Source organism: Schistocerca americana, chromosome 9 (genome assembly GCF_021461395.2).
Source record: "Schistocerca americana isolate TAMUIC-IGC-003095 chromosome 9, iqSchAmer2.1, whole genome shotgun sequence".
Taxonomy (NCBI): Eukaryota; Metazoa; Arthropoda; class Insecta; order Orthoptera; family Acrididae; genus Schistocerca; species Schistocerca americana.
The window spans coordinates 76,242,061-76,530,418 of record NC_060127.1 but is presented as its reverse complement, the minus strand read 5'-3'; the positions used below and the strand labels follow the sequence as shown (position 1 = coordinate 76,530,418).

At 43.8% G+C, this 288,358-nt stretch overlaps 1 protein-coding gene and 1 non-coding gene across 2 annotated transcripts; one reads left to right on the top strand and one right to left on the bottom strand.

Annotated features, from left to right (window-relative positions):
- Positions 1 to 110,120: 110,120 nt before the first annotated feature.
- LOC124551102 (cytochrome P450 4C1-like) lies at positions 110,121 to 276,776 on the top strand. Its single transcript, XM_047126033.1, has 7 exons — positions 110,121 to 110,197; positions 152,497 to 152,746; positions 171,658 to 171,859; positions 179,100 to 179,327; positions 210,169 to 210,399; positions 236,072 to 236,272; positions 273,905 to 276,776. The coding sequence occupies exons 2-7, from the start codon at positions 152,532 to 152,534 to the stop codon at positions 274,331 to 274,333; spliced, it is 1,506 nt and encodes a 501-aa protein (XP_046981989.1). The 5' UTR covers positions 110,121 to 110,197; positions 152,497 to 152,531; the 3' UTR covers positions 274,334 to 276,776.
- On the bottom strand, positions 204,115 to 204,188 carry Trnat-ugu. The gene has a single exon. It is a non-coding gene; the product is annotated as a tRNA-Thr (tRNA).
- Positions 276,777 to 288,358: the final 11,582 nt, after the last annotated feature.

Sequence of the window (288,358 nt, the reverse complement as noted above, 5' to 3'; positions counted from 1 at the left end):
TACTTCATGGCGCTATAGCCCGTGTAGGGTCCTGGCCTCCCGGACAATCTCTGCCTTCTCTTCTATGCTGACTGCCGTGACTCTCCGTCTTCTAACTCCCATTCCTCTCAAGTCTCCCTCCACTTTGTCTAGCCATCTGGTCCTCGGTCTGCCCCTTATGCGGCGTCCACCTGGTTTTCTTTTGGAAACTTTCTTCACTGTACTGTTCTCTACCAATCTTACCTCATGTCCCAACCAACGTCGTGTATTACTCTTTATTCCTGTCACGATAGCTGGTTTGTTGTGCAACTCTCTGATCTCCTTATTATTTCTGACTCGCCAAAACCCTCTATCATTCACTGGCCTGAAGATTTTCCTAAGTATCTTCCTTTCCCATCTCTACAACGACTCCTCATCGTTTTGTATCCTTGTCCAAGTCTCCGAACCATGCATTACCACAGGTCTCACTGCTGTACAATACACTGTCAACTTCAGATTCCTGCTAAGACTTCTTGCTTTAAATACTTTAATCAGTACTAAGTAACTCATGTTACCAGCTGTAATCTTTGCAGGTATTTCTTCTCCCATACCATTATTCTCAGTCACTGGTGCCCCAGGGTATGTAATGTTCTCACAGCGTTCATATTCTTTCCCATTCAAAGTCATACTTCTTTCTCCTTCACTATACCTTTTCCTAGATGTTAACATATACTTGGTCTTCGGCTGATTAATTGTCGGCCCCATCTACGCTGCATATCTTTCTAATTTTTCAAGCATTTCTTCCAGTTCCTGTTTCGTCGTGGCTAACAAATCAATAACCTCTCCATATACAAGATCCTGCGTCACTCTATAAAACAGTGTTCCCCCAGGGTTGCCGCTTTGGGTGTTTCGCATTTCCCTCTCGAGATTACTGTAAGAATTGTTGAAACGAATCTGTTACAAGTATTCACAAGGTAGGTGCCATAGATGCCATCAGTGAGAAAATATTGGGTATGAACTTTCTTTCTCTCTCTCTTTTTTTTTTTTGAGGTCTGTCCTCTGGTTTTATACTGATCAACAGTGTTGTGTGTCATAGGAAGCCTAGATTTATTAGAAGAGGAGGTCGAGTAAGTACTACACCACAAATAAAATATTAGCTAAATTCAGTAGAACACTTCAATCGCGAATATGTAACTTAAATGCAATCCATCTCCACTTGAATATAACAATACACACTGAAGAGCCAAAGAAACTGGTACACCTGCCTAATATCGTGTAGGACCCCAGCGAGCATGCTGAAGTGCAGCAAGACAATATGACATGGACTTGAGTAATATCTGAAGTCGTGCTAGAGGCAACTCTCTGTCCAACGCTACGGACACGTGTATGACTAACAGTGCCGTGATTGAAATGTGCATATTGTGACGAATTCCTAAATGAATCACTACTTTATATTGAACAGTGTCAAGATACAGGACAAAATTAATTCCTTCTGTGTGAATGCGAGTGATATGGACACTAACAAATCTTCTCCACAGGATGGTAAGAGTGTTTATCTTGTCACTGACACATGTATTTTGACATTTCATGTACCCGTCTTGAGCTGAATGACGAGACACAAGAGAATCCAGAGCTGCTGCAGGGGTAGTTCCGGCCGGCAGCAGATCGCAATCACGACGCAGCCGACGGCAGTTGAAGCGACGCCGACGCCGCCAGGGGCGGACCGGCGGCAGTCACTACCTGACTGCGATCCGACGGGTCGATGTGGAAGAAATTTTTGGCATACACAAGAAATATATTAAAACTGTTAAAAAAACCATCATAAAACTTCAATGTATTTCGCACATACGACAGACACATAAATTCGTATTCCAGTTTGTACAATCTGAACTATGTAAAACCTGACTGTAAATAGTAGGTGAATGTATTGCCTTGAAGCCCCTTGGACGGTTTTGATCCCGTTTTTCCGATTCCAGTTAACCCGAATGGGGAAGGGAGGAATAAGATAATCCGGGAAGTATCCGAAGCAATTTCCGAGGCAATACAGTCATGGAGTTTTTTTTTTTATTGCTCAATTCAAATACAATTTTCTGTAACAATTTACATTGAAGGTAAATATTTGGACATTAAAAACAATGGATCTTCGTGGATTATGTGGACTGATAAAAAAAAATGGAAATGTCGTGTGGCTAGGGCCTCCCGTCGGGTAGACCGTTCGCCTGGTGCAGGTCTTTCGATTTGGCGCCACTTCGGCGACCTGCGCGTCGATGGGGATGAAATGGTGATGATTAGGACAACACAACACCCAGTTCCCGAGCGAAGAAAATCTCCGACCCAGCCGGGAATCGAACCCGGGCCCTTAGGACTGACATTCTGTCACGCTGACCACTCAGCTACCGCGGCGGACGACTGATAAAAAAAAGGGTGATGAGAAATAAACATGGTGAATAAACTATTTTTTTTATCAGCTCAAGGGGCAATATAACATCCACGATATATATATTACGAGTGGAATATGAACGTGTGAATAGTATTCATTCAATTATGTAATTATTTCTTAAAAAGATGATAATTATGTAAACAGAGACAATATTTGTCTCACATTCTTTGTTAATCTATGTCATTCTTTTCTTTTCTTTTCTTTTCTTTTCTTTTGTACCCTTTTTGTCGTCTTCTTCTGATGTTCATCGCAAGACGCGAATCGATTGGAGGTTTGTTAAATGAAAAACATTTAATGTAAAGTTATTGTACTTTTATGTTCATTTGAACGTGTGGATAGTATTCATTCAATTATGTAATTATTTCTTAAAAAGATGATAATTATGTAAAACAGAGACAATATTTGTCTCACATTCTTTGTTAATCTATGTCATTCTTTTCTTTTCTTTTCTTTTGTTTTGTACCCTTTTTGTCGTCTTCTTCTGATGTTCATCGCAAGACGCGAATCGATTGGAGGTCTGTTAAATGAAAAACATTTAATGTAAAGTTATTGTACTTTTATGTTCATTTGCTGATAAAAACAAATAGAGCCAAATACGTTAAAACTATTTATGATTAATTATTGAAAATTCACTTCCTGTTTTAATTATAATTTTGTATTAATTGTTTTATCATAACTGCAAGAAGCGCAGCCATTGTTAGTTGCGATTATATAGCAACTTCGTCTGTGCTTCTAGTTCAAAATAGCGTGGGTTTGTGTTAAACTAATTTGAAAGACTATTTAATCATTTTTCTTATTGGTAGCATCAATTTAAATAATTTAAATGATTTATTGGGAAAAGGAAAATCTTAATTAAAAAAGAAATCCTCTATCTTTTGTTGGCCGCCATCTTAACTTTTATCACAGCGGCAAATTTAAATTATTTGAAACTGCAGACTTTCAATATTCCGATGTGTAAGAAATAAATGTGCACCGGTGGTATGAATTAATCGAATCAGACTGCATTTTCTAAGAACAGTGCTGATGGTATTTATTGTTGAACAAGGTTTCATTGCTGATGTATGTGGCCAAAATTAAACTAAGCACGAATCACGGAGAAAAATATTGTAGTAAATATTTCTGGTAGCATACGTCAGTGTTGTGCGCGGGTGGTATTCTGTGGTTCCTTTTCATGATCAATTTGCTAAGAATAATTAAATCCATCGAAAAAAATTATAAAAGCTCTGATGTACGATCTGTAATTTTAGTGATATGAACACAACTTACAGTCAACACTATTACATTACGTCAGGTGGAATTCTTGTGCAATTTGAACAAAATAATTATCCGGGAGAAGTTGTAGTACGAATAATGCATTATACATGTGTATAATATTGTCAGTGTCAGTTACAAAATCAAATCAATGCAACTGCTAAAAAATAACAGAGTGAATTCAAACCGCAGAATACCATAGAGTATCGTATCATTCATATTCATTGCACTTGTCGATGTTGATGATACACAAAAACCGCCACAACACCTTTGTAAAAATAAAGTTTTAACAAAATATCAGTTTGGTTTCCAGAAAGGTTTTTCAACGGAAAATGCTATATATGCTTTCACTAATGAAATATTAAATTCGCTGAGTAACCGGAAGTCACCCGTTGGGATTTTTTGTGATCTCTCAAAGGCTTTTGATTGTGTAAATCATGGAATACTTCTAGATAAGCTCAAGTACTATGGTATGAATGGGACAGCGCTCAAATGGTTTAAATCATACCTAACTGGAAGAGTGCAGAAAGTTGAAATAAGCAGTTCCAATGATATGCAAAAAACTGGTGATTTCTTAAAGTGGGGAACAATCAAGAATGAGGTGTCGCAAGATTTGGTCTTCGGTCCTCTGCTGTTCTTAATATATATTAATGACTTGCCATTCTATATTCACGGAGATGCAAAGATGGTACTTTTTGCCGATGATACAAGTATAGCCATCACACCAAACAGACATGAATTAACTGATGAAATTGTAAACGATGTTTTTCAGAAAATCATTAAGGGGTTCTCTGCAAATGGGCTGTCATTAAACTTTTACAAAACACATTATCTACAGTTCCACACAGTAAATGGAATGACACCATTAATAAATATAGACTTCGATCAGAAAAAGTGGTAGCTAAGGTAGAATATTCAAAATTTCTAGGTCTATGCATTGATGAGGTGTTGAACTGGAAAAAAAGCCTGAAGATCTGCTGAAACGTTTGAATTCATTTTCTTGTGCTATTAGGGTCATTGCAAATTTAGGTGATATACATCTCAGTAAATTAGCTTACCACGCCTATTTTCATTCTCTCTTTTCTTATGGCATCATATTCTGGGGTAATTCATCATTGAGTAAAAGAGTGTTCATTGCACAAAAGCGTGTAATCAGAATAATTGCTGGAGCTCATCCAAGATCATACTGCATACACTTATTTAAATTCCTCCACCCCCACAAAAAACTAAAAATATTAAGTGCCATGTAATATTTTGTGTAATGTAATATCTTGTATAGACACATTTTATTAACCTGACACGTTTCACATCATTACAAAGTGCCGTATTCATAATCTATGGAACAAGTACTAATCTAATCTGATGGGACCGCTAGATTAGTAGGGGGGGGGGGGGGTGGCTGGAGTGGAGTGGGGGAGGGGGGCACACCTCGGCCTGCTCATCCCCCAGACCTCAATGTCCCAGACTTTTGGTTATGGGAATTGGTATACGCTACGCCAACTAAATGCGGTCACTAAAGGGTCCCGTCTTCAATGCGTGCCAGCAGGTACAACAGCCAGGTATTCTTCAAAGGGCGCGTCTTTACTTACAATGAAGGGCAGAGGGGCGCATTGTTATAAATGGACTCCTAGTTAAACATCCCCTGTAAACCCGTATTTATCGCAGAAAATATGTGTTGTGGCTGTGCCCTCTTGTAATGTTTTGTGGCTCCTGGCTGGATGAGATTTCCAGGGGCAGATGTTGACTCTGCCCACAATCTATTGGTCGTGAACTGTAGATTAAAACTGAAGAAACTGCAAAAAGATGGGAATTTAAGGAGATGGGACCTGGATAAACTGACTAAACCAAAGGTTGTACAGAGTTTCAGGGAGAGCATAAGGGAACAATTGACAGGAATGGGGGATAGAAATACAGTAGGAGAAGAATAGGTAGCTTTGAGGGATGAAATAGTGAAGGCAGCAGAGGATCAAGTAGGTAAAAAATCGAAGCCTAGGAGAAATCCTTGGGTAACAAAAGAAATATTGAATTTAATTGATGAAAGGAGAAAATATAATAATACTGCAAATGAAACACGCAAAAAGGAATACAAACGTCTCAAAAATAAGATCGACAGGAAGTGCAAAATGGCTAAGCAGAGATGGCTAGAAGACAAATGTAAAGATGTAGAGGCATATCTCACTAGGGGTAAGAGAGATACTGCCTACAGGAAAATTAAAGAGACCTTCAGAGAAAAGAGAACCACTTGTATGAATATCAAGAGCTCAGATGGAAACCCAGTTCTAAGCAAAGAAGGGAAAGCAGAAAGGTGGAAGGAGTATATAGAGGGCCTATACAAGGGCTGTGTACTTGAGGACAATATAATGGAAATGGAAGAGGATGTAGATGAAGATGAAATGGGAGATATGATACTGCATGAAGAGTTTGACAGAGCACTGAAAGATCTGAGTCGAAAGAAGGCTCCGGGAGTAGACAACATTCCATTAGAACTACTGACATCCTTGGGAGAGCCAGTCCTGACAAAACTCTACCCGCTGGTGAGCAAGATGTAAGAGACAGGCGAAATACCCTCAGACTTCAAGAAGAATATAATAATTCCAATCCCAAAGAAAGCCGTTGTTGACAGATGTGAAAATTACCGAACTATCAGTTTAACAAGTCACAGCTGCAAAATACTAACGCGAATTGTTTACAGGCAAATGGAAAAACTGGTAGAAGCCGACCTCGGGGAAGATCAGTTTGGATTCTGCAGAAATATTGGAACACGTGAGGAAATACTGGGCAACGGCCTTGCCGCAGTGGATACACCGGTTCCCGTGAGATCACCGAAGTTAAGCACTGTCGAGCGTGGCCGGCACTTGGATGGGTGACCATCCAGCCGCCATGCGCTGTTGCCATTTTCCGGGGTGCACTCAGCCTCGTGATGACAACTGACGAGCTACTCGACCGAATAGTAGCGGCTCCGGTCAAAGAAACCCATCATAACGAACGGGAGAGCTGACCACACGCCCCTCCTATCCGTATCCTTAGCTCAGGATGACACGGCCGTCGGATGGTCCCGATGGGCCACTTGTGGCCTGAAGACGGAGAGCTTTTTTCTTGCTTTGAGGCAATACTGACCCTACGACTTATCTTAGAAGAAAGATTAAGGAAAGGCAAACCTACGTTCCTAGCATTTGTAGAATTTTGACAATGTTGACTGGAATACTCTCTTTCAAATTCTAAAGTTGGCAGGGGTAAAATACAGGGAGCGAAAGGATATTTACAATTTGTACAGAAACCAGATGGCAGTCATAAGGAGTCGAGGGGCACGAAAGGCAAGCAGTGGTTGGGAAGGGAGTGAGACAGGGTTGTAGCCTCTCCCCAATGTTATTCAATCTGTACATTGGGCAAGCAGTAAAGGAAACAAAAGAAAAATTCGGTATAGGTATTAAAATCCATGGAGAAGAAATAAAAACTTTGAGGTTCGCCGATGACATTGTAATTCTGTCAGAGACAGCAAAAGACTTGGAAGAGCAGTTGAACGGAATGGACAGTGTGTTGAAAGGAGGATATAAGATGAACATCAACAAAAGCAAAACGAGGATAATGTAATGTAGTCGAATTAAGTCGGGTGATGCTGCAGAAATTAGATTAGGAAATGAGACACTTAAAGTGGTAAAGGAGTTTTGCTATTTGGGGAGCAAAATAACTGATGATGGTCGAAGTAGAGATGATATAAAATGTAGACTGACAATGGCAAGGAAAGCGTTTCTCAAGAAGAGAAATTTGTTAACATCGAGTATAGATTTAAGTGTCAGGAAGTCGTTCCTGAAAGTATTTGTATGGAGTGTAGCCAGTATGGAAGTGAAACATGGACGATAAATAGTTTGGACTAGAAGAGAATAGAAGCTTTCGAAATGTGGTGCTACAGAAGAATGCTCAAGATTAGATGGGTAGATCACATAACTAATGAGGAGGTATTGAATAGATTTGCGGAGAAGAGGAGTTTGTGGCACAACTTGACTAGAAGAAGGGATCGGTTGGTAGGACATGTTCTGAGGCATCAAGGGATCATAAATTTAGCATTGGAGGGCAGCGTGGAGGGTAAAAATCTTAGACGGAGACCAAGAGGTAAATACACTAAGCGGATTCAGAAGGATTTAGGATGCAGTAGGTACTGGGAGATGAAGAAGCTTGCGCAGGATAGAGTAGGATGGAGAGCTGCATCAAACCAGTTTCAGGACTGAAGACCACAACAACAACAACGAGAACTGGAAACGCGTTGTGCTAAGCAGCCAAAAAAAAAAAAAAAAAAAAAAAAAAAAAAAAAAAAAAAAAAAAAAAAAAAAAAAAACTAGTAACTGGAGCAGTCTTCATTATTTGAGTCACCTACGGAAAATGGTTTTAATCAGTCTAACTGGTTAGGCGAGACGAAGTGGTGTAGGTCACTGCAATTAAAATTCACAAAACGACACCTCGTTCTGACCGTAACATTCCAGAGGAGCTCGACGCTGTCTGTCCTCGGGAGAACCTCAGCAGAAGTCCCATAGTGCTCAGAGCCATTTTTCTACGGGAGCGTTCATGGCGTATCTTCGTTACATCTACATCTACATCCATACTCCGCGAGCCACCTGACGGTGTGTGGCGGAGGGTACCTTGAGTACCTCTATTGGTTCTCCCTTCTATTCCAGTCTCGTATTGTTCGTGGAAAGAAGGATTGTCGCTATGCCTCTGTGTGGACTCTAATCTCTCTGATTTTATCCTCATGGTCTCTTCGCGAGATATACGTAGGAGTGAGCAATATACTGCTTGACTCCTCAGTGAAGATATGTTTTCGAAACTTCAACAAAAGCCCGTACCGAGCTACTGAGCGTCTCTCCTGCAGAGTTTTCCACTGGAATTTATCTATCATCTCCGTAACGCTTTCGCGATTACTTAATGATCCTGTAACGAAGCGCGCTACTCTCCGTTGGATCTTCTCTCTCTCTTCTATCAACCTTATCTGATATGGATCCCATTCGGTGAGCAGTATTCAAGTAATTGCCGAACAAGTGTACTGTAACCTACTTCCTTTGTTTTCAGACTGCATTTCCTTAGGATTCTTCCAATGAATCTCAGTCTGTCATCTGCTTTACCGACAACTAATTTTTATACAGTCATTCCATTTTCAATCACTCCTAATTCCTACTCCCAGATATTTTATGGAATTAACCGCTTCCAGTTGCTGACCTGCTATGTTGTAGCTAAATGATAAGGGATCTTTCTTTCTACGTATTCACAGCACATTACACTTATCTACATTGAGCTTCAATTGCCATTCCATGCACCATGCGTCAATTCGCTGCAGATCCTCCTGCATTTCAGCACAATTTTCAATTCTTACAACCTCTCGATATACTTCAGTATCATCCGCAAAAAGCCTCAGTGAACTTCCGATGTTATCCACAAAGTCATTTACATATATTGTGAATAGCAACGGTCTTACGACACTCCCCTGCGGCACACCTGAAATCACTCTTACTTCGGAAGACTTCTCTCCATTGAGAACGACACACTGCGTTCTGTTATCTAGGAACTCTTCAATCCAATCACACAATTGGTTTGATAGTCCATATGCTCTTACTTTGTTCATTAAACGACTGTGGGGAACTACACTCCTGGAAATTGAAATAAGAACACCGTGAATTCATTGTCCCAGGAAGGGGAAACTTTATTGACACATTCCTGGGGTCAGATACATCACATGATTACACTGACAGAACCACAGGCACATAGACACAGGCAACAGAGCATGCACAATGTCGGCACTAGTACAGTGTATATCCACCTTTCGCAGCAATGCAGGCTGCTATTCTCCCATGGAGACGATCGTAGAGATGCTGGATGTAGTCCTGTGGAACGGCTTGCCATGCCATTTCCACCTGGCGCCTCAGTTGGACCAGCGTTCGCGCTGGACGTGCAGACCGCGTGAGACGACACTTCATCCAGTCCCAAACATGCTCAATGGGGGACAGATCCGGAGATCTTGCTGGCCAGGGTAGTTGACTTACACCTTCTAGAGCACGTTGGGTGACACGGGATACATGCGAACGTGCATTGTCCTGTTGGAACAGCAAGTTCCCTTGCCGGTCTAGGAATGGTAGAACGATGGGTTCGATGACGGTTTGGATGTACCGTGCACTATTCAGTGTCCCCTCGACGATCACCAGTGGTGTACTGCCAGTGTAGGAGATCGCTCCCCACACCATGATGCCGGGTGTTGGCCCTGTGTGCCTCGGTCGTATGCAGTCCTGATTGTGGCGCTCACCTGCACGGCGCCAAACACGCATACGACCATCATTGGCACCAAGGCAGAAGCGACTCTCATCGCTGAAGACGACACGTCTCCATTCGTCCCTCCATTCACGCCTGTCGCGACACCACTGGAGGCGGGCTGCACGATGTTGGGGCGTGAGCGGAAGACGGCCTAACGGTGTGCGGGACCGTAGCCCAGCTTCATGGAGACGGTTGCGAATGGTCCTCGCCGATACCCCAGGAGCAACAGTGTCCCTAATTTGCTGGGAAGTGGCGGTGCGGTCCCCTACGGCACTGCGTAGTATCCTACGGTCTTGGCGTGCATCCGTGCGTCGCTGCGGTCCGGCCCCAGGTCGACGGGCACGTGCACCTTCCGCCGACCACTGGCGACAACATCGATGTACTGTGGAGACCTCACGCCCCACGTGTTGAGCAATTCGGCGGTACGTCCACCCGGCCTCCCGCATGCCCACTATACGCCCTCGCTCAAAGTCCGTCAACTGCACATACGGTTCACGTCCACGCTGTCGCGGCATGCTACCAGTGTTAAAGACTGCGATGGAGCTCCGTATGCCACGGCAAACTGGCTGACACTGACGGCAGCGGTGCACAAATGCTGCGCAGCTAGCGCCATTCGACGGCCAACACCGCGGTTCCAGGTGTGTCCGCTGTGCCGTGCGTGTGATCATTGCTTGTACAGCCCTCTCGCAGTGTCCGGAGCAAGTATGGTGGGTCTGACACACCGGTGTCAATGTGTTCTTTTTTCCATTTCCAGGAGTGTATATCAAATGCCTTGCATAAGTCAAGAAACATGGCATCTACCTGGGAACCCGTGTCTATGCCCCTCTGAGTCTCGTGGACTAATAGCGCGAGCTGGGATTCACACGGTCGTGTGTGTGTGTGTGTGTGTGTGTGTGTGTGTGTGTGTGTGTGTGTGTGTGTGTGGAGAGGGGTTGTGGGTGGGGAATTTAATACGGGCGACGTCTCACGGCAGCGTTGGTTACCCGACCTCGATCTGCTACTTGGCAGGACTGGGTTATTGAGTTTTTTACTGGAACTTGTTACAATAATTCTCTCTCTCTCGTTAGGGCTCACACAGTATTACTTGCACTGTATTAACAGTCAGAATCTCATACTTCCTCTCTCCTTACTTAGAATTTCCATAGACTGCCGATTCTATCGTATGTCGGTGGATCGACGTGGAGATCTGCTCGTGTGTATACGAACATGCCTGCTACAACACAGGTCACATTCCAGACGCACCGTATGAGTGCGGTTCTTGCCCGACCGAAAAGTCTAAAACATTGACTGTAGATTCTGGAAAAGAAAACTGAGGATCGTTTAGATGACGATGAGTTTGTCTTGAGGGAAAATAAAGGCACCAGAAAGGCAGTTCAGACGTTGCCGTTGATAATGGAAACAAGACTAAAGGAAAATCAAGACACGTTCGTAGGATCTGTCGAATTGGAGAAAGCGTTCGGCAATGCAAAATGAGGTAAGATGTTTGAAATTCTGCGAAAAATAGGGGTGAGCCGTAGGGATAGACGGGTAATACGCAAAATGCACAAATGGCACTAAACACTATGGGACTTAACATCTGAGGTCATCAGTCCCCTAGAATTAGAACTACTGAAACCTAACAAACCTAAGGACGTCACACACATCCATGCCCGAGGCAGGATTCGAACCTGCGCCCGTAGCAGCGACGCGGTTCCGGGCTGAAGCGCCTAGAACCGCTCGGCCATAGCGGCCAGCGAGAAATGTACAAGAGCCAAGAGTGCACAATAAGAGTGAGAGACGAAGAACGAAGTGCTGGGATTAAAAGGGGTGGTCGGTCCGTGTGGAGAAGAAGCAACGACGAAAATAAAAGAAAGATTCACGAGTGGAATTAAAATTCAAGGTGAAAGTGTATCAATGTTAAGATTGGCTGGTGACATTGCTGAGGTAAAGTAAAGAGGAATTACAGGATGCACTGAAAAGAATTAACAGTCTAGTGAGTACAGAATATGGACTGAGAGTAAATCGATGAAAGACGAAAGTAATGAGAAGTAGCAGCAATGAGAACAGCGACAAACGTAACATCAGGATTGATGGTTACGAAGTAGATGAAGTTCAGGAATTTTGCTGCCTAGAGCCGCGCGGAGTGGCCGCGCGGTTTGAGGCGCTATGTCAAGGACTGCGCGGCCCCTTCCGCCGAAGTCCTCCCTCGAGCATGGGTGCGCGTGTTCTTCTCAACAAAAGTTAGTTTAAATTGTGTGTAAGTCTAGGGACCGATAACCTCAGCAGTTTAGTCCCTTAGGAATTCACACACACTTGAACATTTGCTGCCTAGGCAGCAAAATAACCCAGGACAGACGGAACAAAGAGGACATAGAAAGCAGACTAGTACCGGAAAAAAGGGCATTCCTGGCCAAGACAAGTCTACTGGTATTAATCGTAGGTCTTAAATTGAGTAAGAAATTTCTGGGAATATAGTTCTGGAGCAGATCATTGCATGGTAGTGAACCATGAACTGTGGGGGGATCAGAAAAGAAGAGAATCGGAGCATTGAGATGTGGGGCTACAGGAGAATGGTGAAAATTTGGTGAATTGATAAGGTAAGGGATGAGGAAGTTGGAAGCAGAATCGAAGAAGAAAGGAATATGTGGAATCCTGGTAAGAAGAAAGGACAGGATGGTAAAACATCTGTATCACTTCCATGGTTCTAGAGGGAGCTTTCGAGGGTGAAAACTGTAGAGGAAGACAGAGATTGGATACATCTAGCAAACAATTGAGGACGTCGGTTGCAAGAGTTACAGTGAGAGGATGAGGTTGGCACAGGAGAGGAATTCGTGGCGAGCAGCAACAAACCAGTCAGAAGACTGACGAAAAAAAAAAAAAAAACAAAGAGAGAGAGAGAGAGAGAGAAACAAATGTTCCAGTAACACCTCTAGGACGGGTTGTGCTGCATGCTTAATACAAACCATTATGATGGAGCTAAGACTCTCTAGCGGATTACAACCACACACAGAAACTGTTCCGTAGGATACCCATTCATTGATACAACATGGAGAGATCGTCACAGGGTCATGTCACGCTCACACGTTACAACTACGCAACCACAAAAAGAAAAATGGTTGTTTCCCGTGTGATTTTGTTGGCAGTATAGTAGAGCTCGTTTCTTACCTACATGACGTCATTATTTTATACTCTAAGAGGATAGTACTTTGTTTCTCACTACAGTAGAGGGGGCTCAAATGGCACTACAAGTGCTTTTGACCACTGAATTATTTACGAACGTTGAAGTGACTTTTCACCGATTGGCGTGAGATATCGTTGCATTGTTCAGGTACATTTTTTATCGACAAAATAAAATTAATTTGTGGTTCTTATAACAAATACCCGAGTTCTGAGGTAGAATGAAGAACATATCGATATACTGCTCGAAGTACATACAGCAGACGCAACTGTGGTGTAATCATTTGTAGCCTCATGTTACTACCAGTCGACTGACGTTTTCTCTGCAGGCTGTGCTCTGACGTCATTTTTTAACACTGTCAAATTTACTCACTACATGGCAGAGGCCTCATCTATATCTATACGTACATCTAAAACTACATAACGACTCTGCAATCTACACTTAAGTGCTTGGCAGAGGTTTCTTCGAACCACCTTCAGACTATTTCTCTACCGTCCCTCTCTCTAATTGCGTGTGGAAAAAATGACCACTTAAATCTTTCTCCACGAGCTCTGATTTCACTTGTTTTATTATGATAATAGCTTCTCCCTTGGTAGATTGGTGACACTAAAATATTTTACATTCAGAGGAGAGCGTTGTTGACTGAAATTTCGTGAAAGACCTCTCCATTTCGAGAAATGCTTTTTTTTTTTTTTCAATGATTGCCCTACCAATTCGCTATCACATCGGTGATACCTTCTCCCCTATTTCGCGACAATACGAAACAGCTGCCGTTTTTCTAATTTTTCGATGTCCTCCAGTATTCTGGAAGGATCCCAAACACCACACCAGTACTCTAACAGAGGACAAACAAGCGTAGTGTAAGCAGTTTCTTAGCATACCTGTCGCATCTTCTAAGTGTTCTGCCATTTTTCGATGTCCTCCAGTATTCTGGAAGGATCCCAAACACCACACCAGTACTCTAACAGAGGACAAACAAGCGTAGTGTAAGCAGTTTCTTAGCATACCTGTCGCATCTTCTAAGTGTTCTGCCAATAAAACGCAGTCTTTAGTTGTTCTCCCCACAACATTATTTGTGCGATCGTTACAATTTAAGATATTCGTAACTGTAAGAGCCTTTAAATTTTTGTGATTTATGATGTAATCGAGATTTAACGGATTTCCTTTTGTACACTTGTGGATGACCTCACACTTTTTCGTATTGAGAGACGATTGCCACTTTGCACACCCTTCATATATCACGACCAATTCATTTCGCAGTGTTTTTTGGTCTTGTCATGGCTTCACTAGACGGTAAATGACATAATTTGCTAACAATTTAGCAGGACTGCTCAGATCGTCACCTAAGTCGTTCATGTAGCTTAGGAATAGCAGATGTCCTATAACACTACCTTGGGTAACACCGGATATCCCTTCTGGTTAACTCCACGGTTTTCCGTCGATTAGTACGTACTGTGACCTTTATGAGAGGAAATCACGGATCCACTCGCAGAACGGAAGCAGTACGCCATAGGCATACAAACTGCTTAGAAGTCTCTTGTGAGGAATGGTGTCAGAAGCCTTCCGGAAATCCAGAAATATAGAATCAGTTTGAAACCTCCGGTTGATAGCACTCTCATTACTTTGTGCGAAAAAGTAGCTAGTTGTGCTTCACAAGAACGATATCTTCTGAATGCTTGCTGACTGTGTGTCAGTAGACCGTTAATTTGGAGGTAGATCATAATGTTAGAACGCAGTATATGTTCCTAAATCCTACTGCTAATCGACGTCAGCGATATGGGTCTGTAATTCAGCAGATTACTTCTATTTCGTTTCTGGGGTATTGGTGTGACCTGTCCAACGTCCCAGCCATCTGGTATGGATCTTTCGTCGAGAGAGCAGTTTTACATGATTGGTAAGTGTGGGTCTATTATATCAGCATACTCTGAAAGGACCCATGTTGGCCTTTTTGGTATGCAATTTGGACCACAGGACTTGCCTTCTTTAAGTGCTTTAAGCTGCTTTGCTACATGGAGGGTACCTACTTCTAAGTGGCTCATGTTGGCAGTTGTTCAGGATTAAGTTTCTGGAATATTTACTACTTCTTCTTGGGTGAAGGGATTTCGAAAAAAATGTGTTTAACAACACCGCTTTAGCGGTGCTGCCATCGGTAAATTTCCATTGGTTGATACTCGTAAATACCGCAGGTGCTTTTGAATACCATACTGTTTATGGACGTTATTCTGGTGTGTATGAGAGTCCCACATTCACAGACGTGATGCATTTGTGACGTCGTCAGGAACTCAGACCAGCAAAAGAAAATAAAAATCGATCCACAGGATCGTGTGGATTGTAGTAGTAAGTGATAGAGATGCTTTCTTCTTGACAACTGGAATCGCGTCCGTTTTATTCGAAGGTACTTTGAAACCTATCAACAACACATACATGAAATGGTACTTTCAACAAGGTATTATCTTTTGTACTCTGCTTGGGCTAGGGAAGCTGTGGACTGGTACAAAGCAACCTTTCAGTCTACTCATGTAAGAAAATTGCAGTTGTATTTGTATGGAAGCACGAATATAAACAACTCAACATTTATACCGGAAGTTTATTTCCCGCAAAGAGCACAAAATGGTTCAAATGGCTCTGAGCACTATGGGACTTAACTTCTGAGGTCATCAGTCCCCTAGAACTTAGAACTACTTAAACCTAACTAACCTAAGGTCCTCACACACATCCATGCCCGAAGCAGGATTCGCACCTGCGACCGTAGCGGTCGCGCGGCTCCAGACTGTAGCGCCTAGAACCGCTCGGCCACTCCGGCCGGCTGCAAAGAGCACATATTTTGTTTTTAAATTTATTGGCTTTGGGACTGTGCCCATCCAGCTATCTCAATAAATAACGTCAATTATTGAGCCATGTGCGGCTCGCGATTGTCCGTTGGTAGGTTGGCATCGTGTAATAAGGATAGTGGCGTCTCGTTTTCTTCTTGTGTTTACTGGTACCATTACGTTTGCTAGCGTTGTCTGTCCGCGAGTGGCAGCAGCAGCGTTATCGATTTCTAGTACCGTGGTACTATCTTTGGAAGGACGGGAAGTGTTTTCCGGGTCGGGTGTGTAGGCAGTTCAGTTGGGACGGAGCAGCAGAGAGGTCCGGCAGCGCGGAGACATGTCTGAACCGCTGGCGGCATGCAGGCATTGCCGGATCGAGGGTCTGTTGTTGGGAGGGCCACAACCTCGTTGTCCACCGGACCCAGGACGTCTGAGTTGAGTGAACATCAAGCCAGTAGTGAAACCTCCACTATTTGAGATCACAGTGTTTGTTCATGCACTGCTGCTCACAGGGTCGCTGAGATGAAGAACAACGAGTGGAGTGCTTGGAGTTAGCGAAATTAATTAGCTATCCTCCACTTCTTATTGTTAATCATTGAATTCCTTGTGTTTATTCATGAAGTTCAACCAGCGGTATTTTTCTGCCTAGTTGCCGCTAACGCCCCAGTTACTTGCCCTGGAGGTTAGCCTATTTTCGCGGCAGTGTACCTTTCCTCGTCTTGCTGCTGCTGTCTGGTGAGGCGTGTAGTTCGACAGCCTCCTTGATTGTGGTTCGGATATTTTGTTTCTTTTGGACTACTTTGGTCGTAGTGGTTCCTTCTACTTCTGGATGTTCTAAGCACCGGATTCTGAAGGCGCAGTGCTGTCCGCTGGTTCCGCCTCGCCTGCGTTATTCAATCGTTGTATTGGTTACCAGACGTTAGGTAGATTTTGCAAGAGTGTTGGTCTGCGTTTAAACTGTCACTAGTATGAGTTGCAATCCGGTTAAGTGAATACAACTCTTGGCTGCCTCTCTCGTCGGTTACTATGTCGAGCGACCTTTCCCAGGCTGATCCTTGGAGCACTGTCTGAGGCCCACTTCTCTCTTGGTTTGATCAGATTGTGATGATTGTGTTTTGAAAAGTATTTTACTGTCTCTTGGAGAAGTTTTGTTATTCTTAAGAATTGTTATTCAGGCCTTCAGTCGTTAAATTGTTTTTGAGTTATTACTATTGGGGCATTCATCAGGCAAATAATTTGTACTTCTGGTCAATAAGGCCTTCAGCCATCAATGCAATTTGTCTAAGGAATTTTTAATTAGATATTGTCTCTTAATAGTGAAATTTTGACGATTGACTTTAAAAAATATTTTAGTATCTCTCAGAGAAGTTTAACTGCTCTAAAGAATTTCCTATCTAGGCGTTCAGCCGCCAAATTGTTTTTGAGTTATTACTGTTGGGGCCTTCAGCCGGCAAATAATTTGAATATCTGGTCGACAAGGCCTTCAGCCGTTTAGAAATTTTTACTACACATTGTGTCTTCACAGTAAAATTTGATAATTGTTCCTTATTGTCAACCTCATTTGCAATTGATTCCAAATAAAGTGTACATGCTTTTTTAAAAAAAAAAAACTAACCAATGGTGAATGAGCAAGCTCGCCCAAAACCTTTTCCTGCCTTCCCTAAGTTCCATGTTTCAGTTATGGCGATACGAAAGTAAGGACAATAACACCAAGTCACTGGGTAGAGAAAAATCTCCGACGTGGACGGGAATTGCACCTGGACCCTTTCACTTATCATGCTGCTGCACTAACCACTCTCCTACCGAGGTGGACAAAAAACAGCGTCTATACATATCTTGTTGCAGTGAAATCAGTTTTAGTGCTTAAAACAGCCGTATATACAGTGAGAACATAAATAAAACCCTCAAACTGCTGGGACGCATTTCTGACAGGGGAGGAAAATAAGTCTTACGAACACGTGTCCAGAGATGTAGCGTTGCCATGGTAGATGGCGTTGACGAATGACAGTTCCTCTGACCATGTGCTGTGTGGTTCTTGTGTGTTGCAGGCTGTGTGATTGACGCAACGTACTGTAAGCAGCAGAATAGTCCAGTATTCGCGTCGAGAACAAGCCAGGATGGCTTGGAGACCGAACAGTTGAGAGGCACCACGGCTATACCAAAACAAGTACCCCCACAGACACGAACCACATCACCAACATTTCAAGCCCTATTTGGGCGTCTGAGTGATCACGGGTCCTTTCAGAGAGACGAAGGTGCAGGGAGCCGGCGGACTGTGCCTACACCAGATTTGAAGGACACTGGGACAACCGTAGTACAGGCTCTAGGCAGGTGGCCCACCAAGGCGATGTAAGCCAAAGTATGGTTACGTGTACCCTGCATGACAACCACTATGGTCTCTATCACCTGCAATCTCATGGAGGCAACTTTGAACATCTGTTGTGGCGTGGATGCGATGCAGCACTGCACTGACAATTTGTTGTCGTTGCACGCACACCATGCATTCGCGCACCCATTGTTCATAGGACTTCTTTTCCTCCATTTCGAGCCACGATTCTGCTAATGCTGTTTATTCTCCATACCCTTGCCCAAGGTGGCTTCCGCCAAGTCCCCCTCCCTGCTGATGTCCTCGTTCCTCCCATATTCCCTTCCTACGAGATCTAATCCTCTCCTTTCTCTCCCCCTTCCCCCCTTTCCTCCAGGGCTTCCTCTCTCTTCTTTCTCACCATTCTTTCTTCCTACCCCCTCCCCTCTCCCATTTTTCCCACTTCCTCCCCCCCTCCCCAGGCTTCCACATCCCACCCTGCCCTCTCTCTTTGCCTCTCCCCTCTTTTCTCCCATTGGCTTCTCCCCCTCCTCCTTCCCCCTGCCTGTCCCCTACACCCAGTGGCAGCACCCCCCCCCACCCCCATTCTCATCAAGTGTGGTCAGTGTTTTCTGTGCCTAAGATCGTCACCAGTGTTTAGTGCAACGGTGTTATCTTCGTTTCTGTGCGTCAGCGTTATCTTCGGTGTGCTCCTTCGTTCGAGTGTCATACTGATTACCTACATTTGTGCGAACTGTGGACCTTGTTTCTGAACCCAGTGCCTTCCGACGAACGCCTTCATCAATATTCTTGTGTGTGTCTTCTGTTTTTAACATTCATGTATTTCTGTTTCTATGTCTCCATATTAGCTATATGTTTTTACTGTTGGCTGAAGAGCGGCATCTGTGCGCCGCTGCCGCCCCACCTTGGTATAAAGGGAAAATACAACAAAGGGAAAAAAATCCTGCACTTTGTTAGTTTTATTAATCTTCTATCTGTATTAAGATATTTTATTTGAAGAGTTTGACTGGGTGCGACGGAAGCGGAATACATATTACGTATATGGAAACATATTGGCAGAGGGTAGGCCTATCACTGTTAGGCGTGGTTCACACTGAGGCGATGCGATGTGCAGCACTATACAGAATGTGACACGCAGTACGATGCAGTAAAAAGAAACCGCATCGGCGGGGCGCTTAAGAAAGAAGTTGAAGCTGCTTAACAGATTAACAACGGGACGACAGCGGTACGACACCAGTGCGTATTACTGTCGTACTGCCCGACCAACAGGTAGTGCTTTCATCCGAAATTGTAATAATCTCATTCTGTGAAAATTATGTCAAGCAGTTAATTCATGAGGCCACGCGAACAGTAAACAATTGTGGAAACACACATGACCTCTTAGCAACAAATAATCCTGAGTTAATAATGAGCATCAAAAGCGATGCGGGGGTTACTGAACGCAGGGCTGTCGTAGCGAGATTCAATATTGTAGCCCCCAAATCCTCCAAAAATAAACAAAAAAATACCTATTCATAAAAGTACATAAAAATACACTTGACGCCTTCTTGAGTGACAATCTCCACTCATTCCAAATTACTTATATATATGTAGACCAGATGTGGCTTGAATTCAGAGAGATAGTATCGGTGGCAATTGAGAGATTTATACCAAATAACAAACGATGGAGCTGATCCTCCTTGTTACACAAAACGGGTCAGGACTTCAAATTGATTCCGTATTTCTGGATTTGAGGAAAGCTTTTGACACTGTACCACACAAGCGGCTTGTAGTGAAATTGCGTGCGTAGGAAATATCGTCTCTGTTACGTGACTGGTTTCGTGATTTCCTCAGAGATATGACAGTTCGTAGTAATTGACAGAAAGTCATCGAGTTAAACGGAAGTGATTTTTGGCGTTCCCCAAGATAGCGGTATAAGCCCTTTGCTGTTCCTAATCTATATAAACGATTTGGGAGGCAATCTTAGCAGCAGTCTTCGACTGTTTGCAGATGACGCTGTCGTTTAACGACTAATAAAGTCACCAGAAGATCAAAAAACCTGCAAAACGATTTAGAAAAGATATCTGAATGGTGTGAAAAGTGGCAGTTAACCCTAAATAACGAAAAGTGTGAGGTCATCCACATGAGTGCTAAAAGGAACTCAAACTTCGGTTACACGATAAATCAGTCTAATCTAAAAGCTGTAAATTCAGCTAAATACCTAGGTATTACAATAACGAACAACTTACATTGGAAGGAACACATAGAAAATGTTGTGGGGAAGGCTAACTAAAGACTGCGTTTTATTGGCAGGACACTTAGAAAGTGTAACAGACCTACTAAGGAGATTTCCTACACTACCCTTGTCCGTCCTGTTTTAGAATAATGCTGCGCGGTGTGGGATCCTTACCAGATAGGACTGACGGAGTAAAACCTAAAAGTTAAAAGAAGGGCAGTACGTTTTGTATTATCGCTAAATATGGGAGAGAGTGGCACTGAAATGATACAGGATTAGGGCTGGGCATCATCAAAAGAAAGGCGTGTTTCGTTGCGACAGAATCTACTGACGAAATTCCAATTACCAGCTTTCTTCTCCAAATGTCAAAATATTTCGTTGACGTTGATCTACGTAGAGAGAAACTATCACGATAAAACAAGGGAAATCAGAGTTCGTACGGAAAGATATAGGTGTTCGTTCTTTCCGCGTGCTATACGAGGTTGGAATAGTAGAGAACTGTGAAGGTGGTTCGATGAACCCCCTGCCAGGCACTTAAATTTGGATGCTGCTTCCTCCCCAACACTTGTACAACACACAGGGAGGTATATTTCAAGTCGTCTGCTGTGCCCCAAAGGATGCAAAGCTACATCCGTCGCTGTAGTTAATTTCTTGTACGCGGTTTATATGGTTAGTTAGCGTATAGCTTGTAGCAGTGTAGCTAATCCATCTCTCTGTGCGTAATGTGACAATGCATACTTATAGTTGCTATTCTACTTAATGTATGTGACTTTGGGGTACAGGAACTCCCTCCTGTTGTGCCGGACGAAATAACACTCGTCAGCACAGTGGTGGGTTCTTAGGTTTACTTCTGGAGGAGACCGATTGGGTATTACAACAGCAAAATGTAAGATCAGTTTATTATAACTTAAACAGTATGAAATACTTAACAAACCATAAAATACAAAAAATACTCTCTTCTCTCAAAGTGGAACTGACTAGAAACTTCACTACATAGTTCTATCTAATAGAACTCTCGCAGCTGACAGTAATGAACAATGTTGTCGTCTTTGGCGAGGATTGCAGACTGGCCAGCATGCCCTCACACCCCGCTCTGACGTAAGTACGCACGCTGCAGTGATGGCGTTTCGTCTATACCGACTTCACTCATTCATCGCTGTCTGGCAGCGACTATGCTCACTTCTGATTGCGTCACGAGGTACCAACTTTGTGATCGCACCTTGTTCTCAGGAACACACCTTGAAATCCAGTTTCGCAGAACAGAGCGGTTCAGGTTCTGGAAAGGGGCGAAGGTCAGTTACCGTTAGTTGTACAAGAAAACACATAATTTTATTCCTCAAGCCAATACACAGTTTTCTCTTTAAAACAACAGAGATCAGTTCAGGCTGAGGGCCAAAGTAACTTTTCCAGAATAAGTTTAAATGATTGCTTTTAAAACACCAGGATTTAGAGTAACGGCTGAAGGCCTTACTTAAGTAAAATTGCAATATCTTCTTGGCTAAAGGCCGAAATAATATTTCAGTTCACCTAAGGAAATTCTTTAAAAGCCAAGCATTTACAAATTCCGGCTAAAGGCCATATTAAGGAAAATTCAAGTTAATTCTTTGGCTGAAAGCCCAATTAAAAAAATTTCTTTACATAATAAAAGAGAGACTTAAAAGATAAGCCTTTACACAGTACAACTGAAAGCCGGCCGGGGTGGCCGAGCGGTTCTACGCGACACAGTCTGGAACCGCACGACCGCTACGGTCGCAGGTTCGAATCCTGCCTCGGGCATGGATATGTGTGATGTCCTTGGGTTAGTTAGGTTTAAGTACTTCTACGTTCTAGGGGACTGATGACCTCAGATGCTAAGTCCCATAGTGCTCAGAACCATTTGAAACATTTTAGTACAACAGAAAAACATCTTAAGAAAACTTGAAGTATCTTGTCGGCTGAAGGCCCAAACAATTACTCAAGAATAATTAAAGACAACCTGAAGATAAACATTTACAGAACACGGCTGAAGGCCGTTTCAAGAATTCAAGATAATTAAAGGGAAACCTTACAGACAAGGATTTCCATATGAAAGCAACAGATTCTGAAACAAATGCAGAGCAACAAGAATTTTAAATGAAACACGGCTGAAGGCCTAATCTTAAAGTTGTTATGAAGTTCGGCTGAAGGCCATATACTAAACATAAAACAGACAATATTAATACACAGCTGAAGTCCTGGCACAGTACCTGCAACCAAATAAAATGACAAACAACAAACAGTGGTCTCAGAAGTGTTCCGAGGGTCGGCCTGGGGAGGAAACTCTAACAACAGTTTAGGTGAGACAGACAGCCAAGAGTAACACTAAACAATTAGGTTGCAGCACGACCTACGGACGGCTGACGAACCAACCAATCACGTAATCAGCTCCCTCCAACCTTACCAATCTTCTGAGGTCATTAGTCCCCTAGAACAACTTAAACCTAACTAACCTTAAATGGTTGAAATGACTCTGAGCACTATGGGACTCAGCTGCTGCGGTCATCAGTCCCCTAGAACTTAGAACTACTTAAACCTAACTAACCTAAGGACGTGACACACATCCATGCCCGAGGCAGGATTCGAATAGGCGACCGTAGCGGTCGTGCGGCTCCAGACTGTAGCGCCTAGAACCGCTCGGCCACTGCGGCCGGCTCCGTCGGACAGTTCATGTGTGTGTGGCCAGCAGTCGGCGAGAACTGACTGTCCGCACCTGATTGGCGCTTCGTCCCCGACTCTGCTCCGTCCCCCGACTCCTACTCCGTCCCCGATTCACTTCCAGACACACGACGGCCCGGAAATACTATCGGTCGCTCCAAAGGTAGTACGACTACTTGTAGATACCACATACCGAGCGAGGTGGCGCAGTGGTTAGACACTGGACTCGCATTCTGGAGGACGACGGTTCAATCCCGCGTCCGGCCATCCTGATTTAGGTGATTTCCCTAAATCGCTCCAGGCAAATGCTCCTTTGAAAGGGCACGGCCGACTTCCTTCCCCATCCTTCCCTAATCCGATTAGACTGATGACCTCGCTGTCCGGTCTCCTTCCCCAAACAACCCAACCCAACTTATCGATAAGCGCTGCTGCTGCCACTCACGGGCAGGTAAGGCAGGAAGTTAGTGAAGCCAGTAAATGGAATAAGAAAACGAGGCGGCAGTACGGTAAGAGAAGATGACAAACAATAAACGGGATGAACACGAGCCGCGCACAGCTCACACCTTACCTTCACTTGGAGCGATCTACAGGTGGAGCTTTTGCACACTCTTTGCGTTCCAGGTATGGCTTTATGGCAAAGGACCGCACAAGCAGCCGAGCGAGCTTTTCAGTCGTAATCCTCGCGTAACCAGGGGAATGGACTGCTGGGTGGCCGAAGGAGCGCACAGCCCCTTCAATAGCAGCAGGTAGGAGTGCGAATTCCACCTGTTGGTCAGCTTTCGGTGGAGTCTTCCGCTGACCGTTTCATGCTCCATTCCAAAAACCTGGTATATGGCCACACGTACACTGTCAAACTTTCCTGACTCTGCCCTCTCCATGGGAACAGTGTGCAAAGCTCACATCGAAATTTTAAGAATTTCGTGCAAAGTAGCCCAGCCGTGGGAATGTAGCGACGTTCTGTTCGCTTTTCCGAAAACACGAAGCTCATTGGCGGATACAGCATTAACCTGTTCGTGGTAGCTAACGAACTGACTTTCAGATCTCTTAGTGGAGTTACGCTTGGCTGGAAATATTGTGCCGGATGCCTTCCGAGGTTTGTAGAATGACTATCGAAAATTGCAAAACATTCTACCTTGAAACTCTTTGTCTTTTAGTGACTCATACTTCCGCACTTTTCCGCGTTTCTTGACTTCTTCCTTCTGCTGAGTTTCCAATTGCTAATCATGAGCGTGGTGGTAATTGCGGCACGCAGTGACAACATCCCAGCCCACACCGGCCACATCTAGCAGCTGCTGCAGTAAAACACACTGGCACCCGCCAGCAGCCATGGTAAGTCCGCGATTGCAATGCGCTCGTCAGACTTCGGAAATCGCGACAGAGGAAAGGTTCATTACTGGCTCCTGGTCTCAGTCAACGTGTCATGTGCTCCACGCGCCTCACACACTTGTATGCTGTTCTATGGTTTAATACTTGTCTTAAGAGACACTTTTCCAGTATTCAGATCAGCATTCTTGTTTCGATTCGTTGTTATGTTGACACATCTTATAACGACAGGTCAGATCTTTCCATTATTTCCTTGCCTAATGTGTGTTCTGTTTTTATGCATACTTTTTTATCAGTCTTCTGACTGGTTTGATGTGGCCCTATACGAATTCCTCTCCTGTGCCAACCTCTTCATTTCACAATATCACTTGCAACCTACTTCCGCAATTATTTGCTGGATGCATTTCTATTTCTGTCTTCCTCTACAGTTTTTGCTCTCTATAGCTCCATCCACCCCTATGGACCATGGACCTAGCCGTTGGTGGGGACGCTTGCGTGCCTCAACGATACAGATAGCCGTACCGTAGGTGCAACCACAACAATCTGTTGACAGACCAGACAAACGTGTGGTTCCTGAAGAGGGGCAGTAGCCTTTTCAGTAGTTGCAGGGGCAACAGTCTGGATGATTGAATGATCTAGCCTTGTAGTATTAAGCAAAACGGCCTTGCTGTGCTGGTACTGCGAACGGCTGAGACCAGGGGGAAACTACAGCCGTAATTTTTCCCGAAGGCATGCAGCTTTACTGTATGGTTAAATGATGATGGCGTCCTCTTGGGTAAAATATTCCGGAGGTAAAATAGTCCCCTCCGGGCGGGGACTACTCAGGAGGATATCGTTATCAGGAGAAAGAAACTGGCGTTCTGCGGATCGGAGAGTGGAACGCCGGATCCCTTAATCGGGCAGGTAGGTTAGAAAATTTGCGAACGGAAATGGATAGGTTGAAGTTAGATACACAGGATGACCACAAAGCCTTGCCCTGATTATAACATTTTATTACAGAATAACCGTTTGACATAATAATTTACATTTGATGCCGTTACATAGGTTAGTGTTACTAGTTTTTTTAAGACCACTTACGTTAGTAAACCTCATCGTGTGCTCCGTTGATAGCTCGGATAATGTTGAGGCGGTATTCCAGTTCCCGCCAGGTGTTTCGTAACACGTCTTCTGTAACAGTACCCACGGCAGCTTGTATCCTAGCCTTCAGTTCGTCGACGTCAGCAACTGGCGTGACGAAGACTCTGTCCTTGGTTTAGCCTCAGAAAAAAAAGTCAAGGGACGTAATTTCTGGAGAGGGGGGCGTAATGTCTGGAGAGCGGAGTAGTGTCCGGATCGCTGCATTGGAAGGAACAGTCCAACACCATGACCACCACGCTCTCCAGACATTACGCCCCTTGACAGAGTCTTGTGCTCACCCTGTAGTGGGAATTAGTGAAGTCCGCTGGCAGGAGGAACATGACTTCTGGTCAGGTGAATACAGGGCTATAAATACAAAATCAAATAAGGGTAATGCAGGGGTAGGCTTAATAACGAATAAAAAAAATAGGAACGCGGGTAAGATACTACAAACAGTATAGTGCATTATTGTAGCCAAGATAGACACGAAGCCCACGCCTCCTACAGTAGTACAAGTTTATATGCCAACTAGCTCTGCAGATGACGAAGAAATTGATGAAATGTATGATGAGATAAAAGAAATTATTCAGGTAGTGAAGGGAGACGAAAATTTGATAGTCATGGGTGACTGGAATTCGAGAGTAGGAAAAGGGAGAGAAGGAAACATACTAGGTGAATATGGATTGGGACTAAGAAATGAAAGAGGAAGCCGGCTGGTAGAATTTTGCACAGAGCATAACTTAATCATAGCTAACACTTGGTTCAAGAATCATGAAAGAGGGTTGTATACATAGATAATATAATGGTAAGATAGAGATTTAGGAACTAGGTTTTAAACTGTAAGACATTTTCAGGGGCAGATGTGGACTCTGGCCACAATCTATTGGTTATGAACTGTAGATTAAAACTGAAGAAACTGCAAAAAAGTGGAAATTTAAGGAGATGGGATCTGGATAAACTGACAGAACCAGTGGTTGTAGAGAGTTTCAGGGAGAGTATTAGGGAACGATTGACAAGAATGGGGGAAAGAAATGCAGTACAAGAAGAATGGGTAGCTATGAGGGATAAAATAGTGAAGGCAGCAGAGGATCAAGTAGGCAAAAAGACGAGGAATAGCAGAAATCCTTGGGTAAAACAAGATATATTGAATTTAATTGATTAAAGGAGAAAATATAAAAATGCAGTAAATGAAGCAGGCAAAAATGAATATAAACGTCTCAAAAATGAGACCGACAGGAAGTGCGAAATGGCTAACCAGGGATGGCTAGAGGACAAATGTAAGCAAATGTAACGATGTAGAGGCAGTGAGCAAGGGAGTGAGACAGGGTTGTAGCCTATCCTCGATGTTACTGCCTACAGGAAAATTAAAGAAACTTTTGGAGAAAAGAGAACCACTTGTATGAATATCAAGAGCTCAGATGGAAGCCCAGTTCTAAGCAAAGAAGGGAAAGCAGAAAGGTGGAAGGAGTATTTAGGGGGTCTGTACAAGGGTAAAGTACTTGAGGACAATGTTATGGAAATGGAAGAGGCTGCAGATGAAGATGAAATGGGAGATCTACGTGAAGTGTTTGACAGAGCACTGAAAGACCTGAGTCGAAAGAAGGCCCCCGGAGTAGACAACATTCCATTGGAACTACTGACGGCCTTGGGAGAGCCAATCCTGACAAAACTCTACCATCTGGTGAGCAAGATGTATGAGACAGGCGAAATACCCTCAGACCTCAACAAGAACCTAATAGTTCCAATCCCAAAGAAAGAAAGTGTTGACAGGTTTGAAAGTTACCGAACTATCAGTTTAATAAGCCACGGCTGCAAAATACTAACGAATTCTTTACAGACGAATGGAAAAACTGGTAGAAACCGACCTCAGGGGAAGATCAGTTTGGATTCCGCAGATATGTTGGAACACTTGGGACAATACTGACCCTACCACTTATCTTAGAAGATGGGTTAAGCAAAGTAAACCTACGTTCCTAGCGTTTGTAGACTTAGAGAAAGCTTTTGACAATGTTGAATGGAAAACTCTCTTTCAAATTCTAAAGGTGGCAGGGGTCAAATACGGGGAGCGAAAAGTTATTTAGAATTTGTACAGAAACCAGATAGCAGTTATAAGAGTTGAGGGGCATGAAAGGGAAGCAGTGGTTGGGAAGGGAGTGAGACAGGGTTGTAGCCTATCCTCGATGTTATTCAATCTGTATATTGAGCAATCAGTAAAGGAAACAAAAGAAAAATTCGAAATAGGAATAAAAACCCATGGAGAAGAAATAAACACTTTGAGGTTCGCCGATGGCATTGTAATTCTGTCAGAGACAGCAAAAGTCCCGGAAGAGCAGCTGAACGGAATGGACAGTGTCTTGAAAGGAGGATATAAGATGAACATCAACAAAAGCAAAACGAGGATAGTGCAATGTAGTCGAATTAAATCAGGTGCTGCTGAGGGAATTAGATTAGAAAATGAGACACTTAAAACAGTAGATAAGTTTTGCTATTTGGGGAGCAAAATAACTGATGATGGTCGAAGGAAAGAGGATGTGAAATGTGGGAAACGTTTCTGCAGAAGAGAAATTTGTTAACATCGAGTGTAGAGTTAAGTGTCAGGAAGTCTTTTCTGAAAGTATTTGTATGGAGTGTAGCCTTGTCTGGAAGTGAATCATGGACGATAAATAGCTTAGACAAGAAGAGAATAGAAGCTTTCGATATGTGGTGCAAAAGAAGAATGCTGAAGATTAGATGGGTAGATTACATAACTATTTCGGAGATATTGAATAGAAGAGAAATTTGTAGCACACCTTGACTATAAGAAGGGATCGAATGGCAGGACATGTTCTGAGGCGTCAAGGGATCACCAATTTAGTATTGGAGGGCAGCGTGAAGGGTAACAGTCGTAGAGAGAGACCAAGAGATGAATGCACTAAGCAGATTCAGAAGGATGTAGGTTGCAGTAGGTACTGGGAGATGAAGAGGCTTGCACAGGATGGAGTAGCATGGAGAGTTGCATCAAACCAGTCTCAGGACTGAAGACCACAACAACAACAGCTCCATCTAGTACCGTTGAAGTCATTTCTGGTGTTTTGCAGATGTCCTATCATCCTGTCCTTTCTCCTTCTGAATGTTTTCCACATATTCCTTTCCGACTCTCCGCAGAACATCTTCATTCCTTAACTTGTCAGTTCACCTAATTTTTAACACTCGTCTGTAGCACTTCAACTCAAATGCTTCCATACTCTTATGTTCCGTTTTTCCCACAGTCAATGTTTCACTACCACACAACGCTTTGCTCCAAATGTACAGTCTCAGAAATTGTTTCCTCAAATTAAGGCCTATATTTGATACTAGTTGACATCTATTGGCCTGGGATGCCCTTTTTGCAGTTGTAGTCTTTTTCTTCTGTCCCCTTTGGTCCGTCTGACATTGGTTATTTCGTTGCTTTATAAAAAATGTTAAATGGCTGTAAGCACTATGAGATTTAACATTTGAGGTCATCACACACATCCATGCCCGAGACAAGATTCGAACCTGCGACCGGAGCAGGCCGCGGTTCCGGACTGAAGCGCCTAGAACCGCTAGGCCACAGCGGCCGGCCGCTGATTCAGTAGCAGAATTCCTTAAGTTCATCTGCTTCGTGTACATGAATCCTGATGTTAAGTTTCTCGTTGTTCTCGCATCCGCTTTTTCTCAGTACCTTCGTCTTTCTTCGATTTAGTCTCAGTCCATATTCTTTACTCACCTTCCTTTTATTTCGAACATTGCTACTTCCAAATATAGATCGAACAGTAGGGGCGAAAAACTACATCCATGTCCTACACCATTTTTAATCCGAGCACTTCGTTGTTGGTCCTCCACTCATATTATTCCCTCTTGGCTCTTCTACATATTATATATTATCCGTCTCACCCTATAGCTTACGCCCATTTTTCTCAGAATTTCGAACATCTTGCACCATTCTACATTGCCGAGAGCTTTTTCTAGGTCGACAAATCCTATGAACGTGTCATTATTTTTCTTTAGTCTTGCATCTTTTATCAACCGCAACATCAGACTTGCCTCTTTGGTGTCTTTACCTTTCCTAAAGCCAAACTGATCGTCATCTAACACATCTTCAATTTTCTGTTCTATTCTTCTGTATATTATTTTTGTCAGCAACTTGGATGCATCAACTCTTAAGCTGACTGTGAGATAATTCTCTCATTTGTCAGCTCTTGCAGTCTTCAGAATATTGTGTTGATATTTTTCTGAAAGTCGGAAATCGCCAGACTCATTCATTCTGCACACCAAAGTGAATAATCAATTTGTTGCCATTTCCCGCAGTGATTTTAGAAATTCTGTTGGAGTGCTATCTATTCCTTTTGCTTTATTTGATCTTAAATCCTCCAAAATTCTCTTAAATTCTGAAATCTAATAATGGATTCCCTATCTTCTATCACATCAGACAAATGTTTCCCCTCATAGAGGCCTTCAATGTCCTCTTTCCACCTATGCGCAGTCTCCTCTACATTAACAGTGGAATTCTCATTGCAATCTTAATGTTGGCATCCTTGCCTTTAATTTCATCGAAGGTTCTTTAGACTGTCCTACATGTTGAGTGAGTCCTTCCAAGAAAAATTTATAATTTATTCACATTTTACGTGCAACCAATTCATCTCAGGTTCCCCGAACTTCCTATTTATTTCATTCCACAGTGACTTGTATGTCTGTATTCCTGAATTTCAGTGAAAATTTTTGTACTTTCTTCTTTTATCGATCTGCTGTAGTGTCTTTCTATTACCCATGGTTTCTTCGCAGTTCCCTTCTTTGTACCTATGGTTTTCTTTCCAATTTCTGTGACAGCCGTTTTTAGAGATGTCCATTCCCCTTCATTTGTACTGCGTACTGATCTGTTCCTAACTGCTGTATCTACAGCCTTAAAGCACTTCAAGCGTATCTCGTCATTCCTTAGTACTTGTGTATCCCACTTCTTTGCGTATTGATTCTTCCGGACTAATCTCTTATCTTCACCCTCCTCTTTGTCATTACTACATTCTGATATCTGGTTTCGTAATTCCAAGTATACATCCTCCTTTTGTGATTCTCGATCAGAGTATTTGCTAGTACTGGCTAAAATTTATAAAGGACTCAATTAGTCTTTCTCCTCTCCCATTCCTTTTCCCAAGCCCATATTCTCCTGTAACCAATCTTCTACTCCATCTCCTACAAGTGCATTCCAGTCCGTCATGGTTACTAGATTTTCATCTCCCTTTACGTACTGTATTACCCTTTCAATATTCTCGTGTACTTTATCTCTTCATCTTCAGCTTGCGACGTCGGCATGTTTACCTGAACTATCGTCGTCGGTGTTGGTTTGCTGTCGATTTTGATAAGAAAAACACTGTCAGAGAACTGTTCACAGTAATATACTCTCTGCCCTATCTCTCTATTCATAACGAATCCTACTCCCGTTATACCATTTTCTGCTGCTCTTAATATTACCATATACTCATTTGATCAGAAACCCTTGTCTTCTTTCCATTTCACTTCGCTGACCCCTAATATATCTGGATTGAGCCCTTGCATTTCGCTTTTCAGAATTTTATAGCGTCCCTATCACATTCAGGACTCTGATCTTCGACACTGTTACTCGTAGAAGTTATGCTTTCATTGATTATTCAATCTTCTTCTCATGGTAACCTCCCCCTTGGCAGTCCCCTTCCGGAGATCCGAATATGGGACTATTCCGGAATATTTTGCCAATGGAGAAATCATCATGATGACCTTTTCAATTACAGGCGACATGTCCTGAGGACACACGCTATGTGTCGGTAATGCAGTGGTTTCCATTGCCTTCTGCTTCCCCTTCCTGTAGATCATTGCTATTCTTCCGCCTTTAGGGGCAGTTTCGGACGCCAAGGAGAATGCCCTGACAGTCTGTCTGCTCCTCTGCCCTCTCTGACAAGGCCGTCGACAGAACAAGAGTGACTTCTTATGCTGGAAGTTTTCGGTCACCAATGCTTGTTATTAATCGAAATTTATGCTGTGGCGGGTTTCGAACCTGGGACCGAAGTGTTTTGATTATTAATCAAAGACGCTACCCCTACACCACGGGAATAGTCACAGTTGGTGTCCTTTATTTGTCTCGCAATACTTCATCCGAAATTTTGGAAAATCATGCTGGGGGCGACCCTAATAAGAATTCATACACTACTGGCCATTAAAATTGCTACACCAAGAAGAAATGCAGATGATAAACGGGTATTCATTCGACTAATGTATTATACTAGCACTGGCATGTGATTACATTTTCGCGCAATTTGAGTGCATAGATCCTGAGAAATCAGTAGAGCCACGGGTCGTAACACATCTGAAATGTAACGTCCACTGTTCAAAGTGCCATCAATGCGAACAAGAGGTGACCGAGACGTGTAACCAATGGCACCCCATACCATCACGCCGGGTGATAGGCCAGAATGGCGATGACGAATACACGCTTCCAATGTGCGTTCACCGCGATGTCGCCAAACACGGATGCGACCATCTTGATGCTGTAAACAGAACATAGATTCATCCGAAAAAATGACGTTTTGTCATTCCTGCACCCAGGTTCGTCGTTGAGTACACCATCGCAGGCGCTCCTGTCTGTGATGCAGCGTCAAGGGTAACCGCAGTCATGGTCTCCGAACTGATAGTCCGTGCTGCTGCAAACGTCGTCGAACTGTTCGTGCAGATGGTTGTTGTCTTGCAAACGTCCCTATCTGTTGACTCAGGGATCGAGACGTGGCTGCACGATCCGTTACAGCCATGCGGATAAGATGCCTGTCATCTCCACTGCTAGTGATACGAGGCCGTTGCGATCCAGCACGGCGTTCCGTATTACCCTCTTGAACCCACCGATTCCCTATTCTCCTAACTGTCACTGGATGTCGACCAACGCGAGCAGTAATGTCGCGATACGATAAACCGCAATCGCGATAGGCTAGAATCCGAAACGTGATGGTACGCATCTCTCCTCCTTACACGAGCCATCACAGCAACGTTTCACCAGGCAACGCCGGTCAACTGCTGTTTATGTATGAGAAATCAGTTGGAAACTTTCCTCATGTCAGCAGTTGTAGGTGTCGCCACCGGCGCCAACCTTGTGTGAATGCTCTGAAAAGCTAATCATTTGCATATCACAGCATCTAATTCCTGTCGGTTAAATTTCGCGTCTGTAGCACGTAATCCACGTGGTGTAGCAATTTCAGTGGCCAGTAGTGTATTTTCGGTTGAAGTAAAGTCATTATACACTCGTTACAAATCCTAATTTTAATTTTTTCTCTTAATTCTTGTGTTTTTGTAATAAATCTCATATTTACTAGAGGAAACCATTTGATTCAGCAAGTAATAAAGTAGTTTATCCAGTTGAGAGTCCAGGTGGACTGACCATAAGCAGTATGCGACTCGCGCGGTAAGTTGAGGAGATTAATTAATGGTGTCTGCACTGTGCGCGGCAGTCGAGTTTTCAAGTAGCCTTATTTACTTCATGGGGGTAAATTGTCACTTTATATAATCTAGGGTGAAGCAACTGACATCTGTCAAGCGAGAGATCGCGGAGTCCCGGATTCGATTCCCGGGCAGATTGGGGATTTTCTCTGTCTGGGAACTGGGTGTTTGTGTTGTCCTTTTCTAGTCGTCATCCGAGACAATGACTGGGTAAAAATTGGACTGTGTGAAAATTGGGACTTTGTACTGGCGCTTGTAACGGTACAGCCTTCCCCAAAATTCATATGAAATGTCTGATACCAACTTCTTTTCATATGCATCCGGATAGTTATCGGACAATTCAGTGCTTCCTAAGGCCTTGTATGTATACCTTTATATACAGGGTTATTACAAATGATTGAAGCGATTTCACAGCTCTACAATAACTTTATTATTTGAGATATTTTCACAATGCTTTGCACACACATACAAAAACTCAAAAAGTTTTTTTAGGCATTCACAATTCACAAATGTTCGATATGTGCCCCTTTAGTGATTCGGCCGACATCAAGCCGATAATCAAGTTCCTCCCACACTCGGCGCAGCATGTCCCCATCAATGAGTTCGAAAGCATCGTTGATGCGAGCTCGCAGTTCTGGCACGTTTCTTGGTAGAGGAGGTTTAATCACTGAATCTTTCACATAATCCCACAGAAAGAAATCGCATGGAGTTAAGTCGGGAGAGCGTGGAGGCCATGACATGAATTGCTGATCATGATCTCCACCACGACCGATCCATCGGTTTTCCAATCTCCTGTTTAAGAAATGCCGAACATCATGATGGAAGTGCGGTGGAGCACCATCCTGTTGAAATATGAAGTCGGCGCTGTCGGTCTCCAGTTGTGGTATGAGCCAATTTTCCAGCATGTCCAGATACACGTGTCCTGTAACGCGTTCAACCGTTTCTTCGCTCACTGCAGGCCGACCCGTTGATTTCCCCTTACAGAGGCATCCAGAAGCTTTAAATGGAGTTAACAGTTGGTGGATCTTTGTTGAACTTCGTCCTGAAGTGTCGTTGCACTGTTATGACTGACTGATGTGAGTGCATTTCAAGCACGACATACGCTTTCTCGGCTCCTGTCACCATTTTGTCTCAGTGCGCTCTCGAGCGCACTGGTGGCAGAAACCTGAAGTGCGGCTTCAGCCGAACAAAACTTTATGAGTTTTTCTACGTATCTGTAGTGTGTCGTGACCATATGTCAATGAATGGAGCTACAGTGAATTTATGAAATCGCTTCAATCATTTGTAATAGCCCTGTATATCATCCTGTTCTATTTCATAAAAAACTTGATATTCATACATATCATTCTGTCCTATCTGATGAAAAACTTGATATTCACTGCGTTGCAGAAGCAACGATAAAAGCATGCCAGGTTCAGAAGAACGCAAAATCCCCAAGACTGGCTAAGTTTCACGGAAGCTCGAAATTTAGTGCGGACGTCAGTGCGAGATGTTTTTAATAGTTTCCACAATCAAATATTGTCTCAAAATACGGTAGAAAACCCAAAGAGATTCTATTCGTATGTAAATACATCAATGGCAAAAAAAAAGTCAATACCGTCACCGCACTATAGCGATGGAGATGTTACCGATGATGGTGCCACTAAAGCGGAAGTAGATATCTTAGATGTTGCGAAATAGCTCAAATCACTTAAGAAAGGCAAGTCTTCCGGTCCAGATGGTATACCAGTCAGGTTCCTCTCAAAGTATGCACACACAATAGCGCCTTTCTTAGCAATCGTGTACAACCGCTCACTTGACGAAAGGTCTGCTCCTAAGGACTGGAAAGTAGGACAGGTCACACCAATATTCAAGAAAGGAAATAGGAGTAACCTATTGAATTACAGACCCGTATCACTGACCTCAATTTGCAGTAGGACTTTGGAGCATATACTGTACTCGAACATTATGCATCACCTTGAAGAAAATGACTTATTGATACATAACCAACACGGATTCAAAAAACGTCGTTCTTGAGCAACACAGCTAGCTCTTTATTCCTATGAAGTAATGAGTGCTGTCAACAAGGGATCTCAGATCGATTCCATATTCCTAGATTTCCAGAAGGATTTTGATAGCGTTCCTCACAAGCGACTATTAATCAAATTGCGTGCATATGACTTCTGTGACTGCATTCGTGATTTCCTCTCAGAGACCACAGTTCGTAGTGATAGACGGTAAATGATCGAGTGGAACGGAAGTGATATCTGGCTTTCCGCAAGGTAGTTCCATAGGCCCTCTGCTGTTCCTGATTTACATAAATGATCTAGGTGATAATCTGAGCAGCCCCCTTAAATTGTTTGCAAATGACGCTGTAATTTACCGTCTAGTAAAATCATCAGACGATCAGTTCCAATTACAAAATGATCTAGAGAGAATTTCTGTATGGAGCGGAAAGCGGTCATCCACATAGGTACTAAATGAAATCTGATAAATTTTGGGTGTACGATAAATCTCACAAATCTAAGGGCTGTCAATTCGACTAAATACCTAGGAATTACAATTACGAGAAACTCAAATTGGAAAGACCACGTAGATAATATTGTGACGAAGGCGAAACAAAGACTGCCCTTTGTTGGCCGAACACTCAGAAGATGTAATAAACCCACTAAAGAGACAGCCTACATTACACTTGTCCGTCTTCTGCTGGAATATTGTTGAGCTGTATGGGATCCTTACCAGGTAGGATTGACGGAGGACATCGAAAAAGTGGAAAGAATAGCAGCTCGTTTCGTGTTATCGCGCAATAGGTGTGAGAGTATCACTGATATGATACGCGAGTTGAGGTGGCAGTCACAGAAACAAAGGCGGTTTTCTTTGCGGCGAGATCTATTTACGAAATTTCAATCACCATCTTTCTCTTCAGGATGCGAAAATATTTTTTTGATACCCACCTAGGCAGGGAGAAATGATCATCATAATAAAATACGAGAAATCATAGCTCGAACGGAAAGATTTAGGTGTTCCTTTTTCCCACGCGCCATTCGAGAGTGGAATGGTATGAAAATGATTCGATGAACCCTCTGCCGGGCACTAAAATGTGAATTGCATAGTAGGTATGTAGATGTAGATGAAAGCGTCTGGAATGTTCTAGAAGATCGTGCGTTGTCATCATTATCAACAGATTGTTGTCACTAACAAAATTACGTACAAATGCTGGATTGAAAGTATAGTAAAGACATTGAAGGAAAATATTAAAATGCTGTCGAAGTGTTGGCATAGGTGACCGGCGCCTCTAGTTACCATAATTACAATCGAGTAACGAGTAAACACAGAAAAATATGACAGAGGATTTGGGGTGGGCATCATAAAAACAAAGGCGTTCCCCGTTGCGGCGAGATCTTCTCACGAAATTTCAGTCACCAACTTTCTCCTCCGAATGCGAAAGTATTTTGATGAGGCCAATCTACATAGGCAGAAACTATCTTCGTAATAAAATCCGGGAAATCAGTGCTCGCACGGAAAGATCGTTTTTTCCGCACGCTGTTGGAGAGTGGAATAATAAAGGATTGTTGTGAAAACGGTTCGAAGAACCCTCTGCCAGGCACTTAAATGTGATTAGCAGAGTATCCATGTAGATGCAGACGAAATGTTTATAGGACTAATGGTATAACAACAGTTGCAAAATTTTGACAGCAAGGAAATTAAAAGCTTCTTGTTCTTTTATAGAATCGACTTCATTATCGATAGTAAAATTAGGAAAATTATAAATGGAGACACAACTTTTGTTTACATGAAAACTAAGCATAATAACACTATACTTGCCGTCAATTTGTTTTTAAATCATTTAAGTTGAGAATATAAAATATATTATAAGAAAATTTGGATTTTGGTGATCAGATACGTTCAGATGCGGAATATGTACGAAAGTAAGAAAATTAACACGAGTCTGGCCCCAGTTTACACGGAATAGAACATTTTGCTTAACATGCGAATGTGCCGACGAGGCGAGACTCATCACAAGGTGCGAAGTTCAATTTCGGCGGCAATAGGGTTCCATCATCCTCCCACGATATTATGATGGCTCGTTTCGCAATGGAAATGTTTCTGGTACTCAATGTGCACAGACGCAATCCTCAACAACAGAAAAACTCGCTGACCTCGTCTGCAACACGCAAAAGGCACACGCTCTTGCGTGCCGTTTTCGCTCTCAGTTGAAGTTATTACTCCACTCCCAAACAGTTCAGCCTCCCCGTATTGTCAGTGTTTCTATTCTTTTTCCCATATCACTTGAGGCGTTCAGTAAGTAATGCAACATTTTCTTTCTGAATGCAGATACACTACTGGCCATTAAAATTGCTACACCACGAAGATGACGTGCTACAGACGCGAAATTTAATCGACAGGAGGAAGATGCTGTGATATGCAAATGATTAGCTTTTCAGAGCATTCACACAAGGGTGGCGCCGGTGGCGACACCTACAACGTGCTGACATGAGGAAAGTTCCCAACCGATTTCTCATACGCCACCAGCAGTTGACCGGCGTTGCCTGGTGAAACGTTGTTGTGATGCCTCTTGTAAGGAGGAGAAATGCGTACCATCACGTTTCCGACTCTAATAAAGGTCGGATTGTAACCTATCACGATTGCGGTTTATCGTATCGCGACATTGCTGTTCGCGTTGGTCGAGATCCAATGACTGTTGGCAGAATATGCAATCGGTGGGTTCAGGAGGGTAATACGGAACGCCGTGCTGGATCCCAACGGCCTCGTATCCTTAGCAGTAGAGATGACAGGCATCTTATCCGCATGGCTGTAACGGATCGTGCAGCCACATCTCGATCCCTGAGTCAACAGATGGGGACGTTTGCAAGGCAACAACCATCTGCACGAACAGTTCGACGACGTTTGCAGCAGCATGGACTATCAGCTCGGAGACCATGGCTGCAGTTACCCTTGACGCTGCACCACAGACAGAAGCGCCTGCGATGGTGTACTCAACGACGAACCTGGGTGCATGAATGGGAAAACGGCATTTTTTCGGACGAATCCAGTTTCTGTTTACAGCATCAGGATGGTCGCATCCGTGTTTGGCGACATCGCGGTGAACGCACATTGGAAGCGTGTATTCGTCATCGTCATACTGGCGTATCGCCCGGCGTGATGGTATGGGGTGCCATTGGTTACACGACTCGGTCACCTCTTGTTGGCATTGACGGCACTTTGAACAATGGACGTTACATTTCAGATGTGTTACGACCCGTGGCTCTACCCCTCATTCGATCCCTGCGAAACCCTACATTTCAGCATGATAGTGTACGACCGCATGTTGCAGGACCTGTACGGGCATTTCTGGATACAGAAAATGTGCGACTGCTGCCCTGGCCACCACATTCTGCAGATCTCTCACCAATTGAAAACGTCTGGTCAATGGTTGCCTAGCAACTGGCTCATCACAATACGCCAGTCACTGCTCTTGATGAACTGTGGTATCGTGTTGAACCTGCATGGGTAGCTGTACCTGTACACGCCATCCAAGCTCTGTTTGACGCAATGCCCAAGAGTATCAAGGCCGTTATTACGCCCAGAGGTGGTTGTTCTGGGTACTGATTTCTCAGGATCTATGCACCCATATTGTGTGAAAATGTAATGACATGTCAGTTCTAGTATAATATATTTGTCCAATGAATGCCCGTTTATCACCTGCATTTCTTCTTGATGTAGCAATTTTAATGTCCAGTAGTGTAATTTTGACTCAGGACTCCATTATACCGCATTCCCCACTCTTCTGGCTGCAAAACCCAATTTTTAACGTAATCTCCGTTTAAGGCGACGACCTTTCGCAACTTTACTGTGTGGGCCTGTATACCCGCATGGGTGATATCATGCTACTGGTCGACGTCAGAACCAGATCTTGATTCATCAATAACCCCCCCATCTGTTTCATGCAGAGCACTTCCTTCGTTGGGTCAGACAGATGGAAATCTGAAGGAGCGAGTTCCGAGCTGTGAGGTGGATAAGGAAGAACAAACCAATCAAGTTTTATGAGCTCTTCTCGGGTGCACTGACTTGCGTGAGCCCTTGCATTGTCACGGAGGAGGAGAAGTTCGTCGGCATTTTTGTGACGACGGACGCTCTGAAGTGTCCCCACATTCCAACACTGCTGAAGTCACAGCGGTGTGTCGCTGGCCGGCTCACAACCTGCAGCAGAAGAAACGGTTAAATCAGGCAACTCAGACTTTTAACGGTGTAAAAGGCTTGCTAGTGTTTTGCATAATACGAAAAATAATTTTTTCGAGTAAAATGTACTTTCTTTCTTTCTCGGGGCCTTTGTCCCGTTCCAACGCGGGGTCGGCTATGTTATTACGGATTTGGCAGTGTTAATTGCAGAGGGTCGCCAGATGCCCTTCCTGCCGCCACCCCATACACCCCGGGACGGAATGAGTGTACCCAAGCTGTCTGCGTCTAGTGTAAGTCGTGAAATAGTGTGAACGTTTCAGATGTCTGTCAGTCGTGTAACTGAGGCGGGTCTTGGGGACCAGCCCGGTATTCACCTAGCGGGATGTGGAAAACCACCAAAAAACCACATCCAGTCTCGCCGGCATACCGGCCCTCGTCGTTAATCCGCTGGGCGGATTCGATCCGGGGCCGGCGCGCCTACCCGAGTCCAGGAAGCAGCGCATGAGCGCTCTCAGCCACCCTGGCGGGTCTCGTGTAAAATGTACTATCGTGCACTAAAGTACGAGCTTGAATTGTCAACTGCTTGGTTTGAATGCAGCCGACATAACGTAACTGTCTTGCAGGTGCTCTGCTGTCTTTTCGGTACAGTCGTCTGACTACACAAAGTATTTACTGCAAAATACCACTAGAGACAACTGAATGGCTACCAAACCACATGGAAATTGATATCAGAATAATCGAAGCATCAGTAAACACAATATTAGAGTTGACATAGAGTATAACGCCTGTAAACTCATATTTATTACAGGCAATGTATTGGCAATTGCAAATATGTTAAAATGACAATGAAAGTTTGTGCCTGATCGGGACTCGAACCCGGGTTCCCTCTTTACACGAGCTGTCGCTTTGAGCCTTTCGGCTACCCGTGCACAAATCACGGCGAGACCGAAACTTCCATATCTCTTCCTCCACGTTTTTTTTTTAATCCGCATTCTGACAGTTTTGATGAAGCCTGCCACGAATTTCTCTCCTGTGCTCTCTTTTCATCTTAGAGTAGCACTTGCAACCTACATCCGCAATTATTTGTTGGATGCATTCCAATCTCTGTCTTCCTCTACAGTTTTTGCCCTCTACAGCTCCCTCTAGTACCATGAAAGTCATTCCCTCTTGTCTTAGCAGATGTCCTATCATCATGTCTCTTCTCCTTCTAAGTGTTTCCCGCATATTCCGTTCCTCTCTGCCTCTGCACGGGACCTCCTCATTCCTTACCTTATCAGTCAACCAAATTTTCGACATTCGTCTGTAGTACCACATCTCAACTGCTTCGATTCTCTTCTGTTCCGGTTTTCCCACAGTCCATGTTTCACTCCCACACAATGCTGTGCTCCAAACGTACATTCTTAGAAATTTCTTTCTCAAATTAAGTCCTATGTTTGATACTAGTAGACTTATCTGCCAGGAATGCCCTTTTTGCCATTGCTACTCTGCTTTTCATGTCCTACTTGCTCCGTCCATCACTGGTTTTTTGCTGCCTAGGTAGCAGAATGGCCTTAACTTCATATATTTTATGACTGTCAATCCTGCCGTTATGTTTCTCGCTGTTCTCACTTCTGCTACTTCACATTACTTTCGACCTTCTTCGATTTACTCTCAGTTCATATTCTGTACTCATTAGACTGTTCATTCCATTCAGCATATCATGTAATTCTTCTTCACTTTCGCTGAGGATCAAAAGCGAATCTCATCATTGATAATCTTACGTTATGTATATTCCTGCCCAGGAAAGATTTATCAGTTGAGAGAGTCGAGTGTCTGGTATTGGCAAATAGAGACAAAATAGCAGTGCCCGTGCTATTAAGAAGTACGATGCAATCTTCCTACGCACATGGATGGATGTACAGAGAAACATTGCACAGTATTTCTTAATAACTTAGGCACACCCACGTCACCATACTTATTACAATAAACCGCATTTAAAAAAGTAAGTTTCAACTTGAAATTAGACGACGGAAACATTTGTTCTGGACAGTGACCAGAGACCCCAATCCAGCAACTATTGTCCCCATCAACTAGAAAAGATTTTAAATATGGAACAAAACGTGCACATGTTTAAATTTTAAATGACGTGGCGCAAAGCCTTGTGTTGGTGTGGGATTCAAATCCAGCACCTAGTCAATTTGTTAAAGAAAAACAGTTCAATGTTACAAATCCAATTTTTTCGCGTCAGAAGTTATATGACTGTGAAACATCCCCTAAGAAAAATTATGAATGACTGTACTAGTAAACCTCTACGTTATTTGATTTTCAAACAGCTGAGCAAAACCGAACGTACTCAGACATTTCTCTCTTTACTTATTCTGATCATCAATAAACTGACACACAATATTTTTTAGTGCAACGCAATCTTTCAATGATCCCTACAAAAGAATGGCCCTGACTAACAATAACCTATTCCTTTCATGAATCATTTACCTCACAAAAATCTTCGTTACTCGAACTACTGCAATACAGCGAGCGCCAATACTGACAGCTAAATAAAATATTCTAACTACTGAAGGCACTAACTACTGATAGGCATATAGTTAGCAAATGAGACATTGTGATAGAGAACAAACAATGTATTTACCTTAATAGTGTTCTAAAGTCATAATATATATGTGTAATTTGTGACATTCAGTTTGGCAAATTTCCTTTTTCTGACAGACACACGTCCAGCTCGTCCGATCGTGTTAACATCTCAACAAACTGGTTTCTCTCTCCTCACATCCACCACTGCTGGCGGCTCACCTCCAACGGCGCAACGCTACGCGCTGTTCACATCCAACTGCCCAACACTACAGTAGCAAATATTCTAACAATGCAAACCAGCCACAGACTGCACACAGCACAGTCAGTGATTTTCATACAGAGCGCTACGTGGCATTACCAACATAAAAGCCTAAACAGCCTACTTACAACTGTAACTGACGAGAACAAAATGTGTCGCCTTACCAGTATTCGAACCCAGCAGTATCGTCTTCTTTTCTAGCCACGAATAGGAGTTAAATTTAGAATATTTCACCGGTAGCGAGATGTTAAACTGTCTGAAATGACAATAATGTGACGAAAAGTTCTCTGCTAAATGGGAGTCGAACGAGGCAGATATCTTCGTTGTTGACTTCGCACAAAGAGACATTCTATCGAACTCTTTGTCACCAGTAACTTAGTAATGGCATGTTTGAACACGAAAGAATATGATGAAAAGACCTTTGTGTGACTGGGAGTCGAAACTGGCACCAATCGTTATTCTGACAACGCAGGGAGGGACGTAAAGTCGTATTTATTTTTGACCTTTAATTCGGTGTGAGCATGATACAAGTTGAAATAGCTGGACGAAAACTTTTGTGCCAGACCAGGCTTCAAACCCAGACACGCGCCTTTCATGGATGGCTTGAGCCAGCCGCTGTGGCCGAGCGGTTCTAGGCGCTTCAGTCCGGAACCGCCTTGCTGCTACGGTCGCAGGTTCGAATCCTGCCTCGGGATTGTATGTGTGTGATGTCCTTAGGTTAGTTCTAAGTCTAAGGGACTTATGACCTCAGATGTTAAGTCCCGTAGTGTTTAGAGCCATTTGAACTAGTTTGATACATTGAGGAATTTGAAATCTTGGGAAAACAACGAAACAATGAAGGCGTATCGTCTCAAAGGGGTCAAAAGCGAGCGAATGGGGATATCTGAGTTCAACATTTGCAGCATCTCACGATCAAATACAAGACAAATATTTGCACTGTGACCTTACGTTAGGACTAGTGCATTAATAAAAATTCTCGTATAAGGAAGCTTACTGCTGACAGAGCTTCATCCTGTCGCGGCTTCCACCTCTGCCATGGCCCAAGCTGCACCAGGTTTCCAAAAGCAGACAGCGAACGGATGTCATATTTAATGTGCATTTGCAACCACAATAAGTTCTTCAACTAGTGTACAAGATGTGAAGAGTGTTTCTTTGCGTTTTAAAAATGACTTGCCTGATACGTTAATCGAACCAAGACCTCTAAAACAGGCAACTAACGCCATTCCTAGACACCACCTCTTTTTCAATTTAAATTTATAAGAAACACAAGAATTATAACTCGTAGCTCTTCACATAATGTAAATGAACAGTACTCTAGGTAGTTGTCACTGTTCACAACGTAGTAGGTTAGAAAAGTAGCTGTTGTTTGTAAGTACACTACTGGCCATTAAAATTGCTGCACCACGAAGATGACGTGCTACAGACGCGAAATTTAACCGACAGGAAGACGATGCTGTGATATGGAAATGATTAGCTTTTCAGAGCATTCACACAAGGTTGGCGCCGGTGGCGACACCTACAACGTGCTGACATGAGGAAAGTTTCCAACCGATTTCTCATACACAAACAGCAGTTGACCGGTATTTCCTGGTGAAACGTTGTTGTGATGCCTCGTGTAAGGAGGAGAAATGCGTACCAACACGTTTCCGACTTTGATAAAGGTCGGATTGTAGCCTATTGCGATTGCGGTTTATCGTATCGCGACATTGCTGCTCGCGTTGGTCGAGATCCAATGACTGTTAGCAGAATGTGGAATCGGTGGGTTCAGGAGGGTAATACGGAACGCCGTGCTGGATCCCAACAGCCTCGTGTTACTAGCAGTCGAGTTGACAGGCATCTTATCATCATGGCTGTAACGGATCGTGCAGCCACATCTCGAAAAAAAAAATGGTTCAAATGGCTCTGAGCACTATGGGACTTAACATCTTAGGTCATCAGTCCCCTAGAACTTAGAACTACTTAAACCTAATTAACCTAAGGACATCACACACATCCATGCCCGAGGCAGGATTCGAACCTGCGACCGTAGCAGTCCCGCGGTTCCGGACTGCAGCGCCTAGAACCGCACGACCACCGCGGCCGGCGCCACGTCTCGATCCTTGAGTCAGCAGATGGGGACGTTTCCAAGACAACAACCATCTGCACGAACAGTTCGACGACGTTTGCAGCAGCATGGACTATCAGCTCGGAGAGCATGGCTGCAGTTACCCTTGACGCTGCATCGCAGACAGGAGCGCCTGCGATGGTGTACTCAAAAACGAACCTCGATGCACGAATGGCAAAACTTCATTTTTTTTGGATGAATCCAGGTTCTGTTTACAGCATCATGATGGTCGCATCCGTGTTTGGCGACATCGCGGTGAACGCACATTGAAAGCGTGTATTCGTCATCGCCATACTGGCGTATCACCCGGCGAGATGGTATGGGATGTCGTTGGTTACACGTCTCGGTCACCTCTTGTTCGCACTGACGGCACTTTGAACAGTGGACGTTACATTTCAGATGTGTTACGACCCGTGGCTCTACCCCTCATTCGATCCCTGCGAAACCCTACATTTCAGCAGGATAATGCACGACCGCATGTTGCAGGTCCTGTACGGGCCTTTCTGGATACAGAAAATGTTCGACTTCTGCCCTGGCCAGCACGTTCTGCAGATCTCTCACCAATTGAAAACGTCTGGTCAACGGTGGCCGAGCAACTGGCTCGTCACAATACGCCAGTCACTACTCTTGATGAACTGTGGTATCGTGTTGAAGCTGCATGGGCAGCTGTACCTGTACACGCCATCCAAGCTCTTTTGACTCAATGCCCAGGCGTATCAAGGCCGTTATTACGGTCAGAGGTGGTTGTCCTGGGTACTGATTTCTCAGGATGTATGGACCCAAATTGCGTGAAAATGTAATGACATGTCAGTTCTAGTATAATATATTTGTCCAATGAATGCCCGTTTATCATCTGCATTTCTTCTTGGTGTAGCAATTTTAATGGCCAGTAGTGTAAGTTGCTTGACGGAAATCTTTTTTTTTTTTTAGAATCAAGTACACGTTATAAAATGAATAGCACTTTTTTATTATGCTGTCTAGAGTTTTTTCTTATTTTTTATGTATAATATAGTACTAAACTCAAAAATATTCTGTTGTTATTAATCTGTCTATATTCTTTTTGAGCATTACAGTGATCTAGAATAACGAGGAAAAACTAAAGAAGCAAGTAAATGAAGGTAAAGAGAACAGTACACAATGCGGTGGTTCAACTTTTGTCGTTGGCGTGTTACATAACATTGTACGAGTGTTGTTCAATAAGTAATGCAAGAAAGTTTTTTCCTGGCCACTTTCGGTTGAAAAATATGCGGAGTTTGTTGTGGGTCACCCTGGAATATTTCCGCTTCAACGTCTATAGATTCGAGGTTCCGATAGGTGACGACGTTGTACATAACCTTCAAAATGGTATCTGTAACGAAGGTGCATTCCAAGCAGAGGGCAGTTATTTTCTTCTGGTGGAAGAACCAGAGACAATATTTTGTCGGACACCGTCAGAGGCAGTGAAACATGGGTTCATCACTTCGAATTGGAAACAAAACGGCAGTCCATAGAGTGACACCACACACCACCTCTCCTCCGAAGAAAAAGTTCAAAGCTGCTTCCCCAGCCGGCAAAGTCGTGGCGGTGGTCTTCTGAAGGGTTTATTTCTACATCTACATCTACATCTATATGGTTCCTCTGCAATTCACACTTAAGTGCCTGGCAGAGGGTTCTTCGAACCATTTTCATACTACTTCTCTACCATTCCACTTTCAAATGGCGCGCGGGAAAAAGGAACACCTAAATATTTCCGTTCGAGCTCTGATTTCTCTTATTTTATTATGATGGTCATTTCTCCGTAAGTAGGTGGGTGTCAACAAAATGTTTTCGCATTCGGAAGAGAAATTTAGTAAATAGATCTCGCCGCAAAGAAAACCGCCTTAGTTTCAGTGACTGCCACTCCAACTCTCGTATCATACCAGTGTCACTCTCACCCCTATTACGCGACAACAAGAAACGAGCTGTCCTTCTTCGCAGTTATTCTATGTCCTCCGTCAATCCTACCTGGTAAGGATCCCACACCGTGCAGCAATATTCCAACAGCGGCAGCTTTGTTCTGCCAACAAAGGGCAGTCTTTGTTTCGCCTTCCCCACAATATTATCTACGTGGTCTTTCCAATTTAAGTTGCTCGTAATTGTAATTCCTAGGTATTTAGTCGAATTGACAGCCCTTAGATTTGTGCGATTTATGGTATGCCCAAAATTTATCGGATTTCTTTTAGTACCAATGTGGATGACCTCGCACCTTTCTTTGTTTAGTTCTAATTGCCACTTTTCGCACCATACAGAAATTCTCTCTAGATCATTTTGTAATTGGAATTGATCGCCTGATGATATTACTAGACTGTAAATTACAGCGTCATCTGCAAACAATCGAAGGTGCCTGCTCAGATTATCACCTAGATCATTTGTGTGAATCAGGAACAGCAGAGGGCCTATGACACTACCTTGCGGAACGCCAGATATCACTTCTGTTCTACTCGATCATTTATCGTCTATCAGTACGAACTGTGACCTCTCTGAGAGGAAATCACGAATCCAGTCACACAACTGAGACGAGAGTCAGTATACACGCAATTTGATTAATAGTCGCTTGTGAGGAACGGCATCAAAAGCCTTCTGGAAATCTGCGAATATGGGATCGATCTGAGATCCCTTGTTGACAGCACTTCATGGGTATAAAGAGCTAGCTGCCTTGTACAAGAACGATATTCTCTGAATTCATGTTGGTTATGTATGAATAAGTCATTTTCTTCAAGGTGATTCATAATGTTCGAGTGCAGAGGGCAGTGATATGGGTTACTCCTATTTCCCTTCTTAAATATTGATGTGACCTGTGCTACTTTCCAGTCTTTAGAAGCAGACCTTCCGTCAAGTGAGCGGTTGTATATCATTGCCAAGAAAGGCGCTATTGTGTCTGCATACTTTGAAAGCAACCTATTGGTATACCATCTGGACCGGAAGACTTGCGTTTCTTAAGTGATTTGAGTTGTTTCGCAACACCTAAGATATCTACTTTTGTGTCACTCATGCTAACAGCTGTTCTGGAATATTTACTTCGTCTTCTTTCGTGAAGGAATCATGGAAAACTGTATTTAGTAACTCTGCTTTAGTGTCACCATCATCGGTAACATTTCCATCGCTATCGCGCAGTGACGGTATTGACTGTTTTTTGCCACTAGTGTACTTTGTATACGACCAGAATCACTGTGGGTTTCTACCATATTTTGAGACAATGTTTCATTGTGGAAACTATTAACAGCATCTCGCATTAACGTCCGTACTAAATTTCGAGCTTCCGTGAAACTTAGCCAGTCTTTGGGATTTTGCGTTCTTCTGAATTTGGCATACTTTTTTCGTTGCTTCTGCAACAGTGTTCTGACGTGTTTTGTGTACCATGGTGGATCAGTTACGCCTCTTATTAACTTATGCCGTACGAATCTATCTATTATCACCATCTAACGTTGTTCCAAAATTTCGTTAAATTTTGCCAGAAACTGAGCATCACGCTCGTGTTCCCTGCGATCGCGAGCTAGGCATTTCTGTCTTTCCTTTTCTTCGCGAGCAAGGCGTTCTACTTTCTCTCTCTCCTCACGCTCCGCTCGATCTACAGCTTTAACTTGTGAAATTGGAGCTTGCTCGCGAATCAAGCTCTCTTGCCTTTCTTTCTCTACCCGAGCAAGGCGTTCTAATTTGTCTTCGCGTTGCTTCTCTCTGAGATCTAATTGTGCAGTAAGTGCAGTCAAGAAATCAGCTGTTGGTGCTGATGCTTGTACAACACCAGCTGTTGATGTTGTTGCATCGTTTTTACCTATCCTAGCAGCTGAATGAACTTCCTTGCTCATTTGAGGCGGTTCATCAGCATTGCCAGATATATTATTGGTCACATGCTGCTCACCTTCCTGTCTAGGAATTTGAGAGCATGACATTTCGGATTGATTAGTTACTAGAAATTCCTGTACATTGTCACCTGCATCATACCCAGACATATTCTCGCTCTCTGCTAGCTCTCTTTGCGTGTCTTAACCATGTTTGCAGAAATCTATTATCACCATCTGGACACAAATATACAAAGAAATCTGGTTCCCCCGAAATATCACACACACAAGAAATACACAAAATATACAAAACACACACAAGATATTGAAATAACCTAAAGAAATCCTATCAATCACTTCAAATGAAGCTACAACCTACCCTTTTGCACTGACTTTATAGCGTAAACCCTTCACAATACTTGTATATTGTACTGCTAAAAATCTAAGCTGAAATATTACTTTGACGGCAGTACACACACTATCATTAATTGCACTTGAATTTATTTGAACTACACTCAGCTGACTGTGTGACCTATGTCTCAGACACTATTCACTGTTTACCATATTCTAAAACTGATTCACTAATAAGTATCAAGTTGCAGCAAATGAATCTGACTAAAATTCACTGTGGCAGAAGAATATAATTTTACCTTAAATACAAGACTATGACAAATTAGTGCCAACTCAATCAGCACAGCGCATGGCCCCCGGATTCCTCCCTCTTCTTGGTTCCAGCCCCCAAGCCCATGCACTCACACCCTTACCTTTAGTAACTGCTATTGCTTGCTGCTGTGTAGATCTCAGTTGAGAAAATTGTATATATTGAGTCAGCTGCAGGTCCAAAATCTTCACTGCATCGGTCTCATACAGTTCTCGTTCAGGTGCAACTGTTTATGTTGGGGTGCATGGAACAATGTTACATATACAGTATTAGTTCTTGCACCACATTATCACATACACATATTTTACTAATATCTTTGAAAATTTTTCTCGTAAACACAACTATATCTCAGTTATTCTTTATGTACTCAATATTTATGTACATAACTTTGGCACATAAAAATTAATGGTGGCTATTGTGGGTGGTGGTCGCTACTTCAATAACCAACATTTTCTAATAACAATTGGACATATATTCTGATAACTTACAGACTTATATTAAATATCAGACTTGATACAATGGCGGCCTTCCGTTAGACGAAACAAGCTAGGAAAAAAACCCAAAAACCCAAAAACCATTATCTCTGTTCTTCTTCGTCTACATAACACAGATACTATACACAAAAATGCTATTTTTTAAACGCATCGCTGTTTGCGAGCTTTGCAGATAATAAACTTAACTTTTTGCTATTTGATATCGCCCACACGGACGTAGTCTTTCATATTTTTTAACACACAAAAAACCCTTTTAATTTTTCTCGAAATGTCAATTTTTGTGACGTTCTGTCACAACCTGTCACCATGAAGATAACGATGAAACTATAAAAAATGAAATTTTACTTGCCGAACATGCGATGTTCAATGCAAGACAGGATCATCACTTTTCATAAAAATGCTCCTGCAGCACACAACTCGTGATGTGCAATGCGAGTATGCAACACTTTGATAAAGGTAAGGAATGTAAAATGAGGAACTAAACATAACGACTGATAAATAATAAAAAAGACTTCACTTTAAATTAAGCTTCATTAAGCCATGGAAGCAATACACATTTCCATTAAGTTCACACACCTAGACAAGTTAGAAAAATATTTCTTAATAATTTTCCTGTGTACAGTTACTTTCCTTAACACTTGTTTCAATTGTAAGACGAAAAATATGTTGCATTACAATATTTCTATATAAAGAATTACCCTGAAATTTCCCCTTAACGTTCTCCTACTGATACAATCTCGTTTTCTTCACCCAAAACACGGCAGGGCAGCTTCCATCCTTTTCAAACCGACAACATAGCCAAACTGTCCAACACACACTGCCTCTCCGACCAAGAACAGACTTACAAAGAATATGGTTATATCGATACGACAGAGGTAGTAGTAGTAACTTTATTCATCAGCAGATCTTTTTTTACAAGGATGTAGGACAAGTTAAAATATTTGCAAGTTTAGATCAGTTGAAAATAGCTAATTTGTACACACATACATTTACAGACTTCTAGTCAGAGACAATCATTAGATTTGCTCCTGGTATACAATAAATTTTTTACAAATGACTTATTAAATAATGTAATGCCATGCTGTTCACTCATATCTCACTATCAGTCACTGTACCCACTATACATATATTGTTTCATAACACTTCACTCACCACACACACAAACATACACACTCTGGTGATCTGTGGACCATTTGCTATCCTGAAAATCTGAGTCAGCATCTCTGTATAATGAGTGAGATGTTGAGCTCAGAAAGAGGAAGAGATGTTAGTATTGTGCTATGCATAGCTTGGCGGTAAGTTTTTTCTAGAAAAGGAAAAAAGAAGGAAAAAACACACTGTGAAGGTGTTATGTGGAATGATGGATGTATTATAATCATTATTACTATTTATTTGTATACCTTTTTTTACCAAACCCCTACTCTGTTTTGTCTAAGTAATCATTAAATGTATAAAATGCATTGCATAACAGGTACTTTCTAGATGGCTTTTTAAATAAGTGTATTTTTGCAATTTTTTTAATCTCTTTTGACAGTTTATTGTACAGTTTTATTCCTTGGTAGAAAATGCTGTTTTGAGTTTTATGTTTATTTTTTCTTGGTAAATATAAGTTGAGATTAGCTCTGGTTCCATGGTCATGGACAAAGCTGTTTGCGCAGTAATTGCCAATGTTATTTATGATGTGTACAACTGGCTGGTAAATGTATTTACCACAGAGCAGTTAAAATCCCCCGCGTTTTGAACAGATCTTGACAATGAGCTCGACTACTATTTTTTGTTATTATTCGTATGGCTGTCTTCTGGAGTTCCCCAAAAAGGAATGCCATATCTAAGAATTGAGTGTACATATGGATAGTATGTAACTAAAAGACACTGCATGTTACACACTGGTGATAGGATTCTAAGGGTATAACATGCTGATGACATTCTGTTTGAAAGTACCTTTGTGTGTTCACATCACTTCAACTGCGAATCAATATTCAGCCCTAGAAATTTTGCATTTGTTCCCAGTCTATAGAGATGCCATCTACATTTGATTTAACATTGTCATTTTCCCTCTTCGAAGTGAAATTCTGGCATTAGTTTTCTTTATGTTCAATGTCACGTTATTGCTTATTGACCAATCGTAAACTTCTTTGAGAGTTTCATTTGCTTTTTCTGCATGGAATTCTCTCGTTTTCTCAGTGACTATAATGTTGCTGTCATCAGCGAAGAGAATTTTTTCACCACGAGTAACACTGCTGGGAAAGTCATTGATGTATATTGGGAATAGTACTGGTTCTAATATGCTACCGTGCGGAACCCCTATATTAATGTATATTGGTTATGCTAAGTGTTTTACTAAATGTTTAGATCTATTTGAATTATGCGTTATCTCTACTCTCTTTACCCTATCTGCTAGTTATGATCGAAACCAGTCATTAGCTACCCCTCTTATTCTTAATGCTTCTAATTTATTGAATAGAATCTTGTGGTCGACTGTATCAAAGACCTTTGAAATATCCAAAAATATGCCTATGACACACTCATCTTTGTCAAGAGCATCAAGTACCACTTTTGTGAATTCTGCTCTCGCTGATTCCGTATTTTTGTCACTTCGGAAACCAAACTGTGACCCAATAAAAAGATTATATTTATTCAGGTAATTCATTAATCTGTCTTTCATAATTGCTTCTATTATTTTTGAGAATGGTGACAGCAGGGAAATGGGCCGGTACTTTTCTATGTCATTTGCATTACCTTTCTTAAGCAAAGGTAAACTCTCACTTGTTTTAACTGCCATGGAAATGTCCCTGGTGTGGATTCATTTATTATATTTGTTAAGGGACTTTGTGTGTGCATTGTTTTAGTACATACATTGGTACTTCATCTAAGCCTACTGACTTTTTATTTTTTGGTTTTTGAGCAGTTTTATTGACTTCATTCTCTGTGGTGACATCAATGTGCATATTTGATGTATTCTTCCAGCTGATGAAGGTAATGCCACTCACTGTCTTAAAGTCTCGTGACGACTATCATGAAAAAATGGTTTACTGAGTGACAGCACATACCGGAAGACCAGTAAAGACCCCACCAACCAGGTGGTAAGGAAGACTGCTTCGCTTCTGAACGCCTTCCACCAGAAGTTGTGCAAAGATTCAAACCAAGTGGTGCCGTTCCTCCAAGGCTTTATGGACTTTCAAAGATCCATAAGAATGGTGTTCCTCTACGTGAGTAACACCGGGTCTTCAACCTATGATTGTGGCAAACACTTAGCGTCGTTATTAAGGCCTCTGGTGGAAAAATGCGCTCATCACAAACGTAACTCTGTGGATTTCATTGACAAACTGAAATCAGTCAAACTGAAAAATTCTATGTCAGTCAGTTTCGATGTAATCTCGTTGTTCACTAAGGTTTCTCTTTCGAAATCATTGTCTCTCATTGGAAAGACATTCGATAAAAAGATTTCAGCTTTATTTGAACGTGTTTTGACCTCGACGTATTTTTTATTCAGTGACGAATTTTATAAACACACTAACGGTGTCGCCATGGGTAGTCCTTTGTCACCCTTGGTGGCCAACCTTTTTATGGAGGACTTAGAGGAGAAATCTGCTAGCTTGAAACCGACACTGGTTTAGAGGTATGTTGATAACACGTTCGTAGAGCGGACCCATGGTGAAGAGAAGCTAAAATAATGTTTAAATCATCTGAATTATATCCACAGCCAAATTCAGTTCACGATGGAAGTCGAAAAAGATGGATGCCTTCCATTTTCGGATGTGTTGGTCGGTGCAAAGATGATGGCACTTTGGGACACGCAGTGTATCGAAAACCGACCCATATGGATTTATATTTACGTGCAAATAGCTACCACCATCCTTCGCAGACGATGAGCGCACTCAGAACTCTAGTGCACAGAGCACACGTCATTGCTGACGAGAGCAGTCTGGAGGACGAGCTTCTACACCTGAGAAAAGTTTTTGAAGCCAACGGGTACTCTCCACAGCAGATAGGTAAGGCACTACAAATGAAATCAACAGTGGGCACAAGAAAAGCAGAAGAAGACACGGAGAGTTTTAAATCCATGGCTTTCCTGCCATGCGTGGAAAGCCCTTCGTCAAAAATAGGACGGATCATCAGGAAACACAATGTGAAAGTGATTTTACGCCCTCCACCAAAGACTGCAGCACTCCTGGGTTCCGTTAAAGATGATCTGGTGCTTCGGAAGTCTGTGGTTTATAACATCTCCTGCGAGTGCGGCCGTTCATACATCAGACAGACGACACATACAGTCCAAGAGAGATGCACAGAGCACCGCAACTACACCCGTCTCTTACAACCTAATAAACCTACGGTGGCAGAGTACTGTATTGACACTCTACTCTAAGGTGTACGATAATGTCGAAATTTTATCCTCGACTTCATCTTTGTGGGACGCTCTAGTGAAAGGAGCATTTAAAATTCAGTTGGAGACGAATTTAACCAATGGAGATAGCAGCTTAAGCTTGGACAAATCATGGAATCCTGCAGTTTCTGTAATTAAATCACAAAGACGTCGCGACGGTACAGCTCTCCGTGACACATCGATATCACCGTGTGGATCGACTGCGCAGCCATAGATTTAATTTCCATGCATATGTTACGCCTCTTGGGTGCCTATCAACGTCTCTGGCGCCTTGTGTATCTTTGGCCGCATACCCAGTGGTTCGGTCCTAGGACGGAACAAATGTTGGAGTGTTAATCACCTCGGCTCACTCTGAAGATGGCTGGACGGTATTCAGCCGAAATATTAGAAGAAGAAACTGAATTTATGCGGCGGCACGCCCAAAATTTGATGGAACAATCATTGTATTTAGTCCAACATTATTTACAGGTGTTATATTTGTTTTGGAGGATTTTCAGTATGTTGTTCTGTGTTTGTTTGTCTTTCCCTGTTTCCTTTTTTATAACATCCAAGGCTGCTTTGCTTTTATTCTCTGCATTATATATTACTTTGTCATTAAATGGCTTTTTTGCAGAAATCAGCACCTTCCTATAGATCTTTATGTATCTATGACTGAAATTTAAGAATTCTGTATTATTGCGACTCTTTTTCATGGAACTGAGGTATTTAGTGTTTGGGAGGACTTGTTAATACCTGCTGCTATCCACTTGTTTTTGTGAGATCTTGATACAGACATGCATACTTTTGGAAATGCCTTTTCAAAGTTCAATATAAATAATGTTGAAGTATAGATAATTTCGTATTCACACTGGTTTCCTTATATACTTCATCCCAGCTTTGTTTTGCTAGTTCTTTTGAAAAATCTTTTATTTTGATTTCTGATAAATGTCGTTTGTAGGCATGTAGCTTAGGGAATGATTCGATGCCTCATTTTACTGATGTTATTTGACAGAGATGGTCTGATTGTCCGAGATCTTTTACAGCTACATCACATTTTCCCCTGCCACACGGTAAAATACTGATGAAGTCATTGTAGGAGCCCTTGTTGCACTATTGACCAATAGCTACACGCCAAAACTTTGATGGATATTTATGAGGATGCTGCTAGATTCATTTACGATGTTAGTATTGATGTTAATGTCCTCACACGGAATTATGTTGACCTTTGTACTTGAGACTTTATCTAGAACTTCTGTCAATTTATTGATAACCGTGTCCACACTACCACTGGGAGATCTATACACAAACAAAATGATTAATTTCTTGGTGATATCAAGCCCTATTGATTCAATAGTTAGTATTTCAAGTGTTTGTCTTCACTTACTGCACTGAAGTCATGTCTCGATTTGAGCTGTGTTCCTTTTCTGATATAAATGCATGATCTTCCACCCCTTGAAGCAGTTCTGCAGTAAGATGATAATACTACATGTTGGATTTGTGTGTCTCTAGACCAGTGCTCAGTAACACAAACTACTGTACAGTTCAAAGATTGGAGCTCAACTTCTAAGAGTTGTGTTTTATATTTTATTGACTGTATGTTTTGATGGAGGATTGTTAAGTCTGTGAAATGCCCCATGTTACTGTTTACAATGGTTTGTTTTTCTTTGTGACATCTGGTATGTGTAATATTTGGAGTGTCAAAACCTTGTGAGTGATTCTATCAGTATTTTTTAAATTGTTGGAGATATTTTTATGCAGGGGAACCTGTTGTTTGGATATATCCTAAAAAATACACTTTTTCTACCCAAGACAACAGGTATTTGACCATGTGTGGCCCGAGATCCACCACCTATACTTTCATGAATCAGTTGTACCAATCGTCCCCTCCCAGACCTGTTTAGGAGGCCATGCCTAGCATTACAGATACATCAAGGTGTGGTCGATCATGACGACGGAACAGCTCAACAAAGTGTACGTTGCTGCCGTGAGTCACGGAAGCTATCTTGTCCAGGTCACCACCTATGTCATACGCCTCATCCCTGTCCAACCTGTTTTCCACCCCACCCAATATCACTACATGGTCCTCTTTTGTAAAGTCCTGACATCACATGACTTAGCCCTGCATTTGGCTTGGAGATACTGATGGCCTGGTACGCTGCCCCTAGACTTTCTTGTAACTGACGGGGGCCTACACCTACTACCTAGAAGCAACGCTTTCTTCTTCCTAACACTTTGTACATTCCTAGGCTTCCTGGCCTCGGTTGAAGTGCGCTGCATGTTTCCTGCTCCTCATTCTACCTGAGGCTCTTCTCCACTTAACTCTAGCAGTGGTAGATGCCTGTTTTTGTGTTGATGATAAAACTGTCAGATCACGTTTTCTTTCTTCCTATCCTCCTACCAGCAGCCAGTTCCCAACCATCCTCCTCCCACCTATCTCCCGTGATCCTTATCAGTTCCTTCCCTGCTTCCTCCAACTGTGCCTGGAGGGCACAGATTTTCCTTTCTTGTTCCCTAATCGAAATGTTCCTACTGAATACTCTGCATTTCCAGGAGAGAGCCCTTTCTGTTCTCCCAAGATTCTCCCTCTCCCTGCTGAATCCCTCCCCCCCCCCCCTGCCCCCCGCCAGTGAAAATATTTCCTACAAGATTGGCAACAAATGCCTCTACTCACTACTCCATTCTCACTCATAGTCAGTTCGAAAGAATAATTAAGTTTAAAGAATGTTTTAAATTTGTCAAGGACGCGATATCAGCTGTACGTAAACGACATGTGCGGTTGTTGTTGTTTTTGTACTGATTTAGGGATACGATGAAAGAAGAGTGAATTGATAATAACTTTACTTTTAGAGAATTTATGCTATCAATATTTAGGCCTAGATCGCGTCTATCTAACTAGTAAATAATACGAAATGTGTTAGTTAAGTACGATTTAGAAACGTTTAATTACACTTCTATTGCGACAATAGACACTGATGGAACTAGTAGCTGTCTTTTTTTTAACGAATTTTGCACTATCAAGAAAATTTGAATAGAATTTTTTGTGTTTGTCACGCAAAATTTCAGGTTATATCGCGATTATTGGGACTACAGATAATACGATGCTTTTTCAAGAACAAGTTCTGCTGAGACGCTAATATTCAGCTGTGTGACAAGAACGGACACTACAGCAAGTATACGAAACAAAGAAAAATTAAATTTCCTCTTAAATAAGTTCTTTTAGCGGACGAAGAAAATACCTGTGATTTCACTCGGCGGTCACCTTGGACGTGTATGAGTACATTTATCAGATTCAACTCTACATTCACAATTGTGGTGCCGGCCGGTGTGGCCTTGCGGTTCTAGGCACTTCAGTCTGGAACCGCGTGACCGCTACGGTCGCACGTTCGAATCCTGCCTCGGGCATGGATGTGTGTGATGTCCTTAGGTTAGTTAGGTTTAAGTAGTTCTAAGTTCTAGGGGACTGATGACCACAGATGTTAAGTCCCATAGTGCTCAGAGCCATTTGAACCATTTTGAACAATTGTGGTCAAAATTTCTCGAAAATCGTCATGGTAAATAGGACAGAGTCCTTTCAAGATCTTTGTGGGAACTGTAATTTAGTTACATATTGTACTTGGATGCGTTTCCACCACAGTCGTAGTTTTGGAATTGTTCAAGAAAAACGTACAGAAGTGACCTGAAAAAGCGTGTTTGTTGAATAACCCCGAAACGGTGGCCTCCAGCAGAAACGTATACCAGTACAAAATTTAACTGCATTAAATTTGCTACAAAAAGGTCCTGTCCTTTTTTATGTAGGACTAATAGTCTGCATGTAGGGAGCGAGAAAATATGAAAATCTTGTGTATGGTATTTCATAGTGTTGCGGATTGCATAAAGCATAGTGGAGAGGGCATCAGAATCATGCAGTTTATCTTGTGCTGCAATTGTGTGAGTGGGTTCAGATTATTGGCAGTTATCTCATTCAATAAATGGGTCGTCCACAATTTGAAAATGTTGCACAGATATGGGGATTGCAATTTCAATTTAAAACTGACGTGAATGATGTTTAGTCCACCATTTTGTGTCTGCAGAGAAGAACTGTGAAATTTTCTCTTTGAAAATATTGTCACGACTTATGTAGAGTCCTAATGGCGTCTTTATTCTCATGACTATATGTTGTGACTTGGCGAGACAGCCAAGCCACTACGAGGTAGCCGAAAGGCACGCGTTTAAGCTCACGCAGGCTGGCGTGTGGTCTGGAACAGTTAAAGGAGTTGAGTCTAGTAGAAAAAGTACGTGGCTTCTGGAATACTTAACTTTAATCCATAATTGGTAAACATCGGCCTGACGGTACATGCATCACAAGATAAATAGCAATTGATAATGGCGCCTTGCTAGGTCGTAGCAAATAACGTAGCTGAAGGCTATGCTAACTATCGTCTCGGCAAATGAGAGCGTAATTTGTCAGTGAACCATCGCTAGCAAAGTCGGCTGTACAACTGGGGCGAGTGCTAGAGAGTCTCTCTAGACTAGACCTGCCGTATGGCGGCGCTCGGTCTGCAATCACTGACAGTGGCGACACGCGGGTCCGACGTATACTACCGGACCGCGGCCGATTTAAAGGCTACCACCAAGCAAGTGTGGTGTCTGGCGGTGACACCACACTATAGGTATTTGTGACACGTAAGCCACATAGCTCAATTTGGGTATCATGTGTGTATTTGCAACATGTACTCTCTGCATCTCATCCAGCTTCCTTGTACAGTGTGCTTGGACTGCAGCACCAAATATCGCCAAGATGTTCTTGTAGTTGAAGCGATAGTGTGCTTTATGTTATTCATATATCCGAAACCTAAGGATTGTATGTTGGAGGCCACTTTTATTTTTCCGATGTTTTGCATGGGAAGCGTTACATTCATAATACCTGATTTTCTCTTGTACGATTTTGCACCTGACGCCATATCTATGTATGATTTGTAGTGCAATTGTATGTCATTTTCGCTTGTTACCACAAGACCTACATCGTCGGCGTATGCCTTGCAGACAATGTTGTGTAGTCCTCGAAGCGTTTTCTGCTGAATGGCAAACAGAGGTTGAATAGCGATGGCAAAGAAGGCCCCCCACATTTAGTAGCGCTACCTCATTGAAGTACTGAACTCACAAATTCAATAGCTGACCATTAGTCATAATTCCTGATGACCCGTTCTTTAGTACTAAATGTATGATGTTGATAAAATGTAGTGGAGAGCCCATTGCGCTCATTGTAAGTAAAAGATACTGGTGGTTGATCGTGTCAAAATCATTTTCAAAATCTAGTGATATTATTGCACATCTAAATTCATGAATGTCCACTGTAGTTATGATTGTGGTTTGACATGTCTGGCAAAAAAAGCAAGGGGAAAAATGTTTGTTTCGTAAAGAATTCACCTTACTTCTCGACGTAGCCCCCATTGAGCGATATTCACTTGCTCCTGCGATGTTCCAGCTTTCTCATCCCATCGGAGAAATAGATTCTGTCAAACACTGCGAAATACTCTTTGACTGCAACTGTCACTTCCTCATTTGACGAAAATTTCTTCCCAGAAAGCCAAAATTTCAAGGTAGGCAACAGAAAGACGTCACTTGAGGCTAATCGTAAGGAGCGGGCAACGATTCTGCAGTCGGAAGTCAACAGAGTCACCGGCCATAAATTTTCTGTTCGTCGTTCTCTTGTCTCTACGGACAATGATGCCTTCTAGGAATGCTGTGGGAACTGGAATACCATTAACTACTTCACTGACAATATCTGTCATCGTTGTGTCCAGCATGTCCTAGAAGCACAGGTAGAATTCAGAGGGTAGGCCATCCCGTCTGTGGTGTCTTTCCTCTAGCGCTGTTTTCATAACGTCACGATCTTCATCTTCCATAGAGCGTTCGTAGAGATATGCTCTGTCTGTCCTGGTGAGAAAGTTCTGGATTCCTTGCGCAAAGCTATTCATGGCTGCATCATCCATTTCATTTTGCTGAGATAAATTTGTAAAGCATCTGTGCACTTCTGACAACATCGCAGCCAGGGTGGTAATTGCATTGTATGACTTCATCTCTCTCTCTCTTCTTAGCGATCACAGGCCCTGTAGACCACGCGCTGCATCAACGATCTGCTTCCACCGCCTTCTATCTCTCGCAGCCTCTCTCCACCCTGCGGAAATTCCTAATGCTGCGATGTCCTTCTCTATGTCATCTGCCCACCTTGTACGAGGTCTGCCCAGTGGTCTTGTTGCCTGGAGAGTTCCTTCAAATGCTTTCTTGGTGATTCTGTTGTTTTCCATTCTGGTCATATGTCCAGCCCATTGCAGTCTCCTACTTTTTAATTTCTGGATGATAGTGGGTTGCTTCATGAACTGATAAATTTCATTATTCTTTCGAATTCTCCATACGCCATTCTCCAACACAGGTCCCCAGATTTTTCTCATTACTTTTCTTTCAAAAACATTCAGTTTTTCTCTTTCATTCTTTGTAAACTTCCAGGTTTCTGAACCGTACAGTACTATGGGGCAGATAATAGTGTTCATCTGCATCTACATCTACATTGATACTTCGCAAGCCACCCAACGGTGTGTGGCGGAGGGCACTTTACGTGCCACTGTCATTACCTCCCTTTCCTGTTCCAGTCGCGTATGGTTCGCGGGAAGAACGACTGTCTGAAAGCCTCCGTGCGCGCTCTAATCTCTCTAATTTTACATTCGTGATCTCCTTGGGAGGTATAAGTAGGGGGAAGCAATATATTCGATACCTCATCCAGAAACGCACCCTCTCGAAACCTGGCGAGCAAGCTACACCGCGATGCAGAGCGCCTCTCTTGCAGAGTCTGCCACTTGAGTTTATTAAACATCTCCGTAACGCTATCACGGTTACCAAATAACCCTGTGACGAAACGCGCCGCTCTTCTTTGGATCTTCTCTATCTCCTCCGTCAGACTGATCTGGTACGGATCCCACACTGATGAGCAATACTCAAGTATAGGTGAACGAGTGTTTTGTAAGCCACCTCCTTTGTTGATGGACTACATTTTCTAAGCAGTCTCCCAATGAATCTCAACCCGGTACCCGCCTTACCAACAATTAATTTTATATGATCATTCCACTGTTGTGTATTTTCTTTGTGGTGATGGACAAAGCTTTGCTTTTGAGTGGGTTGATTAGTGAGTACAGACAGCTTGACCCTGAGGCTATTCTTTCATTTTGTCCATTATTATGATATTTTTACTGTTGAAACGTGATTCAAGGTATTTTAACTTGAGAACTTTCCTGAATTTAGAATGTTGGTCAATTTCAAAGTCGGGATTTGGGTTTATGACACGACCTATTTCCATATTTTCGGTTTTCTCTTGGTTAATCAAAAGCCCGATTTTGCTGGCACTGTGCCTGAGAGATCTTCATCTTCATCTTCCATGGAGCGTTTGTAGAGAGATGCTCTGTCCATCCTGGTGAGAAAGTTCTGGATTCCTTGCGCAAAGCTCTTCATGGCGATATCACTCATTTCATTTCGCTGAGACAACATCGCAGCCTGGGTAATTGCATACACAGTGGTAAGGAGAGATGAATACAGGGTGGTGCTGTAGCTGTCATCTCAGTAAGGCTCAACAGGAGCAGAAATGGTTAGCGATCAGGTAAATACAGTGAAAGGAACTATTACTTAATTTGTAGTTTTCTCAAAGAGTTGCGAAGAAACTTTACAAAAGGAACAGCAAAAGTGTCCAGCTATTACAAGAAGCAGCTAAAGAGCATTGTGCATTGTGAGGCTCCCGCTACTAGTGCAAGAGAGAACTGTCGAAGGATGAGACGGAAGACTGTTGAAGACTACGACTGAGAACGGGCCGTGTAGCTGCCGCGGTCATGCTACATCTTGGCGGCAGAGGGCGCTAGTAGTCAGAGCCACTGGTGGCGTGGCTCAGTGGGTGTGCATCGTTGGATCCGCTGGGCCCCAGTGGTGCTGCAGTCTGCGTCTATCGGAGACGTGCTTTTCCTCTCAGATTATGTGTCATATATGTTCGATGGGATTCGTGTCGGGGGATCGGGGTGGCCAAATCATTCACTGAAACTGTCCAGAATGTTCTTCACACCAATAATGAACAACTATGGCCCTGTGACATGGGCGCATTGTGATCCATAAAAATTCCATCTTTGTTGGGAACACGAACTCCACGAAAGGCTCCAAATGGTCTCCAAGTAGTCGAACATAATCATTTCCATTCAACAGTCGGTTCAGATTTTCACTCTGTGGCGGAGTGTGCGCTGATATGAAACTTTCTGGCAGATTAAAACTCGAACTCGGGACCTTTGCCTTTCACGGGCAAGTGCTCTACCAACTGAGCTACCCAAGCACACAGTTTTAATCTGCCAGGGAGTTTCGTATCAGCGCACACTCCGCTGCAGAATGAAAATCTCATTCTGGAGCATCCCCGAGGCTGTGGCTAAGCCATGTCTCCGCAATATCCTTTCTTTCAGGAGTGCTAGTTCTGCAAGGTTCGCAGGAGAGCTTCTGTAAAGTTTGGAAGGTAGGAGACGAGATACTGGCAGAAGTAAAGCTGTGACGACGGGGCGTGAGTCGTGCTTGGGTAGCTCAGTTGGTAGAGCACTTGCCCGCGAAAGGCAAAGGTCCCGAGTTCGAGTCTCGGTCCGTCACACAGTTTTAATCTGCCACGAAGTTTCATTTCAGCGCACACTCCGCTGCAGAGTGAAAATCTCATTCTGCAAACATCCCCCACGCTGTGGCTAAGTCATGTCTCCGCAATATCCTTTCTTTCAGGAGTGCTAGTTTTGCTTCTGTAAAGTTTGGAAGGTAGGAGACGAGATACTGGCAGAAATAAAGCTGTGAGGACGGGACGTGAGTCGTGCTTGGGCAGCTCATTTGGCAGAGCACTTGCCCGCGAAAGGCATAGGTCCCGAGTTCAAGTCTCGGTCCGGCACTCAGTTTTAATCTGACAGGAAGTTTCAGCAGTCGGTTCAGTTGGACCATAGGACCCAGTCCATACCATGTAAAGATAGCCCACACTATTATGGGGCCACTGTCCGCCCCAGTAGCTGAGTGGTCAGCGTGACGGACTGTCAATCCTAAGGGCCCGGGTTCGATTCCCGGCTGGGTCGGAGATTTTCTCTGCTCATGGACTGGGTGTTGTGTTGTCCCTATCATCATCATTTCATCCCCATCGACGTGCAGGTCGCCGAAGTGACGTCAACTCGGAAGACCTGCACCAGGCGAACGGTCTACCCGACGGGAGGCCCTAGCCACACGATATTTTTATTTTATGGAGGCACTATAGTGCCTTGTTGGTAAGAAGGGTGCATGGCTTCGTGGGCCCTTCTCCATACTCCAACCCTACCATCAGCTCTTACCAATTGAACTCGAGACTCATTTGACCAGGCCACTGTTTACGGTTCGTCCAAAGTCCAATCGATATCTTCACGAGCCCAGGAGATGAGCTGCAGTCGATGTCCTGCTGTTAGCAAAGGCACTCGCGTCGGTCGTCTTCTGCCATACCCCATTAATGCCAAATGTCGTCGCACTGTCATAACGAATACGTTCGCCGTATATTCCACAATTATTTTTGCGATTATTTCATGCAGTGTCGCTTGTCTGTGAACCCTGACAACTCTACGCAAATGCTGCTGCTCTCGGGCGTTAAGTGAAGTCCTTCGGTCATTGCATTGCCCATGGTGAGAAGTTACGGCTGAAATTTGCTATTCGTCACTCTGTAGATCTCAGAATATTGAATTCCCTTTCTATTTACGAAATGAAATGTCCTATGCATCTAGCTCCTACAACTATTCCGAATTCAAAGTCTGTCTTCCATTCATGTGGCCATAATCATATCGCCGGCCGCTGTGGCCGAGCGGTTCTAGGCGCTACAGTCTGGAACCGCGCGACCGCTACGGCTGCAGGTTCGAATCATGCCTCGGGCATGGATGTGTGTGATGTCCTTAGGTTTGTTAGGTTTAAGTAGTTCTAAGTTCTAGGGGACTGATGACCTCAGCAGTTAAGTCCCATAGTGCTCAGAGCCATTTGAACTATAATCATATCGGACAGCTCTTCACATGAATCGCCAGAGTACAAATGACAACTCTGCCAACGCACTGCCCTTTTACACCTCGTGTACGCGATACTACCGCCATCTGTATGTCGGCATATCGCTATCCCATGACTTTTGTCACCTCGGTGTAGTTTTGCGTTTTCGATACTTTAGCACCCGTCTGAGCGTTGCCCGAAAGAGCTGTTGAGAGAAATGAGATGGCAAGCCAGTTCCATTGCTTCATGATCGTTGACTGAATTTGGTGTTTCAACTATATCACGCTGCTGTTGTTTTACATCGGCAGTCTTTGGCTCTGCCTGCTGAACATGTGGGGGCTCTGAAGGTGGTACCGCACTACCTCAGACTATCTCACTCGACAGAGGTTGTGATGTAGGTCTGTTGACAAAACTTTCCCCTGGCCACAGGGCACCACTCGTCAGTGGGACTGTCATTCCGAAGGTGGTCCACTGAGCTACAAATGCAGTCCAAATGGCTCTGAGCACTATGGGACTTTACATCTGTGGTCATCAGTCCCCTAGAACTTAGAACTACTTAAACCTAACTAACCTAAGGACAGCACACAACACCCATGCCCGAGACAGGATTCGAACCTGCGACCGCAGCGGTCACGCTGTTCCAGACTGAAGCGCCTAGAACCGCACGGCCACACCGGCCGGCTACAAATGCAGTATGTGTGCTCTTGTCTGCTATGTAATATGTACAGCCTACATCTGCCGATGAACAAGTGTGACACGATGTGCTTGAGTAAATCTGTTAGAGTATCACAATACCGCTATGGACAGTTCGAGAGCTATTCAATAATGAGCCATATGCGGCTCGCGTTGATGCCGTTCATAGCTTGGCATCTTGTAACAGCAATAGTGGCGTCTCGTTTTGTTAATGTTTTCACGGGCGCCACTACGTTTGCTCACCTTGTCTGTCCGTGAGTGGCAGCAGCAGCGCTTATCGATAGCTCGTACTGTGTTACCATCTTTGGAGCTGCCTCCAGTACTTCCTGGTCGTTGTGTGTCCAGGGAGTGGAGTTGGGACGGAGCAGCAGTGAGGACCGGACAACCTGTACTCGCCCGACCACTAGCGACCCACGTGCACTGTCTGACGGAAGGATGTGGTCGCGAGAGTGCACAACCACGTCAAAAATGGTTCAAATGGCTCTGAGCACTATGGGACTTAACAGCTATGGTCATCAGTCCCCTAGAACTTAGAACTACTTAAACCTAACTAACCTAAGGACGTCACACAACACCCAGCCATCTCGAGGCAGAAAAAATCCCTCACCCCGCCGGGAATCGAACCCGGGAACCCGGGCGCGGGAAGCGAGAACGCTACCGCACGACCACGAGCTGAGGGCGACCACGTCAAAGACCGGATTCAGCGAGTTTTAGTTGAATGGACCGTGATATTCGAGTAGTGCAACCTCCACCTGTACATCGCCCATCGAAGTGACCTCATGGCAATAAGTTGTCAGACGACGATTTATATTGGGATCTCGCCCATGCCTGACTTGAGTGGGGACGACCTTGGTTGGTCGTTCGGTCGGTCGTCGCAACGGACGACGTGCGTTTGGTCTTCCGATCGCTTTTGGCTTCTCTGTGTTTGTGCCGAGGGGTGTTTTTTTACAGTGACTGTTTTTAGTATTGTGAGCTGATGGTGGAATTGTTTTCCTGGATCCGTGTGTATCTTGTGGTTTTGAATGAGCAGTTATTTTAATGCTGTCTGCGTACTGGATATGAAGTAAGGGGAGTGGCGAACAGACATCAGTTGTGTTGTGGACTGGCAAGACAGCCAATCCACAATCACGGGTAGCCGAAAGGCACGCGTTTAAGCTCACGCAGTCTAGCGTGAGGTCTGGAACAGGACAAGGTCTTTATAGTAGCAAAATAGTACGTAGCTTCTGAAATACTGAACTTTAATCCATAATTGGTGAACATCGGTCTGACGGTACATGCATCACAAGATAAATAGCAAATGATAATGGCGCCTTGCTAGGTCGTAGCAAATGACGTAGCTTAAGGCTATGCTAACTATCGTCTCGGCAAATGAGAGCGTAATTTGTCAGTGAACCATCGCTAGCAAAGTCGGCTGTACAACTGGGGCGAGTGCTAGAGAGTCTCTCTAGACTAGACCTGCCGTATGGCGGCGCTCGGTCTGCAATCACTGACAGTGGCGACACGCGGGTCCGACGTATACTACCGGACCGCGGCCGATTTAAAGGCTAGTGTCCGGCGGTGACACCACAAGTTGGGCTCCAGACGGAGCAGCGCGGGGGCCGGCCGGGAATGCTGGCGGCGTGCAGGCTCTGTCGGACTGAAGGGCTGTAGCCGACGACCGAACCCAGGACGTTTGAAGTTGAGTGAACCATGTCCAGTACTGAAACCTCCACTGTTTGATATTTCGCTGTTGTTTGCGTGTTGCTGCTCCCAAGGTCGGTGAGAACAAACTGCAACAAGTGCATTCTGTCGGGATGGGTTGGGTTGGGTTGGGTTGGGTTCTTTTGGGCAGGAGACCAGACAGCGAGGTCATCGGTCTCATCGGATTATGGAAGGAAGTCGGCCGTGCCCTTGCAAAGGAACCATCCTGGCATTTGCCTGGAACGATTTAGGGAAATCACGGAAAACCTAAATCAGGATGACCGGACGCGGGATTGAACCGTCGTCCTCCCGAATGCGAGTCCAGTGTCTAACCACTGCGCCACCTCGCTCGGTGTGTCAGGGTGGGCAGAAGCTATTAGCTGCCTTCTACTCCATGATGTTAGTTTGGATTTAGTACTACTCTTATTAGCGAAGTGCAACCAGTGGTATTTTCTGCCTTGTGGCCGCTAACTTCCCAGTTACCTGTCCTGGAGGTTAATGTACTTTCCTGGCACTGTGCCTTTCCTCGTCGTGTTGATGCGGTCCGACACAGCATGTAGTTCGACAGCCTCTTGAATTGTACTGCGCATATGTTTTTGGGAGGTCCACTTTGGTTCTAGTGTTTTTTTCGGCCTTGGGTGTGTTTCTGAAGATGTGGTGCTGTCTGTCTCTTCACTCTTGTCTATAAATATTCCACCGTTGTACCGGTGATCGGACGTTAGGCTGATTGGTTAGTCGGTCCGTCGGCGCTTAAGCTATCCCTAGTGTGAGTTGCCGTCCTGTTACATGAGTACAACTCTTGGCTGCCTGTCTCACCGCTTACACAGCTGTAGTCACCTTCCTCAGGTCGATCCAAGGAGCACTGTTTATGGATCACTCCATCTTATTTGGACAAGTTGTCATAATTGTTTAAAATTTACTCTAATGTTTTAACGTGTTATTGCCTTCCCCACTTGTAATTCCGGCCTTCAGCCGTTAATTGTTTGTAACACGGCTGAAGGCAACAAGCTTCTTTTCAATTTTATCTTAATAAAGCCTGCAGCCGTCACTATAGCCTGTTACAGTTAGTTAAGATTGTTTTAAAAAGATTTTAGTATTTTAACATGCTACTGCCTTCCTTACTTGTAATTCAGGCCTTCAGCTGTTGAGTATTCTGAATACCTGTTGTGGCCTTTGCCCCCAATAATTTTAAATCCTTTCTTAATCAGGCCTTCAGCCATTAATTGTTTGTAACATTGCTTGTGGCCTTCAGCCGACAAATAATTTTCAATCCTGTTTTAGTGAGGCCTTCAGCCGTCACTATAGCTTGTTACAACTTATTAAGATTATTAGAAAGAGTTTTAGTTTTTTGTGGTATAATTGTCCATCTTATTTGTAATTCAGGCCTTCAGCCCACGAATAATTTTGAACCTTCTTCATCAGGCCTTCAGCAATATTGAAATTGCTTCTGGCCTTCAGCCGATAGTAACTTGCAATTCTTCTAATAACGCTTTTAGCCGCCAGTGTAGTAAAATCTTTTAAAAATGATTGTTGAGAGTTTTGGTATTTAAAAATAAAGTGTATGTGTTTTCTGTGCAACCAACGGTAATTGATTAGGCCCCATCCACACCTTTTCTGCTTTCCCCTAAGTCCCACGTCTCAAATAAGGTCCCAACAGTCGCGAAATGGTAACTACTGTCAAAATCGAAAATGTTTTATTTCCAATAGTTTGGTACACCATCCAGCTACTTCTCTACATAATCGAAGTTCCGACTTAGACATCTATCGAAGCATTGTACCAGCTTTCCAATACCCTCGCCATAGAATGAACCCACCTGTGGTTTTGGCGACTTCTTTGCTCTAGTTCTTTGTCTGTGCAAAAATGTTGTCTTCATAGCCAGCGGTTCATGTGAGCAGAATTTAACATCAAGAGGGAGCCTAATAATATGGGACCAATAACTTCGCTGTTTGGTCCCATCCCCCAAATCAACCCATTAAACCACCAATGTGACGCGATCGGCAGGCATATTAGAGAGTGTCTCTACTACATCTGTGCAAAGCTTCATTGGGTTCTCACTGTAGTTCCCATTTCACGACCTATCGGATCTCAGTTTCCAAATAGCCCCCGTAATCTGCACCATGGTCTAATAAATACAGTAACGAGACTCTCTGGTGCTACTGCTTGACAGCTTGAGTGATGCTAGTGCTCCAAGTGGTGAGAAAGCAGTTGGTCGTGCGCATCATAGGGATATTGAAACCTGATAGTCAAGGGAAGGCAGCATTCGGTTACGGTTGAGGACAGGCCTGTAATCAGTTACTATTGGTTGCCTTTAACAGTTACACACATTTATTTTTAAAACAATAATTTAAAACGATAATTCCAGAGCCGGCCGAGTGGTTCTAGGCGCTACAGTCCGGAACTGCGAGACCGCTACGGTCGCAGGTTCGAATCCTGCTCGGGCATGGCTGTGTGTGATGTCCTTAGCTTAGTTAGGTTTAAGTAGTTCTAAGTTCTAGGGGACTGCTGACCTCAGAAGTTATGTCCCATAGTGCTCAGAGCCATTTGAACCAATAATTCCAGACCCAACAATAAATTAAAAAAATACCACACATTATTAATGAAGGAATAAACAACTGAGGAAATAGTAGTGTTTTCAGTGCGTTACAGTTTAGCAAATCACGATAAAATACAGATATACATAATGTTTAAAAAGAAAACAAGCCACAGTGATCACGGCTGAAGGCTCTACACGCCAAGAATGGCAATAAATTAAGAATGTTGAAGAACTTGCAGGTACTGAAATATTAAAAAGTAAGTGGCCACAAACACAGCAGAAGGTAACAGACGCCAGGAATGGTAGTAAATAAGGTATTAAGTCTTACTGCTAAAATACAAATATCGATTTTTTTTTCCTTTTTTTTCTTGACGCTTGCAGGATTTGGTTTACAAAGAGGTCGTGCAGCCTCGTGTCCACAGCCCTTCCATCCGGCAGTCCATTCGCGCCACCAGCGGTCCCGGCGTGTTCTCGCACTGTGCGGACCTGGCTCCTCCTGAGTCCCCAGCTGAACTGCCACACTCACACGACACCTAAAAACAACGACGTCGCCCCAAAGACAGGGCAACAGTTACTAGATATATATAGCCGCCGCTGCTGCCACTAGCGGACAGGCAACTCTTGCGAAACAAGTGGTGCCAGTCAAGACTAGAAGAAGACAAACAACCACAACCATACTAACTAAAGGATGTCTGGCCTCCAACAGAGGGCGAAAACCTACAAACAGCACCAATGAGGGCTGCACCACGGCTCAGATAATGTTTGTTTTTAATTATTTTCTACTTAAGTAACGAAATAGTTGTTATATTTTTGGCATCCATGCGTTAGTACATTACTAAGAGACCAGAATTATAGTCTGGTGGAAACCTACAAACAGGACCAACGCAAGCCGCACCACAGCTCCATCTCCTCCTCTCAAGCAGAAACCGCAGGGGGGCGGGGGGTGTTAGGAGACCCAATTAGCGGCCTAATCAAACTTAATTTGATTAATGTGGACCCAGTATTGCTTACCGGTACGGTTGTCCTTAACCAGAAGATTAACTGGGCCTAAAATCCGCATAATCGTGCACGGACCCAGAAAACGGGGAGTAAACTTACCAAGGTTGCCAACACGCACCTCCCTTATGGGAAAATTACGGACATACAGCTGATCTCCCGGCTTACCATTGAAGGCTCGCCGATTATGGTTATAACGATCAACTTGTCTATTGTGGGCCCTGAGAATATTGCGCCTCGCACGATTGCAATTTTCTTTGGCGACCTGACAGGTTATCTGTGCAGGGATTAGATCTTGAATCCCCCACAAGTTCAAAAGGGGGGAATTAACAGCATAAGCCAACATCAAGGAAACCGAAGTAGCCTTCAAAGCCTCATGGCAGTATTGACGGCAGACTAGAATCCCACTTACTGGGAGACTTCTGATGAAAGATAATCAGTGCGGATTTAAGGTTATGATTGACCCTTTCCACAAAAGACCCCTGTGGATAATACGTAGTTACATGCTTAACACCGCTTTGAAAACAGGAGGCTTTGAAGGGAGCCGACAGAAAGGCCAGCGGATTATCACTAACGATTGGCTTAGGAGGTCCATAAACACTAATTACGTTCGTCAAACGCGCAATGGTGGTGGCAGCAGTCACATTACGACTCGGAAGAAGCCAGGTAAACCTACAAAACGCATCAATAATAACTAATACGTACCGATGGCCTCTTTTGGTCCCACATAATATAGAGTTTGTCCATGGGGCAAGATTCATGCTCAGAACTAAGGAACCCCTGTTGAAGAGCGTTATTCGGTTTGGCCACACGACACAGCTGACACCGAGAAACCATTTCTCTAACGTCAATAGACGGCCAAGTCAGGTGCTCCTTGATATTCTGCAAGGTCTTATTGGTTCCTAAATGCCCGCCAATCAGTGAGTTGTGAAAATAATGGAAAACAGGGTGCGCTAGGGTGCCTGGTAGACAGATCTTAGTCTCCTTGTTCCGTCCCACCCTTTTACACAAAATGTCTTTCCTGATAATGTATTCATCCAAACGCTACACCGCCGAAAGCCGTTTCTTAACGGGTCCCCAAGTGGGGTCCTCATCCTGATGGTCGGCAATGTCACTAAACAAATGAGGAATACCGCCTAACACGACACAACTAAGATTGCCTTCCGAAACTTCTTGGGCGCCCTCATTAGATGATTGTTCAGTAATCATACGACTGTGGACGTCCGCGAGCACTCTCTCAGTGCCTCTAATGTGCTTAACCTCGAACTGAAACGCCGAAATGCTTACCGCCCACCTCGCGATATGACCAGTTTTACGCGGCCTGTTAGCACCCAGCTTAAGGCTTGATTTTCAGTCTCTAGCTGAAATACTCTATGTTCGAGATAAAACCGGTACTTATCCAGCGCGAACAAGACAGCCAATGCCTCACATTCGCCGGCCGAAGTGGCCGTGCGGTTCTAGGCGCTGCAGTCTGGAACCGCGAGACCGCTACGGTCGCAGGTTCGAATCCTGCCTCGGGCATGGATGTGTGTGATGTCCTTAGGTTAGGTTAGGTTTAACTAGTTCTAAGTTCTAGGGGACTGATGACCTCATATGCTAAGTCCCATAGTGCTCAGAGCCTCACATTCGTAAACAGAATATTTAAGCTCGGCGCTGGTTAACCGACGAGACGCGTATGCTAATGGCTACCTTTGACCCTTGAACTCATGTAGGAGGACTACCGAAATTCTCGCATTAGATGCGTCAGTTTGGACAATAAATTTCTTATTAAAATCAGGCACTCCGAGAACCGGAGGATTGGCTATAGCCGTCTTAATGTGCTCAAACGCGGCCTCTTGAGCAGGTCCCCACTCAAAACGCACCCCTTTTCGGCGCAGTTCATTTAAAAGAGCCGCCAACTGAGCAAAATTAGGGACACAACGCCTAAAATAATTCGCCATCCCTATGAACTTGGTAATCCCTCGCTTATCAGTGGCTGGCTCTCAAGGCCTTAGACCGCTCCTGATCAATGCGAACACTCTCGCCTGATATTAGGTGACATAAGAAGGATACCTGGTGCCTGGTGAATGTCACCTTACTGGTTTTAACAGTCAAACCGGCCCCCTGCAACCTAGCAAAAACATGCAGGATATGTTCCAAATGCTCTTGAAACGAACGACGATAAATTACCATATCGTCCAGGTAATTGTAAACACAGACTAATTTCAGGTCTGCGAGAATATTATCCAGCAAACGAGTAATGACGGCTGCGCCAGTAGCCAAACCAAAGTGGACCGCGTTAAACTAAAACAGATCCCAATCAGTACAAAATGCTCTAACGTGTTTACATTCTTCGGATAAGGGAATCCGATAATAGGCTTGATTCAGGTCGAGCACAGTAAACCAATTAGCCTTGGCAAACCAAGTAAAAGAGTTATGAAGATGAGGTAAAGGAACTGATTCGAGGACAACCTTCTTATTTAGGCGACGGTAGTCAGCAACAGGCCGTAAGTCTCGCCCCTGATCCTTAGGGACGAGGAATGTAGGGGAGGCGTAAGCGGATGTAGAAGACCTAATAACTCCCTGATCAAGCATTCTGGAGGTCTTTCCCCTTAGTATATTCATCTTGGGCGGTGAGAGACGATATGGGGATGCCTGAAGGGAATACGGTCAGACAGACGAATATGGTAGTCAAGATTATTAGTAACCGCCCAGTTTATCACAGAGAAGCTCTGGGAACCTCTACAACAAACCCCTTAGTTCAGAGGCCTGCTGGAAAGAAAGACAGGTGAGATCAAACTCACTAACCTCAGCATCAACAGCCAGCTTCCCCGCATCTCGATGCACCTTATGTTTAGTGCACTCACGAAACCCAAATTTCTGACCAGAAGTGAACTTAAAGAAAAAGGTGTAACCTGAACAATCCAAGACAAGACCACTTTTACAATAAAATCACATCCCAAAATCAACTCGACAGGAAGCTCCTTAAACAAGGCCAAAGACAAGGCCACGAGAAATCCCCAACCGAGATACTCCCTCGGACCCAACCATGCTGAAGCATCACCTGCGCATTGGCAACCCGACATCCAAGACAAGACCACTTTTACAATAAAATCACACCCCAAAATCAACTCGACCGGGAGCTCCTTAACCAAGGCCAAAGTCAAGGCCATGAGTAATCCCCAACCGAGATACTCCCCCAGACCCAACCATGCTGAAGCATCACCTGCGCATTGGCAACCCGACATCCAAGACAAGACCACTTTTACAATAAAATCACACCCCAAAATCAACTCGACCGGGAGCTCCTTAAACAAGGCCAAAGACAAGGGCCACGAGAAATCCCCAACTGAGATACTCCCTCAGACCCAACCATGCTGAAGCATCACCTGCGCATTGGCAACCCGACATCCAAGACAAGACCACTTGTACAATAAAATCACACCCCAAAATCAACTCGACCGGGAGCTCCTTAACCAAGGCCTAAGACAAGGCCACGAGGAATCCCCAACCGAGATACTCCCTTGGGCCCAACCATGCAGAGGCATCACCTGCCCGTTGGCAACCCGACATCTGTGCACTGAAGAAGGGACCGGCCCAAATCTCGCAAGATGACCAAATTCAAGAAACCATTCCAAGCTCAACAATGAAAAGGAGCTACCAGAATCCAAAAGGGCACAAAAAAGCTCACCACCTACTCGAGAACAAATATGAGGCAGTGGGGGGTGATGATCGAGCAGCGACACGGGCACACCAGGGTTTAAAGGCTCCACCCTGGGGTCGCTGCCCAGATGGACGGCATTTATTGACTCTTGGTGTCTGCAGCTGAACGCAAGTATGAACTAAATGCCCTGTTCGAGCGCACCTGAAACAACGCCGCGATTCCCCTTTAGCAGACTCAGCTGGTGTTGGTAACCCGGAGTTTCCCTCGGTGACGCCCACGGGCTGAATTTTAACTTCACGGTGTCTATCGTCCGAGAGCTGCAATGCGGATGTCACTACAACGGTGGCACGAAGTTCTTCCCAAGTGGAGGGACCTATCTGCCACTCGCATTCCCCTCAGAACAATTAAAACTAACTCCCGTTCTGGAAAGTCGACTAACAAGGCTAAGCAGCCCATCTTAACCCTTTCAACGTATTGATGTGACTCCTCCCTATCTTGCTGCATCTGCCAAATATAGCGACACTCGAGTTGTTTACGAACTCCCGTGGTCAATCTTTTGCTGATCACAAGCTCCCTCAGCTGCTGCAATGAAAACCCTGCTGCCACAGCCCTGGATACCAGAGTCCTCAATTCGCCTCTAGTTAAAGGATAACAATAGAGACAAAATTACCTGATGCGAAACACCAAACGCATCATCAGCGTGTTGCTCAAAGCGAACCAAGAACTAAGAACTAAGAACCAAGAACTAAGTGATGTAAATAATGTTTTTCACAAAATTATTAAGTGGTTCTCAGCAAACGGACTCTCTTTAAATTTTGATAAAACACAGTATATACAGTTCCGTCCAGTAAATGCCACAACTACAGTAATAAATATAGACTTTGAACAGAAGTCTATAGCTAAGATAGAATTTTCAAAATTTTTAGGTGTATCCATTGATGAGAGGTTAAACTGGAAGCAACACATTGATGGTCTGCTGAAACGTCTGAGTTCAGCTACGTATGCTATTAGGGTTATTTCAAATTTTGGTGATAAGAATCTCAGTAAATTAGCTTACTATGCCTGCGTTCATTCACTGCTTTCGCATGGCATCATATTCTGGGGTAATTCATCGTTGAGTAGAAAAGTATTCATTGCTCAAAAACGTGTAATCAGAATAATTGCTGGAGCCAACCCACGGTCATCCTGCAGACATCTATTTCAGGATCAAGGGATCCTCACAGTAACCTGACAGTATATATATATTCACTTATAAAATTTGTTGTTAATAATCCAACCCAGTTCAAAACTAATAGCAGTGTGTATAGGTATAACACCAGGAGAAAGGATGATCTTCACTATGCAGGGTTAAATCTGACTTTGGCACAGAAAGGGGTAAATTATGCTGGCACAAAAGTCTTTGGTCCCCTACCAAACAGCATCAAAAGCCAACCAACATTTAAAAATAAAAGAATTTCTAGATGACAACTCAATGGCTGAATTTTTAGATATAAATTAAGAAAGAAAAAAAAAAAAAAAACTTAAACACTAGTGTCGCGCAATATTTTGTGTAATGTAATATCTTGTACAGACATCTTTTATTAACCTGACACGTTCCACATCATTACGATGTGTTGTATTCATGATCTATGGAACAAGTATTAATCTAATCTAATCTAATCTAACCCAACAACCATAACCTTTCAATTTGCTCGAGTCAGTCTATAGCATAATCTGTGATGTCTCGAAACAGATGCACCAGGGGATTACGCAATTTAGCAAGCGCCCCGGCAAACCTCTTGGAGGATATAATTATTGTGTCTCACTATTTAGAGGCACAAAACGCGCGGGTGTTTTCAGCTCGTTACTAAATGCAAATAAGTAGGAGGCCGAGTTGATAGGAGCTGAAGGAGTCCAGGTTGGAATAATATGCGGTACGGCACACTGTTAGAGAGAAGGATTACACTGGTCAACACTCATTTTCTTGCCAAGGATATTTGAGTGGCTTTAGGATGGGTTAGTAGTGCTGAGGACGAATATAGCAACCATTTATGCAGTTTGGCTCTAGTTTTTGAGATAATGCATGATTTATTCAAAAAATTAGAAAAAATTGCTAATACTGAACTCGAGCGCTACAAACTACAATGAAAAAAGAAAATAATCTTTATAAATAGCTTCTATGAAAACCTGATAGGCATTTGTCCACGTATAAAACATAATTGAAAAATTTCTCTATAAGTATATCATTTTCCGTCCATGACGAACCGCTTCCTGCACGCTTTCCTTTTATAGGTCTCTTCAGAACAGTCACGTTGCAGATTCCAGCAATAATCTGCCATCATATGCCTGTCCCATCTTCCTTTATATCTTTCCTCTATTCCTTTCATATCTTGATGGAACCGCTCTCCTTGTTCCTCACTAAAATCACCTAGATTACGAGGAAATCGATCCAAGTGGCTGTGAAGGAAGTGCAATTTTATGCTCATGTTAGCTCCTAAGTTTTGAAAGTTAGTGAGCATGTTTTTGACCAGTTCCTCGTAATTGGGAGCTTTGATTGCCCAAAAAACATTTTACAACAGCGACAAAACTGTTCCAGGCCGATGCTTCAGTGACAGTCATGACACTTGTAAAATTGGTATCGTTGATGAGCCTGCGAATTTGAGGACCATCAAATATTCCTGCCTTAAGTTTTTCACTACTGAGTCCAGGGAACGTATTGCAGATGTATGTGAAGCAATTACCATTTCTGTCTAAAGCTTTGGTGAATTGCTTCATTAGTCCTAACTTAATATGTAATGGTGGAAGAACAATCTTGTCCCTACTAACCAGAGGTTCATTAATGATGTTTGCTTCACCAACAGCCATATGTTCCCTTGGAGGCCATGTTTTCTGCTTCCAATGTTCGTGCTTTGCCCTACTATCCCACATGCAGATAAAACATGGGTGCTTTGTGTATCCACTTTGTTGTCCAAGCAAGAAGTTCACCATTTTCAAATCAACACAAATCAACCACTGGTGCTGCATATACTGAATTTTCTGCAGAACCATCTTGATGTTAGCATATGCTTCACAAAGTTTTGTTGAGTGGGCAATTGGAATAGATGCGTAACGATTGCCATTGTGTAGGAGAACACTTTTTAAACTTCTAGTGGAACTCTCTATGAAGAGACGCCAGTCCTCTGGTCTATATTCCGGCAGCCCCAATTCAAGTAAAAGTCCAGGTATATTACTGCAATACACTATAACCTCTTCTTGGTTGAAGTATGGAAGAAGGTTTTCTTCTCTCGTCCGGTAAGCTATTATTTTAACACTTCGATGAAGACACTTCTTTTCCTTAAGCCTGGATGCTAAGAGTTCCGATGCTTGCTTTGAAAGATTGAGTTCTCGTATCAAGTCACTGAGCTCCTTCTGGTCGAACTGCTGGGGTTGTGTCTCACGTCCTTCGTATTCCGAACCACTACTTGTACATTCCTCGCCGTTCACATCGTCATCTGATGATGTTAGCGTGGGTAATGTTGTGAAGGTTGGTACAGGAACATCGTTGCTGTGCACCACCGGTCTTCTTGCTGACTCCAAATCGGGATATTCCCACTTTCGTTTTTTGAACCTATTAAAACCTTTCACATTAACAATGCAAAAATAGCAATCATCTGTATGGTTCTTCTGCTCTCGCCATACCATAGGCACTCCAAAGTTTAAGCTTTTCCTTTTTCGTTTTGTCCACTGCCGTAAGCACTCCACACAGCATTTACAAACTTTATGGGGTGCCCACGCCTTGTCTTGATCTCCAAGTTTAATTCCGAAATATGCCAGATACGCTTCCTTCACAAAAGGAGTGATATTCTTCCTGTTCTTTTGAAGAACGTATTCACCACAAATGTAGCAGAACTCATCTGGATGGTTCACGCAAAGACGGCGTGAAGAACTCATGTTTTCCTAAAACAAAATTGCACAAATACTACATATTATGCAGAACTTTCTTGTATTTGCATGTCAATCACATCCAACAAACATCATTAATTGTTTTGTGTGAAATGAATACTCACCTCTTATTTGCTACGTCACGATGAAAAGGTTCTATCTCCTTGAAGCTGCACTGCACATGTGTGTGACTTTCGACCATCGCCATTTTTCTTGTTTACACTGAACGCTATCTATCGGCTCTTGCGGGGATTACCTCGGCCAACAAATGAATGTCGAGTACCGCCGAATTCAAATCTGCACAACCCTCAATATCTTCAACACACGCACCACACAACAGGACCGAACACATGCTGACAGTGTGATGTTTGCATGATGTAATCCTCAACCACACAGATGCACTCCCTGAGCACAATTGTTTAATAAAGATAGTACAATATCACTAATTAAAAAACAGGTAGCAAATACATTACACCATATATGGACCCTGCAGTCGATATTATCCACATGAAACTCTCATTTCCACAAATAACCTATATCTCAAAAACCAGACCCAATTTGGAAAAAGTACAAATATACTCGGAATGAGTATCATAACAATATCCCATTTCCGTTCAAACTTCCCTGGCAACGAAAAAAAAATTTATTTTGTAGAGCTGTGTTATTAATCAAGAAATGCATAGTACAATGAAATTACTTATCTTCAGTAGCTCGTAGGACTGCAGCTGCGGCTGTGAACTGACAATCTCGTAACATGGAATACCATGAACTAATACAACATATTCTCAGGGACTAAGCCTCATGGGCCCTCTTCAGAGAATCAGTGCAAACATTACAGAACTGGCTGAGGGCCCATTATGAAAGTGCGTCTGCCTAGGTTGAAACCTAGCTAAGTAGTGCACGAGTCACACTCCAGTTCCGTCGAGGTGCACAGCCCGCTAGAGTGCGCTGTGCTCTGCAAACGACGGGCTGCCAGCCTTGTGTTGGCGCGACGTTGTAGTAGTATCTGTGGCAATGATACTACAGTAATAAGGGCGTTATTCCCGGGCTCGCTAGCACACTGCCCGGAAGATAACAAATCCTGCTCCCCCGTCCTCTTCCCATTAAGCTCTAAAAATGTGACCTTAAAATGCAATTTTTTAACCAATGACCCCAGTTCAGCGGTTGATTCCTTATCACAATCCTCTAACTTTAATGCCCTTAAACCAGATATTTGGTTAGTTAAATGTATCAACTGTTCCCGCACCCTGTCTAACTGACTGCCATTAGGTTGAGTGCCCTCTAAAATGCCGATGTTGTCCTCAAGATTCCTAACGGCTTTAAACAAAAACTCAATGGCTGCCTTTGTCTCACCCACAACATCTGACGTGACGTCAACCAGATGAACAACGGTAGCACACAAGTCGGAACACTACCCTCAATACGCTGGCGTCTTATTGCCAGCTCATAAGTGAGGTAGTCCTTCCTCAATAGGCCGATCCCGGGGCACTGCCTGACCGCCATTACAGTGTTGATCACCTAAAAGAGAACACAATACCAAAGGCAGAAATCATACAATACTAACAGAGTTTAAAAAGTCACATCAACAGTAACTGAAATGGCGATATTAAAATCGTAACCACGCTCTGCTACCATTGAAACCTGATAGTGAACGGAAGGCAGGATTCGGTTATGATTGTGGATGGGGCCATAATCAGTTACTATTGGTTGCCTTTTACAGTTACACACATTTATTTCAAACCAGTAATTCCAGACTCAACAATAAATAAAAACATTATTAATGAAGGAGAGAAGAATTGCTAGAACATGCATAAATAAGAAATATCAAAAAGCTGGGCAATGGCGGATAGTTCCAAATGAAGTGGTATACAGAGAACTGGAGCCCATCACTGATACTATACGAAAGAAAAGGATCTCTTTTTGTGGTCACATTCTGAGGACACCAGAAACCAGATTATCAAGGAAAATTATTGAGAATCTCTGGAATTTGAAACAACAAGGAGGATGGCTTAAGGAAATAAGAGAGGATATGGAAGAACTGGAAATAACTCTGGATGATTTGCAGAACAAAACGCCAATTTTAAAGAAGTTGAGGGACACAGAAATAAGATTTAAACCAAAAATAGACAAACGACATACAATGAAAAGGGTATTTACAGATAAGGAACGACGAAAAGCATCGGAACGAATGAAGAGATACTGGGCCACTCGGAAGGGGAAAATACCAAAGAAGAGGACCAGAAATGATTGACTGAAGTGGTCCAATGAGGCCGTAAAAGCAGAAGAAGAAGAAGGAATAAACAACTGTGGAAATAATAGTGTTTTCAGTGCGTCACAATCTAGCAAATCACGATACAATACAGATACAGATAATGTTTAAAAAGAAAACAAGCCACTGTGATCACGGCTGAAGGCCTTTCACGCCAAGAATGGCAATAAATTAAGAATGTTTCAGAACTCGCTGCAATTACAACTCACAGGTACTGAAATATTAAAAAGTGGCCACAAACACAGTAGAAGGTATCAGACGCCAGGAATGGCAGTAAATAAGGTTTTAAGGCTTACTGCTAAAATACAAATATCGAATTATTTTTTCAAAGCAAATGACCACAATCACGGCTGAAGGCCTTACACGCCAGGAACGGCAATTACATAAAAAATTTAGAAACCTGCTGTAAGGAGGCAGGCAAAGGTTAATTAAAGCAAACAAGCAACTGACCGACAAACAGGTGAAATAAGATAATGGTAACCTTGTAACAAAACCTTACACTGCTAGATTTATTCCAGAAGGCGAGCGGAACTATTAACTAGACATATATAACCTTTAATGTAGGCATTACAAGGTATGGTAATAAATAACACAAAGAACAGTCACAGACAGGTGCTCCAGGAATCGACCTCGGAGAAGGTCCGGCAACAAACACTTTCGCGAGCGATGAGATAGGCAGCCAAGAGTTGCATTCACTCCACAAGGTGGTAACTCAGACTAGTGGCAGTCTAACGAATGACTAATGATAACCTCGCTGAAGCTGCCTGACGTTTACTAAACCAAATGCAAGAATGGAACAACACACCAAAGCTGGAACCGGCGGACTGCACTACACCCCCAGAATACTGTGCTTAGAGCTCCCATAGCGAGAAATGAATCACTACCACCAGAGAAGAATAATCACAAACGGCCTACAATCAAGAAAGCTGTCAAAACTACACGCCTTACCGGACAGCAGCGGCAAGGCGAGGAAACGTACACTGCCGTTACATACACTAGCCCCCAGGGCAGGTAACTGGGGCGTTAGCGGCCCCCAGGGAGGAAAAATACCGCTAGTTGAACTTAACGAATTGTAACAACCTGAACGCAAGCTAATCAGATCCGCCTTCCCCAAGCACTCCACTCGCTGCTCTTCGCCTTGGCGACACTATGGGCAGCAACATGAACCCAAGTCACTGGAGAATGCGAGATGTCACAATGGTGGAGGTTTCTCTACTTGAACTGAAATGCACTCATCTTCATACCTGCAGGATCTGGTTTACGACGAGGTCGTGCACCCTTATGACCAAAGCCCTTCTTCCATCCGGCAGTCCATGCGCTCCGCCAGCAGTCCCGGCGTGTTCTGGCACTGCGCGGACCTGGCCCCTCGTGAGCCCCCAACCGAACTGCCACACTCGCACGACGCGGGAAAACAACGTCGTCGCCCCAAAGATAGGGCAATAGTTACTACATATCGAGAAACGCCGCTGCTGCCACTAGCGGACAGGCAACGCTTGTGAAACGCGTGACGCCAGTCAAGACGAGAAGACGACAAACAACCGCAACCGTGCTAACTAAAGGATACCGTCTGGCCTCCAACAGAGGGCGAAAAGCTACAAACAGCACCCACAGTAGCTGCACCATGGCTCACATAATGTTTGTTTTTAATTATTTTCTACTTAAGTAACGAAATAGTTGTTATATTTTTGGCATCCATGCATTAGTACATTACTAAGAGACCAGAATTATTGTCAAATACGTTGAGAAACAGTCGACTCATATTGATTAAGTAATGTAAGCTACAACATATTCATGAAGATATACTTTGGAATATGTTTATATTTTCTCCTTATTCTGTTGAAAGCGGAGAATATAAATGCATATATCATGGCTGAGAAGCATGTAATTCTGTTATTGTCTGTTGTGATTATCATAGACACTTTCCTTGACAGTTAAAAGCTTTTTATGAACTTAAATGACTCGCGCTTTCTTACACTTTACTCGAATTTCTGATGCACGAGTATTTTTGTAAATATAATTACTTTTGCTTCAGGAGGAATGTGTTGAAGATTCTTGGAGTTCGTGGCTCAGATTTAGCAACAATTCGGGAATAGGCCTCTTCTGCGCCGGGGAGCAGTTTCATTGGTTCTGACGCTTTATTATCACGTCTGTGCGGTTTTTCCTTCAGTTACAGTTTTGGTGTCTTATTTGGTGCGTTAGGTGACGGACGTCCTGCATCATATATAATTTTCCTACGTTCCACTTTCACTGATGTGTCTGAAAGTATTGCGAACAAAGACTGTTTTATTGGGTATATATTCGGCATCTTTCTGGAAAAGGTCAGCTCGCCTGATGTTTACTAGCTATTTTTTGTTATTAAAGGAAAACGACATTATTCAGCAAATGTCTGCACTGTACAAGAGAATAGTAAATCAACTTTCCTGTAATGTACACCTAGGATCCTTAGGAAACTACACTAATGGCCACTAAAATTGCTACTGTGGTGTCACCGCCAGACACCACACTTGCTAGGTGGTAGCCTTTAAATCGGCCGCGGTCCATTAGTATACGTCGGACCCGCGTGTCGCCACTGTCAGTGATAGCAGACCGAGCGCCACCACACGGCAGGTCTAGAGAGACGTACTGGCACTCGCCCCAGTTGTACAGCCGACTTTGCCAGAAGGGGTCCACTGACAAATACGCTCTCATTTGCCGAGACGATAGTTAGCATAGCCTTCAGCTACATTTGCAACGACCTAACAAGGCGCCGTATTCAATTGATATTGAGATTCTATTAATGTATCATCAAGAGCGATGTTCTACAAATGTGGATTAAAGTTAATTATTCCAGAAGCTACGTACTTTTCTTTATAGCATTCATTACGTATCCTGTTTCAGACCTCATGCCAGTCTGCGTGAGTTTAAGCGCGTGCCTTTCGGCTTCCTCTCATTGTGTCTAGGCTGTCTTGCCTAGACACAACAGCTACACCACGAAGATGACGTGCTACAGACGCGAAATTTAACCGACAGGAAGAAGATGCTGTGATATGCAAATGATTAGCTTTTCAGAGCATTCACACTAGGTTGGAGCCGGTGGTGACGACTACAACGTGCTGAAATGAGGAAAGTTTCCAACCGATTTCTCATACACAAACATCAGTTAACCGGCGTTCCCTGGTGTAACGTTGTTGTGATGCCTCGTGTAAGAAGGAGAAATGCGTACCATCACGTTTCCGATCCCAACGGCCTCCTATCACTAGCAGTCGTGATGACACGCATCTTATCCGCATGGCTGTAACCGATCGTGCAGCCACGTCTCGATTCCAGAGTCAACAGATGGGGACGTTTGCAAGACAACAACCATCTGCACGAACAGTTCGACGTTTGTAGCAGCGTGGACTATTAGCTCGGAGACCATGGCTGCGGTTAGCCTTGACGTTGCATCACAGACAGGAGCGCCTGCGATGGTGTACTCAACGACGAACCTGGGTGCACGAATGCCAAAACGTCATTTTTTCGGATGTATCCAGGTTCTGTTTACAGCATCAGGATTGTCGCATTCGTGTTTGGCGACATGGCGGTGAACGCACATTGGAAACGTGTATTCGTCATCGCCATACTGTCGTATCACCCGGCGTGATGGTATGGGGTGCCATTGGTTACACGTCTCGGTCACATCTTGTTCTCATTGACGGCGCTTTGAACAGTGGACGTTACATTTCAGATGTGTTACGACCCGTGGCTCTACCCTTCATTCGATCCGTGCATAACCCTGAATTTCAACCGGGTAAATTCACGACCGCATGATGCAGGTCCTGTACGGGCCTTTTTGGATACAGAAAATGTTCGTCTGCTGCCCTGGCCAACACATTTTCCAGATGTCTCACCAACTGAAAACGTCTGGTCAATGGTGGCCGAGCAACTGGCTCGTCACAATACGCCATTCACTACTCTTGATGAACTATGGTATCGAGTTGAAGCTGCATGGGCAGCTGTACCTGTACACGCCATCCTAGCTGTGTTTGACTGAATGCCCAGGCGTATCAAGGTCGTTATTGCGGCCGGAGGTGGTTGTTCTGGGTACTGATTTCTCAGGATGTATGCAACCATATTGCGTGAAAATGTAATGACATGTCAGTTCTAGTATAATATATTTGTCCAATGAATACTCGTTTATCATCTGAGTTTCTTCTTGGTGTAGCAATTTTAGTGGCCAGCAGTGTAAATAATGACAAATGCAGTGTCATTTTTAGTTATTGTAGATTTTTATGGCACTACACAAACTCCTTATTGTAAAATATATGTTGCAAATCTGTATAAACGTTAGTATCCTCTCCCATCCGATATCGTATTCAGAAGTGTAGCTTACTGGCTGCTTGGGGCGCTGTTATCACCGTGGGTAACAAGATACGAGACGGAGTGTATTGACTGTTATTTTAGGCTGTGATATCCCCTGGAGCACTATTCATTTGTCACACTGATAACATGTCCGTATGAATGTAAAGCATTAGCTACTTCGCGGTTCAGATATTCGAAAGATACTTTGGAAACTCGCACAGTTCGAAGGCCATAACCGGCGTGCTGTGCAGTACTAACGCTGCCGTCAACGTGCTTGAATTTTCGGGTTCCCCACCTTTCACAGATATCGTGGTTTGCTAAGGGAACAGGAACACAGATAGAAGTCTTAACTCCATGCCTACTAATCCGCTCCTTGGCAAACACAAAACATCTCGTATCCAATCGTGGATTTCGCGTCCCTTCGAACGCGCATTGCATCGTAGCATTCGCAGCAGTTTCGCTCATCGATTTTTGAAAAAGTCACCCCAATCTGACTAGGTTCAAATGGCTCTGAGCACTATGGGACTTAACATCTGTGGTCATCAGTCCCCTAGAACTTAGAACTACTTAAACCTAACTAACCTAAGGACATCACACACATCCATGCCCGAGGCGGGATTCGAACCTGCGACCGTAGCAGTCACGCCGTTCCGGACTGAGCGCCTAGAACCGCACGGCCACCGCGGCCGGCCCAATCTGACTAAAACAGCTGAGCGCAGCGGAGTCGCTTCCAGGAAGCCACAGGTCGGCGGACACCGATGTAAACATGTGGCTGCATGGTCAGTTAGACAGGTGGGCAGCCAGCCAAGCGTGACAGCGCACGACCTCGGTGGTCTGAAGGGAACCGGTGTGACCACTGCGTCAAGGCCGTTGGCCACGGAAACTGTGAGCGTGGGAAATGTGAACTGACGCGGGCAAAGAAGAAATACTCAGCAGAACTTGATGAGCCAGAACCAGCAAAACTATACTAGAGACAAGCTGGCTGACACCTTTCAGTACTTGTTGATGAGCACGCCAGACATTGGTCGCCCCAATAAAGAGCACAATGCCCGCTTTGGATCTCTGTACATTGTGCAGGATGGCGCAGAACTGGTTCCAAGAGGTCCTCTGGCACGCCGCCGCTGACGTTGGTTATGTCAGCGCATTGAGTGCGCGAGCCTGTCGTTTGCATGGAACCACCGCACAGGGACATGGGTCTTCGAGGAAATGTGAGAAGGGTTCAGACAAATATGGTATTGAGATCTGTAGGGGCCTATAGGGTGGAGCACTATTAGTCATAATGGGGCTCTGCCCCCTGGACATCAAAATTCGAGAACAGGCTGTGGTTCTGGGTTAAGAAAGGGAATACCGCGAAGAGAGAAGATATATTAGGCATTGGGGTTGAGAATAAGGGCGAGATATTAGGCATTGGGGTTGAGGATAAGGGCGAGATAAGGCAAAGAGGTAAGCGATTGCGGCAAGAACTATGGGAAGCTGAAGAAACAGGGCGTAGAACTTTTGAATTTCTTCCAGCGTCAGGGAACGACATGAGATACTTTGAACCTACTCGAGGACTGATCGATTTTCTCACTGGTCATGGGCCATACCCGACATATTTATGTCGGTTCGGGAAAAGGAGAACACCCGCGTGTGAATGTGGTGTATCAGAGGGTACTCCCGATCATGTGGTCTACGAGTGCCCCCTTTTCAATGATGTAGCATCCACATTACGTCACCAATTACCTGACCATGACACATACCACCTACCGCCCTATTCCCATACCGCCTGTGCGTGGACAGGCCGACTTTCCTCATAGTCTGGAATCCGCCGCATACAGGATTAGGGGGAGTGGGGTACAACATTTCCGATACAAGACAAAGCACCGGACTTAGGTTAGAACTAGTTAGTACGACTTAGAATAGGAAATTAGATATTTAGGAACCTGCAGGGAAAAACATTCTTGGCCTGCCCAGTGTGAGGGGAACGCCCATCGGAATTAGTTCGATGGGCGGGGCTCTACAAGTAGGTTTATAAACTATATTGCCACAACTGTGACGCTGCAGGAAATAGAGTCTAGCTAAGCGTAGGCAATATACATTTAATATTAATAATTTTAGTAGCTCATTGTTATTTAGTTAAAGTTGTAGCTCACAAGTTAGTCAAATCTGTATCTAGCTGTAATTAATGTATGGATAAAATTAGGACCCACTAATCATTTAAGGAAGTGGGTTAAGTTTGTGTAATTATTATTATTTCCTCTTCTTCGTCTTCGCGGATGGATCACTTAGGACCACGCGTAATCAACATTTTTTGGTTTTCCATTTCGCCCAGTATTCCTTCATAAACAACGAATGTCCTAGCTTTCGTTGCGTAGACCACGTATGTCGGTTGGTTTTTCTCTCTTCTTCCTCAAAACCCCATGTGTTTGTGATTTTTCTGATTTCATTTCTGTCATGTAGATTTAGAGACCCTAATTCTCTCAGGTCTTTTTCCGTCTGTTGGTACCAATTCGGTCTTGTGGTTTTGTTCTTTAAAAATGTATAGATTTTGTGCGTTAACCTGTTTGAGTCCATTCTTTCTAAATGCCCCATGAATTGGATTCTTCTCATGCACATTGTGTCTGTTATTTTGGAGATATTTTTATATATTTCTGCATTGGGTTTTGGATAATGCACATCAACTTTAGTTCTTGGTCCTGGGATTTTCCTCATTATTTTACGTTCTTTCACTTCTAATTCCTCTTTTAGTGTTCTGTGTTGTAGGTTTAGCGTCTCAGAATTATCATTATTATTGTAATGAAGAATTAAAAATAAAGAAATGTGAAGAATGGAAGGAACCATTTACTGTATTTACACGTACCCAAAACGGAACTGTAGATGAAATTCCCTGAGACGTTCGTGAATCAGCGCGGACTGTCAAACGTATTACATCTACATCTACATAAATACTCGGCAAGCCCCTTGCGTTGCTTGGCGGGGGGTACCCTCTACCACGACTAGCCGTTTCCTTTCCTGTTCCAAACCGCAGATGGAGCGAGTGAAAAACGACTGTTCGTATGCCTCTGTACGAGCCCTAATTTTTCGTACCTTACACTGAAGAGTCAAAGAAACTGGTATACCTGCCTAATATCGTGTAGGGCCCCGCGAGCACTAAAAAAAAAATGGTTCAAATGGCTCTGAGCACTATGGGACTTAACATTAGAGGTCATCAGTCCCCGTAGAACATAGAACTACTTAAACCTAACCAACCTAAGAACATGACACACATCCATGTCCGAGGCAGGATTCGAACCTGCGACAGTAGCGGTCGCGCGGTTCCAGAATGTAGCGCCTACAACCGCTCGGCCACAGTGACCGGCCCGCGGCACTCATAATTTCCGCAACACGACTTGGCGTGGACTCGACTAATGTCTGAAGTAGTGCTGGAGGGAACTGAAACCATGAATGTCGCAGGGCTGTCCATAAATCCATAAGAGTACGACTGGGTGGAGATCTCTTCTGAACAGCACGTTGCAAGGTTTCTCACTCTCAGTAATGTTCACCTCTGGGGAGTTTTGTGGCCAGTAGAAGTGTGTAACCGCATAAGAGTATTCCTGAGGCCACTGTGTAGCAATTCTGGACATGTGGAGTGTCGCATTGTCCTGCTGGAATTGCCCAAGTCCGTCGGAATGCACAGTGGACATGAATGGATGCAATGATCAGACACGTTGCTTACGTACGTGTCACCCGTCAGAGGTGTATCTAGACGTATCAGGAGTCCCATATCACTCCACCTGCACATGCCCCAACCCATTACAGAGACTCCACCTGTTTGAACAGTCCCCTGATGACATGCAGGGTCCATAGGTTCATCAGGTTTGCTCCATACCCGTACACGTCTATCCGCTCGATACAGTTTGAAACGAGACTCGTGCGACCAGGCAACATGTTTCCAGTCATCAAAAGTCCAATATCGGTGTTGACGGGCCCAGGTGAAGCGTGCAGTCATCAAGGGCACACGAGTGGGCCTTCGGCTCCGAAAGCCCATATCGATGACGTTCCGTTGAATAGTTTGCACGCTGACATTTGTTAATGGCCCAGCACTGAAATCTGCAGCAATTTGCGGAAGGGTTTCACTCCAATTGGTCCCGTTCATGCGGCATTCTTTTCTGACCCCAGTGATATCGGAGATTTTTGATGTTTTACCGTATTCCTGGTATCCACTATACACTCGTGAAATAGTTGTAAGGGAAAATTCCCACTTGATTGCTACCTCGGAGATGCTGTGTCCCGTCGCTAGTGCGCCGATTATAAAACCACGTTCAAGCTGACCTTAAATCTTGATAACCTGCCGCTGTAGCAGCAGTAACCGGTCTAACAACTGTGCCGGACACTTGTCGTCTGATAGGTGTTGCCGATCACAGCGACGTATTCTGCCTATTTACGTATCTCTGTACTTCAATACGCATGCCTATACAAGTTTCTTTGGCGTTCCAGTGTATATTTTCCGTCCTTCCGCGAGTAGGATACTCAGCTTCAATATTCGGTTCTCTAAATTTTCTCAATAGTGTCCCTCGAAAAGAATGTCGCTTTCTTTCCAGGGATTCCCCTTCGAATTCCAGAAGCATCTCCGTAACACTTGCGGGTTGTTCGAACCTACCGGTGAAAATCTAGCAGCCCGCTACTGAATGTCTTTGATGTCTTCCTGGAATCCGACCTGGTGCGGATCCCAAACACTCGCGCAGTACTCAAGAATAGATCTCACTACCATCATACGAGGGGCGTTTGAAAACGTGCAAAATCCGAGAGATGGCACCACCAGCGCGTATCAAGGTCATGTTTAGTAGTAGCATCTGTAAAGAACGCACACCAAGTTTCAGCCATTTTGGTCTATTTCTTTGTGTTTGGCATTCGTGTGAATCAAGGAAGTCGAGTGATTGTCAAAAAATGGACGAAGAAGAACTTCGTGTGGTGATTAAATATTACTTTATGAAAGGCAAAATGCCTCAGGAGACTAAAGAGAAGCATGATAAACATTACAGTGACTCTGCACCTTCAATTAGAACAGTTTATAAGTGGTTTCAAAATTTTCGGAGTGGCCATATGGGCACAAGTGATGCTGAATGTTCTGGACGCCCTGTGGAGGTTACGACTCCAGAAATCATTGATAAAATCCATGATATGGTGATGGAGGACAGAAGAGTTAAGGTGCGTGAGATTGCTAGTGCTGTGGGCATCTCGAATGAACGGGTACATAATATTTTGCAAAAACATTTGGACATGAGAAACCTATCCTCAAGATGGGCTCCGCGATTGCTCACGCTTGACCAAAAAGGGAATCGTGTGAAGTGTTGCAAGGATGGTTTGCAGGTGTTCAGGAAGAATCCGCAGGACTTTAAGCGTCGATTCGTCACTGTGGATGAAACATGAATACATTATAACACTCCTGAGACCAAACAACAATCTAAACAATGGATTACCAAGGGAGAAACTGCACCAAAAAAGGTGAAGACCAGTCCTTCGGCCAGAAAGGTTATGGAGACTGTCTTTTTTTGATACGCAAGGGATAATCCTCATCGCCTATCTGGAAAATGGTAAAGCTATTACAAGTGAATATTATTTATCGTTATTGGACCGCTTCAAAACCGAGCTGCAAGAAAAACGCCGGCGATTGGACCGGGACCGCAAAAAAGTCCTTATCCATCACGACAATGCACCAGCACACACCTCAGCAGTTGTGGTCACAAAATTAATGAAAATAGGATTCCAACTCGTTTCACATCTCCCCTATTCTCCAGACTTGACTCCCTCGGACTATTATATGTTCCGCAATTTGAAGAAATGGCTGGCGGGACAAAGATTTTTTTCAAACGAGGAGGTGATTGCCGCAACTAATAGCTATTTTGCAGACTTGCACAATTCCTATTATTCGGAAGGGATCAACAAATTAGAAGAGCGTTGGACGAAGTGTGTAAGTCTAAAAGGAGACTATGTCGAAAAATAAAACAGGTTTACCCCAAAAACGTAAGTAGTTTTTATTTTTGCACGGACTTTTCAAATGCCTCTCGTATATGCGGTTTCCATTCTAAGTGAACCACACTTTCCTAAAATTCTCCCAATAAAGCGAAGTTGACAGTTCGCCTTCCCTGTCACAATCTTGACATGCTCGTTTCGTTTCATAACGCTTCTCAACGTGACACCCAGATATCGACTTGAGTTTTGTGTAAGTCATCTAGCATCCGTCTACAGCCACTCAGCGATGACAGCTTCCCGTTACACCACAGCACCACGTATTCCCATATCTTGCTGCCACACCTGCTAAAAGCCGTTTCTGGGACGAGTGGATTTACATAAACAGGGTGCTGAAGTAAACAGTAAAAGAGGACACGATTAACAGCACCAAGCACTCTTTATAAATATCAACATTAACAGCATATCACCAGTGATTTCACTCACCCATAATCCTTGAACAGCTATTTGTGCACGTGGTTGATCTTTAACGACATGACGAACTCTTTTGTTCTCTACGTGGATTGAAATCCAGCACCTAGAGCCACTGGTAACCAAGCAAAGCTTTCGTGCTTGACCGAGATTCAATCACAGGAACGATCGTCATTGCTGACTAGGCATAAAGAGACGTGAAATATCAGGTGGTACACTTAGATTTATTGGTAGAATAGTGGGGAAGTGCAGTCAGTCTACAAAGGAGCTTACTTGCATATCACTCATGCATACGATTGTAGAATGTGTCCCAAGTGTGTGGGACTAACAGGGGATATTGAACGTACACAGAGAACAGCAGCACGAGTGGTTTCAGGTTTGTTTGGGAGAGTGTCACAGAGACACTAAAGGAACTGAACTGGACGACTCTGGAAAATAGACGTAACCTATCCCGAGAAAATCCAGTAACGAAGTTTCAAGAACCAGCTCTAGGACTATGCTACGACTCCTTACGTATCTCTCATATAGGGATAGTGATGATAAGATTAGAATAATAACTGCACACACAGAGGCATTCAAACAATCATTCTTCCGGCGCTCCATGGAACGGGAAGAAAACCTAATAACTGGTACAATGGGACGTACCCTCTGCCATGCACTTCACTGTGGTTTGCATATATGTAGATGCAGATGCAGATGTAGATATTCATAATGGAGACATTGAAATTCACTGAGAAACTCGCTTAATCGAATTAATGACTTAAATATTTCTCGTCAGGTTAAGTTTGTGTTGAAAACACTGCTCCAGCATGTGAGAAAATTTTCAGTAATCTGTCATCTCGACTGCTAGTGATACGAGGCCGTTGCGATCCAGCAGGGCGTTCCGTATTACCCTCCTGAAATCATCGCTAACAGTTATTGGATCTCAACCAACGCGAGCAGCAACGTCGCGCTACGATAAACCGCAATCGCGATAGGCTACAATCCGACCTTTATCATAGTGGGAAGCGTGTTGGTACGCATTTCTCCTCCTTACACGAGGCACCATAACAACGTTTCACTAGGGAACGCCGGCCAACGGCAGTTTGTGTATGAGAAATCGGTTGGGAACTTTCCTCATGTCAGCACGTTGTAGGTGTCGCCACTGGCGCCAACCTTGTGTGAATGCTCTGAAAAGCTAATCATTTGTAAATCACTGCATCTTCTTCCTGTCGGTTAAATTTCGTGTCTGTAGCACGTCATCTTCGTGGCCAGTAGTTTACCTTCGTTAAGGGGAAAGGTCACGAAAGGAATGATCGTAGTCCTAGAGACTTTCTCATTTCTGACGTTTCGTCCACAGCTGCGTTGCCCCTTTTCAGATCCGGCGTTGGTTTCACTGAATCTCACTGACTGATGGTACGGCCGTCAGAGTGCGACATAAGAATAGTGCAAAGGAGGATGACACAAGTTGGCACCTGATCGGCCAAACAACAAACGTTGTCAAAGGTAAAACTTAAGAATCGAACTGTCGTCTGTCAAAGATAAAACAATCGGTTCTGTGGAGCTACTGTCATATACCAGCAAATTTCGTTGCTTTCGTTTTTTTTGTCTCTTAAAACTTTTTCCATGTTTATGACATTCTACCATATGGAACAGCTACCGTAAGTCTTGCCCACTACATATACACGCGTACCATCTGATAGGTCACACCACGTGCTAACAGGTACTTTATAGCCTCAGCAACGACGTACCAATTCTTATGTCGTGCATTTGTTGCTCGTTTCTGTTGGCATTTATAATAAAATAGGACTGAATGGTTTTCCCACTTTCTATTATAACGCAATATTTCAAAGGAATGGAAACTACAAGAATAAAAATTACGCGTTTTTTTTTTTAAAAAAAAGGTTCATTTAAAAACCAAAAACTGATATTTGTGTTTTTTACCAGTTGTAACTACATTCTTATGTAGTTAGGTTGTCCGATGAAAAATCATTCTGTAAATAGCTGGTACATTATTATTATTTAAATTGGGATTATATTACAGAAAATATCTCGGGTCGCCACAACCTAATTGCCCTGAACATTTGATTCGAAAAAAAACTATTACTGGAAAGGCCTCAAATCAAGAAAAATTAATGAAATTTTGATATTCCCTGACAATTCTTGATTAATTGCAGGCCGGGGTGGCAGAGCGGTTCTAGGCGCTACAGTCTGGAACCGCGCGACCGCTACGGTCGCAGGTTCGAATCCTGCCTCGGGCATGGATGTGTGTGATGTCCGTAGGTTAGTTAGATTTAAGTAGTTCTAAGTTCTAGGGGACTGATGACCTCAAAAGTTAAGTCCAATAGTGCTCAGAGCCATATGAACCGTTTGCTTCTTAATTAATTCTGTACGACAATCAGCTTGGGAAAAGCCCAAAAATGTACTAAAGGCATACATGTGCGAGTTAAACTGGTCAGAAGGAGGCTCTACGGGGAACTAGATAAATAGAGGGTGAGTTACTGAACATCAGGAATGCCTTTTACTGGATATTTATATATGGCCCTGAAAACAACTCGTTATTGTACATAAAATTTTTGGTTTCGGAAGATTCCACTTCATAATTCGTGACATCTACATCTACATGGATACTCTGCAAATCACATTTAAGCGCCCGGCAGAGGCTTCATCGAGCCACCTTCACAATCCTCTGTTATTCTAATCTCGTATAGGCCGCGGAAAGAACGAACACCTACATCTTTCCGTAAGAGCTCTGTGATGTGTTGGCAGAAGAGCCAACACCGTGTTGCTAGAGGAGGCCGAAATGCACGTTTTTAAGCTAACGCAGTCTGGCGTGACGTCTGGAACAGGTCAGAGAAATAAGACTAGCAAAACAAGAGGTAACTGGTAGAATACTTAACTTTAATCCATAAGTGGTGTACATTGGTCTGACGGTACAGGCATCACAAGTTATATATCTATTGATAATGGCGCCTTGCTAGGTCGTAGCAAATGACGTAGCTGAAGGCTATGCTAACTATCGTCTCGGCAAATGAGAGCGTATTTGTCAGTGAACCTTTCCTAGCAAAGTCGGCTGTACAACTGGGGCAAGTGCCAGGACGTCTCTCTAGACCTGCCGTGTGGCGGCGCTCGGTCTGCAATCACTGACAGTGGCGACACGCGGGTCCGATGTATACTAATGGACCGCGGCCGATTTAAAGGCTACCACCTAGCAAGTGTGGTGTCTGGCGGTGACACCACACTCTGATTTCCCTTATTTTATCATGGTGATCGCATCTCCCTTTGTAGGTCTGTGTCAACAAAATATCATCGCATTCGGAGGAGAAAGTTGGCGATTGGAATTTCGTGAGAAGATTCCGTCGCAACGAAAACGCCTTTCTTTTAATGATGTCCAGCCCAAATCCTGTATCATTTCTGTGACACTCTCTCCCGTATTTCGCTATAATACAAAACTTGCTGCCCTTCCTCGAACTTTTTCGATGTACTCCGACAGTCCTATCTGGTAAGGACCCCACACCGCGCAGCAGTATTCTAACAGAGGACGGACAAGCGTAGTGTAGCCGGTCAACCTAGCGTGATCTGCCTTCTTATCTCATCTTCACATCTACCTGTGCCGCAGGTGGTTCACTCGAATTAGAGGAGAGAATTCACGAATGGCAGTTCTTTTAATCTTCCTGGGGTTTGGACCTATTTACAGTTCTATCACCAGTTGAGATGCCTTTAGTGCAAGCATCAAAAGCACTCATAATGACATGTAATTACCAGATGTTGTTCTGTTGGGCGGACAGGACACAACCCTACCTGACACATTATGACACACTGAAGAAGTCAGAGATGCCAGGACTTGCCTTCAGAGCTGCGAGATGATAGTTGTGTGTCACTGGACTGTTGCAACTGCTGCCTGTTTTCTGTAAAATGTTAACGCCGATATGCAGTAGGATTTTCGAATATATATTCTGTTCAAATATTATGAATTACCTTGAAGAAAATTGTCTAGTGACACACAGTCAACATGGGTTTATGAAACATCGTTCATGTGAAACACAACTAACTGCATATTCTCATGAAGTGTTGAGTACTATTGACAAGGGATTTCAGATCGATTTCGTGTTTCTGGTTTTTCAGAAGGCTTTTGACACTGTACTACACAAGCGGCTTGTAGTGAAATTGCGTGCTTATGGAATAGCGTCTCAGTTATGTGACTGGGTTTGTGATTTCCTGTCAGAGAGGTCACAGGTCCTAGTAATTGACGGAAAGTCATCGAGTAAAACAGAAGTGATTTCTGGCGTTCCCCAAGGTAGTCATATAGGCCCTTTGTTTTTCCTTATCTATATAAACGACTTGGGAGACAACCTGAGCAACCGTCTTAGGTTGTTTGCAGATGACGCTGTCGTTTATCGACTAATAAAGTCATCAGAAGATCAAAACAAATTGAAAAACGATTTAGAAAAGATAGCTGAATGGTGCGAAAATTGGCAGTTGACACTAAATAATGAAAAGTGTAAGGTCATCCACATGAGTGCTAAAAGGAAACCGTTAAACCGGTTACACGATAAATCAGTGTAATCTAAAAGCCGTACAGTCAACTAAATACCATGGTATTACAATTACAAACAACTTAAATTGTAAGGAACACATAGAAAATGTTTGGGGAAGGGTAACCAAATACTGCGTTTTATTGGCAGGACACTTAGAAAATGTAACAGATATACTAAGGAGACTGCCTACATTACGCTTGTCCGTCCTCTTTTAAAATACTGCTGCGCGGTGTGGGATACTTACCTGATAGGACTGACGGAGTACACCGAAAAAGTTCAAACAAGGGCAACACGTTTTGTATTATCGCGAAATATGGGAGAGAGTATTACTGAAATGATACAGGATTTGGACTGGACATCATTAAGAGAAAGGCGTTTTTCGTTGCGACGAAATCTTCTCACAAAATGCGAAAATACTGTATTATGTTGACACCGACCTACATAGGGAGGAACTATCACCACGATAAAATGAGGGAAATCAGAGCCCGTACGGAAAGATATAGTTGTTCGCTCTTTCCGCTCGCTATACGAGATTGCAGTGAAACTTCCCCTTTGAACAATTTATACATGACTGTGCTTAAACTGACATAAAATATTTTTAGCGCAACGCAATCTGACTATCAAAGATCCCTGCAAAAGAATGGCCCTGACTAACATTAACCTATACCTTTCACAAATCACTTACCTCACAAAAATCCTCGCTACTCAAGCTACTGCAATACAGCTAGCGCCACTACTGCCAGCTAAATAAAAGATTCAAACTACTGAAGGCACTAACTACTGATAGGGATAGTTAGCAAATGAAAGATATTAATAGAGAACAAACAATGTATTTACCTTGATATCATCATATATAAATATAGCAGTTCATGACAAATTTCAAAACTCCGCCATCTCTCTCCCCACATCCACCACTGCTGGCGGCTCACCTCCAACTGCGCAACGCAACGCGCTGTTCACAGCCAGCTGCCTAACACTACAATGGCGAGTATTACAACAATGCAAAGCAGCCACAGACTGCACACAGCACAGCCAGTGATTTTCATATTGAGCACTACGTAACGTTGCCAATAAGAAAACATAAACAGCCTACTTACATAGAGAAAACATAAACAGCCTACTTACGTAGCCCCCATGCTCCCCACAAAAAATTTTACAATATGGCGACCCTGCCAGGATTCTTAAATGTTTTGAATTTACGTGTAGTAATGAACAGCTTATAGTCAAAATCATCATGTCGGCGAGTCGCATATTGGTCATTGTTAGGTCGTGTCGGCCGTTCCATCTCAAAATTTGGTGCACATTGCCAATTTCTTTCATAACTTCCGAAATGCCCTGTGTTATTATTTTGCGGCTTTTCCGTGTTTCTATGTCCCTCTTCCCGTATTGGAGCGCGAGTGTCCTCTGAAATACGTTATTCTTGTATTACCTGCGTCAACTGATCTTGTACTTCCCGGATTTCTCTTTTGTACTGTGTATTGATTTGATTTTGATTTTGTTTGAATTTTCTTATTTGTTCATACTCTTCTGTGTCAGTGAAGGCTACGGGTCTTGTGTCATTCAGATCATCATCTACCTTTGTAGATAAGTTAGTGACCTGATCCGAAAGTTCGGCTACTTTCTCCGATAGTGTACTTATTTCCTCCATGTGTCTTTCTGAACCAATTTTCAGGGTATCTACTGTGTCCTTTAAGTTTTCCTGAGTTATTGCAAGTTGCGTAACCGAATTGGTAGATGCAACTGAGTCAATTTTAGCCCACAAGGTCTCATGATTTTCATGAACAATGGCTTGCAGTTCTTTTATGGCTGCTTCGTGATTCTGTAATGCATTTTCATGCCGCGAAAAAATAGGTTGAAAATGCTCACAAATTTGTGTTTTTACGTCATTACAGACTTTCTGACATTTCGATTCAATGTTATGTAACTCAGTAGTTAAATCTTCACGTGTTTGTTCAAGTGTTTGTTCCAATGAGTCTAACTTTTTAAGATTTTGTTCCATTGTGTCTAACTTTTACAGCTTTTGCTGTGTTTGTCTCTGATTTTGTTCCATTTGTTGCATTAGTTGTAATAACAATGCACTAGTGTCTGAAACATGTTCCTCAGTGCTTTTCGGCAGTGAAGTTGCACCGGCAACATTCACATTTTGACAAGCAGAAAATGTGTCTTGACTCATTTGAGAAAACGGTGAGAACGCAAAACCTGAATCTACAGTATTTGTAAAATTGTGTCCTGTCATTTCGGATTCCTGAGGCGAGCTGTTGCCGACCGATCGATCGATAATGCTTCCCTGTTCACTACCTGTTTCACTGTCTACACCATTGTTTGCCGCCTGCTCCATTTCCCTATGCACAGTTACTAAATTACTACTTTGAATATCTGTTAATTCATTACTCTGCGGCGCTATCACACTGCTTTCGTCTTCACTGTCATTTCTCAGTTTACTTTGGAGCCTAGTATTACGTTTTTCACACGCCATTATTGTCACAATATTTCACACGACAACACAGAAAAGCACAATTTGAAGAGCAAAAATAAGAGAACACATAAACATAGCACTGAAAATAATATCTAGTTAATTGCAAGCGCAGCTGCGAAAAACTTGCTGCAAATCTACATGCATGCCACAACTGTTTTACTGTACAACAATGAAAAACTACAACAACAAAGGAAATTCTCTCTATAATTACGCGCTAGCAATAAACAAAATCTACACTAATTACACAAACTACAAGAAAAAATCAGAAGATTCCAGTGAGGTATCCTCGGCTAATTGTCGACATATGAAACGTCCCCTTTTGAACAATTATACATGACTGTGCTTAAACTGACATAAAATATTTTTAGCGCAACGCAATCTATCAAAGATCCCTGCAAAAGAATGGCCCTGACTAACATTAACCTATACCTTTCACAAATCACTTACCTCACAAAAATCTTCGCTACTCAAGCTACTGCAATACAGCGAGCGCCACTACTGCCAGCTAAATAAAAGATTCAAACTACTGAAGGCACTAACTACTGATAGGGATAGTTAGCAAATGAAAGATATTAATAGAGAACAAACAATGTATTTACCTTGATATCATCATATATAAATATAGCAGTTCATGACAAATTTCAAAACTCCGCCATCTCTCTCCCCACATCCACCACTGCTGGCGGCTCACCTCCAACTGCGCAACGCTACGCGCTGTTCACAGTCAGCTGCCTAACACTACAATGGCGAGTATTACAACAATGCAAAGCAGCCACAGACTGCACACAGCACAGCCAGTGATTTTCATATTGAGCGCTACGTAACGTTGCCAATAAGAAAACATAAACAGCCTACTTACATAGAGAAAACATAAACAGCCTACTTACAGCAGTAATAGAGAATTGTGAAGGTGGTTCCATGAAACCTCTGCCAGGCAGTTAAATGTGATTTGCAGAGTATCCATGTAGATGTAGATGTAGATTTGAATTCCCGAGGCGTCCCTGTAATACTTGCGTGTTGATCGACCCTACTGATAACAAATCCAAGAGCTCGCCTCTGAACTAATTCGATGTCTTCCCTTAATCCGACCTTGTGGGGAACACAAACACTCTGCAATAAGTCGCACTAGTGTCCTCTATGCTTGCTCCCTTACAGACGAATAATTCTTGAAACTCTTCAAATGAACAGACGTCGACTATTCTCCTTCCCTACTACAATCTTTACATGCTCGTTCCATTTCATATTACACTACTGGCCACAAAAATTGCTACACGAAGACGAAATGCAGATGATAAACGGGTATTCATTGGGCAAATATATTATACTAGAACTGACATCTGATTACATTTTTACGCAATTTGCGTGCATAGATCCTGAGAAATCAGTACCCTGAACAAACACCTCTGGCCGTGATAACGGGGCATTGAGTCAAACAGAGCTTAGATGGCGTGTACAGGTACAGCTGCCCATGCAGCTTCAACACGATACCACAGTTCATCAAGAGTAGTGACTAGCGTATTGTGAAGAGCCAGTTGCTCGGCCACCATTGACCAGACGTTTTCAATTGGTGAGAGATCTGGAGAATGTGCTGGCCATGGCACCAGTGGAACACTTTCTGTTTCCAGAAAGGCCCGTACAGGACCTGCGACATGCGGTCGTGTATTATCCTACTGAAATGTAGGGTTTCGCAGGGATCGAATAAAGAGTAGAGCCACGGGTCGTAACACATCTGAAATGTAACGTCCACTGTTCAAAGTGCCCTCAGTGAGAACAAGAGGTGACGCCGGGTGATGCGCCAGTATGGCGATGACGAATACACGCTTCCAATGTGCGTTCACTGCGGTGTCGCCAAATACGGATGCGACTATCATGATGCTGTAAACAGAACCTGGATTCATCTGAAAAAATGATGTTTTTCCATTCGTGCACCCAGGTTCGTCGTTCAGTACACCATCGCAGGCGCTCTTGTCTGTGATGCAGCGTCAAGGGTAACCGCAGCCATGGTCTCCGAGCTGATAGTCCATGCTGCTGCAAACGTCGTCGAACTGCTCGTGCAGATGGTTGTTGTCTTGCAAACGTCCCCATCTGTTGACTCAGGGGTCGAGACGTGGCTGCACGATCCGTTAGAGCCATGCGGATAAGATGCCTGTCATCTCGACTTCTCCTCCTTACACGAGCATCACGACAACGTTTCACCAGGCAACGCCGGTCAGCTGCTGTTTCTGTACGCGAAATCGGTTGGAAACTTCCCTCATGTCAGCACGTTTTTGGTGTCGCCGCCGGCGCCAACCTTGTGTGAATGCTCTGTAAAGCTAATCATTTCCATATCACAGCATCTTCCTCCTGTCGGCTAAATTTCTTGTCTGTCGCACGTCATCTTCGTGGTGTAGCAATTTTAATGGCCAGTAGTATACTTTGCAACGTTACGTCTAGATATTTAATTGGCGTGACTCTGTCAATGAGCGTACTACTAATGCTGCATTCGATCATTTGGGGATTCTTCATCCTACTCACCTGCATTAAGTCACGTTTCTCTACAGTTAGGTCTAGCTGTTATTCATCACACCAACCATAAATAGTGTCAAGTCATCCTGTGTCCTTCTACAGCCACTCAGCCATGACACTTTCCCGCACAGCACAGCATTAACTGCAAACAGCCGCAGGATGTTGCTCACCTTGTCCTTCAAGTTGCTGCTAAGGCAATTTTGAAGCTAGACGTGCGAGAACCGGTATTTGGTTTGTCGGTCAGAACTAAAGAAATATGAGTTACAGCATTTTTTTTAAATTTAACGCTATGGTAGTGAGATAGTGGGTTAAAGCTCTTCTGTAATTAGATCCTTATTAAAGAATTACTCGAGTATTTTTAAAGATACGTCTGTGAACATTGGTATTTCCTTCTCGGTTACAAATTAAAAAATACGTGTTTCAGTGTTTTAGGAAACTGAACCCCTAAGGGGGCGAAACAGGAGATTCAGTTAGCCTTCCACTAGGAAAGTGGGTGCACTCAGCGACTGCTATCCGATTTATAAATTCTTTGAGTATTTCAGATGCTTCAAATGGCTCTAAGCACTATGGGACTTAACATGTGAGGTCATCAGTCCCCTAGAACTTAGAACTACTTAAACCTAACTAACCTAGGGACATCACACACATCCATGCCCGATGCAGGATTCGAACCTGCGACCGTAGCAGCCGCGTGGTTCCGGACTGAAGAGCCGAGAACTGCTTGGTCACAGCGGCCGTCTAAGGGGGTGAAACAGGGGATGAAAGACAGTTTGAAAGTATATCGTTGGCATGAGTATTTTGAAGCTATACACGAAAACTGGTATTTCGTTTCTCAATCAGAAAATAAGAAATACGTGTTTCAGCATTTTTGTAAATTCAACCGCTAAGGGGGTAAAATAGTGGGTGCAAGCTTTTTTTAACCAAGTAATTTCTAAAAGACTACTAAAGACTTTATAAGCCTACATAACAATTGGTTTTTGATTTCTCCGTCAGTAATTTTAAAAAATACGTGTTTCAGTGTTTCTGCAAATTCAACCACCAAAATAATGCACTAGGGGATGAAATTTTTTAAGAAAATATTTTTTACATTAAAAAATTTTAGAGCTAAGTTTACAAAAATTGGTATTTCGCTTCTCGGTTAGATGCAAAGAAATATTTGTCAGGAGTTGCTATGTAAATATCTCCACAGTAACATAAAAGGTATGATTAACGAAAACTTCGGACTCCAGCTACCAGAATCGCTGTTTGGTCACAAGTACATTCACAAAACACGATGCTTATATGGCGTTAATTAGGATGAAAGGCTTAGAAGGTGTTGCAATCTGCGAACAACATAAAAATTCAATTAAATAAAAACAAAAACTGAAAAACATCTCTGCAGGCCATACGGTCTACGCGAGAGAAGCAGCAGGCGCTAAGCTAGTTTACCTTTTATAGAGAATAAGAATTCTGAATTCAGAAATAAGAATTCTGTCACACTTGCCTCGGGCACTCCCAACGACACCTTTGTGTGTTATGAATTATCGCCGACGAGGCCAACGTACTAGGTTCTGCTACTCAAGAAGTCTGTGAGGAGAGACGGAGAAAATCTAGAGTCAAAAATCACGGAAGGGAAGGTTGAGGGCAAGAGACCAATGGGAAGAGCAGTGAGCAAGTGGATGGATCAGATCAAGAAGATCTATGGTCTACTGTTTCAGCAGGCTCTAAGAGCAGCTGGTAGCCTTCCATGTTGGGGACCCTTGGTTCAAGGGGTCACGACACTCAGCAATAAAAACAACGTTAACATTTAACAATCTTCAAACTGTTCTTTAATAAAAAGGTCTTAAGAACTGACGGGATTGATAGGGAATGAATACTCTTCAAGCCGCTTCAGCTTTTTTGTAATCCATTATTTTGAACACAATCGGTTCCGTACCTCCGAAATTGGTAATCCATTATAGGCTGTTATCATTAGTAAATCTGGCATTAAGCTCCTGTAGGAGAATGTCAAACTGTACACATGGGGTGACAAGACCATTAAGCAAATGTGAAAACGGCGACTGTCTGTTATTTCACTGGTAAAGACTAGTAATTGGAGACATGGTACTAGGAGCTTGAGACGCCCTGGTAAACCTGTAGGACAGGACAGGTAGTTTAAGTTGTGGAAAGGGGCCAAAATAAGCAGCTCTCAGTTGCATTAGAACATACAACTTTTTATTTAATCAAACATTACAAGAGCCAAGAAAAATTTAAAAAAAAAACACTTAATTAGCGGCTGAATGCGCCATACAATCTCATGTCTTAAGGGCAAGGTCACTTTAATTTAAAAACGGCTGAAAGCCAATAACTTAAAGCTCAACCAAAATCAGAAATTTAAAAGGCAAAGCCTTATCTTAAAACAGTTCCTTAATTAGGCTGAAAGCCCAAAGAATCTGACACTCTAAGAGCAAACAAATTCAAAATCGGCTGAAGGCCCGACACTGAAGACTCAATAACATTAATTTTAAAAATGCCAAAGGCTCTACGTAAAATAGTTCTTAAAATTAGGCTGAAGGCCCAAACCATCTAACACCTTATGAGCAGAACAACTTTAATTCAAAATCGGCTGAAGGCCCATGGAATCTGACACTTTAAGAGCAAAACAACTTAAATTCAAAATCGGCTGAAGGTGCAACACTTAAGACTGAATAACATTAATTTTAAAAATGCCTAAGGCTTTACGTAAAACAGTTCTTAATCGGCTAGAAGCCATACGAGCACAAACAACAAGAACAAACAGGAAAAGGCAGTACACCCAAGGCTGCTCATAAGCTCTGAAGGTCGGCCTGCAATTCAAACACTAACACTCGCTTAGGTGAGACAGGCACTCGGCCCAACCATTGTCGATCCGACGACAACCCAACCGACAGACAGTCAACGAACCCACCGCCAAGATAACTTCCACTCCACCCGACCAGCACACAACAGGGAGTTCAATGGAACAACGCAGAAAGTATTGGCGCCCACAATCAATTATACATTGAGCTGTCAAACTACACACCGTGCTGCACAGCGACAACACGATGAGGAAAATACACTGCCTGAATTTACGTCAACGGCCAGGGCAGGTACCCGGATCGTTAACGGCCACAAGTATATTTAAACTCCACCAGAGGATGGCTAAAATTTGCCAACTTGAAAACACACGTTGTTGCTCTCAGGAGTATCCCAACAGCCGACAATGAACTCCACACGACACAATGTGAACAGTCGTGACTTGCTGGTAGATTAAGTCAAAACTCAACTTCCATGTCCAGGATCGGTGAGCCACGAACCTCGTAGCAATGGCAACAGCACCACACACTCTGGCACCGCATAGAGGCTGCCAGTGGGTCCGGCCAAACCATGCACTGTGGAGGTTTCCTCGCTGCTCCACGCCAACCGACCAACTCACTGCACACCGCCCAGCCGGAAACTATAAGCGCCAGGCCAAAGATAGTCGCCGGCCGAAGTGGCCGTGCGGTTCTAGGCGCTACAGTCTGGAGCCGAGCGACCGCTACGGTCGCAGGTTCGAATTCTGCCTCGGGCATGGATGTGTGTGATGTCCTTCGGTTAGTTAGGTTTAATTAGTTCTAAGTTCTAGGCGACTGATGACCTCAGAAGTTAAGTCGCATAGTGCTCAGAGCCATTTGAACCAACCAAAGATAGTCCGAGGTGCGAATATCGGTACACACCATTTCTGTCACCTGCGGAAATAGAGGATAACAGCATAATCGCTATAATCGCCCAAGACTAAACACAGAATAGAAACCAAGGTTTAATCCAACGCATAGCATGAGCCAGCCACGGCTCAAAGCTCATATGGGCCAACATTCATCCCGAGTTTGATGCCATAAATCAAGCGATGCGCTAGAGTTTTCGCAGAGACGCCTTCATAAAAGCCTAAAATAAATAAAAGAACCCCTATAATAAGTGTTTGCTCTGGCAGGCGTGGAACCAGTACGAGAAACATCCACGGCACAGCTATTGTAGGTTGTGTGCGGTAGGCCGGGGCTTGAGCAAATAAACCTAACAGCAAAAGCGGCTTGAAGATTATTCATCCACTGTGACGCCCATTAATTCATAACACCTTTTTTGAGTAAAATACAGTTTGAAGATTCTTAAATATTAACAATGTACTTGCTTAGCTCTGGCTGGCCTATGGCAAAATAGTATGTGATGACGACACTGAGCTAGGAGTAGAGTTGTAAACTACCGTAGATTACCACCAAACATCAATAAGTGTAGATTACGGTAGTTTCCCTAGTAGCTTTCGTCAGTTTGGTTGTATCCCCATTACGTATACGTTAGGCGTGTTACATTCCTATCGGTCCCTACCTCATAACGAACGCTTTGTTTACTCATGTGATCAGTCTCTTACTGGATTCCTCTAAAAACCGGACGAGGTGAACTGCCTAGAAACTGAATGAGCGTATATAAAAGGCCAGGTAACCTACGGAACACTTTTGTTCTACGTATCTATCCTCCTATCTGTTACTCAATAATAAACAGTATTTATAGCAAACCTGAAATTGTAAATATTTAATTCAGATTTTATGCGAAAATTGTTGAATTGGTGAAGAAGAGGGATCTTGCAGTAAAAGTAAAGAAAACACTAAAGATTTGTCATACAGCGCTGGTAAACGCAATTTCCTTAACAAAAAGGAAATATAAAGGAGCTGCTTTTTTCTGGCGTACTGTAGCAACTCGGCGCGGCATGGACTCAAAAGTCTTTGGAAGTCCAGTGCAGAAATATGAACCATTCTGCCTCTATAGCCGTCCACAATTTCGAAAGTGTTGCCGGTGCAGAATTTTGTGCACGAACTGACCTCTCGATTGTGGCCCATAAGTGTTCGACGGGATTCATGCAGAGTGATCTGCGAGACCAGATCATTCACTCAGGTTGTCGAGAACGTTCTTCAAACCAGACGCGAACAATTGAGGCCCGATGACAGGCCGCATTGTCATCCAAAAAATTTCTGTCGTTGTTCGGGGGCATGAAGTCCACGAGTAGCTGCAACCGGTCTGCAAGTAGCCCAACATAATCGTTTGCAGTAAATGATTGCTTCAATTGGACCAGAGGACACAGTCGATTCCATGTAAACACAGCCCAGTCATTATGGAGCCACCACCAGATGGCACAGTGACCTGTCGACAACCTGGGTCCATGGCTTCGTGGGGTCTGTGCCATACTCGAACCCTACCATCGGCTCTTACCAACTGAAATCGGGACTCATCTTAACATGTCTAGGGTCCAATCGATATTGTCACGACCCCAGGAGAGGCACGGCACACGATGCGGAGCTGTTGTCAAAGGCACTCGCGTCGGTCGTCTGCTGCCATAGCCCTTTAATTTCAGCGCACTGTCCCAATGGATACGTTCGTCTTACGTCTCACACTGATTTCTGCGATTATTTCACGCAGTGTTGCGTGTTTGTTAACCCTAACAACTCTTCCTAAGCGCAGCTGCTCTCGGCCGTTAAGTGAAGGTTGTTGGCCAGTGCGTTGTCCGTGGTGAGAGGTAATGCCTGATATTTGGTATTCTTGGAACACTCTTGACACTGTGGATTTTGGAATATTGAACTCCTAACGACTTCCGACATGCAATGCCTCATGTGTCTAGCTCCAACTATCATTCCGTGTTCAAAGTCTTTTAATTCCCGTCCTGCGGCCGTAATCACGGAGGGACCTTTTTCACACCAAGCGCCTGAGTACAAATGCCAGGCTCCGCCAATGCACGGCCCTTGTATACCTTGTTGGGTTGGGGATGGGTTGTTCGGGGGAGGTCCGCAGCTCGTGGTCGTACGGTAGCGTTCTCGCTTCCCACGCCCGGGTTCCCGGTTTCGATTCCTGGCGGGGTCAGGGATTTTCTCTGCCTCGTGATGACTGGGTGTTGTGTGATGTCCTTAGGTTAGTTATGTTTAAGTAGTTCTAAGTTCTAGGGGACTGATGACCTCAGATGTTAAGTCCCAAAGTGCTCAGAGCCATGTGAACCGTTGCCGGCCGCGGTGGCCGTGCGGTTCTGGCGCTGCAGTCCGGAACCGCATGACTGCTACGGTCGCACGTTCGAATCCTGCCTTGGGCATGGGTGTGTGTGCTGTCCTTAGGTTAGTTAGGTTTAAGTAGTTCTAAGTTCTAGGGGACTTATGACCTAAGATGTTGTGTCCCATAGCGCTCAGAGCCATTTGAACCATTTTTTGAACCATTTTTGTTTGGGGGAAGATACCAAGCAGCGAGGTCATCGGTCTCATTGGATTGGGGAAGTCGGCCATGCTCTTTCAAAGGAACCATCCTGGCATTTGCCTGGAGGGATTTAGGGAAATCACGGAGAACCTAAATCAGGATGGCCAGACGCAGGATTGAACCGTCGTCCTCCAGAATGCAATGTGAGTCCAGTGTGCTAACCACTGCGGCACCTCGCTCGGTTCTGTATACCTCGTGTTCGCGACAAATGGTTCAAATGGCTCTTAGCACTATGGGAATTAACTTCTGAGGTCGTCGGTCCCCTAGAACTTAAAACTACTGAAACATAACTACCCTGAGGACATCACACACATCCATGCCCGAGGCAGGATTCGAACCTGCGACCGTAGCGGTCGCGCGGTTCTCAAGACTGTAGCGCCTAGAACCGCTCGGCCACCCCGGCCGGCTGTGTTCGCGACACTACCGCCATCAGAATATATGCATATCGCTATGCCATAATTTTTCTCACCTCAAGTAAAGTACATAAAAAAGCACTCCGTCTTCAGGCCGCGAGTGGCCTACCGGGACCATCCGACCGCCGTGTCATCCTCAGTGGAGGATCCGGATAGAAGGGGCATGGGGTCAGCACACCGCTCTCCCGCTCTTTATGATGGTATTCTTGACCGAAGCCGCTACTATTCGATCGAGTAGCTCCTCAATTGGCATCAGGAGGCGGAGTGCACCCCGAAAAACGACAACAGCGCATGGCGGCCTGGATGGTCACCCATCCAAGAGCCGACCACGCCCGACAGCGCTTTTCGGTGATCTCACGGAATCCGGTGTAGCCACTGCGGCAAGGCAGGTAAAGTACATAATAAGCTAAAACTGAATGACGTGCGTACTAATTATATGCAAGACAAAAAAAAAAGAGAAATCGTGGGCTCCCATTTTCTCTGTTACGCATTCGTTTGTGTTTCTTTTCCTACCAGTTCTGTTAATACCACCGGTAATGCTGTGTTCATCTGTGTAGGGTACCAAAAGTACGGTACCTTGGTGGTGGTAGAGCGCAGCTGCACCAAGGAGTTAAGAAAATGTAGATTACATTTGGAGACGGAAATGTAATGCAGCGAGAAGAAATTAAAACGTTTAGGTTAGCCGATGAAATCATAATCGGATATTGTCGGACACGGCCACTTTATTATAGCCGATTGTCTTGCATTTATTCACATTTAGACAGAACTGTCATTAATTACAGATAATATAAAAATTTTGCAAACTGTCTGCAATTATCTGCGATCGTCTAAAGACGATATTTCCCGGGTGATGACAACAGCATCGACAGAAACCAGTTTTATAGTCCTGCCTCTTTTTCTTTCTTTTTTAGCATCACTCTTGTGACTGTTTTGACGCGGCCCATCACATAGTATTCTCCTGTGCCAGCTTTTTAATCTCAGAGTAGCACTTGCATCCAACGTCCTCAGTTATTCGCTGGCTGTACTCCAGTCTCTGTTATTCTCTACAGTGTTTGCCCTCTGCAGCTCCCTCCAGTACCATGGAAGTCATTCCCCGATGTCTTAACAGATGCCCTTCTCCTTGTCAGAGTTTTCCACACATTCCTTTCCTCTCCGATTCTGCACAGAACTTCCTCATTCCACACCTTATCAGTGCAGCAAATTTTCAACATTCCTCTGTAGCACCAAATCGCAAACATTCCGATTCTTCTCTTTTCCGGTTTTTCCACAGTCCATGTTTCACTGCCATACAATGATTTGCTTCAAACATATAATCTAAGAAATTTCTTCCCCAAATTAATGCCTATATTGATACAAGTCGATCATTCTCGATCAGGAACTCTCTCTTTGCCAGAGCTAGTCTGACTTTTATGTCCTGCTTGCTCCGTCGGACATGGGTATCAGATTTCCTTAACTTCATCTGATTCATGACCGCAAATCTTAATGTTAAATTTCTCGCTGTTCTCATTTGTGTTACTTGTTACTACTATCATTTTTCTTCGATTTACTCTCAATCCACATACTTTACTCGTTAGACTGTTCATTCCATTCAGCAGATCATGTAATTCTTCTTCACTGAGGATAGGAGTCTCATCAGCTACTCTTAACAATGATTGTCTTTCCCCTTGAATTTTAATTCCACTCTAGAACCTCTCTGTTATTTCCGTTGCCGCTTCTTCGATGTATAGATTGAATATTAGGGGCGAAAGGATTACACCCCTGTCTTACACCCTTTTTACTCCGAGAACTTCGTTCTTGGACGTTCACTCTTATTATTCCCTCTTAGCTCTTGTACATATTGTATATTACCTGTTTCTCCCTGTAACTTATCCCTATTTTCCTCAGAGTTTCGAACACCTTACACCGTTTGACATTGTCGACCGATTTTTCCGATGAACGTGTCTTGATTTTTCTTTAGCCTTGCTTCCCTTATCAAGCACAACGTCAGAACTGCCTCTCTGGTGCCTTTACCGTTGCCAACGCCAAACTGAACGTCATCTAAACCATCCTCAATTTTTTTTTCCGTTCTACTGTATATTATTCTTCCCAGCAACTTGGATGCAAGAGCTGTTAAGCTGATTGTGCGATGATTCTCGCACTTGTCGGCTCTTGCAGTCTTCGGAACTGTGTGGATGATGTTTTTCCGAAAGTCAGATGTAATGTCACCAGATTCGTACATTCTGCGCAACAACGTGAATAGTCGTTTTGTTGCCACTTCCCCCCCCCCCCCCCCAATTATTTCAGGAAATCGGATGCAGTGATATCTATCCCTTCTCCCCTATTCAATCTTAAGACTTCAAAACTCTTATAAATTCTGATTCTGATACTGTATCCCCTTCTCTTCCCTAGCGATTCCAGTTTCTTCTTCTATCACATCATCAGAATAGTCTCTTTCGCTCATAGAGGTCTTCGATGTACTCTTTCCGCCTATCCGTTCTCTCCTCTGCATTTATTAGTGGAACAGCAAAGAGCGAGGGGCATGAAAGGGAAACAGTGGTTGGGAAGGGAGTGAGACAAGGTTGTAGCCTTTCCCCGATGTTATTCAATCTGTATATTGAGCAAGCAGTAAAGGAAACAAAAGGAAAATTCGGAGTAGGAATTAAAATTCATGGAGAAGAAATAAAAACTTTGGGTTCGCCGGTGACATTGTAATTTTGTCAGACACAGCAAAGGACCTGGAAGAGCAGTTGAACGGAATGGCTGTCCAGGACGAATAAGATGACCGCCAACAAAAGCAAAACGAGAATAATGGAATGTAGTGGAATTAAATCAGGTGATGCTGAGGGAGTTAGATTATAAAATAAGACACTTAAAGTAGTATAGTATGAGTTTTGCTATTTGAGGAGAAAAATAACTGATGATGGTCGAAGTAGAGAGGATATAAAATGTAGACCGGCAATGGCAAGGAAATCGTTTCTGGAGAAGAGAAATTTGTTAACATCGAGTATAGATTTAAGTGTCAGGAAGTCGTTTGTGGAAGTGTAGCCATGTATAGAAGTGAAACATGGACGATAAATAGTTTGGACAAGAAGAGAATAGAAGGTTTCGAAATGTGGTGCTACAGAAGAATGCTGAAGATTAGATTGGTAGGTCAGATAACTAATGATGAGGTATTGAATAGAATTGGGGAGAAGAGGAATTTATGGCACAACTTGACTAGAAGGAGTAATCGGTTGGTAGGACATGTTCTGAGGCATCAAGGGATCACCAATTTAGTACTGGAGGTCAGAGTGGAGGGTAAAAATCGTAGAGGGAGACCGAGAGATAAATACACTAAGCAGATTCAGAAGGTTGTAGGTTGCAGTAGGTACTGGGAGATGAAGCAGCTTGCACAGGATAGAGTAGCATGGAGAGCTGCATCAAACCAGTCTCAGGACTGAAGACCACAACAACAACAGCTATTGCACTCTTAATGTTACCACCCTTGCTTTTAATTTCACGGAGGGCTGTTTTGACTTTTCTGTATGTTGAGTCTTTCCTTCCGCCAATGTGTCCTTCCGCCAATCATTTCTTTTCGATTTCTTCACATTTTTCATGCGGGCATTTCATCTTAGCTTCCATCCACTTGCTATTTATTTTATTCCTAAGTGACGTGTATTTCTGTATTCCTGAATTTCCGTGAACGTATTTGCAATTCCTTTTTCCATCGATCAACTGAAATATTTCTCCCTCGCAAACCTGGTTCAAAATGGTTCAAATGGCTCTGAACACAATGGGACTTAACTTCTGAGGTCATCAGTCGCCAAGAACTTAGAACTACTTAAACCTAACTAACCTAAGGGCATCACACACATCCATGTCCGAGGCAGGATTCGAACCTGCGACCGTAGCGGTCGCGCGGTTCCAGACTGTAGCGCCTAGAACCGCTCGGCCACCCCGGCCGGCCGCAAACCTGGAATTTGCTACTTTCATTTTCTGGTAATTACCTATCGCGTCTGACGGTCTGTAGCTGGAGGCGAGGTCAGGCGTGGCAAACCGGTTGATGGGTTTCGTGCTTGGGCCAAACTAAACCACGCCTACAGACGTCGCGTAAGTGTAACGTGGAGCGCGCCAGAGGCGATCCTCTATTCAGTAGCTTTCTGTGCCGCCTGCCGTCGCAGTCTGCGTACCCAGTTCGCGAGCGAGTCTGTGCGGTGAGTGAGCTGACGACCCCCACGCGACATTCTATTTTGAAGCGTGTGCCAGTTCATTTTTCAGTCTCTCTAACGCCCTCCAATTGGTCAAACAAAGCTGTGACCGTTCGTACTGGCCTTCTTTGTATATTTAAGAACTAACATTGCGTTCGCTGCTTCGCTCGCGTAGACTTTTTTTTTTAATTTTGTTTTTATTTCATCGAATTTTTGTGTTGTTCACAAATTGTAACACCTTTGAGCTTTTCTCGCTATTAAGGTCATATGAGCATAGTCTTCTCCGAATGTCTTTCTGACCGAAAAGGAGTTCTGGTACCTGGGGTCCAAATATTTTTGTTAATCATGCCTCTTACGCTCTTGTGGAAATATTTCCGTAGCAAATTTCATCTCTTAACAAACATTTCTTTATATCTAACCGAGAAGTGAAACACCACTTTTCATAAATTTAGCTTTAAAATTTTTTAAATGTAACAAAACATTTTCTAATGCTCTCCCTTGGGGGTTGAATTTCCAAAAACAATGAAACACGCATTTTTTTTATTTGTGACCTTTAAGTCAAATACCAGCTGACAAAGACGTAGCCCTAAAGTTCCTTAAGTAGTTCTTTACTAATTATTTATTTTCAAAAAACTTTCAGTCCTTCTTTTACCCCCCCCCCCTTTAGTGGTTGAATTACCAAAAAAGCTGAAAGATGTATTTTTTATTTTCTGACTGAGAAACCAGATACCATTTTTTTTTTTTAGTTCTAGCTTCAAAATTCCGTTAATAGCAACTTACGTTCAAAAAGCCTTTCATCCCCTATTCCTTCCCCTTAGAGTGAAATTTCGGACAATTCCTTCTTAAATGACAGGTACAGTATAAGATCCACTCCATTTCCAAACTTCAGGTTCCTATCCTCAGCGGTTCGGGCTGCGCGAAGACGAGTCAGTGAATCAGAGTGACCCTATTTGATCCCCTTAGGTGCTGTATTTCCAAAAACTGACATGCGTATCTTTTATTGCTAACAGAGAAGCCAAATAAAAATTTTAGTAGTTTTAGCTTCAAAAATTCTTACACAACGAAATATTTCCATAAAAACTTTCATCCCCCGTTTCACTACATAGGGGTGGAATTACCAAAAACAGTGAAACACATATTTTTAATTTCTCACTGAGAAGCCAATTTAAAGTTTCATAGATGGAGCTTTAATATGTTTTCATAATGAAATATCCTCATAAAAAATGTCTTCCCCTATTTCACCCCCTCAGTGGTTCCATTTCGAAAAACAGCGGAACACTTTTTTTTTTATTTGTAACCGAGAAGTCAGATATCAATGTTCGTAGATGGAGCTTTAAAAATATTTAGTAGTTGTTCAATAATGATATATTTTCAAGAAGAACTTTTACCTACAATTTCACACTCACAGGGCTAAACTTCAAAAAAGCGCTGACGCGTGTATTTCTTTCTGTCTGACCGAGAAACCAAATAACAATTTTCGTAATACTAGCTTAAAAATTACCTTAACAGCGACATTTTACCAAAATCTTCATCTCCTATTTCACCCCCTATCCGCCCCCGGTAGCTGAGTAGGCAGCGCGACAGAATGTGTCTTAAGGACCGGGGTTCGATTCACGGCTGGGTCGGAGATTTTCTCCGCTCAGGGACTGGGTGTTGTGTTCTCTTAATCATCATCATTTCATCCCCATCGACGCGCAAGTCGCCGAAGTGGCGTCAAATCGAAAGACTTGCACCAGGCGAACGGTCTACCCGATGAGAGGCCCTAGTCACACGACATTTACATTTATTTCACCCCCTTGGGGTTGGAATTTCGATAAATCTCATCTTCAAAGACGCCTACACCATAAGATCCACACCTTCTCCGAACTTAAAGTTTCTGTCCTTACTGGTTTTGGCTGGGAATTGACGAGTCAGTCTGTCAGGACGATGCCTTTTACATAGGGAGATTCACATAGCATCAAATGTACGTACGCGACCTTACAAATATTCGTTATTGTTGATACGAGATGGTGGCCCCCTGAAGAGGATACAGTAGTGGTGCTATCCGCTGTCTAGTCTTTCTCCTTAGCGTATTATAAACAGTATCGGACTCCAACCATTACTGTACGCAGTTTCTTTAACCCAGTGACGTACTAATATTTTTCCCCATATCGATCCTGTGTTTACTATTTAAATTTACAAAAATCAGCATATCTTGTCTTACGCATTCTACTTTAAAATTGTGACTAAAGCTTTTTCGCTTATTATTTATTTTATACGTGACGTGTAAGTACTGTTTCTTTTTGTATTGTTAGTTTTCGGTCTCCAAACTGTATTTCTATGTTTTTGCATAAGCAAAAAGTTATCATGTCTGCTGTTGTCAAATAAAACTTTGCCTATGAGTTTATGTACTAATTACTGTTCATTTTAACATTCAGCTGTCTATATTTTAAATGTTAAGTAGCCTACTTACATTTACGGCTACCAGATGGCACTCTTGGTGTAATGTTCACCTGCCTGCACTTCCTAACGCGGGCGCCTCAGTCTGTTTCTACCTGAGGCTATGTAGGTAATGAGCAGCCCACAGTGACTCGCCTTTCGTGTATTCTTTATAAAAATTTTGTGACTAAAGCCTGTCTGGCTTGATACTTATTTTATACGTGAAACGTAAGTACTGTCTCTTTCTTGTACTGTTAGTCAGTAATTTCACTTTTACTTTAAAAAATTTCCCATAAAATTGTTATAGGCCACTTTAAATGTTTAATTTCTGATAAAGGCACTCATAGAAGTGTTGAAACCTGGTCAAAAAGACTAAAAATTGTGACCTAGGGCTTAGATCAACGTTAATTGCCTTACACACTTTTCTCAAAATTATATAATTTTTTTTGATAGGGATTCTTTATAAATCTATCCTTACTATTTGTTGAATTCATGAAAAGTGAAGATAGTATTGTTTTAGAAGTTTTTGCTGGTGTGGTAAAACCTAAAAAATACAGGCATGTATAACACCACGAGACATTTCTCACACTCACGCCGTGTATCGCTTTCTTTCTTCGCACTACACAATTTCTAGAGGGTGTTTCCTTGATGGGATTGTGGGGAAGGGGATGCTAGAAAATCCTGGAAACGATTGCCTTTATCTCGAAAAATATCGAAAGAAATCTAATGTATTATACACACAGATCGATTTCTTAACACTCCAGCCGGTCGGAGTGGCCGTGTGGTTCTAGGCGCTACAGTCTGGAACCGAGCGACCGCTACGGTCGCAGGTTCGAATCCTGCCTCGGGCATGGATGTGTGTGATGTCCTTAGGTTAGTTAGATTTAATTAGTTCTAAGTTCTAGGCGACTGATGACCTCAGAAATTAAGTCGCATAGTACTCAGAGCCATTTGAACCATTGTTCTTAGCACTCCAATGGAATACAACATGGCGTGCCGTTCATTAACAGAGAAGAAACACAGCGATAGCTGTTCTGTTCGTCTCACTGCCGGTTGTGTACTAACGGACTTGAAACCTGAGTTTCTCCTGGCGTATTCAACGTTCAAATAACTTCCGAGAATTCAGCCAGGTAACACATTCAGCAACCGCCGATATTTCGGCGGGAGAACATCTCGCCATTTTCAAGGCAAACTGCAACGGACAGGCGACGTACATGCAAATATTAAAACCTCGGGTCTCAGACTGATGCAGAAAGGTAACACACGCACACTGAACACTAGTGCCACCAAAGATGACCAAAGTCAGAGGTATCTATAATAGGACTACGAACTCGTGAGTCATCTTTGGTGGCACTAGTGTTCAGTGTGTGAGTTATCTGTTGTGAATTGGCAGGAGCCAATTCACGGGGTTTGGAGGAAGCCGAAAGGCACGCGTTTAAGCTCACGCAGGCTGGCGTGAGGTCTGGAACATTACAAGGAAATGAGAACTTAGAAAAACGGACGCAGTTGCTGTAATACTTAACTTTAATCCATAATTGTAGAACATCGCTCTTGACGGTACATGTTTTACTATCTCTATATAAACTGGTAATGGCACCTTGCTAGGTCGTAGCAAATGACGTAGCTGAAGGCTATGCTAACTATCGTCTCGGCAAATGAGAGCGTAGTTTGTCAGTGTAGCATCGCTAGCAAAGTCGGCTGTACAACTGGGGCGAGTGCTAGGGAGTCTCTCTAGACCTGCCGTGTGGTGGCGCTCGGTCTGCAATCACTGATAGTGGCGACACGCGGGTCCGACGTATACTAACGGACCGCGGTCGATTTAAATACCACCTAGCAAGTGTGGTGTCTGGCGGTGACACCACACTATCTTTCTGCATCAGTTTGAGAACCGAGGTTTTAAATTTGCATGTATGTCGCCTGTCCGTTGCAGTTTGCCTTGAAAATGGCGGGGTGTTCTCCCGCCGAAATTTCGGGGGTCGCTGAAAGCGTTACCTGGCTGAATTCCCGGGAGTTATTTGTAACGGACTTGAAACCTGCGACCCGTTGTGAGCCGTCTGTATATGTCAGTGGGTTAACTACTCTGTTCAACAATGAAACATGAAGGAAATACCCAGCCTTATGGATTCGCACGTTGAATTCGAAATTGACAATAATATTTGTTTTTTAGCTCCCGTTGTTGTGCTATGTGAAGATCGTTACATCGTTATTTCCGTTTTTTTAGATGTCGTTTTCTTGTTATTGGGTTGGCGTATAAGTTCGTAGCGGCTTTCCATAATTTTAATAAATACAACAGATAGACTAAGCCTCACTGTTTAAAACGGTCAGCCACCGCTGGGGTACCTTTTCGATTCCGCGACAGTAGAAAACACGTGGTTAGAAGGGAAGAGCTGGTCGAGCCATTTTCGCAGCGCATTTTCATCCGGAAAGGAAGTTCCTTGCAAGTTGTTCAACAGGGAGTCAAAAAGGTGAAAATTTTAGAGCGCAGGATCAGGTGCGTAGCGTGGGTGCGAAATGACTCCCCAACCCATCTCCTGAATAGTGCTTTTTCTAAAGCGGAAAGCGGCTGGACATTATCGTGGAGTCAATAGCACCACATCACGCAGTCTTCCTGATCGTTGTTCTTGGACTGCGTATGCAAGACGTCTCACTTGTGGACAATAAGTGGCAGCAGTAGTGGTTACACCTCGGGAGCCGGCCGCTGTGGTCGAGCGGTTCTAGGCACTTCAGTCCGCAACCACTCGGCTGCTACGGTCGCAGGTTCGAATCCTGCCTCGGACATGGATATGTGTGATGTCCTTAGGTTAGTTAGGTTTAAGTAGTTCTAAGTCCTAGGGGACTGATGACCTCAGATGTTAAGTCCCGTAGTGCTCAGAGCCATTTGAACCATTTTTTGAAGCGTTTGTTTTGCCGTGCCGAGTTCGGTCATCGTTTCGTTCCCATCGCTTTGCATTGCGCCTTTCCGCTCTGAATTTATTTTATCAGTGAGCATTTTGTCTTTTTGGTCAAGCCATATGGCGAATTCGGTAATTAATTTTTCACTCTGCCCATTTAGCCTGGTTTTTAGCACTTCTTCTTCTGTTTCTACGGACATGCTGTCGACACATTGTGTTAATTCGCGCGTCGTATCTTCCATCGTCTTCTGTGCTGATTGCATTGTTTCCACATCTTTTGATAGATTGGAAACGGTAAATCCTTATATGCCTCCTTTAGGCTGGTAATTTCGGAAGATATTGTTCCTAAACCAGTGTTTAATTTTTTCACTAATTCCTAATTTACCCGAGTGATTTGAGATGTCAGGACTACAGCTCTCTCAGCAAGAGTAGTATTGACCTGCCGAGAGACTTCAGAAAAGGTGTTGTTTATGCGTGAAGCAAGCGCTTCATCGCGTTCATTTAACGTAGAATTTATGCGTGAAGCAAGCGGTTTGTCGCATGCGTAAATCATCTCAGCAATTTTATTGAATAACACGGAAATGGATCTACGACGGCAGGAGGTATTTGCCCGGCACTTCCAATTGCTTTTGCCTGCGTATTAGCTTCTGCCTCCACATTTTGAGCATCGGATTCTGCCACCGTCGGATCGGCCCTATTGTTACCGTCATCGACGTTATTTTCAGAAACACCATCATTTGCGGAATCCATGTTTTCAGGTTTACCTATCTTTGTCATAACACAAATTGAAAATATACTTCGAAATAAAATCTCTTGGCAACACACGGAATAATTAGCGCAAATTAACGAGAAACTAATTATTATATTACTAAAATGACAATATGGATGCTACAAACTGAAACAATTCACTATGACTTGTTTTCATCCCGCTTGAGCGCAGCACAAAAGTAGCCATCTTAGTTATAGGGCTTAACAACAATGCCCGCTGCAATTACTAAGTTGCAAACAACGCAAAATGCGGAAAAACCAAAACTGACCATGAATTAAATGAGCTACGCGTTGCAGATTACGAAAGCAGAGGCAACAGGCAACATGTTGATAACCATACCTTTTTACCCGTGTTCCTACGTGGAGTTTGCATTGATTCCCGTTGCGTCAGTTAATTTCATTTATGTTTCGTGTAGCCGTCATTAGTTAGTTCTTGTCTCCAAAAATACAGCCGAGTTATGAAAAACGGAACAAATAAGCATCAATTAATATCATACAATTTTTTTGGTTCGAGCCACATGTTGGGCGCCAATATATTACTGGTATTTTTTAAAAAATGTAATATAATATTTATCGCTTTTCCTGATGCCAAATCTTCTGAAATGGCAAAATGGTGATAGAAAATTTTTACTTGTGGATAATGAAATTATATATTCCGCCGACCAGCATCAGATTCCCATTAGACTGACGAGAACGTTGACCGACGGCATTGTTTAGAGGCCAGTGACTGATCACAAAAATAACGCAGTTTACGTAATTACATTGCCCGGATACTGATAGGAAAGACCGGTAAAAGAGATCTCAGGGACACTGAAATAAAAGTTTGATGAAGTAGTAGGTCGACTGAACACTAGTAGCGTTTAGTTGTGGCCACCAAAGAATTCGTCGGCAGCTCTCCTTTGCTGCAGCCTGAAAAAGTTCTAAAAATGCGTAATAATTTGGGATGTGGAATTAATGGAAGAGGAAGTAGATTCTTAATTCGAACACGGCTATTGTAATTAAATCAGCGTAATTATTGAACCAAACGTTATAGCTACGAGAGCTACTCTCACATTTTGTGAACAGCCATCGAAAACAAACGACAGAGGGCGAGGGAGCTCACAGCTCTTGCTTTTACATAATCCAAAAACGGATTACGGCGACAGCCTTCAACATATCTCTGGAACATTCTTTATCGGAACAGAAAAAAAAACATTCCTTTCATTAAATCGTGACCTTTTCTCTCTACTTTACGGATTCATTTACAAAGAGAAAATTTATTCTTAATGTTTCGTATCAGCGCACATTCCGCTGCAGAGCGAAAATCTCATTCTGGAAACATCCCCCAGGCTGCGGCTAAGCCATGTCTCCGCAATATCCTTTCTTTCAGGAGTGCTAGTTCTGCAAGGTTCGCAGGAGAGCTTCTGTAAAGTTTGGAAGGTAGGAGACGAGGTACTGGCAGAAGTAAAGCTGTGAGTACCGGGCGTGAGTCGAGCTTCGGTAGCTCAGTTGGTAAAGCACTTGCCCGCGAAAGGCAAAGGTTCCGAGTTCGAGTCTCGCTCGGGCACACAGTTTTAATCTGGCAGGAAGTTTTTTTATTCTTAAGGTATTTTAGCCTTAATTAAACGATTTGGGCATATTCTATTAATTATATAAAAAAGCCACATTTCAATCAGTTCTTCATTTATCGAGTCGATATCTGGCACTTGTGGCCAAACGAACTTCAGTCCTTGTTTCTGGAGATATTGTACATTATATACTATACCTGAATTACTGCCTGAACCACAATAGCTTGCAGTTTGAGCGGTATACGAGTGACATTTGTTTTTCTTAGTCGTAGGCATATTAACGACTACAAATGAGCCTTTGTCTGTATAAAGATGGTTAATGTTCGTATTCCTTAGTTCCACACTATCATCAGCATTAACAGTGTTCAATAAATTGTGTATCTGTAGTTCTGAGATAACAATGACCAGTGATCAAAGTAATCCAGAAACAGAAAATTCATGCACATGACCTCAGAAATCGTAGTACGGTGGCGGATATACAAGGCGAATCACTTAAAACTTGCACCGCAAATATTGCGGAAATGAAAAGTGTTATTGATGTGCGGTTTTTACAGTACAGAATGGTTGTCAGGTGCTCGTATTGTTAACCAATAAATATATTACAATAATACTTAAAAAGCGTATTTTTTGTGCAAACATACATTTTTTGCATGGACCAGTGCCTACCGACAATAACAAACTGAAAGTAGGGTAAATTAGAATGTTCGTTGGAAGGTTCTAATGCTTGTCGTTCATGAGACATCGTATTTTGAAAAGTTTTTACTCCGTCACTTGTTTGTGCCATTCAACTAGCGTAGTTGCTAGATACAGTGTTTTTATTTACTATTAAAAACAGTCTTGATCACGATTTATTTATCAAGGTGACCGGTTTCGACCACTACTAATCTCATTTTGTTCGCTTTCGTTCGTTGCATCTGCTCGGGGCGGACGTCGTAAGACATCCGTTGAAGTTCGTTGTTGATCGATTAGCTCAGTTTTTTTATTACAGAGGGCTGCTAACCCTCTGACCGAACACGCTGAGCTACCGTGCCGGCTCTTCGTCTCCTACCTTCCAAACTTTACAGAAGCTCTCCTGCGAACCTTGCAGAACTAGCACTCCTGAAAGAAAGGATATAGCGGAGACATGGCTTAGCCACAGCCTGGGGGATGTTTCCAGAATGAGATTTTCACTCTGCAGCGGAGTGTGCGCTGATATGAAACTACCTGGGAGATTAAAAGTGTGTGCTTGGGTAGCTCAGTTGGTAGAGCACTTGCCCGCGAAAGGCAAAGGTCCCGAGTTTGAGTCTCGGTCGGGCACACAGTTTTAATCTGCCAGGAAGTTTCATGACCACAGTAGTGGTCGAAACCGGTCACCTTGATAAATAAATCGTGATCAAGACTGTTTTTAACAGTAAATGTTTGTAAGACACTGATCACTGCCACTCCCATAATGTATTCAACGGTGTTTTCATGTTTGCTCGCCGTGTGCTTGTGTGTTCCTTGAGTGCACTGCAACTTGCTAATCGGTCCAAGCAGCAGATCGTGAGTGGACAATGAAATTTACCAATGCAGAAAAAACCTGTATGCTCATGGTGTATAGAGAGTGTAAGAAGGATGCAGTTTGTTCTTGTACTCTGTATGAAGCAAGATAGCTCAATACAAATCAATCAGTTCGGCAATTATTTATCAACCTCTTCAACCAATTACATCTACATCTACATGGTTACTCTGCAATTCACACTCAAGTGCCTGGTAGAGGGTTCATTGAACCATTTTCATACTACTCTCGAATGGTACGTGGGAAAAAGCAACACCTAAATCTTTCAGTTCGAGCTCTGATTTCTCTTATTTTATTATGACGATCATTTCTCCCTACGTAGGGGGGTGTCAACAAAATATTTTCGCATTCGGAAGAGAAAGTTGATGATTGAAATTTCTCAAATAGATCTCGCCGCGAAGAAAACCTCCTTTGTTTCAGTGACTGCCACTCCAACTCGCGTATCATATCAATGACACTCTCACCCCTACTGCGCGATAACACGATACGAGCTGCCCTTCTTTGCACTTTTTCGATGTCCTCTGTCAATCCTACCTGGTAACGATCCCATCCCGCGCAGCAATATTCCAGCAGAGGACGGACAAGTGTAATGTAGGCTGGGTTAGTGGGTTTGTCGCATCTTCTAAGTGTTCTGCAAACAGAGCACAGTCTTTGTTTCGCCTTCCCCACAATATATTATCTTTTTGGTCTTTCCAATTTAAGTTGCTCTTAATTGTAATTCCCAAGTATTTAGTGGAATTGACAGCCCTTAGATTTGCGCGATTTATCGTATACTCAAAATTTATCGGATTTCTTTTGGTACCCATATGGATGACCTCGCACCTTTCTTTGTTTAGTGCCAATTGCCACTTTTCGCACCATACACAAATTCTCTCTAGATCATTTGTTACTTGGAATTGATCGTCTGATGATTTTACTAGACTGTAAATTACAGCGTCATCTGCAAACAATCGAAGGTGCCTGCTCAGATTATCACCTAGATCATTTATGTAAATTAGGAACAGCAGAGGGCCTATGACACTACCTTGCGGAACCCCTGATATCACTTCTGTTCTACTCGATGATTTACCGTCCATCACTATGAACTGCGACCTCTCTGAGAGGAAATCACGAATCCAGTCACACAGCTGAGGCGATACTCCATATGCACTCAATTTGATTAACAGTCACTTGTAAGGAATGGTATCAAAAGCCTTCTGGAAATCTAGGAATATGGAATCGATCTCAGGTCCCTTGTCGACAGTACTCATTACTTCATGGGAATAAAGAGCTAGCTGTGTTGCACAAGAACGATATTTTCTGAATCCGTGTTGGTTATGTATCAACAAGTCATTTTCTTCAAGGTGATTCACAATGTTAGAGTACAATATATGATCCAAAATGCTACTGCAAATTAAGGTCAGTGATATGAGTCTGTAATTCAATGGGTTACTCCCATTTCCCTTCTTCAATACTGGTGTGATCTGTGCTACTTTCCAGTATTTAGATACGTGAATATGGTAGTGTAACACCCATAGAACGTAATAGAAGTGACGACAGAACAGGGGAAATTTATGTTTTTGCTGGTGTTGCAGTTGATCCACACGTTAGATCGCGCGCAATCGCACGTGGAAGTGACATGAGTCGGGGAGGTGTCCTACGCATTTCCTATTGACATAGGTTCCACTCCTACCACATCCCTCTCTGGAAACGATTATGAGATTCGTGTTAACTTCCGTGCTTATGTTTCTTGTTTAGTGATGAAGCCACATTTACTAATCATGCTCAGGGAAAGCGCCAAAACATGCAGTGTTGCTCTATTGACAATCCCCGTTGTCTTGGTCAGGTGGAACGTCGGCGTCCATGGAGTGTAAACGTGTGGTGTGGCGCAGTGAACCGTCAGCTCATAGGACCGTGTTTCATAAACGGAACGCTGAACGCGCACAAGAATGGTTGCCTCCTAACAAACCGTGTTCCACGGATGCTAAAAGACGTTCCTCTGCAGAGTAGAAGGAACCTGTGGTACATGATGGCTTAAATTTTCTTTACTTTACGTCTAGAGTCACAAAGTTTTGGCATCATAGTACCGGTTTCGGTCTATAATGACTATCTTCAAATCTGATTTATAAAAACGTATACTAATATACTGCAGCCACGTGGCATCGCCAAATGTACTACGGCTCCAGTACATTAGGACATGTTTTTATAAATCAGATCTGAAGATAGTCATTATAGTCCGAAAGTGGTAGGCAGTTGACAAAAAATTTGTGACCATAGACGTAAACAAAATTTATTCTCCATACGGGTACTGTCGCGGCATGTGAAATGTGCACGAAGTGCTACATCATGTCTTCACGATTTGCTTCCAAATCGTTGTATTGGACGCAGTGGATGGGTACATTGGCCGGCCGGTCCCCTACACGTGACGCCCGTAGACTTTTTTCTGCGGGGACAGCTGAAAGACGCTGTCTACAAGGACATACTAACTACACCCGATGATATGAAACGACATCTTACTCCAGCCTCCTCGGACATCTCCGCTGAAACGCTAGCACGTGTGCAGGAGTCGTTCCATACCGGACTGGAAGCGTGTATTGTCGCTACCGGTGGTCGTTTTGAACACAACCTGTGACGGTCAGTGTCTCGTTACTGGTCAGAAGCACGACCTAGTGCATGCACATGTGTTGTTCTTTAGTGTGTGGTACGAAAAGTGGTGTACAAGTGTCAGGGTGGGAGCTTTTCAGAATACGGTATCTCGCAAACGACTCTCATTAGTTTCCTGCAACAAACACCACTGACATTCTAATTTGCCCTACTTTCAGTTTGCTAATGTCAGTGGGCATTGTACCATCAAAAAAAATGTATGTCTGCAGCAGTAGCCGGCGGCGACAAAAGCAGCAACAGGGAAGTAACCTATTTCGCGCCTTTTACGAGTTCCTAACCAGGAGCGAATTTTATAATACCATCTGTGTGCTTTAATAGTCCAGTTTCTTGCGTTTCTGCGTGTTTATTTAATATCTAATAGCCAACGTTCTCGTGTTTTCGTTTGCGCCGGAAGGTAAATCAATTTGTGACATCTTAAAAGTTCCTAATCAGGGGCGAATAATTTAGTTTCACCTGAGTGCTTCGATAGTTAGGTTTTTGAATATCTGCGTATTATTAGACACAGTTCCTGCGTTTTCGTCAGGGTCTACTGTAGAGTCGCGCAGCACGTGCCGATAGTCCGTTTATCTACATACACTCCTGGAAATGGAAAAAAGAACACATTGACACCGGTGTGTCAGACCCACCATACTTGCTCCGGACACTGCGAGAGGGCTGTACAAGCAATGATCACACGCACGGCACAGCGGACACACCAGGAACCGCGGTGTTGGCCGTCGAATGGCGCTAGCTGCGCAGCATTTGTGCACCGCCGCCGTCAGTGTCAGCCAGTTTGCCGTGGCATACGGAGCTCCATCGCAGTCTTTAACACTGATAGCATGCCGCGACAGCGTGGGCGTGAACCGTATGTGCAGTTGACGGACTTTGAGCGAGGGCGTATAGTGGGCATGCGGGAGGCCGGGTGGACGTACCGCCGAATTGCTCAACACGTGGGGCGTGAGGTCTCCACAGTACTTCGATGTTGTCGCCAGTGGTCGGCGGAAGGTGCACGTGCCCGTCGACCTGGGACCGGACCGCAGCGACGCACGGATGCACGCCAAGACCGTAGGATCCTACGCAGTGCCGTAGGGGACCGCAACGCCACTTCCCAGCAAATTAGGGACACTGTTGCTCTTGGGGTATCGGCGAGGACCATTCGCAACCGTCTCCATGAAGCTGGGCTACGGTCCCGCACACCGTTAGGCCGTCTTCCGCTCACGCCCCAACATCGTGCAGCCCGCCTCCAGTGGTGTCGCGACAGGCGTGAATGGAGGGACGAATGGAGACGTGTCGTCTTCAGCGATGAGAGTCGCTTCTGCCTTGGTGCCAACGATGGTCGTATGCGTGTTTGGCGCAGTGCAGGTGAGCGCCACAATCAGGACTGCATACGACCGAGGCACACAGGGCCAACACCCGGCATCATGGTGTGGGGAGCGATCTCCTACACTGGCCGTACACCACTGGTGATCGTCGAGGGGACACTGAATAGTGCACGGTACATCCAAACCGTCATCGAACCCATCGTTCTACCATTCCTAGACCGGCAAGGGAACTTGCTGTTCCAACAGGACAATGCACGTCCGCATGTATCCCGTGCCACCCAACGTGCTCTAGAAGGTGTAAGTCAACTACCTTGGCCAGCAAGATCTCCGGATCTGTCCCCCATTGAGCATGTTTGGGACTGGATGAAGCGTCGTCTCACGCGGTCTGCACGTCGAGCACGAACGCTGGTCCAACTGAGGCGCCAGGTGGAAATGGCATGGCAAGCCGTTCCACAGGACTACATCCAGCATCTCTACGATCGTCTCCATGGGAGAATAGCAGCCTGCATTGCTGCGAAAGGTGGATATACACTGTACTAGTGCCGACATTGTGCATGCTCTGTTGCCTGTGTGTATGTGCCTGTGGTTCTGTCAGTGTGATCATGTGATGTATCTGACCCCTGGAATGTGTCAATAAAGTTTCCCCTTCCTGGGACAATGAATTCACGGTGTTCTTATTTCAATTTCCAGGAGTGTAGTTTAGTTTTCCACGGTCTTTAGTATGGACAATGACTACGACTCTTGTGTGCAGATGCGAGCGAAGTTGTTGACACTTCGCTCTCAGCTTCAGGCTGTCATGGCTTTGGTTACACAGCTTGAGACTGCACCACTGTTGTGGGCCGGCCGTGGGGATCCAACGGACGTCCAGCACGTCCGAGTCCTCCGATCGGTCCTCATCGGTGGCCAACCCAGTTACCGCTCGCACTGAGGCTGACCCCTCGCCTGTGGTCGAGTGGGAGGTCGCCCCAGGCCGAAGCAGGTGGCGAAAGACTTCCCAGGCGGCCGCACAAACAGGTTCCACGCGCCGTCTGTGGTTGACGCTGTCGCTGACCCAGATGCTGTCGCCTGTCTTGTTTCAGAGGAAACCTCTCAGCCTGCAAGATCCGGACTATCGCAGAGGGTGGGATTATTGCTAGTTGGGAGCTCTAGCATTAGGCGCGTTATGGGGCCGCTTAGGGACATGGCTGACAAGAAGGGTAAGAAAACCAATGTGCACTCCGTGTGCATCCCGGGTGGAGCCATTCCAGATGTGGAAAGGGTTCTCCCGGATGCCATGGAGAGCACAGGGTGCAGCCAATTGCAGGTGGTTGTTCACGTCGGTAACAATGATGTGTGTCACTTTGGATCAGAAGAGATTCTCTCTGGTTTCGAGCGGCTAACAGAAGTGGTAAAGGCTGCCAGTCTTGCTTGCAAGATGAAAGCAGAGCTGACCATTTGCAGCACAGTCGACAGGACCGATTGCCGACCTCTGGTACAGAGTCGAATGGATGCTCTGAATCAGACGCTCAGTCGGTTCTGCAACCGTGTAGGCTGCAGATTCCTCGACTTGCGCCAAAGAGTGATTGGGTTCCGCTGAATAGATCAGGTGTCCACTATACGCAGGAGGCGGCTACACGGGTAGCAGGGGCTCTGTGGCGTGGACTGGGTAGCTTTTTAGGTTAGAGGGTCTCGGGAAAACACAAGAAGGGCTTCAGTTACAAAGCGTGCAGGTCGAACACAGGAAGAACGTAGATACAGGAACCATTGGTATAACAGTTGTAAATTGTCGTAGCTGTGTTGGGAAAGTACCAGAGCTCCAAACGCTAATAAAAAGCACTGATGCTCAAATTATTATAGGCACCGAAAGCTGGCTAAAGCTGGAGGTAAGTTCAGCCGAAATTTTTGCGAAGAACCTAACGGTGTTCCGAAAGGATAGGCTGAACACGGCTGTCGGTGGCGTGTTTGTTGCTGTTAGGAGTAGTTTATCTTGTCGCGAAATTGAAGTAGATAATTCCTGTGAGTTAGTAGGGGCAGAGGTCATTGTTGGCAACCGGAATAAAATAATAATTGGATGCTTTTACCGACCTCCCAATTAAGATGATACAGTTGCTGAAAGGTAGAAAGAAAACTTGAGTTTGATTTCAAACTCGCGGGATTAGTCGAGCGGTCTAAGCAGTTAAGTCCCATAAGATTTCACACACATTTGAACATCTGAACATTTTCAAACCGTACCCGACTCATACGATTATAGTTAGTGGTGACTTTAATTTACCCTCGATATGTTGGCGAAAATACATGTTTAATTCCGGAGGTACGCATAAAACATCATCCGAAATTGTACTAAGCGCATTCTGTGAAAATTATTTCGAGCAGTTATCATGAGCCCACGCGAACAGTAAACGGTTGTGAAGACACACTTGACCTCTTAGCAAACAAATAATCCTGAGTTCATAATTAGCATCAAAACGGATACAGGAATTAGTGAACACAGGGTTGTCGCAGCGAGATTGAATATTGTAACCCCCCAAAAATAAACGAAAAATATACCTATTCAAAAAAGCAGATAAAATTCACTTGACGCCTTCGTGAGACACAATCTCCACTCATTCCAAATAAATGATATAAGTGTTCACCAGATGTGGCTCGAGTTCAGAGAAATAGTAGCGGCAGCAATTGAGAGATTTATACCAAATAAATTAACGAACGACGGAGCTGATCCTCCTTGGTACACAAAACGGGTCAAAACACTGTTGCAGAAACAACGGAACAAACATGCCAAATTTAAACAGACGAAAAATCCCCGACATTGGCGATCTTTTACAGAAGCTCGAAATTTAGCGCGGACTTCGATGCAAGATGCTTATAACAGTTTCCACAACGACACATTGTCTCGAAACCTGGCAGAAAATACAAAGAGATTCTGGTGGTATGTGAAGTATGTTAGCGGCAAGAAATAATCAATGCTTTCTCTGCGCGATAGCAATGAAGATACTATCGAAGACAGTGAGTGCAAAGCAGAATTACTAAACACAGACTTCCGAAATGATTACACAAAAGAAGAAGTAAATATTCCAGAATTCGAATCAAGAACAGCTGCCAACATGAGTAACGTAGAAGTAAATATCCTCCGAGTAGTGAAGCAACTGAAATCACTTAATAAAAGCAAGTCTTCTGGTCCAGACTGTATACTAATTAGGTTCCTTTCAGAGTATGCTGATGCAGTAGCTCCATACTTAACAATCATATACAACCGTAAACATCGTTCTTGTGAAACACAACTGGCTCTTTATTCGCATGAAGTGTTGAGTGTTACTGACAAGGGATTTCAGATCGATTCCGTATTTCTGGATTTCCAGAAGGCTTTTGACACTGTACGACATAAGCGTCTTATAGTGAAAATGCATGCTTATCGAATATCGTCTCAGTTATGTGACTGGATTCGTGACTTCCTGTCAGAGAGTCGACAGTTCGTAGTAATTGACGGAAAGTCATCTAGTAACACAGAAGAGATTTCTGGCGTTTCTTATCTACATAAACGATTTGGGAGACAGTCTGAACAGCCGACTTGGATTGTTTGCAGATGAAGCTGTCGTTTATCGACTAATAAAGTGATTAGAAGATCAAAACAAATTGCAAAACGATTTAGAAAAAATATGTAAATGGTGCGAAAATTGGAAGCTGACACTAAATAACGAAAAGTGTGAGGTCATCCACATGAGTGGTAAAAGGAAACTGTTAACCTTCGGTTACACGATAAATCAGTCTAATCTAAAAGCCGTGCAGTCAACTAAGTACCTAGGTATTACAATTACGAACAACTTAAATTGGAAGGAACACATAGAAAATGTTGTGGGGAAGGGTAACCACAGACTGCGTTTTATTGGCAGGACACTTAGAAAATGTAACAGATCTACTAATAACGCCTTTTTGTTGGCAAGGCAATGAAAAACAAAAATGTATATCTCAGTTAAGGGCACATCTAAGCCAAGCTGGGCGATTAGTCTGACGAAACGTGCCTCTGTATGGGCAATTTACGATTGACTGGGGAATGTTAAGCACATGTCACGTACCATGAAACCTTGTAAGGTGGTCATGTCACTTCGATTCTTGTATGTTATCGATATGCACGTCAAAGAGTTACTGTTAAACAATCTTTGGGCTCGTAGTGGCTCAGTTTTGGCCTCTGCACAATCTGATACACTCTTAGTTGAAGTGTGGCAGGTGATGGACGTGTTGTCTAGTGCTGTGTGCACTTGTCATCCTATCTGTTAGTTGAAGAAACATTTACTGTAGAGGACAGCAAGGATGAATATGATATACACTCCTGGAAATGGAAAAAAGAACACATTGACACCGGTGTGTCAGACCCACCATACTTGCTCCGGACACTGCGAGAGGGCTGTACAAGCAATGATCACACGCACGGCACAGCGGACACACCAGGAACCGCGGTGTTGGCCGTCGAATGGCGCTAGCTGCGCAGCATTTGTGCAACGCCGCCGTCAGTGTCAGCCAGTTTGCCGTGGCATACGGAGCTCCATCGCAGTCTTTAACACTGGTAGCATGCCGCGACAGCGTGGACGTGAACCGTATGTGCAGTTGACGGACTTCGAGCGAGGGCGTATAGTGGGCATGCGGGAGGCCGGGTGGACGTACCGCCGAATTGCTCAACACGTGGGGCGTGAGGTCTCCACAGTACATCGATGTTGTCGCCAGTGGTCGGCGGAAGGTGCACGTGCCCGTCGACCTGGGACCGGACCGCAGCGACGCACGGATGCACGCCAAGACCGTAGGATCCTACGCAGTGCCGTAGGGGACCGCACCGCCACTTCCCAGCAAATTAGGGACACTGTTGCTCCTGGGGTATCGGCGAGGACCATTCGCAACCGTCTCCATGAAGCTGGGCTACGGTCCCGCACACCGTTAGGCCGTCTTCCGCTCACGCCCCAACATCGTGCAACCTGCCTCAAGTGGTGTCGCGACAGGCGTGAATGGAGGGACGAATGGAGACGTGTCATCTTCAGCGATGAGAGTCGCTTCTGCCTTGGTGCCAATGATGGTCGTATGCGTGTTTGGCGCAGTGCAGGTGAGCGCCACAATCAGGACTGCATACGACCGAGGCACACAGGGCCAACACCCGGCATCATGGTGTGGGGAGCGATCTCCTACACTGGCCGTACACCACTGGTGATCGTCGAGGGGACGCTGAATAGTGCACGGTACATCCAAACCGTCATCGAACCCATCGTTCTACCATTCCTAGACCGGCAAGGGAACTTGCTGTTCCAACAGGACAATGCACGTCCGTATGTATCCCGTGCCACCCAACGTGCTCTAGAAGGTGTAAGTCAACTACCCTGGCCAGCAAGATCTCCGGATCTGTCCCCCATTGAGCATGTTTGGGACTGGATGAAGCGTCGTCTCACGCGGTCTGCACGTCCAGCACGAACGCTGGTCCAACTGAGGCGCCAGGTGGAAATGGCATGGCAAGCCGTTCCACAGGACTACATCCAGCATCTCTACGATCGTCTCCATGGGAGAATAGCAGCCTGCATTGCTGCGAAAGGTGGATATACACTGTACTAGTGCCGACATTGTGCATGCTCTGTTGCCTGTGTCTATGTGCCTGTGGTTCTGTCAGTGTGATCATGTGATGTATCTGACCCCAGGAATGTGTCAATAAAGTTTCCTCTTCCTGGGACAATGAATTCACGGTGTTCTTATTTCAATTTCCAGGAGTGTATATGTATAGTGCGAAAGCGAAAGGAATATGAACTTTGAATAAAAAGGATTATAGAAACCAGTGACAGAAGGGTTGGGGGGGGGGGGCAGATCCCGAAAAAATCAACGGATGGCACAAAGAAATATCGCTTTTGTTGCCATTATATATATATATATATATATATATATATATATATATATATATATATATATATATTCCAACTACTACAGACACCCATCCAGCACCGAACATTACAAAGACACTTGACAATTTACAGACATGCAAGCATTTCTCTGCAATGGATTTGTGTAGTAGGTACCAGAAGGAAGATGTAAAACAACTTTTATCGTCCCATGGGGTGTAGTGGCTACCATTGGAGATAATGCCGGAAGATAGTCATAAAACAGCTTTTACTGATCCACGAGGGTAGATACCACCCTGGTTTAAAAACGTGCCAGCCACATTCAAAGATTGCTAGATGGAGTTTTGCATGGCCTCAAACGAAGGATGTGCATGGTATATCTCAATGATACTGTAGTTTTTGCAGAAGAATCAGATGAACAACTGTAACGGTTAAGAGCAGTTTTCGATAGATTAAGACAAGCGCATCTTACACTAAATATTGACAAATGTAATTTAGCACTGACTCATGTCAAGTTACTTGGGCCACGTCATTATACATCTATATCTACATGGATACTCTGCAAATCACATTTAAGTTCCTGGCAGATGGTTTATCGAACAACATTCACTATTCTCTATTATTCCAATCTCGTATAGCGTGCGGCAAGAACGAACACCTGTATCTTTCCGTACGAGCTCTGATTTCCCTTATTTTATCGTGGTGATCGTTTCTCCCTATGTAGGTCGGTGTCAACCTAATATTTTCGCATTTGGAGGAGAAAGTTGGTGATTTGAATTTCGTGAGAAGATTCCGTCGCAACGAAAAACACCCTTCTTTTAATGAAGTTCAGCCTAAATCCTGTATCAATCCAGTGACACTCTCTCCCATATTTCGCCTTCTTTGAACTTTTTCAGTGTACTCCGTCAGTCCTATCTGGTAAGTATCCCACACCGCGCAGCAGTATTCTGAAATAAGACGGACAAGCGAGGTGGCGGAGTGCCTAGCAAACTGGACTTGCATTCGGGAGGACGACGGTTCAAACCCTCGTCCGGCCATCCTGACTTAGATTTCCAGTGATTTCCCTAAGTCCTTTCTTTGATAAGACACGGCCGACTTACTGCCCTATCCTTCACTATTCCGATGGGACCGATGACCTCGCTTTTTGGTCCCCTCCCAAAAATCAACCAACCAGTCAACGAAATTTTCTGTCGACAGAAGGAGACTAACTTCCTGAAATCGTCCCATTACCTATTTCATATACGCCTGCAGTGATTCTGCCTAGCTTCTGTAATGTTCTAATTCCCCATTTTTCTGCTCAAGCGCAGCTTGTGATATAACAATCTGTTCCGTCATAGCTGCAAGAGAATCATTCACGTTAGCGGAGCGTGTTTGCACCGGCGTATTGCGTACTCTACTAACTGCCTATCTGAATAAATATACAAGGGAAGCGAAAACCAGGTTCCAATTACAAGATGTGCAATGCAACTTTTCGACTCTGTAAGCGCAGAACAGGAAATCAGTGATCATAAGGCCGTTGCAGAATCCCTGAATATGGAAGTAAATAGGAATATAAAAAAGGGAGGAAGGTTTATCTGCTTAGCAAGAGTAATAGGAGGCAGATTTCAGACTACCTAACAGATCAAAACGAAAATTTCTGTTCCGACACTGACAATGTTGAGTGTTTATGGAAAAAGTTCAAGGCAATCGTCAAAAGCATTTTAGACAGGTACGTGCCGACTAAAACTGTGAGGGACGGGAAAAACCCACCGTGGTTCAACAATAAAGTTAGGAAACTACTGCGAAAGCAAAGAGAGCTTCACTGCAAATTGAAACGCAGCTAAAACCTCTCAGACAAGCAGGAGCTAAACGATGTCAAAGCTAGCGTAATGAGGGCTATGCGTGAACCGTTCAGTGAATTTGAAAGTAAAATTCTGTGTACCGACTTGACAGAAAATCCTAGGAACTTCTGGTCTTACGTTAAATCAGTAAGTCGCTCGAAACAGCATATCCAGACACTCTGAGATGATAATGGCAGTGAAACAGAGGATGACACGCGTAAAGCTGAAATACTAAACACCTTTTCCCAAAGCTGTTTCACAGAGGAAGACCGCACTGCAGTTCCTTCTTTAAATCCTCGCATGAACGAAAAAATGGCTGACATCGAAATAAGTGTCCAAGGAATAGAAAAGCAACTGGAATCACTCAACAGGAGAAAGTCCACTGGACTTGACGGGATACCAATTCGATTCTACACAGAGTACGCGAAAGAACTTGCCCCCTTTCTAACAGCCGTGTACCGCAAGTCTCTAGAGGAACGGAAGGCTCCAAATGATTGGAAAAGAGCACAGGTAGTTCCAGTTTTCAAGAAGGGTCGTCGAGCAGATGCGCAAAACTATAGGCCAATATTTCTGACATCGATCTGTTGTAGAATTTTAGACCATGTTTTTTGCTCGTGTATCATGTCATTTCTGGAAACCCAGAATCTACTCTGTAGGAATCAACATGGATTCCGAAAACAGCGATCGTGTGAGACCCAACTCGCTTTATTTGTTCATGAGACCCAGAAAATATTAGATACAGGCATCCAGGTAGATGCCATTTTCCTTGACTTTCGGAAGGCGTTCGATACAGTTCCGCACTGTCGCCTGATAAACAAAGTAAGAGCCTACAGAATATCAGACCAGCTGTGTGGCTGGATTGAAGAGTTTTTAACAAACAGAAGACAGCATCTTGTTCTCAATGGAGAGACGTCTAGAGACGTTAAAGTAATCTCTGGCGTGCCACTGGGGAGTGTTATGGGACCATTGCTTTTCAAAAAAATGGTTCAAATGTCTCTGAGCACTATGGGACTTAACTTCTGAGGTCATCAGTCCCTCAGAACTACTTAAACCTAACTAACCTAAGGACATCACACACACCCATACCCGAGGCAGGATTCGAACCTGCGACCGTAGCAGCTGCGTGGTTCCAGACTGTATCGCCTAGAACCGCTCGGCCACCCCGGCCGGCCATTGCTTTTCACAAGATATATAAATGACGTAGTAGATAGTGTCGGAAGTTCCATGCGGATTTTTGCGGATGATGCTGTAGTATACAGAGAAGTTGCAGCATTACAAAACTGCAGCGAAATGCAGGAAGATCTGCAGCGGTTAGGCACTTGGCGCAGGGAGTGGTAACTGACCCTTAACATAGACAAATGTAATGTATTTCGAATACATAGAAAGAAGGATCCTTTTCTTTATGATTATATGATAGCGGAACAAACATTGGTAGCAGTTACTTCTGTAAAATATCTGGGAGTATGCGTACGGAACGATTTGAAGTGGAATGATCATATAAAATTAATTGTTGGTAAGGCGGGTGCCAGGTTGAGATTCATTGGGAGAGTGCTTAGAAAATGTAGTCCATCAACAAAGGAGGTGGCTTACAAAACACTCGTTTGACCTATACTTGAGTATTTCTCATCAGTGTGGGATCCGTACCAGGTCGGGTTGACAGAGGAGATAGAGAAGATCCAAAGAAGAGCGGCGCGTTTCGTCACAGGGTTATTCGGTAAGCGTGATGGCGTTACGGAGATGTTTAGCAAAATCAAATGGGAGACTCTGCAAGACAGACGCTCTGCATCGCGGTGTAGCTTGCTGTCCAGGTTTCGAGAGGGTGCGTTTCTGGATGAGGTATCGAATATATTGCTTACCCCTACTTACACCTCCCGAGGATATCACGAATGTAAAATTAGAGAGATTAGAGCGCGCACGGAGGCTTTCCGGCAGTCGTTCTTCCCGCTGAACAATACGCGACTGGAACAGGATAGGGAGGTAATGACAGTGGCACGTGAAGTGCCCTCCGCCACACACCGTTGGGTGGCTTGCGGAGTATAAATGTAGATGTAGATGCAAAATAAATTATTCTAATTCTAAACTACAAGGGCCATTCAATAAGTAATTCACCAAGTAATTTTTTTCCAGAAGCAAGTTGGTTTTATTCAGGACTCCAATACAGCATATTATTCCGCACTCTTTTGGCTACAAAACCATATTTTTTAACATATTGGCCATTGGATGCGACAGCCTTACTCCACTTTTCTGGGAGGGCCTCTATGCCTGGATGGTAACACTCTACTGATCGGCGTAAGAGCCAACTTACTGCTGCGTCAATAACCTCCCATCATCGACGTACTGGTTTCTGCGAAGTGCGTCCTTCATTGGGCCAAACAGATGGAAGTCGGAAGGTGCGAGATCCGGACTGTCGGCTGGATGATGACAGGCGCCTCACCCAACGACTCACCGTGCTTTTGTTCAGTGCCAGGTCTTCGTAGACATTTTCAAGGGCCTACGAATATCTGCGACGCTCTGCTTTTCAGACGAAAGAAACTCGACGACAGCTCTCTGGTTCTCGCCGTACCTCCGTTATGGACACCATTATGAAGGCTAAATATAGCGCAGCTTGTGGTATCAACGTTCGATACCACACTTGTTAGAGGTTGCAGTTATCGACCGCGGTCCGTATTAGTATCGTTGGACCCGCGAGTCGCGAGCAGCGCCTCTAGCGCCGCTCCGCGGCTTGTTCAAGTTCCTAGCGAGCTCTCGTCCACTCGTGCTCGGGACGTCAAGTAGTAAAGTAGCATACATAGCCTTCAGCTGATAGGAAGCAACCTCTAACAAGGCGCTTAGTAACGTGTGGCCTAAGTGAGGCCTCAACAGCTATCTGTTTATAATTATATGTTTGCAGCCAAGAAGAATCCTGTACAGCCAGTTAAGTACAATATATACACTACTGGCCATTAAAATCGCTACACCACGAAGATGACGTGCTACAGAAGCGAAATTTAACCGACAGGAAGAAGATGCTGTGATATGCAAATGAATGGCTTTTCACAGCATTCACACAAGGTTGGCGCCGGTGGCGACACCTACAACGTGCTGACATGAGGAAAGTTTCCAACCGATTTCTCATACACAAACAGCAGTTGACCGGCGTTGCCTGGTGAAACGTTGTTGTGATGCCTCGTGTAAGGAGGAGAAATGCGTACCATCACGTTTCTGACCTTGATAAAGGTCGGATTGTAGCCTATCGCGATTGCGGTTAATCGTATCGCGACATTGGTGCTCGCGTTGATCGAGATCCAATGGCTGTTAGCAGAATATGGAATCAGTGCGTTCAGGAGGGTAATACGGAACGCCGTGCTGGATCCCAACGGCCTCGTATCACTAGCAGTCGAGATGACAGGCATCTTATCCGCATGGCTTTAACGGATGGTGCAGCCACGTCTCGATCCCTGTCAACAGATGGGGACGTTTGCAAGACAACAACCATCTGCAGCAGCATGGACTATCAGCTCGGAGAGCATGGGTGCGGTTACCCTTGACGCTGCATCACAGACAGGTGCGCCTGCGATGGCGTACTCAACGACGAACCTGGGTGCACGAATGCCAAAACGTCATTTTTTCGTATGAATCCAGGTTCTGTTTACAGCTTCATGATAGTCGCATCCGTGTTTGACGACATCGCGGTGAACGCACGTTGGAAGCGTGTATTCGTCATCGCCATACTGGCGTATCACCCGGCGTGATGGTATAGGGTGCCATTGGTTACACGTCTCGGTCACCTCTTGCTCGCTTTGACGGCACTTTGAACAGTGGTCGTTACATTTGAGATGTGTTACGACCCGTTGCTATACCCTTCATTCGATCCCTGCGAAACCCTACACTTCAGCAGGATAATGCACGATCGCATGTTGCAGGTCCTGTACAGGCCTTTCTGGACACAGAAAATGTTCGACTGATGCCCTGGCCAGACACTCTCCAGATCTCTCACCAATTGAAAACGTCTAGTCAATGGTGGCCGAGCAGCTGGCTCGTCACAACACGCCAGTCACTATTCTTGATGAACAGTGGTATCGTGTTGAAGTTGCATGGGCAGCTGTACCTGTACACGCCATCCAAGCCCTGTTTGACTCAATACCTTGGCGTATCAAGGCCGTTATTACGGCAGAGGATGTTGTTCTAGGTACTGATATCGCAGGGTCTGTGCACCCAAATTGCGTGAAAATGCAATCACATGTCAGTTCTAGTATAATATATTTGTCCAATGAATACCCGTTTATCATCTGCTTTTCTTCTTGATGTAGCAATTTTAACGGGTAGTAGTGTATGTGTAAGGGTGCTGATAACCTCGGCGTTGTGTACCTGTAAGCTTGCAAATACACACCCACCCACCGACCCACACACACACACACACACACACACACACACACACACACACACACACACACCCACACACAAAGAGAGAGAGAGAGAGAGAGAGAGAGAGAGAACTGAGGGCTCGTGATTGTTTCAGTCTTACGCCCGGAGGCGCCAGAGAAATAAAGGTTTCTGAAAAAATATTTTATTAATGTGTCTAATCCAATGAAGATTTTCTTTCCCGGAGCTCAGGAAATAGTCCAGCCTGTGCTAGTGCAGAAGTCGGCGAGAAATGCTGGACGCAGCACCCAAATAGCTTTCGTCATCTTGCGGCAGGTCAGACACCTTGCCTGACATGGAAGCAGCGCGGGTGCGACAGCGGAATGCTGTTTGCCGAGAGCGCTGCGCCGAACTAGAAGGCCTCCACCGCACTAGAAGAGAGACACACTCACTTAGGCATTGTTCCCATTAGTATACAAGGTCGAGCTATTTTTGTATGTAGACAGTGTCTATTGACAATCGAGAGATTTTGTGTGTAGACAGTAGGGAGACATTTATTGGCTGTAGACATGCATTTGCAACAGACCCGCAGAACGTTTGACTGCGGTTTGAAATGGGAAACATGAGATACTTCTTACAAGGGCAGGCCATGACTCTGTGATCACAGATTTACTTCAAACTTTGTACGCCTTCAGTAGCCCATTAAAACAACATTGCGTGTAGGCAGTGAGATGCACTACTCTGGCAATTCCGAGAAAATCGCAAGAGATGTTTTACTCTTCTATTACATGCCTTATGTATCTGTGCGTAGGGCTCGAAAGGTAGAGTTGATGATCAAGCGATTAGAGTGCCAGCGGCCTTGCCGCAGTGGTAACACCGAAGTAAAGCGCTTTCGGGCTGGGCTAGCACTTGGATGGGTGACCGTCCGGTCTGCCGATCGCTGTTGCACTCAGCGAACTGAGCAGCTACTTGATTGAGAAGTACCGGCTCTGGTCTCGTAAACTGGCATATGGCCGGGAGAGCGGTGTGTTGACCACCTCCATATCCGCATCCAGTGGCCCGTCGCCAAACCCCCCCCCCCCCCCCCCCCCCCGTCGCCCCTAGACCATACGGCCCAATTACAGTGTTTTGTGTGCTGCAACAAGGCCACTCCAGTTCCCCATGGGGTGGCCTATGGGTCCAGTAATGATAAGCACCATGCACAGTCTGACTCTGCATAACAATAAAGCATACTTACAGTGTATACTTTTTTTTGTGTATCAGCCCCAAAGTATACCAAAAAATGTGAGATGCCACCCCCAAGCTCGATAACCATGCGGATGATGTGATAATGGTACCCTTACATGGAAAGTTATCAAAATTTATAGATTACTTTTCTATCGTTTTCAGTAGGACTAATACGTACATCCCAGATTTAAGTCCTCAGTCCTACATTTGCACACCCTCTGTAGTAGCAGTAAACATCTAAGAGTACATTATTGAGCCGTGCGCAGCTAGTGTTCATGCCGTTTATTGCTTGTCATCTTGTGTTTACGATACTGCCGCCACGTTTCTTATTCGATTTACTGGCGTCACTAACTTGCTGGCTTGCCTGCCCGTGAGTGGCAGCAGCGACGCTTATCGAAAAGAGCACTTGTAACGCCGGAAATGCATATCCTCCTATTTCCATCTATTGTACTATAAATTTTTTCCTTATTTTGCTATCTGAAGATATAACATTTCTGTGTCTTTGTATATTGTAATTGTTTTACCATTTATATATATATATATATATATATATATATATATATATATATATATGCATTTATGTCGATGTATAATTGGTTTGTTTTGTAAATATTATTTGTATTTTTACGCTGGGTCTTGCCTAGGGAAAACTATGCTATCGAACGATTACATCGATAGGTCGTGTGGAGATCCAAAGTGTTTAGGATCTTTGGTCGTGTTAACTCGGCCGCGTGGAGCGCGGACAGGGGAGAGTCTGGCTGGAGTAGGGCGGTGGAGCAGGTGTGTCGTGTGACGCTCCCGCGAGTTGCCGCGCTTTCGGGGTTTGGCAGCATGTAATTGCGCTCGACTTGCCATGATAGTTCTGACACGGTGTCGCGGACGGGAAGCGTTAGCTGGCACACATCAAGAGCCCGTTTCGGCTGGAGACCGTGTCGAGAAGGAGGCGCGCCAACATCCAGCTTCTGCAACAGCGACGGCCGACAATGAGTGATTGTCGCCACCTCCTCGATCGACGACTGCAAACCTTCAATCAACCAACAAGGAAGACTGGTAGCATGTAAAGTTTTAGCACTGTATGGCAGACCTCAGCTTTTCAAACTGTTAAATTTTTCTCACTAAATTACAGCAACGTAGCATGAACCTTTGTTGCTCATTGTCCCAATTGCATTACCAAGCAGGGTCCCTTCCTTTTCCGAAATGATCCCGAGTGTCGCTGAAATTCAAACGCCAGCATTAAAGTAATATCATTCCATTTCACTGCTTTAATTTCAAAGTTCAGTTAAGGTATTCATAGTTGGCTACAATATTTAGATTACACAAGCACAATTTGAGAGTGCGAGTTTTGTTACCGTATTTTAGCTTACCTGTGATTGCAGCTCAGCTTGGTACATACTAAATTTTACTATTGTTAATTGTTCAAAATCATGTACTTCAAGTACAAAGTTAAATCTCTTATTTCTAAATTGCGTAGATTCAAGTAGCTTTTGAAATGATTGTTGAGGTAGCCCAAGACTAACCGTATTTTACTGAATTTCGATGTGCTTCAGAAACAAAGCTCACTATTAATTTCAGTCACTAAATTAACTTTCAATTTTCCGGTTTTATCAATTCTTTTGCTAAATTAAGTCAGAGTGTAGCGAAATTTATTACTTCTGACAAACTTTCAGTTTTCACACTATACGTGTGAACCTTCAGTTGCCACGCTTCTAGTGCTAATTATATGTGTAATAACCTTTCTTTTTCAGTTACTATAGTAATTGTCGATAGGACTGGCGACCGTAATTTCCCCCAAATCTCAAATATCTAATTACCGCCAATTAATTGTTAACGTAACGGCCGCACATTTACTTTCTTTATTAACTTTACCCCTTTTCAAAATTAATTTCCACCAGTTTCATTTGCATTTTTCCTTTCATTTAGATGTAACCCTTTCCTCCCTCATTACCGACAGATTAACTTCGGTGACGATTGCTTTTCCCAAATTTCCATTAGGTACACGCAGTTTAATTTTTCACTGTCATTAAGGTCGATAAGTGAGGGGGAGGTTACACAGTGTCGTACTATCTTTGGAGCGACCGCTAGTATTTCTGGGTAGTCGTGTGTCGGGAGTTGAGTCAGGACGGAGCAGCAGTGATGTCCGGACAGCCATGACTCGCCTGATCGTTGCCGACACACATTACGTGAGTGGGGACGACCTTGGTTGGTCGCCCCGTCGGTCATCTCATCAGACGACACGTATTTGGTCGCAAACCGCTTCTCGGTTCTCTGTGTGTGTCGACTTGTGATTCGTTCTTGTTCCTCAGTGACTGGTTTTAGTTCAAATGGCTCTGAGCACTATGGGACTTAACATTTGAGGTCATCAGTCCTCTAGAACTTAGAACTACTCAAACCTAACTAACCTAAGGACATCACACACATCCACACCCGAGGCAGGATTCGAACCTGCGACCATAGCCGTAGCGCGGTTCAAGACTGAAGCACCTAGAACCGCTCGGCCACACCCACCGGCACTGGTTTTTGTATTGTTCGAGTTGTTTGTGGAATTTTTTACGTGGAACCGTGTGTAGCTTGTGTGGTTTTGACTGAGCAGCTATTTTAATGCTGTCTGTGTGCCGCATGGAGACATTCGGTTGGGACAGAGCAGCGACGAAGTCTCTGTGGCGCGTTGTCAGGCCAGGGCCGCTGGCGGCGGGCACACGCGTTCGGATTGTGAGGTGCTAGCTGGACACTGAAGTTGAGTGAACACTTAACCTGTTATGAAACCGCAACTGCTGTGACGTCTCTTCGTTCATTGCGGGTTGTTGCTTCCTGGGCTGTTCCAGCTAGCTGCAACGTATGGTGTGTTACAGTCGGCGAAATTTTGCAGCCGTCTTCCTGTATGGTCTCTACCTATTAAATTGGTTGTTATTTATCAGTGAAGTTTACCAGCAGTATTTTCTGCCTAGTGGCCGTTAACGCCCCAGTTACCTGCCCTGCTCGTTGGAACAGTTTTCTGTCAGTGTGTTTTTCCTCGTCGTGCTTTTTGTTCATATTTTTTTCTTAGTGTGGTTATTGTGCCTTGTCTGTTTTTAGACACCAATTTTGAAGACATAGTGCTGCTGGTATCTTCGTCCTCGGCTGATACTTTCCATTGGCGTGCCATTGGTCGGGCGAAAGAGAATTGATTAGGTTGTTAGTCAGTCCTTCAGCTGTCCTTGGGTCTGGTTGCCAGCCGGTTATTTAACCTTACTATTACCTGCCTGTCTCACCTGACCTTACGTTAGAGCTACCTCCTCAGGCCGACCCTTGGAACACTTCTGAGCACCACTGTTCTGTTGCTTTTAGATTGTGATTTTCATTTTAGTCTGAAGTACTGTGCAACGCCTTTAGCAATCTATTAATTTACTTTGTTTTAATTTTAAAACAAGGCCTTCAGCCATCTTAAATTAAAATTGAAAATTGATTTGTTTAAAACGAATGTTTTTTTAAAAAAATTGTATTTTAATTTATTGTTACCCAGGCCCTAACTCCTGAGTTATTCAGTGTCCAGTGTGGGGCCTTCAGCAGTGCCTTTATGTGAAATGTTTTTAAGATAAGGCCTTCAGCCATTTTAAATTCAAATTTGAAAATTGGTTCATTTAAAACTGATATTTTAAAATTTTTATCTGAAATTCTTGTTATCGAGTTGTTCAATGTCTTGTGTGTGTGGCCTTCAGCCAAGTACTTATTTTCTCTTTTCAAGGCCTTCAGCTGTGTGTATTCTTTAAAGCAATTTTTAATAACTTGTGTTCAGGACTTCAGCTGTTCTTGTTATTGGTGTGATTTTGGGTCTTCAGCCCAGGAGGTATCGCAAGTTTTCTTAACCAGGCCTTCAGCCGTATTGTGTTAATTTGATACTTTTAAGGCAATGTGTAATTAAGTCGTTCTTAGGAAAATAAAACTTTCCACAACCATAACCCGATCCACTCTATCCTGCGAACCCAGATTTCAATTATCTTACCCATTAATAACAACAATGGGCAACGGCCTTGCTGTAGTGGTTACACCGCTTCCCGTGAGATCACCGAAGTTAAGCGCTGTCGGGCATGGTCGGCACTTGGATGGGTGACCACCCAGGCCACCAGGCGCTGTTGCCATTTTTCGGGGTGCACTCAGCCTCTTGATGCCAATTGAAGAGCTACTCGACCGAATAGTAGCGGTTTCGGTCAAGAATACCATCATAACGACTGGGAGAGTGGTGTGCTGACCCCACGCCCCTTTATCCGAATCCTCCACTGAGGATGCCACGGCGGTCGGTTGGTCCTGATGGGCCACTTGTGGCCTGTAGACGGAGTGGTTTCTTAACAACAGCATGAGTTAGCGTAATCGATTTCCACACGAGATAATTAAAACTATAGACAGATAAATAATATTTCGCATTACGCATCCACATGTCAAACACAGTTTAAGCAGTGATGCGTATCGGTAGGCAAAATAAATAAATAATAAATCTGAGTAAAGACTCAACAATGCAGCACTTCTGGTACCCTCTAAGTGTGGCTGTAATTACAGTTTTGTGTGTGTGTGTGTGTGTGTGTGTGTGTGTGTGTGTGTGTGAGGGAGGGTGTGTGGGTGGTTGGGTTTGTGTGTGTGTGTCTGGGTGTTTGTGTGTGTGCTCTGTCGTGGATACCCCATGGCCAGGGATAAGATGGACGTAACTTTTTTTTTTTTTTTTTGTACGAATGATGCTACTCGAATCTCATAATTTTGGGGGAAATTCACTTTCAAGTCACCTAGGTAATTCTGTAGCAAGATTGTAATTCCTTATTTAAATAACAATAATAATAATAATGCATGATGGTAACAATGTTACACAGAGGATGACGACAGGACGCCACACGCTGGCAGATAAAGCAATCAGGCGGCTCAGGTGATTCAGCTGTGAAGAAGAGACGTAACGTACCAACACCATGACGATCTGATATGGACAGTGTCTGCAGTGACCACGCCTTTCATCGAGTCTCTCCACCAAAATACTCAGTTTCATATACGTCGAAAGCAGTAAATTCCCACAGCTGCCGCAGAGAACAATAGAAAAATAGTTAAATGTAGGATAAATTCTTTTAAACTTTAGATAGACACCAAGCAGTAGTATTATGTGCTAAACTAAGTCATGAAGATAAAATGTATGCTATCCACGTTGTGCTCAGAGACCTTTTACACTCTATCAACAAACTTCTTGTGACTTCGTCTATAGCGGCGTTAACACGCACAGCTCTACAACGCATCCAAATACTTTTACAATTCCAAATACCATCTTCTCACCAAGTCTCTCTAGAATTCACCGTCTCTAGAATTCACCGCCTTTCCATTATTAAAGCATATGCGCTCTTATATCTAATCGTTACATTAAGGACCTACGACTGCTCTCTACCAATCGGTACAAGGATTCTTTTTTTTTTCCTAAGCGTATGTGTGAAGCCATATCTCTTCCTCCCTCCCTCTGTATAAAACCCAACAAACGTAAGGGGTCTGCGAGCTTTCTCGATCCTTTGCGCATATCTCTCAGTAGGAGATCACTGCAAGTTCCACAATCCGATTTCCCAGAAACTTCGCTGAGTCGAAGAGGGGTCAAAATAAGTGAACACGTGTCACAGCTTATCCGTAGGCAGTCGACTGTCCCTGAGGAAACGACAGTCAAAGTTCTCAAGGTATTTTACGAGTGCGTCCTTTTACCGAGTGAACAGTTTAACTGAAGCGGTAGTACTGTGGCTAGGTTTCACGCTTTTCCGCTCCATGTTCAAAGATCGATTATTTTTTTTATTTTTTTTATCATCTCTCCATGTCTGTAGAAAATTACTACACTAATGTTTTCCAACGTATACTGAAATAAAGTTGTTTTTATTCGTCTACTAATTGTATGTCTGGTGAATGAATTAAAAAATATGACATAATTATTTGAAACCGTTTTCGGTGAAAGTCCTGTAGTGTATCATGATTTATAATCAGTTGCAATCGCCAGTTTTCTGTCATGTAATCCGTTACGCGCGATTTGCCGCAATATTATCTCCAACCCGTGAAAGCTGTTAATGAAGCTTCCTTTCCCATTGAGATTCGCAGGAAGAAGTGTCACTATGGCAAACTTGCGATGCTCGTGCTGTTCAGAATTTCTATGTTTCGAATGTTTATGGGATCGGTATCGTCCAAGGGAATGTCCAGAGGGTTCCCTGAAGAGGAAACATAAGAATAAAATATAAGAATTAATACAAGAGTTGATACAAGAATGAAATATAAGAGTAAAACAGTTTTACCAGAAAGCCATATCCGTTAATTTTTATGTTCATTTGCTCTGTAATTACAACAACAATTCTAGTACAGCGATTGTCTACCTTCTTAGATAAAGATTAGCTGTATTCAGGACCAACATTTTATTATGATTAGTCTGTTTTATGGTTAGGTAGTATATGTAAATTTCGTTGAACTTTCCTTACTGGCGTCTTTTTCCAGATTATTCGAAAAAGTAATGTACTCAAGGATACACGCACGCTTATGTGGAAACAATATTCTTATCATATCAAAGTTTTAATTCTAGAACCGTTACTCGACTGAGAATGCTATTTTTACACTCGCTTAGTAAATAGTATAAGCCTTAAGTTATAATATATCGCCAGTTGGTATTTTTTGTGATCTTGCCAAGGCTTTTGATTGCGTGGATCATGATACTCTGAATAATTCGGACAAGGAAAGATAAGTAAATTTTAATGACTGGGAAAATAAAGCGCAAAGGATGATTCACATGGTTCAATTATTGGTCCACTCCTAGTCCGTACATATGTGAAAGACCTTCCACTTAACATCCAACAAGAGAAACTGGTACTTTTTGCAGACGATACTAGTGTTATAATAAATCCCATTAGAGAGAAAGCAACAGAAAAATTGGTAAGTGATGTTTTCCAAACAATTACTAATTGCTTCTCTGAAAATGGAGTCTCATTAGAATTTGAAAAAAAAAACCGCGCTTCATTCAGTTCTGTATAACAAATAGAACCATATTAACAACTGATGTATCATGTGAGCAGGAGTCAGTAAATAGGGTAGAATGCTCCAGATTTTTTGGAGTATATATTGATGAAAACTTCAACTGGAAGAAGCGTATTTCAGAGCTTATCAAACAGTTATGTTCTACTCCTTTTGTTCTTTAGGCATTTTAACTGCGTCGTCAAAATTCATAGATTCGTTAGTGAAACTCGTCATAAATAATCCAACACAATTTGAGAAGAACTGTGATAAACATACCTCCAACACTAAGGGGGAAAAATGACCTTTACTACCCATTGTTAAGGCTGTCAGTGGCTCAGAAAGTAATTCAATATGCAGCAAGAAAAATATTTGTTCATTTGACCAATAACATAAAATGTCTGGCAGGTTGAGAAGCAAATTTAAATCAAATGTAAAACTGTATCTCCTAGACAAATAGTTGTATCCCGTTTACGAATTTCTACTTAAGAACTGCTCGCCAGTAAAAAATAAATAAGTGAATAAATGTATAAAAATAAAAATATTAAAGGTTTTAAAAACAAGTGTAGTTGCTTGAGAATGACTAAAAATAATAATTTGTTCATTATTGTCAACACTGATCACGTATACATATCCTGTGATATGACTCGTTACACGTCACTTTGATAAAAAAAAAATCGTGCGAATGATCTGTCGTTGTTGTTGTTAAGGTCTTCAGTCCGAAGCCTGGTTTGATGCAGCTTTCCACGCTACTCTATTCCGCGCAAACCTCTTCATCTCTGAATAACTACTGCAACCTGTATCTTTTTGAATCTGCTTATTGTATTTATCTCTTGGTCTCTCTCTACGATTTTTATTCCACACACTTCCCTCGAATACTAGATTGGTGATCCCCTGAGGTCTCAGAATTTGTCCTATCAACCGATCCTTTCCTTCAGTCAAGTTGTGCCGCAAATTTCTTGTCTCCCCAATTCTATTCAGTCCTTCCTCATTAGTGACGTGATGAACCCATCAAATCTTTGACATTGTTCTATAGCAACACATTTAGAAAGCTTCTACTCTCTTTTAGCTCAACTGTTTATCATTCATGTTTCACTTACATATGTGGCTACACTTCAGAAAATACTCTTAGAAAAGATTTCCTAACACTTAAATCTTCGATATTAAAGAATTTCTCTTGATCAGTTATTCTGCTGCCAAAATAGCAAAACTCATCTAGTACTTTGTCTCGTTTCCTGATCTGATTCCCTTAGCATCACTTGATTTAATTCTACAACATTCCATTATCCTTGTTTTGATTTTGTTGGTGTTTCCTTGTACACTCCTTTGAAGATGCCGTCCATTCAGTTCAGCTGCTCTTCCAAGTCCTCCACTGTCTCTGAAAGAATTACATTGTCATTGAGAAACCTTTAAGTTTTATGTCTTCTCCCTGAAATTTAATTCCTACTCCTAATTTTTCTTTAGTTTCCTTTAGTTCTTGTTCAACGCACAGGTTGGATAACACCGGGGATGGGCTACAACCCTGTCTTATTCCATTTTAAACTACTGCTTCCCTTTCATTCTCCTCGACTCTTATTACTGCCATCTGGTTTCTGTACAAGTTGTGAATAGCCTTTCGCTCCCTATATTTTACCCCTGCCACCTTCAAAATTTGAAAGAGAGTATCCCAGTCAACATTGTCGAAATCGATCTTTTTAAAAATACTGTAAATGTAGGCTTGCTTTTCCTTAACGTATTTTGTAAGATAAGTGATAGGGTCAGTATTGCCTTACGTGTTCCTACACTTCTCCAGAATCCATACTGATATTCTCCGAGGCCTGCTTCTACCAGTTTTTCTATTCTTCTGGAAAGAATTCGTGTCAGTATCTTGCAACCATGATTTATTAAATTGATAGTTCGGTAATTTTCACACTTGTCAGCAACTGATTTCCTTGGAATTGGAATTGCCACATTTTTCTTGAAATGTGAGAATATTTCGCCTGTCTCATACATATTGCGCACAAAATGGAAGAGTTTTATCACGGCTGTCTCTCCCAATGCTAACAGTTGTTCTGGCCTTGTTTCGACTTAGATCTTTCAGACATTTGTCAAATTATTCGTGCAGTATCATATCTCCTATCACACCTTCATCTACGTCCAGTTCCCTTTCTATAATAATACTTTTAAGTTAATTTCCTTGTGTATACCCTCTATGTACTCATTCCACCTTTCTGCTTTCCCTTCTCTGCTGAGGACTGGTATACTGTCTGAGCTCTTGATATTCATATAGCTGCTACTCTTTCCCCCAAAGACCTCTTAAATTTCTCTGTAGTCAGTATCTATCTTACCCCTAGTGAAATACGTTTCTGAATCAAATTTGTCCTCAAGCTCTTCCTCCTTAGCAATGTTGTACTTCCCATCAATCGCATTTTTTAGACATCTGAAGTCTCTTTCGCCTCTTTCATTTGCTGCGTTTTTAAATTTCTCCTTTCATCTAGTACACTCAGTATAACTTGTGCTATCTAGGGATTGCTACTAGGCCTTGTCTTTTTACCTGTTTGATCCCCGCTGCCTTGACTATTTCATCTCATAAAGCTACCCATTCATCTTCTACTGTATTCCTTTTCCCTGTTCTAGTCAACCCTCGCTTGTTGCTCCATCTGAAACTCTCAACAACCTCTGGTTCTTTCAACATACCCAGATCCCTTCTCCTTAACTTCCTGCCTTTTTCCAGATTCCTCGGTTTTAATCTATAGTTCATAACCAATAAATTGTAGTCAGAGTAGACATCTCCCCTAGGAATGTCTTACAATTTTAAACTGGTTCTTAAATCTCTGTCTAACCATTACATTACCAATATGAAATCCACCAAGTATACAGCCTTGTTTATTCATTCTTAAATCATGTGTTGGCGATTATTAAATTATGTTCTGTGCAAAACTGTACCAGGCGGCTTTCATTCCTTTTCCCCAGTCCATATTCACTTACTATTTTTCCTTCTCTTTCTTTTCCTACTATCAAATTCCAGTACCTCTCACAGTTAAATTTTCGTCTCCTTTAAGTATCTCAATAATTTCTTTCACCTCATCAAACATTTCTTGAATCTCTTCATCATCTGCTGAGCTACTTGGCATGTAAACTTGTTCTACTGTGATAGGCCTTGGCTTCATGTCTATCTTGTATAAGATAATGCCTTCACTATGGTGTTCATAGTAGCTTACCCATGTTCCTAGTTTCTTATTCATTACTAACCCCTCTCCTGCATTACCGCTATTTGATCTTGTGTTTATAACACTGTATTCGCCTGACTAGAGGTCCTGTACCTTCAACCAACGAACTTCACTAATCCCCACCTTATCAAACTTCAATCTATCCGTTTCCAATATTATATTTTCTAACCTACCTGCCCGATTAAGAGATTTAACATTCCACGCTCTGATCCATAGAATGCCAGTATTGTTTCTTCTGATGACGACATTCTCCTGAGTAGTTCTCATCTGGAGATCCAAATGGCGGACTATTTCACCTCTGGAGTATTTTACCCAAGCGGATGCCTTCATCATTTAATCATACAGTAAAGATACATGTCCTCAGGAAAAATTACGGCTGTAGTTTCCCCCTTGCTTTCAGCAGTTTGCAGTACCAGCACAGCAAGGCCGTTTTAGTTGCTGTTACAGGGCCAGGTCAGTCAGTCATACAGACTGTTGTCCCTGCAAGGCTGTTGACCCTCTTCAGAAAGCGCGCGTTTGTCTGGCCTCTCAACAGGTACTCCACCGTTGTAATTACCCCTATGGTATGGCTGTCTGTATCGCTGGGGGACACAAACCATCCCACCGATGGGAAGGTCCATTGTTCGCGAGGGTGTTTAAATAATCTATTGAACATGTACCTAATTAACTATCTTCTCTGATGAGGATGGCATCTTCCAGCAAGATTAGTGCCCTGTCCAAGGCAAGAATTGTGCTGCAGATGTAAGATGAGCAAGACAGTAAACTTCCTTTCATGTCTTGGCCACTAAATTTTTCTGACATGAAGGCGATAGAACTCATCTGCGGCACTTTCGAGCGTCACTTCCGCGCCCACAGAGCACCAACTCGTAATTTAAGGGAAACTTCACAATATGTCCATAGACATCTGCTGCCAAGTTTCTTTGAACACCTACCAAGAACATGTCTATTCCATACCAAGAAGAAACGCCATTGTATTGTGCTCCAAAAGTAGAAACGTCACTCTTGTTAAATCGAGCAGACCACTCGTACACTTGAGTTTTTCCAGTAGCATCACCTTCTTAAGCTTTTTTCAGCAGCATTTTTACCGAGTAGAAAACAAATTTTCACAGCTCCATGTTGTTCAATCAAACTTACCATCATAAAAAACGAAACAAGAACAAAACAGGGCTAGCAAAAACAAGACTGCAGATGAACAGAACAAGCCAGGTCGACAACACAGCTGGCGCTGAACTGGTAATGAGTTGCGCTATACATCCTAGCGGTAGAAATGCGTACTACACAAGCTCTGCCTATGGCATTGTTATTCCAGCTTTTCCCTCAAGTGATCAGTAGTTGTTGTGCTCTTCCGTCCAGAAACTGGTTTGATGCAGCTCTCCATGCTACTGTATCCTGTCCAAGGTCCCAGTGCCTACTGCAACATACGTCCTTCTGAATCTGCTTGGTGTATTCATCTCTTGGTCTCCGTCTACGATTTTTACCCCCCACGCTGCCCTCCAATACTAAATTGGTGATGACTTGATGCCTCAGAACGTGTCCTACCGAGCGATCCCTTCTTCTAGTCAAGTTGAGCCACAAATTTCTCTCCTCCCTAATTCTGTTCTCCTCATTAATTATGTGATCTACCCATCTAATATTCACCATTCTTCTGTAGCACTACATCTCGAAAGCTTCTATTCTCTTCTTGTCTAAACAATTTATCGTCTACGTTTCAAATCCATACATGGCTACACTCCATACAAATACTTTGAGAAAAGACTTCCTGACACGTAAATACATACTCAATGTTAACAAATTTCTCTTCTTTAGAAACGCTTTCCTTGCCTTTGCCAGTCTACATTTTATATCCTCTCTACTTCGACCGTCAACAGTTATTTTGCTCCCCAAATAGCAAAACTCCTTTACTACTTTAAGTGTCTCATTTCCTAATCTGATTCCCTCAGCATCACCCGACTTAATTTGACTGCATTCCATTTTCCTTGTTTTGCTTTTGCTAGTGTTCATCTTATATTCTCCTTTCAAGACACTGTCCATTCCGATCAATTGTCCTTCCAGGTCCTTTGCTGTCTCTGACAGAATTACCATGTCATCGGCGAACCTCAAAGTTTTTTTCTTCTCCGTGGATTTTAATTCCTACTCCGAATTTTTCTTTTGTTTCCTTTACTGCTTGCTCAATATACAGATTGAATAACATGGGGGGATAGGCTACAACCCTGTCTCACTCCCTTCCCAACCACTGCTTCCCTTTCATGCCCCTCGACTTTTATAACTGCCATCTGGTTTCTGTACAAACTGTAAATAGCCTTTCGCGCCCTGTATTTGACCCCTGCCACTAGAATTTGAAAGAGAATATTCCAGTAAACATGGTCAAAAGCTTTCTCTGAGTCTACAAATGCTAGAAACGTAGGTTTGCCTGTCCTTAATGTATCTTCTAAGATAAGTCGTAGGGTCAGTATTGCCTCACGTGTTCCAACATTTCTACGGAATCCAAACTGATCTTCCCCGAGGTCGGCTTCTACCAGTTTTTCCATTCGTCTGTAAAGAATTCGTGTTAGTATTTTGCAGCCGTGACTTAGTAAACTGATAGTTCGGTAATTTTCACATCTGTCAACACCTGCTTTCTTTGGGATTGGAATTAATATATTCTGCTTGAAGTCGGAGGTTATTTCACCTGCCTCATACGTCTTGCTCGCCAGATGGTAGAGTTTTGTCAGGGCTGGCTCTCCCAAGGCTACCAGTAGTTCTAGTGGCATGTTGTCTACTCCTGGGGCCTTATTTCGTATTTCAGTGCTCTGTCAATCTCTTCACACAATATCATCTCTCCCAAGTTAATCTTCGTCTACGTCCTCTTCAATTCCCATAATATTGTCCTCAAGTACATCGCCCTTGTATAGACCATCTGTATACTCCTTCCATCTTTCTGCTTTCCCTTCTTTGCTTAGAAATGGTTTTCCATTTGAGCTCTTGATATTCATACAAATGGTTTTTTCTTCAAAGGTCTCTTTAATTTTCCTGTAGGCACTATCTCTATTAACCCTAGTGATATATGCCTCTACATCCTTACATTTGTCCTCTGCTTAGCCATTTTGCACTTCCTGTCCATCTCATTTTTGAGACGTTTGTATTCCCTTTTCCCTGCTTCATTTATCGAATTTTTAATTTTTCTCCTTTCGTCAATTAAATTCTATATTTCTTCTGTTACCCAAGGATTTCTACAAGCCCTCGTCTTTTTACCTTCTTGATCCTCTGCTGCCTTTACTATTTCATCTCTCAAACCTACCCATTCTTCTTCTACTGCATTTCTTTCCCCCAATCTTGTCAATCGTTCCCTGATCCTCTCCCTGAAACTCTGTACAACCTCTGGTTCTTTCAGTTTATCCAGGTCCCATCTCCTTTAATTACCCACCTTTTCGCAGTTTCTTCAGTTTTAATCTACAGTTCATAACCAATAGATTGTGGTCAGAGTCCACATCTGCTCTTGGAAATGTCTTATAATTTAAAAACTTGTTCCTAAATCTCTGTCTTACCATTATATAATCTATCTGATACCTTTTAGTATCTCCAGGGTTCTTCCATGTATACAACCTTCTTTCATGATTTTTGAGCCAAGTGTTAGCTATACCCATGTTACGGTCTGTGCAGAATTCTACTAGGCGGCTTGCTGTTTCATTCGTTACCCTCCAGTCCATATTCACCTGCTACGTTTCCTTCTCTTCATTTTCCTACTATCGAGCTCCAGTCACCTATGACGATTAAATTTTCGTCTCCCTTCACTATCTGAATAATTTCTTTTATCTCATCATACATTTCATCAATCTCTTTGCCATCTGCTGAATGACTGGGTGTGGTGTGATGTCCTTAGGTTAGTTAGTTTTAAGTAGTTCTAAGTTCTAGGGGACTGATGACCATAGATGTTAAGTCCCATAGTGCTCAGAGACATTTGAACCATTTTTTCAACTGCTGAACTAGTTGCCATATAAACTTGTACTACTGTGGTAGGCGTGGGCTTCGTGTCTATCTTGGCCACAATAATGCGTTCACTATGCTGTTGGTTGTAGCTTACCCACGTTCCTATTTTTTATTCTTTATTAAACCTACTCCTGCATCACCCCTATTTGATTTTGTATTTATGACCCTCTATTCACCTGACCTGAAATCTTGTTCCTCCGGCTGACGAACTTCACTAATTCCCACTATATCTAATTTCAAACCTATCCATTTCCCTTTTTAAATTTTCTAACCTACCTGCCCGATTAAGGGATTTGACATTCTACGCTCCGATCCGTAGAACGCCAGTTTTCTTTCTCCTGATAACGACGTCCTCCTGAGTAGTCCCGGTCTGGAGATCCGAATGGGGGACTATTTTATCTCTGAAATATTTTACCCAAGAGGACACCATCATCATTTAACGATACAGTAAAGCTGCATGCCCTCGGGAAAAATACCGGCTGAAGTGTCCCCTTGGTTTCAGCCGTTCGGAATACCAGGGAAGCAAGGCCGTTTTGGTTAACGATACAAGGTCAGATCAGTGAATCATCCAGACTGTTGCCCCTGCAACCACTGAAAAGGCTGCTGCCCCTCTTCAGGAACCACACGTTTGTCTGGCCTCTCAACAGATACCCCTTCATTGTGGTTGCCTATGGTACGGCTATCTGTATCGCTGAGGCACGCAAGCCTCCCCAGCAACGGCAAGGTCCATGGGGGGAGGTGTTATCTATATGGCTTTATTTGCGGAACTGCTTTTCACATGCAGCACTCTTTACGAATGCAAAAGCCTTAAAACATCAATATTGCTGAAACTTCGTGGCAGATTAAAACTGTGTGCCGGGACGAGACTCGAAATCGGGATCTTTGCCTTTCGCCGGCAAGTGCTCTACCAACTGAGCTACCCAAGCACGACTCACGCCCCATCCTCACAGCTTTACTTGCACCAGTACCTCGTCTCCTACCATACAAACTTTACAAAAGCTCTCCTGCGAACCTTACAGCACTAGCACTCCTGAAAGAAAGGATATTGCAGAGACATGGCTTAGCCACAGCCTGGGGGATGTTTCCAGAATGAGATTTTCGCCCTGCAGCGGAGTGTGCGCTGATATGAATCTTCGTGGCAGATTAAAACTGTGTGCCCGACCGAGACTGGAACTCGGGACCTTTGCCTTTCTCGGGCAAGTGCTCTAACATGTGAGCTACCCAAGCACGACTCACGCCTCCACCTCACAGCTTTACTGTCGACAGTGGCGTGAGTCGTGCTTGGGTATCTCAGTTGGTAGAGTACTTGCTCACGAAAGGCAAAGATCCCGAGTTCGTGTCTCGGTCCGGTACACAGTTTTAATCTGCCACGAAGATTCATATCAGCGCACACTCCGCTGCAGGGCGAAAATCTCATTCTGGAAACATCCCCCAGGCTGTGGCTATGCCATGTCTCCGCAATATCCTTTCTTTCAGGAGTGCTAGTCCTGCAAGGTTCACAGGAGAGCTTCTGTAAAGCTAGGAATGTAGGAGACGAGGTACTGGCGGAAGTAAAGCTGTGAGGGTGGGGCGTGAGTCGTGCTTGGGTAGCTCAGTCGGCAGAGCACTTGCCCGCGAAAGGCAAAGGTCCCCAGTTCGAGTCTCGGTCGGGCACACAGTTTTAATCTGCTAGGAAGTTTCATATCAGCACACACTCCGCTGCAGAGTGAAAATCTCACTCTGGGAATCAATACTGCTGATTGTAACAACTCGTATTTACCATTCTGCATGAACTGCCCTACGCACAATATTGAGTGACCGGCTGTGCTTCTGCCTGCAGGTTGGACGCTGGGAGCCCCGGCTAGCTGTTGAGCGATGGCGTGGTGGTCGTGGCTGTTGGTGCAGCTGGTGGCGTGGTGCTGTGCTGGCGTGGTGGGGGTTCTGTGGTGGCTCTGGCTCACCAGACTGCGCGTGGACCTTCCAGGGCCGCCCACGGTGCCTATCCTCGGCAACATTCCGGAATTCCGCGAGGTGCCTGTCAAGATCCGCAACGCGCGAGACTTGCACCGCGAGTACGGAGACTTGATCAGGTGAGCTCATGACTGCGCGTGGGAGCCTGGTCAGCCTTAATACAGCACAAGTAAAGACTTCATGTTGTCTGATGCCTGGAAACCAATAGCGTAATTGTGTACAATGTGATACTTTTGCATACGTTGAAGCATTACGGAATTAAGGCAAAAAGTGAAGAATGCTTACTTTCACACCTCTAAACTAAAATTGAAAGTTTTCCTCTAGCGCCAAAAACCAGGAAGTGACTTGAGTGATACTGTAGTGATGTAAAATGAGGTCACCATCAACGTTCTGTTCTGAATCCATTACCTTTAATAACTGTCCAAAGGCAGTCATAAAGTCTTAATTCTTCTTCTTCTTTTAGTGTTCAATCCTGAGGTTGGTTTGCAGAAGAGCGCCATTCCTCTCTTCTGTATGCCTTCCTCTTCATTTCTACGTATGTCTTACATCCAACGTCATTCGTGATTTGTTGCATGTATGATATCCTTGGTCGCCCCCGCCGATTCCTTCCCTCAGTAGCTCCTTCTGCTATTGTTCCAGTGATGTTGTTGTGTCGTAGGATGTGCTCTGCAAGTTTGTCTCTTCTTGTTTGGATGTGCCTGCACAGAGATCTGGTTTCCTCTACTATTCTAAGCATCTCTTCATTTGTTACTTTGCCTCTCCAGCTGACCTTCATCATCCTTCTATAGCACCACATCTCTAGGGCCTCTAGCCGTCTTCTCTTCCAGTCGTCCAAGTTTCACATCCCTATAGGGCCACACTCCAAACGAAAGCTTTCATGATACGTTTCCTTATTTTCAGACTGATGTTGTTGCTGGTGAGTAAGTTCCTTCTCCGATTAAATGCAATTTTGGCCTTTTGTATTCTGGTCGCAATTTCTTTCCGGCTTCTACCATCTCTTGTGATTTTGCTTCCCAGGTAAGTAAATTCCTTTATCAGTTCCAGCTCCTCTCTTCCAGTTCTCATTCTCAAAGGTTCATGTTCTGCTCCTGTACTGCATACCATCACTTTAGTCTTTTTCTTGTTTATTCTCATTCCATACTGATTGCATATAATTTTTTCCATTGTTCTGAGGACTTCCTCTAGATCTTCTTTTGTCTACGTGACTATAGCAATATCATTTGCATAACGTAGCATGTCGATCTTCTGCCCATTAATTTTGATCCTCACCTCAGTAGTTTCTCGAACTTCGTCTATAGCTTCTGGATCGAAGCATTGAATATAAGAAGAGAGAGAGCACATCCTTGCCTTACCCTTTTTATAATACTTGCTTCTTGTTCCTGGTGACAGTTCCTAATCACTGCCACCTCAATCTTATAGAAACTAAGTATCACACGGATGTCTTTGTACTTTATTCAACTTTTCCTCAGCACTCTGAACATTTCTTGCCAGATAACGTTATCAAATGCCTTTCCCATGTCTACAAAGGCAATATAAGTTGTTTTGTTTTTCTGTAATTGCTTTTCGATAACGATTCTCAGTGCCAGAATCGCCTCTCTTGCTCCCAATCCCCTTCTAAAGCCAAACTGATCTTCACTCAGCCTATCCTCCACCTTTTCTTCAATTCTCTTCAGAACTATTTTTATGAGAATTTTTGATGCATGTGATATTAGGCTTAGAGTTCGGTACTGTTCATATTCTTAATTATCACACGAAGAATAAATTGCTACTTTTCACTTGCTGTTACAAATCGTCTCACATAGTGATTAAGGTGGGTTGTTCAGAGGGTCGGCTGAAGAGGGACTGCGTTCCCTAGTGTTCGTTAAACCAGGAACGTATGGTGCAGCGCTGTGAATCTGGCTGTTCTCGTCTTGGAAGACGGAAGTGTCCAAGCATACTAATTAGGAACATGTAGAAGAAAGGGCATCACTCGGACACCGAAAATGCCTAAATACAGAATGCGATTTTCACTCTGCAGCGGAGTGTGCGCTGATATGAAACTTCCTGGCAGATTAAAACCGTGTGCCCGACCGAGACTCGAACTCGGGACCTTTGCCTTTCGGGGGCAAGTGCTCTACCATCTGAGCTACCCAAGCACGACTCACGCCCGGTACTCACAGCTTTACTTCTACCAGTATCTGGTCTCCTACCTTCCAAACTACAGAAGCTCTCCTGCGAACCTTGCAGAACTAGCACTCCTGAAAGAAAGGATATTGCGGAGACATGGCTTAGCCACAGCCTGGGGGATGTTTCCAGAATGAGATTTTCACTCTGCAGTGGAGTGTGCGCTGATATGAAACTTCCTGGCAGATTAAAACCGTGTGCACGACCGAGACTCGAACTCGGGACCTTTGCCTTTCGCGGGCAAGTGCTCTACCAACTGAGCTACTCAAGCACGACTCACGCCCCACCCTCACAGCTTTACTTCTGCCAGTATCTCGTCTCCTACTTAGTTTTGCAAGGTTCGCAGGAGAGCTTCTGTAAAGTTTGGAAGGTAGGAGACGAGATACTGGCAGAAGAAAAGCTGTGAGTACCGGACGTGAGTCGTGCTTCGGTAGCTCAGATGGTAGAGCACTTGCCCGCGAAAGGCAAAGGTCCCGAGTTCGAGTCTCGGTCGCGCACACGGTTTTAATCTGCCAGGAAGTCGCCTAAATGCACATCGTAGGTGATGTTCACGATAAGGTGAATGTGTGGGACCACGTCGTGATATGCAAAACACATCCAAAAGACCTCTATCTGGTAGTTCACCATCCACACATTGTAGGTTTAAGGTCTTATTGGGCAGTCTGTGCAATCGGCGCCGTATATGATTTGAAAAACAGACAATACCGACTTGCTGCAAACTGCGTGACGCGCACTGCCACTACAGATAATTGATGAAGTAAGCCTAAAGCCGTCCCCCCGCGGGACATGAAAATGTGCGTGGACGAGAACCTGGTAGCGTCACAGTATAGTATTGCACGTTTCACTAGATTGTGAGGCGTACAATGAAGAATCCGGTATATTACTAGTGAGGGAAACGTGGCCAGTGAGATCCTTCATCGATTTTATAGTAGAAGCGCAACTTAGAAGACGCCATATTGCATGTATTTAAACTCCATATCTGCTTTATTTTTTATTTATTTTTTATTTTTATAATAGAGAACCTGGTATGAATGTAACAGCTGTTGTTGTTGTTGTGGCCCTGAGTCCCGAGACTGGTTTGATGCAGCTCTCCATGCTACTCTATCCTGTGCAAGTTTCTTCATCTTCCAGTACCTACTGCAACGTACATCCTTCTGAATCTGCTTAGTGTATTCATCTCTTGGTCTCCCACTACGATTTGTACCCTCCACACTGCCCTCCAATGCTAAATTTGTGATCCCTTGATGCCTCAGGACATGTCCTACCAACCGATCCCTTCTTCTAGTCAATTTGTGTCACAAATTTCTCTTCTCCCCAATCCTAATCAATACCTCCTCATTAGTTACGTGATCTACCCACCTAATCTTCAACATTCTTCTGTTGCACCCCATTTCAAAAGCTTCTATTCTCTTCTTGTCCAAACTATTTATTGTCCATGTTTCACTTCCATACATGGGCTACACTCCATACAAATACTTTCAGAAACGACTTCCTGACACTTAAATCTATACTCGATGTTAACAAATTTCCCTTCTTCAGAAACGCTTTCCCTGCCATTGCCAGTCTACATTTTATATCCTCTCTACTGCGACCATCGTTAGTTATTTTGCTCCCCAAATAGCAAAACTCCTTTACTACCTTAAGTGTCTCGTTTCCTAATATAATTCCCGCAGCATCACCCAACTTAATTCGACTACATTCCATTATCCTCGTTTTGCTTTTGTTGATGTTCATCTTATATACTCCTTTCAAGACACTGTTCATTCCGTTCAACTGCTCTTCCAAGTCCTTTGCTGTCTCTGACGGAATTACAATGTCTTCGGCGAACCTCAAAGGTTTTATTTCTTCTCCCTGAATTTTAATACCTACTCCGAATTTTTCTTTTGTTTCCTTTACTGCTTGCTCAATATACAGATTGAATAACATCGGGGAGAGGCTACAACCCTGTCTCACTCCCTTCCCAACCACTGCTTCCCTTTCATGCCCCTCGACTCTTATAACTGCCCTCTGGTTTCTGTACAAATTGTAAATAGCCTTTCGCTCCCTGTATTTTACCCCTGCCACCTTTAGAATTTGAAAGAGAGGATTCCAGTCAACATTGTCAAAAGCTTTCTCTAAGTCTACAAATGCTAGAAACGTAGGTTTGCCTTTCCTTAATCTTCCTTCTAAGATAAGTATTGCCTCACGTGTTCCAACATTTCTACGGAATCCAAACTGATCTTCCATGAGGTCGGCTTCTACCAGTTTTTCCATTCGTCTGTAAATAATTCGCGTTAGTATTTTGCAGCTGTGGCTTATTAAACTGATTGTTCGGTAATTCTCACATCTGTCAACACCTGCTTTCTTTGGGATTGGAATTATTATATTCTTCTTGAAGTCTGAGGGTATATCGCCTGTTTCATACATCTTGCTCACCAGATGGTAGAGTTTTGTCAGGACTGGCTCCCCCAAGGCCGTCCGTAGTTCTAATGGAATGTTGTCTACTCCCTGGGCCTTGTCTCGACTCAGGTCTTTCAGTGCTGTGTCAAACTCTTCACGCAGTATCGTATCTCCCATTTCATCTACATCCTCTTCCATTTCCATAATATTGTCCTGAAGTACATCGACCCTGTATAAACCCTCTATATACTCCTTCCACCTTTCTGCTTTCCCCTCTTTGCTTAGAACTGGTTTTCCATATGAGCTCTTGATATTCGTACAATTGACTCTCTTTTCTCCAAAGGTTATCTCGTAAACGCATCGTTTTGGCTACGATTTTATTAAATAAAATGACAGCAGACCACACGTTAGTAGTTAAAGGCTTCCTGTGTTTGATGATTTTACTGTTATAACTTGTATGCTATGAAAGTAAATAATGGTTCAAATGGCTCTGAGCACTATGGGACCTAACTTCTGGGATCATCAGTCCCCTACAACTTAGAACTACTTAAACCTAACTAGCCTGAGGACATCACACACATCCATGCCTGAGGCAGGATTCGAACTTGTGACTGTACCGTTCGCACGGTGCCAGACTGTAGCGCCTAGAACTGCTCGGCCACTCTGGCCGGCTATGAAAGTAAACGTTTCATTGCTGCGGCACAGTGATGGTCTAGCAATTCTATCTATCGCTTGAGCCTTGTCCCGCAGTTACGCAGGGTCAGCCATCGTTAATCGGATGTGGAATGTTAATGGTTAAGGGGTGGCCAGATGCCCTTCCTGCCGCCACCCCCTCCACCTCAGACAGAATTAGTGCACCCCAACTGTCTGCCTCGAGTGTAATCCATGGAATAGTGCGAATGTGTTCAGATGTCTGCGCGTCGTGTAACTGAGGCGGAACATGGGGACCAGACTGGTATTCACCTAGTGGGATGTGGAAAACCGCCTAAAAACCACATCCAGGCTGGCCGGCACATTGGCTCTTGTCGTTAATTTGCCGGGTGGAAACGATCCGGGGCCGGCATGCCCACCTGAGTCCAGGAAGCAGCACGTTAGCGGTCTTGGCTACCCTGGCGGATCGAGACGGTCTAGCAATAACGCATCGTTTTTCGTACAATTTGTCATAATTAAATATCAAGTAATAACATTTCCACCGTTACAAGGAGTATGTCACATAAGGGGGAATGCAGGAGAGTAATGCCTCTGAATTTTTTATGTGAAAAATCTTAAAGGTTTTTAAATAAAACGAACATTATTAACATTATTCTTCATGTGTACATATTTACTCCTCGACGTAGTCATCCTGGCGCTGAACACATTTTTCTGAACGAGGGACCACTTTTTTGATGCTGGCACTGTAGAATGTTTGACTTCGTTGATGGTATCACAACCTCACCTCAGCTTGCACCGCTTCATCACTATTGTAATCTGGTTTCGCAGGACAGCGAATCAGGTTGTGGAAAGGGGCCTAGGTCAATTACTGTTAGTTACACAAGAACACACACAACTTTATTCCTTAAACCAATGTACAGTTTTCTCTTTAAAACAACAAAATCAATTCACGGCTGATGGCCCAAGTAACTTCTCCAGAATAAATGTAAATGATCGCTTTTAAAACACCAGGATTTAGAGTAACGGCTGGAGACCTTACGTAAGTAAAATTACAATATCTTCTGGCTAAAGGCCATATTAAGGAAAATTCAAGTTAATTCTTCGGCTTAAAGCCCAACTAAAAAAAAATTTCTTTACATAATAAAAGAGAGACTTTAAGAATAAGCCTTTTCACAGCACAACAGAAAAACATCTTAAGAAAACTTGAAGTTTCTTGTCGGCTGAAGGCCCAAGCAATTACTCAAGAATAAGTGAAGACAACCTTAAGGTAAACATTTACAGAACACGGCTGAAGGCCATTTCAAGAATTCAAAATAATTAAAGAGAAACCTTACAGACAAGGATTTGCATATTATAGCTACAGATTCTGAAACAAACGCGGCTGAAGACCTGAATACAGAGCAAAAAGATTTGTAAATGAAACACGGCTGAAGGCCTGAAGCTGTTATGGAGTTCGGCTGAAGGCCATATACTAAACATAAAACAGACAATATTAATACACGGCTGAAGGCCTGGCACAGTACCTGCGACCAAATAGAATGACAATCACAAACAACAGTGGTGCTCAGAAGTGTTCCAAGGGTCGGCCTGGGGAGGAAACTCTAACCATAGTTTAGGTGAGACAGACAGCCAAGCATCACAGTAAACAATTGGGTTCCAGCACGACCTACGGACGGCTGACGAACCAACCAACCGCCTAATCAATTCCCTTTTACCTGACCAACAGCCCGACAATCAAAGGTACCAGCGAAGACGAGGATCGCAGCAGGATTACATCTTAATAATTGCCGTATAAACACAGTCAAGGCACAATAAACTCTCAAAGAGAAAGGGAGAACGACACCAAGCTGTCGAACTACACGCTGTGCCAGACAGCATCAACACGTTGAGGAAAACACACTGCCGCAAAACTACGCTAACGACCAGGGCAGGTAACCGGAACGTTAACGGCCACAGGACAGAAGATACCACTGGCGCTCTCCACTAATAAATTATAATCATTTCAAAGGTTAAACACCATAAGAGAGACGGCTGCAAACTTTTGCCGACTCCAACACTCACGTTGCTGCTTGTGGGCACAGCCCAGGATGCAACAACCAGCAATCAATGAAGAGAGGTCACAACGGTTGAGCTTTCATGACATGTTCACTGATTACTCGACTCCAGTATGCAGGTGTGTGGGCGACGAACTTAGCAGCTCTCGCAGCTGGTGCCACACAACACCGACCGTGCGTGCACGCCGCCAACAGTCCTGGTCTGATCACACGCCGCGGAGACTTCCTCGCTGCTCCGCCGTAACCAACCAACTGCCCCACACACACCATGACACGTAAATACACTCCTGGAAATTGAAATAAGAACACCGTGAATTCATTGTCCCAGGAAGGGGAAACTTTATTGACACATTCCTGGGGTCAGATACATCACATGATCACACTGACAGAACCACAGGCACATAGACACAGGCAACAGAGCATGCACAATGTCGGCACTAGTACAGTGTATATCCACCTTTCGCAGCAATGCAGGCTGCTATTCTCCCATGGAGACGATCGTAGAGATGCTGGATGTAGTCCTGTGGAACGGCTTGCCATGCCATTTCCACCTGGCGCCTCAGTTGGACCAGCGTTCGTGCTGGACGTGCAGACCGCGTGAGACGACGCTTCATCCAGTCCCAAACATGCTCAATGGGGGACAGATCCGAAGATCTTGCTGGCCAGGGTAGTTGACTTACACCTTCTAGAGCACGTTGGGTGGCACGGGATACATGCGGACGTGCATTGTCCTGTTGGAACAGCACGTTCCCTGGCCGGTCTAGGAATGGTAGAACGATGGGTTCGATGACGGTTTGGATGTACCGTGCACTATTCAGTGTCCCCTCGACGATCACCAGTGGTGTACGGCCAGTGTAGGAGATAGCTCCCCACACCATGATGCCGGGTGTTGGCCCTGTGTGCCTCGGTCGTATGCAGTCCTGATTGTGGCGCTCACCTGCACGGCGCCAAACACGCATACGACCATCATTGGCACCAAGGCAGAAGCGACTCTCATCGCTGAAGACGACACGTCTCCATTCGTCCCTCTATTCACGCCTGTCGCGACACCACTGGAGGCGGGCTGCACGATGTTGGGGCGTGAGCGGAAGACGGCCTAACGGTGTGCGGGACCGTAGCCCAGCTTCATGGAGACGGTTGCGAATGGTCCTCGCCGATACCCCAGGAGCAACAGTGTCCCTAATTTGCTGGGAAGTGGCGGTGCGGTCCCCTACGGCACTGCGTAGGATCCTACGGTCTTGGCGTGCATCCGTGCGTCGCTGGGGTCCGGTCCCAGGTCGACGGGCACGTGCACCTTCCGCCGACCACTGGCGACAACATCGATGTACTGTGGAGACCTCACGCCCCACGTGTTGAGCAATTCGGCTGTACGTCCACCCGGCCTCCCGCATGCCCACTATACGCCCTCGTTCAAAGTCCGTCAACTGCACATACGGTTCACGTCCACACTGTCGCGGCATGCTATCAGTGCTAAAGACTGCGATGGAGCTCCGTATGCCACGGCAAACTGGCTGACACTGACGGCGGCGGTGCACAAATGCTGCGCAGCTAGCGCCATTCGACGGCCAACACCGCGGTTCCTGGTGTGTACGCTGTGCCGTGCGTGTGATCATTGCTTGTACAGCCCTCTCGCAGTGTCCGGAGCAAGTATGGTGGGTCTGACACACCGGTTTCAATGTGTTCTTTTTTCCATTTCCAGGAGTGTACAATTTGAAACGAGACTCGTTCGACCAGGCAACATGTTTCCTGTCATCGACAGTCCAATATCGGGGTTGACAGGCCCAGGCGAGGCGTAAAGCTGTGTGTCGTGCAGTCATCAACGGTACACGAATGGGCCTTCGGCTCTGAAAGCCCATATCGACGATATTTCGTTGAATGGTTCGCACGCTGACACTTGTTGATAGCCCAGCATCGAAATCTGCACCAATATGCTGGGCTGCACTGATATTCGCGGTACACTCGTGAAATGGTCGTAAGGGAAGATCCCCACTTCATCGCTACCTCGGGAATGCTGTGTATCATCGCTAGTGCGCCGACTATAACAGCACGTTCAAACTCACTTAAATCCTGGTAACCTGCTACTATGTCAGCAGTAAGAGATCTAACAACTGCGCCAGACACTTGTTGTTTTATATAGGCGTTGCCGACTAGAGCCTGTTTACACATCTCTGCATTTGAATATGCTTGCCTATATCAGTTTCTTCAGTGCAGAAGACACGTTCCCAGCATATGGAAGGAACGCAGTTGATTCATAGTCATCAGCAGTGTCCTCAGTACGTTGTTTCTTGTTATTATAGCTGTGTAAGCGCTTCGCGGTTCTAGGCTCTACAGTCTGGAACCGGGCGACCGCTACGGTCGCAGGTTCGAATCCTGCCTCGGGCATGGATGTGTGTGATGTCCTTAGATTAGTTAGGTTTAAGTAGTTCTAAGTTCTAGGGGACTGATGACTTTAGAAGTTACATCACATAGTGCTCGGAGCCATTTGAAACATTTTTTTTGTATGGGCTTCCTTGTTTGGCGTGAAGTGTAGCCATTTTAAAAATTTTCTCCAAGCGTTCTAATTCTGCGTGGAGGTTTTCATCGTCCGATATTACGCGCGCCCGATGTATTAAGGTTCTAAGAACACCGGCGGTTTGTGCTGGGTGATGGCACCTAGACGACTGGAGATGTAGATCTGTGTGTGTGGGTTTTCTGTGCACAGAGTGTCCCAATGACTCACCATTCTTAGGCCGTACTAACACGTCTAGAAAAGGTAAAGTCCCATTTTTTTTAAATCTCCATCGTAAATTTGATGTCCTCATGTAATGAGTTTAAGTGACAAAGAAATTTCTCCAGTTCTTGCCTGCCTCGAGGCTATAAAAGAGAAGTATCATCTACCTAATGCCAGAAAACAGTGGGCTTTAAAACAGCAGATTCAGATGCTTTCTCCTCAAAGTCAGCCATAAAAAGATTAGCCACGATTGGGGACAAATGGCTCCCCATGGCGACTCCATCTGTTTGTTCGAAAAATTCGTTATTAAATAAGAATTAGGTTAAGGATAGGGCATATTCAAACTAAACCGCGATGTCAACAGTGAATACTTTACCAGTAAGCTGTAACAAGTCCATTAAAGGCACTTTGGTAAAAAGTGAAAACACATCAAAGCTAACTAATGAATCCGAGCTGTCTTCAAGCGATTGACAAAATACACAGAATTACGTATATGACGACAACATTTACCCGCGTACCACTTGAGCTGACAGGCCAGACCTTTTGCAGTAGAATAGGTCGACGCACCAGTATTCCTCAGTATTAATCCTTGTGCGACACCACCCTTGTGAATATTGGGAAGACCATACAGTCTTGGTTTGGTGGTACTGCATTGTATGCTCTTCGCCTCTTGATAACTTGTTTAGGTAGAGGATTATTGCTCAGAAGAGTAGCAGTTTTTCTTCAAATATGGTTCGTTGGGTCCTTTTAGATTTTCCGGTACGTAGAACGTCCATGGGATCCTCAGTGGAATACGATAGGACAAAAATTTTATGTCCAGTTTCCAGTTTTTGGGATCCAGTAATTAAAAAATCGGTGGAAATACGGTTTGCCAATACTCTTATACACTGAAACTCCAAAGAAACTGGTATAGGCATTCGCATTCAAATACAGAGATATGTAAACTGACAGAATACGGTACTGCTGTCGGCAACGCCTTTATAAGACAAAAGTGTCTGGCGCAGTTGTTAGATCGTCTACTGCTGCTACAATGGCAGGTTATCAAGATTTATGTGAGTCTCAAAGGGTGTTCTAGTCGGCGAACGAGCGATGAGACACAGCATCCCCGAGGTAGCGATGAAGTGGGGATTTTACCGTAAGACCGTTTCACAAGTGTACCGTGAATATCAGGAATCCGGTAAAACATCAGATCTCGACATCGCTGCGGCCTGAAAGACATCCTGCAAAAATGGGACCAACGACGGCTGAAGAGAATCGTTCAACGTGACAGAAGTGCAATCCTTCCACACATGGCTGCAGATTTCAGTGCTGGGCCATCAAGAAGTGTCAGCGTGCGAACCATTCAACGAAACATCATCGATATGGGCTTTCAGAGCCGAAGGCCCACTCGTGTACCCTTGATGACTGTACAACACAAAGATTTACCCCTTGCCTGGGCCCGTCAGCACCGACATTCGACTGTTGACGACTGGAAACATGTTGCCTGGTCGGACGAGTCCCTTTCAAGTTGTATCCAGCGGATGGACGTGTACGGGTATGTCGACAACCTCATGAATCCGTGGACACTGCATGTCAGCAGGGGACTGTTCAAGCTGGTGGAGGCTCTGTAATGGTGTGGGGCGTGTACAGTTGGAGTGATACGGGGCCCCTGATACGTCTAGATACGACGCTGACGGGTGACATGTACGTAAGCATCCTATCTGATCACCTGCATCCATTCATGTCCATTTTGCATTCCGACGGAGTTGGGAAATTCCAGCAGGACAATGCGACACCCCACACGTCCAGGATTGCTACAGAATGGCTGCAGACACGCTTCCTCTGGCCACCAAACTCCCCAGACATGAACATTTTTGAACATATCTGGGATGTTTTGCAGCGTGCTGTTCAGAAGACGGACAGCTCTGCAGGATTCATAGTCAGTTCCCTCCAGCAGTGCTTCAGACATCAGTCGAGTTCATGCCAAGTCGTGTTGCGACACCTTTTCGTGCTCGCGGGGGCCCTACACGATACTGGGCAGGTGTACCAGTTTCTTTCTCTCTTCAGTGTAAATCGTGACAACGACTTTCAACTGGATAAAAGTGGAAATACTACAGTTAAAGTTGTCCAGACACAGCGGAATAGACGGGGTCATTCGATACCCAATTATTAGATCATCTTTCACTTCAGCACCGACGGCAGCACGCACAACTCGGCTGCCCGTGCATATCCATCAATTGACGCATGCGCCGAAAGACGTCAGCCCATTGGCATGCACGAGATCCGGCAAAAATACTGTGAGTGCACCTGGGTGTCTTCAATAGTTGTCCGCTCATCTGAAGATGGCCGGACGTCTCTGGGCCGAAATATCGTAGCAGAATGTCGACGGATCATTTGATTTGTACATACGAAAATTATTAGAATACTGTGTTCTGCCTACTTGAAACAGTTCACACCAATCACTCGTCGTCATCATCATCATCATCAGTTGGTCTGCTATTCCGCACACTTGTATTTTGTTCATTAGGCGGCAGTACGCAGCTCTATTGAACGCCTTCTGGAAGTCAAGAAACACGACATCTAAGAGAGCGGCGCCGTCTACTGCTTTCTGGGTCTCATGGACAAACACAGCGAGCTGGGCTTCTCTCGACCGTTGCTATGGGAAACCGTACTGGTTCCTACAGAGATTTTCGGTCGCCAGAAATGTCACAATTCGCGAGCATAGACCGTGTTCCAAAATTCGACAGCAGGCCGACTTCAGAGATACAGGCTACAGTTCCGCACGCCAGTGCGACGACTCTTTTTCAATATTGGAATGACCTATGCTTTTCTTCCAATCATTACGAACGCTTCGCTCCTCCAGAGACCTGCGGTAGACTGCAGCTGGAAGAGGGACAAATTCTTTCCCGTACCGTACGCGGAATCGAATTCAGTAGCTCTTCTCCTGTTGAGCGACTTCTGTTGCTTTTCAATCCATTGCTCACTTATTTTAGTATCTTTCATTTTGTTGTTCTCGCGACGATTTAGAGGAGGAATTACGGTGTGATATTTTCAGGTGAAACAGTTTTCGAAAAAAGACGTTAAGTATTTCGGCCTTTTCTGTGTCATCCTCCGCTTCAAGTCCATTACGGTCACAGAGAGACTGGGCAGATGGGTTAGATCCATCTACTGCTTTCAGATAAGACCAAAACTTCTTACGATTCTATGTCAAGTCGGGAGACTGAAATTTAATGCCAAATTCATTGAAAACTTCACGCATTGCCCTCATTACACTCATTCCAATCAGCTCTCTCGAATTTTCGAAGTGGTCGGTATACAAATATCAGACTTGTACCAGTTTGCTTTTGAAGAATTGCAGTATTCTTTTATTTTACTGTTATTTAAGGCAACAAATTGTTGAGATAAATGGACAGTTTATGAAAGCTCATTTCCTGACCCCGTCACCGAATTTTCGTAATGCGAGAAACCTGTTCACTGTTCCACTCAGATGAATACTTTACACGAAAGAAATATTACGAAAACATCAAATTTTCGTCAAATACAAACGTGAAAACTCTCAGCGTTACCTAAAAGGAGATGATTTTAATTAAGTACACACACTAAGCCGCTCCCACGTCAAGTCCCAAGCGGTCTCCTGCATTGTTTCGTTGAGAGAAACAGATCTTTAGGTTCATAACTAAGCAGTTATTAAGATTTTTGATCCGCCTACTTATTTCTAACATGTTGTTGATGATGTGGTCTTAAGTCCACAGACTGGTTTGGTGGAGCTCTCCATGCTACCCTATCCTGTGGAAGCTGCTTCATCTAAGTACCTACTGCAACCTTCTGAATCTGCTTAGTGTATTCATCTCTTGGTCTCCCTCTACAATTTTAACCCACCCTCACTGCCCTCCAATACTAAATTGGTGATCCCTTGGTGCCTCAGAACATGTCCTACCAACCGATCCCTTCTGGTCAAGTTGTGCCATAAATTCTATTCAGTACCTCCTCATTACTTACGTGATCTACCCATTTTCAGCATTCTTCTGTACCACCACATTTCGAAAGCTTCTATTCTCTTCTTGCCTAAACTATTTATCGTCCATGTTTCACTTCCATACATGGCTACACTCACAGAAATACTTTCAGAAAAGACTTCCTGACTCTTAAATCTGTACTCGAAGTTAACAAATTTCTCTTCTTCAGTAACGCTTTCCTTGCCATTGCCAGTCTACATTTTATATCCTCTCTACTTCGACCATTATCAGTTATTTTGCTCACCCCCAAAAAAACCTACCTAATAATTTAAGTGTCTCATTTGCTACTCTAATTCCCTCAGCATCACCTGATTTAATTCGACTACATTCCATTATCGTCGTTTTGCTTTTGTTCGTGTTCATCTTATATCCTCCTTTCAAGACACTGTCCATTCCGTTCAACTGTTCCTCCAAGTCCTTTGCTGTCTCTGACAGAATTACAATGTCATCGGCGAACCTCAAAGTTTTTATTTCTTCTCCATGGGTTTTAATTCCTACTCCAAAGTCTTCTTTTATTTCCTTTACTGCTTGCTCAATATAGAGATTGAATAACATCGGGGGTAGGGTACAACCCTATCTCACTCCCTTCCCGACCACTGCTTCCCTTTCATGCCCCTCGACTCTTATAACTGCCATCTGGTTTCTGTACAAATGGTAAACAGCCTTTCGCTCCCTGTATTTGACCTGTGCCACCTTCAGAATTTGAAAGAGAGTATTTCATTCAACACAGTAAAAAGCTTTCTCTAAGTCTACAAATGCTAGAAACGTAAGTTCGACTTTCCTTAATCTATCTTCTAAGGTAAGCCTTTCGATCAGTATTGCCTCACTTGTTCCAACATTTCTATGCAATCCAAACCGATCTTCCGCAAGGTCGGCTTCTACCAGTTTTTCCATTCATCTGTAAAGAATTCGTGTTAGTATTACTAACAGGTGTTGACAGATGTGAAAATTAGCGAACTATCAGTTTAATAACCCACAGCTACAACACATGAGGCAATACTGACCCCACGACTTATCTTAGAAGAAAAATTAAGGAAAGGCAAACCTACGTTTCTAGCATTTGTAGACTTGGAGAAAGCTTTTGACAATGTTGATTGGAATACTCTCTTTCAAATTCTGAAGGTGGCAGGGGTAAAATACAGGGAGCGAAAGGCTATTTACAATTTGTACAGAAAGCAGATGGCAGTTATAAGAGTCGAGGGGTATGAAAGGGAATCAGTGGTTGAGAAGGGAGTGAGACAGGGTTGTAGCCTATCCCCGATGTTATTCAATCTGTATATTGATCAAGCAATAAAGGAAACAGAAGAAAAGTTCGGAGTAGGTATTAAAATCCACGGAGAAGAAATAAAAACTTTGAGGTTCGCCGATGACATTGTAATTCTGTCAGAGACAGAAAAGGACTTGGAAGAGCTGTGGAACGGAATGGACTGTGTCTTTAAAGGAGGATATAAGATGAACATTAACAAAAGCAAAACGAGGATAATGGAATGTAGTCGAAGTAAGTCGGGTGATGCTGAGGGAATTAGATTAGGAAATGAGACACTTAAAGTAGTAAAGGAGTTTTGCTATTTGGGGAGCAAAATAACTGATGATGGTCGAAGTAGAGAGGATATAAAATGTAGACTGGCAATGGCAAGGAAAGTGTTTCTGAAGAAGAAAAATTTGCTAACATCGAGTATAGATTTGAATGTCAGGAAGTCGTTTCTGAAAGTATTTGTATGGAGTGTAGCCATGTATGGAAGTGAAACATGGACAATAAATAGATTATACAAGAAGAGAATAGAAGCTTTCGAAATGTGGTGCTACAGAAGAACGCTGAAGATTAGATGGGTAGATCACATAACTAATGAGGAGGTATTGAATAGAATTGGGGAGAAGAGGAGCTTGTGGCACAACTTGACTAGAAGAAGGGATCGGTTGGTAGGACATGTTCTGAGTCATCGAGGGATCACCAATTTAGTATTGGAGGGCAGCGCGGAGGGTAAAAATCGTAGACGGAGACCAAGAAATGAATACACTAAGCACATTCAGAAGGATGTAGGTTGCAGTAGGTACTGGGAGATGAAGAAGCTTGCACAGGATAGAGTAGCATGGAGAGCTGCATCAAACGAGTCTCAGGACTGAAGACCACAACAACAACAATTACTAACATAGCAAAAAAAATAGATTGAAGAATGTTTTTCGCTGTGAGAAAACGTGTGTCTATTAGGCCAACAGGTAAAAGCCGGCCGCGGGGCCGAGCGGTTCTAGGCGCTTCAGTCCGGAACCGCGCTGCTACTACGGTCGCAGGTTCGAATCCTGCCTCGGGCATGGATGTGTGTGATGTCCTTTTAGTTAGGTTTAAGTAGTTTAAAGTTCTAGGGGACTGATGAACAAAGACGTTAACTCCCATAGTGCTCAGAGCTATTTGAACCATTTTTTGAACATTTTTTGAACTTAGGGAAAACACTGACAACATGAAGGGACGGACTCAGAATTCACGAAAGTCAGAACAACCTTCGGTGACACAAAGAGCAAGGGTGGTAACACTAAGAGTGCAACGGGTATTCCACTGTTAAATACAGAGGAGAGAGCGGATAGGTGGAAATAGTACATTGAAGGGCTCTATCAGGGGAAGATTTGTCTGACGTGATGGAAGAAGAAACATGAATCGTTTTAGAAGAGACAGGGGATCCAGAATTAGAATCAGAATTTAAGAGAGCTGTGGAGGACTTAAAATCAAATAAGGTAGAAGGGCTAGACAACACCCTATCAGAATTTCCAAAATCGTTGGGGGGAAGTGGCAACGAAATGACTACTCACGTTGGAAAAAATCATCCACACAGTTGCGAAGACTGCAACAGCTGACAAGTGCGAGAATTATCGCAGAATCAGCTTAACAGCTTATGCATCCAAGTAGCGGACTAGAATAATATTCGCAGGTTCGAATACTGCCTAGGGCATGGATGTGTGTGATGTCCTTAGGTTAGATAGGTTACAGTAGTTCTACGTTCTAGGGAACTGATGACCTTAGAAGTTAAGTCCCATAGTGCTCAGAGCCATTTGAACCATTTTCTTAGAATAATATACAGAAGATTGGAAAAGAAAATTGAGGATGTGCTAGATGACAATCAGTTTGGCTTTAGAAAGGGTAAAGGCACAAGAGAGGTAATTCTGATGTTGAGGTTGACAATGGAAAGATTAAGACACGTTCATAGGATTTGTAGACGTAGAAAAAGCGTTCGGCAATGTAAAATGGTGGAAGATGTCCAAATTCTGAGAAAAGTTGGAATAAGCTATAGGGAGAGACGAGTCATATACAATATGTACGACAGCCAAGAGGGAATGAAACGAGTGGACGACCAAGAACGAAGCGGTCAGATCAAAAAGGATGTAAGACAGGGATGTAGTCTTTCCCCCCTACTGTTCAATCTGTACATCGAAGAAGCAGCGACGGAAATAAAATACAGTCTGAAAGGATATCAATGATACGATTCGCTGATTACATTGATATCCTTAGTGGAAGTAAAGAAGAATTGCATGATCTGCTGAATGCTATGAACAATCTAATGAGTACAGAATACGGATTGAGAGTAAATCGAAGAAAGACGAAAGTAACGAGAATTAGCAGAAATGAGAACAGCGAGAAACTTAACATCAGGATTGATGGTCACGAAGCAGATGAGGGTAAGGAATTCTTCGACCTAGGCAGCAAAATAACCAATGACGGACGGAACAAGGAGGACATCAAAAGCAGACTAGCAATAGCAAAAAAGGGCATTCCTGGCGAAGAGATGTCTACTATCATTAAACATAGGCGAAAATTTGAGGAAGGGATTTCTGAGAATGTACGGTTTTAGCACGGCATTGTATGGCCGTGAAACATAGAGTGTGCGGAAACCGGAACAGAAAAGAGTCGGTGGATTTGAGACGTGGTGCTACAGACGAATGTTGAAAATTAGGTGGACCGATAAGATAAGGAATGAGGAGATTCTGAGCCGACCGGGGTGGCCGAGCGGTTCTAGGCGCTACAATCTGGAACCGCGCGACCGCTACGGTCGCAGGTTCGAATCCTGCCTCTGGCATGGATGTGTGTGATGTCCTTAGGTTAGTTAGGTTTAAGTAGTTCTAAGTTCTGGGGGACTGATGACCTTAGAAGTTAAGTCCCATAGTGCTCAGAGCCATTTGAACCATTTTTTTGAGGAGGTTCTGCGCAGTATTGGAGAGGTAAGGAACATGTGGAAAACACTGGTAAGGAGAAGTCATAGGATGATAGGACGTCTGTTAAGACATGAAGGAATGACTTCCCTGGTACTAGAGGGGGCTGCAGAATGCAAAAACTGTAGAGGAAGACGGAGTACATCCGGGAAATAATTGAGGATGTACGTTGTAAGTGCTACTGTGAGGTGAAGAGGTTGGCGCAGGAGAGGAAATCGTGGCGGGCTGCATCAAGCGAGTCAGTAGACTGACGACTAAAAAAAAAAAAAAATCGCGCTGTTGTAGATAGAGCGTCGACATGTTCGATCACCGGATCTGGACCAACAACAACAACCATGGAACTCTATCCCACTAACTAACATCCACTACCTGTACAACACATTGGATGCCCGTTTGTGTGCTTGCATTCAACATTCCAGCGGTTACACCGATTATTAATGTACCAGGATTTCCTATTTGCTATGGTTTATCTCGTGGTTACATCAACGTGTGATCTCGCAATGTTGATGTCTGAAAGTGTGTTTCCTAGACAAATGCATTCCAGAAATTTCACTACTCTACATTAATTATTTTTTGTGTTGAGATTTTTTTTCAGTCAGTGTGTCTAAAACCTGTTAAGACAGACCTCCAGTAACAGATGCAGGCCACCGCTAAAATTTTGCGCAGGTTTTCGAGGCTATGTTTGCATTACACGGAGACAGCATATCATAATGACTTCCTAGGGAATTGCACATTCCTTGTTCAGTCGTGTAAAGTTACTCACTGGTGTATCGTCGGGTATGTGAACTGTTGTGCTACACTGATTTTAGTTAACTGTATGTGTACAGCTGTCTCCCGTAAAAAAAGTGAACAAGTTGGTACCCTTGTTGTGCTGACGACAGGTTCTACATGGGGCCACAGTTGGTGGTGATTGTGCTGCACCCAGATGATGTGGAGCACGTCTTGCTAACATCAAAGATGGTAGACCGCACATACTTCATCAGACGTGTCCTCCGGATGTTCTGCGGAGATGGTTTACTCACCCTTGGCGGTCGCCCTTGGAAAGTTCACCGAAAACTCATCAACCCTACATTCCACTCAGAGGTGAGTTAACCAGCCCAGGTAAGACTTATTGAAATTATCTAGCCTGTTACCCCGTGGCTGGAAGAAATTCCTTTTGAAACCCAATGTTTCGTCCCCTCTTACAGGGGACGTCTTCGGGGGGGTTTGTAGCTTTTCCGGCTGTCCTAAGGTCGTGTTTCAACACTGAATTCACCCGAGCACTCTATAATAGCACTGCATTTACACTGATAAGCCATAAAATTCTGCCCACTGCCCACTGCGAGACTGCCTGCTAGCGTTATGGTCACGTGACGCCGTAACAAAAGTGTGTAAGCGGAGCAGACACGGGCAGATGATCACCCTAGCGAAGATATGGGCTGGAAATGCGGTACTCCATTGGGATAAGCGACTTTGACAAAGGCCAGATTATTATTATACAGAGCCTGTGCAGGAGTGTCTTGAAAATGGCGAAGCTGGTCGAATGTTCACGTGCTACTGTCGTGAGCATCTACGGGAACACGTAGGACCGTGAAAATTTCCCTAACAGCGACTCTTAAAAAATGTTGGGTTCGGAATCTTATCTGTTCGGTAAAGTAGGATACATGGTCATGTGTGGCATCTCTGCCGAAAGAGCACAGTGCTCGTGCACGAACAAGTGTTTCCGAGCACACTGTTCGCCGTGCATTATTGTGAAACGTCCCCTTTGAACAATTATACACGACTGTCCTTAAACTGACACACAATATTTTGTTAGCGCAACGCAATCTGACTTTCAAAATTCCCTACAAAAGAATGGCCCTGACTAACATTAAACTATACCTTTCACAAATCACTTACCTCACAAAAATCTTCGCTGCTCAAGCTACTGCAATACAGCGAGCGCCACTACTGCCAGCTAAATAAAAGATTCAAACTATGGAAGGCACTAACTACTGATAGGGATAGTTAGCAAATGAAAGATATTAATAGAGAACAAACAATGTATTTACCTTGATATCATCATATATAAATATAGCAGTTCATGACAAATTTCAAAACTCCGCCATCTCTCTCCCCACATCCACCACTGCTGGCGGCTCACCTCCAACTGCGCAACGCTACGCGCTGTTCACATCCAGCTGCCGCTCCCAACACTACAATGGAAGACAACAATGCAAACTAGCCACAGACTGCACACAGATGGCGTTACCAATAAAAAAACCTAAACAGCCTACTTACAATTGAACACAGAGTTCTGCAGCAGACCATCCCTACGTGTTCACATGTCGACCCAACGACATCGTCAATTGTGACTGCAGTGGAATTCGACCGTCGATCGATGTAAACGTGACGACTCTTCGGGTGAATCACATTTTTGCTACAATAGGCCAGTGGTCGTCTTCACAAACGCCGTCATCGAGGTAAACGGCGGCTCGAAACGTGCAGCGCCCCACGGACGGAGCCTGGTGGGAACAATATTATGCTACGAGGTGCAACAGTAAAGTAATGAGACTGATGTGAAAAAAAAAAAGCCGGCCGGAGTGGCCGTGCGGTTCTAGGCGCTACAGTCTGGAGCCGAGCGAAAGCTACGGTCGCAGGTTCTGCCTCGGGCATGGATGTGTGTGATGTCCTTAGGTTAGTTAGGTTTAATTAGTTCTAAGTTCTAGGCGACTGATGACCTCAGAAGTTAAGTCGCACAGTGCTCAGAGCCATTAGAACCATTTTGAAAAAAAAAAAATGTAGCTTTCCGTTTTAGTCAAGTTTAGTGTTGTCTCCTTCAAAGTAGTTCCCTTCTGATTGCACACACTTTTTCCAGCGCTTCTGTCATAGATGGCAACGTTTCTGGAACTCATCTTCTGTAATATCCTCCAACACCCTCGTCACAACCTTTTTGGACATCCTGTATTGTTTGAAAAAGGTGTCCCTTGACCACCGTTTTGACTCTTGGAAATAGAAAAAAAGTCGCACGGAGCGATATCTGGTGAATAAGGTGGCTGTGGTAATACTGAAATTTGTTTTGAGATTAAAAATTGCTGTACTGACAGAGCAGTATGTGGATCATATTTGCACAAATCTTTCTCATACCAAGATCTTCAGTTATTATTAAACGAACCGTTTCGCGATTGATGTTCAGTTCTTCTGCAATCATTTTCACGGATAATATTCAGATCGTACGAGTTCACGCACCCTGAGGAGTTTCAGCCGCGCGGGATTAGCCGAGCGGTCTAGGGCACTGCAGTCATGGACCGTGCGGCTGGTCCCGGCGGAGGTTCGAGTCCTCCCTCAGGCATAGGTGTGTGTGCTTGTCCTTAGGATAATTTAGGTTAAGTAGTGTGTAAACTTAGGGACTGACGACCTTAGCAGTTAAGTCCCATAAGATTTCATACACATTTTTTTTCATTAGTTGCATGATCTACCCATCTAATATTCAGCATTCTTCTGCTGCACCACACGTCGAATGCTTCTATTCTCTTCTTGTCTTACAAGGATACACTCCATACAAATACTTTCAGAAAAGACTTCCTGACACTTAGATTTATACCCGATGTTAACAAATTTCTCTTCATCAGAAACACTTTCCTTGCCAGAACCAGTCTACATTTTATATCCTTTTTCCTAATCTCTTTCCCTCAGCATCACCCGATTTAATTCGACTACATTCCATACTTTTCTAGTATTTTAAGTCTCGCGTTTCCTAATCCAATGCCCTCAGCGTCACCTAATTTAAATCGATTAGATTCCATTATCCTCGATTTGCGTTTGTTCATGTACATCTTATATCCTCCTTTCAAGACCGTTCAACTACTCTTCCAGATACATTGCTGTCTCTGACAGAATTACAATGTCGCCGGCAAACCTCAAAGCTTTTATTTCTTCTTCATGGATTTTACTTAATTCCTACTCCAAATGTTTATATTTCCTTTATTGCTTGCTCAGTATACAGATTGAACGACATTGGGAATAGGCTACGATCGTGTCTCGCTCCGTTGTCAACCACTGCTTCCCTTTTGTGCCCCTCGACTCTTATAACTGCCATCTGGTTTCTGTATAAGTTGTAAATAGCCTTTCGGTCCCACCTTCAGAATTTCACTCCAGTCAAAATTGTCGAAAGCTTTCTCTAAGTCTACGAATGCTAGAAATGTAGGTTTGCCTTTTCTTAACCTATATTCTAAGGTAAGCTGTAGAATCAGTATTGCCACGCGTGTTCCAACATTTCTACGGAATCCAAACTGATCTTCCCTGAGGTCGGCTTCTACCAGTTTTTCCATTCGTTTATAAGGAATTCGTGTTCGTATTTTGCAACCGTGACTTATTAAACTGATAGTTCGGCAGTTTTCACACCTGTCTACGTCTTCTTTCTCTGGGAATGGAATTATTTTATTCTTCTTGAAGTCTGCGGGTATTTCGCCTGTCTCATACATCTTGCTCACCAGTTGGAAGAGTTTTGTCATGGCTGGCTCTCCCAAACTAACGGACTACTGTCTACTCCCAGTGCCTTCTTGCTCTGTCAAATTCTTCGCGTAGTATCATTCATTTCATCTTCATCTACGTCCTCTATCATTTGCCCTCAAGTACATCGCCCTTGTACAGACTCTCTATATATTCCTTCCACCTTTCTGCTTTGCCTTCTTTGCTTCGGACTGGTTAGGACCGTTACTTATCAAATTCAGAACTGCTGTCTGTAGCTGGGAATGGGTGATTATCATAAAATCCACAGTCCTCTGGTGAAACGGACTCCCAAGTCATGTTTGATTCTCCCAAATGCTTGAGTGACTGACTTTCGAAATTCAACCAGCGTCTTGGCGCCATCAATACGCATTCCAGTCCAGGCTGCTGAATTTGCGCGATATTCAGCCCACAGGGATGTCGACACGTCTGCTGAGAGAGCAGACCCCGAACTATCAAATTTCGATCGACGAGACCCTTTTATGCTGCTCGGCGACGCCTGGAGGTAAGACGTCCGTCGGTTACCCAGCAAGGAGACATTCGCCAAAAACAGCTACTGTCGATATAAGCAAGTGGCCCCGATCGTAATGCACACAGTTCAGAAGCGTGCAGTATAGTTCTGATGAGCTGACTGACATGATTTTGTGTTACACTTAGGCAAATGGAAATGAAAGAACAGCTCTTTTTGCCCGCATCTCGTGGTCGTGCGGTAGCGTTCTCGCTTCCCACGCCCGGGTTTCCGGGTTCGATTCCCGGCGGGGTCAGGGATTTTCTCTGCCTCGTGATGGCTGGGTGTTGTGTGCTGTCCTTAGGTTAGTTAGGTTTAAGTAGTTCTAAGTTCTAGGGGACTGATGACCATAAATGTTAAGTCCCATAGTGCTCCGAGCCATTTGAACCAACAGCTCTTTGTTTCTACGAAAATCGGTTCCCTAACAGAACACATTCATACCACAGTTTCTTTGCTGTAGTTCATGGACATTTAGGAAGAACTGCCAGTTTGCATCGTCAGCATATTGGTGGTGGTAGACATGACATGAGAACCCCAGATTTTGAGGATGAAGTGATCTGTACATTTAGCAATGAACCTTCAACTAGCGCACCTCAAATGAAAGCAGATCGTGTATATACACTCCTGGAAATTGAAATAAGAACCCGGTGAATTCATTGTCCCAGGAAGGGGAAACTTTATTGACACATTCCTGGGGTCAGATACATCACATGAACACACTGACAGAACCACAGGCACATAGACATAGGCAACAGAGCATGCACAATGTCGGCACTAGTACAGTGTATATCCACCTTTCGCAGCAATGCAGGCTGCTATTCTCCCATGGAGACGATCGTAGAGATGCTGGATGTAGTCCTGTGGAACGGCTTGCCATGCCATTTCCACCTGGCGCCTCAGTTGGACCAGCGTTCGTGCTGGACGTGCAGACCGCGTGAGACGACGCTTCATCCAGTCCCAAACATGCTCAATGGGGGACAGATCCGGAGATCTTGCTGGCCAGGGTAGTTGACTTACACCTTCTAGAGCACGTTGGGTGGCACGGGATACATGCGGACGTGCATTGTCCTGTTGGAACAGCAAGTTCCCTTGCCGGTCTAGGAATGGTAGAACGATGGGTTCGATGACGGTTTGGATGTACCGTGCACTATTCAGTGTCCCCTCGACGATCACCAGTGGTGTACGGCCAGTGTAGGAGATCGCTCCCCACACCATGATGCCGGGTGTTTGCCCTGTGTGCCTCGGTCGTATGCAGTCCTGATTGTGGCGCTCACCTGCACGGCGCCAAACACGCATACGACCATCATTGGCACCAAGGCAGAAGCGACTCTCATCGCTGAAGACGACACGTCTCCATTCGTCCCTCCATTCACGCCTGTCGCGACACCACTGGAGGCGGGCTGCACGATGTTGGGGCGTGAGCGGAAGACGGCCTAACGGTGTGCGGGACCGTAGCCCAGCTTCATGGAGACGGTTGCGAATGGTCCTCGCCGATACCCCAGGAGCAACAGTGTCCCTAATTTGCTGGGAAGTGGCGGTGCGGTCCCCTACGGCACTGCATAGGATCCTACGGTCTTGGCGTGCATCCGTGCGTCGCTGCGGTCCGGTCCGAGGTCGACGGGCACGTGCACCTTCCGCCGACCACTGGCGACAACATCGATGTACTGTGGAGACCTCACGCCCCACGTGTTGAGCAATTCGGCGGTACGTCCACCCGGCCTCCCGCATGCCCACTATACGCCCTCGCTCAAAGTCCGTCAACTGCACATACGGTTCACGTCCACGCTGTCGCGGCATGCTACCAGTGTTAAAGACTGCGATGGAGCTCCGTATGCCACGGCAAACTGGCTGACACTGACGGCGGCGGTGCACAAATGCTGCGCAGCTAGCGCCATTCGACGGCCAACACCGCGGTTCCTGGTGTGTCCGCTGTGTCGTGCGTGTGATCATTGCTTGTACAGCCCTCTCGCAGTGTCCGGAGCAAGTATGGTGGGTCTGACACGCCGGTGTCAATGTGTTCTTTTTTCCATTTCCAGGAGTGTATTTCAAGAGTACTGAAAGAGTGCAGGCTACATGTATACCATCTTCAAAGGGTGCTGGTTTTAGGGCCAGTTCATTACCCATATTGTATGCAGTTTGCGCAGTGGTTCACACACCAAAGAGTAAATCATGTTGTCCTCCACAGACATGTTTTATTTAGAAATGAAATTTTGTTTACACGTGGTGGTTATTTCAACAGTAGCAACAGCCACAAATGGGACAATGAATCCACTCATGCAATTGCTATTAGATCACAATGGCAGAGGCTCTTCATAAACATGTGGGTGTAAATTGTCGAAAATCATCTCCAGGACCTGTAATGCTCCCACACAGGTTAACTGGAGTTACAGTTACTGCAGACCACACTACCAGAACTGCTGGAGGCCTCTGATTCCAGCGCGATGGAGCCAGAGCACACTTCAGTGATGATGGACGAGCAGAGCTAACTGATCTTGTGGAACACTGGATAGCACGAGGAGGCCCTGTGGTGTGGCCATCACATCCACCTGACTTGGTGCACCTTGATTATTTTCTTTGGGGGCATGTACGGTAGACATTACTCCAACTCCCGCTAGAGCAGGCTGACAGCCCCAATCACTGATACATTCCATCACATCCGACAGAATACGGACATGGCCTCCAGAGTTGGACGGGCATTCATACGAAGGTGTGGAGCACATATTGAGGCACAGAGTAGTTTGTTTTGAACCATTCGTGTAAACCGAGCGAGTTGGTGCAGTGGTTAGCACACTGGACTCGCAATCATTCCCGCGTCCGGCCATCCAGATTTAGGTTTTCCGTGATTTCCCTCAATCACTCCAGGCAAATGCCGGGATGGTTCCTTTGAAAGGGCACGCCCGGCTTCCTTCCCCGCCCTTCCCTAATCCAATGAGACCGATGACCTCGCAGTTTGGTCTCTTCCCCAAGACAACCCAACCAACCCAACCCAACCATTCGTGTAAATTTCTGTCAGAACATGACTAATAACAATAATAAATAGTAATTATTGAGCAATTGTATGTATTCATCATTATAACTAAGACCACGTTTAAGATTGTATGTTCCTTAATAAAAAAAAGTGTTGCTCTTTATGCGACCTGTCACTCCTCAAGGTTTGTCAGCGATATCCTGAAACACCCTGTATACTAGGAGTAACTGTGGTCCCAAGACAGAACCCTGTGGTACACAACGCAATCCCTGATTCTCTCCACTTACGAACTGCTACCTATCATGTAGATGAGATAAACTCCATCTTCTGCCAGTCGGAGTGGAGAAGACGCACGTTGAGAGTGTGCTGCTTGGTTCCAGCTGCTGGAGGGATTTCTGGAGGCCTTCCACGAGGGCGGCCTCTACCTGTGCGAGCGTCTGGCCAGCACTGGAGGCACCGCCACCGAGACCTACAATCCGGCATTCAAGGCAGCCCTGCGGAACATTTACGACACCGTTATTGGCATCAACCATGACCTGCTGCTACCAGACGACGTGTCAGAGGATGATATGGCTGGCGCCATGAGTGATGCCATGATCTCCATAACGGTAAGGCCGATTAAAGCAGCGAGTTTACAGACTCACATCCCAACAACAGCTTTCTCTGCTAGCGCCCCTACTCGTGTATCCATTAAGCCACTTTATGTGTTGTATAATAGGAAAATCAGTATGTTGTCCTGGCTGGAAAGTTTTCATCGGAGACGGTGGTGTCTTCACGAGTCCCCAGGGAATGTGGGAGACACGGGGTGGACAAAACTATGGAAAAATCGGGAGAAATGTCTGCTTGAGCATGAATGCAGAAGCTAGACATGCCTGCACGTTGCGCTGTTGAATCTGACCACGAACGGCGCCTGTGGAATGATATCAATACGTCACAAGTGCCACCTGTGCTAAGAAAAGTGTTTTTTGTAGTCGTGAGTGCACTATGTCGGAGCTCAGTTATTCTAACGTAGGCAAATTGCTGGTGTTCGTATGGTGGATGCTTCTGTAACCAAGGCAAAAATGTATTTGATGTTTCAACACGCACCGTATCGAAAATTTCTGCCACATAGAGGGGCAGCGGAATAACATCATCCGCTGTCACAACGTGGACAAAAAGTGTGTTGATAGACAGTCATTGAAGAGAACTGTTATGAACAATAACAGGACGCAATGCCTTCCTTTCCCCTTGAGACAGTTACCATCATATTCTGCTGATGAAATTAGAATGGAAAGGAAGGCATTGCGGGAGATCAATGCAGACAAGAATGTTATTATAGTTGCCGCTGACAAGGGAAATGTTACTGTTTTAATGAATACTGAGGATTATCACAAGAAGATCAGTGATCTCCTGGAACCCAGCACATACAAGAAGTTGAAAAAGGATCCCACAACGAATGTGCTGAATGCCACCAATCGTCTGATAAAACAGTCTTCAATTCCTACAGAAGTTAAAAAGTATCTTTGTGAAACGGAGGCTTATCCTCCGAGATTATATGGATTACCAAAGATACATAAACCTGATGTTCCTTTGAGACCAATAGTCAGCGCAATTGGAGCTCCTACCCAAGAACTAGCCAGACACCTTGCCTCTTTGTTACAACCTCACATAGGCAAAACTGAGAGTCATATTAAAAACTCTCTACACTTCATTGAGAAATTGAGGGAAATTACTGTCGGTCCTAATGACATACTTGTCAGTTTTGATATAGTGTCTTTGTTCACGATGGTTCCAGTTGATGAAGCTCTCTCCCATATAGCCAATATGTTCCCTACTGATATAGTAGCCTTGTTCCAACACTGTCTATCCTCAACCTATTTTCAGTACAATGGTGAATTTTATGAACAGATCGATGGGGTAGCCATGCGAAGCCCCCTAAGTCCCGCAATTGCGAATTTATTCATGGAATATTTTGAACATCAAGCATTGCAGTCGGCCAAAAAAAGTCCCTCGAAGTGGTATCGGTATGTGGATGATACCTTTGTAATATGGAATCATGAGGAAGAAGACTTGAATGATTTTCTGGTACACTTAAATAGCATCAACCCAAAGATTAAATTTACTATGGAGAAGGAGAAGAATGGACAACTTAACTTCTTGGATGTATCAGTTATCAAACGGGCGGATGGGACCTTAGGCCATAAGGTCTACAGGAAAGGTACACATACCGATCGCTACCTCCATAAGAACTCAAACCACCACCCTAGGCAAAAGAGAGGGGTCATAAAAAAACACTAGTGGACAGGGCCAATAATATTTGTGAACCAGGCTACTTACAAGAAGAACTAAATCATTTACGAATGGCCTTTGCGAAAAATGGTTATACGAAAAACGAGATTAATCGAGCACTTCACCCAAATAGAAAAATGCCTAAAAATAGGAGACAGCAACAACCATCAGCTGGAAAAGTATTTCTTCCGTTCATCCATAATATCACGGATCGCATTGGAAAAGTACTAGCCAAGTTTCAGGTAGAGACCATTTTTAGACCTACTAAGAAAATTAGTGAATGCCTAAGATCAACAAAAGATGCTCGTCACCCCCTAGCCACCCCAGGGGTATATAAAATTCCGTGTAGTTACGGCAGGGTTTACATAGGAACTACAAAAAGAAGCATCAATACACGGTTGACGGAGCACAAAAGAAACTGTCGCTTGGGACATATCGACAAATCGGCAGTAGCGGAACATGTTTTTAAGGATGGAGATCACGACATAAAATTTGGTGAAACAAGCGTGCTAGCGAGGACGTCGCACTATTATACACGTATGTATAGAGAGGCAATTGAAATCCACAAACATCAATACAATTTTAATCGTAAAGAAGAAGGATTAAAATTGGATAAGATATGGCGGTCGACGTTGCATCAATCACGTGACAATCGATTGCCTGCAATCGAGAGAACAGACGATAGCCAGAGATAGCTGCACATCGACGCCACGTGACGTGTGGTGGCGCCCCCTACGATCTTTATATAAGCGGCGGCCCCAGCTCCTAGCAGCCAGTCGTCGACTCACCTCGGAAGATGTTCTCTGTAGTTGAGAACGAAACGTCAGGGAGAAGAAGTTCTACAGATCGACCACGGCAACTTAGCCCGGAAGAGTTTACTGATAAAGACGCCGGCCGTGAAAGCCTACATGGAATGACTTCCTGTTTCCTTATATAACGTAACTATCCGGGATACCGAGCAGCATACATAGCACACGCCGGTTGGGCATTTTGATCACAATAGCCATACATCAACACGATATCGACCTTTTCCGCAATTGGTAAACGGTCCATTTTAACACGGGTAATGTTTCACGAAGCAAATACCGTCCGCAGTGGCGGAATGTTACGTGATCCCACGTACTTATGCGTTTGTGACTATTACAGCGCCATCTATCACAAAGCGAAAAAAGTGGTCCAACTAAAACATTCATATTTCTTTACGTACTATACGAATATGTAAAAAAAATGGGGGTTAGTATTTAAAAAAACGCAGTTGATATCCGTCTGACCTATGGAAGCGCCATCTAGCTGGCCAACCATAGCGCTATCTGGTTTCCCTCTTCAAGCTAGACGAGTTTCGTTCTTTGAAGTTTTTTCGTTTCATGCTAATTTCGTGAGATATTTGGCCCGGTCACTATCACTACACCACCGCAAGTTAAGTGTTTATGCTTGCCTATGTTTTCCTCGTAGTTCATTTCTCAAATTTCGTGCGTATTTCTCTGTGTAAGAGATGTATGCTTGCATTTTGTGTGTGTAAATTCAGGCAGTCTGTAGCGCAGTTTGCATTTCTTCTGAAGAGCCAGCTACATGGCTCAGTAAGGCATCAACGTCCATTGGTGACACATCAGGACAGTAGAAAGTTCCATATCCGGTATTCTGTCTGCTTCTATACCTTACTTCTTCAGTTAGTCTTTCTAGGATGGGTAGGACACGTGCACGCTGTTGCCAACGCAGGAGCAGCTGGCCGCACTTCATGAATAGCTGAGTGCACTTCTGGCTACGGTCAGTCGCCTTGTGTCTGCTGCCTCGAGTTGTGGCGGACACTATAGGTGTCACTTGTTTCGCCCACGGGCTCTGCGGCCGATGCATCTCCTAGTGTACCCAACACGGTGGATCTCTCCTCACAGGAGTGACGGGTGGTAACGCATTCGTGTCGCTCGAGGCAGGGGGCCAATGTGGAGACTGGACGTCTGGTCTCGCCCATTCAGTCTCTGCGTGGACAGGTGGCCGTTCCTTCAGCAGGGTGCGAGCAGGCAGACAGGGTAATGGGTTCACTTATCTAGAGCTCTAACTTTAGGCGCGTTCTGGAGACTCCTAGGCAGGTAGCGTACGGGGCTGGAAGGTTCTGGAGACTCCTAGGCAGGTAGCGTACGGGGCTGGAAGGTTCTGGAGACTCCTAGGCAGGTAGCGTACGGGGCTGGAAGGGAAGCCAATGTGAACTCGGTACAGGGCTCCAGATGTGGAGGCCGCCATGCTCTCGAGCGTGCAGGGCCCGGCGTTGTGGTTCGCATCGGCACCGATGACGCCTGTCACATGAGTTTTGAGGCCATCCTCAGTTCATATGGGCGGCTGGTCGAAGTAGTGAAGGCTACTGGCCTCACGTGCTGGGTACAAGCAGAGCTCGCGATTTGCAGCACTGTTCCGGCAGTTGATCGAGGTCCTTTGGTTTGGAGCCATGTGGAGGGTCTCAAACAAAGGCTTCATCGACCATGCGACGGTGTTGGCTGCAGTTTTCTGGACCTGCGCTATCGGTTGGGGATGTGTAGGACTCCCCTTGATATAGGTCAGGGGTGCACTATACGCAGGAAGCAGCTACTCGTGTAGCAGGGTAGTTGTAGTGTGCATGATGATGATGATGATGTCCCATTCTCCATGGTGGAGCGTAGGGGAACGATGCAGGAGACCCGCACCGCCGTACTAGGCAAGGTCCTAATGGAGGTGGTTTGCCATTGCCTTCCTCCGACCGTAATGGGGATGAATGATGATGATGAAGACGACACAACCAGTCATCTCGAGGCAGGAAAAATCCCTGACCCCGCCGGGAATCGAACCCGGGACCCCGTGCTCGCCAAGCGAGAACGATACCGCGAGACCACGAGCAGCGAACTGTGGAGTGCACGTGAGGCTCTTTAGGCCGGGTGACAGTTCGCGGTACTCTGATGAACACCCGCCACTCGATAAGCAGCAAGGGAAATCAGACCTCATTCAGAGTAAAGACACTCCGACTGTCAAAATTTAATCAGTAAATTGTCGAAGTATTCGTACCAAAGATCCCAAATTTACTACTCTCCATTGAAGTTCTCGCACTCAAATTATTCTCCGGACCGAGCGCTGTCTCAAACCCGACAGAGAGCTGTGAGATATTTAGCGTCTCATGGAACACATGTCAGAAAGACAGACTGAAGGCCACAGGATTTATTTATTTTTCGAGTCCAGGACATAAAATAATTACAAAAACTAATAAGTATTGATTCACATAACAAATTTGCAAAATTAAATATGTACAGTAGTATTTATGACACAGATTCAATAATATATACAAACAAGCAGCAAGATGATTATATTTTTTGACCGGCCCAGTATTCGGCGGTTGTCACAGCAGGTTCGCTGGCTGCAGCTAGATCACAGATAGTGCATGCAGCCGGTAGGTTCCTGCAGGCTAGCAGGTGCTGTTCGTCCTGCACGTCATCACACTGACAAGTTTCCTCCTCATTACTGAAGCCCCACCTCCGTAGGTTGGCTTTGCACCTTGACACCCCAACTCGCAGTCTGTTAAAAGTCTTCCAGGTTACGTATGACAGGTGTGAACCTTCGGCTATTTCCTCCTTGACCGTTATGTGATTGTCTGCAGCTAGGGAGTCTCGCCAAAGCTCCTCTCTGCGAGTTCTGAGAGATGAACGAATCGCCATAGTTTTCTGTAGGAAGCTTTTTCTTGACCTGAGTCTTGGCTGTTGAGGGTCATGGCCCAACAGAGTATGTCTAGGGTCGATTTCTTGTTTTTTCTTCTCCACTTCTGCTGCAGCTTGCCTTCGAATGCGTGGCGGTGCTAGACCCATAATTTGGTACAGCTTATTGACGGGAGTAGGTCGTAAGCAGCCTGTAACAATGCGTCCTGTCTCGTTCAGGGCTGTATCTACATGTTTGGCATGTACCGAGTTCTGCCAGACGGGTGCTGCGTATTCTGCGGCGTAGAAACATAGTGCCAAGGCAGATGTTTTAAGCACTTTTGGCTGGGCATCCCAGGTGGTTCCTGTAAGTTTGCCGATGATGTTGTTCCGCGCTTTTACTTTGAGGCTCGTTTCTACACAATGGGCTTTGAATGTGAGAGAACGGTCCATCATCACCCCAAGGTGTTAAGGATTTTCGCAGTGGAGTAGTTGTACTCCTCTCCAAGTGATGTTCAGTTTCCTTTTGGCTTCCCTATTTCTAAGATGGAATCCACAGACTTGGGTCTTTCCAGGGTTCGGTTTCAGTTGGTTTTCATCGTAATACTTGGCCAAATTTTCAAGAGTTGTCGGTTTCACCTCTACTTCCTCAAAGGTCTCACCTTGGGCAGCGAGTGCTCTATCATCAGCGTATATGAAGGCCTTAGTTGAAGAGTTAATTGGCTGGTCATTTGTGTAGATATTATATAACAGTGGAGACAGCACACTTCCCTGAGGGAGACCATTTTTCTGTGTTCTCCATCGACTCTTCTTGCCTTGGAGAGAGACGACATATCTCCTGTTTTGCAGCATACAGTGTATCCTCAATATGCTGAGTCAAATTAAGGATCTGTCCACAGCAAGACCTTCCTGGTCGGAAGCCGGACTGCTCTTTTATGAGTATTTTATCAATATACTCTGATATTCGATTTAGGATCAGCCTTTCCATTACCTTGTAAAATGACAAAGGAGTGAAACCGGACGGAAACTTTTTGGGTCTGTTGGTTCTTTCCCAGGCTTTAAAAGTGCTATTAACTTGGCTTGACGCTAGATCTTGAGGATTTGCAATTTTGAAATGCAGGTGTTCATAAAGTTTACCATCCACTGTTTTGTGGCAGATCCAAATTTTTTTTGTTCCGTCCGTATTTAGTCTAGGCCAGCAGCTGTATTACTCTTTATACTTGTGAAAACTGTTTCCAGTTCTTTTAAGGTAAAAGGGGTGTTGAGATACTGCTTTTAATCTGCCTGTATAATGAATTTAGATTTTTCTGATTCTCCTTTAGTCTTGCCATTGAGAAGTAATTGATGAGCAATTTCGTCAGGGGTTACATTTGAGAGGGCAGGGGGAGTATTGGTTGGGCCATTGTTGAGGGTCCTCAATAATTTCCACCCTTTTCGGCTATTCTGTTTCATGTTAGAACAAATATGCCCTCGGTCACAAACATTAAGTCAAGATTGACCAGGTTTCGACGCTACATTGAGCGTCGTCTTCAGAATTAAACTAACTGTTCTAAAACATAATAGGTATATAAAACATTAATAAACTAAAGTGTATACTGACTGGAAAGAGATGCAGTACTTACAAGTCACATTCTAAAAAAATATAAGCCGGAAAGGCGACGTCATGAAAAGTTGTAAATAAGATAAAATGGCGAGCCGCTAAGGGCTGCTCGTACCTGAGTGGACACGGGAGGGCTTATTTGTTCTAATTTAATTCTGACACGGTCACTGACCCTTAGCAGCTATGTTCAAAGTTTTTTATTCTGTTTCATATCTAGGTTAGATACCAAATCACACCATTTTCTGCTTCTGGAAACTGATATGGAATTTATGTTTTTGTTGTTTCATCATAGAGTGGATCTATTTCAAATAGTTGTTCATATCTCTCCAGCAGTGATTTGGACTCTTCATCGAGTCCTGGGATATAGTTCGTTCTGCATCCTCTCGGGATATATTTACGTGAGATGGCTTGGACTGTTTTGACAAAATCATCTTACCTCTCTGGTGATGCGTCGAGATTTAGGACATCAAGTTCTTGTATGAAATTCTCCCACTTTGCTTTCTTGAAGTTAAATTGTCTTTTGAGCTGGACGGCCGGCCGGGGTGACCGAGCGGTTCTAGGCGCTGCAGTCTGGAACCGCGCGACCGCTACGGTCGCAGGTTCGAATCCTGCCTCGGGCATGGATGTGTGTGATCTGCTTAGGTTAGTTAGGTTTAAGTAGTTCTAAGTTCTTGGGGACATGACCTCAGATGTTAAGTCCCATAGTGCTCAGAGCCATTTGGGCTGGACGCGCTCTGGTTTCACAGCCGTTTCAACAGAACAAACAATAGGTCGATGTTGTGTGCGTGTGATTACGTTTGCAACGTATTTCTTTGCTTTACAGACGTAATTCCACGCACACAACATCGACCTATTGTTTGTTCTGTTGAAGCAGATGTGAATCCACAGCGCGTCCAGCTCAAAAGACAATTTAACTTCAAGAGAGCAGGGAAGGCGACAGGAGGTGAGTATTCAACGGACAAAAATATTGTCTCTATTGAGGTCGAAGTTGAGAGTGACAATGAAGCCATCTGGTCGCGTACAACAGGCGTAAGTGAAACCAAGTTAATTGCTGGATGTTTTTACCGCCGCCCGATTCTGCTGTGACAGTTCTAGAGTCGTTCAAATAAAGTCTACTGTCAATAGCGTGTAAATACCGAGGTCATGCAGTACTAGTCTGAGGTGGCTTTAACCCACCGAGTATAGACTGGGATGTCTACGGATTCATTGCAGGAGGCACAGACAGTCAGTTGGGCGAGTTACTTTTGAACACGTATTCTGAAAACTGTCTTGAGTGGCTTGATCGGCAGCCAACACACAATGGGTTGCAACCGCCTAACAGTTTATTTCCGTAACCTCCCAATAAAAATCGGACTAACCTCCCAATGAAAATGTGACTCATATATAACCTTTCAATAATTAAGTGACTGTGAACATAAACTGGTAAATCTGGACGTCATCAATGCTGCGTCATGGCCCTGAAAAGGCATTCTGAATAAACTGAAAATTCTTACCTCAATTAAGTCGCCGAATAACGCGTATATATCTGCTCCTGTAAGAAATTTTTCTGGCACAGCCCAGTGCAATGCTGGCCACTAGATTTTGATATGTATAAAAAAAACTGACTTTTCTTTACGATAATTGGCATGACTATGGATAGCAGAAATTATCAAAAACTTCAAATTCAGATGAATGACTGTCAAAAGTTATCTTTATAAGAAAGATTATTATTGAAAAATTATTTACATGTGACTTGGATATAACATTAGTACAAAATGAGTTCTTGCAAATTACATATGAGGGAGGCAATAAATAATCATAATTTTTGCTTTTGCCTTAAACTACATCGCTCATGCACCGCCACCGTTCTCCACGACCGGCCTTGGTAATTCCATACAGGACACAAGTGCTCTCTGTGAGCTAAACAACTCGACAACTGCTCTCTAACAAGGGAACCTCCCCATCGCACCCCCCTCAGATTTAGTTATAAGCTGGCACAGGGATAGGCCATGAAAAACTGAACACAGATCAATCGAGAAAACAGGAAGAAGTTGTGTGGGACTAAGAAAAAATAAGCAAAATATACAAACTGAGTAGTCCATGCGCAATGTATGCAACATTTAGGAGAGTGCAAGCTTACGAGCGCCGTGGTCCTGTGGTTAGCGTGAGCAGCTGCGGAACGCGAGGTCCTCGGTTCGAATCTTCTCTCGAGAGAAAAGTTTAATTTTTTTATTTTCAGACAATTATCAAAGTTCAGGCTCTCACACATAATCAACTTCGCTCTCCAAAATTCCAGGGCATGTTCAGATTTGCTTGGACATATGCACAATTTTACGGTCTACACACGGAAACATTTGAAAACGTAAAAAACATATGTTTTGACAGAGCACAGGGAGAACTGTGCGACTGTGAAACTGTTGCATTCATTTGTTGCAGTTTATGTGACAAACTCTTGTGTTTTCATCACTTTTTTGGGAGTGATTATCACATTCACAAGAAAACCTAAATCGGGCAAGGTAGAAGAATCTTTGTACCCATTCGCCTAGTGTGCAAGTTAGGTGGGTCGACAACATATTCCTGTCATGGGACGCACATGCCGTCACCAGTGTCGTATAGAATATATCAGACGTGTTTTCCTGTGGAGGAATCGGTTGACCTATGACGTTGCGATCAAATGTTTTCGGTTCCCGTTGGAGAGGCACGTCCTTTCGTCTACTAATCGCACGGTTTTGCGGTGCGGTCGCAAAACACAGACACTAAACTTGTTACAGTGAACAGAGACGTCAATGAACGAACGGTCAGATCGTAACTTTGCGAAAATAAAGAAAGTAAAATTTTCACATGAGGGAGGACTCGAATCCAAGACCTTTGCTCACTCTAACCACGGGACCACGGCGCTCCTCCACTTACACCGTCCCTAATGTTGCATATCTTGTACATGGACGACTCAGTCTGTATATTTTGCTTATTTTTTCATAGTTCCATGCAACTTCTTCCTGTTTTCTCTATTGATCTGTGTTCAGTTTTTCAAGGCCTATCCACTGTGTCAATTTATAACTAAATCTGAGGGGGGTGCGATGGGGAGGTTCCCTTGTAAGAACGACCTGACCTAACCGCCCGACTGCGAGCTACTACCACTACTGCTGCCGACACTGCTCTCTGGTCTGCGATTCTATTGTAGCTCACATATCGCAGGCAGCGCGTGAGCAATCCAACGAAGTGACATCTGCGCAGCAATAAATTCCTTAGTCCTGGACCTCTTACAGGGTATTCCTTAGGCCTTTTAGTAACAAATAGGCCGACATTACCGACAACGTCAGTATAGAATGAGTTAATAGAAATTCGTGCGTCTGTGAAAATATTTATGCGCGAAGCATACAACTATTACCACCGTTATACCTCAGCAAAAGATCCGGCAGAGAACCCGGGAAAATTCTGGTCCTATGTAAAATCTCTAAGTGGGTGTAAACGCTTCTCTGCAGCCACTTGTTGACCAGTCTGGTGTGTAAGTTGAGTATAGCAAAACGAAGGCCGAAGTTTTAAATTTCACGTCCAATAAATCGTTCACGAAGGAGAATCTTACATATATACCGTCATAGTAATAAACATCACTAGCGTAGAGGAAAAAACTGAAATATTTCAAAACAAATAAGTCACCAGGTCCGGATGGAATCACAATTCAGATTTTTCAAAGAGTGCTCTACAGTATTGGCCACTTACCAAGTTTGCATTTATTTCGAATGTCTCGCCCAGCACAAAGCCACAAGTGACTGAAGAAAAGCGCAGGTGACTTTGTATATAAGAGGAGCAAATGATCAGATCGCAAAATTACAAAATTAAAGACCAACATCCCTAACATCGGTTTGCTGCAGAATCCATGAACACGTTCTCAGTTCGAAAACAATAAATTTTCTTCAGAGCGAGAATCTTATGTCCACGAATCAGCATGGTTTTAGAAAGAATCGCTCGTACGAAACTCAGCTTGTCCTTTTCTCACATGATATACTGAGAATTACGGATGAAGGGCAACAGGCACATTCCGAGTTTCCAGATTTCCAAAAAGCATCTGGCACGGTGGCCCGTTGCAGGCTGTTAATGAAAATACGAGCATATGGAATAAGTTCACAGATATCTGAGTGGCTCGAGAATTCTTAAATAATAGAACGCAATATGTTGTCCTCGTCGGCGAATGTTCATCAACGACAAGAATATCGTCAGGAGTGCCCTATACACATAAGTGATTTGGCAGACAGGGTGGCCAGCAATCTGCGGTTGTTTTGCTGATAACTCTGTGGTGTATGGTAAGGTGTCAAAGTTGAGTGACTATAGGAGGATACTAGATGACTTAAACAAATTTTCTAGCTGACGTGATTAATGGAAGCTAGGTCTGCGTGTAGAAAAACCTAATTTAATGCGGATGAGTAGGAAAAAGAGTCTCGTAAAGCTCAGGTACAACATTCGTAGTTGCTGCTTGATACAACCACCTCGCTTAAATATCTGGTGGCAACATTGCAAAAGCGATATGAAATGGAACGAGTGTGTAAGGATTGTGGTAGGGAAGGCGAATGGTCGACTTCTGTTTATTGGTAGAGTTCTAGGCAAGTGTGATTCACCTGTAAAGGAGGCTGCATATAGGGCAGCGTTGAGCTCTATTCTTGAGTACTGGTCGAGTGTTTGGGTTCCGTACCAGGCCGGATTAAACATGAGTAACGTAGTGAGAGACACCCACATGGCTTGCTCATACTGTGGCATCAAGCAGTCAGGCCTGCAAGATGAGTGGTCTGCCAAGCGAGTGGATTCATTCTTATTTATCGAGTAACATGAACTCTAGTACTCACACATTAGTTACAAGTTATCCTCCTATATGATTAATACGCAACGGAAACACGCATCTATCAGTAATTTACAGAACTCTGACTGTACACTATGCACTGGCAATACCACATTTTCTTTTTGTCTTTTATTTAACGGCTTTTGTCAACACGTGGCCACCGCACAGAATATGAATGGCGCACACATTATAAATTCGGGACATTATGACAACATACAATTCGAAGGAAAAGTCCACCAATCTTTTTCTTTTCACTATCTTATTTATTCCGATAAATTCTCTAACCTAAACACACAAATTCTACAACCTACAACAATAACACATGAGAAATTCCGCCCAGTGGGTATGGCTTTACAATGGTGAATCTCTATATTATGGTCTCGTAATTATTTTTAACGCTACAGTGCACTTTCTGGATAGGATGGTGGATCTTTTATTATACCTCACACTTCGACTCTCACAATCATCATCACTAAACTTTCCTTCAGACTGAGCGGTACCGAAGGAACAAGCATAACCCACTAATCTTTCGAAACTACCACGCTACTCTCCCATGCAAACCACACATACCCAAATTACATCATACACCACACTATGACATGAAATACTACACAGAGAATAGTCACAACATTATCACTTTCAGCTTTCCCACTTCAATTAATATTTATCCCAGTTTCACACGACACAGCCCCACTTCGTAATTCTACTTTCCTACTATGAACTCTGGAGATATATGCACGTCTTCCTGTGCAATGCAAGCCAAGTGGCGTTGCTGGATAGACGGCCGACTCACCTTGCTTCTCTCTCAGAGTTTGAATCTAGCGTCACACGGAATTATATCACGCAAGGTAATATTAAGAACGTATTCATCACACACGCGAGTCCTCAACTGATACCATGGACGAGTACTTCTCTTTATCCTTTGTCTCATACACAGATTGAGACTCACACAGTACTCACCACGTGGAAGTACTCGTCTCTAATTTCAAGTCCTGCACACGCCATTTCTTAAATATTTCAACTTATGGTACACACGCTATTTCTTAAATATTTCAACTTATTGTACACATGCTAGTAATTCAGCTTAACTTAAGCACGCGGAAGTATTTCAACTTATTGCTACACGTGGTTTCATTGTGACCGTTGGTCACTTCCGATGATTACTACAATCCCTTTAATATTACCTGCCTGATATTTAATTCTCCCCACGAAAGTTCCTCAAATAGAGAAATTAATATTTCAAACTACTCTTAAATATTCCACATGCATACCATGTCTCCACTCTTTCGTCATTACGGAGCACAACTAAAATAGGTCTTAACAGCACAAGATCCAGCGGCAGAGTGCCGAAACATGGCCGTTCTCTAGGTCCTCTCCCATCTCTGTCGAGGTGGGGGAAGCACCTAGCTATCGTATTGGTCAGCGACATTTCAGGCGCTCAAAGCTCAGGTAAATTTCATCTCTTTGGTCCCACCAAAGGTGGCCAAGGGATCGACTCAAAGATGATCATATATTCACATTCACTATCTGCGGTTAGCAGACGACCATACATTCATTCATTTCACAGATCTCACCAAACTGGATGTAGGGATTTACTTTGTGAGAGTGTACATGTGATCAATTAAATAAATAAATTGTCATTCTTTCCTACACTGGTATCCGGCTTCGCTGTATTAATTGAAATTGAGTTAGTTTTACAAAAAAAAAAAAAATGTGTTGTTCTGACAAAAATAATGAAGTATGTGGTACCTATTTTCAACGTCGGGCGGTACTGTACCCTTTCACCACCGGCTACCCATGCAGAAAAAAATGGCACGGTACTATCCTTGCAATGCGAGGGTAGTTCCGAACATTTTTTTAAGAAAACTGTATTAGAACAAACATAGCAAGTCATCAAAATAACCAGGAGGAGACCTTAGCCCCTGGTGACCTCAAATAGACGACGAAATGCTGTTACTTTACCAAATTACTGACACAGTTGTTGCATTATTGTACACTCCACAATCCGGAGTAATGTACACATACATATTTACAACAATCCAAATGACAAATAAAACATCACATCATAGAAATAAAAAATAATGGTGAGATAAAAATTGGCTTAGCTACTGGGATCTTCGTTATTTTTATGAGTAATCCAAACTTCACTAATTCTATGACAAATAAAAAAAATACTAATTGTACTCATGAAATTTTAAGTAGCTCACCATCCAAACACAGAACAAGTAATCTGACATTCATAAATTGCGTTGTAATAATCTTTACACGGCAATGTCTAAATACAAAACAAAATCAACAAAAGAAAAAATTTCGTACACTAGTTACACGTAGAATGTCAGGCTCCATACCATTACTCTAAAATATACATCAAACCTACAGAGAAATAAAACTGAGAAGAAAAACAATGAAAAATACCACAAGTTACATACTGGTTACGTAATATAGTTCATCTAAGACATCATGTCATATCTCATTAACTATCATCACCTAAGCAATTGCCACAACTACTCGACAGTCAGTTTAACCTTATACTTATCCACCAGTACAAATACCTGCTGCTGAGCCAGTCAGTCCATCAACTTTGATCAATACACGCAGTAAATAGTTTAGCATAAAGTGCTTGAATCCACCAGTAGCTCTCGTATCTTACTCTACTGCTCATTTCTCTGTGTCACACATTTAGACGACAAGAACTTGCATTTCGACTAGCCTTCGTTACACTTTAATGTGAAATATCACCACTGTGATAATAAAATAAGCGGCTTCAGTCAACACACCAACAATATCATTACTGTCCATGACATCAAAATGCATCAATTAATCCGATATTTGTTGTGCAATGCAAACTCTTGTCCCCTGTGACAACCTTACTGATCAATGCTACAAGAGCCACTACGTTAGTATTACGCCACTGGCTAATAATTAAAGCATCATTGTACCAAATATTCTAATAAACATGCTACGTGAACTTGATAACCTAGAACAAACCAAAAAAAACACTAACTATTCTAAACACAAATGTTAGTGAAATACAATTACACTTGCTGTCCCTTCAGGAATGAAACACATAAAAAAATTTACACAATTACAAGTACAAATACATTATTCCCTATCTTGCGAGTCACACAGAACCATTTCATTCTGTGATTTTCTTGGGGTCAAAAAAGTTGCTGACTGGTTCCCTACCGAGCGAGGTGGCGCAGTGGTAGCACACTGGACTTGCATTCGGGAGGACGACGGTTCAATCCCGCGTCTGGCCATCCTGATTTAGGTTTTCCGTGATTTACCTAAACCGGTCCAGGCAAATGCTGGGATGGTTCCTTTGAAAGGGCACGGCTGACTTCCTTCCCCATCCTTCCCTTATCTGATGAGACCGATGACCTTGCTGTTTGGTCTCTTCCCCCAAACAACCCACCGGCTCTGTCGCCTGTCGCCATGGTGACGTCAGCTCGGCCCGCTAGCGGTATGGGCGTTACGACACCCAATCAGTCAGACCCTTCCGTGCATCTCGCAACATTACAGACAAAAGGATATATTTAAATACTCATTGATTACATGTATGATCTATTAGATACATTGGTAATAAAAGAATCTTTGTTCTAAAAGAAACATAAAATCATACCCCCTAGTTTTCTACACATACAACATCAACATTTATCCCTTTTCTATATACAGCCCACACTTGTGCTATTGATTGTACCTGTCGTCCCTCATACAAAACATGAAAGTGTAAAAAAAAACAAAAGGAATAATAAGCAATCTATACAGCTCATAATTACAATATCAAATAATAGGCCACTCTAACATCCTATCACAGTGAAAATATTAGAAACTGTTTATTCTAAAACTACAATATACAGTGAACCTTTGTGCTTGTGACAGACTGAAATTAATACCCCTTGAAAGTGTTCTAACAAAAAAATAAGAAATAATCTACACAGCTCTCAATTACCTACCACACGTTATTAAATAGTAAACTACTTTAACATCCTAACACAATAAACATTTTAGAAACTGGTGACTCTAAATCTACAACATACAATGCACCTTTGTGCTTGTGACAGACTGAAATTAGTATCTCTTTATGCATTTTACATTTTATTATATATAACAACATTTCTAGGACACGTATGTGCCATCCACATGTCAGATGCTGACCTGACATCGAGGTTCATCCCAATCAAACAATACACAATAATGTTTTAGTTACAGATCGGTAGCATCCACTTTACAGGAGTGTGCACATTGATCACACTACTCTACGACTCTCACTCACCAGACATCACATTTTCCTTCTCATTCAATCCATTAATACACTAACAGAATAGGTCTAGAAGTCAGCTAACCTTAACACCACCACACTCACAACAACATACCATACCTTTGCTCCCTCATACTCATATCACCACCACACTCACAACATACCATACCTTTGCTCCCTTATACTCAACCACATAACACATGAAGCTGTTTCGGAGATAGCATTCCAGTCTCCGAATTCGTCCTTTCACTTTGGCACCTCTCTCCATCGGCTTACCTCTGCATTCACTTTACCGATTATTCCTCCTGCTAAATATCACTTTAGAATTGCGGCATTTCATCTAAGAACAAAAAATACACAAATTATTTATCCTGCAAAATAACTGTACACATTCTTGGTACCGTTTTGATTAGTTATACTGGTACCAGGCTTCAACAACAACAACAACAAAAATTATTTTTGCCAAATCGCAAATCTTATGGTAAGAATTAGATTTACACTTATATTACATCTTACGTCAGTATTCCACAACGTTCACCATCTGGATCTCATACTCCCTTTATGTCCTTTCACATTGTGCAGTTGTCCTCATCTCTTCATTCGTATTTCGGCTCTCCGTCCGTCCATTACTCCATCATTTCCTGGTCTTCCTTCGCCATTGGCATCAATCTCTATTACAGCATACACAGGCCTCTCTGTAACATACATCTCAGACATCTCCACATTATTAATTCTACTCACCTTTAATTACCACTGTTTCATCACGTCGAATCTCTCTTTATTAATCACACTGCTTCACGTCGCTTCTCTCCTTAAATATCAACTTTATCCACTACTATTTATCACGTCGCTTCTCTATCTACCATCTTTATCCGCTCACTAATCATCACGTCGTTTCTGCTTGATCCTTATTCATATGACAAAAAAATACTTACATACACCACTCTGTCGACTCCTGTTCATGACTCATTCGACCAGTCTATTCCGTCATACTTCCTGACATCCCGCCTGAAAATTCTTATGTTCGATTTTGATCCTGCACAACGTTACACACCACAAATAAATACACTGACTATCTACCATAAATTGCCTACTTTCGATCTATCCTTAACTTTTCCACAATTTGATGTTAGAAATTTGATGAAGCCCACGCGATTGTTTTCCCTTGATCGTCTCAATCAGTGCAGCATTTTCATGGACAATCCGCCTCACTCTGAATGGTCCACTATACACAGTAAAGAATTTCCTAGTTAGGAATCTGTGCTTACATGAAAATTAAATGTGTGCAGAGAATACAAGCTGGGAGAAATGGGCAGCCCAAGTGTTAGAAACTTTGGTGCTAGTGGTCTCTTTCCCTAACACCAGATTCCGAACAACCATACACAGCACTTCATTATAACTGTCACCACGACAATGACATACTATAGATCAGATGGCATCTAATTTAAAAACTTCGATTACATTACTGATGTTAGCTGTAACAGCAGTATAAACGTACCCTATTCCATACAGATCTCAACGTTGATTTTTTCGTTACGTGTTAAGTACCTGCAATATTCAAACCGCACTATTTAAACTGGACTCATTGGCATTATTACATAACATTTTAGCAACTGGTTTCTTTGAGGAAACAGTCCTTTTACTTTACTGTTCGAAATAAAAATTTGCAAATTTTGCTCTGAGAGACCAGCCTAACAGATTCCATTACTGGTGTTTTATTCTCTGATCCGAAGTATGGTATTTGCATTCCTACATATCAGTAGAGTATGTCTGCTACACAGACAATTTTCAGTGCCAGCTGCATGTGTTTTAAGGCAAGATGCTAAGGGCTGATATGTTGGATTAGTTTCTCCTATCCTTCAATCCATTATGACAAGAATGAAATGCCAGGATTCCATGCTCTCCTGTTATTCTGATAGTTTCTGCCGTTTCTATCCTCGACATTCACTATCTGCGGTTAGCAGACGACCATACATTCATTCATTTCACAGATCTCACCAAACTGGATGTAGGGATTTACTTTGTAGGAGTGTACATGTGATCAATTAAATAAATAAATTGTCATTCTTTCCCACACTGGTATCCGGCTTCGCTGTATTAATTGAAATTCAGTTAGTTTTACAAAAAAAATAATTTTGTTCTGACAAAAATAATGAAGTATGTGGTACCTATTTTCAATGTCGGGCGGTACTGTACCCTTTCAGTAGAAGTAAATATCCTCGGAGTAGTGAGGCAACTTAAATCACTTAACAAATGCAAGTCTTCTGGTCCAGACTGTATACCAATTAGGTTCGTTTCGGAATATGCCGATGCGTTAGCTCCATACTTAACAATCATATACAAACGTTCGCTCGACGAAAAATCCTTAACCAAAGACTGGAAAGTTGCACAGGTCACACCAATATTCAAGAAGGGTAGTAGGAGTAATCCACTAAATTACAGGCCCATATCGTTAACGTCGATATGCAGCAGGATTTTAGAACATGTGTTCGAACATTATGCATTACCTCGAAGGAAACGGTCTCTTGACTCACAGTCAACATGGGTTTAAAAAACGTCATTCCTGTGGAACACAACTTGCTCTTTATTCACATGAAGTGTTGAGTGCCATTGACAAGGGATTTCAGATCGATTCCGTATTTCTGGATTTCCGGGTGGCTTTTCTCACTGTACCACACAAGCGGCTCGTAGTGAAATTGCGTGCTTATGGAATATTGTCTCAGTTATGTGACTGGATTTGTTATTTCCTGTCAGAGAGGTCACAGTTCGCAGTAACTGATGGAAAGTCATAGAGTACAACAGAAGTGATTTCTGGCGTTCCCCAAGGTAGTGTTATAGGCCGTTTGCTGTTCCTTATCTATATAAACGATTTTGCAGACATTCTGAGCAGCCGTCTTCGGTTGTTTGCAGATTACGCTCTCGTTTATCGACTAATAAAGTCACGAGAAGATCAAAACAAAGAACGATACACGAGATTGGAACAATAGAGTATTGTGCAGGTGGTACGATGAACCCTCTGCGAGGCACTTTAATGTGATTTGCAGGGTATCCATGTAGATGTAGATGTAGATGTAGATGTAAAGGAAGACATCTAAGCAATTCAGAGGCGAGCTACAAGATTTCTTACCGGTAGGTTCGAACAACACGCATGGTTCGGAACTGTAATGGGAATCCCCGGAGGGAAGGCGACATTGTCTTCGAGGAACACTACTGAGTAAATCTAGAGAATCGCCATTTGAAGCTGACTACTCAATGATCCTACTGCCGCCAATATGCCTTGGACGTAAGGACCACGAAGATAAGATACGAGAAATTAGCACTCATACGGAGGCATATAGATAGTCGTTTTTCCCCCGCGGTTGGTGCAGGAAAGGAAATGATTAGCAGTGGTAAACGGTACCCTCCCCCACTCACTGTGCGGTGGATTACCGAGTATAGACGTAGATCTATATGGACAGTATCAGCACCAAAACAACGCTAATATGGCGCCGTAAGTTGGGAATTCGTGGGCGATCTGGAATTCCAAAACCAGTCACTACTGACGGAAATGCTCGTAACAGGAAAACGTGGTGCTGAAACCACAAAACCAGGAGCATGGGGCAATGGAAGAATGTCATGTGGTCGGATCAGTCTTGTTTCACTCTGTTTCTAGCTTCTCGCCGAGATTACGTCCCAAGAGTGAAACATGCCAGGGGGTTCAGTGATGATTTGGGCAGATATATTCTATGGGTATTCTATGGTTATTCTGCCAAGTCTTATTGCAGCCAATGATTATGTGACCATTTTGGCTGATACTGTACTCCGTCCGAACAGTCCCTGGAAGGCCCAACGGTACCGACCGGCCGCCGTGTCAACCTCAGCCCACAGGCGTCAATGGATGCGGATATGGAGGGGCACGTGGTCAGCACACCGCTCTCCCGACCGTATGTCAGCTTACGAGACCGGAGCCGCTACTTCTCAATCAAGTAGCTCTTCAGTTTGCCTCACAAGGGCTGAGTGCATCCCGCTTTCCAACAGCGCTCGGCAGACCGGATGGTCACCCATCCAAGTGATAGCCCAGCCCGACAGCGCTTAACTTCGGTGATGTGATGAGGACCAGTGTTACCACTGCGGCATGGCGGTCGGTATTTTGGCTGATGATGCAATGTTTGTTCTCCATGGCGATGCTGTGTTCCAAGACGACAGCTCACATCGTCCAGGACTGATTTTGTGAGCTCGAGAATGAATTGTCACATCTCCCTTAGCCATCACAGTTACCATATCTCAATATTATTGAGCCTTTGTGTTCTACTTTGGAAAGAGGGACGCGTGAGTGCTATCCACCTCCATCACCACCACCTTAATTCTCTACTATTTCGCAGGAACCATGGCTTTAAGACCACACAGGATTTGTATTTGTCCATTCCGAGACGACTGGAATCTGTATTCAATGCCAGCTGTTCTATAACACCGTATTTCCATATCTTTGTCAATCCTTTGCATGACAACTCTTGTTCTCTACGTACATAAACGATACAACGGATGGGAAGAAAAGACAGGATGAGCTGTAATCTACGACGTAAACTCATGACGCTGCGTTATACGGTAAGGTGTCGTCGTTGGGTGGCTGAAGGGGGATACAGGATAACTTGGATACAATTTCTGTATGGTGTGATGTATGGCGGCTTTCTCTGAATGTGTAAAAATGAAAATTAAAGCTTGTGAGTTGGAAAACATCCACGTAATGTTCGAATACAGTATTGCTTGACACAGTGTTGAGAAAAAGTTCCGAATACTTCAAGAGGTGGTACTACTGATCGAAACATGAAAAAAAAGTCTAAAAAACATGGATCCGGAAATGCATACATCCTGAGACAAGTCCAATAAGCATGGGTCCGGCGTTTGACGTGGTGTGCATTCATGACAATGAACCCCTCTGACCTCCAGCGTAAGGAATGACGCGCCCTTCGAGGTATACCTAGTTTTTGTTGTAGCTGCCGGCATGCCTTGAAGAAGCAACTCTGTAGTGTTTGCACATCGTTGGTTGCCGTGGCGTAGACCAATTCGTTCAAGTTCCCCGTAACCAAAGGTCTAGGACATTGAGGTCTTGGGAACAGGAGGCAAGGTGTACTACTGTGGTAGGCGTCGGCTTCGTGTCTACACTCTTACAATTACAATACTAAAGTTTCATGAAATTGATGGTTTCCTGCGTACGTAGTTTGAATGCGGGAAAGCTACTACAAACAGCATAGTGAAATCATTATTGTGGCCAAGATAGATACGAAGCCCACGCCTACCACAGTAATACAAGTTTATATGCCAACTAGCTCTGCAGATGACGAAGAGATAGATGAAATGTATGACGAGGTAAAAGAAATTATTCAGGTAGTGAAGAGAGACGGAAATATAATAGTCATGGGGGACTGGAATTCGATAGTAGGGAAAGGAAGAGAAGGACTAATAGGTGAATATGGACTGGAGGGTAAGGAATGAAAGGAATGAAAGAGCAAGCCGCCTAGTAGAATTCTGCACCGACCGTAACATTGTTATAGCTAACACTTGGTTCAAGAATCATGAAAGAAGGTCGTATAAAGAGGCCTGAAGACACTGAAAGGTTTCAGATAGATTATATGATGGTAAGACAGATTTAAATTGTAAGACATTTCCAAGGGCAGATGTGGACTCTGACCACAATCTATTGGTTATGAACTGTAGATTAAAACTGAAGAAACTGCGAGAAGGTGGGAAATTAAGGAGATGGGACCTGGATAAACTGAGAGAACAAGAGGTTGTAGACAGTTTCAGAGAGAGCATAAGGGAACGATTGTCAACAACGGGGGAAGAAATACAGTAGAAGAAGAATGGGTAGGTTTGAGAGCTGAAATAGTAATGGCAGCAGAGGATCAAGTAGGTAAAAAGACGAGGGCTTGTAGATATCCTTGGGTAACAGAAGAAATATTGAATTTCATTGATGAAAGGAGAAAATTTAAAAATTCGATAAATGAAACACGGAAAAGGAATACAAACGTCTCAAAAATGAGATCGACTGGAAGTGCAAAATGGCTAAGCAGAGGACAAATGTAAGGATGTAGAGGCATATATCACTAGGGTTAATAAAGATAGTGCCTACAGGAAAATTAAAGAGACCTTTGGAGAAAAGACGACCACTTGTATGAATACCAAGAGCTGAAATGGAAAACCAGTTCTAAGCAAATAAGGGAAAGCAGAAAGGTGGAAGGAGTATACAGATGGTCTATACAAGGGCGATGTACTTGAGGACAATATTATGGAAATGGAAGAGGACGTAGATGAAGATGAAATGGGAGAGATGATATTGCGTGAAAAGTTTGACAAAGCACTGAAAGACCTAAGTCGAAATAAGGCCCCAGGACTAGACAATATCCCATTAGAACTACTGATAGCCTTGGGAGAGGCAGCCCTGACAAAACTCTCCCATCTGGTGAGCAAGATGTATGAGACAGGTGAAATACCCTCTGACTTCAAGCAGAATATAATAATTCCAATCCCAAAGAAAGCTGGTGTTGACAGATGTGAAAATGACAGAACTATCAGTTTAATAAGTCACGGCTGTAAAATACTAACACGAATTCTTTGCAGACGAATGGAAAAACTGGTAGAAGCTGACCTTGGGGAAGAACAGTTTGGATTCCGTAGAAATATAGGAACAGGTGAGGCAATACTGACCTTACGACTTATCTTAGAAGAAACATTAAGGAAAGGCAAAGCCTAGTTTCTAGCATTTGTAGACTTATAGAAAGCTTTTGATCATATTGACTGGTATATTCTGTTTCAAATTCTGAAAGTGGCTGGGGTCAAATACAGGGAGCGAAAGGCTATTGACAATTTCTACAGAAGCCAGACGGCAGTTATAAGAGTCGAGGGGCATGAAAGGGAAGCAGTGGTTGGGAAGGGAATGAGACAGGATTGTAGCCTATCACCGACGTTATTCAATCTTTGTATCGAGCACGCAGTAAAGGAACTATTGTTTTCATTAGCAGTAAGTCGCTTAACGTGCAAATAATAAATAATGCAATTTCACCTTTGTCCTAGGAACACTGATATAGCCGGCCGCCGTAGTCGAGCGGTTCTAGGCGCTTCAGTCCGGAACCGCGCTGCTGCTACGGTCGCAGGTTCGAATCCTGCCTCGGACATGGACGTGTGTGATGTCCTTAGGTTAATTAGGTTTAAGTAGTTCTAAGTCTAGGAGAATGATGACCTCAGATTTTAAGTCCCGTAGTGCTCAGAGCCATCTGACCCATTTTTGAGCTTCACAATTTTCTGGAATTATTTTGGTTAATGTGCAATGTGATATTCGAGTGCTGTGTAGTAAACTAGAGTAGCTCTTTCCTGAGTCAAGAAGTCCCAGTGCCACAGTTTGCCTGTCTTCTGCACGTTATACATTTCTCAAAAGATTATTCTCTTTTGTAATATGAGAAGCCACTTTACTGAGCAAATACTGAAATACGCTCTCACCCATTCGTAAGTAATTTACGTCCTCCAATAGCAGCTCTCGTAACACATGTTGCTGAATGCTTTTACTATGTCGACGTAATGCCAATGGCTTCATCCAAGTATGTTTCTTTTTTTTCGCCTCTTTTAATCCAAATACACACGCTGTGCAATTGTGGTACTAGCAACTGCAGCGCATAATAAGAGGTTGTTGTCCGCCATCTTGAAATATGATGAACAATATGACGGCAGTGTATATTATAGCGCGACGTCAAATATCTTCGTCAAACAAATTTGACTAGTATTTGATCATATCTTTGACCGGCCTTAGGACAATGAAGCAAAATGTCACGTTAATGGTTTATGGCAGCAGACCTCCGACGCGAGTGCCTTTGCTGACAACACGACATCGCCTGCAACTCCTCTCTTGGGATCGTGACCATTATGGTTGGACCCTAGACTACTGGACAACCGTGATCTGGTCATATGAGTCCCGATTTCTGTTGGTAAGAGCTGATGGTAGGTTTAGAGTGTGGTGCAGACTCCAGGAAACCATGGACCCAAGTTGTCAACAACTGTGCCATCTGGTGTTGGGCTGAGTTTACGTAGAATGAACTGAGTCCTCTAGTCCACCTGAACCAGTCATTGACTGTAAACGGTTATGTTCAGCTAAATGGGGACCATCTGCAGCCATGTTCCCAAACACATCACCGGGCTCCATATGTTACTGATTGGTTTGAAGAACATTCTCGACAGTTCGAGTGAATGATTTGATGGTCAACACCGCCCCACGTGACTCACATCGAATATTTATGCGGCATAATCGAAAGGTCATTTCGTGCACGAATTCTTGCACCAGCAACACTGTCACAATTACGGATCTCTAGGGAGGCGACGTGGTTCAATATTTCTGCAGGGGACTTCCAATGATTTGTTGAGTCCATGCCACGCCGAGCTGCTGCATTACACCGAGCAACAGGAGGTCCTACACGATATTAGGATGCATCACTTGATTTTACCGGCCGGGTTGGGGATTTTCTCCCCACTGGGGACTGAGTGTTTGTGTTGTCCTCAACATTTCATCATCATCTGCATCATTCATGACAGTTGCTGGATTGGACTGAGTTAAAAATTGGACTGGGTAAAATTTGGGACTTTGTACGGGCGCTGATAACCACGCAGTTGACCGCCCCCCAAACTAAACATCACCAACTTGATATGAAGATGATATCTATTCCCAAAAGAACAGATACCATTGATGACCGTGCAGCTTCTCTAGAATGAAATGATAATTAAATCGAAACCCTTAGCCGCCGACAGGTGTTATTGATATACATCAATGGGGACAGCTGAAAATGTATACCCCGACCGGGACTCGAACCCGGGATCTCCTGCTTACATGGCAGACGCTCTATCCACCTGAGCCACCGAGGACACAAATGAATAGCGCGACTGCAGGGAGGGACTTATCTCTTGTACGCTTCCCGTGAGACCCACATTCCCAACTGTCCACAAGCTACATTCGCAGTGTTCCTAATAGATATTTGCCCATTCACTCATTACTCTGTGCTCTCGGCGACTCAGATGGATAGAGCGTCTGCCATGTAAGCAGGAGATCCCGGGTTCGAGTCCCAGTCGGGGCATACATTTTCAGCTGTCCCTACTGATGTACATCAAAAACACCTGTCGGCAGCTAAGAGCTTCGATTTAATTATCATTTCATTCTAGAGAAGCTGCACGGTCATCAATGGTATCTGTTCTTTCGGGAACAGATACCATCTTAATATATAGTTAAACGCTACCCAGCTATTGACCTTCTTCTGGCGCGAGTAATGAGTGAATGGGCAAATATCCATTAGGAACACTGCGAATGTAGGTTGTGGACAGTTGGGAATGTGAGTCTCACGGGAAGCGTGCATGGGATGAGTCCCTGCAGTCGCAGTATCCTCTGTGCCCTTGGTGGCTCAGCTGGAAGCCGGCACGCTAACTCAGCGTGTTCGGTCAGAGGGTTAGCTGCCCTCTGTAATAAAAAACTTAGTCCATGGATCAATGACGAACTGAAACGGGTGTCTTGCAACGTCCGCCCCGAGCAGATACAACGAACAAAATGAGATCAATTAAAAAAAAAAAAAGAAAGGAAGATGGTTAGAGCGTCTGCCATGTAAGCAGGGGATCCCGGGTTCGAATCCCTGTCGGGGCACACATTTTCAGCTGTCCCCATTGATGAATATCAACAACAGCTGTCGGCAGCTAAGGGTTTCGATTTAATTATCATTTCATCATCAACCTTACTTTTGTCACGTCTGCGGAGTAATCACATTAATGAGAATAAGAGTTTAATAACTATCTTGCACTTGTTTAGTGCTATAGCCACCTCACGTCCAATTTAGCTGTGCTCCTTTTCTATGAAGCAGTACCGTGTAATGAACATTACATTTCTTACTTTAAATCAGACAGTGCGCGTCAGTGAGAGATAACAACAAACTAGGGCATATTTAATCTCTGTATGTTATGCTCGTGATTAACTACATTACATATTCTAGCTGGATTGTGCTATAGTTTAGTATCTAGTTTCAAAACAGATTCCAGTTTAAAGCAAAGTCACCGAGCGAGGTGGCACCGTAGTTGCCACACTGTACTCGCGTTCGGGAGAACAACGGTTCAGACTCGTGTTTGGTCATCCTGATTTAGGTTTCCCGTGATTTCTTTAAATCACTTCAGGCAAATGCTGGAAAGAGCTCGCCGACTTTCTTCCATATCCTTCCCTAATCCGATGGGATCGACGATCTCGCTGTTTGGTCCCCTTCCCCAAATGAACTAACCAACCAACTTAAACTCATATGAAACAGTCAGTTTTCTTGATTAACAGTGCTTTTGCCTGAAATCATTTTGGCTAATTAGGCAACTGCAGTTTCACTTTACAACCTAAATACCATTGGTTCGAGCCCCATTGACTTAACTAGTGCCCCTGTCAAAACATAACCTTTCAGGTAACGAAGCATAGTCCGATTCTTTCCCATTAGCACATTCGCAGTCAAACTTTTAATTCCTTTAGAAGAGTATCATTATCGGGGATTACTTACGCAGTAATAACTGGTAGTGTTGTAGTCTCAGCACTGAGTTACACAATGTTACAAATACATTCGGATCATCAGAAGTATCTTGACACGTCTGTACAATTGGATGCTTTAGTTCTTCAACCCTATCAACAAGAGTGCAGTACACTTCACTTCTTAGATGATCCCAGAGAGAAAAGTACAGAGAACTGAGATCTGCTGCTCTTCGGGGCACGATATCGATTGTGCTCAACGTGACCATCTTGAACCATGTTGGCTTATTACATGTCGTCTTGAATAGCATACACTTCTTCTATACCGCTAACCCAGAGCGCTGTAACAATCCAGCTACTTTCAAAAAACTCTCGGAACTGGGTTGAAAAACGAGCACCACAGTCAGTACAACAATCGATTTATATGAGGGTGAGTCAAATGAAAATTTTTTTTAAAAATATTATTTATTGTGCAGAAGTGGTACAAAGCTGTATCACTTTTCAACATAATCTCCCACAACGCTTACAGAATGCATAAATTCCTTTAGAAAATACACTCCTGGAAATGGAAAAAAGAACACATTGACACCGGTGTGTCAGACCCACCATACTTGCTCCGGACACTGCGAGAGGGCTGTACAAGCAATGATCACACGCACGGCACAGCGGACACACCAGGAACCGCGGTGTTGGCCGTCGAATGGCGCTAGCTGCGCAGCATTTGTGCACCGCCGCCGTCAGTGTCAGCCAGTTTGCCGTGGCATACGGAGCTCCATCGCAGTCTTTAACACTGGTAGCATGCCGCGACAGCGTGGACGTGAACCGTATGTGCAGTTGACGGACTTTGAGCGAGGGCGTATAGTGGGCATGCGGGAGGCCGGGTGGACGTACCGCCAAATTGCTCAACACGTGGGGCGTGAGGTCTCCACAGTACATCGATGTTGTCGTCAGTGGTCGGCGGAAGGTGCACGTGCCCGTCGACCTGGGACCGGACTGCAGCGACGCACGGATGCACGCCAAGACCGTAGGATCCTACGCAGTGCCGTAGGGGACCGCACCGCCACTTCCCAGCAAATTAGGGACACTGTTGCTTCTGGGGTATCGGCGAGGACCATTCGCAACCGTCTCCATGAAGCTGGGCTACGGTCCCGCACACCGTTAGGCCGTCTTCCGCTCACGCCCCAACATCGTGCAGCCCACCTCCAGTGGTGTCGCGACAGGCGTGAATGGAGGGACGAATGGAGACGTGTCGTCTTGAGCAATGAGAGTCGCTTCTGCCTTGGTGCCAATGATGGTCGTATGCGTGTTTGGCGCCGTGCAGGTGAGTGCCACAATCAGGACTGCATACGACCGAGGCACACAGGGCCAACACCCGGCATCATGGTGTGGGGAGCGATCTCCTAACACTGGCCGTACACCACTGGTGATCGTCGAGGGGACACTGAATAGTGCACGGTACATCCAAACCGTCATCGAACCCATCGTTCTACCATTCCTAGACCGGCAAGGGAACTTGCTGTTCCAACAGGACAATGCACGTCCGCATGTATCCCGTGCCACCCAACGTGCTCTAGAAGGTGTAAGTCAACTACCCTGGCTAGCAAGATCTCCGGATCTGTCCCCCATTGAGCATGTTTTGGACTGGATGAAGCGTCGTCTCACGCGGTCTGCACGTCCAGCACGAACGCTGGTCCAACTGAGGCGCCAGGTGGAAATGGCATGGCAAGCCGTTCCACAGGACTACATCCAGCATCTCTACGATCGTCTCCATGGGAGAATAGCAGCCTGCATTGCTGCGAAAGGTGGATATACACTGTACTAGTGCCGACATTGTGCATGCTCTGTTGCCTGTGTCTATGTGCCTGTGGTTCTGTCAGTGTGATCATGTGATGTATCTGACCCCAGGAATGTGTCAATAAAGTTTCCCCTTCCTGGGACAATGAATTCACGGTGTTCTTATTTCAATTTCCAGGAGTGTATTCTTTTGGTAGTCCGCGCAATCACTCATGCACGGCGTGGCGTACCTCTTCATCAGAACGGAACTTCTTTCCTCCCATTGCGTCTTTCAGTGGTCCAAACATATGGAAATTACTTGGGGCAAGGTCTGGTGAGTATGGTGGACGAAGAAAACACTCAAAATGCAGGGCTGTGATTGTTGCAACTGTTGGACGGTCAGTGTGGGACCTTGCACTGTCATGTTGCAAAAGGACACCTGCTGACAGCAATCCACGTCGCTTTGATTTGATTGCAGGCTGCAGATGATTTTTTAGGAGATCTGTGTATGATGCACTGGTGACAGTGGTCCCTCTAGGCATGTAATGCTCCAAAATGACGCCTGTTTCGTCCCAAAAGAGAGTCAGCATAACCTTCGTGCTGATGGTTCTGTCCGAAACTTCCTTGGTTTTGGTGATGAGGAATGGCGCCATTTCTTGCTCGCTCTCTTCATTTCCGGTTGGTGGAAGTGAACCCAGGTTTCGTCCCCAAGTAACGATTCTTGCAAGGAAGCCATTACCTTTTCGTTCAAAGCGCCGAGGAAGTTCTTCACAAGCATCAACACGTCGTTCTCTCATTTCAGGAGTCAGCTGCCGTAGCACCCATCTTGCAGACACTTTGTGAAACTGGTGCACATCATGCACAATGTGGTGTGCTGACCCATGACTAATCTGTAAACATGCTGCAATCTCACTGAGTGTCACTCGGCGGTTTTCCTTCACTATGGCTTCAACTGCCGCAATGTTCTGTCGAGTCACAACTCGTTGTGCCTGACCTGGACCAGGGGCATCTTCCACTGAAGTCACACCATTTGCGAACTTCCTACTTCATTCGTAGACTTGCCGCTGTGACAAACATGCATCACCGTACTGAACCTTCATTTGCCGATGAATTTCAATAGGTTTCACACCTTCACTACGCAAAAACCGAATAACAGAACGCTGTTCTTCCCTGGTGCAAGTCGCAAGTTGTGCGGCCATCTTTATACTGATACTGCGACGGTATGTGTGCATCTGCACTATGCTGCCACCTACAGGCCATTCTGCACGCTGTTTGTAGCACGTTTACCAACTTACAGGATAACGGCGCGAAATTTCGATTTGTTATTACAAATGTAGGGTTTTCATTTGACTCACCATCGTAGTATCTCCTACATGAACAAACCGAGACCATAATCGAAAGTACACTACAAGTTTCCACTGACATAAATGGAACTTATTGTGTTCTCTAAGATCCCACCAAATCAGTCTCACTGCTACCTCAAGATAGCTAACGTGTCCACATTCTAATATGAGAACTTAGACCGACTAGCTAGTGCTCGATAGCTAGGCCACTGTCTTTCTGACAAAAATCTGAGAACGAGTTTGTCATCCTCTCCCGATTCGATTAACGCCACACTCTTGAAATCTCAGCTCCGCTCCATAGCGTCGATGTGTCCCCGTCCTACTTTAGCAAAAGCTTTTTGGCAGACTCCCAAACTTCGTGAGTTACTAACACCACTCCACTGAATTGTTTTAACATGCCGATCTTCTGGCTAATCAGCTTCCAGCGCAGAATGTAGGCACTTGAACTGGCCATTCCCTGCTAACGCTCACGGTACTCGCTGTTAGGTACTGCTCTCTGTCAAGCCTTTGAGAAGCTTCTTTTCCAGAGGGTATTAGGAAACACTGGCCATTCTGTGTGTTTATAAACAGCAGGGCCAACGAAAACCACCAGCCTTTAGTTAGATTAAGTGGAGGTTGACCTATTATCTCCAGGCTGGAGAATATTCCACATCATCTTTAAACGGGATAAACAGTGCTAGAATTCACAATAGCAGCCGCATTAGCCAACGAGTGTGGCCAGTAACTGACATGTTACTACTTTTGCTTATCATCACCTCTTTTCCTCCTTCCTCAATTCATCCTTGACCTGTTGCTACATCTCTTTCTTTCTTCCTCCACCAATACAACAAAATCTTCCTCTTTATTTGCTTGATTAATGTTTTAACTTTGGTCATGAATTACACTGTAGCTCTTATATTTTTGGTTTTCCCTAGGGCGTTGTGACATTTCAAAAATGGTTCAAATGGCTCTGAGCACTATGGGACTTAACATCGGAGGTCATCAGTCCCCTAGAACTTAGAACTACTTAAACCTAACTAACCTAAGGACATCACACACAGCCATACCCGAGGCAGGATTCGAACCTGCGATCGTAGCGGTCGCGCAGTTCCAGACTGTAGCGCCTAGAACCGCTCGGCCGCTCTGGCCGGCATTGTGACAGTATTTGTAACTTTTGTATCTCCTGATTAACAGAGGCCAGTGTTGCACTGAGTCTCTTCGAAAGAGAGTGTAATATTGACGAGTGCTGCATTGCGTTTGGTGTTTACAGAGTGTACTGACGCGCCCGTGGCTACATAGCAAGTTCCTGTTGAAGCTGACCTCCAAAGGTCGTAATGTATTCAAGTATAAGCGGATGCTGGAGGATGCGACCATGACCTTCATCACCATGAGGTCGGCGACCACAGAGGAGGGGTTTACCAGCAAGCGCCTGAATCTTGTGGAATCTCTAGTTAAGCCAGGAGGGCAGCCAGTAATGTCACTCAGCGAGATTCGGGATGAGGTGAGTCAGAGGCAGAGACAGCCAAGTAGGCTTCCTCTTCATTATTCTCTTCATCTCGATTATTCCATGCTTCTTCCTCGTTTTTCAATTCATCCACATCTTTAGCTTTCTCCTTCTCCTCCTTCTCTTTCACCTCCTCCTCCTCCTCCTGCTCCTCATCCTTCTTCAGCTTTAGTCTGCCTTCTTCTTCCACTTCTACACAGCTTTTTCTGCTCTTCGTCCTGTTCCACTTCCTTTACCTCATCTGCACCTCTCTTCCTACTCCCATACTTTCACCTTATCCTTGCTCTTTCTCGACTTCTCCTTCATTGTTCCTCCGCCAATACTTCCAAATGTTTCTTCTCATGCCCATCCTCCATTACCTTATTCAGCTTCACTTCATCCTCATTCTCTCCAGCTCCTACTTCTGCTGCACTTCCACATCCTTTTCATAATCCTCCTCTCTCTTCCTCCTCACTGACTTTATCCTTTTCCTTCTATTTTCCTTCATTTTTCCTCTGTTACTTCATCTAACTGTTGCTCCTTCTGCTCATCCTCCACTGCCTTATTCATCCTCATCTTCCTCAGTGCCTACACCTACCACACTTCCACTTCACCTCTCTTCCTCCTCTCTCACTTTATTCTTCTCCTATTTCTACTTCTGCTTTATTCTCCTTCACCATTTCATTCAAACCTCCTGCTCAATCTCGACTGCCCTATTCCCATCTCATCATCTTCATCTTCTTCTATTCACATCCCTACTCTCCTTCCCTTTTCCTCATCATCACCTCTTTTCCTCCTTCCTCAATTCATCCTTGACCTGTTGCTACTTCTCTTTCTTTCTTCCTCCACCAATACAACAAAATCTTCCTCCTGTACCTTACCTTCATCCTTCACATCCTTTTCCCATCCTTTACCTTTATATCATCCTCTTTTACTACATTCCACCGCTTCTTTTTCATCTTTATCATTGCCCTTCTTCCACTTCTCTTTTCATCCTGTATTCTTCTCCATCTTCCACTTCTCTTTTCATCCTGTATTCTTCTCCCAAATCTTTATTTCATTTTCACCCTTTCCTAATTCTTTGATTCATTACCATCTTTATTTATCGCCTTCTTCATTTCCTATTTCAACCTGCCTTCACATCATACTTTCTTTCTTTCTTTCTTGAATTTTCCTCCTCATCCTTCCTTGCTTCATTTTCAACCCTTACTCACATTCTTCTGCCCCTTTCCCTCGCTTTTCTCCCCTCTCCAAAGCTTTATAGTTCCCTGCTGCCTGCTATTGCTTTGAATCCACTTTCTTCTCCCAGTTCTTTCCTGATCTCTTTTCTATTTCTTCTTCTTCTTCTTCTTCTTATCTTCTCATCAGTCTTCTCCTACTACTCCACTTCCCCCTCTATGTACTCATAGATATTTCTTTTCTTCTTCCCAGTATTTTTAGTCTTCTTATATTTCTTCTTCTTATTTTTGCTTACTCCTCCAAGCCCTCTGCTCTGGCTTCTCCTACTCATTCTCCTCCTCCCTCTTTTTCTCCCTCCCACTCCAACTATACCTCTTCATTTCACCCTTCTTCTTTATTTGTCATACCCAAAAATATATGTTCTTACAAACTAAATGTGTAATTTGATAAATTCTCTGCTTGGCAGTGAATGAGTTGTTTTTTAAGTTAATACTAAAACGTTTTATAAAAAGCCCATCTAATTATTTCACTTGGTAGATTCCATTACTAATTGTGATTTATTAAAGTCTGTCAATAAAGCCATCTTTCTGTTCTTATCAACACAATCCCTGTGACCTAAGAAAGTTTTGTTTTGGTGTGTAACATGTGAGTTGGTTAATGAAACTATTAGAATAAGAACAATCAGCTTATAAACAGGAAGACTCTTTCTTTAGTCCAAGTATATGTTCATTATTCGGAACATTAAATTTTCAATAAATTGCCAGCAGTATATCTACTGGAAAATACAGCATAAGATGAACCTCAAGGATTTGTTGGTTGTTAATTCTTCTTCTCTGAAATGTTATGTAGCATATCTGACTGAAATATGTCAATTAAATGTGATGTCTTCGTGATACTTAACTTTCGCACTAATTAAGTACTGTAACACAATAAGTAAGATTTAGCTCTGGAGTCATTTTGTTCAACATCATTTGACTACAACAGCTTGTGAATTGTTATATAAATCAGCTCCAATGCATTGACTGTCAACTATCAAGTAATTTTAATCAGACTATAGTTCTAATTAAAATTACTTGATAGTTGACAGTCAATTCTAACCTCCCCATGAACCATGGACCTTGCCGTTGGTGGGGAGGCTTGCGTGCCTCAGCCATACAGATGGCCGTACTGTAGGTACAACCACAATGGAGGGGTATCTGTTGAGAGGCCAGACAAACGTGTCGTTCCTGAAGAGGGGCAGCAGCCTTTTCAGTAGTAGCAGGGGCAACAGTCTGGATGATTGACTGATCTGGCCTTGTAACACTAACCAAAACGGCCTTGCTGTGCTGGTACTGCGAACGGCTGAAAGCAAGGGGAAACTACGGCCGTAATTTTTCCCGAGGGCATGCAGCTTTACTGTATGGATAAATGATGATGGCATCCTCTTGGGTAAAATATTCCGGAGGTAAAATAGTCCCCCATTCGGATCTCCGGGCAGGGACTACTCAGGAGGACGTCGTTATCAGGAGAAAGAAATCTGGCGTTCTACGGATCGGAGTGTGGAATGTCAGATCCCTTAATCGGGCAGGTAGGTTAGAAAATTTAAAAAGGGAAATGGATAGGTTAAACTTATATATAGTGGGAATTAGTGAAGTTCGATGGCAGGAGGAACAAGACTTTTGGTCAGGTGAATACAGGGTTGTAAATACAAAATCAAATAGGAGCAATGCAGGAGTAGGTTTAATACTGAATAGGAAAATAGGAATGCGGGTAAGCTACTACTAACAGCATAGTGAACGCATTATTGTGGCCAAGATAGATACGAAGCCCACACTTAACACAGTAGTAAAAGTTTATATGCCAACTAGCTCGGCAGATGACGAAGAAATTGAAGAAATGTATTATGAGATAAAAGAAATTATTCAGATAGTGAAGGGAGATGAAAATTTAATAGTCATGGGTGACTGGAATTCGACAGTAGGAAAAGGGAGAGAAGGAAACATAGTAGGTGAATATGGATTGGGGCTAAGAAATGAAAGAGGAAGCCGGATGGTAGAATTTTGCACAGAGCATAACTTAATCATAGCTAACACATGGTTCAAGAATCATGAGAGAAGGTTGTATACATGGAAGAACCCTGGTGATACTAAAAGGTATCAAATTGATTATATAATGGTAAGACAGAGATTTAGGAACCAGGTTTTAAATTGTAAGACATTTCCAGGGGCAGATGTGGACTCTGACCACAATCTGTTTGTTATGAACTGTAGATTAAAACTGAAGAAACTGGTGGGAATTTAACGAGATGGGACCTGGATAAACCGACTAAACCAGAGGTTGTACAGAATTTCGTGGAGAGCATAATGGAACAATTGACAAGAATGGGGCAAAGAAATACAGTAGAAGAACAATGGGTAGTTTTGAGGGATGAAGTAGTGAAGGCAGCAGAGGATCAAGTAGGTAAAAAGACGAGGGCTAGTAGAAATCTTTGGGTGACAGAAGAAATATTGAATTTAATTGACGAAAGGAGAAAGTATAAAAATGCAGTAAATGAAGCAGGCCAAAAGGAATACAAACGTCTCAAAAATGAGATCGACAGGAAGTGCAAAATGGCTAAGTAGGCATGGCTAGAGGACAAATGTAAGGATGTAGAGGCTTATCTCACTAGGGGTAAGATAGATACTGCCTACAGGAAAATTAAAGAGGCCTTTGGAGACAAGAGAACCACTTGTATGAATATCAAGAGCTCAGATGGAAACCCAGTTCTAAGCAAAGAAGGGAAAGCAGAAAGGTGGAAGGAGTATATAGAGGGTCTATACAAGGGCCATGTACTTGAGGGCAATGTTATAGAAATGGAAGAGGACGTAGATGAAGATGGGAGATATGATACTGCGTGAAGTGTTTGACAGAGCACTGAAAGACCTGAGTCGAAACAAGGCCCCGGGAGTAGACAACATTCCATTAGAACTACTGATGGCCTTGGGAGAGCCAGTCCTGACAAAACTCTACCATCTGGTGAGCAAGATATATGAGACAGGCGAAATACCCTCAGACTTCAAGAAGAATATAATAATTCCAATCCCAAAGAAAGCAGGCGTTGACAGATGTAAAATTACCGAACTATCAGTTTAATAAGTCACGGCTGCAAAATACTAACGCGAATTCTTTACAGACGATTGGAATAACTGGTCGAAGCCGACCTCGGGGAATATCAATTTGGATTCCTTAGAAATATGGGAACACGTGTGGCAGTACTGATCCTACGACTTATTTTAGAAGCTAGATTAAGAAAAGGCAAACCTACATTTCTAGCATTTGTAGACTTAGATAAAGCTTTTGACTATGTTGACTGGAATACTCTCTTTCAAATGCTAAAGGTGGCAGGGGTAAAATACAGGGAGTGAAAGGCTATTTACAATTTGTACAGAAGGCAGATGGCAGTTATAAGAGTCTAGGGACATGAAAGGGAAGCAGTGGTTGGGAACGGAGTGAGACAGGGTTGTAGCCTCTCCCCAATGTTGTTCAATCTGTATATTGAGCAAGCAGTGAAGGAAACAAAAGAAAAATTCGGAGTTGTTGTTGTTGTTGTTGTGGTCTTCAGTCCTGAGACTGGTTTGATGCAGCTCTCCATGCTACTCTATCCTGTGCAAGCTTCTTCATCTCCCAGTACCTACTGCAACCTACATCCTTCTGAATCTGCTTAGTGTATTGATCTCTTGGTCTCCCCCTATGATTTTTACCCTCCACGCTGCCCTCCAATACTAAATTGGTGATCCCTTGATGCCTCAGAACATGTCCTACCAACCGATCCCTTCTTCTGGTCAAGTTGTGCCACAAACTTCTCTTCTCCCCAATCCTATTCAATACTTCCTCATTAGTTATGTGATCTACCCATCTAATCTTCAGCATTCTTCTGTAGCACCACATTTCGAAAGCTTCTATTCTCTTCTTGTCCAAACTATTTACCGTCCATGTTTCACTTCCATACATGGCTACACTCCATACGAATGCTTTCAGAAATAACTTCCTGACACTTAAATCTATACTCGATGTTAACAAATTTCTCTTCTTCAGTAACGCTTTCCTTGCCATTGCCAGTCTACATTTTATATCCTCTCTACTTCGTCCATCATCAGTTATTTTGCTCCCCAAATAGCAAAACTCCTTTACTACTTTAAGTGTCTCATTTCCTAATCTAATATCCTCAGCATCACCCGACTTAACTCGACTACATTCCATTATCCTCGTTTTGCTTTTGTTGATGTTCATCTTATATCCTCCCTTCAAGGCACCATCCATTTCGTTCAACTGCTCTTCCAAGTCCTTTGTTGTCTCTGACAGAATTACAATGTCATCGGCGAACCTCAAAGTTTTTATTTCTTCTCCATGGATTTTAATACCTACTCCAAATTTTTCTTTTGTTTCCTTTACTGCTTGCTCAATATAAAGATTGAATAACATCGGGGAGAGGCTACAACCCTGTCTTACTCCCTTCCCAACCACTGCTTCCCTTTCATGTCCCTCAACTCTTATAACTGCCATCTGGTTTCTGTACAAGTTGTAAATAGCCTTTCGCTCCCTGTATTTTACCCCTGCCACCTTTAGAATTTGAAAGAGAGTATTCCAGTCAACATTGTCAAAAGCTTTCTCTAAGTCTACAAATGCTAGAAACGTAGGTTTGCCTTTCCTTAATCTTTCTTCTAAGATAAGTCGTAAGGTCAGTATTGCCACACGTGTTCCAGTATTTCTACGGAATCCAAACTGATCTTCCCCGAGGTCGGCTTCTACTAGTTTTTCCATTCGTCTGTAAAGAATTCGTGTTAGTATTTTGCAGCTGTGGCTTATTAAACTGATTGTTCGGTAATTCTCACATCTGTCAACACCTGCTTTCTTTGGGATTGGAATTATTATATTCTTCTTGAAGTCTGAGGGTATTTCGCCTGTTTCATACATCTTGCTCACCAGATGGTAGAGTTTTGTCAGGACTGGCTCTCGCAAGGCCGTCAGTAGTTCCAATGGAATGTTGTCTGCTCTGGGGGCCTTGTTTCGACTCAGGTCCTTCAGTGCTCTGTCAAACTCTTCACGCAGTATCATATCTCCTATTTCATTTTCATCTACATCCTCTTCCATTTCCATAATATTGTCCTCAAGTGCATCGCCCTTGTATAGACCCTCTATATACTCCTTCCACCTTTCTGCTTTCCCTTCTTTGCTTAGAACTGGGTTTCCATCTGAGCTCTTGATGTTCATACATGTGGTTCTCTTATCTCCAAAGGTCTCTTTAATTTTCCTGTAGGCAGTATCTATCTTACCCCTAGTAGGTATTAAAATCCAAGGAGAAGAAATAAAAACTTTGAGGTTCGTCGATGATATTCTAATTCTGTCAGAGACAGCAACGGACTTGGAAGAGCAGTTGAACGGAATGGGCAGTGTCTTGAAAGAAGGGTATAAGATGAACATCAACAAAAGCAAAACAAGGATAATGGAATGTAGTCGAATTAAGACGGGTGATGCTGAGGGAATTAGATTAGGAAATGAGACACTTAAAGTAGTAAAGGAGTTTTGCTATTTGGGAAGCAAAATAACTGATGATGGTCGAAGTAGAGAGGATATAAAATGTAGACTGGCAATGGCAAGGAAAGCGTTTCTGAAGAAGAGAAATTTGTTAACATCGAGTATAGATTTAAGTGTCAGGAAGTCGTTTCTGAAAGTATTTGTATCGAGTGTAGCCATGTATGGAAGTGAAACATGGACGATAAATAGTTTAGACAAGAAGAGAATAGAAGGATTCGAAATGTGGTGCTACAGAAGAATGCTGAAGATTAGATAGGTAGATCACATTACTAATGAGGAGGTACTGAATAGGGTTGGGGAGAAGAGGAGTTTGTGGCACAACTAGACTAGAAGAAGGGATCGGTTGGTAGGACATGTTCTGAGGCATCAAGGGGTCACCAATTTAGTATTGGAGGGCAGTGTGGAGGGTAAAACTCGTAGAGGGAGTCCGAGAGATGAGTACACTAAGCAGATTCAGAAGGATGTAGGCTGCAGTACATACTGGGAGAAGAAGAATCTTGCACAGGATAGAGTAGCATGGAGAGCTGCATCAAACCAGTCTCAGGACTGAAGACCACAACAACAACAACAACATATATATAGAAGTGAAAATCTGATTACCTTGCAGAATTAATTAGAAATATGGTGAAACAGGATGTGAGTGTTTAATAAAGAAGAATTTGCTGGATGGAAAATTTTTCCCATAACTATGAAATACTTTATAGGGGATGTAGTTGGCGTGTCAGCCACAAACAGTTTTCATCGACATAGCTTCCTTTCTATGTGGTTCAAAAGCTGGAAGATTATCTGAGAACTTAATTGTATAGTGAATACTGAATGCTATCTATTTTTAGCCTGCTGTTGATACCTCAGGTTAACGACTCACCTCAATATCACAGCTTCCAATTGCCTTCTATGAGACCCACTTGCTCTCCTTATTACAGGAACGCCACCAGTCAGTATGCTCTTCTTCGATACAGCTGCATTACGTCGAGAGATTTTAGAGCTGGGAAGGAAATTGTTCAGCGTAAGCAGCAAGTACAGAATACATTATCGACTAAGACAATTTGCTGTGGAGGTTAGGCTGCCTATAAAATTCTTGCTTTGTGAATGATACTGCTATTGTGGCCCATCGGTGGATGAACCCGGGACTCCAGTTGGCACAGCTGAAGCCGGGGTCCACTGCGCCATTTCTTGTCAGGAGGACAAGCAAGTTCACTAGCGTCAAGGGGCAGTGCAGAGTGATACAGTGGTATTTGGAAGTATTCCTTTATTCAGCTAGTCTACAGAAGCGTAATGTCGGCGCACCGCTCACGCACTGTTCCGCGAGTCCGGCTGCGTCAGCACTCCTGGACTGCTGCCACCACTGCTGCCGTCATCAAGGCCACCTGGCACGATGGAAGTCAGCCGCGGTCGCCCAGTCGCCACCCTCCGAGGCACAGGGACTGGCGCTGCTCCACTGCCTGCAATTCCAGGGACTGTTACAGTCTCTGATCCCTGCCGCCCTCTGCCCCATTCGGCCTGCTCTGTCAGTCCATGGGATAAAGGTGGTCGTACTGGTCAACCGTGGCCATCGGGCTGCTGCTGCTCATAGGACAGGACCAGACTTGAACCCCCATCCTCACGGATGCAGTGCCACAGCTTGCTGCTAGTGGTGCTTGCTGGATGGCAACATGCACCGCCATCCCTGGCGCTGAACCAGTGCTGCAATGCCTCCCGCGGCGTACGCCTCGCCCAGACCCTGGTACGCCAGGCCGGTCCATCCTGGACCTGCTGCAGACTGCTGCCACTGCCCTCCTTCAGGCAGACCGTGCAGTCTCCAAGTACCCAGCTGCCATTCTGTCCCGCCCCGGTGTTGTGCCCCTGGAGGCAGAATACAGTACATAGAAACAAACTACAGGTTTACACAGAATATTTACAACATCGCTGCCAGACTGGCCCCTATAAGCGTAGACCAGCACAGGTCCAACCCGACACACCTACCTCAGGCTAAAAGTGCCTGACTATTTATACTTTCCCCCTCGCTTCTGGCGTAGTGTCAGAGAGAGACAGAAGCTATGGCAGGGGTAAATTCCCAAAAGTCAGCCACTTACACATCGCCACTCTGGCCTACTGCCTTGTCTCATACATCGCAATCACTTAAAGCATCGCTGCAGTTCCCTGCCTTGCTGTTGGTCCACTCCAAACAAATAGTACATGCAATACACCGCTGCACCTCCACGCCATATTTACCCTGCCTGGCCTATTGGCTGCTGACTATTACCACACACTGCCAGCGACGGCAGACTTCACCACCCAACCGTGGCTTTACTGAATTTTTAACGAAATTCCCCTTTCCTACGACTGCCACTTGCACATAATATGCTCTTCGCACCATAGCACAGACAGCGAACATGGAAAACCATAAAATCAGAATACGCCGTCCCTACGTATTCTGTTTGAAATTACGGAGCTCGTGGGACCTTTACTTTCAGAGGAAACGAGAGGTTAAACTTACTCTGTACACTTTGTACAGATATTTTCCCTACCACGCGGCTATTTAGAAACAGGAATTTCAACATTACAGCTACCAGGAAAAGGTTCATTGAAGAGGTTTTGGCGTGAGAATATTGTATAGCAGGTACAGCGTGCAGTACACTGAGATGATAAGAGTCATGGGATAGCGACGTGCACACATGCAGATGACGGGAGTGTCGCGTGCACAGTGTACGGAAGGGTTTTGCATTGGTGGACCTGTCATCTATATTTAGGTGATTCAAGTGAAAAAATTTCCGACGTGATTGTGTCCGCACGACGAGAATTAACAGACTCTGAACACGGAATGATCGGACATTGCATTTCGGAAATCATTAGGGAATACAATATTCCGAAATCGACACTGTCAAGGGTGTGCCCAGAATACGAAATTTCAGACATTATACCTCTGACCACGGCCAACGCAGTGGCCGACGGCCTTCACTTAACGACCGAGAGCAGCGGCGTTTCTGTAGAGTTGTCAGTGCTATCAGACAAGCAACACTGCGTGAAATAACCACAGAAATCAGGGGTGTAGGAGGGAACGTATCCGTTAGAACAGTTGATGGGCTGTGGCGGTGGGCGGCCAACGCGAGTTCCTTTGCCAACAGCATGGCATCGTCTGCAGTGCCTCCTCTGGACTCATTACCGTAACGGTTGGACCGTAGACGACTGGAAAACCGTGGCCCGTTCAGATGAGTCCCGCTTTCAGTTGGTAAGAGCTGATGGCAGGGCACCACCAAACCACGGACCCGAGCTGTCAATAAGGCACTGAGAATGTTGGTGGTGGCTCGACAATGTTCTGGGTTGTATGGAATGGAGTGGGTCCTCTGGTCCAACTGAATCGATAATTGACTAGAAATTGTTATTTTCGGCTACGTGGGTACCATTTCTAGCCATTCATGGAGTTCATGTTGTCAACCAACGATGAAATTTTTATGGATGACATTGTGCCATATCACTGGATCACAATTGATCACGACTGGTTTGAATACCACTTTGGACAATCCGAGACAATTATTTGGCCACCCATTTAACATTTATGGGACATAATCCTGCACTGGGAATATTTTCTTAATTGTAGATAACTGTAGAGGTAGCATGGCTCAATATTTCTGCAAGGGTTACCAACGACTTGTTGAGTTCATGCCACATCAAGTTACTGTACTATACCGGCCAAAAAGAGGTCCGACGCGTTGTTCGGATGTATCCCAGCCGGAGGTTGTGGCCGAGCGGTTCTAGGCGCTTCAGTCTGGAACCGCGCTGCAGCTACGGTCTAAGGTTAGAATCCTGCTTTGGGCATGGATGTGTGTGATGTCCTTAGGTTAGTCAGGTTTAAGTAGTTCTAAGTCTAGGGAACTGATGACCTCAGATGTTAAGTTCCATAGTGCTCAGAGCCATTAGGACCATTTTTGATGTATCGCACGACTTTTGTCACTTCGGTGTATTTTGCGATACACCCAACTAACCAATATGTTATTATCCATGCAAGAAATAAATAGTTCTCCCAGCAATACAGACAACGTTACTTGGTAGAATATTACAATTTGGCATCGTTCTCATTTTTGAAAACGCGCTACCCTCCCCTCCATCCTCAGTAATTTTATGCAGCTACAACTCAGTCAACATGGCTTGCAATAAGATACCATCGCCCCCTAACTACGTACAGTAACTGGCCACAGTCGCCATACGAAAGATCAGCCAAACCATTCAGCAGCGCCTACCGAATTCGGACACCAGCATGCAAGCTTTCTTAACTATCGACGCCAACTAGTACACATATAACATTAATGTTTGTAACAATCGCCAATGCCACCGATACTGACCAAGTAGATGACTCTGCAGCCGTACAGCGAGCGGCGCCTTGCAGAAAGAGTGAGCCGAATAGTTGTTACTCCCAGACCCAAGGTTGAATCCAGAAAGCCATTCCACTGATGTGCCTGGTAACAAGTAGGACTGTTTACATTTTTAAAAAAATCGGGAATCCGCTACATCGATATTTAAAAAAAGTATCATTATCAGTGCCCAATACATAGAAAAAAACTATCGATATACTATATAACGACAGAAAAAAATATCAATATACCGGCCTGTTGTCGCGCTGTGATGCACCAGTCTATGGTATACACACGGTTCACCATGGCAGGAGCAGTGGCTGTGATAGGACATCCCAAGTGTGGCTGACCATGGAGTTCATTTTCTGCACTTCCTTAGTCGTCGCCTAATACACTCCTGGAAATGGAAAAAAGAACACATTGACACCGGTGTGTCAGACCCACCATACTTGCTCCGGACACTGCGAGAGGGCTGTACAAGCAATGATCACACGCACGGCACAGCGGACACACCAGGAACCGCGGTGTTGGCCGTCGAATGGCGCTAGCTGCGCAGCATTTGTGCACCGCCGCCGTCAGTGTCAGCCAGTTTGCCGTGGCATACGGAGCTCCATCGCAGTCTTTAACACTGGTAGCATGCCGCGACAGCGTGGACGTGAACCGTATGTGCAGTTGACGGACTTTGAGCGAGGGCGTACAGTGGGCATGCGGGAGGCCGGGTGGACGTACCGCCGAATTGCTCAACACGTGGGGCGTGAGGTCTCCACAGTACATCGATGTTGTCGCCAGTGGTCGGCGGAAGGTGCACGTGCCCGTCGACCTGGGACCGGACCGCAGCGACGCACGGATGCACGCCAAGACCGTAGGATCCTACGCAGTTGCTCCTGGGGTATCGGCGAGGACCATTCGCAACCGTCTCCATGAAGCTGGGCTACGGTCCCGCACACCGTTAGGCCGTCTTCCGCTCACGCCCCAACATCGTGCAGCCCGCCTCCAGTGGTGTCGCGACAGGCGTGAATGGAGGGACGAATGGAGACGTGTCGTCTTCAGCGATGAGAGTCGCTTCTGCCTTGGTGCCAATGATGGTCGTATGCGTGTTTGGCACCTTGCAGGTGAGCGCCACAATCAGGACTGCATACGACCGAGGCACACAGGGCCAACACCCGGCATCATGGTGTGGGGAGCGATCTCCTACACTGGCCGTACACCACTGGTGATCGTCGAGGGGACACTGAATAGTGCACGGTACATCCAAACCGTCATCGAACCCATCGTTCTACCATTCCTAGACCGGCAAGGGAACTTGCTGTTCCAACAGGACAATGCACGTCCGCATGTATCCCGTGCCACCCAACGTGCTCTAGAAGGTGTAAGTCAACTACCCTGGCCAGCAAGATCTCCGGATATGTCCCCCATTGAGCATGTTTGGGACTGGATGAAGCGTCGTCTCACGCGGTCTGCACGTCCAGCACGAACGCTGGTCCAACTGAGGCGCCAGGTGGAAATGGCATGGCAAGCCGTTCCACAGGACTACATCCAGCATCTCTACGATCGTCTCCATGGGAGAATAGCAGCCTGCATTGCTGCGAAAGGTGGATATACACTGTACTAGTGCCGACATTGTGCATGGTCTGTTGCCTGTGTCTATGTGCCTGTGGTTCTGTCAGTGTGATCATGTGATGTATCTGACCCCAGGAATGTGTCAATAAAGTTTCCCCTTCCTGGGACAATGAATTCACGGTGTTCTTATTTCAATTGCCAGGAGTGTAGTATTCCCATCAACTATATCATTACCATTCACTGCAGACAAATATTTTGGGGTGTTCGCCACAGTTACTTTTTCCACAACCAGCAATTCAATTACAGCATGTTGCTTGCAACGAGTGTCTTACATATGCGCCATTTCGATAGTTTACTACCTCTCTTAAACCTGTCAGAACTGTTGACAAATTCGCGCAAAGTGCAGTAGGAACATCAAATTCTATTCATGTGTAAGGACTTTTTCTATCGAAGGTGTCCAAGAAGTGTTGTGACAAACTTCGAGGTATTTTAGAGAAAGTCTTGAGGAACAAATCGATAATAGGAAACCATGTCCAGACACACCAACCAACGACATTCCAGAGAGGCGAAGTTATAGTCGCCAGCGCCTGCCAAAAGGCCACATCTCCAGCAGGAATAGTGGCTTAGTAGGCTGATCGAAGGTAGGCAGAACGTCTCGCAATGTTCTTCGTTATTCAGTGATCGCGAATGATTGCCACGATCGCCAGTGGAGAAGATGGAAGTATTTTATATTCCGGACATCAGTAGCTGTTGAAAAGCATGACGTTAGGAACAACACCTGGTAAAATGGTTGTTTATGAAATACAATCAGCTTCGCGGCCTGAAGCAGGATCATCAGGTGCAATTTGCACGGCAAGGAGCATTGTACAGTGCCACCACTTTTTGGACATTAAAATAAAGGAATGTCTGAAATATACGCACGACGTTAAAAGGCCGTATACATACCCGTCGCCCCGAGTCAAAATTTACTGCTCAGCAAATATTGTCAACACTATGCCAAACGAAAGGTAATGAAGACATGCTCCATTTATGTAGGACAAATTTCTGATAGGTAAAACTTGTGTTTACAGTGCCATGTTTTGAAATTTGCCTACATCTAAAAGGAAGATAATTATTTGATGGTGACAGCGCCCTAAAAATATTTTTAAAAAGGGCCCAGTTGGCGATAAAAATTGACACTCCTAACGTACACTACTGGCCATTAAAATTCCTACACCAAGAAGAAATGCAGATGATAAGTGGGTATTCATTGGACAAATATATTATATTAGAACTGACATTTTCACGCAGTTTGGGTGCACAGATCCTGACAAATCAATACCCAGAACAACCACCTCTGGCCGTAATAACGGCCTTGATACGCCTGGGCATTGAGTCAAACAGAGCTTGGATGGCGTGTACAGGTACAGCTGCCCATGCAGCTTCAACACGATACCACAGTTCATCAAGAGTAGTGACTGGCGTATTGTGACGAGCCAGTTGCTAACCCACCATTGAAAAGACGTTTTCAATTGGTGAGAGATCTGGAGATTGTGCTGGCCAGGGCAGCAGTCGAACATTTTCTCTATCCAGAAAGGCCCGTACAGTATATGCAACATGCGGTCGTGCATTATCCTGCTGAAATGTAGGGTTTCGCAGGGATCGAATGAAGGGTAGAGCCACGGGTCGTAACACACCTGAAATGTAACGTCCACTGTTCAAACTGCCATCAATCCGAACAAGAGGTGACCGAGACGTGTAACCTATGGCACCTCATACCATCACGCCGGGTGATACGGCGATGACGAATACACGCTTCCAATGTGCGTTCACCGCGATGTCGCCAAACACGGATGCGACCATCATGATGCTGTAAACAGAACCTGGATTCATCCGAAAAAAAATGACCATTTGCCATTCGTGCACCCAGGTTCGTCGTTGAGTACACCATCGCAGGCCCTCCTGTCTGTGATGCAGTGTCAAGAGTAACCGCAGCCACGGTCTCCGAGCTGACAGTCCGTGCTGCTGCAAACGTCGTCGAACTGTTCGTGCAGATGGTTGTTGTCTTGCAAACGTCCCCATCTGTTGACTCAGGGATCGAGACGTGGCTGCACGATCCGTTACAGCTATGTGGATAAGATGCATGTCATCTCGACTGCTAGTGATACGAGGCTATTGGGATGCAGCACGGCGTTCCGTATTATCCTCCTGAACCCACCGATTCCATGTTCTGCTAACAGTTATTGGATCTCGACCAACGCGAGCAGCAATGTCGCGATACGATAAACCGCAATCGCGATAGGCTACAATCCGACTTTTATCAAATTCGGAAACGTGACGGTACGCATTTCTCCTCCTTACACGAGGCATCACAACAACGTTTCAATAGGCAACGCCGGTCAACTGCTGTTTGTGTATGAGAAATCGATTGGAAACTTTCCTCATGTCAGCACGTTGTAGGTGTCGCCACCGGCGTCAACCTTGTGTGAATGCTCTGAAAAGCTAATCGTTTGCGTATCACAGCATCTTCTTCCTGTTGGCTATATTTCGCGTCTGTAGCACGTCACCTTCGTGGTGTAGCAGTTTTGATGGCCAGTAGTGTACGTATTCGTGGCACTATGCCACGAATGTATCAGGTGGCAGTGCCTTAAAAGTGTGACAGCAAGGCAACTCAGTGTTGGGCAAAGTAAAAGGGGGCCACCCGAACAAGTAAGGGAGACTAGCTGGCTGGCTGAACGGAAGCTGTCCATGTGGAGAGTCTGACGTCATATACTATTGACTAGGAGCGCTGGATCACTACCTTCATAACCGAGGATAATAGAGAATTTTATTACGTACTAATATCTAGTCGAATAAACAGTTAAAATTAGCATGAATGCTGTGATCATTTAATTATAACCGATTATTCAACGTGAACTGTGCATTTTATTTTTTATATTTAAAAATTTCTACTTTCTCTAACACATTCAAAATACAGCGTTTTCGTTCTTTATGAAGTATTTTTAAACTTTCTGAAGGGCTTATGATGCTGCGACCCTCTTTACATTAGTGCGCTGTTAATGCAGATCGGGGATTATTTAAATTGAGTTCCTCAAATCTTATTCGAAATGACCTACCGGTTTGTTTTGTATAATTCTGACGGAAATCATCGCATGCAATGCAGTATACGCCTGCTTCATTATATCGACTTACCACAGCTTTTTCCTTGTGCCTGAGTTTACTGTCTAGGTCCGAAAAAGTAAAATACGCTGGAATAATGCTTTTACTTCTCATAGATCTGCCTACTATTTTGGATACTGTACCCAGATAAGGTATTCAACAAAAAAAATAGAGCGTTTCTTTGTCTGCTCGGCTGGCCTAAGTAGAGGAGTTGGGTGATGATGATGTTTGGTTTGCAGGGCGCTCCACTGAGCAGTTATAAGCACCCGTACAAATTCCCAATCTTTATACAGTCCAATCTCGCCACTTTCGTGAATGGTGATCGAATGATGACGACAACACGAACACCCAGTTCCCGGAAGGAGAAAATCCCCAACCTGGCCGGGACTCTAACCTGGGACCCTGTGATCCAGAGGCAGCAACGTTAGACACTACACCACGAGCTGTGGACGGAGATACGTACTGAGTAGACAGCCCTTGTCTCCTATGAATGCGATGCTCTGTTGCCTTAATGGATAACAGTTCTGGACACGTGTTTGCAGACACGGTTTTCTGTCCTCGATTTGCTCCTCAAGACACTTTCTACAACCCCTCGAAGTTCATCGCAACATTTCTGGGACAACCTGTATACAAGGTGATACCTGTGGAGATGTTGTAGATTATTCAGGGATGAGGCAGAAGGGTAAATGTATCAGTTTGTCGTATGGACCCTGGTTCGGAAACTACCGAGTCGAAACTTGAAACTACCTGGCAGATTAAAACTGTGTGCCCGACCGAGACTCGAACTCGGGACCTGCAAGTTTCGTAGGAGAGCTTCTGTAAAGTTTGGAAGGTAGGAGACGAGATACTGGTAGAAGTAAAGCTGTGAGTACCGGGCGTGAGTCGTGATTCGGTAGCTCAGATGCTAGAGCACTTGCCCGCTAAAGGTCCCGAGTTCGAGTCTCGGTCGGGCGCAGTTATAATCTACCAGGAAGTTTCATATCAGCGCACACTCCGCTGTAGAGTGAAAATCTCATTCTGGATACCGAGTCGAAAGTTACGAGTGAAAATCGTTCTGAAACCTCTGATAGTGAAATACCTGAAATGGTACCGTTGTTGCCGAGACTCTAGGGTAGATAAGAGAAGATGAAGTAAGCTGCTTGCAGACAATCCTTGTCTGCCATGAATGCAATGCATTTTGCCATGATGGAGGGCGGTTACCGCCATGGGTTTCATTCTGCAGTTTATTTTTCTCCTGTACACCGAAAATCACTGGAGATTTTACAGGGTTCCAGGAGAAAAACAAACTGCAGATCAAAACCCGTATCTGAAACTATCATCCACCGAGGTAACTGAGCTTCACATTCATAGGAGACAAGTAGTGGGGCAAAAGGGCATCAGGACGATTTGTTAGTGCAAGTGGCCTACATCAGGGGCTAGCATACATTCAGGGGCAAACCCATTGTTCTCCTTTGATTAACAGGTCCTTAACCTACGAGGTGCATTCAAGTTCTAAGGCCTCCGATTTTTTTCTCCGGACTGGAAAGAGATAGAGACATGCGCATTGTTTTAAAATGAGGCCGCATTCATTGTCAATACGTCCCAGAGATGGCAGCACCGTATGGCAGATGGAATTTTACCGCCAGCGGCGAGAAGGAGAACTGTTTTAAATACTTAAAATGGCGACGTTTTCCTTACTTGAACAGCGTGCAATCATTCGTTTTCTGAATTTTTGTGGTGTGAAACCAATTGAAATTCATCGACAGTTGAAGGAGACATGTGGTGATGGAGTTATGGATGTGTCGAAAGTGCGTTCGTGGGTGCGACAGTTTAATGAAGGCAGAACATCGTGTGACAACAAACCGAAACAACCTCGGGCTCGCACAAGCCGGTCTGACGACATGATCGAGAAAGTGGAGAGAATTGTTTTGGGGGATTGCCGAATTACTGTTGAACAGATCGCCTCCAGAGTTGGTATTTCTGTGGTCTCTGTGCACACAATCCTTCATGACGACCTGAAAATGCGAAAAGTGTCATCCAGGTGGGTGCAACGAATGCTGACGGATGACCACACGGCTGCCTGTGTGGCATGTTACCGAGCAATGTTGACGCGCAACGACAGCATGAATGGGACTTTCTTTTCGTCGGTTGTGACAATGGATGAGATGTGGATACCATTTTTCAATCCAGAAACAAAGCGCCAGTCAGCTCAATGGAAGCACACAGATTCACCGCCACCAAAAATATTTCGGGTAACCGCCAGTGCTGAAAAAATGATGGTGTCCATGTTCTGGGACAGCGAGGGCGTAATCCTTACCCATTGCGTTCCAAAGGGCACTACGGTAACAGGTGCATCCTATGAAAATGTTTTGAAGAACAAATTCCTTCCTGCACTGCAATAAACACGTCCGGGAAGGGCTGCGCGTGTGCTGTTTCACCAAGACAACACACCCGCACATCGAGCTAACGTTACGCAACAGTTTCTTCGTGATAACAACTTTGAAGTGATTCCTCATGCTCCCTACTCACCTGACCTGGCTCCTAGTGACTTTTGGCTTTTTCCAACAATGAAAGACACTCTCCGTGGCCACACATTCACCAGCCGTGCTGCTATTGCCTCAGCGATTTTCCAGTGGTCAAAACAGACTCCTAAAGAAGCCTTCGCCGCTGCCATGGAATCATGGCGTCAGCGTTGTGAAAAATGTGTACGTCTGCAGGGCGATTACGTCGAAAAGTAGCGCCAGTTTCATCGATTTCGGGTGCGTCGTTAATTAAAAAATCGGAGGCCTTAGAACTTGAATGCACCTCGTATTTCTCTACTAACTGGATTATGACCCCCTGGGGATAAACTTTCTGAAAAACCTCCCCCACACCTCCCACTAACCCTCCTCCTCCTCCTCCTCACACCCCCCTGGAAACCTCCAAGCCTCCTTCCTCCCCCTCACTGATACAACACACTTTTGATATCAAAGTAATTACTTAATTAAATCGATCAATTACTTAACACTTCTCCCTCTGGGAAACTGCCATCATGGCAGTCAGTAGCGATCACTGAATAACAAACAACATTGCCAGACGTTCTGCCTACGGTCCATCAGTGTTCTAAGAAACGTTTGCTGCCGAAAGGGTTGCTAGAGGCAGGCACCAGCACCTATATAACCTCATCGCTCTGTAGCGTTGTTAGATGAAATTTAAAAACAAGGGTTCGTATCCCTCTTCAACCCCTCTAAGTTTGTCGCAACAATACTGGGACACCCTGGATACAGGTTGATTCTGTGATCTTACAAACTTCCGGGCATGAGGGGGGTAAATGTACCAATTTCAGGTAAGGGACCCTGGTCTGGGAAAGACCAAGTCGAAAGTTGTAAGCAAAAATCGTTATAATACCTCTGACAGTGGAATACATGTATCGGTACTGTCGTCGGCAAGCCTGTAGGTAGGCAACCCTGATGAACACTTAGGTGTAGAAGTTGGGATAGTAACGCAGCTAATCCAATGCATATAGCGAACTGTGTACTGACATGAGCAACCCTTGTATACAATGTCTATACTGTAGTAGACTGCAAGTTGAAGTACTAACAGTCGACCAGCCCTAACCAAATGGAGATGTGCCTGGTGACGGAACTTGCAGGCTTCATTTTCGTGTATAGGCAAGCAAATGGAGGCAGCAGAGAAGTATAATGGTTGAACAGGACCAAATGCCCATGTAGAAGACATCTGGCCCACACCATGTTTCCAGGACTGCTCTAGCGATTAAGTGGACCAGGTAATTGGTACCACACTACAAGAACCAAGGAGGACGATGAACTTCACAGACTCCCAAATTACAAAATCCCGTGCTTGCTCGAGTGACTGAGGCATCTGTAATCAGCATTCGATCGTTTGCATGCCAAATGAACTTTTCACAGAGTACTGTCTGCTGCGTATTAAGCTAGATGCAGCTACACCCCTCCATCACATCGCATACTTTGACTCCAACTGATTTTTGATCTCATGTTGTGTTCAGCCAATGGTTCTTGCAACACTTTACAGTCGATCCTCACTTTCCTGCGTATGCACTTTTCACGGACGGAGCTGTTACATTACATACGGATTGTTAAATAGTTGCAATAGTCATGTATACAATGTCTGTACTTCAGTAGACTGCAAGTTGAAGTACCAACATCGAACAGCCCTAACCAAATGGAGTCATGAGAAGCAGCACACAACAGCTGTGAAGAGCCATCAACACAGTTTATCCATCAGTGTGTGGGCAGGAATAGACACCAACTACATACCAGGCCCATAACTTATTCTTCCCTACTTAAATCCACCAGTGTACACGATATTCCTCTGACACATACTACCTACCTTCCTGAAAAATATCCAACTTGTTTTTCGTCAACGGATGTGGTTGCACCGTGACATAGCCCCACTTCACTTTCGACTGAGGGTTTGTGAACACGTGGATTAGACATTTCCTGAAAACTGGATAGACACAGTCACCTGATCTCAACTCACTTGATTTCTTCTTGTGGGACCATGTCAAAAGTCTTGTGTATGTGACACCTGTTGAGACTGAATGGATATCCAGGCGAGAATTCTTACTATCTGTGACATTGCTCTGACGACATATTAGAACTTATGACACAACTTTGTACAACGGTGACATACTTGCGTTGACGCTGGAGGACGCCATTTTGAACAACTGTTGAAAATATAGTATGTTTTGAAACTTGCGCAGGTAAGTGAAATTCACTATTACCATACAGTAGACTTAGGATTTTCAGTCTCTCTGACTTCAAGTTACGTGCACTGTTACAAGCCTATCAACAACTGCCAAAACGAGTCACTTACATGTACAGGGTGTTTCAAAAATGACCGGTATATTTGAAACGGCAATAAAAACTAAACGAGCAGCGATAGAAATACACCGTTTGTTGCAATATGCTTGGGACAACAGTACATTTTCAGGCGGACAAACTTTAGAAATTACAGTAGTTACAATTTTCAACAACAGATGATGCTGCAAGTGATGTGAAAGATATAGAAGACAACGCAGTCTGTGGGTGCGCCATTCTGTAGGTCGTCTTTCTGCTGTAAGTGTGTGCTGTTCACAACGTGCATGTGTGCTGTAGACAACATGGTTTATTCCTTAGAACAGAGGATTTTTCTGGTGTTGGAATTCCACCGCCTAGAACACAGTGTTGTTGCAACAAGACGAAGTTTTCAGCGGAGGTTTAATGTAACCAAAAGAGCGAAAAGCGATACAATAAAGGATCTGTTTGAAAAATTTCAACGGACTGGGAACGTGACGGATGAATGTGCTGGAAAGGTAGGGCGACCGCGTACGGCAACCACAGAGGGCAACGCGCAGCTAGTGCAGCAGGTGATCCGACAGCGGCCTCGGGTTTCCGTTCGCTGTGTTGCAGCTGCGGTCCAAATGACGCCAACGTCCACGTATCGTCTCATGCGCCAGAGTTTACACCTCTATCCATACAAAATTCAAACGCGGCAACCCCTCAGCCCCCCTACCATTGCTGCACGAGAGACATTCGCTAACGATATAGTGCACAGGATTGATGACGGCGATATGCATGTGGGCAGCATTTGGTTTACTGACGAAGCTTATTTTTACCTGGACGGCTTCGTCAATAAACAGAACTGGCGCATATGGGGAACCGAAAAGCCCCATGTTGCAGTCCCATCGTCCCTGCATCCTCAAAAAGTACTGGTCTGGGCCGCCATTTCTTCCAAAGGAATCATTGGCCCATTTTTCAGATCCGAAACGATTACTGCATCACGCTATCTGGACATTCTTCGTGAATTTGTGGCGGTACAAACTGCCTTAGACGACACTGCGAGCACCTCGTGGTTTATGCAAGATGGTGCCTGGCCACATCGCACGGCCGACGTCTTTAATTTCCTGAATGAATATTTCGATGATCGTGTGATTGCTTTGGGCTATCCGAAACATACAGGAGGCGGCGTGGATTGGCCTCCCTATTCGCCAGACATGAACCCCTGTGACTTCTTTCTATGGGGACACTTGAAAGACCAGGTGTACCGCCAGAATCCAGAAACAATTGAATAGCTGAAGCAGTACATCTCATCTGCATGTGAAGCCATTCCGCCAGACACGTTGTCAAAGGTTTCGGGTAATTTCATTCAGAGACTACGCCATATTATTGCTACGCATGGTGGATATGTGGAAAATATCGTACTATAGAGTTTCCCAGACCGCAGCGCCATCTGTGGTTGAAAATTGTAACTACTGTAATTTCGAAAGTTTGTCTGCCTGAAAATATACTGTTGTCCCAAGCATATTGCAACAAACGGTGTATTTCTATCGCTGCTCGTTTAGTTTTTATTGCCGTTTCAAATATACCGGTCATTTTTGAAACACCCTGTAGATATCCTAGGTGTAGCAAATCAACTTCAAACACCTTTAAAGGCAAGGCCTCGGGTCCTGATTGTGTACCAGTCAGGTTTCTCTCACAGTATGCTCATACAATAGCTCCATATTTAGCAATCATATACAACCGATCTCTAGTTGAAAGATCTGTACCTAAAGATTGGAAAGTTGCACAGGTCACACCAACACTCAAGGAAAGAAATTAGGAGTAGTCTGCTATATTATAGCTCAACATCGCTAACGTCGATTTGCAGTAGGATAATGGAACAAATACTGCGTTCGAACATTATGAGTTATCCCGAAGAAAATGATCTGTTGGCAAACAGCCAGCACAGAAGCAGAAAAAATCGTTCTTGTGAAACACAAGTAGCTCCTTATTCTCACGAAATAATGAGTGCTGTTGACAGAGGGAGTCAAATTGATTTCATGTTTTTAGATTTCCAGAAGACTTCTGACACCGTACCTCACAAGCAGCTTCTAATCAAATTGCGTGCATAAGGATTATCGTCTCACTTGTGCCACTGAATTCGTGGTTTCGTGTCAGAAATTTCACAATTCGTAGCAGTCGTCCGAAAGTCACCAAGTAAAACAGAAGTAATATTTTGAGTTCCCCAAGGAAGTGTTATAGGCCCCCTGCTGTTACCGGTGCACATAAACGATTTAGGAGACAATCTGAGTAGCACTCAGCCGTTGTTTGCAGATGATGCTGTCATTTACCATCTTATTAAGTCATTGGATAATCAAAACGAATTTCAAAACGATTTAGATAAGATATATCTATGGGGCGAAAAGTGGCAATTGACTCTCAGTAATGAAAAGTATGAAGTTATTCTCATGAGTACCAAAAGGAATCCGCTAAATTTCGGTTACATGATAAATCACACAAATCTAAAGGCTGTAAATACAACTAAATACTTAGGGATTACAATCACGAATATCTTAAGTTTGAACGATCACAAAGCTAATGTTGTAGGTAAAGCAAACCAAAGCGTACGATTTATTGGCAGAATTCTGAGAAAATGCAACAGGTCTACTATAGGAGACTGCCTGCACCACGCATGTAATAAGTCCTATTCTGGAGTATTGCTGTGTGATGTGGAATCCGCATCAGATGGGATCGACGGAGGACATCAGAAAAGTTCAAAGAAGGGAAGCTCATTTTTTACTGTTGCGAAATGGGGCAGAGAGTACCACGGATATGAAACGTGAATTGGGGTGGCAATCATTAAAACAAAGGCGTTGTTCTTTGCGGAAGGATCTTCTCATACAATCTCAGTCACCGACTTTCTGCTCAGAGTGCGAAAGTATTTTGTTGGCACGCACCTACGAAGGGAGGGGTGATCATCGTGATAAAGGAAGAAAAATCAGAGCTTGCACATAAAGATTTAAGTGTTCGTTTTTCCACACGCTGTTCGAGAATAGGAAAGCAGAGGAATAGCTTGAAGGTGGTTCTATAACCCCTCTGCCAGGCACTAAATTACGAACTGTAATCATGTAGATGTAGATGTAGTTGTCTGAAAGTGCTGGAGAGTATTCAGTATGACTTCTGTATTTGTATTGTATTGCATTGTATTATATGGAACTGGTGACCAAGAAACGATGGAGAGGCTTTGTCCCCGCCATAACCCTCAGTGGTTCACAACCCCACAACAGGCTACAGCAGTCCATTAACCCCACCGCCGCCCCACACTGAACCCAGAGTCATTGTGTGGATCGGTCCCCAGTGGACCCCCCCCCCCCCCCTCCGGGAACGTCTCGCACCAGACGAGTGTAACCCCAATGTTTGCGTGGTAGAGTAATTATGGAGAACGCGTTCATGGAGAAAGTGGTTGCACAACAATCGCCGACATAGTGTAATTGAGGTGGAATAAGGGGAACCACCCGAGGCAGATGGAATACCGCCTTAAAAATCTTCCACAGACTGGCCAGCACACTGGATCTCGACACTAATCTGCCGGGCGGATTCGTGCCAGGGACCGCCACACCTTCCCGCCCGGAAGTGCTTTAGACCAAACGGCTAACTGGGTGGGCTGGAACTTCTGTAAGTAATGATCCGTGTTGAGAAGTTCGAACCCTTAGCCTGAAATCTGCACTTAAATAAGGCGGAACTTCAATATGTTTTCGCTTATACCTTTCGTTTTGGTCGTTTCCGGACTAGAGTTCCTTATGTCAAATTGATACATTTATACTCTTGCCCGTCATATGTGAAAGTTTTTTAATATCATCACAGAATCTTCCTGTATATTAAGACCTGCAAAAACAATTGTCTACATCTACATCTACATCTACATACATACTCCGCAATCCAACATACGGTGCGTGGCGGAGGGTACCTCGTACCACAACTCCACTCCCAAACAGAACAAGGGAAAAATGACTGCCTATATGCCTCTGTACGAGCCCTAATCTCTCTTATCTTTGTAGTCTTTCCGCGAAATATAAGTTGGCGGCAGTAAAACTGTACTGCAGTCAGCCTCAAATGCTGGTTCTCTAAATTTCCTCAGTAGCGATTCACGAAAAGAACGCCTCCTTTCCTGCAGAGGCTCCCACCCGAGTTCCTGAAGCATTTCCGTAACACTCGTGTGATGATCAACCCTACCAGTAACAAATCTAGCAGCCCGCCTCTGAATTGCTTCTATGTCCTCCCTCAATCCGACCTGATAGGGATCCCAAACGCTCTAGCAGTACTCAAGAATAGGTCGTATTAGTGTTTTATAAGCGGTCTCCTTTACAGATGAACCACATCTTCCCAGAATTCTACCAATGAACCGAAGATGACCATCCGCCTTCCCCACAACTGCCATTACATGCATGTCCCAGTTCATATCGCTCTGCAATGTTACCCCCAAATATTTAATCGACGTGACTGTGTCAAGCGCTACACTACTAATGGAGTATTCAAATATTACAGGATATTTTTTCCTATTCATCTGCATTAATTTACATTTATCTATATTTAGAGTTAGCTGCCATTCTTTACACCAATCACAAATCCTGTCCAAGTCAGCTTGTATCCTCCTACAGTCACTCAACGACGACACCTTCCCGCACACCACAGCATCATCAGCAAACAGCCGCACATTGCTATCCACCCTATCCAAAAGATCATTTATGTAGATAGAAAACAACAGCGGACCTACCACACTTACCTGGGGCACACCAGATGATACCCTCACCTCGGATGAACACTCACCATCGAGGACAACGTACTGGGTTCTATTACTTAAAAAGTCTTTGAGCCACTCACATATTTGGGAACAAATTCCATATGTTCGTACCTTATTTAGGAGACTCCAGTGGGGCACCGAGTCAAACGTTTTCCGGAAGTCAACGAATATGGCATCCGTCTGATACCCTTCATCCATGGTTCGCAAGATATCGTGTGAAAAATGGGCGAGTTGCGTTTTGCAGGAGCGATGCTTCCTAAAGCCGTGCTGATGCACCGTAGCATACTATACTAATTTCAGGCTTAGAGTTTGCAAGTTAATGCGGAACTCCGATTAATTAGCACACAGGATGAAAAGTGCACCCAAGCTAATCTAAGTGAAACGATTTTCAGATCATGAATCTGGCACTGGCCGGCACTGAGACGACGGCTGTGACAATGGGCTTCGTGCTGGCTCTGCTGGCCCTCCATCCAGAGTGGCAGGATGCAGCCCGGCAGGAGCTGAGAGAAGTCTTTGGCCAGGGCGGCGACTTCCTGCGTGCTGCCAGCGCCGCTGACCTGGGCTGCCTCAAGGTGTTGGAGAGCATCATAAAGGTGAGCCACTGCCCAAGGCCTACTGAGTGTGCTAGCGAGGCGTTCCATGAGAGAGTGCCTCTACAGTTTCATTTGTGGACCAGCATAGAGGGGACCTGTTTAGGTTGTTGTCGTAATGATACTAGGTAGCATAGCGCCAGTAAGGTAACAGGTCTGTGTCTGCTGTGTCCCACACCTTCAGGCACCAGGCATACTAAGAAGATGCCCATAAGGTTCCGTATCTGGACCACAACTTCTTTAAGGCTACAGTTTAGATTGTTGTGTGCCACAGGGGTAATGCATTATAACACAAGTTGAACTTCCTCCCACAATCTGCATTGGCTCACTATTGCAGTTTTAAGGTGAGGTGTGATAGAAAAGCACCAAGATTATATATGAGAACCAGAACTTTTGGTAGTGTTAGTGGTGGTGACAGTGTGTTAGTGGTGGTAGTGGTGGTGGCGGCGGCAGTGGTGGTGGTGGTAATTGTGTTTGTGGCCTTGGGTACCAAAATCTATGTGAATTGTGACCAACTAGCTTCTGTGCCTCAGGACTGTAATCATGAGCCAGGTTGCTGTACTATAACTCCAAGATTTTGTATGCAGACTGCAGTTGAGTGAGTTCATTGGAGGTGTTTTCTGTTGATAATGATGCCAAGCTGAGTATCAGCTTAAGAAGCATTTGCAGCACTGTACGTAGCTTTTTTTTAATTTGTCTTTTACATTAGACATGTCACATCTTCAATCAGGATCAGAGTAAACCATATTTGTCAGTCTCATTCTGCCCTTAGGATGGGAGGGTTACTTACGTGTGCAGCAAACTAATAGGCAAGCTGCAGGATTCTGAAGTGACAATGAAAATCCCCAAAGAAAACTGCCAGATGGCTCATTTCTTGGATGGGTGCAACAACATATCAGTTTCTCCACGCACAGAACAGAGTAGCACAGCGATGTCATGGGAAAGGGACACACAGCAGGAAACCTGTAAGTGAAATATGTGCTTCAGGTATTAAATCGATCAAGATCCTGTAGGGCGATGGCTTAGCCACATGACAATTTTTATGTAATTGTTGTTACTGAAGGTGTGAGTGGCGGGTTTGTTCGTGGGGTTGGATACGAATATCTATGAGAGAAGTTGCCCTCACGCTGCTGCATCCGAAGACTACAGTCTAAGATGTGGTACACAGTAGTGCCCTCAATTTCAATTTGCGAACAACATCTTCGGGACTTCCGTTTAGTTTGTTATTGTTGTCACTGTTCTTTTGTGATATTGATGATTATGCTGGTGGTGATGTTGTTGTTGTTGTTAGTGGTGGTGGTGGCGAATAACAAAATGTTGGTGAATAATCACTCATTTCGGCTACTGTTTCCCAAGACTGCCCTCAGAAGGCATGCCATGTGAGAATGCTCCCCCAGGTTCCCTATATGGACACCTTTTAGAGAATTCACTTCTGTTTGTCGTTATTGGCAGTGCTGCCAGGGTATTGACTCCAACTAAGTAGCAGCCTAAGTGGTAGGATGTACCAATGCATGGAGCACAGAGTGGCGAGGTACTGAGCTCCAGAAAAGTAAAGTTCTTTCACAATCTGCATAGGTACTAACAACGGAATTCGGCATAATTTAAAAAAAGATATTCAATAATCCATGTTAAAACAGGTTAAGAAAAATAATTTACAAGCAAAAATAAATTTAACAGTTAAAGAAATATTGAAAGAAAATTTAAAATAACTTCAACAAATATTCTTCCATTAATTTATTACATTTATACGAGGGTTGTTTTTTAAGTAAGGGCGGTTCGCGCGTATAGTCCCGTAGTTCGCGCGGACGCCGCAACAAGCCACCGCGCCACTTGCCGGCATCCTTCCCGTTCACACCGATGCAAGTTGCAGCTCTGTAGCTGACGTGTACGCATCGCTGTGCTACTTTATAGTGTTTACGATTATTGAATCGCCCGCCGCGTGTGAGATACGGTCAGTGATACGTCTTTTGACCGCGAGAAGCCTATCAGCTGCAGAAATTCATTGTCAGTTAACAGAAGTTTATGGCTCGAATGCAATGAGTGAAGGTAAAGTGCGTCAATGGGTTAGAGTGTTTTAAAATGGCCGTCAAAACGTCCATGACGAAGAACGCTCAGGCCGGCCCTCTGTGATCACTGATGATTTGGTGGCTGCAGTCGAAACAAAGATTCGTGAGGACAGAAGATTCACAATTTCCACTCTTTCTTTGGAATCGGTTTTGTACAAAATTGTGTCTGAACACCTAAACTTTAAGAAACTGTGTTCTTGGTGGGTACCCAGACTCCTCACAGAGGACCACAAAGGGAAGATATTTGCCACTTCATTGGACGTTTTGATTCGTTACGAGAAAGAAGGGGATGACATGTTGAGTCAAATTGTCACTGGAGATGAAACATGGGTATCCCATATCACTCCCGAAAGCAAGCAACAATCGATGGAATGGCGACACACAACCTCACCCGTCAAGGTCAAAGCCAAACAGACGCTGTCAAAGCGCAAGATTATGGCAACTGTGTTCTGGGACAGGCGCGGTGTTTTGCTAGTGGACTTTATGCCACGAGGAACGACAATCAACTCAGATGCCTACTGTGCAACTCTAAAGAAGCTCCGCAGAGCAATTCAAAACAAAAGGCGCGGCATGCTGACAAAAGGAGTTTTGCTCCTGCACGATAATGCTAGGCCTCACACCTCTCAAAAGACTCGTGATTTGATTGATTCTTTTGGCTGGGAAGTTTTGGACCATGCACCATACAGCCCCGACCTTGCTCCTAGCGATTTTCACCTTTTCCGGTACCTGAAACACCATCTTGGCGGGCAGTGCTTCAATGACGACGACGAAGTGAAAGCGGCCGTGAACTCTTGGTTGTCGGAGCAGGCGGCCGAATTCTTTGAAGAGGGAATTAGAAACTTAGTTGTACGGTAGGACAAGTGCTTAAATAAACAAGGCAACTATGTAGAAAAATAGGTAAAAGTGTGTAGAATCAGAAAATAAAAGTTTTTTTACAAAAGTTTTTGTATCCTTTTTTAAAAATAAAAGCGGCCCTTACTTAAAAAACAACCCTCGTAAATGCAGTCTTCAATAAAGTAAAACCCTTCATCAGCAGAGTTAAGAGACATAATCAAAATTTCAATGATTAAAAGTAATGACAGATTTCCAATCTGCTTCACCATTTCGCTGATTCAACCCATCAGTTAAGGGTTGCTGGGTATAGGTGTGCGTGTAATTTACAAATTACGAAGGCTACCTGCGCTAATTGGGTACGTTACGCCACAGCAAAGAAGTCGGTGTTACACACGTGCCATAAATGTAATTTCATCAGAGTAGTACACAGCCACGGAACAGGAAAAATGTATCGAAAATAATTACAGGCTAATCAACACTTGGCACGCCACAGGGCGTGGAAGACATTATATATAATTTTTACCAGTTCCTGTACACAAGGGAAGTCCATGTAATACCGAAGACAAGACTTGATGCATGTTCTTAAAACTAATGAGTTTCTCGGGAAATAACCAAACACAAGTTGGCCTCATCACATGAAAAACCCTTATAAACCACGTTGATAAGCTCTAACTGTGTTACTCTTATTTTATTAGTTCGACGAAGTGCGGCTGGGTACATTACAATAGAATGGGTCTCCTGTGGATCGAAACCAGTGACACAGATGTAAAAAATAAAGATTGAACAGATTCTACATGATCCGGTTACGTCGATGAAATTCCAGTAGATCATCAGTGAAACACACGTCACAAGAGTTTAGAGCCCAGCCAGCAGCCGCCTTCCATTCATTGTGACGCACCACACAGGGGGCCAATTACTGTTAAACACCACACTTGCTCACAGTCCATCCCACGTGGGGGTGTACACACTTAGCACAATCCATGTGTGATGTAGCACGCTTCAGCACTCAGGCACTGTCAAGACCAGGCAGCATGGCGAGCAAGAGAGTGTTCCAGCAGTCGCATCCTGTGTTGAACTTTCTCAGCCACCTCTTCACGTGGCCCCTGTCAGGATGCCGGCCGCGGTGGTCTCGCGGTTCTAGGCGCGCAGTCCGGAACCGTGCAACTGCTACGGTCGCAGGTTCGAATCCTGCCTCGGGCATGGATGTGTGTGATGTCCTTAGGTTAGTTAGGTTTAAGTAGTTCTAAGTTCTAGAGGACTAATGACCACAGCAGTTGAGTCCCATAGTGCTCAGAGCCATCTGAACCATTTTTTAGCCCCTGTCAGGACGCCCTGAAATCCTTCGTGCAAACGACAAAGTAACAAGGTTTCTGGCCGCACTCATGGCCCTTTGATATGAGCTGGTGGACAACTCACCCTTCTGACCTTAACCTGGTGCCGGGGAAATATCGTCAGTATGGGCTTCTCCTAGACCTGACAAATTTTCACCTCTAATCTGAGTGCTGTCAGGTACGAAGTTTGGTGGTCAGTGGTGCAAGTTCAGATATAGTTGAGGCAAGAGCGAGGTAGGAGTGCAACGCTTAACCCCCAAGACCATAAAATGCTATTATAAGAAACTAATGACACCTGGTAGTGTGGAAAATGCAAGTCGTTCTGGGAGGCTCTCAACATACAAGTCGGAAGACAACTGGAATGTTGTGCTGCACATATTTGAACAGGGCTCTTCAAAGTCAACAAGACAACCTGCTAAGGAAATGGCGTTGTCATGTCACACGGCAATAGCCATTTTAAAAAGCGAACTACTTTTTCGGTCTTGGAACCCACTTTACGTGCAACAACTGTTCGATGAGGCTGCGACAGGAGAATGGAATTTTGCGAGATTGGTAAGATGATTATCCCGAAATGAGCTACAATATACTGTGGTCTGATGAAGAGGTATTTCACGTTGGAGGTTTCGTGAACCGTTACACTTGTCATTATTCATCAAATATGGATTCAAATGTAAGTGCTGAAAAAATGTGACACCACGAATAGTACTCGATACTTGAAGATGCTTCGAACGTATGGCATGTCATTCAAGAATGGGTAAATGGAAGGGAACTGCTCTTGATGCAAGATGGATCTGCGCACCACTACGCAGTTCCGTTGGGAGAATGACTTGATGATAGTTTCTCTGGCAGAAGGATTGGCCGCCGGGGACCGAAACAATGGCCTGCACACAGTCCTGATCTAATGCCATTCGGCTTCTTCCTTTTGGCCTGCGCTAAGGATAAACTGTACAAATTAAAAGCAAAGGATACTCTGCTGATGCGCGAAAGAAACTGGTATAGGCATTCGTATTCAAATACAGAGATATGTAAACAGGCAGAATACGGCGCTGCGGTCGGCATCGCCTATATAAGACAACAAGTGTCTGGCGCAGTTGTTAGGTCGGTTACCGCTGCTACAATGGCAGGTTATCAAGATTTATGTGAGACTGAACGTGGTGCTACAGTCGGCGCACGAGCGATGGGACACAGCATCTCCGAGGTAGCGATGAAGTGGGGACTTTCTGGTACGACCATTTCACGAGTGTACCGTGAATATCAGGAATCCGGTAAAACATTAAATCTGCGACATACCTGTGGCCGGAAAAAGATCTTGCAAGAACGGGACCAACGACCATTGTAGAGAATCGTTCAACGTGACGGAAGTGCAACCCTTCTGCAAATTGTTGCAGATTTCAGTGTTGCGCCAACAACAAGTCTCACTGTGTGAACCAATAGCAGGAACAACATCGATATGGGCTTCCGGAGCCGAAAGCCCACTCGTGTACCCTTGAGACTGCACGACACAAAGCTTTACTCCCCGTCTGGGGGCGTGAACACCGACATGACTGGAAACATATTGCATGGTCGGACGAGTCTCGTTTCAGATTGTATCGACAGGATGTGCGTGTTCAGGTATGGAGACAACCTCATGAATCTATGTACCCTGCATGTCACTAGTGGACTGTTCAAGCTGGTGGAGGCTCTGTAATGGTGTGGCACGTGTTCAGTTGGAGTGATATGATACGCCTAGATACTACTCTGGCAGGTGACACGTGCGTCAGCATCCTGTCTGGTCACCTGCATCCATTCATGTCCATTGTGCATTCCGACGGACGTGGGCAATTCCAGCAGGACAATGCGACACCCCACACGTCCAGAATTGCTACAGAGTGGCTCCAGGAACACTCTTCTGAGTTTAAACACTCCCGCTCGCCACCAAACTCCCCAGACAATAATAGTATTGAGCATATCTGGGATGCCTTGCAACGTGCTGTACAGAAGAGGTCTCCACCCCCTCGTAATCTTACGGATTTATGGACAGCATTGCAGAATTCAGGGTCCCAGTTCTCTCCGGCACTGCTTCAGATATTGGTCCAGTCCATGCCATGTCGTTTTGCTGCACTTCTGCGTGCTCGCGGAGGCCCTACTCGATATTAGCAGGTGTACCAGTTTCTTTTTCTCTTCAATGTAACAGTACTGAACAAAATATTCGTGAAGTGTAGTCGAATGTCCCAGTTCAGATTCTAAAAAGGCTGTGGATTCTTTTCCTAAAAGATTCAAGCTCTGTGCGGAAAATTCGGTTGCACACATTTAAATATTACACCATAATAGTGTACTGAATACAAAAAAATCATGGTAACGTGTATACTTTTGGAAATAATCATTGTTAGATATAGATTCTGATTTTATACCCATCCTGTATAAAACAGTTCAACAGTTCAACCTAATTACTTCGTTAAATAAATGTTTAAATTGCTGTAGCTGCAGTGCCCAATAAAATATTCACATAAGAAACGACTGAGTAAATATGTGCAAAAGATGTTAATATTCCAGTCTTCGGGTGAGCACAAAGATACAAGGGGCGTTCAATAAGCAATGTAACACATTTTTTTCTATAACCAGGTTCATTTTATTACATTCCCCTAGGCCAGGGGTCGCCAACGTTTTCAGTCGGAAGAGTCAGAAATAACAATTTATAAAATTTCAAAGTCTTAAAGAGCACAAAAATTTTTCTTGCCAACAATAAATAGTACTTACATAAATAAAGTTTTTTGACGAAAAAAAAATCTATTCATTCATAAGAAAAATATATATTTATTCATATACTATAAGTAGTGTTTTTTCACAACAAATTAGATTATATATATATATATATATATATATATATATATATATATATATGGTATTATTACATAACCACTTATTATTCAAGTAAAATATTAAAACAATTAAACATTCACTTACAACACTAACTTGTACTTCAATAACAAACAATTGAGGAAACGAATTCAATGTGAGCGATGGCTTTGCATGGTTATTCAAGTAGAAAATTTACATTGTAACACGTACTTCAAAATGAAAAAAAAACGATAACATACATTCGAGCGAACAAATTCAATGGGAGCGTTGGCTTTGCATGGTTTTAGAAAGTTTGGATAAATTTGGCTCATAACTTGTTGTTTTAAGTATCAAACACGACCCTAAATTTTCATTCGTTTGTTGGCTCCTTACTTTACTTTTAATTATATTCATGCAAGAGAACGCTTACTTGCACGAATATGTCGATCCAAAGATAGTCCGCACTCCAAATGCCAGCTTCTTTACCTCACTGTAGCAATCTGGAAGACTATTTATTCCATGCGTCGAGTATAAATGCCTCAACTCGCGGCATTTCTTTTAAAGCTGTCCACTTTTGTTGGGTTACGTAATTACATTTCTGGACTTCCAACTCTTCCAATTTGCTTTTCAGCTCTGTGAATTTTCCACTCCACAAAGCTTTACTTTTTAAATCGATCAATTGTATTTCTAGAGATCCACTATCAACTCCAAATGTCTCAATGTGGATTTCGTTACTGTTTGTGTTGATAGGATTTACTCTGAATGAATGCTAGAGTGGATTTGTTGGCTTTGAATTGCTGAAATCTGTCAGCAAATTCATCTTTCATTTTTTTAATAACTTTGCTGAAGTAACTCGAGTCAACAGTTGCACTGGTTTTATCGCGATGTTGATTTAGAAATTAAAGTAATTTACCGCTCTGAATATCTTCTGCAAAAATAATTAATTTTTCTTCGACACAAACCAATTCTTCTACAAAAACATAGTTTGGGTTTACCTTTCCTTAGAGTTTTACATTCAGCTCATTTAATTCCCCCGTCATATTCACCATAAAGAAAAATTGTTGCAGCCATTCGCTGTTCTCTAACTCAGGGTGATTAATGCCTTTTTCATTGAGGAATGTATTTACTTCATACAAGCACAAAGTAAAATGTTTCAACACCTTACCCTTGGAAAGCCATCGCACTTTATTGTGAAGGAGAAGGTCGGGATACTGAGTTTCCATTTCGTTTACGAATTCTTTAAACTAACGATGGTAGAGTGCTTTTGACAAGATGCTGTTAACAATCTTGATTACCAAATTCAAGACCTCAAGTATATCGGCCGGAAATGTTTACGCACAAAGCGCTTCTTGGTGTATTATGCAGTGAAACGTAAGAATTTCGTGGTTTATTTTGCTCAGCAGAATCGTTGTTGTCCCTTTATTTTTTCCTGTCGTACTCCTGCCTCCATCAGTTGCTATTGAAAGGATTTTATTTGAATCGATTTTATTATAGTTGAGGCATTTCTGCACGACACTCGATATGTCTTCCCCTCTAGTTTGTCCCAAGAGCGGTAGCAATCCTAGAAGTTCTTCTTTCGGACCTTAGGAAGACATATACGGTACCTCACAAAAAGGGCAACTTGTGCCGTGTATTTTATATCGCAAGACTCATCTACATCAAGCGATAAGGCAGAAGACAGTTGAATGTCTTCCACCTGCAAATGCGTTACATTTCAAGACATTTTACTTATTCTATCTTGTACTGTTTTAGCGGATAGTGGCAGATCTTTGATTTTTTTCAAGATTTCTGGTTTGTTTTTGAAATCAGGAAATAGTTCTTCAGATTCACGTATGAAGCAATCTTTGACATACTCGCCATCTGTGAATGGGTAGCCTTTTTTTGCAATTTCTAGTGATACCACTAAGCTTGCCTGTTTCTGGAGCTCGTCGACAACTTTTTTTCGTTCTTCGCCAGCTGGATATTTACTAGCAAACTGTGTATGTTTTGTAGTGAAGTGTCTCTCTAAATTTGATTTCTTATTGTGCGCGAGTTTTTCGTGGCAAGTGAGACAAGTCGGAAGGCCATCTGAGTAGCATATGAAAAACGACTCCTTCCAATCCCGATTGAATTTGTAGATGCCATGCTTGCGGTGAAGGTGTGATAAAGAATTTTTAAAATCATTATTCAGGTATCCAAAACACCAGATGACAAGTTTTGCAATTATTTTCTATGTCAACGTATACCTATATGTCAACGTATACCTACGTAAATGCATACGAAAAGCTGGGCTTTAAAATATAATCTATCAAGAAACATTTTACATAGATATTTCCCAATTAAAAGTACTTACCTTGATAGAATAAATAATTCTCCAATAATTGAATTATTAAAATGAATAATTCAGACACGAAACACTGTTTGTCTTACTCTGTGGTCGCCGCCTGTTTGCGGTGATCGCCGACTGGCATGAACGGACCTGTCAGAACTCAGAACGTGCTTATCACGGTGCGACTGTGACGAGTGTCACGGGGGAAAGGTGCGGTGTTTGGTGCCTAATCCTCCTTAATCGATTCACAACGATTAAAACAATTTGTTTCTTATAAAATAAATAATATCTGCGTATGGAACTAAAGAGCCGCAGTTTCACATCCAAAGAGCTGCATGTGGCTCGTTAGCCGCAGCTTGCCGACCTTGGGTCTAGTCCATGTTTTGTAGCTGAAAAGTGACTTGCGTAAGGGCCTCGGTATTTTATGCGCATCCACGAAATGCGCCAATATTTTTTCCGAAATTTTTTCTACAGTTCCACCGTGTGCACGGAAATTAACAAACGAAAGCCATATCCCTAACCTTCATCGAGGTAAGAGTGCCTTTCCTGGTTGTACGTCCCAGTGTCTGTTCGGTGTGCACGCAGAATATTTTTCAGTTCCCTCAATCAATTACTGTTAACCACCTCTGGATCCGTTTTGTCAGACAACAAGTCATAATGTACCACAAATTCCTTATGGGTTAGTTCAGCTGATATGCCAGCTGGAGTAGTTTTATGAGACTCATGGGTTACCGAGTTGAAGGCAAAATTGAGCCACCCCAGGGGTTCTGTCCCAATTTGCTCGTAATTTGGCATGGAAAATAATTAATGTCAATTTTAAATCGCATTTTACGCTTTCCACAAATGAAGGTTGCGGATAATTTGGAATGGTAGTCTTGTGCGGTATTGCATTTCCCAAACAAAATTCGAATATCTCCCTAATTGTAGATATAGGGACGTTACCAATCAGTTTCAGCGGACCAAAGCAGGAAGAAATACCTTCCAGGCGTTGAGTAGTGATACCAGTTCTGATACCTCTGCTATTGAAGAACCACATAAAACGGCTAAAGGCTTCTATCATGACAAAGTTGCAACTATTCCCACTCCCCTTCGGAAAGACAGCCCCAAATAAACGGCAAGAAATCTGACCATGGATTTCTGTTCCCTGCTAGAACTTAACAACCCTCAACAGACATTTGTCTTAGGCTTCACACACTTGCGTTCCGCACATTGAGCTACCATCTCTCTCATGTCGGAGTTCAATGGTGAACACGTTAGATGTTCCTCAATTTTTTCAGTCTTTTTTAGGTCCCTAAGTTTCCCGTGCACAATGGTCGATGGAAGTATTGAAAGACTATCGGCTCAAGCTGCTTGGGTAAACAAATCTGCAGCCTTTCGACATGACGTATATAATAGCACGAGTATCCTCTAACCAGCTAGTAATCACTCACTGCATTATGTTCCATCAACTGCCTCTTAATGCTCCCCAATTTTTCATCTTCATCCTGTTTCTCCTGAAAATTTTCGAATAAGAAGGGAATCTTAGCTAAGTTTTTGACCTTCGATAAAACATGTTTGTCCACTCCCTGCAGCTCAGTACACGTTTGCTGGATCTCGAATATATGACTTAAGGCGTCTGACACTTGGTTATCACAGCCTTTTATGGGCCTCCCTAAAAATTTAAATGCAGACGTGCAAGATGCCAACCAGCCATCTTCCAAGTTTCTCAGAGTCTCGCCAAAACCCAGCTCAGGGCTTGATTGTCTTTCTCCAACATGAAGTATTTCTGCTCGAGGTAGACGCGAAACTTCTCTAACCCAAAATACAAGGTGAGAGACTCCAATTCGTAAACTGAATGTATCATTCCAGGAACTGACAAAGAATTGGAGGCATAAGCAGGAGTTCGACATTCCCTATCTTGCTCCTGAAACAGAACTGCCGCAACACTGGCATTAAACAAGTCCGTTTGAAGCATAAATTCCTTCCCAAAATATTGGATTGCAAGAGGATCGCTAGAAACTGTGTCTTGTATTGTATTGTGTTGTATGGAACTGGGACCTAGAAACGACAGAGAGGCTTCGTCCCCGCCGTAGTCCTCAGTGGTTCACAAACCCACAACAGGCTACAGCAGTCCACTCACCCCACCGCCGCCCCACTCCGAACCCAGGGTTATTGTGCGGTTCGGCCCCCAGTGGACCCCCCCTCCCCGGAGCGTCAACGTCTTACGCCAGACGAGTGTAACCACAATGTTTGTGTGGTAGAGTAATTATGGTGTATGCGTACGTGGGGAAAGTGTTTGCGCAGCAATCGCCGACATAGTGTAACTGAGACGTAATAAGGGGGACCAGCACCGCCTTAGAAACCGGCCACAGACTGGCCGGCCCACCTGAACTCGACACGAATCCGCCAGACGGGCTTAACGGTGCATTAGTTATAGCCACCTTCATTGCGTCAAACTTTGCCTGTCGGCTCTCAGACGAGCAAAATGCCTCGCCTTGTCTACGGCCAACTGTGCAAACCTGAGGATAAATTTTCGGCAGAAATTGATCATCCCCATAAAGATAGGTATTCCCCTTTCGTCTGTGTGGAGGGGGTTGGATGATCATGAATGGCTTTTGTTGTTCGCTGGTCAAATTTAACCCCTTGAGCCGTAACCAGGTGTCACAGTGATTAAAAGCTGAAACCAGATGTATGAGGGAGGGAGTTTCAGGATGAGCTAAATCAGGTTTGGTAACCTACACCATAAGATTGAAATCCGGTAGACGTTCTGAAACCTGCGTACAGTTGTAAAGGGAAGTTAAGGTGCTACTGTAAATGAAGACAGCTTCCAAATAATTACAGACAAACTGAAATTTGGAATCTCTCAAGATGGAATCCAATAGGTGGGATAGTACAGCAGCACCTTTACCAATTCAATCAGCGATGTGGTGAATTCAAAAATACTCTAATCGACACAACACGCCTTAAGGGCCTTTTCTTTAAAGGTATCTGATAGTACGCCTGATTTAACACTTAACGTGCGGATGACGCAATATTACGGCACTTGCGGGAGAGGCGAATGTGCAGGCATTCGGGAGGACGACGGTTCAATCCCGTCTCCGGCCATCCTGATTTAGGTTTTCCGTGATTTCCCTAAATCGTTTCAGGCAAATGCCGGGATGGTTCCTTTGAAAGGGCACGGCCGATTTCCTTCCCAATCCTTCCCTAACCCGAGCTTGCGCTCCGTCTCTAATGGCCTCGTTGTCGACGGGACGTTAAACACTAACCACCACCGGGAATGTGCAGCGGACGTAGTACTACGTCACACCTGTTAATGATGATTTTCTGCAGTGTCAAACGAATATTTACGGCTCCCGCAAACGTCTGTCGGTCTGCGGGCTTAGCAGTTTGACCAGATTGTAGTGTCACTGTAAAAATTCGCCGTTTTGGAAATGTATCTTACCGTCTCTTACTTCGTAGGCATTAACTGACGTTCGAGTTGTCTCTGTTCCATGCATTTTGTGTGCTTTTGTGTTGATATTGTGTTCAAAATGTAACGTGAAGAGGAGAAAAGTCTGGAGGAAACGATTCAAAAAGTCCTTGCGAGTCTGTAGATGATGAGAACGAAATATGCGTCGACGATTCACATTACACGTTTACCGTATTATCATTGCAGATTGTGTTGTTAGTAACGATTATCTTGCAGATAAATCAGGAAATCAATCCGAGAATATGATTCCAGTGAGAGTAATATTGGACTATATACTGAAGCGCCAAAGAAACTCGTATAGGCATACGTATTCAGATACGGAGTAGAATACGGCACTGCGGGCGGTAACGCCTATACAGGGTGTTACAAAAAGGTACGGCCAAACTTTCAGGAAACATTCCTCACACACAAATAAAGAAAAGATGTTATGTGGACATGTGTCCGGAAACGCTTAATTTCCATGTCAGAGCTCATTTTACTTCCGTCAGTGTGTACTGTACTTCCTCGCTTCACCGCCAGTTGGCCTAATTGAAGGAAGGTAATGTGGACTTCGGTGCTTGACATGCGACTCATTGCTCTACACTACTAGCATCAAGCACATCAGTACGTAGCATAAACAGGTTAGTGTTCATCACGAGCGTGGTTCTGCAGTCAGTGGAATGTTTACAAATGCGGAGTTGGCAGATGCCCATTTGATGTATGGATTAGCACGGGGCAATAGCCGTGGCGCGGTACGTTTGTATCGAGACAGATTTGCAGAACGAAGGTGTCCAGACAGGAAGACGTTCGAAGCAATTGATCGGCATCTTAGGGAGCACGGAACATTCCAGCCTATGACTCGCGACTGGGGAAGACCTAGAACGACGAGGACACCTGCAATGGACGAGGCAATTCTTCGTGCAGTTGACGATAACCCTAATGTCAGCATCAGAGAAGTTGCTGCTGTACAAGGTAACGTTGACCACGTCACTGTATGGAGAGTGCTACGGGAGAACCAGTTGTTTCCGTACCGTGTACAGCGTGTGCAGGCACTATCAGCAGCTGATTGGCCTCCACGGGTACACTTCTGCGAATGGTTCATCCAACAATGTGTCAATCCTCATTTCAGTGCAATTGTTCTCTTTACGGATAAGGCTTCATTCCAACGTGATAAAATCGTAAATTTTCACAATCAACATGTGTGGGCTGACCAGAATCCGCACGCAATTGGGCAGGCATTGTTGGTGATGTCTTGATTGAGCCCCATGTTCTTCCACCTGCGCTCAATGGGGCACGTTATCATGATTTCATAAGGGATACTCAACCTGTGCTGCTAGAACATGTGCCTTTACAAGTACGACACAACATGTGGTTCATGCATGATGGAGCTCCTGCACATTTCAGACGTTCGTACGCTTCTCAACAACAGATTCAGTGACCGATGGATTGGTAGAGGCGGACCAATTCCATGGCCTCCACGCTCTCCTGACATCAACCCTCTTGACTTTAATTTATGGGGGCATTTGAAAGCTCTTGTCTACGCAACCCCGGTACCAAATGTAGAGACTCTTCGTGCTCGTATTGTGGACGGCTGTGATACAATGCGCCATTCTCCAGGGCTGCATCAGCGTATCAGGGATTCCATGCGACGGAGGGTGGATGCATGTTTCCTCGCTAACGGAGGACATTTTGAAAACTTCCTGTAACAAAGTGTTTGAAGTCACGCTGGTACGTTCTGTTGCTGTGTGTTTCCATTCCATGATTAGTGTGATTTGAAGAGAAGTAATAAAATGAGCTCTAACATGGAAAGTAAGCGTTTCCGGACACATGTCCACATAACATTTTTTTTTCTTTGTGTGTGAGGAATGTTTCCTGAAAGTTTGGCCGAACCTTTTTGTAACACCCTGTATAAGTACAACAAGTGTCTGGCGCTGTTGTTAGGTCGGTTACTGCTGCTACAGTGGCAGGTTATCAAGATTTAAGTGAATTTGAATGTAGCGTTATAGTCGGCGCACGAGCGATGGGACACAGCATCTCCGAGGTAGCGATGAAGTGGGGATTTTCCGGTACGACCATTTCACGAGTGTATCGTGAATATCAGGAATCCGACAAAACATCAAATCACCAACATCGCTGAGGCCGGTAAATGATCCTGCAAGAACGGAACCAACGACGACTGAAGAGAATCGCTCAACGTGACAGAAGTGCAACCCTTCCCCAAATTGCTGCAGGTTTCAATGCTGGACCATCAACAAGTGTCAGCGTGCGAACCATCGATATGGGCTTTCGGAGCCAAAGGCTCACTCGTGTACCTTTGATGTCTGCACGACACAAACCTTTACTCCTCGCCTGGGTCTGTCAACACCGACATTGGACTGTTGATGACTGGAAACATGTTGTCTGGTGGGACGAGTCTCGTTTCAAATTGGATAGAACGGATCGACGTGTACAGATATGAAGGCAACCTCATGAATCCATGGACCCCGCATGTCAGTGCTGGACTGTTCAAGCTAGCAGAGGCTCTGTAATGACGTGGGGCGCGTGCAATTGGAGTGATGTGAGACCCGTGACACGTGTAGATACGACTCTGGCAGGTGACACGTACGTAAGCATCCTGTCTGATCACCTGCATGCATTCATGTCCATTGTGCATCCTGACGGACTTGGACAATTCTAGCAGGACAATGCGATACCCCACACGACCAGAATTACTACAGAGTGGCTCCAGAAACACACTTATGAGTTTAAACACTTCCGCTGGGCACCAAACTCCCAAGACATGAACGTTATTGAGCATATCTGTGATGACTCGCAACGTGCTGTTCAGAAAAGATCTCTATCCCCTCGTACTCTTAAGGATTTATGGACAGCCCTGCAGAATTCATGGTGTTAATTCCCTCCAACACTACTTCAGACATAAGTCGAGTCCATTCCAAGTCATGTTACGGCACTTCTGCATGCTCGCGGGGGCTCTACACGATCTTAGCAAGTGTACCAGTTTCTTTGGCTCTTCATTGCATATGTCTCCACATTTCAGTTTGTATCACACTGGACGCCACTATGAACCCTAAATTTTTCTTTGTTCTTGTGTTTTGTGTGTTTCTTTAGATTTAAATTGGCCGTAAAAGTAATTTAAACTGAAAGGTCACATGTCTGCTTACCGATGTATGTATGTCATACCAGAACTCTTTTTCAATTTTTTTCTGCTACAGTTACTATTCAATTGAAGTTTCATTTGTACAGTCAGTTTTCACGCTAGCAAATCCCAAAATATGTATATTTAAACTAGAAAGTTCAACAGACCTAAATGTTTTGAAATCCCTAATGCACATTTGTACCCATGAGCCTTTTATAACATTGAAAAAACTTCATATTTTACCCAGTCCACAGATAATGGCAGCAATGTATAAGACCAGAACCCTATGTTTTAAATCCAGTATGCCAAATAACAAGCTCCCTCGAATGAAGTAATGCCGTTATGGAAATCTGGCAACCCAGATCACAAAAATACAATCTTTTGGTTCGATATTCACCACTGGTTGGTACCCCTAGCCTTATCCTTCCAATTTCGGAACAAAATCACAGAAGCTGGATAAGGTAAGTGGAGGGAGTAATGACTCCATTCTCTAGCAATTTACTGATAATCTGCTTCAACTCCCACACCTTGTATGGAGCCACATGGTAAGGCGACTGTCAAATTGGCAACTGATCCATAAATTGAATAGCATATTCGAACTTGTTTGTAACGCCCAGCCGGTCAGTCAAAAATCAGGGCACTGGTGCAACAAATTCAATATTACCTGAGCTTCTTGTGGTTTAAGAAGGTATATTTGAAGTTTATACCTTAGACCCGATTGTGCTCACACAATCTATCCTCCTTCTCTGGCCGAATTCAGGCAAGAAACTTTTCCCAGTATAATCCAAAACATACTGTGACTTTATAAAAGTCGCAGCCCAGAATAACACGGAGAAAGGCACCCTATCTATCAGGAGCTGCATGGCCAATACAAGTCCTGAATTTTCACACTGAAAATGTTAAAAAAAGTCACTAACTGCAAACACTCCCATCTCCCATTCATAGTACTGAATTTACGAATGACCAACTCCAGTGGTGAGAATTTACAAATATGTCTATGACTTCGGTACCAATGATAAACAATTAAGAAGCTGCTACTCCCAGAGTCCAGTAAGATACAAACCCACTCCTAACAGAAGTGGAAACAAAGGGAACACTGCAGTTCACTCCAACGATCTTATCACAACCCTTTGGCAGCCAACCGCTTCGCCGATGCCGTCAGCTGTTCTTAACACCAGGGCGCCGAAACTTACAAGCTCTAACCATGTGCCCCAACTGTTGACATCGAAAACAATTGCCCTGCGAGAAGAACCATGTCTGTTTCTTCCCGTCGACAGATTCACTGGACTTGCTGCTATATATTTCGTGAACCACCAGCGAAGTGTCCTCAGGGCGCATGTCTTCCAAAATTTTGTTTACTTTGTCACTCTTAGTGATCTCAAGCATAGCGCGAGTGTAGCACAGTAAATTTCCTTCATACCGTGGACGATAAAACTTTCATTCCCCATCCCCCCCCCCCCCCCCGAATTTTTCCTCCGAGTATCCCAGCTCAACAAGTCCACTGCAACTGCCCCTGATAAATCAAATGAAGGTGCAATAATTGGAGCACTTCAGAATGCTTTTCTAAACTAACAGTTAACCACAAAAATTACACCATCCCCACATTAGACTCAATCAACAAAACTTCTATTTCCTTTAGTACCCTAGCAGTCGGACTGGGAACTTACATATCACAACCGACCAGTACAACACTGCACTCCACACTTATATTATCCCCATCTTCCAAATCCCCTTGCAAATACAGAGCATTGCTTAGAAGCTAGAATTCCATCACTATAGTTCGTAGTTTCTACTGAGTTATGACTGGCTTCCACCCTGTATTAATATGGAAAAAAATCTTCAAACTAGTTGGACAAGCGGCTTAATTGACCTTGAATATTCAATATTTGCTTGTGTAAAGGACAGTTATTATGTAAGAACATGATTTTGCCTAGCATCGCGGAGAAGTATTAGGAGCATACGTTGGCAGTGGCACCTGTCTCCCTTATATATTGTTTATCCAGCTGTAAAGGGCAGTCCAAAGCGCTCTGCAATCTCTGCATTGGTTCTGTCATGCTGCCCTCACACCCAAACCTCAAGATGTCAGATCGGTACCAAACTTTGTATATCGACAGGGTATTAGCATTAGCCAGAAGTTCGATATACACTCCTGGAAATGGAAAAAAGAACACATTGACACCGGTGTGTCAGACCCACCATACTTGCTCCGGACACTGCGAGAGGGCTGTACAAGCAATGATCACACGCACGGCACAGCGGACACACCAGGAACCGCGGTGTTGGCCGTCGAATGGCGCTAGCTGCGCAGCATTTGTGCACCGCCGCCGTCAGTGTCAGCCAGTTTGCCGTGGCATACGGAGCTCCATCGCAGTCTTTAACACTGGTAGCATGCCGCGACAGCGTGACGTGAACCGTATGTGCAGTTGACGGACTTTGAGCGAGGGCGTATAGTGGGCATGCGGGAGGCCGGGTGAACGTACCGCCGAATTGCTCAACACGTGGGGCGTGAGGTCTCCACAGTACATCGATGTTGTCGCCAGTGGTCGGCGGAAGGTGCACGTGCCCGTCGACCTGGGACCGGACCACAGCGATGCACGGATGCACGCCAAGACCGTAGGATCCTACGCAGTGCCGTAGGGGACCGCACCGCCACTTCCCAGCAAATTAGGGACACTGTTGCTCCTGGGGTATCGGCGAGGACCATTCGCAACCGTCTCCATGAAGCTAGGCTACGGTCCCGCACACCGTTAGGCCGTCTTCCGCTCACGCCCCAACATCGTGCAGCCCGCCTCCAGTGGTGTCGCGACAGGCGTGAATGGAGGGACGAATGGAGACGTGTCGTCTTCAGCGATGAGAGTCGCTTCTGCCTTGGTGCCAATGATGATCGTATGCGTGTTTGGCGCCGTGCAGGTGAGCGCCACAATCAGGACTGCATACGACCGAGGCACACAGAGCCAACACCCGGCATCATGGTGTGGGGAGCGATCTCCTACACTGGCCGTACACCACTGGTGATCGTCGAGGGGACACTGAATAGTGCACGGTACATCCAAACCGTCATCGAACCCATCGTTCTACCATTCCTAGACCGGCAAGGGAACTTGCTGTTCCAACAGGACAATGCACGTCCGCATGTATCCCGTGCCACCCAACGTGCTCTAGAAGGTGTAAGTCAACTACCCTGGCCAGCAAGATCTCCGGATCTGTCCCCCATTGAGCATGTTTGGGACTGGATGAAGCGTCGTCTCACGCGATCTGCACGTCCAGCACGAACGCTGGTCCAACTGAGGCGCCAGGTGGAAATGGCATGGCAAGCCGTTCCACAGGACTACATCCAGCATCTCTACGATCGTCTCCATGGGAGAATAGCAGCCTGCATTGCTGCGAAAGGTGGATATACACTGTACTAGTGCCGACATTGTGCATGCTCTGTTGCCTGTGTCTATGTGCCTGTGGTTCTGTCAGTGTGATCATGTGATGTATCTGACCCCAGGAATGTGTCAATAAAGTTTCCCCTTCCTGGGACAATGAATTCACGGTGTTCTTATTTCAATTTCCAGGAGTGTAGTTTGTGCTATGTGCTGTCGCCCAAGAGAACAGTAAGCAAAAAGTGCCCCTGACCTACGGTACGGAACGTAGGAAAAGCATAACTGTCTGTCGCATGGAGCACCACTGGGGGAAGTCGGTTGAGCGTTACTCTGTCGTATCAAGGGTCCTGAGTTTGAGCCCTGGTCATTCCAGCTCTTTTTTTGCTGAAGCGTGTGTTAAACTCTTGTATGGGGCACCGTATTCCTGACAAATAAAAGGACTGTTTGGAGTTTATAATAATGTTCTATTGACACTCCACTTTTCCTTCGTTTATTTGAGAGTACAAACCCATAGTGTTACGGAAAATGCAGTATGGAATAATGATAATATTATGAAAAGGACAGTTTGCCACTCACCACATAGCGGAGATGCTAAGAAGGGAACCTCCCCTCGCACCCCCCCCCCCCCCCCCCCTCAGATTTAGAGGTAAAATGGCCTAGTGGAAAACCTGTCAGAAACTGAGCACAGGTCAAGCATGAAGACAGGAAGAAGGTCTACTGAAATGTGAAAATAGAAGCAAAGTCAGAACAACAATATTTTAAACATAGCTGCACAACAGCAACGGTTTCACGTAATAAAATTATAAACAGCCGACCAGTTGCGATGGATAAAGAAATTCTTTACCTAGGTTTCGACAAATATAAATTTGTCTTCTTCATAAGGTAACCTAATCAGAACAGTGAACGGTCCAATCTGAAGATGTGCAACTTCGAACAAATCGGAAAAGCCACAGTGTGATGGTTATGTGGTCATGGTTTTCGACTGCAAAGGAAGACATCCGTGTTCAGATCTGCCTGGGGCCTAATATTTTTATTTTGTCTTACAAAGCTATGAACCGTCCATCTGGTAATTGACGTGTCTGTTCGTTGTATTCAAATTTGTGTCTGTGGCGTTGTGTAACGTCCGTTTGTAACAGCATGGTGTAAGGAAGCCATCTCCAGATATATGTACTTCCTATTTGGTCTACATAAGTACCACATGTTATGACCCTTTCATTCTGTATTGGAAGTTTTGACTCTTAAATTCCTTTGTGGTAACATAGTTCACACCCATTTATTTCTGTTTTCATTTCTGGAAAGATCTATGCAGCATCTCATTTTCCTCTTCTTATTCATCATATTTACATGTGATGGTAGTATATTCTTACCAAGTGAGTCATATTTTACAACCAATGTATAGTACGACAATTGCCAAGAATAACAGAAGGAGAAGAGGCACATCAATCATCAGTTTTTGTCAAAGAAAAGAAGAAGAAGAAGAAGGGCACAATCGAGATTTGATTGTGGATCTTCTGTCCTACAGTCCAACACCATGACCACAGAAACACAACGCCATGATTCTTGCAATTTACTCATATTGTACAGCCCTTGAACTTGGACTGTTCACTATTTTGCTTATTTTTCATGGTTCAGTACACCTTCTTCCTGTTTTTACACTCGATATGTGTTCAGTTTTTTAGAGGCTATCCACTGAGCCGTTTTAGCAGTACATTTGAGGGGGGGGGGGTGGCAATGAGGAGTTTCCCTTGTGAGTTGCAGGTAGATACAACAAAAAGATTGTCAACAAGTAATCTTTCAGCCAAAAGGGCTTCATCCTGATTAGCCAACACACAGACACACACTCATGAAAACACAACTCGCACACACAATGACCACAGTCTCTGGCTGCCCATGCCAGACTGTGAGCAGCAGCAGAGCATGATGGGAGAAGCAGTCTGAGTGGTGGGGGTAGGGAAGGAGGCTGGGGTAGGATGTGGGGAGGGATAGCAGGGTAGGGTGGGGGGCAGTAAGTGCTGCTTGTCGAAGCATACAGGGACAAGGTGGGGAGAGGTTAGGGCAGATAGGTGCAGTCGGGAGGGGGGGAGGCGGCGGAATAAGAGAGAATTAAAACACTGTGGGTGCATAAAGGGATAGCTAGTGCTGGAAGTGGGAACAGTGAAGGAAAATATTGTATTAGTCAACTATAATATTATTGTACCTGGAAGTGAGGAAGCTTCGGTCAGCTTACCATCAGTCGGTGTGTAATCTGGGTTGATAGTATACACACAACAACCTGAAAGCATTGGCAATACGATGCATTTTCTTAGTCACCACTGTACTTGTGTACTGTAACATCATAGTGTGTTTGCAATAACGGCCAAATGCTGTAAAATCGTGATGAAACTGTTATATGGGACAATACGTTCATGACATGATCGTCGACTGTTCTGAGTTTATAGCAAATATTCTACTGGAAATCCGCTTTCGTTTCGTTTATTTGAAAGTAGCAAACCTAGAGAGTACACTTGTAGTTTCACAGAAGAAGCATAGACAATGGAACAGAAAAATAAAGAAACAGTTGCATCATACATGCAGGAGTATTAATAATATTAATTATTCTTGTTGTTATTGTAGTTGCTATTGCTATTACTATCATAATTTGCATTATTACTGTCACTATTATTATTATTATTATTTCTTTCTTTTCTCAGACGTTATGTCTGGTCAAAAATGGAAAGTGACGCAGACCTTCATCAAGCATGACTTCCTTTTAACTGTACGGTATATGTTATATTGCATTTAGGAACTTTCGGGTAATTGAACATGTATCAATAATTACGGATTTCTGTAGTTGTATATATAAGTTTGGATGTAGCTGTATTGCATTGATGTACTGGTGGATATTGTGTGGTATGACTTCTGTAGTTGATAGTATAATTGGTATAATGTCAACTTTATCCTGATGCCACATGTCCTTGACTTCCTCAGCCAGTTGGATGTATTTTTCAATTTTTTCTCCTGTTTTTTTTTTCTATATTTGTTGTATTGGGTATGGATATTTCGATTCGTTGTGTTAATTTCTTCTTTTTATTGGTGAGTATGATGTCAGGTTTGTTATGTGGTGTTGTTTAATCTGTTATAATGGTTCGGTGCCGGTATAATTTGTATTCATCATTCTCCAGTACATTTTGTGGTGCATACTTGTATGTGGGAACGTGTTGTTTTATAAGTTTATGTTGTAAGGCAAGCTGTTGATGTATTATTTTTGCTACATTGTCATGTCTTCTGGGGTATTCTGTATTTGCTACTATTGTACATCCGCTTGTGATGTGATCTACTGTTTCTATTTGTTGTTTGCAAAGTCTGCATTTATCTGTTGTGGTATTGGGATCTTCAATAATATGCTTGCTGTAATATCTGGTGTTTATTGTTTGATCCTGTATTGCAATCATGAATCCTTCCGTCTCACTGTATATATTGCCTTTTCTTAGCCATGTGTTGGATGCGTCTTGATCGATGTGTGGCTGTGTTAGATGATACGGGTGCTTGCCATGTAGTGTTTTCTTTTTCCGATTTACTTTCTTTGTATCTGTTGATGTTATGTGATCTAAAGGGTTGTAGAAGTGGTTATGAAACTGCAGTGGTGTAGCCGATGTATTTATATGAGTGATTGCTTGATAAATCCCCTCCCTCCTTCCTTTCTGCTTAATGTGAATCTTTCTGTTGCTGAATGTATGTGATGTATTCAATATTTGTGGCATTGTGATCGTGTAAGTGTATTGAGTGCTTCTAGGTCTGTGTTACTCCATTTCACTACTCCAAATGGGTAGTTCAGTATTGGTATAGCATAAGTATTTATAGCTTTTGTCTTGTTTCTTGTCTTGCTTCTTCTTCTTCGTCTTATTATTATTATTATTATTACTATTAATACTTTCGCATATGTGATGCAATTGTTTCTTTATGCTTCCATCCCGATTGTTTATGTTTATTCTGCGACACTACAAATGTAGTATTTAGGTCTGCTGCTTTCAAATAAACGAAGCGAAAGCGGACTGCCAGTAGAATATCACTATAAACTCAGAACAGTGTTTGAAAATGTCACGAACATGTTGTCCCATTTACCAGTTTCAGACACATTACTGTACAAAAATGTCATGACTAGTGCTTGAACTCGGGACCTTCAGTACATCTACATCTACACAGATATTCCTCAAGCCACTGTATATTGCGTGACAGAGGGCTCCCTCTACCACTACTGGTCATTTCCCCTCCTGTTCCACTCGCAAATAGAGCGAGAGAAAAACGGCTGTCTATATGCCTCAGTATGTGCCCTGATTTCTCGAATCTTATCTACGTCGCAATGTATGTTGGTAGCAGTAGAATCGTTCGGCAGTCGGCTTCAAACGCCGTTTTTCTAAATTTTCTCAATAGTTCTTGTAATTAAATGTTCCCCTGGGACATTTAAGTCTCTTTATTATTTACGATAATGATCGAAGCAGACGAAATGAATTAAAATCTGTGCTCCAGTTGGGACGCGAACCCGGGTCTCCCCATTTGGTAGGTAGAAATGCTAATCATTACACCACCGCAGCACGAGGGTCAACGTTGCTGCACGAACTACCTAAGCTGAGTACCCCCCCCCCCCCCAACAGAAAATTCAGTTCATTTTTCCCTTACATATTGTCACTAATGCAAGAAGACCCGGGTTCGAGTCGCGCCTGCAGCTCAAATTTTAATTCATTTTGTCTGCTTCGATCATTTCTCAATAGTCGCCTTCCCTCCAAGAATTCCCATTTAAGTTCCCAAAGTATCTGCGTAACACTTACGTGTTGTTCGAACCTGGTGGTAACAAATCTAGCAGCCCACCACTGAATTTCTTAGATGTCTTCCTTCAAGCCGACATGGTATGGGTCCCAAACACTGGAGCAGTACACAAGAATAGGTCGCGCCAGCGTCCTAGTTGCTGTCTTCTTTACGGGTGAACCACTCTTTCCTGAAATTCTTCCAATTACCCAGAGTCGACCATTGGCCTTCCCTGCAACAGTTCACGTGCTCATTGCATCTCATATCACTTTGCAACCTTACGCCCAGATATTTGAACGACTTGACTGTGTCAAGCAGGACACTAGTAATACTGTATCTGATCATTACATGCCTGTTCTTCTTACACATCTGCATTTACTAACACACTACTGACTTCCCCACGGGAGCTGTACAAGACAGAAGCTCACAGTTGTGCTTTTCCGGGCCACATACGTCAGCTGTTACCAGTTACTTTCCATTACTGCACGCTCTCTTGGACGAAAGCGAGTAGCACAAACTATACTGAGGTCATAAAAGTTATGGGATACCTCCTCACATCGTATCGGACCTCCTTTTTCCTGGCGTAGTGCAGCAACTTGACGAGACATGTGCTCACATGTCGTTGGCGTGGAACTCTCCTGAAGAAATAAGGTGCCATGCTGCCTCTATACGCGTCCATAATTGCGAAATTGTTTCCGGTCCAGAATTTTGTGCACGAACCAGCCTCTCGAATATGTCCGATAAATGTTCTATGCGATTCATTTCGGGCAAGCTGGGTGGCCAAATCATTCGTTCAAACTGTCCAGAATGTTCTTCAAACAGGCGCCAACAGGTTTTGTGACTGAGGAGGTCGGGATGAGGGGTACACTTAGCACGGAAGATCAAGGCCCCTATAATGCCACTCCTTAAACACAGCAACTACCAAATCAATAAATTAACAATTTATTCAAAGACAATATTTATAAAACAGCTAAGAAACAATCAACATGTGGCCATCTTTAAGACAACACCAAAATATCACAGATAGCTTGCTTCTTAAGCAAGGCAGCAAATTACAATTACGTAAACTGACTTAAAGAGATGAGCCACAAAGATTTCAATACTTAAAGGAACAATAAATTACAATCTGGAGGTGATTTCAAGAAATGTGGCACAGATATTTCTTTTTTTTTTAAGAGCAATAATTTGCAATATGTAAGTGATTTATGAAACGCACACCAGTTCGTTAAGAACCCAAATAACACAAGCAGCAGGACAAGTTACAGATTAATAGAATTCATTCCCAAGCAAATTAAAAAAGCTTTATATATATATATATATATATATATATATATATATATATATATATATATATATATATATATGCATGAAACACGTTAAATGTTAACCAAACAGGCAGTGACGGCAGGCTGCCCTGGGCTAAAGGTGAGTTAAAATGCCGGAAGCAGCAGACCAGCTGTCCAAAACAACACCTAAACCCTGGGGCCCAACCGGGAGTCACTTCCCATTAGACGGCACGTCACAGCTTCTGTGCACCGAAGCGAAACGTGGCGCCACTCCCACACACCCCAACTCGCAGAAAACTGGAACACAAACAGACCGCAGAAGACATGTCAAACACCAACCAAACATCAATTAATATAAGTTACAAGATCAATAAATAACAATATAAATGAAGAAGCAATTGCTCATTTACTAATAAAAAAAAGTAGTAACTGCTCGTCTCCATGTGGTCACACACTTTGCCGGCTGCTCTTACTTCAACAACGCGTACATTAGGGCAACCAAGCAACAAGTACACTCGCTGCAACGCAAATGGCTCAACGAAACGAAGGCACCAAAATCACTTACACCTTCGATGGAGAGCGTTGCTCGAGATGGTCCCCATGGATGGGTCTCTCCGAGAAACAGGCACCAAGGCAATGCAACGAACAGCACCCAGAGTTGAAATCAGGCAGGTCCACCTCAAACTCCCGACCGTTTTACGAGGTAAACACGCCGAGTCGCTGCTGGCCCAGCACGCTTTTTTTCCTCCTTCGTCCACGCAAGCACGTCCTTGCACCTCGTAGCGAGTCCAACACCAACTCCCGCGAGCGCGAAACATCCGCGAGATCACAACAGGAGCAAAGATCCTAGTACAGCCGGGTAATCGATTGCGTCGTGCCAAAGAGCTGGTGTGCCAAAAAAGGCGCACCACAGCTCAGTTTTGACGTGGCACGTTGTCATCCATAAAAATTCCATCATTATTTGGGAACACGAAATCCACGAATGGCTGCAAATGGTCTCCATGTAGCCGAACATAACCATTTCTAGTCAATGATCAGTTCAGTTGGACCAGAGGACCCAGTCCATTCCATGTAAACGCCGCCCACGCCATTATGTAGCCACCACCAGCTTGCAAGTGCCTTGTTGACAACTTGGGGTCTCCGACACATTCGAAACCCACCATCAGCTCTAACGAAGTGAAATTGGGACTCATCTGACCAGGCCAGCGTCCACAATGTTGTGGTATAGCTTGCTCGGTATAAGGAACAACGGAGTTAGTATACCATTCCAAATCTAGTCAGCGTATGCACCCAGGCCATATGGTGTGCAATTTGTTATTGATTAGTGGACTCGTACTGTCGAGTCCTTCCTGTCCTGTAAACTCTGAAATACGAGGGTCGGTCAAAAAGTAATGCCTCCCATTTTTTTTCTACTTAAAGAAATTAAGTTAAGTGAAAAATTTGAATTTGGCGCCATTCCTCAAACCTTCTTCTGCAATCCACTGCAGTAGTAACTTTCTGTGTCAACAGGTGGCAGCACAGCAGAAGTTTGTAAGATGGCCGACATCGATGTTCGTTTGAGACAGCGTTGTGTGATTGAATTCTTGAATGCAGAAGGTGAAACGCCCATACGCATTCATGAAAGACTGAAGAAGGTGTATGGTGTTGTGACAGTGGATGTCAGCACTGTTAGACGATGGGTTCGTCGTTGTAAGGAAGCTGAAGGGCAAACACCGTTGACTGACGAAAAGCGGAGCGGCAGGCCGGTGAGTGCAGTGACTCCACACAACATTCAGCAAGTTGATGACATCATTCGTGGTGACCGTCGGGTGACTGCAGATGAAGTGTGTCGCATTATTTCTCTTAGTAAAGGCAGTGTGATCACGATTATTAAACAATTGGGGTACTCAAAAGTTTGTGCACGGTGGGTTCCAAGAATGTTAACCGATCAGAATAAAGAGGCAAGGAAAACAATAGCCTCCCAACACTTGCAGCGCTTCCGTTTGGAGGGAGATGAGTTTCTGAAAAAAATTGTGACCGGGGACGAAACATGGGTGCATTTTTTTGAACCCGAATCAAAGAGGCAGTCAATGGAGTGGCGTCACACAAGCTCGCCGAGGAGGAAAAAATTCAAAACTGTGCGATCGGCAGGGAAAGTTATGGCAACAGTTTTCTGGGATACAGAGGGTGTGATTCTGGTTGATTTTTTGGAGCAGGGATGCACAATAAATTCTGTTCAATACGTCACAACCCTCAACAAACTTAAAGCACGTCTTCAGCGAGTTCGCCCAACAAAATCAATGGCAGATGTTCTTCTTTTGCATGACAATGCAAGACCACACACCAGTCGTCACACCTCTGATGAGATTATCAAAATTGGATGGGAAGTTTTGCCTCATCCCCCATACAGCCCTGACCTGGCACCATCAGACTTCCATCTGTTCGGGCCACTAAAAGAAGCTCATTGTGGGATTCATTTTGAAGATGAGGAGGCCGTCAAAACATCCGTGCGTCAATGGCTTAGGAAGCAGAGCTGTGATTTTTACCGTGCTGGGATACATGCCCTTGTTCAAAGATGGACCAAAACTGTAGAGATGGGCGGAGATTACATTGAAAAATGACAAAATGATCCTCAATGTTGTGGTTTTCAACCTATGTAATTGCATTTAAATTTCCTGACAATTAAACGTAGAAAAAAAAATAGGAGGCATTACTTTTTGACTGACCCTCGTAAAATTACATAGCCTTCCAACCGGCGAAGTTTCATTTCGTTTCCCCATTCGCTCATGGTGGTGCTTTTTTTCGTCAGGCATTGTATACTGTTAATCACTAAGAATTTGAATCCTTTATCTGCAGGACAGCTCCAAACATATGTTTGAACCCTTAGACATCTCTGCCATCTCCTTAAACTCCCTCTCGAGAACTAAGTGCGACAAATTGGCAGATGATTTGTTCTTAGTAACACTAGTTTGAATATGGCTACTGACTCAGAGTAAGGTTCTCGAAGTGTAGATGTCAGCTACAGCCTCTAAGAGCCGAGGTAACTTACAAGGGAAACTCTGCGCAGGGTAACCACGTGGTCTGGGGCACCTTGCCACTGTTCACGCGGTTCCTCCCGTCGAAGGTTTGAGTCCTCCCTCGGGCGTGGGTGTGTGTGTTGTCCTTAGCGTAAGTTAGTTGAAGTTAGATTAAGTGCTGTGTAAGCCTAAGGAACGATGACATCAGCAGTTTGGTCCCATAGGGATTTACCAGAAATTTCCTATTTCCAAAGGGAAACTCGGCATCACATCTCCCTCAGATTAAGTGGATAGCCTGTAAAAAACCGAACACAGATCAAGCATGAAAACAGGAACAAATTCTAGTGAACTGTGAAAAAAGAAGCAAAATAGAAACAGTGACTGGTCCAAGCTCAAAAGGTGTGCAACAACGAGCAAATGTGGCTAGCAGGGACGTCATAGTTGTGTGGCTACGGTGTTGCACTAGAACAGGGGAGTTCGTGTTTAAATCTTCTTTGTGGCCCTTTTTTTTCAGAAAATTATGAACTGTCCATCCAGCCACTGACGTGACTGTTGGCCGTATTCAGATTTGGGTCAGTGTAGTGGTGTAAAGTCCATTTGCAACAGCGGGATATAAGGAAGGGACCTCCAGGCATACGTACCCCCTATTTGTTCTACACAAGTACCACATGTTATAACTCTTGCTTTCCATTTTGGAAGTTTCGCCCTTCAATTCCTTTGTTGAAACATAGTTCAAATCCGTTTATTTGTTGTATTCAATATTGTGAGAGGTTTATGCTGCATCTCGCCTGCTCTCACTATTCATCACATTTCCTTGGACAGTAATACATTCTTACTACATGACTCATATTGTATAACCAATTTACAGCATAAAAACTGCCAACACTACAAAAGAAAAACAGATGAAAAGTTCACATTTTGTAAACAAAACATTCGCCACGAGGCATATCTGAACCCGGATCTGTCGCTTCTGGAGTGAACACTGTAACCACACAGCCACGAAGCCTCTGTTCCTGCGAGTTGCTATAGTTTAATTCTTTTATCTTGGCGGTTCGCGCATGCCCGCCCAGACGCGGGAGATTGCTGTGTTGCCAGTTGTACGCGCCAAGAGAAGCAGCGCCATAGTATAGTTCGCAAACTTACATTTAGGGGGGAGCGCGCAGTTTATGAAGTAAAGCCACCACGGCCGCATTAACCCTTTCGCTGCTACACAGACGTGCTCCCCGCATTCCGCGATGTGCGCGATTTTGTCATCATTGCACTGCTCGCCTGTGCAGACACATGGTGTTTCGACTGCTTTGACACATTTTATCATTCGATTTCACAAAAACTATTTGGCCCAATAATTTGATTTTTACACATCTTCTTGACTGATACCTCCCCCCCCCCCCCCCCCCCCATATATGACTTTAATTTTGTTTCGAAGTTCAACGCAGTTATTGTGCAGCATTAGATGTAGTAAACCACTGCACGAAATTTTGAAGAGTTTGCAGAGGTAAAAGTGCATAGCGTATACTTTCTGTATGCTCGATTTTAGTTGCCACTAGAAATTTCAAAAAATTACATTCAAACGAATAAAATTCCTGAAGACACTTCGATATTGTTTTTAAATAAAGAAATTATTAAGCACTGAACGAGGCTTGAACTCAGAACCTTTCACTTAGCAGCCATACACTTTAACCATTACACTAACACAGCTTGTCTTTCATTATATTTCCCGGAGGACTTTAAAAGGTCACGCAAAATACCGACAAACACTGTTGGTATGACTATGAATTACTCATGTTTCGTCGAAGAACAATAGGAAATAAACAATTACCGTTGTTCTTTATTGCGACAAAGCGGTTAGTGAGAATGATACAAATACCTTTCCTTGCTATCGCCTGAATTAGGAGGCTTATTGCTTGTTTGGTTTAATTAATTAATAGAATATGAAGCAATTGGTATAAAGAATGCTTTTTCCAAACTTTCTATAAAAGAAAGTCTGCTATCAAGACACTGCTTTTGTTCAATTACTTTATTTATGACTGAACGTTTCTAAAACTGAAGGCACTCGTCCGTGCTCTGCACTGCAGTCGAGCTCTGGCAACGTCGTTCTCTGTTCATTGGCTGACTGTGTTTTGTGACGTCAGATGCGCAGAACGAACCTAAACTCGGCCGCTGTCATAAATGACGCGCACTTTAGATGGTGCACATCTTGAACTTCAACTGTCCACTGTTTCTATTTTACTTTTTTTTCACAGTTCAGTGCATCTTCTTCCTGTTTTCATGCTTGATGTATTTTCAGATTTTGAAGGGCTACCCACTGGGCCATTTTACCACTATATCTGAGGGGGGTGCAATGGGAAGTTTTCCTTGTTAGTAGCGATTTGTGTCATTCATGCTTAGCGCTTAACACCTATATTTCGTCAAAGTGATCACTGGACACACACACACAGAAAGAGAGAGAGAGAGGTGGTATGTTATTCCTTTTTGCCCCAGGGGACTACTTCGCAGCTGGAAGGGAATGTGACACTGGCTAACTGCAAGATGTGAGGCATCCCTCATTCACTTTCATCCATTCTTTTAATTTATGTAGACTGGCCGATTAGTGTTTCTTACAACATTAACATAAAATTATTGCAGTTTTTAGTTGTAATAGCTTATCTTTATTTCTTCAATATACGTCATTACATTCGAACAAGGAACGACACTTTCAGAAGCGGCTCGTTACACGTTCCATGAGTCAGCAAAGGTTGCAACTAGGAATAGGAAAAACCCCGACCGGTTAAAACCGGTGTCGGTATTTTAGTTCTGAATAACCGGTATTTTTCGGTTTCGGTATTTGTTTGGTCTTGGTTATAGCAAGTGTTTTTGTTTTTTTACTAATAACTGGCTAAAAAACAAAATATCAATTAGCCATAGCAGAAGTACGAACATTTTTCGTTTTTAAATAAACCTCTTTTTAAGAACGAGTAATTTTTATAAGTGGAATTTGCGTTGCCTTGAAATATTGCGTTATTATAAAAAATGGGAGAAGCGATCAGTGCTATTTAACAAAAACGAGCAACAACTTGTGGCTTAAGAACAGGTACAACATTTCTGAGACAATAATGATCGGTTACCATGTTATGTGGTCTCTTAGATGATAAGAGTGCGCCTGTAGTGTTCAAGAGCTGTCCCGTCTGGTCTGTATGGCAGTTTCTCAATGTCGCCGTCAGACATCAGTGGCATTGCAGAATGGCGACACCCCTAGTCTGGAAGTATTTTACGAACTTCGGTAATAGTGAAGTATTATTCTCCATTCGTTTTAAAAGTGCCACGGTTCGCGTGGCTCCCTCCATCGGAGGTTCGATTCCTCCCTCGGGCATGGGCGCGTGTGTTGTCCTTAGCGTAAGTCAGTTTAAGTTAGATTCAGCAGTGTGTAAGCCTAGGAACTGATGACCTCAGCCGTTTGGTCGCACAGGAACTTACCACCACCGCCACTTTAAAAGTAAAAACTGGTGGAGCCGCAGAAACTTGCGACGAACTACAGGGTGAAAAGTATTTAAAGTGCAACTCTGCAAGGTTGTAGGGGATTATTTCCTAATGTAATTTTTTCCTGTGAGGATTATTTAAACCGGTGGAGGCCGTACTACGCTCTTCAGTTGTTAGAGCCCGTATTACGATCTTCAGTTGTTAGAGGGCATATTTCGCTCTTCAGTTGTAGGTAACTGCTGTCCACCAGTGTAGTAGTGCATTATCTCTGTTTATTAATGGAGCGATACACCTGGAGTGAGTGCACTGATATGGTTGGTGCGTACTACGTAGCGCACCACAACAGACGAGCCGCACAGCGGGTTTATCAACAACAATATCCTAATCGCCGTATCCCGCATCATACGACCTTTGCTGCTGTGTACCAACGTCTGCGTGAGACCGGGTCATTTAGCAGATTACCTGGACAGGGACGCCGTCGCACGGTCAGAACGCTGCAATTTGAGGAAGCTGTCTTGCAGCATGTGGAGCGTTACCCTTCAATCAGCACTCGTGCAATCGCACGTAACATGGAGACGAATCAGACGAATGTAAGAACAGTCCTTCGAGAGCAATTGTTAGGTCCATTTCACTTATAGCGTGTCCACAACCTGAAACCGGTTGATTATCCACCCAGAGCACAGTTTTCGCAGTGGCACCTGGAACAGTGTGAAATGCATCCTACATTTCCATTCTCTGTGTTGTTTAGCGATGAAGCAACTTTCGGGCGTGGTGGAGTCTTCAGCATGCGCACTTTGCATGTTTGGAGTAAGGAGAACCCACATGCCACAGTTACTAGCGCTCATCAAGTGCGGTTCTTGGTTAATGTGTGGATCGGTGTTGTTGGGGACTTTTTAATTGGGCCATATCTGCTACCTAGACCATTAAATGGCAGGCTCAATCACAATTTTCTCGCCAGGGCAGTGCCAGAATTGCTGGAAGTCGTCCCGCTCCCTACAAGACAAAACAAGTAGTTCCAACGTGACGGGAAGCCGGCACGTTTCAGTCGTCGTGTGCGTCGATTCCTGGACCGACGGTTCCCAGAAACGTGGACTGGCAGAGGTGGTCATGCACCATGGCCTGCTCGATCCCCAGATATGTCCCCTCTGGACTTTTTTGTGTGGTGAGAGTTGTTTACGCAACTCCTGTTCCATTAGAAGAGGATCTGGTTGCCCGGATAGTAGCAGCAGCAGGAACAATTCAGGATACTCCTGGGTTTTATGCACGTGTCAGACAGAACATGATCCGACGGTGTAACCTATGTTTTCGATTCAGTGGAGGAATTTTTGAAAATCTACTGTAATTGAAATTGGGTTGTGTTAATGTGTTGTCTCTTGGTCATACAAAATGGAAAAGTGTTTGTTGGTTTAATTAACTTGCCACCAGAGAAATCTTCCTCTGCTGGTTTAAGTACTCCTCATAGGAAAAAATGACATTAGGGAAAAATATTTGTTTTGATGTCCCCTACAACCTCCCAGAGTTTGTCGGTTTAAATACTTTTCACCCTGTATAAGGAGAAAACATAAAACTTAAAAATCCATTCATAGTTTACAATAAAAATTGAAAGTTACTGATATGCTACCTGCGTCTCCATAATATCGCTGTATCTGCTTGTAGCCCTTGAAAACGGGCAAATTAACGTGAGAAATACAGTTCTTCAACCTCACTTTTCGCCCTATAGCTCTGACTACATTTAATGTCTATATACTGGTATGAGCCCCAATTCCGTCATGATTTTTCAGCAGAGTTTCAAAAAATTAGAATCGATAGGAGAATATTTTTTTGTGGTAGTTAACCACTTCTATCACTTAGCCCGCCCGCCTTGTTGTGCGGTCTAACGCGCTGATTCCCAAGCAGGAAGGCGTGCCGGTCCCTGGCACGAATCTGCCCGGCGGATTAGTGTCAAGGTTCGGTGTGTTGGCCAGTCTGTGGATGGTTTTTAAGGTGGTTTTCCATCTGCCTAAGCGAATCATAGCTGGTTCCCCTTATTTCACCTGTTACACTATGTCGGTGATAGCTGCGCAAACACTGTCTCTACATACGCGTACACCATAATTACTCTATGACGCAAACATTTGGGGTTACACTCGTCTGGTATGAGACGTTCCCGAGGGTGGGGGTCCACTGGGGACCGAATCGCACAATAACCCTGGGTTTGGTGTGGGACGGCGGTGGGGTGAGTGGACTGCTGGGCCTGCTGTGGGGTTGTGAACCACTGAGGGCTAAGGCGGGACGAAGCCTCTCTGTCGTTTCTAGGTCCCCGGTTTAATACACAATGCGCGCGCACACACACACACAAACACACACACACACACACAAACACAAACATTTATCACTTTTCGAGAAAAGCAGCGAACGACGGATGGTTAAAGCTTTTGTTTATTTATTTTGATTCGATAAGTCTTGAAACAAAGGATGTCAAAATTTTTCAATCTTTGTTCGGTTTATTACAGAAAATAACAGGAATAAAAAAACGAAAATCGGTTATTTCAGAAACAGTTTATTCTGAGCGCTTGTAATAGTCTTGTTAAACTGGCTTTGAGAAAACCAGTATAACCGAAAAGTAATTCTTTCAGCAATAACCGCTATCCGTGGTTGTAACTAGCTACACACCGTCTCTTACACCATGAGTGTAAACCTTAAAAAATTGTATACAAAGGAAAAAAATTGAAAATCGTTTACGATCTGTAAGGATCGTTACAGCTCTGTCCTTTACATTTCTGGGGACTATATCCGCTTGAACACATGAGTTCTGTTCACAATATCAGTCTGATAATGACGATTAGTAACCACTGCTGAGAAGAATACGTGCAGCAGGAATGTGGTAGCGAGTCGGGTGTGCATTGTCACGCAATCTAACGCAGAATAATAAGCGTTATTCTGAAAACATTCTCATGTAGGCAGTTACGTTAACACTGTAACTTGGCAGAGTAGATCAGCTTCGACCGATGTAAATTCACTAAATCATCACACATTTTCAGCATATTGCCACTTCAGAAATGGTATCAGTCATCTTCTTCAATTATATGTTGTATTAGCGAACCAGGCATTGCTTCGTAATTGCTTGATATCCATGGAAATTGGATATGCATCCTAATCTAATTCTCCATTATCTCACTAACCCCCTCCTTCTCGCCCCCTCCCTCTCTCTATCTCCTCCTTGTCGTCCCTAATTCTGCCAATTGATGTCGCCCCCTTCCCTCCCCACCCCACTTCCTGTACATCTCACAACCCTCTCTCTCTCTCCATCTCCTCCTACCTCCTTCTTCCCCTTCTTTATACCCATTTCCTCGCCCTTTTCTGTCCATCTCCTTCTCCCCCCTTGTCTTTGACCTTCTTTGTTGTTATCGTTCCGGAGTCATAACGTAACGCTCCTGAAAAATTCTTATTCGATTTGCCTCCAAATGCTGTTTGCGTTCTACCTCAGTCTCACTCACTCGACGATCATGTAGCTGGCTCGCATTGCACGTACGAGTATGTCGACCAATATTTCAACACCTCACTGGTTCCGAAGAAATAAACCAACCGAATTTTTGCGACACACTAAATTACCACGAACTGACATCAATTCAATCTTTGCAATAAGCCAAAGATATGATCACTGCCGATGAGACACTCAAACATCGCTTTCAATCGTATTATATTTTGCAAAATATCAATATTCAATTTGGAATTTTTTGTTTTTATGAAAACGAGCGACAGCAGAACTGTCAAACTGAATAGCGGAACTGTCAGCCAGAACGTCACACTGTTTTTGTTATGATAACACGTGACAGCAGATCTGTCAAACCGACTGTTAGATTTCTTTCATTGAGATTTTCATACAGAAATACTATCCAGATTTCCGATTTTTCTGACGTATTTTCCAAAAATTTTCTTCCATATAAACCTTGTCCTGAGACTTACGGAAACAAAAAACAAAAAAAAGTCGGCCAAAACGGTCGAGCCTTTCGCAAGTGATGATATTTCATTCAGGGTGACAATTATTGAACAAATGAAGAAAAGTAAATTAGTTACAAACTACGGCGTGCACACTCCTTATTCAACATGTAACTGTCACGACAGATATTCGGATTTAGGTTGTGACATGTTCGATATGACTGCCATCATTGATTATGATGTGGCACAGACGAATAGCAAAATTCAGCATGATTCGCTGAAGTGTCGGTACATTGATGCTGTCGATGAGCTTGTGAATGGTTGTTTTCTGCTCAGCAATGGTTTTGGGATTATTGCTGCACACCTCGTCTTTAATATGGCCCCCCAGAAAGGAATTGCATATGTTCAGATCCGGAGAATATGGCGACCAACTCAGGCCCATGGCAGTGGCGCCTGGCTAACCCAAAGTGCTCCTCTAGAACACCAAATGCTCTCCTGCTTCGATGGGGTCGAGCTCCGTCTTGCATGAACCACACCTTGTCGACATAAGGGTCCTTTGGATAATGGGGATGAAATCATCCTCCAAAACCTTCATGTACTGTTCGGTAGTCACCGTGCCATCAAGGAATATCACACCGATTATTCCGTGATTGGACACTGTGCACCATACACTCATCTGTTGAGGGTAAAGAGACTTCTCAATAGCGAAATGCGGGTTCTCAGTCCCCCAGATGCGGCCATTTTGTTTATTGACGAACCCATACAAATGAAAGTGGACTTCGTCGCTACACCAAACCATCCATGTGTATACTGATACCCATGATGCCCCGTGGCCAACTGCACAGTTTGAACCTCCTAACGCAAACCGTTCACAAGTTAAGACGATTTGATTTCATACAGTTCTATACTGGTAACCCTGTACATGCGGCAGTTGATTTTTATTTATATGGATACAGTGTGTGTTAATATTGTTATTTTGTGCGGAATTCCTAAAATGCTTTTTTCGTCATGATACACATTTCCTTTTTTTTTTTAGTGAAAACATCGTCAGTGACCGAGTTTCTACAACTTTTCCAAGTTTATTAACGGGGCTTGATGTCTGATTTCATGATGCACGACAATTATCTCAATTGGTTCTGGAGTTGTGAATGAACAACAACAGAAAATTGGCGACTATGCCAGGTAACAACGACACAGAATATTATCGCATAGTAGTCTATTAGGAAGACAATATATTTTATACAGCCAACAACGCAGACCGCCAACGGCCTTGCCGCACTGGTAACACCGGTTCCCGTCAGATCACCGAAGTTAAGGCTGCCGGGCTGGGCTAGCACTTGGATGGGTGACCATTCGGTCCGCCGAGCGCTGTTGGCAAACGGGGCGCACTCAGCCCTTGTGAGGCAAACTGAGGAGCTATTTGATTGAGAAGTAGCGGCTCCGGTCTCGTAAACTGATATATGGCGGTGTGATGACCACATGCCCCTCCATATCCATGTCCAGTGACGCCCATGGACTGAGGATGACGCGGCGGCCGGTCGGTCCCGTTGGGCCTTCATGGTCTGTTTGGGCGGAGTTTGGTTTAACAACGCAGACCATGGTCAGCTGCATGACGAAAGGGAGTGATGGCCACGATTGTTACCCCTCACAAGCATTCTTCTGAGCTGCCTGTTATAGTATTTTCTGTACAGTAATCGACAGCAGCGGGAACCGGCAGATATTGGGCAGTACTGCTCTTGAAACACCATCAGCACTTGAAAGATGTAGCCTGGCGGATGACTACACATTTAACATATCTACAGTTAAAGTCTTGTTTTACATATAAGGAGTTTATTTACATCTCTAAGTGGTGTGCGAACACTGTGTAAACTTGAGATCTTATTTGCACTCTCTTCTGGTGTGACCCACAGGAGACGCTGCGATTGTTCCCAGCCGTCCCAATGATGTTTCGGGATGCCACGAAGGACCTCTGGCTCTCGAGGCTGGCGGTGCTGGTCCCCAAGGGCACCACATTGGCTTTCATGCCCTGCATCACCCATCGCCTGCCGGAGTTCTTCCCGGACCCACAGAAGTTCGACCCTTCACGCTTCTTGAAGGACCATCATGGCAAGGAGCACGTGTGTAGCTATATACCATTTGGGGTAGGTGCACGCAACTGTGTGGGTTCCCAGTATGCTCGCCTGCAGCTCAAGGTCTTCCTTTCAAATGTTCTGAGGCGCTTCCGCATCCTGCCACAGAGCTGCCGGGAGGATCTGGAGGAATGCATACTTACCGTCAGCCATCAGCCGGTTAAGCCAATCAAGGTCTCCTGCGTGCCCCTGCATGAACACAGCACATAAGAATATCCTTCACACTGCTGAAGTGAAGGTATTCCTGACCACTACCATGAGGCGCTACCGCTTCCTACTACACGGACACTTTGTGGATCTGAAGAACCATGCACTCTACATCAGTCAACACACAGTCAAGATGATCACGTCTCTGGCAGGCCTCTGTGAGTTCCCAGCACATAGGACCAGCCTCAACAAAACTACTGACAAATATCACAAGGCCGTTTTCATTCCTATCACATAAGTGCTGGAAGGATGTGGAGGTCAACACTTTCCCCACCAGCCAGCACACCGTCAAGGCGATATTGGTTTACCACGTGATCCTGCATGGGTCCAGCGCACAGGACTGCCCTCTGTACTGCAGAAGGTTTTCCAGGCCAAAACCCCGAGAGGCTTCAGCTTCCTTCTGCAGGGCTGCTGAAAGGACATGGAGGACAATGTTCTCTCCACCATGCTGCAGACCATTATGTTTGAACAGCTTAAGAGTTTCTATGGTGATGTGTGTCTTCCATGCTGTAATATCTCTCACTGAGAATCCTTCAAAACCTCCAAAATCTGCATAAATTTCTGCAAAAATCGCTACAGTTATCAAAGTACTGCCTCCAAAATCAAAATGACATTCTCTAAATACATTGCGACCTCAGATTACTTCTTTTTCATTTGGCACACTAGCAACTTCAATATTAATTGCTTTCAAGCTCCTCTATACAGGGAAGTATGGTCGACAATGTGTTCATCCCATTAGCATTGCAAAGGTCTGCTAACTTACGGGCATTTTGATTTTTCTGTTCTTGTAATTTCACTTTTTGCAGGTGGTTTTTGGATGACTATACAGATAGCCATGTAGATTTTTGAGGTTTAGAAGCACTTGCAGATAGAGGTAGTACAGCATGAAAGATATCTGTAATATCACAGACAACGGGTTCATTTTAGAAGAATGTATATGGAATAATATAAACACACAAATCAGTAACTATACATAGGAGAGAAAGAAAGATTTATGGTAATGTGTACACTTTTATTTTGGGTGAAGTAGATAATGATAACTGTGACATGTGATGATGTATTATAGACAATAAGGACATATTTATTTAAAAAAGAAACACATAGATCTTGCCAAAAGCTGAAGGTGCGAGCAAGAGGCCAGCACATAGGACCGACAACACTGCTGAAGGTCGTTCAGGCAAATTCTCCAAGGTGGTTTTCATTCCATCCACACAACTCCTTGAAGAACCTGGAAGTAACACTCTCTCTATTAGTCAACACACTGTCAAACAGTTCTTGGTCTTATTAGCGCCTCTGCATGGGCTGGAGGTATTGTTTGTTGCATCTGTGGCATGCAATAACTGACCTGTGTCTCCCTGGTCTTGCTGAAGAAAGATGACTATCTCAGGGAGCTGTCTTTAGTAATTGGGTACAGGCTTGGTGAACCGGAGCTTCCTGAGCTGGGGATTGATGAGCACCGCCAGTACTCCGTAACAGTTAAGTTCTGGGCACGTTTCAGTGACCGATGTGTGGTACGGCGGTGTAATATTGTGTCTCATAGGGAACACTGATTTGGCTTAACCACCTAGACGGCGAGGATGGTAGAAACCTTTGCAAAAAGCCCTCAAACTCAAGGTGTATTGGACGCTGGTGATGTACATGGCTGTTGAGGTAGCAGACAACCTCTGGGAAACCTGCAACACTTCAGTTGTATAAGGCTCAGCTAGGCAAGCAGGGTTCTGTCTGAGGGGGCCATTGTCGCAAATTGCTCATCGGAACACCATGGCGAATCAAATCAGTTTCTTCACTCCCAATACAATGAGTGTACTATCTGATAGTACTCACACCAAATCATCGAAAAGACTGAGGCAGGCTAGTGTGCAGTTCACCAGCTCGTGAACCTATTGTCGATAGAAGTCATTGTTCCATTGTGGCTATGCATATTATAACCCAGGATTTAGTGATATTTCTTCAGCCATTAACCACGAACCCACATGCACCCTATTGGACTTGGAGAGCAGTATTTTCATTATGGATTATGAGTGGTACTGTACCGTAAGTACTGGGACATACGTAAATTCTCCCTAAAGCCACCAGTTAGTCAGTGGTGAACGAGAAACGTTGCCATTGGTCGGCAATGCAATAGTATAAGCCGTCTGGGTTTTTCATGACCACAGAATTTTGCAATTGCAAGATGATTGTCCACGTGTGTTTTGCAAGGTTGTGACTCTATTGTGAGGACTACCATGGTTCTTGATTATTGTGGCAAGAAATGCTGTGCTAAAGTTCAGCCTTACAACATTTGTACGCTACTTAATCATAATATAACATTGAAGGTAATTCTGTACAATTTGATGTTGGTCCTTTGAAAGAAGTCAAGGCCGAACAAATTGTAAGGATTCTCACTGAATTTCTGAATGTAATGATCGATAATTTGGGGGTTACTAATAAATTCTGTCTTGACCAATGGTATACCCATTCATCAAGCACCATGTCGTTAGTCCCATCCAAAAATGAAAGAGTTACACAAGATTATTGAGAAGTTACTTATTGATGGTGTCCTCAGATCATCCGTCTCGCTTTATACTTCACCCATCTTTGTTGTATTCAAGGGGACTGGCATGGACTGTAGGTCAGTCGTAGATTATCATGCTCTTGTCAATACGCTTTCACACTAGATTAGATTAGATTAGATTAATACTAGTTCCATGGATCATGAATACGATATTTCGTAATGATGTGGAACGAGTCGAATTTTCCAATACATGACATAATTAGGTTAATTTAACAACATACTTAAGTCAATATAACTATTTTTTTGTGTTTTTTTATTTTTATTTTTTTATTATTTTTTTTTAATATTTTTTTTCTTAATTTATATCTAAAAATTCCTCCTTTACAAGTCTTGCACAACTGTTTCACATGGTTTGCCAGGGCACGTTATTTTACGGTGTTAGATTTTAGCCAGTTCTACCACTAGATGCTCTTAACGGAAGAGTGTAAACCTGTGACACGTTCCGTACAGACTAGAATTTATTTGAATTCCATTGCGTTCCATTCAGTTATGAACAGCTACAATTGTTCTTTCACGTTTATTGGACTCAATTTTGGGTGAGCTTATGTTTAAGTGTGTTTATAATTGTCTCAATGATAACCTGATAACAACTGACAGAAAAACATTGCAACACCAAGAAATAATATCCGTGGTCACAACACAGGGAAAAACAAGTCCATATATACATCATACTGTAGACTAGCAAAGACAGTCAATAGCTATGAGCTAGTGGGACATAAACTATTTAATAAGCTTCTGCAGACAGTGCAAGATCTTCCAGAGTGTGAATTTAGGAAAACATTAAATAAATGGCTTGTTACCAACCCCTTTTATGAATTAAAAGAATTCTTTGACTGGGACATTGAATTGTCAGTCAATAATGCTTTATTATTCTGTTTATTAATGTAACGATTGTGCTGTACAAAAATTTGGCTATTGTGCAAAAATTTGTCTATTGTTGCAATGGCCTAACGACAATAAAATTATCTTAAAAAAAATTGTCTTATAAACGAAAGTTAGTAGTCGTGTGTCTACATCTGAAACATGTCTATTCAAATTTCGCGCCAGTCGTATAAAATAATAGCGCCACTGTAAGGATGCAAATCATATTTGCTTTAAATATGTTACACACTGTCTTACGTAGTTACTGCTGCGCCTGGCAGTCAGCTAATTCATTCATCTGTTTCGAAGGGAGTAATGAAGCAATTTCTGGACTACTGCCGGGTGGCGACAGGAAGGGCATCTGACCATCGCTTAAAATTAACATGCCCCGTCCGTTTAACCATAACAGCAGAGCCCGCCAGTCAGGATTAATGTTTGGAAAGTGAGTGTATTTTGCCTACCGCGTATCGGTATGGGTAAGCAACACTGTCCTCATGCCATCACCTGACATACATTCGTCATGCTCGGTTCCCAATTAGATGTGTCAAATATTCACACCTACTTGGGAAGCGAGGGTAATGATTGCATGCCAGAGGACCTCCTGAGGATGAAGATGGCACTGCGTACCGATGCCGATAGCAAATAGGCAAAATGAATAAACTGCGACTTTACACTAAAACGTATTTTTTTTACGTACTGCAGAATATGATACTCACATTAAATCCACAACACGATCCAAATGAATCAAATTCATCAATGTAATTCGATAATTCATTGTTATATTTTTCATTAACGGAAGTAATATATAAAATTGATTTCCTATTTAATGTGAAATGGTAATTATATTTTAAAAGCACTGTTGTTATTTCAGTTTATTCTGAGGACATTTGTGAAAGAGGTACGTAATTTAAGTCCCATAGTGCTTAGAGCCCAGAGGTACGTAACTGTGTATTGTACTTTATCAGTATTGTACTCTTTGGGTGTATAAGATTGATGTATTTTAAAATTGCTGAAGTGCAGTTTTTTGCATCTTAGCACTTGTTGATTGGTGTAGCAGTCAGTTAGAAGATGTTGGAGACTTATGGCGTGAGCAGTTGGACTGTGAATTAGTTTTGGTGTTGCTTGCAAGCGATCTGATAATGTTTGTTTTAGAATGGAATCTGATTTGTGCAATTTTATGAAAATGTTTGCATGAAACGAAGAAAATAAGACAAGTGATGAAGAAACAGACTGCAACAGAGTTCAAAATTAAAAACACGGTCAATCATATTCCTAGACCGACAATTATTTGCAGCGAACCATGATTTTCAATTAGGCAAAATTGTACTAGCAGCATCAAGAAGCAGGTATTGAGCGACTTATCTTCTCGCTTATTTTTTAGCTGTACTTACCAAGCAATGTAACCTAGAAAAGTGCACTTGTTCCGAACTTTTTGTTTTTTTTTATGTGACAGTAAAGGGGAGAGTCACTCCAATTTTTGGGCTCATGAGCAAAATTTACATAATGCTGTTAATTTGTTTTCTGCAGATCAAGAATGAGAAAATGCATAAATGTGGAAACACTGTGTTGACAAACATGATAGCTGGCGGTCGAGCGGTACGTCACACAAAACTCTCCGGCAGTTAGTCCGCTTTATGACTTTGCCGAGTTCGGATGTTTCCGACGTATACGTATCTTTCGTTAGTTAAAGTGTGCTCTAATGCGTCTATGTTGTGTGATTATTCACCATCATCACCGCCTATAAGTCGTAACACTACATTGATGACTCAGACGACCATCCTCGCACGTAATTTGAACATTTCCGACCAATGTGCTACTACTATGCTGTCGTCATGCCATCATTGTGCCACATAATTTGGACAACAGTGCTCGTGGCACGACGTGAAGTGCTTTGGTAACAACCTGCAGACATCTCCTGTGCACTGCCAAACAGTGGAGTGGAACAGATAGTTTACTATGTGATCTCGCTCAGGATCCCATTTCGAATGCAAAACCAGGCTACTTCCAAGCGGCAGCAACCCAACCCATTGCATATGTGCCTGCTCACTTTTGCAGATCTATTAACCACGCTGCGTGTGAATCGGAGTGCTCTGGCCCTCATGCAGTCGGTTGCGTTGCCTACCACGCGTCATGTTGTGCCACTTATAGACAATACTTGCCTCAGCTCTTCTTCCATTACAAACGTCGTCTTAGCAACCTATCGGCCACAGGACACATCGCAGTCTGCCTCCTCTTCGGCCATATTAACCAACTTTGCGGTTCGCCACAATGGACAGGATTTTTTGCTTCGAGTGACGTCGTTACTCTGCTTAGCCACTTGGGTAACATGCGGATATCATAAGCGATATCATCCTTACCCTCATGGAAGACTGCAAATACGAGACTGTGAAAGCTGCTCTACTCAGCTGCCTTCCCTGGTCCCTGAAGGAACAAATCTATTACGTCATTTAAGACAAAGTTTTGACCAGACTCCATTGTAATTACAGCGTCGCCTCCGCACACGGACAGATCTCCCCTTGTGCCGAACAATACATTATGGACCTTGAGGGTTGCGAAACTTTCCGCGCCAGTCCTACTGGCCATGGTACCCCACAAACACGAACCTTTGGATACACAACTTAGACTCGCCAATCGAACACGGCCTGTCATACAGCATAGACAATACATAAATAATTTCGACAACAAGGGCGGAGAGTTGCCTAGCAGCTACAATGATTGCACAACCAACCTCCCACCTACCACAAGTTGAATCGACCTCGCCAGATTCCCATTGACTCTGACATCATCACACTCGACCCGGGGCCCACGAGAAATACGGACTTGTCAATGAACTTGTGACGTCACACTAGTCGGCTTGCCCACCACACTTCACAGACGCTTGGCTCTGTGCAGAGCCCACGGGAAATCAATGTGTAATTGAAAAGGTGCCCGCTAAACTATAGACCTATATCTCTGACGTCGAACTGTTGTAGAATTGTAGAACATGTTTTTTGCTCGAGTATCATGTCGTTTTTGGAAACCCAGAATCTACTATGTAGGAAGCAACATGGATTCCGGAAACAGCGACCGTGAGAGACCCAACTCGCCTTATTTGTTCATGAGACCCAGAAAATATTAGATACAGGCTCCCAGGTAGATGCTATTTTTCTTGACTTCCGGAAGGCGTTCGATACAGTTCCGCACTGTCGCCTGATAAACAAAGTAAGAGCCTACGGAATATCAGACCAGCTGTGTGGCTGGATTGAAGAGTTTTTAGCAAACAGAACACAGCATGTTGTTATCAACGAAGAGACGTCTACAGACGTTAAAGTAACCTCTGGCGAGCCACAGGGGAGAGTTATGGGACCATTGCTTTTCACAATATATATAAATGACCTAGTAGATAGTGTCGGAAGTTCCATGCGGCTTTTCGCGGATGATGCTGTAGTATACAGAGAAGTTGCAGCATTAGAAAACTGCAGCGAAATGCAGGAAGATCTGCAGCGGATAGGCACTTGGTGCAGGGAGTGGCGACTGACCCTTAACATAGACAAATGTAATGTATTGCGAATACATAGAAAGAAGGGTCCTTTATTGTATGATTATATGATAGCGGAACAAACACTGGTAGCAGTTACTTCTGAAAAATATCTGGGAGTATGCGTGCGGAATGATTTGAAGTGGAATGATCATATAAAATTAATTGTTGGTAAGGCGGGTACCAGGTTGAGATTCATTGGGAGAGTCCTTAGAAAATGTAGTCCATCAACAAAGGAGGTGGCTTACAAAACACTCGTTCGACCTATACTTGAGTATTGCTCATCAGTGTGGGATCCGTACCAGATCGGGTTGACGGAGGAGATAGAGAAGATCCAAAGAAGAGGGGCGCGTTTCGTCACAGGGTTATTTGGTAAGCGTGATAGCGTTACGGAGATGTTTAACAAACTCAAGTGGCAGACTCTGCAAGAGAGGCGCTCTGCATCGCAGCGTAGCTTGCTCGCCAGGTTTCGAGAGGGTGCGTTTCTGGATGAGGTATCGAATATATTGCTTCCCCCTACTTATACCTCCCGAGGAGATCACGAATGTAAAATTAAAGAGATTAGAGCGCGCACGGAGGCTTTCAGACAGTCATTCTTCCCGCCAACCATACGCGACTGGAACAGGAAAGGGAGGTAATGACAGTGGCACATAAAGTGCCCTCCGCCACACACCGTTGGGTGGCTTGCGGAGTATAAATGTAGATGTAGATGTAAAGGCCCTAACTTTCTTGAGTGCCATCGAGAGCCTGCATGTATTTAAACAAGTAGTCGGCCATTATTAAACTCGTCTGAAATAGTAATTCGTTTCCCACTGGAGACTGCTGCTCGCATTTGTAAGACCTGCAATGTCATGTGCCACACAGCCACACCAAACATCCACTTACACATCATCCGCACTGCACCCGCACCTGTGTGGAACACCGTGAACCACGTCATGCCTGTACCTGCACAGACGCTGCTGATTGGTACTGCGTACGATACGCTGATACCGCTCGCAACTGTAATCCACCACACAGTTTCTCAAATTTGATGCACGGTTCACAGGTGGTGCAAAAGACTGTGCAGCGTATCTATATCATCTGGGCATGAACAACACCAATGAACCACTTCTGCCCTGGACTTTTCACAACATACTCTTTGTACGTGACCACATCTGTGGCCAACTAAACCTTGTGAACACCAGCTCAGAGGTCAGTGCTTAGTCACCTTCGCCCTGTCAAATCCCATCTTATGTGACCATCCAAGCAAATGATATGACATTATGAGTGTACGTATCAGAGTTCCACACACTAGACCTCGATCTCAATGATATATTCTTGGACATTTATGATTGCAGATGTAGCCGAACCAGTTACTTACTTAGACTTTCTCTGTCACTTCCATCTAGTGCTAGACCTACCTGGTGGAAAGCTAACACACATCATTAGCGGCCACTCCGCCACATGTGTTTGTGGCCACACTCCCTCTATGGCCCTCACAGCCCACTTCACACTCTGACACTCACCTCCCATAGATACGTCCGACAGACATTGTCTCCTCCAGAAGTGCCTCCATCAAATCTATTCAACTCTTGCAACAACTCTGCTATGACACATGTGAGATGACAACAACACAGAAATCAAGATGTCAAACAGATACATCACATCACATGGCAACACCTCAACCACTTTCACCCACCGCCACCTAACACCTATAACACCATGCTCACTGGGCACCTATGCCACCACCCATGGAGTTGCTCACATCATCGCCCCCATCTACCACTACAAAGGTCAGCACTGCACCAGTAGCTTGCCCACTCTCTACCATGTCTCCAAGCATTCGCCCAAAAGAACAGTTCATACAATGTACCATTCAGAATCGAATAGTTCGTATGATTACCACTATACCTGGAGTCCTACCGTGTCATGGACTAAGTCGACTATCAACGGATCTACTTAGGGCCGCTAGAGGGATAGTTTGCCCCTCTGACAGTTACTGGGCTTCATCCACAAAATTGGTACTCAAAAAGTGGATCTCTGAGGTCGAGTAGTGATTACAGAATCCTCAATCTTCATACGATTATGGGCGGGTACTAAACATCCAGGACTTCACCCATTATTTAGTGAACAACTCTGTTTTTAGTGTCATTGACGATAAGAAGGCATACCTACAAATATCTGTGTGTCCAGAACACATTCACCAAATGGCCATTATCACGTTTTTCAGTCATGTCATATGAACTTGAGACAAACATGCTTTATTGATGGTTTACTGTTCAAGTTCCCATTCTATTACACTTATCTTGACGATATTTTAATTTTCTCACTGGATGATGTCTTCCACGACTTACACCTCAAGCAAGTTCTTGACACACTCTTCCTTGGACATATCGCAAATGCTTCGAGCACCTGTCCCACACCAAAATGCATAGAGACTATTCAGCAGCTGTCAGCACTACAAAACTACCAAGATGTATGTTTGTTCTTAGGCGTGATGAGTTTCTACAGAAGATGTCTTCCACAAGCAGCCTCCCTCCAAGTATCGCTAATGCAAACCATCAGCAGCAAGAACACCAATGGCAAACACACACTCACGTAGAAGATAGAGATGCAATCTGCTTTTGAACTTATTAATGAGGGCCTTATCCAGCCCATTACCTTGGCACATCCTCTCCCTGATGCACAGCTGATCTTAACAGCAGACATAAGTGACCCGGCTATTGGTGTTATGCTGCAACAAGAGACGGGGGTCATCCAACAGCCGCTCAGGTTTCTCCCCGCTGAAGCTCAAGCCGTCACAAAACAAGTGGTCTGCGTATGACAGGGAACTAAAAGCACTCTATGAAGCAGTGCACCACCTCAGGCAAGGTTTACAAGGGCGTCCCCTGATTAATTACTACATTGATCATCGTATGCTTGCAGGCTCTATTCCAAACCCACCGAAGAACCATAGCCACCAACGGTTTCAGCACTTAAAATACGTTGTTCAGTTTATAATGGATGTCCACCACACCTGAAAGACGTGTACAACATTGTGACAGACTATTTCTAGCATATCAGCATTTTGTGCTCTCACCTCGACTACAAACAGTTCGCTGAGGCACAACAAGATCAACAGTTACAAGGCCTCATTCATGATCTATCCACGAACCTATGCATTGAAATTAGATGAATCCCAGGTGCGACTCACCGTGACGTCTCACAAAATTGGACACGCTCCCTTGTTGCTCGAGAATTCCGCTGTCTTCTTCAAAAAAACTTCCTAATTTGGCACAGCCTGGTACTCAGCCAACCATTCACCTGGTGTCAGACTGGTTAGGATGGCCTGCATAAAGAAAGACTGTAAACTATGGGCTCACGCATGTGTCCTGTGTCAACAAACTAATCACATCACACACAACCACCTTAAGGTCACTTTGGAACAAAAAAAAAAAAGTGCTTTCAACACTTACATATCGATCTCGTCGGCCTACTACCTGTCTCCGATGGCTATCGCTACATTCATTTGGCGATCTATTGTGTGATGGGTTGAAGCTATACTGCTAAAAGAGGGAATGACTCAATCTACCACCAAAGCATTCACTGAAATACAGGTTTCATACTTCCGAGGCACTAGGATATTTCATAGAATCCACAAAGCAGTGGTCTTTTTGACCGGTAGCAACACACGTTATAGGCAGTCCTCATGTGCCACAGAAGACTACTTACTCAGCCACCACCATGGGTACTTTTGAGAGTCCACACAGCACAAAAACAGGCCGTTTCAGCCTCATTGGTTGAAATGCCATATAGTGAAACTATATCCTTGCTATTGGACTTTGCGCTCCAAGAGCCATCAGTTATGCCCGCAGAATAACCTGACCTAGTCTCTTGTGTCAGGGGACACGTTGCTCACCTCCATATGCCTCAGCCGCTTCTCGGTGGACAAAATCTTTCCACATCAGGCACTTCCAGAGTGTTATTTCACAATGTTACGAGATGACACAGTACAACCTCTCCTGCACCCACCATACTCAGGCCACCACAAGGTGTTTCGAAGAGACGATTGTACCTTCCACACATTATTGAATGGTAAACCTACAACATTGTCTGTAAACAGACTGAAACAACAAGACAGCTCACCAATCAACAACACTTGCAAAGTTCTCCCCTCTGCTACACCTTTTGACCCTCCCACCACCGACGCTGTACCGTCAGCCTTTGAATTATGACTGGACGCCCAAGTCGTGCTCCCCAAAGCACACATAAGGCTCAAAGACAATGGCATACTCATAGAAAGGTCATCTCGCAGCCCACCAGATTGCAGATGGCTCCATCACATGGCTCATCTGCAGACCTGTCAAAGTACCACACGACATCGATATTGCTCACCTCACTCACACTTCACACAGACTCCCCCACAGTGCTCCACACTGTGGGTAGAGGGGAGGGGGCGGGAGGTCTCTGTGGAAACACTGTGTCGACCACCATCGTCGCTGGTTCTTGACTGGCACATCACAAAGAACTCTTTAATTGTTAGTCTGCCTTAGAAATTTGTTAAGATGTCTCTGACATGTACGTTCCTTTCATTAATAAAGTATATTATACAGACCTGTGTTGTGTTGTTATTCATTTCATCATCACAGTTCAAACGAATTTACATAGAAAGCAGCGCCAGTGCAAAAACTGGACGGATTGATACTCACCTAACAATCAGAAATGGTGGACAGGAATTTGCAATGAACAATAACAGACTTTTGGCTCTGTCAACGACTGCAGCAGATAGACATGTGAAACATAAAAATATTGTTTTCTTTGTTCTACTTTGTGCATAATTAAAACTTTCAAAAATGACTGAAGGACAGGGATATTCAGAATTTAAAAAAAAGCTGGTAATTACGCTGAATAAATTAGTTAACCAATCTATAAAGCTGAGTCAATCAGTGGAGGAACCAAATGTGGTTATCAAACAGTCAGATAATCAGTCTGTATTAAAAAGTGAAGAGAATTCTAAAGCTGTGAGACAACACCTTGGAAATTTGAGTCAAGATGTAAAAACATTACACAATTCTACAAAGCATCTCGAAAGTTTGGCTCAAGAAGCAAAAAATAATATTCAGTTCATTTCATTAAGTTACAAATACATCTGTAATTGTAGCACCAACAGTCTTAACTGTAAGATATAGCAAAACTGAAATTAGTGTTCTAGATGATTTAGCAAACTTGCCAACTATCAGTGGCAATTCTAAGGAATGTATTCATAATCAAAAAGAAGAAGATAATGTTATAAGCACAATAAATGATCCTGTTGCAAAGACAAATTGTTTTCCTGCTGTAAAAGACAAAGCATTACACGAAATGTTTTTGCCCTGGTTGTTAATAGCCATTCCAAACTATCAGTTTGGAGACAACTGTCTGAGATTTTCGAACATACATCTTTTTTCTGGAAAGCTATTACGATTTTGCTGTCCACTGCAGTCTCATTGGTGGTCGATGTATCAGCCTGAATTTTGTGGTCTGTCTAGAAACATTAGCATACATATTTGTAGTAATACTGCCAGTAATTAAATATTTACAACACATAACTTTGGTGAAAAATCTTGTAAATTTAGCTTGCAAATTTCAATGACTGATCAAGTATTTTGCACAAATTTTTGAAGCAACACTCTACCAGTGCTAATGTTGCAACCAAATTGCAAAGACAGTTGCTTAATTTGCGTAAAAAATTTAAAAGTATTGGTCTTTTAGCTGCTTTAAAGGAAAGAATGCCAGTCCGTAAAAGCAATATCATGTGTGTTTTTGGTAGGAAGGTACACAGTTCTGGTTTGAAAGTAAGCTTAAAAGAAAAAGTGAATGTAAGATATAACAGTATCATTATGCGTATTTATGGAAAGTGAGATGGAAAGCTATTTTTGGATTTGACACTGAAATGGAAAATGCAGCACAGGTGTACTGGTTAAGACAAAGATGTAACCCAACGAACTGCATAAGTGTTTGTGAAATAACAAATTATTTTATTTTACTTGTAATATGGACTTTGCAGTTTTGATTAAGCTGTGGGTAATGTTAGGATGTATATTGCATAGTGCAGTTACTGATTTTTGTAAGCACTATACAATTATTTATTACCATATACTATTGGGCCAAATTAGTGATTTTGCAGCTTTCAAAAATTCTATATTTTGCTGTCTTATTTAGTGATACTCTGAGATTGTTAAATTATTACATGTAGTGGCCTATATACAAATTTTGTAATTAACTTGGGATAATTAGCAAAACTGTGTTTGTTATTAGAAAAATTTTCGATATGAAGGGGTATTTAGTTTCTACTGGCATTCTATAATAAAACAGTTAATAATAAATGAAAGAATACAAAACTTATTAAAGGTAACATCAGAAGCAGAGATCTGAATGAAATTATTTTTGATGAGTAATAGCTATTTGCAGTCATTCCTTATATAATTTGAAGTACTTGTTAATCATCGTAGAACACTTTCATGAAAAATGAAAGTAATTAATATTAGTATTATATGCATTTTTCCTGTTTTGTGTGAAGCAGATGATGCTGATAACATGATGATGATAGTTTTAATAAGATGATGAAGAAATGGATTTTATATTGCTGTCAGAAAGGTAACTTTACTGCTGTTGATGAAGTTTTTTAGTGACCTGTAAGGTAAGGAGACTATATTATGAGAAAAGGTGTGTGTGTGTGTGTGTGTGTGTGTGTGTGTGTGTGTGTGTGTGTGAGAGAGAGAGAGAGAGAGAGAGAGAGAGAGAGAGAGAGAGAGTTCAGAATTGCATATGATGGTTACTTATTTATTTTGGCCTGTGTCGTCATTAATCATAAGTTTGAGAGATGAAGGGCTCACTGTCTCATTTTTAAGTTAAATAAAAATGCATTTGTCAATAATATTCAAAAATGAATTTTCTCCAGTGGAAATTCATTTCAACTTGATATTAGTATGCAAGCCTGGGCTAACACAGTAACATCTCTCTTTCTGGGCTGATTGCCTTTGTCTAGCTGCTACAGTCATGAATTACCTTTAGGCCGCTTTCTTTATTTCAGTCAACAGGATCGGAAAGCCAATAGGGAGTCTTACATTTTGGCTACCATGAGTAGGACTTGTTTTCT

Excerpts from the sequence above, each read along its gene's own strand:
- LOC124551102 (XM_047126033.1), top strand. The coding sequence starts at position 152,532 with ATGGCGTGGTGGTCGTGGCTGTTGGTGCAGCTGGTGGCGTGGTGCTGT. Across the intron at positions 152,747-171,657 it reads GAGTACGGAGACTTGATCAG|GTTCTACATGGGGCCACAGT; the intron begins GTGAGCTCATGA and ends TGCTGACGACAG. Across the intron at positions 210,400-236,071 it reads TCAGCGAGATTCGGGATGAG|ATCATGAATCTGGCACTGGC; the intron begins GTGAGTCAGAGG and ends AACGATTTTCAG.